The 288,358-nt window shown below is 42.4% G+C and overlaps 3 protein-coding genes and 1 pseudogene across 5 annotated transcripts; all 4 read left to right on the forward strand.

Annotated features, from left to right (window-relative positions):
• The first annotated feature begins 20,460 nt into the window (after nucleotides 1-20,460).
• Nucleotides 20,461-21,354, forward strand: LOC100598620 (annotated as a pseudogene).
• Nucleotides 21,355-65,648: 44,294 nt separating this feature from the next.
• ANKRD34C (ankyrin repeat domain 34C) lies at nucleotides 65,649-80,175 on the forward strand. Its single transcript, XM_003275397.2, has 2 exons — nucleotides 65,649-66,150; nucleotides 75,172-80,175. The coding sequence occupies exon 2, from the start codon at nucleotides 75,216-75,218 to the stop codon at nucleotides 76,821-76,823; it is 1,608 nt and encodes a 535-aa protein (XP_003275445.2). The 5' UTR covers nucleotides 65,649-66,150; nucleotides 75,172-75,215; the 3' UTR covers nucleotides 76,824-80,175.
• A 13,029-nt stretch (nucleotides 80,176-93,204) lies between these two features.
• Nucleotides 93,205-170,503, forward strand: TMED3 (transmembrane p24 trafficking protein 3). Of its 3 annotated transcripts, none has more exons than XM_012507499.2 (3): nucleotides 93,205-93,556; nucleotides 95,898-96,146; nucleotides 168,749-170,503. In XM_012507499.2, the coding sequence occupies exons 1-3, from the start codon at nucleotides 93,389-93,391 to the stop codon at nucleotides 168,797-168,799; spliced, it is 468 nt and encodes a 155-aa protein (XP_012362953.1). In that variant the 5' UTR covers nucleotides 93,205-93,388; the 3' UTR covers nucleotides 168,800-170,503. The 3 variants fall into 3 exon arrangements, with proteins under 3 accessions (XP_012362953.1, XP_003275448.1, XP_030670747.1); XM_003275400.3 differs by lacking the exon at nucleotides 168,749-170,503 and adding an exon at nucleotides 104,435-105,302; XM_030814887.1 differs by lacking the exon at nucleotides 168,749-170,503 and adding an exon at nucleotides 96,682-97,416.
• Nucleotides 170,504-242,272: 71,769 nt separating this feature from the next.
• On the forward strand, nucleotides 242,273-254,503 carry MINAR1 (membrane integral NOTCH2 associated receptor 1). The gene is made up of 3 exons (XM_003282320.3): nucleotides 242,273-244,570; nucleotides 249,186-249,440; nucleotides 254,306-254,503. The coding sequence occupies exons 1-3, from the start codon at nucleotides 242,273-242,275 to the stop codon at nucleotides 254,501-254,503; spliced, it is 2,751 nt and encodes a 916-aa protein (XP_003282368.2).
• The last annotated feature ends 33,855 nt before the right edge of the window (nucleotides 254,504-288,358 follow it).

Genomic DNA, 288,358 nt, shown 5'->3' on the forward strand with positions numbered 1-288,358 from the left:
GCTCACTGCAGCCTCAAATTCCTGGGCTCGGCTGAGTTTCCTGCCTCAGCCTTCAGGGTAGCTGGGTCTACAGGTGTGTGCCACTACATTTGGCTAATTAATTTTTTTTTTTGTAGAGATAGGGATCTCCCTATGTTGCCCAGGCTGATCTCAAACTCCTGGACTCAAACAATCCTCCTACTTCGTCTTCCCAAAGTGTTGTGATTACAGGTGCAAGTCTCTGCACCCAGCCAGGGTTGGCCTTCTTAATGCAGAAAGACATACCTAGTAGTCATACAGAAAAGATTATCAGATTTAATTATATAAAAATTTCAAATTAGGTATGGCCAAAGGTAACATAAACACAGAAGAAAGATGAACGGTAGTTGGAGTATAACTTTTCTATTCTGCACTATCCTGTACAGTAGCCATTAGCCATATGTAGCTACTGGATACTTGCAGTGAAGCTAGTGTGACTGAGGAAAAGAATTTTAGATTTCATTTAATTTAAGTTAGTTTAGATGTGTCTAGCCACAGGTGGTTGGTGGCTGCCATATTGGCCAACACAGGCCTGAGAGGAAATACCTAAAACCCATATGACTGACAAAGGGCAATATCCCTAATGATCAAACTCCTCCAAATTGGTAAGAAAAAGACAAACAGCCCAGAAGGAAAAAAAATGGATAAAGGATGTAAAGAGGCAATTCCTAGAAGAGGAAACATAAGTGAAAAATAAACTTTTGCTCAACTCTACCAGTAATCAGGGAAGTGCAGATTAAGACAAAGCCATTGTTTGTACATCTCATTGATAAAATCTAAGAAGTCAGTCATACTCAGGGTTGGCGAGGGTGTGGAGAAATGGGAAGTCGTATGAATTGAATATAAGTTGCTACAGATTTAGTGGAAAATTATTACAATTGAAGTTGTGCCTACCTTTGATGCAGCTAGCCCACTTCTAGGAATGAGAATAAAAGCAACAGTACTTAAGGATAGAAGTGTAATGCATTACAAGACTGTAATAGCCCCAAACTGGAAACAGTCTTAATATTCATCAATAAAGTAACTCAAGGAGGGACTATTCATTTTCCTTTTCTTTAGAAAGATCCTCAAGTGATTCTGATCGTCAGGTTTTAGACCAACAGAATTAGATGTACCATAAGTAAATTACTCAATTCTCTATTGAACATTTAGGTTGTTTTTCAGCTTTTTGCTCTTTTGAAGAATACTTTTGTAGGGAAATCTTGGACACATATCTTTAATTTATTCTTTAGGATTCAATTCCCAAAAGTGGAATAGTTGGGTATAAGGGCATGTATATTTTTGAGAGCTTTTCATAAGTAGTGCTAATTTATCCTTCTCTGACCTATTTTAGCTGAGTTTTGTTTCTTCATTGTTCTCGCTATCTGTTTCTGTGTAACTATCGTAAAATTTAGTGGCTTAAATGCCAATACTCATTTATTTTGTTCACAAAGCTGAAATTTCGGTAGGGCTTGGGAATAGCTTGTCTCTACTCTGTGCAGTGTCAGCTGGGGTGGCTCAACCTGGGACTAAAGGATGAATTTTCAAGATGTCTCATTCACATGGTTGACAAGTTGGTGCTGGCCATCAGCTGGAAATTCAGCTGGGACTGTTGGCTGGAACATTTAACATGACTTCCTCATGGGGCTGCTTAGGCTTCCTCACAGCATGGTGGCTGAGTTCCAAAAAAACCAGTGTACCTGGAATACCAGCAAGAATATGTATTACTTTCTATCACGTAGCTTTGGAAGTCAAAGAGCACATCTTCCATTTTTGTCACAAATCCAGATTTAAGAGAAAGAAATCACAGACCCCATTTTATTATGGGAGAGATGCCAAAATCACAGAGTAAGAAGACCATGTGGGAGGGGAGATGTTGTTGCAGTCATCCTTGGAAAACATAATCTGCCATACATTAATCGTGGCAGCCAAGTTTTATAGCTTCTAAAGAGCCTGACCTCTTATTTTTTTTTTCAGTTAAATGAGCTTTGAGTTATTAAAATCTAAGCCTATGCCAGAATTTTATACTTTTAACAATGATTTTAAAGAATTTTAGCAGTTCTAAGTTAAAATAGGCAATCTCTATCCAAGTGCTTTCCAACATTCTTTCCTATCATGGCACACACAGAAAACATTTGCCTTGCACATAAAGGTAAACTGGAGGGAATTTTGGAACATTTAAGGGGCTAGGTGAATAAATTCGTTATATTTTCTCTATAATATATAATTAGGATGAGTGAAATAATAGAAAATATCACAAAAAATACTAAATATTAAATTTATATGAAACTTATAAATAAAAATTATCAAATTTCTTAATGAGAAACTTGAGTTTGCATCTACCTTTTTTAAAAAAAATCAGATTTTATACCTGAAATGGCTCTATGCAATCCCTGATTATGATTTTTAAATTCAATACATACTGACTAGAAATTTTCCCACCCCAGTAAATGATAAAAAATTAAGAACAATGTTCATCATTTGAAATTATGCTTGGGGGATCAGATGGCCCTTTCTTTTCTTTCTTTGGCACTTGCAGTGTTGACATTTCTTTGGATATTGTGAAAGAATTTTGAATCCAGTCAACTTTTCTTTATGAAGTTTTAGAAAATAATCATAAGGCTCTACTTTGCAAATGTGTATGCCTTGGTAGAGCAGTCACCCTGAAGATGGCTGGGATGCCACACAAGCTCCTTGCTGGGGACATAGGACGTGCAAATCAATGTCTTTTCCTCCAGGGACAGAAAAGCGGAACGACTCCAAGCAAATCCCTTGTGTCCCTAATTCAGAAAGCCCTGAGTCATCTTTCTGGAAAACAGCTGTGCTTATAAAAGTTAAAAAGCAGTGGTGCAGTCTAGCAATTGGACACTAGAGGGTGGACACTTGAAGCTTTGATTTTGTGATATTCTGGAGGGCACAGTTTACTTTAGTCAGGCCTGTCATTAGCTCAGTCATATACTAAAGATCACAGATATTTCATACAAAGATGTCTCCTATTCTTCCAGGCCTCAGTTGAGAGCCTGGACACATTTGTATGGTAGGAATATGATAGAGTAAAATAATGTTTATATTCTAAAGGGTTAATTCATCCGTCCACTCATTCATTCATTCATCTGTTTGTTCAGTCATTCTATTACCTATCCAGCCATTCATTCAAGAAACATTCACTGAACAGCTACTGTAATCAGGGTCCTTGCTGGTGCTGGGAGAGAAAAATGATAAGAACCCTCCCTCCCTGCCACTGAGACTTTCACAGTTTGGGATGAGAGATGTCTCATAAGTATAACAGCAAGCACCATAGAGTGTGATGCCCACTGTGGGAAGACAGAAACTCTGGGATTGTGTGAACTCAGAGGAGGTCACTGGCCAAGGGCTGGTGGCTGCACCAAAGGTGTTAGGATGTGTGGATGGCCCACTGTCTCCAGATCGTTCTGCCTGAATCCTACACAGTGGGGCCCAATCCCTGGGGCACATGCAGGTGGTCAGGCAACCCTTGGGAATGAACTTCCACAGTGAGAATGCCCCTTCAATCTGTAGGCACCCAGTTCCTCTCCCTCCCTCTCCATTGCCTGGACTCAAATCTAGGCCCTCTGCCTGGCATTCCTGTCCCTCTCCAGTGTGACTCCAGCTGGCCTTAGCAGCAGGACCTTTCCCTGCTCTGCTCTGCAACCTCATCTCTGGTCACATCTGGGGTCTCTGAGCATGAGCCTCACCTTCCTGCCTCCAGGTTTTAGAAAACTGAGCCAACAAGTTGGTGTTAGCATAAGTGGTTTATTAAGCAGTTGCAACTTATTAGGATATGAACATGAAATGAGTTGTTCTGTCCCCTGCCCCATTCCCCACAACTGCCCTGACTGTTGTTATGCTGTTTCTCTGGGTGGCAGCTGCCCTAATAATGGTACAGCCTACTTCCAGAAAGTCCAGTCACTTGCAATTCTGAAGTAGTCAGTCCTGGTCATTTTTAAATGTTGATCTCACTTCTATTTAAAGCTTTTCTCCTCTTTCTCCTCAGAGCAGGTGAGATTGGGAGCACTCATTGTTTGGGTTGGAGTCTGGCAGCTGGATTGGGGTGAGGGGCAGGGGCCTGGTTTGCTCTTACTGCCCCCTCCTCTCCCCATCCTGGCACTCTTTCTCTGGAGTAGATGCAGGAGGAGAGAGAGGAGGACAGGTTTTCCTCACACCCTGATTGCAGTTGATTCTTTCCTGGCCAGCACTGCCAAACCACCAACTACAGCTAGGTAGGATCCATTTTCTACCCTCTTAGAGACTGGTGGTCGGAGCTGGTGACCTTGACCTTCTGTCTTCCTGGCTGTGGTCCCCATGGCATCCCTTTTTCCAGAGAGTTCCTCCCAGCTCTGGTCATACAGGGGTAGATGAAAGTCTGGAGACCAAGCAGATACCTAACCAGGGAAACAAATCTAATCTTTTCATTTTGAAAGCACTCCCCCAGATTTAAATGTTTTCTTGGGAGAGACACCCTGTTTCCCACCCCCACAGGGAAGAGGAGGATGAAAGTCTCTCTCCTCACAAATATACTGTTTCCTGAATAGTGCCTGTCCCCATGTCCTGTCCTCCTCTCTGTCCAGGGGGCAAGGTAGGGGGAATTATAGGACTTAGTCTCCAAAATGACATCTCTAAATTGACCCTCTTACCCAATGGCTGACCCCATTGCTGGTAGTGCTCTGGACTTCCAATGTGGGGTAGGTGCCACCTTTTGTTCTCAAATGTCTCTTTTAGTTGACATTTCGGAGTGACAAGAAAACTCGAACCAGGCACCCTATTACACTGGAACACCCTTTTGTGAAGGAGTCCTCAGGGGCCATTTATGAAGAAGCCAAGACACCATCCCAGGCCTCCCAAGTTAAGGCACGGTGCTCTTGCTCCAGGCCAACCCTCTCTGTGGGATATTTGTGACTCAACCACTGCGGTGCTGCAGGAACAAGGTGTGTGAGCTGGGCTGGACTGGGCATGTGGTCATTACCATCACGCTAATAATTTGGGCCCCTTTAAAACACTAGTCTTGAGCTACTTTTCTCAAAGTTATTTAGAGGAGAGGCTGTGTTCTGATAAGGAAGGGCAGAGAAGAAGGATGGTCTGTGGCACAGCCTCATCTCTCTTGTATTTCATGCTTTAAATCTGCATAAGCCTCACTAGCAAAATGCACCCTGTCCTTGGAGGGCAATCTCCTGCTGTTGGAACACTCCCAGGGTCCTGAGAGCCTGGGGTAAAAGTGGGGTATGCTTGAGTTCTGCTGTTTGTTACAAGATGGCAAGGCACCCCAGCCCCACACTTTGCAGGGGCCTCATGGACGTTCTGAAGGCTCCTGTCCATTGGAACCTTGGACTTTGGACTTGATCTGGGGTTAGAAGGGGCTCTTTGTGTGATCTCAGGGTCTCTGCTTCTCCATCTAAAAAACAGCTGGGTGATTCCCGAAAACTTACAGCCAAAGCCCTGAGGCCCTCAAACTCTGAGCCTCTCTCTTGGTTTCCCTGCCCTCAACTACAGCCTCCACGTCTGGGCCCTGGACCCTGCCCCAGACCTCGGTCCTCTCTCCCCTGGGGGCTGCTTTGGCCCCCATTTACCTCCAGAACCAGCTGCATTGAGTGCGCCTGTAGCCTGGTGTCCCCCGTGTCTGCACCCTCACCCCCCAGACATTCTGCCTAGAGTTACTTAGATGCCCTCTATGACCAGGCGTAGCAGATCAGCCCCTTCTTCCTCTTCGTGTGCTCCATGTCCGAGCCTGACTCTGGACACCTTTAGCTGGTGACCTCTGGAGTTTTGTGGCCATCCACCCACCAGGCCACTATCTGTGGCCCTAACCTCTAGCCCTGAAGCAGGTCTATTTTGCTGCAGAAGCCCATGATGGGGCAGGGCCACTCACAGCATTGCAGGGAGCTGTATTGGGTGCTCAGCTTGAGGCTAACACATGCAGTGGCTCTTTCAAACCTGTCCAGCAGCTATGGCCTGCATTCCTGTGCCCTTCTGTGTCGTGGGATTGTACATCTACCATTCTGTGATAGCTCACATTCTTGATGACATCCTGTAGAACCTCTCATTGCAGAATATCCTGTAGTTCCCTTTGTGATTAACTGCAGTTAGAGCTGAAATTCTTCAGCCTCCCCATTTGTGTTATTAGGGGCTATAGAGCATTGGAGTTTTCCTTATCTACTGATGTGTCTGCTCAATGGGCACCTGTCCTCTAGCAGAGTCCCTTGTGCCAAGTTCAGGAGCCTTTGGTTCTGATTGCCTGGAGCTGGGACTCTCAGCAGCATGCCTGATTTTCTAGAAGAACCCAGACGACAAATCCTTCTGAACTGGGGGTAAATTACCTTTGCAGGCTGACTTTGTTCATCCCTCCTGATAAAGAGTCCTGCTGATTATTATGAGATGTAGGTTGTTAGGGTGACGGGAAAGGCTCTGAATTGGGCAGGGGTGGTGAATGATGCTGAAATGTCTTGGGAAAGCTTTTGCCTCTGAGCTGGGTTCAAAATTTCTCTTTGACTCTGCTCATAATGCTGGTGACTGTCTTGAGGTCAACAAAGTCTAAAGGAGCCAGACAGGCCTGTGATTCCCCTGCATTTACCTGGGGGCTCCAGGCAGAGAGGGCTGTGTTCATTGTCTTAAGACCTCCCATTATCCTTTCCTCTCTCTATCACTTTCTTTTCCCTCTTTCCTCAGCTCCCTCTAGGATGGGGTACCTACCCAGGAGAGTGTATATTCCAGCTTCCCATTCCCTGTTCTTTGGTTGCAGTTCCAGATATTCTGCAGTGTCCAGATGTGGGGGCCTGCTAAGGGAGCCTCCTGAATCAGCCCTGAGTAAGGAGTGTTTTTCTCAACCCCTCTGCAAACATCACCAGTCCTGAGAGGTGGATTATTCCATGTGAGTGTGCCACATATATTTAGTCCCTTCCATTCTGCATCCTAGCAGGAGGATGGGGCACTTTGGCAACCTCCGCCTCCCTGACTAGTCTTCTCTCTGGTCTCCCTTCCCCCTGCCCCACGGACAGTGATTCCCACCAGCCCTAGGACCTGCAGGAGCCCAGCCAGCCCTAAATGGCTTCTCTTTAATGACCTGCAGTGTTGCCATGGCAACAAGAGATTGTTTTAACCCCAAAAGTGTCTTCATTAAGCTTCATTTGGAACCTGCTTGAGCTGGAGTCTGCAAGCTGCATCTTTAGGCAAGTCCTATAACATCAAAGAGTCTCCTTGGGTGGGACTCAAAATTGAAAACCATCAGCCAGAGCTTCTAAGAAAATCCACCTAAACAGAGGGCCCTTATTTTGGGGGAGGGAAATTTGGGAACATTTCTGTTGTCGAAGCAGCTTCTCTAGGCTCCATTTCATGACTCTGCATACAGCAGGTGCCCTATTGATGCTGGTTGACTTGAGTGGGTTGGCCTTGAGCACCAGCCTGCCTTCTCCACTGATTCCCCAGAAGCGATTAGGGTGTCCCCACCCTTAATTAGTCAGCCAGCTAGGTGCCAGTGACTACGCCAGGCACTGAAGTGGGGGCTGCAATAAAGCAGGCAGGAATCCCGCCCTCAGGGGGCTTAGGGCAGTGGGAGAGTGAGGGCACCACTCCATGGCCTGCACAGAAGGCCAAAAACTTCAAGAAGCTTCCAGAAAAAGCACAGCTCCTAGTGAGACCCTCCCCTGCTCAGAATATTCCATGACATTCACTGATCACAAGAGATAGTCTAAACTCCTCATCTTGTCAATCAAGTTTCTTCAAGCATTGAGTTGTTTTTTTACCCTTTAGTTTCCATTTTTATTTTAGTATACCGTTACACAGAAATTGCACTAATGTATAAACGTTATAAGCTGTACACAGTTTATGAATTTGTTCTCTGTATAAACCCCAATTCTTACACACACACGTGCCCATATAGCTGCCACCCGGGTCAAGATAAATTTTGAGGGACAGAGTGAAATGGCTCTAGATTATATGCTGTCCTTCCCCCTGCTTTTCAATTAAGTCTAAAAGTGATGTGGTTAGGAACAGATGATGCTTATTCTGGATTCGTTTCACATTTTTTCCTGTAAAAAATGTGGCAAAGACATAACATGAAATCTGCCCTCAAATGTTTAAGTGTACAGTGTAGTTAACTATAAGCCCAATGTTATATAGCAGATCTCTAGAACTTTTTCTTTTTTTAAATAATTATTATTTTTTTTGAGACAGAGCCTTGCTCTCTTGCCCAGGCTGGAGTGCAATGGCCCAATCTAGGCTCACTGCAAACTCCACCTTCCGGGTTCAAGTGATTCTCGTGCTTCAGCTTCCCAAGTAGCTGGGATTACAGGCATGCGCCACCACGCCCGGCTAATTTTTGTATTTTTAGTAGAGGAAGGGTTTCACCATGTTGGCCAGGCTGGTCTCAACATCCTGACCTCAAATGATCCACCCACCTCAGCCTCCCAAAGTGCTGGGATTACAGGCGTGAACCATCATGCCTGGCCTGTTTTGTTTTGTAGAGACAAGCTCTCACTATATTGTCCAGGCTGGTCTCAAACTCTTGGGCTCAAGCAATCCTCCCACCTCAGACTCCCAAAGTGTTGGGATTACAGGCATGAGCCACCATGCCTGGTCTCTAGAACTTTTTTTTCTTGCATAACTAAACTCTGCACTCACTGGGCAACAACTCCCATTCTGCTTCCCCTTTGGCAGTCACGATTCTACTTTCTACTTCTATGTGTTTGCCTACTTTAGAGACCTCATATAAGTGGAATCCTGCAGTATTATCTTTCTGTAACTGACTTGATTCATTTAGCATAATTCCTCCAGGTTCATCCACCTTGTCGCAAGGCAGGATTTCCTTCTTTTAAGACTGAATAACATTCCATTGTATGTATATACCACATTTTGTTTATCTATTTATCCCTTGATGAACATTTAGGTAGTTTCCACCTCTTGGTTATAGTGAATAATGCTGCAGTGAACATGGGAGTGCAAATAGCTCTTTCGAGATCCTGTTTTCAATTCTTTAAATAAATACTCGGAAGTAGTATTGCTGGATCATATGGTAGTTCTATTTTCAACTCTTTGAGGGACCGCCATACTGTTTACCACCACGGCCGTACCAATTTACATTCCCACCAACAGTGCACAGGGATTCAAATTTCTCTGCATTCTCAACAACACTCATTATTTTCTAATTATTCATTATTTGATCACTAATTATTTGATAATGACTGTTCTAATGGGTGTGAGATGATGTCTTACTGTGGTGTTGATTTGCATTTTCCTGATGATTAGCAATAATTAGGTGATTTCATACACCTGTTGGTCATTTGTATGTCTTCTTTGGAGAAATGTCTATTCAAGTCCTCTGCCCATTTTTTAAATCAGGTTATTTGGTTTTTGGCTGTTGAGCTGTAGGGCTTCCTTATATCCATGTTTGTACTTTATTGCTACCTCCCTGAAGCAACCTTTTCACTCCTGAGAGAAGTGAGAGATTGAGGTGATGGCTAAATCACATGGCCAGCAGTAGGGTTGGAGTTCCAACTCCTTCTTGTTAAAGCCCAGGCCATCGTGAGCAAACTTGTCCTTCTAATGGGCAAGTCAAGAAACCTAGAGGCTGGGCACAGGGTGAGGAGGGTGGGGTGAGGCTGTTCTGGTCCTGGGGCTCCAGTCGATATTGCCGTGCACGTGATCCCAGACAGCTGGGTTTCCTTTTTCCAAGTGCAGTCTACCCAAGGCTGAACTGTTGGAAGCTGTGCAGGGACAGGGCAGCAGCTGTGGAGGAGGAATGACAGAGAAACTGCAATGACACCTTTGATTCCTTGAAAATAAATGCCTACGTAAAAGGGATGTGTGAAACTCTCAAAGGAGCATATGGCTGGAGGTTGTGCAGCAGGGTTGGGGGCGTGGGGCAGGATTTGGAATACATGGCCATTGATGAAGGGTGTTTTCAGGGATGCCGAGGTGGAATGAATAACGGGAAGAGAAACGAGGTTAACCTAGCATGGCTTGTTCTTGACGAACATGCGCTGGTTCCTAGTAATCACCAAAAGTGCCTAGTAGCTATTAATCTCACAGATAGGTCTGGAATCTTGCTGAAATTGGTATCACATTTGCAGGGCCATAGTGGTAGCACCCTCCTAAGTCTTTTTTTTTTTTTTTTTTTTTGACAAATGGGACGACCACTTAGTAACAGGGTGGCTTTGGGCAAGTTACTAAACTCTGTGTGCTACAGTTTCTTTCTGTGTAAAATGGAGATGATCGTAACACCTACCTCATAGTGTTTTTGGAAGAACTAACTAAGAGAATGCATCAAAATCCCTTAGCAGTGTGCCTGGCCCATAGGAAGGGTCTAGTAAGTGTTACCTATTATGGTGATTATTGTTGTTATTACTGGTTACTGAGAGCAGTTTCGTGATCTCACTTGCGAGATTTTTAAATTCCATTCAACAGTTCCTGAGCTTGATCTCTGGACCAGGGGCTGTAATAGGCATGGTCAGGGTGGAGAATAGTATAGGACAAGCTTCTTGCTCTATGGAATCACAGGGTCTAGAGCAGGTGATAATTACACAGGTAAATACCTTGAATTCCAGGTAGATGGTAATAAACGTTCTGGGATAGAGGAATAAACAGAGAACAAGGGCTGGGGGCAGCATCCCTGTCCCCACTCTGAGTGGGGCTGATACAGAGAATCTACCTGTCTGTCTTTTTTTTTTTTTTTTTTTTTTTTGGAGTGACAATATTTCTGCGTCTCTGCTGATCAAGCTGACATACAGCCAAGCTGCAGCTCACCAGTTTGGCTCAGTTATTTTTGGAATGGTCCTGTAATAGTTTTGCTTATATGAGTGCGGGGAAAGCTTAAAAAATGTCTTTTCTAACCTACAGTATGCCTCCTGATGTACCCAGAAACACTAATTGGATGCCAAGAGCTTGCTTTCCTGCTGAAGAAAATGTCAGGCTCTAATAATATTCCATTATTAGGCCCACATAATTTCCTGCCTGGACAATTCTAACAGCTTCCTCACTGGTCTTCCTGCTTCAAATACATTCCTTATGGCCTATCCTCAACTTTACTGCAGTGCAATTGCCATTTCTGTACTCAGAGGATTTTAGTGGTTCCTTGTTATGTGGGTCTGGGAACTAAGGGGTGGAGGGAGGAGTGCTCCTACTTACATTACTCCCAGTTAGGGAATGTCTGCATCCTGTTCCCACAAGTTTGGAGTCTGTGAGTCTAGAGGTCTTGACCTCAGGTTGGGGAAATGATTCCATCAAGGACTCTACAAGTCCCATTAAATTTCATATTATGGCTGCTGCATGGTCACTGTGGGCAATTTGTGCTGACAGAAAAAGAAAGGAGTCACCATTCTAGCTGTGGTAATTGACTTTGATTAGGCAAAAATAAGGCTGCTGTCATCCAAAGGGGAGCAGAGAAAAATGTGTTTGAGACCAAAGTGATCCACTGGGGCTTCTCTTAGTACTCCCCTGCACAATCTTCATGAGAAATGGTCAAGCATTGCTGCCACAGCTTGAGAAAGACATAATGACTTGGGGTTTAGACCACAGGTAACCCACAAAAGGCAAAATACCTAGATCAGAAGTGCTCACCAAGAGTGAGGGGACTTCTCATAATGCATAATAGAGAAAGAAGATAATAAGGACCAGTCATGATCTTGAGACCAGTGGCAATGGCAAACCTATAGTCCACCCAATTACTTTATTTTTGTACCTTTCCCCCAGGAAAAGAGGCCAACCAGAATCCTGAAGGAGCTGCTCTCAAGACTTCTACAAAACAAGTGGATCTGAGTGGCACAAGGGGTAGACTGTAGTGGATGCTGTCATTTGCCAGCCAGATTTCTCCCACCTTCAAGACTGAAGCACTTAAGTCTTCTGGCACAGGGAATGTTGAATGTTAGCAGCTTTCAGCTAAGTCCCTCTTCCCAGTGATTGTCTTTGGCTAATCATAATTATGCCCTTATCTATTTAGGGATCCCATTACAAATCCTTTTATTAGGCCATCACATGCATTTACCCATTTTACTTAAAATGCTAAATACATGAAATTTCTTTGCAAGCTGTAAGTTATCTGATGCTTTTAAAGGATGTCAACAAGGTCAGGATTAAGGAATGGCCATTGCTGGTCATCTCTGGGCTGGCTGTCACACCTACTTCTAAATTAACACTCCTGGCTCTCAGGAGACCTGCAGGCTCTTTTCTCATTCCTGTCACAAGAGCATTTACGTTCCCTTTTTCTCACTCTCCCCACCTACACCTTTAAAACCTCTTCTTTGGAACAGCAGACTTTACCTCCCACTCCAGACAGGTTTCTGTGCTAATCTTAATTTGGCAATCATCACTACAAATTGGATGTCTATTCAGCACCTCCTACACCTCTCTATTAACTCCAGTACATTAACAAATACCAAAATATTCATGTAAAAATATTTCTCCCTTTAGAGAACGTTGTACTTTATTCCAGGTTCCTCTGTTTAATGCCATCTGATAAGAGCTGACTATAGATTTAATTATAATTTTACTGTAATCTGACGTTTCTCTGTCAGACATGCAGTGAAAAGAACTTGGAGCTGGGACCAAGAGAGGAGACAGGTGTGGAAAGATGGTGGAGTACAGAGGAACACATAAATTCCCTCTCCATAAAATTAATAAAAAAACTGAAATAGGAGACGCACCAGCAAGGAATAAATTGGTAGCATTCAACTAAATAAAGGATTATAGGTTTTACCATAAATTTGAAAGGTATCATCAGAGATAGAAGCTTCTAGAAGTCAAAGCAGAGGCTTTCTCCACTGTTACAAAGCAGCACTTCTGCCACACATCTCACTCTGAAACTTCTATTTGAAGGGAACTGATGGGAATAGGTGAGTGGGAAGCCTAGGAGAAAGGTGTGGAGTGTTTCTTCTAGGTCAATGCTTCTCAACAAGGGAAGACATTTGGCAATGTCTGGAGACATTCTTGGTTGTCACAACTGGAGGTATGGAGGGTGCTACTGGCATCTGGTGGATAGAGGACAGGGATGCTGCTAGACATCCTGCAATGCACAGGACAGACAGTGCTCCACAACAAAGAATTATTCAGTCCCAGATGTCAATAGTGTCAAGGTAAAGATCCTGCCTTAGATGTAGAAGCCCTTATCTTCATTCTGCAGATAAACTGTATTGACTAGGAGAGGAGGAACCATTTTGTTTTTCTATGACTATTTACTCTATGTTTAACTGGCTATTTGAACAGTATATATCAACTGAGTAAAAACCCAGCTATCAGAAATTTTTCTTTGTCTTTGGTTTTTGATAGTTTGGTTATTATATATCTCGGTGAACTCCTTTCTGGGTTGGATTTAACTGGAGATCTCTGTGCTTCCTGTACCTGGATGTTGGCATCTTTTCCTATATTTGGAAAGTTTTCAGCTGTTATTTTTTAAAATATGCTTTCTGGCTCTTTTTCTCTCTTTTCTCCTTCAGCAACTTTTATTATGTGACCGTTGGGTCTCTTGATGGTATTCCATAATTCCTGGAGGCTTCCTTCATTCTTTTTTTATTCTTTGACTGGATAATTTCAAATGTCCTATCTTCAAGCTCACTGGTTCTTTCTTCTATTTAATCAAGCTTTCTGTTGAAGCTTTCTATTAAAATTTTCAGTTCAGTTATTATATTTTTATCTCTATAATTTCTATTTTTTATTGTTTCAATTTCTCTGTTAAATTTCTCATTTTGTCTGTGTATTCTTTTCCAAATTTCATTTAATTTTCTCTGTATATATTCTTTTAGTTCCCTGACCTTCTTTAAGAGGGTTATTCTGAATTATTTTTCAGTCATTTTATAGATCTCCATTTCTTTGGGGTCCATTGTTGCAGCTTTAGTAGGTTTTTCTGGATATGTCATGATTCCCCGATTTTTTATAATTCTTGTGTCCCGTTATGGTTTGAGCCCTCTAAAATTCATACAGAAACTGAATTCCCAATACCAATAATATCAAGAGCTGTGGCCTTTGGGAATTGATTAAGTCATGAGGGCTTTGTCCTCATGAATGAGATTAGGACCCTTATAAAAGGGCTTGAGCTTGAAGGGAACATCCCCTTGCCTTTCTGCCTTCTGCCATATGAGGACACAGCAACAGGCACCATCTTGGAAACAGACAGCAGCCCTCACCAGAAACCAATGCCAGCATCTTGATCTTAAACTTCACAGCCTCCATATTCACAGCCTGCTAATTTTTGTATTTTTAGTAGGGACAGGGTTTCTCCATGTTGGCCAGGCTGGTCTTGAACTCCTGACCTCAAGTGATCCACCCCCATCAAGCCTCCCAAAGTACTGGGATCACAGGCATGAGCCACAGTACCAAGCTCTATGGTGCTTCTTAAACTGTTTCCAGAGATGGGAGAATCTTACACCACACTATACCAAAATCTGATACAAATGAAAGATAGAAAAAAGAAGGGAAAAAAGAAGAATTTACAGATTGATCTCAATTATGACAACCAATGCAAAAATCCTAAATAAAATATCAGCAGAGAGAAAGCATAAGACACTAAAAGAAAGATACACAAAGATAAAAAAGCCCAAGAATGTAAGCATGGCTCAATACTAGAAAATCTGATGCCAAAGAATGCATTTGCCATTGCTCAATCTTCATTTCAGGTTTTTAAAAAAATTAATAAAATAGATATTAGTGGTTACTTCCTTAGCATTACAAAAATTTATAATCCTCCACCCCAAACAATCACAACTTAATGTAAAAAGCCAAAAGCATTCCCATTAAAGTCAGAAATAAGACCTCCTATTATCATACATGAGAAAGACATAAGAGGTAAAAAATTTGGAAAGGAAAAAGCATCTGGTTATAAATTTATATCAAAAATCAAACCTTCATTATTAGTAACCAGTTAGAAAATTTAACAGAAGATGTGTTAGTCCATTCTTGCATTACTATAAAGAAATACCGGAAGCTGGGAGGTTATAAAGAAAAGAGGTTTAATTGTCTCACAGTTCTGCAGGCTGTACAAGAAGCCTGGCACCAGCATCTGCTTGTCTTTTGGGCAGGCCTCAGGGAGCTTACATCATGGTTGATGGTGAAGGGGAGCCAGTGGTGTCACATGGTGAGAGCAGAAGCAAGAGAGAGAGAGGGGAGGTGCCATACACTTCTAAACAACTGGATCTCGCATGAATTCAGAGGAAGAACTCACTCACTCGTCGCCAAGGGGATGGTGGGTGCTAAGCCATTCATGAGGATCTGCCCCCATGATACAATTACCTCTCACCAGGACCCTCCTCCAACACTTAGGTATTACATTTCAACATGAGATTTGGAGGGGACAAATACCCAAACCATATCAGAAGAAAAGATGCCTTTTACCATAGAAACAAACAAAATATTTAGCGACAAATCTAATAATCAATGTTAGGGCCCTATGCTAAAAACTTTAAATTCCTATTAAAAGCCAGAAAAAATATTTCAGTCAGTGAAAACCTCCCTTGTTTTTCTTTAGAAGAGTACTCAATAGAGCAGTTTCAATTTCTGAATGTAATCTCTAAATTCAGTGTGTTTCCAATCCAATTACCAAGAGAATTTTGTTTGAAATTTGGTAAGTTAAACTAAATTTTATCTGGTAGAATGAAGACATAATTGGAATCAGAAAAAAAATTAAAAAATAAGAATAATGAACATGACTATGATACTATCAGGTATCAAAACATTGTCATAACCCACACAATAAAATACAAAAACAAAAGCAAAATGAAAACATTGTTTAAAGCTACAGATATTTAATACAATATAATTTTAGGGCAGAAATAAACTAAGAGACCAGTGTGAGAAAATAGAGAGTCCAAAAATGAATTCAAGCACATATGGGAATTGAGTATTTGATTAAAATGGCATCGTTAAATTTATCAGCAAGGATGGGTTATTCCATAAACGGTGTTGAGAAAACTGGTTAGTTATTTGAAGGGGGAAAAATTGGATTTCTTACCTCATTCTTCATGTGCAAATAAATTCCATATGGATCCAAGAGTTAAATATAAAAATGAAACCATTAAAGCTAAATTAAAAGAATGATTACAGAGTAGTTCGCATAACTCTGCAAACAAATTTTAAAACTTGGATAAGAACAAAGGTGAATTTTTACAGCCTTAAGAGTATGTTAAAAAAACACTAGGAGACATATCCTCCCAGGGGACTGTGGGCCGAAAGAAGGCCTGCCAGGTGGATCATGAAGGCTGAGTTGAGGCCAGGTAGGCAGACTGGTGGGAATGTGTTCCAGCACAAGCTGGCCCCTAAAATGCCCTTCCCCATCATCCTTTGTCAAGCAAGATCCACTTTCCCAGCTATTCCCTGAAGCAGACATGCATGTAGTAAATAGTAAGCACAAATAGTTAGCAAGTACTAATACTGCTAAAAGACAACCTGAAAACACAAACAAATCAGCTGTTAAAAATGACAAGAGGCCAGGCACGGTAGCTCATGCCTGTAATCCCAGTACTTTGGGAGGCCGAGGCGGGCGGATCACGAGGTCAGGAGATCGAGACCATCCTGGCTAACACGGTGAAACCCCATCTCTACTAAAAATACAAAAAATTAGCCAGGCGTGGTGGTGGGTGCCTGTAGTCCCAGCTACTCGGGGGGCTGAGGCAGGAGAATGGCATGAACCCAGGAGGCGGAGCTGAGAGTGAGCCGAGATCACGTCACTGCACTCCAGCCTGGGCAACAGAGTGAGACTCTGCCTCAAAAAAAAAAAAAATGACAAGAAATAAAGAGGTTAGAAAAATGACTAATTGCCCACAAATGTCCAGGATACAGGATGAATATCAGGCATAATCAATTAGGAAATTTACAGCTAAAGAGATTGCATTCACAGTAACAAAATGTATTAACTACTTTGGAATAAACCCAGTGCAGGATGTTTGTGACCCAGGTAGAGAAAGCCGTACTACTTTTGATTCCTAAAGGAGACCAAAATAAATAGAGAATTTTATTCTCCTGGCAAGTGGGAACAATAGTGTTAAGATACTGGTTCTCCTCACATCCATTTATAGGTCACGTGTGGTCCTATTGCAGTGTGTCTGGTTTTGCAGCACTGTTGTACATTTGCAGCACCATTCCAAGTTGCTTCTATGCAGCTGACCAGACTACCAGGTCTGGTAATTCCAGGTGGAGGTAGCCTTTGAGTAAATCTCTGCTTGTTTAATCCAGTGGTTCTCAAATTTGAGCATGCACCAGAATCACCTGGAGGCTTGTTAAAACTCAGATTACTGAGCCGTATACCCAGAATTTCTGATTCAGTAGGCCTGAGTGGTACCCAATAAGTTGTATTTCTAACAAGTTCCCAGGTGCTGTTAATGCTGCTAGTTGGCAAACTCGACTTAGAGAACCACTGGATTAGTCAAATGTCAATGTAATGGAGAATCGGCAGAGCAGTCTGGACTCCAGGGCTCTTGGGATCCCCTTTAAATCTAGACAAATTTCCAGCTTAATCGCAGTAACTTTCAGCGGGAGCCAGGCCTGGCAGGTGACTGTCATTTTTAACTGCCTTCTTTCTATACTTTGTCAGTGGGGAAGTATTGGAAGAGCAAGAAAGCAGCAGAGTTGGCTGTGCGTGCGTGTGTGCGTGTGTGCGTGTGTGCATGTGTGCGTGTGTGTGTGTGTGTGTGTGTGTGGCCAAGCACTTGAGATTTCAAGGCTCATGGGATTTAGACACAAATTCCTGAAAGTAAGTGCTAGCCTTTATGTCCTCTATGTAGCCCAGTAAATCCTAATCTAAATCTCCACTGCCTCTCTTGAAACTTGACAGAATAGTATGCCTGGAAGAATAAATGGCCAAGAATAAGAAACAAGTCTGACAGGGGTTGGGGGAGGAGAGGTAGGGAGGATTTATCTGCCTTTTATAAAAACCTGTTTTAAAGCAATAGTAATAAAAACAGCTGAAGTGCAGTCATAAAGAGAAAACTGTATATAAATCATACAAAAAGGACCCAGAATTAGATCAAATTATATGAAAGGTGGCTATAACGTGTGAAGAGCTGAACATCAGTAAGCAATATGGAAGGAAAATTTAATAAATCATGTTGAAACACTGAGGATTGAATTTGAAAAAGGAATTAGATTCACCGAATCTAATTCTGCTCACCGAAATTAAAGATAAATAAAGATGATAAATCATAGAGAAAAAAGGTTAATAGTACACAATTTGCCATTTGCCATACTTCTTTGGAAGTGTAGGAGAAGTGAAAGAGAGCACTTGGGGAGTGACTCCCAGACGTCAAAAACATTAGTATCTTTCTCATTTCATCCCTACAGCAGCCCTGTGAGACAGCTATTACTCTCTACTCTCAGATATGGAAACTGTGGCTTGAGAAATCAAATTATTTTCTCAAAGTCAAATAGGGAGCAATCAGAAGAGCCTCAATCTGTCTGACTCTCATCCTGGGCTGCCCAGTGACTGCCAAGCAGTCAGGGTGCAGGGGAGGCATGGCTGCCCAGTTCAGAAGATGAAGCCCCAGTGCCAGTCCAGTCCTAGAGGGGCCAGGGATGGTGGGAAGAGGAACAAGATAGAATCAAGGTTGAGGGCGAGGCAGCAACCCAGTGGTATGAACTTGGTGAGCCTAGCAAGGGCGAAAGGCAGTAAATGCATTCCAGGGGCCGTGGGGGCACCCAGGGAGCTGCCTGAAACAGAGGGAGGATGAGCTGCTGGGTTCCAGGGAAGGTTGGATGTTTGATGGAGATACTGGGGGGCATATATGAGCCAGAATTTGTCATCCACCTGAGTTGCTCCTTAAACATCCAATCTGATATGGTTTGACTGTGTCCCTACCCAAATCTCATCTTGAATTGTAATTCCCATAATCCCCAGGTGTTGTGGGAGGGACCAGGTGGAAATAATTGAATCATGGGGGTGTTTTCCCCCTATCCTGTCCTCGTGATAGTGAGTTAGTTCTCATGAGATCTGATGGTTTTATAAGGGTTTTTTTCTCCCCTTTTTGCCCAGCACTTCTCCTTGCTGCCACCATGTGAAGAAGGATGTGTTTGCTTCACCTTCCACCATGATTGTAAGTTTCCTGAGGCCTCCCCAGCCCTGTGGAACTGTGAGTCAATTTAATCTCTTTCCTTTATAAATTACCCAGTCTCGGGTATGTCCTTATAGCAGCGGGAGAATGGACTAATACACAATCCCATCTGCCCAGACATAACCCTGGCACCCCTTTCATGAGGGGCCTGCAGAAGTCATGTGGTGTCACAAAAGAGCAGGTTCACTGGGTCAAGGAAATGGGTTTAATTGTTTGTCTGCCACTTTCTAGATGTGTGGCTTTGATCCAATAATCGAATCCCTGTTAGTTTCCTCAGTTGTACGTCAGGATAACAATGCCTACCTCACAGAATTCATGTGGAGATTACAGGAGACAAGTCAGGAAAAACACCAAGCTTAATAAATGGTGCAGAGTAGACATTCAATCAATATTTGTTGAATAAGTGAATGCATTATATATATCTATATGTATACATATTTCACTGTATATATTTACTCATTAGCTATGGAGGGGGTTTATCTAGCTAGTTCTGCTTGGAAGACAAGAATTTTTCATCAGTTTTAGCTGAAACATTCCAATTTAGGAAACTGAGTCAAGCCATATCACTGTGCATTAATTATAAGTTGTGATTCCAGCAACCTGTAGGAAGATGAGAAAATGGTCCAGTACCTGCAGTTTTCCACAGCAACAAATGTACCTCTGACAGTTTCCATAATCACCACCCCTTTCAATTGCTTGGGCCTTCATTGCTTACAAAGAGCTGCTCACACCCATGATCACATGTAACTCACCTTCAAGGATGATCGCGTTATTCCATTTTGTAGATGAGAAAATTAAGGCTCTAAGAGGTGAAAGAACTTGCTTAGATCATGCCTGGTGGTTGGTGGCAGAGAAGTTGGAATCTCTGGGATGTGCCTAAATTGATTATTACTACAGCATGTGCTTGGTTACTTTGTTAAAGGCATAAAGGATGAATTCAAGGAGGATCCTGCCTGGTGTCATCTGCCTCTGGCTCCCCTGAACCCCTCAGGTAGAGGTTCTGAGGGTCCCATCTATATATTACAGCCTATCCCTGTTCCAGAGCCAGTTTGGAAGGAGACAGAGGAGAGAAGCAGCCTCAATCCTGTAGACTTATGGGGCCACAGGAACTATTTCCATAATATCATTGCATCCTGGGACCTGATAGCCCAGCCAGCTGTCATCTACTTGGAAGCCATGGAGATGTGGCCAGAGAACTTGGGTCAAGTCCAGCTCAGGGGTGGTGGTGTTTATCTGGAGTGACAAGATGTTATACAGGTGAGGAAAAAACCTACTATTGATTTTTTTTGTGAAGAGACGAAGACTGAGTGGTTGTGGCCGTGTTGATGACCCCGAGCAGCAGTTGGCTTCTCCACGTAGAACCCGGGAGTAGGAGACTCAGAATCGAATCTCTTCTCCTTCCCTCCTCCCGCTTTCAGCTTTGTGAGAGACCTTATCAACAAATGCAATGGCCAGCAACGTTACCAACAAGACAGATCCTCGCTCCATGAACTCCCGTGTGTTCATTGGGAATCTCAACACTCTTGTGGTCAAGAAATCTGATGTGGAGGCAATCTTTTTGAAGTATGGCAAAATTGTGGGCTGTGCTGTTCATAAAGGCTTTGCCTTTATTCAATATTTTAATGAGAGAAATGCCCAGGCTGCTGGAGCAGGAGAGGATGGCAGAATGATTGCTGGCCAGGTTTTAGATATTAACCTGGCTGCAGAGCCAAAAGTGAATGAGGAAAAGCAGGCGTGAAACGATCTGCAGCGGAGATGTGTAGCTCCTCTTTTCACTTGGACTATGACTCTTAAGGTGATTATGATGATATGATGTACAGTTACTCAGTACGTGTGCCTCCTCCTCCTCCTATTGCTTGGGCTGTAGTGCTCTCGAAACGTCAACGTGTATCAGGAAACACCTCACGAAGGGGCAAAAGTGGCCTCAATTCTAAGAGTGGACAGCAGGGATCTTCCAAGTCTGGAAAGTTGAAAGGAGATGACCTTCAGGCCATTATGAAGGAGTTGACCCAGATAAAACAAAAAGTGGATTCTCTCCTGGAAAACCTGGAAAAAACTGAAAAGGAACAGAGCAAACACGCAGTAGAGATGAGGAATGATAAGTCAGAAGAGGAGCAGAGCAGCAGCTCCATGAAGAAAGATGAGACTAATGTGAAGATGGAATCTGACGGGGGTGCAGATGACTGTGCTGAGAAGGCGGACCTACTGGATGATGATGATAATGAGGATGGGGGATGACCAGCTGGAGTTGATAAAGGATGTTGAAAAAGAGTCTGAGGAAGGAGAGGATGACAGAGACAGCACCAATGGCATGGATGACTCTTAAGCACATAGTGGGGTTTAGAAATCTTATTCCATTATTTCTTTACCTAGGCACTTGTCTAAGATCAAATTTTTCACCAGATCCTCTCCCCTAGTATCTTTGGCACATGCTCACTGTCCTTCCCATCCTTGTCCTTTCCATGTTTATTAATTCATATTGCTCTGCGCCTAGTCCCATTTTCACTTCCTTTGGCACTCCTAGTAGTTTTGTTAAGTCTTACCTTGTAATTTTTGCTTTTAATTTTGATACCTCTTTATGACTTAATAAAAAGGATGTACGGTTTTTATCAACTGTCTCCAAAATAATCTCTTGTTATGCAGGGAGGACAGTTCTTTTCATTCATACATAAGTTCAGTAGTTACTTCCCTGACTGCAAAGACAATCTTATTTAGTTGAGTAGCTCCTGAAAGCAGCTTTGATTAGAAGTATGCGTGTTACACCCCCACATTAGTGTGCTGTGTGGGGCAGTTCAACACAAATGTAACAATGTATTTTTGTGAATGAGAGCTGGCATGTCAAATGCATCCTCTAGAAAAATAATTCGTGTTATAGTCTTAAGATTTGTTTTCTAAAGTTGATACTGTGTGTTATTTTTGTGAACAGCCTGATGTTTGGGAACTTTTTTTCCTCAAAATAAACAGGTCCTTATGAAACCAGGAATTTGGAGGGAAAAAAACCCTGTTTTTAAAATTTTTGTATTTTATTATTGTTTACTTCAAACTCTTTGTTTTACAGAGTCCTCCACAAAACCCCCAGAATGTACTAGATATATTTTTCTTGAAGTCATAATCATTATGCCTACCAACATAACACTACTCAAACTCTATTTCATTGAGATGCATATTGCATTGAGGAGTCAAATAACTTGACAGAGAGTGGAGATTGTTTTTCAAAACGGCTTTTACATCCTAATGAAAGTTTGGGAAGTATACCCTGTCTGTCTTTTCATCAGTGCTTTGTGGTCCAGCTGGCACCCTTTTTGAAGTTTTTGTTGTGTGCTAAATTGTTTTGTCCTTAAATAGGAGAGGCTCAAAAACATTAGGATTTCAGGAAAATTGCAACAGCTGGAAAATGGAACCCCTGCTTTCTTCTATTTTGTCCTCTTAATTACTCTTTATAGCCCCAGTTACCTTCTGAATTCTGAAGTGTTACCCCAATGTTACTGAAAACAAGAAAACTCTTATTTCCTGATATTCCATAGTCTGCCTTTCCAGGTGATTGAGAACATAGAGAATGTTACACATTTATTTTACCCTAAATAATCTTTTACTCATATTAGCTAATCTTTGTGTTTTCTCTCAACTTTATTAATTGCAGTGATTGCATTTTTAGCATCCAGTCTTCTTAAGATGAATACATTAAACAGCTACCAGTGTTGTGATACCTCATCCTTGAAAGGCCTAGTTCATTTGTGTTTTATACTTCAGTTTTTCCAGCACAGCAGAAAATGGCATTTACAATTTTTGTGCACACAAACCTTGGATTCACCTATAAAGTTTCTATTGTTTCATAGCATGCAGCCCTGGTATTTTTTCATCCTACTGCATCACGGGCAAAACTCATGTCTTATTTATAAGGATTTTGTAGATCATTTTATATAACAGGTGACAAAAGCAGAATAGAAAGAAGAGGCTGAACTATGGACTACCCTTGGAGCCCAGATACATGATATAAAGGCACTTTCTTTTGTATGTTAATCGGTTAATAATACTACCCACTTGATGTTTTCTGATCTGATGTGATCTCATGTTACACAAACTTTCAGTAAGTAACCCGTGACTAGAAAATAAACTGGATACTTAGGAAAAACAAAAAAAAAAGAAAAAACCCTACTATTTATTCAGTGCCTCCTATGTCCTGTCCCTGCATTATCCATAATCCCCATGGCATCTTGCGATACTATTACTATTATTCCCTTTGTATTGATGGTGGAACAGAAGATTGGAGAGTGACATCTTACACAGCATCTCAAAGCTGGCAGTGGTCCAACAGTTCAAATCCAGATCTGTGTACTATGATCCCATACTTTTCTCATCAAGGGGACTAAGGGGCTCCTGTAACAAGGCTAACTCTAGTGTCCTCTTCCTGGGGAGAGCTCAGTCACAGACTTTGATCACTACTGCTACTGGGAAGGTAGGAATTAAGCACAATGCTCTGTTTGGATCCAGTAATTGAATTATACTCAACTATTGGATTCTCACAGAGTGTCTGTGCAGATGGAACAGGGCCTTCCTCCCCGACCCTGTGCATGTGCAGGAGGAGAGGCCTGACAGGGGGAACCAGGCTGGAGTTTGAGCACCAGTAGCTGTAAAGACCACTTGGGGACTCTGCATAAGACTCAGCACCTGCTGCCTCTGGGGCCGGGGGTTATGGTCTTCTTCTTCCCTAAAGGCTGCCACACTTACCTGGCTCACTCCTTTCTCTTCCTCCTTGGGGGAGGGGAGTGTCTGATAAAATTGATGAGATTGAAAAAAGAACCTGAAGTTGGACCCATCAGCCCCTCCTAAGTGCTTTCCCCTTTGGCCCTCATGCATGTGAGCACAAGTTTTCCTCCTGTCCTCTCCCTCTCTGATGCTGTGCCCTGTTAGGGACAAGCCTGTAGTTTTGGGTGGGTAAACCCAATTTAGGGAAATGTATTGGGGAACCCGACTGCAGCTGCAGATCCAAGGTGCCTTTACCAGTTTAGCTTTACCTGCTATGAAGCAGACTCTTTGGTGACTACTTTGTCATATTGCTTGGAGCCCACTGGGGAAAGAGGATGGATTGATTTCCATCTCAATGGTTGCCCTGAAATGCCAATGTAGGGAATATGGGTGAGGAGAGAAGTAACCAGAGGGGGCATACTGGCATGCCTTCACCATGTAGTTGTTTCTGCTGTCCCAGAAACAACTGAGATGTTGTTTCTCAACTGGACGGACACTCCTGAGATACTTTGCTGCTTGCTCCCCTGCTCTCCAAGCCCTCAATGTTTATAGATCCCAGGGCACCTGGCACACCTGGATTGAGGCCCCAACCTACCTCTCTATGCTCCTCTCCCCCATCCTCTGACCTGCCTAGTCTGCTCTAGCACAACACCCTGAATGCCCCACTCAATTCCAACATCTGTGGTACCCTTCTGCTGGCAATGCTGAGGGTTAAATTGGAGAACCTGGCAAGAGCCTTAGAGGCCATGATGCTCAACTCTCCATCCAGAGAAGAGGCTATCTGGACTTGGCTTTCTTGTCTTGCTTCTTGGAGCAACCACTCCTGGGACTTGGTATTTCTGGTTCTTCTAAAACATTTCTTTATATTAGAAATCTGCTTCCTTGCTACTTATGTCTGGTGCAGGTGCTGTCTGTGCCACCTCCACATATTCCAGGCAGCCCTCCCCAGGCACTTGTTCCCTCTCTGGTCCCCTGTGCCATAGTAGTTAGATGGTGTTTCATCATCCAGTGACATGAAACAAGCATTGCTAATTTTTCCTTCCCTCTCTCAAAACCTGCCGTATCTTCTCAAGCAGTTCGGAACTCCTTGAGGGTGGGGCTTTGCTCCAGCCATCTCTTTACTCCTCCCACTTAGCACAGAGGAGGTTTCAAGAAAGCCTACACAATTGTCTGGGCCCAACATCTTGTCCATCTCCCAACATTTCAACATGGAACCGAAGGGGTGGGTTGTGCAAATGGCCCCATTTGCTCATTGCCCACTGAGTATCCATGGGTCAACCTGGACTTTAAGTTGCTCACCACCTAAAGGAGGAAACTGACATGCAAGCAGAAAATCAAAATACAGTGCAACCTCACTAGAAAGGAGGCCTATAGAGAATGCTGCAGGAACATAGGAAGGAACAATCAGCAGACCAGTGCTAGGGTGAGCTGGGCCCAGAAATGCTGAGCCTGGAAGGAGGGGCAGGAGTATCTCATCGACATGGCATATGAACCAGTAGCAGCAGGGAGCAGGCTGGAGAGCTCAGGCTTCCCATTCACCAAGTGCCTCAGAGGTGGCCTTTTATCTCCAATTGTTAGACAGCCACAGAGATACATGGACAGTTTTGAAAGAAGGTCATCATCATATGACTATAAACTACTGTTCCATACTTAGGGTGACCAGCTTGGCCTCATTCACCAAGAACTTTTCTGATTTTAGCACCAAAGTCCCTTCAATCCCAAGCAGATCAGAGTGGATGGTCACTTAGACCTAAGTCTGGAATGGTAGTATGAATTATTATATGCTATAAATCCTTTAATTATCTTCAGACCAGCACAATTAAATTGTATTGTAATATTTTTGTGCCAATAGTGTTAGTGGGTTAGTTGCAAACATTTAAAATTTGTTGCCCCCCGCCTTTTTTTTTTTTTTTTTTTTTTGAGACAGAATCTCTCTCTGTCACCCAGGCTGGAGTGTAGTGGCATGATCTCGGCTCACTGCAACCTCCACCTCCCAGGTTCAAGTGATTCTTGTGCCTCAGCCTCCCAGGTAGCTGGGACTATAGGTGTGCACCACCACGCCTGGCTAATTTTTGTATTTTTAGTAGAGACAGGGTTTCACCATGTCGGTCAGGCTGGTCTTGAACTCCTGGCTTCAAGTGATCCACCCACCTTGGCCTCTCAAAGTGCTGGGATTACAGGCATGAGCCACTGTGCCTGGACCCTGCTACCATTTTTGAAAACTTGTATGAGGATTTCTTTATATTTTAAAAGTACTGAATGCTTCAGTCTTTGAGAGACTCTGGCTACGGGCAGAGGATGAGGTGAGAGATGGCAGGGTGTATTTGGGGGCCTGCAAATAGTGGGAATATTGAGGCCCAGGGGACATGCTTTTGTGCAGGAAGGGTTGTGGAGTGGACCCTGAAGGGGTGGGCAGTGGTCACAGGGCCCCATGGACCAGGCCAATGATTCCATTTCATAGCCTTAGGAAGCCAAAAAAGATGTCATGCAGAAAAATGTCATGGTGGGACCAGAAATTCCATGTGGATGCAATTTTGGAGAACTGATTAGGGTAGGGGGTGTAGAGGCCAACATCAGAGGCAGGGAACCATTATGGCGGCTGCTGTATCAAGCGGGTACGGTTCTATAGATATGGAGAGAAAGGCACCTTTAGTAGGCGAAAATAGGATTAGGTGATTGGCTCATTGGTTGAGGAGGTGACTCACTTGGGCTTTGGGTGATGAGGCATTGCCAACCACCAAGACAGGAATTTAGTCAGGAAAACAGCTTCAGAGGGAGATGCTACAATTGCTTTTGGATGTGTTGTTTGGGCCCTGGGACCACCAAAGATTTAAATGTCTGGAACTTAGGAGAGAAACATGGGCTGGAGATAAATATTTGGGTGTCATCCACCTTCCAAGTCCAAGGCAATTGAAATGGACAAGCAACAAATGGAGGATAGGAATGAAAATGTTAAGAGGCTTCAGCCCAAGCAGTGAGGGGAGGGTTGATGGTTGAACTGGCCTGACTAGTTTAGTGGCTTTTGCTAGTGTCTTCAAGGTACATGTGCAATGTCCAATCCTCAGGAACCGTCTGGAAACTCTGTCCTTTCTTGCATGACCTAGATAACATGACACTAATAATACCCATTGGCTTCTCAGGATTGTGAATGCACAGGGCTTGCTATGCAAATAACCTGTTCTGTGGCACAGACAGGGCAGGCAGATCATTCCCACATTCCTGTCCTCTCCCAGTATTCTGGAATTGTCTGCAGCTGCCAGTGCATAGCCCTGTCTTCCTGCAGGTATGTGAAAGCTTGTATGTGAGCATCTCTTTAAAACAATGATCTTAATGATCAGAATTGTCTTAAAACCATTCTGGGTGTGAGGATGTTCAATCAAGGTCAATTTCTATATCCAGATAGAAAAAGCTGGTGAGAAGAGCAGTAGCACTGGGAGTCAGGAGACTTAGGACCAAGCTCCCTTTGAATTCCTGTATAATGAGGGTGTTGAGCTAGCTGAGCCATCAAGACCCAGTTCAGACATGCTGAGTATGTGATTCTAGTCAACAAAAACAGATCATGGCTAGCCAGTGCATGAAGCAGAAATATTAAAACGTATTTCAAAACAGGGAGTTAAAATGGTAATTTTACCATCTGATTTATTCACTTAATAAATATGTATGGAATACTCACTGAAGGTCAGACACGCTGCTGGCTAGGGGTAGAGCACTGGGGAGCAAACGCAGACTCTGCTGGCCCCTCTTAAGAGTCCAGTGGGAGGAACCCACTGAAGCAACAGCTACAGGTGTGTGACAGGCCGAGGGAGAGGGAAGCCGGCGAGGAGGCTGCTACGGTAGTCCTGGCTCCCTAAGCTTGCTCACAACCTTCCCGCAGGCTGGGCCTAGCCCATCTCTACTTCCATAAGAAAATCTATAATCCCAGCTATTTGGGAGGCCGAGGCAGGCAGATCACTTGAGGTCAGGAGTTTGAGAACAGCCTGGCCAACAGGGTGAAACCCCATCTGTACTAAAAATACAAAAGGTAGCTGGGCATGGTGGTGGGAACCTGTAATACCAGCTACTCAGGAGGCTGAGGCAGGAGAATCACTTGGACCCAGGAAATGGAGGCTGCAGTGAGCTGAGATCATGCCGCTGCTCTCCAGCCTGGGCGAAATAGCAAGACCCCATCTCAGGGAAAAAAAAAAAAAAAAAAAAAAAGGAAATCTGCACCCACCCGCCCTGTGAGGAGGACTCCACCCTGGGATGGAATGCGGCCTGCCGCTCATCATTCCAGACCGCCGAGTGTCAGTGCACACTGACTCCTCATCTTGTGACTGAACTATTTTTAACTGACTGTCGCCATGGCAGCGTGAGAACCACTGGGAAAGATGTGGCCTTTCTGACAGCATTCAAGATGCTGGCTGCCCTCTTATCTCACTTAATCCCCTGTGCACCAGGGCCAAAATAATCTGTGTTAAATCCCCACCTTCTATTGACAGAGACGGAGTTAGGACTTTTCTATGTGCTTTGTCATCTGCAAAGTAGGAAAGCTAGGGCTTTTAATTAAAACACACACACACACACACACAGAAAACACAAAAACAACTCCTTTTGTGAGTCTGCTGTGGGGGTCCAAACTAGGTTATTAAGGAACAGGAAAGTATTCTGCATGTCCCAACATTAGTTTCTGTTATCAATGTCTTAACTCACACGGCAACATCAATCCCACACCCGCTCTGCCCTTCTCCACCTCCAGTTTGTCACTGGTTCCTATTAGCATTCCTTGGATGTCTACAAAGTCTGAAGACATAGACAATATCATTTACTTCTTTACAGATTGTTGATGTTATTGATGGTATTACCCACATGTGCCCATGTTGCCAGGAACCCCCAAGCACTAGCACTGGCTGCCCCTAGGAGATGGGTGCTGGCACATGCACAGGAGCTCTCTTGGATTTCTTACCACATGGCTGTTATGTCCTGCATCCCTGCCTTGCCTTTACATCCTTTAGGGTGGGGACTGTGTGTCTTTTCACCTTTGTATCCCAGCATCTGGTACTTGGTCCTGAGGATAGATAGGCACTTGATTAATATTTGTTGAATGAAGGAGGAATGAATACAAGGCCAATGGAGAGTGTAAGCCAATGAGCTATCTCAGAGGGTTGGAAAGAGTGAGGCTTCATGAATGAGGATGGTCTTGAGTCAAGGCGTGGGTGGCTGGAGAAGGAAGTAATGCCTCTAGAGCACCTCCTATTTAATCCCCACATTCATTGTCCCTGCTTCATGGAAGGGGATGCTGAGGCACAGAGTGCATGAGCAAGGGGCCCTACAGCAGCTGGCTGGTGAGTGGCTGGGATGAGATGCACATGCCTTGAGGGCTGGCTCGGAAGCATTGGTTCTTTCCTCTCTGCTAGGCCCTCTGGGAAGAGGAACAGAGTCTGGGGTGTGTTTCCATTGAAGAAGTGGCCTGGTGAATATAGCCTTGAGGGCAGGAACCCTCCCTGCTCACAGTACCACAAGTTGGCCTGGAAACCCCTGGCATGGGTGCAAAATTGTGAGTGTGCGTGCAGGGATTTGAATCCTCCAAGGGGAGAGATGTACCACATTACAACGTCTGCCAGATTCTTTAAAGAATCCTTGGGCCTAGGGATGCTCCCTCACTCTGTGGGCAGGACCTCATGGGAAACCTACTAGAGGCCAGAGCAGAACAAGAGATAGAAAGGAGTGATGTGAACATGCCCCGGCTCTTGCGTCCATCCACACACCCACCCTGTGTGCAGGACATCCCTGCCCTGTGCCTCTAGTTTTTGCTTTTCCCACCTCCCTCACCCTTCACACTGAACTTCCTTTCCTTTAGACCTGGAACTCAACCCACCTCCTTTGGGTCACAGTCCCCATCCTGTGGTGCACGTGTCTGTGTGGATTGGATTCTTCTACTATCAGAAGACAAGCAAAATTTTCTTGTTTTCATTTTTTTTTTTTTTGGTGTGGAATTATTCTCTTAGATGCTTTCATTAAGAAAAAAAGTATCTGAGCAGCAGCAGAAGCTTACAGAATTCAGTAGCTATAAGTAGCTCATACCAAACTACACAGCTTAAGAAAATAATGGCTGCTGAGATGATACATGGGAAATGGAGGAAGCACTGTCTGGACATGGCCTGTCTCCCACGGTGGTACAAAGAGAATGCAGCAGACAGAGGAGGAAGTGTGGCAGAGTGTCTGCCACCAGGGAGAAGTCGCACCTGTCTTAGTAGGTAGTGATGTCTTCCTGAGGAAAAGCTGCCACCAAGGGGAGGGAATGCGGCCTCCTGAGATGGAGTCAGTGGAATGGCTGCTTGCATGGGTGTCATGGAGAACCTGTTCACCTGGAAGCCTGACCATGGGGCCTGAGCCTTGCAGAGGGGCCCGGGGAGGCCTTTGACCTGGTCTTGGTTCTGCAGAGAGCCAGGAAAGCACACCTTCAACCAAGGGAAGGAGCACATTCAGAGGGAACGCAGCTTAATGATTTCTTCCTGGGGAGGCCATGGGGACCAGTCTTACTGGAGAGGCTGAGATCCTGTGTGATGGTTCCCTCAGACCAGAGGAGTTTTGCTGGAGACAGGAGACAGCAATCCTCAGGGAAAATGCTCCTGGCTTTTGCAGATGCTAAGCAGTAGGGCCAACTTGCAGGAAAACCAAAGAGACATCCTGTTGGTCCTGTCTGTGCTGCTGAAAGACACTGGCTCATCCCTTCAGACTTTGACCTCCCTTCCCTGCAAGCTTTCACAAAAGAAAGGACTTGAACAAAGGGATCTGGTCCCTGCCTTCATCCTAGTCTCCTCACCAGGCTTGTTTTTAAAAATAACTTCTCTTTTTCTTCTACCACAATAATTTACCCTTTGTAGGAAATATAGAAATATAGAAAAGTGCAAAGAAAGTGAAAACCAGCTATAATCCAATTACCCAGAAATAACCAGTCTTCAGATTTTGGCATCTAGTCTTTTCTCCATGAACGTTAATGTGTATTACACATGCACATATGTGTATGTCTACATGTACTTATTTACATGTATTTATAGAAATGCATGATTAAGCAATGACTACTTTTAGAGAAAAGGCATAGTATCCTAGTTGAGAACTCAGGCTCAGGAGCCAGGCTGCCTGGGCTCTAATCCTGGCTCTGTTATTTGCTGCTGACGTGGTCTTGATCTTTAACCTATCTGTGCCTCAGTTTCCTTATCCATAAATAGCCAAATTGGCTGGTGCAAAATAGGATCTCATTGTTGCTGGAATTTGCAGTTCTTTGTTGGTCATTTGTGTTTCTTGTAATCTGCCTCTTCTACCTCTCCATCCTTTGATAATCCACCATTTTTGTTGTCTCATCAACTTCTCTCTATGTATTGGCTTCCTTCCACCAATCAGTAAGACTGATTACAATGTTGGTTTTAAACATACTCAGATCTCTCCTATTTAAAAAATTAAGCAAAACTCCTTGCTGAATGTGGGGAGCTCCTCTCTTTGTTAAACTTCCCAAGAGTAGTCTATACCTATCATTTACACTTCCTCATCTGCCCTTCTTGACCTTAGGCTGGTTGCTCCCCATTTGAAACTGCTTGGGACAAGGTTACCAATGGCTCCCTGTTGCCAAGTCCACCAGGCGCCTATTAGTTTTCATTCTCACCTGACTGCTTGCATTTGGCACTAATGTCCACTCCCTCCTTCCCTGAGCACACACTCTCCTTCTTCCTGGTATCCCTCTCCCTACTCTCTTTCCATCCCTTCCTGGTCTCTTTCATACATTTCTCTCCCTGAGAGTGCTTTTTCTCAGTCTTGTCTCCTGGTTCCTTCTGTTTGCTGAGACCCTGGCTGAACTCATCCACATCCATATCTCCATTGCCTTGTCAATGTGGACAGTCCCCAAATCTCCGTCTTTCATTGGGACCACTCTTTTGAGCTCCAGACCGATACACCCAACTGGACACCTTCATTAAGACAACCTGCAGAGCCATCAAATCAGTGTGTCTCAAACTGAGTTCAGTGCCTTCCATACAGACCCACCCCTCTTTTTGGTTTCTATCTTTGGAAAGGGTCAGAATCACATCTTTATTAAGGTGTCAGTGATGACTCTGTCAAAAGGAATCAAGGCAGTAGTTACATTAACGGTTGAATTTTTGGAATGAGAAGATGGGGGCAGGGGTGTGGAGGGGCAGCTGGGCCTTCCCAATATCACAGAAGTCACAGATGCTGCTCTGCTTCATATTCTTCTCCTGAACAAGGCAGACCCTGGTGCTTGACAGACAACAAACACTTAAAATTACTAAATGAATGAAGACTCACGAGGCCAAGAATAATTGCTTTGCACAAAATGCTTTGGCTGGAAGCGCTCTCAAAGATCATCTAGTCCAACTGTAGCCCACATAAGGGTCTGTGCTTCTTAGCACATTTCCAGTGGTGCAGAGAAAAAACCCCAGACCTCCCCACTTCCCAAACAGTGTCATTTTTCCTGGGGCCACTAGGCGTGGCCATCAGGGACACCCCTGCCATTAGCTGAGAGGAATGGGCCCAGGTGGGTGCTTTGACCTGACATTGCTTTCTTTTCACCACCCATGTCCCCCACCTTCGACATCCTTAGAAAAGAGTAGGGTTCCATATTTCTTGCAAAGAATTTTCTTAACTCTGACTGGGCTCCCAGGCCCTGAAGTCACATGTGGATGTAATTATTAACATCCTAGTGAAGGAAATGCTCTCTTTGGAAAAATTATTTATTACAGAAAATTCAAAACATACCAAGAAGAGACCGAAGAGTGCAAGGAATCCCGTGCATTCATTACTCAAATTCCATTCAATCCCATCAAATCTGTCTCATTCTCTCCACCACATTTTTTGTTTGGTTTTGTTTCATTTCATTTCTAGATAATTTTAAAGCAATATTTGTCAGATTCTTTGGTCTCAAGACTCCTTTACACTTTTAAAAAATATTGAGGACCCCAAATGGCTTTTGTCAGTTAAATTTTTTATATTTACATTAGATACTAAAACAAAGAAACTTTAAAATATTTACTTATTAATTCATTTTAAAGTAATAGTAATACTTATTACATGTTAATATAAATGACATATTTTAAGTGAAAAAAATTATATTTTACAAAACAAACAATAACTGGAAAGAAGAGTGGCATTATTTTACATTTTTACAAATATCTTTTATGTCTGGCTTAATGGAAGATAACTGGATTCTCAATAGAGAAAATCTTTTTTTTTTTTTTTTTTTTGAGACAGAGACTTGCTCTGTCCCCAAGGCTGGAGTGCAGTGGTGCAATCTTGGCTCACAGCAACCTCTGCCTTTCAGGTTCAAGTGATTCTCCTGCCTCAGCCTTCCAAGTAGCTGGGATTACAGATGCCCACCACCACATGCCCGGCTACTTTTTGTATTTTTAGCAGAGATAGGGTTTTGCCATGTTGGCCAGGCTGGTCTCGAACTCCTGACCTCAGATGATCCAACTGCCTCAGTCTCCTAAAGTGTTGGGATTACAGGCATGAGCCACCGCTCCCGGCCCAGTACTTTCTTAAGTGAAATTGACCTTTTTAATTTTTATCTTTTATTTTTCTTTGAATAGATAGCTATAAAGAATACAGTGACTGAGGCCAGGTGTGGTGGCTCGTGCCTGTAATCCCAGCACTTTGGGAGGCAGAGGCTGGTGGATCATGAGGTCAGGAGTTCGAGACCAGCGTGGCCAAGATGGTGAAACCCCATCTCTACTAAAAAAATACAAAAATTAGCAGGCGCGGTGGCGGGCACTTCTAATCCCAGCTACTCGGGAGGCTGAGGCAGGAGAATCACTTGAACCCGGGAGGCAGAGGTTGCAGTGAGCCAACATTGTGTCACTGCATCTAGCCTGGGTGACAGAGCAAGACTCTGTCTCAAAAAAAAAAAAAAAAAAAAAAAAGAATACAGTGACTGCTAGGACTGTTCTATACCGCTGCCTTGATTCCTGCTGGAGCATCGGCAGTTTTATTCATTGTCGCTTTTGCATCATCAGTGCAAATGTCAAGGCAGTGAAAAAGGTAAGGGACATCGTAATATTGTTATTAAAATAGTTTTGACTCTAAAGATCCCTGAAATAATCTTGGGGCTTCCCTCAGATATCTATGGCCTGCACTTTGAAAAGTGCTGTTTTTAAGCAAATCTCAGGCATCACATCACTCACCTATAAATAATATGCCTCTCTAACAAGGGCTTACAAAACATAACCACTCTACTAATATCACTTTGAACACAATTAATAACATGTTCTTTATATCATCTAATAACACTCAGTCTGTGTTTCCCCATACTGCCTCAAATTTTTTTTTTACGGTTGCTTTGTTTGAATTAGAATCCAAATTATGTCCACACATCGCATTTTTTTATGTCTCTAAGAAATCTATTTCAGTGCCCCCTCCTCTCCCCATTTTCATTCCATTTACTGTATTTGTTGGAGAAAGTGGATCATTTGTGCTATACCATTTCCAGTATTTTAGGTTTGGCTGATTTCATCCTTGTGGTGTTATTTAATGTGTTTTTTGGTCTCCCATAGATATGGGAGTTAGATCTGGAGGAGGGTTTCTCAACACCGCACTATTGATATTTTGGGGATAATTGTTTGTTGTGGGGGCTGCCCTGTGCACAGAGGGATGTTTAGCAGCATCCCTGGCCTCCAGACACTGGATGTCAGTAGCACATTCCTGGCTGCGAGTTCTAACTACCTAAAATGTCACCAGGCATTGCCAAATGTCTGGGAGGCAAAATCGCCCCCAGTTGGTTGAGAACCACTGCTCTAGAAACTCCATTAGATTCTGGCTCAGCTTTCATTTTGGCAGGAACAGGTCATAGGTTGTGCTGAGTATTTCTTATGACATCAACCTAATGTCTGATTGCCCCAACTTTCATATGTTAAAATTGATCCCTGAGTTCAAGTGTTGTCAAACGAACCCATCAACTTTAAAGATCTCTTACAACCCTTCTGAAAGTTTTAGCACCCATTGGTGATTGTAGCCTGGATCCATTATATCATTAGGGGTTGCAAAGTGGTGATTTTTTTTCTATTTAAATCATTTGCTTCTGTCTTAATTAGCTGGTTACTTCTCTAAAGAATAACTTTCCCTGATCAACTACTTGATTACTTTGAAATCAGAACAAAGTAGGATAAGTACTTGGTTCTTTTTCTTTATTTACTAATTCTGAGAAAAATAAGTTTGTGCCCTGTTCATTCTTCCATTATATTTTCTTTCTACTTTGAAATAATTTCAGACTTACAGAAAAACTATAGGAATAGTTCAAAAAGCTTTTCCCCACTGAACCGTCTGAGAGTGAGTTGCTGACATGATGCCCTTTCATTCCTCCATACTTTAGTGTGTATCTGCTATGCACAAGGACCATAGTGTGTATCTGCTATGAACAGCCATCGCCTGACACCCTGCACTGAGTAGCCACCACTGCCACCATCCCCCTCCACCCCCAAACACCCTCCTCACCGTGTTTAGCCTCAACTCCCATGTCAGGCTTGCTGTACTGCTTCTTCTGCTATGCATGGGTGTTTTAGCATCTATTTCACTGGACATGCATACTCCAAATAGTGGGTTTCAAAGTCACTTGAAATACTTCTCTTATAGTTGTGTAACAAACTTGATACATAGTTTGTTTCAGTTTGTTTCCAGTTTAGGAAATTGGAAATTTGCTTTATTTTATATTTTTAATTACATGAAACATTTTCTCATTTCCAAATTCAAAACTAAAACCAAGAGAAGTCTAGCTTTTAGAATTCAGAGGAATCTTGCTTCCTTCCATGTTTCTTCCATTCTGTTTCTTCTCTCTCCCTATAGACAAATAAATTTTATTAATTTTTGGTTTATACTTCAATCGTTTGCTCACTCAGTACACTGTTCCATGCCTTGTTTTTTAAATTTTTTTTAAACTTGGTATTATAGCCTGCAGATGACTCCATAGCTGAACACAGAAGTCTTCTTCAATCATTTTTGCTTAACAGCTTCCCTGAGGCATAATTTACATATCATAAAATTTACCCATTGCAAGTGTATAAGTCAATGATTTTAGTAGATGTATAGAGTTACGCAATCACCACCACCATCTAGTTTCAGAACATTTCCATCACTCCAAAAAGTTCCCTTGTGTCCATTTGCAGTCAATCCCCACTCCCAAACCAGCCCCAGGGAACGACTGATCTGCTTTCTGTCTCTAGACACTTGCTTTTTCTAAACATTTCAGGCAGTCATATGGTATTTTGTGTCTGGTTTCTCTCACCACGTTCTTTAAGCTTCATTCATATTGTCGCATGTATTCGTACTTCGTCAATTTTAATTGCCTAATTGGGCTCCACTGTATGACAATACCACGTTTTGTTTATCTGTTATTTGTTAACCAGTTGATGGCTATTTGGATTACTTCCAGTCTTTGATTATTATGAATAATGCTGCTATCAACATCCATACATATGTCTTTTTTTTTTTATTATACTTTAGGTTTTAGGGTACATGTGCACAATGTGCAGGTTTGTTACATATGTATCCATGTGCCATGTTGATTTCCTGCACCCATTAACTCGTCATTTAGCATTAGGTATATCTCCTAATGCTGTCCCTCCCCCCTCCCCCCACCCCACAACAGTCCCTGGAATGTGATGTTCCCCTTCCTGTGTCCATGAGTTCTCATTGTTCAATTCCCACCTATGAGTGAGAACATGCGGTGTTTGGTTTTTTTGTCCTTGCGATAGTTTACTGAGAATGATGGCTTCCAGCTTCATCCATGTCCCTACAAAGGACACAAACTCATCATTTCTTATGGCTGCATAGTATTCCATGGTGTATATGTGCCACATTTTCTTAATCCAGTCTATCGTTTTTGGACATTTGGGTTGGTTCCAACTCTTTGCTATTGTGAATAGTGCTGCAATAAACATACGTGTGCATGTGTCTTTATAGCAGCATGATTTATAGTCCTTTGGGTATATACCCAGTAATGGGATGGCTGGGTCAAATGGTATTTCTAGTTCTAGATCCCTGAGGAATTGCCACACTGACTTCCACAATGGTTGAACTAGTTTACAGTCCCACCAACAGTGTAAAAGTGTTCCTATTTTTTTTTTTGACAGTTTCACGCTGTCACTCAGGCTGGAGTACAGCAGTGTGATCATAGCTTACTGTAATTTCCACCTCCTGGGCTCAAGTGATCCTCCCACCTCATCCTCCCAAGTAGCTGGGACTACAGGTGCACACTATCATGCCTGGCCATTTTTTTTTTAAGTTTTTGTAGAGATGAGGTCTCACCATGTTGCCCAGGCTGGTCTCAAACTCTTGGGCTCAAGCATCATCCCACCTCAGCCTCCCAAAGTGCTGGGGTTACAGGCATGAGCCACTGTGCCTGACCTATATGCCTTTATATGAACACGTATTTTTATTTCTATTGGATGGATTCTTAGAAATGGAATTTCTGGTCACCCTCATTCATTTTACCGCTGCAGAGAACTCTGTTGCATACTGTTTCGCTTTTCCTTTAGGCTATTACAAATAGTGCTGCAATGGATAACTTATGCATATGTAATTTATTCCTTTTTCCAGCGTATCAGTTTGACAGGTTCTTAGAAATGGGTTTGGTGGGTCAAATGGTAATCACATACACAGTTTAGCTAGATATTGCCAAATTCTCTCCATAGGGGTAACGTCATTCTGTATCCCCACCAGAAATCTATGACAGTGGTTTTCCACAGTCTTGGCATCAGCATCTATCATGCAACTTTTATATTTTCATGAATAGGTAAGAAATGTTATCTCAGTGACTTTCTAATTAGAAATGCTTTATTTTCTGATTTATACTTTATTCACTCATTCATTCATCCATCCCATACCACCAAGAGGCAGCACCCCATAGGTTACTCTTATTGCTATTACTATTGTCGTAAGTGCCAGGTTCAGTACCAGCTCTCAACAAGGCAGGACATATTCCTGCCACGTTGGAGCTTATATTTCAGTAAGGAAAGACAAATAATACATTTGCTAAGTTAGAACATGTTCACATGGTGGTAGTAAGTACTATGATGAGAACTGAAAGAGGGTAATGGGGTAGATCAGTGGATGACATCCATTCATTTATTTACTGAGACCGGGCTCTAGATAAAGGGTTAGGGTGCTCCTGGTTAAGATGTAGACAGAGTCTTTGTTAAGATGGCCAGAGAAAGTGTGCGGGTTCTGATAGGTCACACAGAGCAGAAGGCACAAGCTGACACTCCTGTACCGGGTCCTGGGAACAGAGAGGAGTAGATAGGGTCTCTGTTCACAGTCTAGTGTGGGAGAAAGACATGAAATTAAGCCACACAGTAAGAAAAATGCCCTCATACTACAGTGAGAGCCTAGAAGAAGGCATTCCAGAGCTATCCTCAGGTTGTTGAGGGGCCAGGGAAGGATGCACAGGGCCTGGGAAGATGAGTCAGGGTAGCTGGCTGGCAGCCCCGCAGGGAGAGCAGCTCAGGCTGCCCCTGGGCACAGAGCATTGCCCTCCTGGTGGGACTGTGAAGTAGCGAGGGCCTCTTTGGCACAAGCCTCTTCTTGTCCTATTTTCCATGTTCACACAGTTCCTGGGACCTGGTGGCTTGTGATCTTAGGCACTTTACTTCTCCTCTCCATAGGTGTATCATGGGCCCCCAAAGATGTCCACATCCTAATCCCTGAAACCTATGAAGATGTGACTTTACATGGCAAAAGGGACTTTGGAGATGTGGTTAAGGATCTTGAGATGGGGAAATTATCTTGGGTTTTTGGGGAATAGGACAGGGGCTGATGTAATTCACAGCATCCTTATAAGACAGCAACAAGAGAGTCGGAGTTAGAGATGCGGAGGTCGGAGTGAGCAGCCAGGAGCCAAAGAACGTGGGTGGCCTGTGGGCGCTGGAAAAGGCCAGGAAACGGCTTCTCCCATGGGGCCTCCAGAATAATATGGCCCTGTTGTCCTGTTGATTTTAGCCCAGCGAAGCCCATTGCTGACTTCTGACCTCTAGAATTATAAGATAATAAATCTGTGTTGTTTTAAGCCACTAAATTTGTGATGATTTGTTATAGCAGTATATTAGTCTGTTCTTGCACTGCTATAAAGAAATACCTAACACTGGGTATTTTATAAAGAAAAGAGGCTTAATTTGCTCACAGTTCCACAGCCTGAACAGGAAGCATGGCTGGGGAGGTCTCAGGAAACTTACAGTCATGGTGGAAAGCATAGTGGAAGCAGGAATGTCTTACATGGCTGGAAAGGAGGAAGAGAAGCGGGGAAGTGCCACATACTTTTAAACAACTAGATCTCCATCACAAGACAGCACTAGGGATATGTAAGCCATTAGAAACCACCCTCATGATCCAATCACCTCCCACCAGGCCCCACCTCCAACACTGGAGATTACAATTGAACATGAGATTTGGGTGGGGACACAGAGCCAAACCATATCAAGCAGCAATAGGAAATGAATACAATACTTTAGTTTCCTCATCCTTGAAATAGAAATAATAACAGCTCCCATTTCATAGGGTTTCTGTGAGGATTAAAAAACAAATGCCTGTTGAAGAGCTTAGTAGGGTGCTCTGCTCCATCAAGGTGGATGCCGGTTGTTACTGCTCCCGCTCAACCCTAACAGACGCCCCCGCTCTCGTCTTGTTGCCAACTAAAGTCCCAAGGCCTTCATCTTTCCCTCGTCCCCCTCCTCATCCCTTAAATCTGGACAACATAGGTCACAAATAGCCTTCAGGTCAACTGAATCATTGGATTTTATATTTTGCTTATCCCTTGGGTAAAAATGTTCCTTTGTTGATTTAACACTCATTTCTCTGATTACTAATAGAGTTAAGCATTGAGTCATACATTTATTGTCCATTTGTATTTCTTCTTTTGTGACTTGTCTACTTATGTCCTTTGTTTATTTTCCTACTAGAGTGTTCATCTTTTTTTAATTCAACCATTTGTCATATAAGTTGGGAATATTTCCCCCAGTACATCATCTGTCATTTCATTTTATTTATGGTGTCTTTAGTTGAAGATCTATCAGTCATGTCTTTTATAGCATCTAACTTTTATTTTATGCTTTAAAAGTTCTTCCTGCTAGCAAGATTACAAATTTTTTTCTAATTTTTTGGTAACACATTTATGATTTTATTTTACAGTGTAAATTTTAAACCATCTAGCATTTGGTGTCAGAAATGAAGAATTAATTCATTCCCTGAAGTGACTTATGCATGTCTTGAATATCCATTCCATCACCAATGGTTTATGATTACATATTCATCATGCATTGACTTTCTATATATACTTAGTTTTATTATTCATGAGTCTACTTCTTTGCCAGTAAGATATTACTTCTAATTATCTATGTAGCAAATTTCTAGTACAACAAAAATATTGGACCTCTTTCTTTTACATTATCTTCTTTTTCAATATTTTACGTATTTTTCTTAACAAAGCTTGGTGTCTATTTAGTTAAGTTTCAAAAAATTTATTTTTGAGATTTTGTAATTGTGTTAAATTTCTAGATTAATTCTTAGAGTATTGATGTCTTCATAGATTAAGGCTTTTAATCCAAGTACACAATGTGTTTTTTATTTATTGAAGTCTTTTTAATGCATTTCAAATAGTGATTTGTGACTTGTTGTGGGATAGTAGAGTAATATTTGGTCTTTGTCCTTAGTTCCTGTCATAGAGCTTCTAAAATCTTTGGAATTTCCTGAATGATAAGGGTGATAGGAGCATCTTTTTTTCTAATGAGGTGACTCCTGGTGAGCTTCCAGATACCTTTAGGTTAGGGCTGATCTCCATAAAGAACTAGACTTGATTAGAAGCTTGGAACTTTCAGTGCTCCTCCCCAACCTCTGAGGAGGAGGATAAGCAACTCTTCAATGGCTAATGATTTAATCAACATGCCTATGTCATGAAACCTCCATAAAAACGTCTAAACAATGTAGTTCGGAGAGCTTTGGGTTGGTGAACACATCAAAGTACTGGGAGGGTGGTGCACTCAGAGAGGGCAGGGAAGCTCCTCCCCAACCCCACCCACACCTTGCCCTGTGTATCTCTTCCAGAAATGGTAAATGTAAGTTATGTGTTGTATAAGTCTATTCTCACACTGCTAAAAAAGATATACCTGAAACTCGGTAATTTATAAAGAAAAAGAGATTTAATGGACTCACAGTTCCACATGGCTGGGGAGGCTTCACAATCATGGTGGAAGGTGAAGGAGGAGCAAAGGCACATCTTACATGGCGTCAGGCAAGAGAGCATGTGCAAGGGAACTGTTCTTTATAAAACCGTCAGACCTCATGAGACTTATTCACTATCACAAGAACAGCATGGTAAAAACCCACCCGCATGATTCAGTTAGCTCTCACTGCATCCCTCCCATGACACATAAGGATTATGGAAGCTACAATTCAAGATGAAATTTGGGTGGGGATATAGCCAAACCATATCATGTGTTTTTCCAAGTTTTGTGAGGCATTCTAGCAAATTATTGAACCTGGAGTAGGGGCATAGGGAAGTGGGACTCCTTGACCTTGTAGCCAAGTCAGACAGAAGTGTGGGGACTCTGGCGACCTGATACTTGTGGCTGGCATCTGAAGTGAGAACAGTCTTGTGGGACTGAGCCTTTAAACCTGTGGAGTCTGGTGCTAACTCTGGGTAGTTAGTGTCAGAACTGAATTCGATGTTAGACACCCAATTGGTGCTGGAATTGGTTGGTGTCAGGAGGGGAAAAAACCCACAGGTAAAACCTGTCTATTCCTTTTAAAGTTTTTTTTCTAACCATTGCTATTGTGAATAGGCTCCTTTTCTCATGCTAATTCTTATTGGTGGTGATATAAGAGTTAAGAAGAAATCAGGAAGATAGAGTGTGGGAGTCCTCAGTAAGGTTTTCCTTTTAATGAAAAGCAGCCCCAAATCATTTTCTTTTCTAAGAAAGAGCAGCCTGTAAAATCAAGCTGCAGACATAGACAAGCAAGTTAGAAGCCTGCTTGAATGCCGGCAGTTGTGCCAATAGGAAGAAACTACCTGGGAATAGGCATGATCAAAATGGTGGCTCCATCTTCTCTCTTCCTTGCAGAAAGGAGCAGACAAGATGGCAGTTGACTAAGTAGAAAGTCCATTCGCATAATAAGATTGTGGGGGCGACCAGCCTTCCCCACGCACCATGTAAACGTCACACCTGGTCAAACCAATCTGTGGGCCCTATGTAAATCAGACACCACCTTCTCAAGCCTGCCTATAAAATCTGCTGCAGTCTGCCGCTTTTCCCCCTTTCAGAAGTCTCTCTCTCTCGCACGAGATATAGCTGCTCTCCTCTCTCTTTTCTTTTGCCTATTAAACTTTCTGGTCCTTAACCCACTCTGTGTGTGTGTTTCTGTGTCGTTTCGTTAATCTTGGCGTGAGATGACGACCTCCAGGTATTTACCCCAGACAATGATGCCACTTCAGTGGCATATGGAATAACTACTCATTTTTGTGCATTTATTGTGTAAAATTATTGATACATCTTTTAGTTGCTTTTCCATCAAGTATGTTGGGTTTTCAAGGTGGATAATAACATTATCTGCAAATACTCATAATCTCTAACATTTTAATATTCATGTCTTTCCTTTTTCTTGCCTTGCTCATTCCATCTTGGTTTTCAGATCCAGATTACAGCATCTTGAAGGCAAGAAACTTCAATGTCTTATGCATGCACTGTCATCTGTCAGGTTGTGTCCAGAATTGGTGGGTTCTTGGTCTCACTGACTTCAAGAATGAAGCCGTGGACCCTCGTGGTGAGTGTTACAGTTCTTAAAGGCGGCATGTCCGGAGTTTGTTCCTTCTGATGTTCAGAGGTGTTCGGAGTTTCTTCTTTCTGGTGGGGTTTGTAGTCTCGCTGGCTCAGGAGTGAAGCTGCAGACCTTCGGGGTGAGTGTTACAGCTCATAAAGGCAGTGTGGACCCAAAGAGTGAGCAGCAGCAAGATTTATTGCAAAGAGCAAAAGAACAAAGCTTCCACAGTGTGGAAGGGGACCCAAGTGGGTTGCCACTGCTGGCTCCGGCAGCCTGCTTTTATTCTCTTATCTGGCCCCATCCACATCCTGCTGATTGGTCCATTTTACAGAGAGCCCGAGTGATCTGTTTTGACAGGGGCTGATTGGTGTGTTTACAATCCCTGAGCTAAACCCAAAGGTTCTCCACCTCCCCACTAGATTAGCTAGATACAGAGTGTCCATAGGTGCATTCACAAACCCTGAGCTAGGCGCAGGGTGCTGATTGGTGTGTTTACAAACCTTGAGCTAGATACAGAGTGCCGATTGGTGTATTTACAATCCCCTAGGTAGACATAAATGTTCTCCAAGTCCCCACCAGAGTCGCTAGATACAGAGTGTCGATTGGTGCATTCACAAACCCTGAGCTAGACACAGGGTGCTGATTGGTGTCTTTACAAACCTTGAGCTAGATACAGAGTGCTGATTGGTGTATTCACAATCCCTTAGCTAGACATAAAGGTTCTCCAAGTCCCCACCAGACTCCAGAGCCCAGCTAGTTTCACCCAGTGGATCCCGCACAGGGGCCGCAGTTGGACCTGCCTGCCAGTCCCGCGCCGTGCGCTCGCACTCCTCAGCCCTTGGGTGGTCGATGGGACTTGGCGCCCTGGAGCAGGGGGCGGTCCTCCTGGGGGAGCCTCGGGCGGCACAGGAGCCCACGGTGGGGAGGGGAGGTTCAGGCATGGAGGGCTGCAGGTCCCGAGCCCTGCCCTGCGGGGAGGCAGCTAAGGCCCCGGGAGAAATCCAGTGCAGCGCCAGTGGGCCGGCACTGCTGGGGGACCCAGCACACCCTTCACAGCTGCTGGCCCGGGTGCTAAGCCCCTCATTGCCCGGGGCCGGCAGGGCCGGCTGGCAGCTCTGAGTGTGGGACCCACCAAGCCCACGCCCACGCCCTTCCGGAACTCCAGCTGGCCCGCAAGCACCGCCCGCAGCCCGGGTTCCCGCCCGCGCCTCTCCCTCCACACCTCCCTGCAAGCTGAGGGAGCCGGCCCCGGCCTTGGCCAGCCCAGAAAGGGGCTCCCACAGTGCAGCGGCGGGCTGAAGGGCTCCTCAAGCGCCGCCAAAGTGGGAGCCCAGGCAGAGGAGGTGCCGAGAGCCAGCAAGGGCTGTGAGTGGGGACCACTGTAGGCAATGGTTTAGAAGCAGTGGGTCTTGTTTTTGGATCCCACTGGGAGGGCCATACCCAGGCTGGCCCAAAGCTACATCAGTCTCTATTACTGTTCAGTGAAGCCATATGTGAAGCCAGGAGACTGCTGTGTCAAATAAAAGAAACCCAAGTAAGGATGGAAACAGGAAAGTAAACAGCAAAGACGGAGACCAGGGGGCTTGTAAACAGGAAAGAATGGATGTGACCAGTGGGTAAACGGGTATACGTGAGGTGGTAAAGAACCTGATAATGTGAAAGGCGAGGGTTTCTCTCTTGTATGTGTGCCTGACCACGCCTGGCTGAGACATCGTGACTACACATGGGCCATTTTTGTGCCTGCCTTGACACTACTGTAAACGAAAGAAAGTGTGAGTAAAGGCCTTGGGAAGTGAAGGTCAGTTATCAATTAGGCAGTGTCCAGTGAGCAAAGCACAGGCAATGGGGACCAGCCATCAGGTCCTCTGCATTTAGTGTTCTAAGAGCTTCTTTAATTTTAGAGAGTTTGGCTTTCGTGCCTCCATGCTCGACCTGGTCCTGTGAACTTCCTTCCCCTTCACTAAATCCGTGAGAGAAATTCTTGGGCCGTAGGCTCCTGCTGCAGAGACAGCTCTCCTAGTGCCCCAGCCTCAGCGGTACCCCCAGCTGAGCCTGTTTCTACAATAAGGGCCTCATTCATCACACTGTTGTTGATCTTCTGTCTGACATGTTGCAGTTTCCCAAAAGGGGTTTTCTAGAAACCCTGCATAGATTCGGTTTTTCCGTTATTTCAAAATAATCTGGGATATGACTTGTTAAAAAGTTAATTCCTGGATCCTACCCAGGATGCATAGAATCAGAAAATTTAGACACAGAATGTACATTTTCAGTAAGCTATCCAGGTTATTCTTGTGGGCATTAAGTTTGCAAATAGCTTTTTTTTAAGGCAGTGGTTCTCAAAGTGTGGTCCCTGCATCAACATCACCTGCGAACTTGTTAGAAATGGAAATTATCCCAGCACTCTGGGAGGCCGAGGTGGGCAGATCACGAGGTCAGGAGATCGAGACCACGGTGAAACCCCGTCTCTACTAAAAATACAAAAAATTAGCCGGGCGTGGTGGCGGGCGCCTGTAGTCCCAGCTACTCGGAGAGGCTGAGGCAGGAGAATGGCGTGAACCTGGGAGGCGGAGCTTGCAGTGAGCCGAAATTGCGCCACTGCACTCTAGCCTGGGCGACAGAGCGAGACTCCGTCTCAAAAAAAAAAAAAAAGAAAGAAATGGAAATTGTTAGGCCTCATCAACCCCCTGAGTTAACAACTCTGGGTTTGAGGCCCAGCATTCTGAGTTTTGAGAAGCCTCCAGGGGATTCCCATGCACATTCAAGTGTGAGAACCACTGGATTAAGGCAAGGGTTCTCAACCCAGTCTGCCCATGAGAATATTGTTAGAAAACTCCTGAGGACCTTTTAAAAATTGGCAATGCTCAAGAGATTCTGGTTTAATTGATCCAGTGGAGCCTAGGCATTCTTTTGCATATGTGTGTTTTATTTGTTTATGTATTTATTTTATAGACTCTAGTTTTTAGAGAAGTTTTAGGTTCACTGCAAAATTATGCAGATCGTACAGAGATATCCTATATACTCCCATCCTTACAAGTGTACAGCCTCCCCATTATCAACACCCCCTGCCCAGAGGGTAAATTTAAAATGATATTTTTTAAAATAAAAGGCATAAATGATAAAGCTGTAGTGACAAATCATTATCACCCAAGACCACAGTTTACATTAGAGTTCACTCTTGGTGTTGTGCATTCTGTGGGTTTAGACAAATGTAGAGTGACATGCATATGCTATTATTGTATCATATAGAGTGGTTTTCCACCCTGAAAATCCTCTGTGCTTTGCCTAGTCATCCCTCCCTCCCCACTATTGCCTGAAACCACTGATCTTTTTGAGCCCGAGCGATGATTTTAATGTGCAGCCGGAGATGAAAATGTTGGTTTAGGACAGTGGTTCTCAGGGAAAGATTTTGTAGCCCAAGGGATGCTTGGCAAAATCTGGAGATATTTTTAGTTATCACAGTGGTTGGGGGGGAGGCGGTGGTGGCTGCTACAGGCATCTAGTGGGGAGAAGCCAGGGATGCTGCTAAATATCGTACAGAATAGCCCCCAACAACAAAGAATTACCTACATGGAGATGTCAATAGTGCCAAGGTTGAGACACCCTTGCCCAGGGGAACAGTCATATTCAAGAATCTCAGCTTCTAGACTTAGTAAAAAAAAAAAAAAGTGTATATTTGCTGGTATCCTCTCATTCTCAGAAGCAAAAGACATTACATCTAACTTTAATCATCCCCACCTACATGATAGCATATACAGATATGCTTGCACAAAATAACGTTTGCATTCATAAAAGGCATCCCCAATATACATGTAAACACACACACGCAGATAAGTGTACATGTTGCCCACACATGCATACATGCTGATACTCATATTTACTAAACCACACATACATACACAGCCACACACCCCACCATAACTCACAATCATTAAAACATGCACATACACATACACATGCACACACTGTCAATCCCATTTATTAAATGACAAGCACCCCAGGGCCACCCAACATTCTCCTGCCTTCTCTGGCCCCATTCTCCTCTCTTCAGAGGCCTGGATGTTGGGCTTGACACAGTGGAGGCTCCCCATGCCAGGGTCAAGGCTTCATGTCCATGGGGTGCTGACCAACCAAGCAGGGTGCAAGGGGGCTTTACTGGGCAAGGTGCTTGGGAGCTGCATGAGAGAGCAGTGAGAAGGGACCTCAGGTCCAAGACATGCCAAGAACCTGGGAGGGATGAGGGCAGGGAAAGAAAAAGGAGCCAAACTGATGCTCAGCTAGCTCAGGGGAGGAGAGTGAGAAAGGGAGGACTAGGGAGGGGCTGGGGCTGTGCTGAGGCCCTTGACGGAGCACACTGTCATCTCTGTATCTGTTGTCTTCTCAGCTGTTAAGGGTCCACTTGACACTATTTTAGACACTTCCATGTGTATCTTTAAAAACTGTAGTGAAAAGAGCACTTGTTTTTGGAGACAAGTTAAGTTTGAATCGTGGGTCTGCTACTTGCTGGCTGTGTAATCATGGACAAATTTCCCAAACTCTCTTACCCTTCGGTCTCTTATGTGAGAAGTGGGTATAGCAATACCTATTCTAAAAGATTTTGTAAGGATTAAGTGGGAGGAAATGTATAAATTGCTGATAAATTACTGGGCATGGAATATGCCCCTAGCAGTACTAGATCCTTTCTCTTACCCTCTTTCTAGCTACTTTGCATGTATTAATGCACGTTTATTCCTAGAATAAAAGCCTTTTTATGCTCTGTTGAATTGGAAAACACTTTCAGAAACAGGATAACTGAGTCAAAGGATATGGTCACTTTGATGATCTTTCGTATTTATTGTTAATTCATTTTCAAATACTATTTCCGGATATTTTTTCCAATGGATGTCTCTCAAAACGTGAAAAAACTTTACGTGTGAAGACGTTATTTATAATTGCAGGGTTATTTATAAACAATTGTACAATAGGAGGATACGCTGACTTAACACTTTTAGGAATAAGGCAGCATGGAGACAAATAATAATGGTCAAGCCACTTATGAGATCACCTCTTGATAGGTTATTAATCAGACATTGAAATAATAAGAACAAAGACTAGGGGGTAAAATCGGAAACGCTATATGACCAAATGAAAGGAGAAAATTTGAAATAGATTCTCAACGATTATTACAGGGCTACAATACACACACATTTGAATACAATTTTAGGTAACACTTTAAAGTAAAGCTTGGCAAACTTTTCTGTAAAAGGGCAGAGAGTAAACATTTTAGGCTTTGCAGAGCAGATGGTCTTTGTTAACAACCAGTCAATTCTGCTGCTGTAGTGTGGAAGCAACCGTAAAGAGTACATTAATGAATGTGTTTTAATAAAACTTTATTTACAACAACAGGTTGCAGGCTGGATTTGGCCCTTGGGCCGGTTTGCCAATCCCTACTTTAAAGTGAAAGTATTATGAATAAATGAGAATATTTTTCTTTCTAAGTTTCCTTTTGTAGCCTTGCTATGTGTTCATCTTTTAAAGACTTAAGAAAAAGATGGGCATATAATGTAACAATGGGCAAAAGTCCTGGCTTGATGATTCACAGAAGGAATACCAGAGTTCCATGAACATATGAAAAATTAAATATTCATCACTTTTCAAATACAAAATGAAACTTTTTTAAAACCCTAAAATATTTAGTACTGACAGAAGTGTAGCGATATAGGCACATTATTACAGTACCAGTTGGAAAGTAAATTAGCACCCCTGCCTCTTGATTAGAAAATTTTTGATATGCCAAGCCTTTTCCAATCATTCAAAGCCAATCACCTCAATTCCCTAGAACCTGTCGTTATATAATAATTGAGCTACAGAAAGAGTTCTGTGTAATTTATTATGGCAAAAAATTCTAAGCAACTTAAGTGTCCAACAAGAGGGAAATGGCTTGTGAATTATAATGAAATGATAGAATTATGATACCATATGACAGAATAATATATACCATTAAAATTATATTTTTAAGCAGGAATAGCCAGAAAACTTCTGAAAAAAAAATGAGGGCTGATTAATCCTACCAAATATTAAAATAAAATATAAAGTCAGTAATTAATGTAGAACATGTGTTTTGTTAGACAGAAAAGTGAAAAAGAATAGAAAGTTCAGCAATAAATCCCAAACCATGTGGTAATTTATTATGTCTTATAGGTAGCACTTCTCATCAGGGAGAAAGATGTATTTATTATTGAATAAACAGTGTTAGGACACCTGGGTAGCTATTTGAAAAGAAAAATGAATCCCTGCCTCACACCTTCCTCCAGATTAATTCCATATCAAAGATTTAAGTGAAAAAATAAAACTATAACCTACTTTTAAAAATAGAGGAGTTAAAAAATAAGCTCAGAAATTGGAAAGCCTTTTAAAGTATGATATAGAAGTCATAAACAATATGACTGTAGGATAACATGCATTTTTAAGCTTTTCAATCTTACTATATCAGATAGAAAATTATCAAAAATGTGATTGCACCTCCTTCCCACAAGGAGGGTGTGGGAAAACATCATCTTATATATTGCCAAATTGAAATTTGTAATATCTAACTAAATAAAAATTCACATATCCTTGGACTCAACAAAAATTCACTTTTAAATACTTATTTTAGAAATGTAGTTGCACATTTAAATGAAATATGTACAAGGTCATTGTATATTTCAATACTGCTTATAATAGCAAAAGATTGGCAACAAAACTTAAAAGTCTATCAACAGGGCCTTGTTAAAATATTGTGTATATTATACAATGAAAATCTAAAAATTATACAACTGTATAGATGTCAATGCTTTATCCTTATTGATATAGAAATACTGCAAAATATTTGATTAAGTGAAAAAAGCATGGTGGAAAATTGTGTGCATATTATGCTAAAAATTTTATGGGGGAGAAAAATAGAATGTATACCTATAAAATGTGTAGACTGTTTCTGGAAGGATATATGGGAAACTTGTAAGAGAGAATGCATCTGGGGAGGAGAAATGGGTGGTTGGATAGGGAAAGGGAAATAAACTTAATTTTCATTATATACCCTTTTGCACTTTTTGAATTTATAAGAAAAGCATTACCTGTTTAAAAGTTAGATTTTTCAAATAATATTTAATGACATGCAGAAATATTTTTCTTTTTTATTTTATTTTATTTTATTATTATACTTTAGGTTTTAGGGTACATGTGCACAATGTGCAGGTTTGTTACACATGTATCCATGTGCCGTCTTGGTTTGCTGCACCCATTAACTCGTCATTTAGCATTAGGTATATCTCCTAATGCTGTCCCTCCCCCCTCCCCCCAACCCACAACAGCCCCCGGAGTGTGATGTTCCCCTTCCTGTGTCCATGAGTTCTCGTTGTTCAATTCCCACCTATGAGTGAGAACATGCAGTGTTTGGTTTTTTGTCCTTGTGATAGTTTACTGAGAATGACGTTTTCCAGTTTCATCCATGTCCCTACAAAGGACATGAACTCATCATTTTTTATGGCTGCATAGTATTCCATGGTGTGTATGTGCCACATTTGCTTAATCCAGTCTATCATTGTTGGACATTTGGGTTGGTTCCAAGTCTTTGCTATTGTGAATAGTGCCGCAGTAAACATACGTGTGCATGTGTCTTTCTCAACTATATTTCCTACTTCTCCACTTGGATGGCTAAGAGTCATCTAAAACTTAACCTGTCTAAAACTAAACTCCAGAAACTTCCCCAAGAATCTGTTCCATCTGCCATTTTTCTCATATCAGTTAATGGCAACTCCATTCTTGTAGCTGTTCAGGCCAAAACACTTGGAGTTATCCTTAACTTCTGTCTTTCACCCAGTGCATCCAACTCTGGCCACACTGGCTTTCTTGTTATTCCTGGGAAATGCCAAGCACATTCTGGTCTTGTTGCTTTGTACTGCCTGTGCTGTCCTGCCAAGAAGGCCCTTCCCCCGAATCTGCACGCTTCTCCCTCTTCTTGTCCGAGTCTCTGTCCATATTTCACCTTGCTGAGAACTAACCAGCCCTCTACCCAGCGCTTATGACCCATTTTCACTTTACTTAAAAAAATTACAGGGTATTAATTACCTTTTATCATAATATCTAATTTCCTTCCTTTTATATTGTCTGTCTCTTCCCACTTGACTAAGCTTCATGAGGGCATTGATTTTTTTTTTTCATTGTTGTTTCCCCAGTGAGAGTGTCTGGCACATAATAAGCCCACAATAAACATTTTCAAAGTGAATTAATGAATGAATAAATGAAGGAATATAAAGTTTATAGACCGCAACATAAAATAGCATCTACAGTGTTAGTTTTGTAAAAAATGCACATAAAGTATTTACAGATTGTTTTTTATAAAACATGTTACATTATGAGCACTTGGTAATATTTTTTCCTTCCCTCACCCATGAAAGAATATTCTGTCATTAATTGCATGGCGTCTTCTCCTACAATTTCCAGGGGAAGGAATAGATCCCCAAGTTCAGACTCTTCCAAGCAAAATTGAGAAAATAGGTAGAAAGAAAAGATGAATTGCAAGAAGTGAAAGAAGTTAAAATAATTTAATATTGGGAATGAGAACAGAGTCTCTTAGAGGAAGAAGAGAAGCTTGAAAAAGGGAAAGGAGGGGGGAAAAGAGAGAAACACCAAGATGGAAGGAATTAGGATGGTTTTGGTGGTAGTTGAGAGTGAAGTGTTATGAGCACTTTGGGGAAGCTGCGGGGAATGGGAGGTGGCAAGAGAATGAGAACGGGCAAAAAAAATCTGTCAGTGTTTCTATAGATTATAAATTGTATTCCCTTGGATTTTCTTTGAGAATCTCCAGTGAAGAGCTCAATTGCTTTTGATCACTTTTGGAGAGAGATTTTTTTTTTTTTTTTCTAAACTCTTCCAGGACCGGACCACAGGGATTCCTGGCTCTTTTAGGGGAGAAATAAATGTATAGCAATATTTAAAATGGTTTGTTCAGAGCAGTGGTTTTATGTGATATTTTAATTTTCTTCTGTTTTTTCCTATACTTTTCCCATTTTTTTCATTACGGAAGTATTACTTTTAAAATAAAGGAGAACATGCTTTAACAGTTTTCATTCCCTTTAGTTGTTTAAAGAGGTTCTGCACAGCAGTCGGTAGGTGCCTGACTCATCCCCGTGCAGCCAGCTGGGCCAGGAAAGTAAGCTGCAAGGTTGCAGTCACTCCCAGCTCATGACCATTGTAAGGCTCCCTTCCCTTTCACCTCCACTCTCACTCAGGCTGGCTCTGTTCTGTGCCTGCTTCAACTCCCCAGTGCTCTCAACAGCTAGCTACCTTGGGTAGGGTCCCTCGCCCTAGCTCTGGCCCTTTGAACCTGAAACAGCAGCTGGATCTACCCCCACCCCCTAATGGGGTTTGGTTAATAACTGTACCCATCTGATTCATGCACATGAAATCTTTGTTTTGTTTTTAATTTTAATTTTATAAAATTTTGTCATGATACCTCAGCTGAGGCTACTCTTCCAGGCCTCAGGAGGGGTAGCTCTGGGCTGTCACCTCAGGTGACCGATTTTTGTGTTTACTCAGGACTGGGAGGGTTCTTGGGGAATGGTGCTTTTTGGTGCTAAACCTGTGAAAGTGCCCAGCAAATCAGGGTGAGTGGATCACTGCTGCCGCTCCAGGAGTTTTAGTCATCTGCTGAGTTTGGCCGCGAGAAGGATACTCTTCTCCCTCTGTTGCAAGTGTGCTCTTTCCACAACAGGTGAAAGACATGCCCATTTCTTTCCTGGATCATGGCAGAAATCAGCTTAAAGTGCAGGAACTGTCTTCCACAGCTCTTGCTCTAAAGGGAGTGACAAGAATGCAGGGCAGGGACAAGGGTCCTTGGAGTACACTGGTACAGCTGACCCCATCCTGCCCATGCCGCCAGCAGAGATGCATAGCCCAAAGGAAGCATCCTGGAGGGGCTTCAGAGGGGCCTCTGTTCAGACACTGCCCCTGGTATAAGCTCACACAGCACTCCCACTGGGGTCTGCAAACAAGGGCTGTATCTACACAAACAGGGCCACTCTGTGCTCCCGGTTCTTGGAAATTTGCATATCCTGAACCTCCTTTGGGAGAAGAGAGGGTTTTTAGACAAGATTATTTTAAAAACACAAGGCTCTCACAGGACCCAAAAGCACAAGCTCACAGCTTCTAACTAGGTTAGCTAAACAAGGACGTTCCTTGGGGGGAACTGCGAGCATGGACTCTATTTTAGGCATTTTGGAGGAGCACTGGTGATGATGACTTATACTGGATAGAGTGGCTATTTAGGGACATTTATTTTTGCTGAAATATTTGCTGACTATTTTTATAAAGAAATTTAATTCTGAAAAGACAAAAGCGATTTCTGTAGGAGCCTTTAGCAGAGGGTGGGAAGAAGAGGGCAGTCATAATATTGTTGCGTTTGTGTTGCAATGACACCTTCGATACAGTCTCTTCAGAGTGAAGAGATAAAGAGCCCAAGTGGAGATGGCAGCACACATTTGGCATAAAGAGAATATTGTCAGCTCTCTGCCTCTGCTGGTTTCCCGTAGCTTTCATTTTCCCAACTGGACGGGATGATGGTAAAGAAGTTCCAAGGGCGTCATGCCCCATTCTGTTTGGGAGGAAAAGAGGCTTTGGGGAGCTGTGAATGCATTCAGATCTTGCGATCTGGTTTTCAGCAGCTTGCCCAAGATGGTTTCCAGCCACCCAGACCATTGTCCCTGTGCCACCTCTGGGTGTGGACACTTTCATCCTGCTCCTCTGGAAAAGTCGGCCTCAGCAGCTTCCAGTGTTATGGAGGAAATGTGGTACAGCCAAGATCTTTATTCCAGTCGCCACATGAAAGTCGTCTGGGGATCTTTTAACAACCATCCATGCTTGGGCTCCACCCCATTCAATTAAAGAGTTTCTGAGGGTGGGGCCGAGGTATGGATATTTAAAAAAATATCCTAGGTAATTCTAATGGACAACCTGTATCAGAATCACTGCTTTGATATTCAGAGCCCTTCAAACTTTAATGTGCATATGAATTATCTGGAGATTATGTTATCCTGATTCCACAGGTCTGGGGTAGGACATAAGATTTTATGTTTCTGACAATCTCACACTTTGAGTAGCAAGATGTAGAGTAGAGCATACTGACTAGTTGCTAGGAACCTGAGGGATCCTTTCATTGTCAATAACTGTAACTGCAATCTTAGGTAGGCCTATGGCTGCAGTTGCTACAACTATGCAAAATATAAATTGGGGCTGGGTGCAGCGGCCCACACCTATAATCCCAGCATTTTGAGTGGCTGAGGCAGGAAGGTCACTTGAGGCAGGAATTTGAGACCAGCCTGAGCAACAAAGTTATCCCTATCTCTAAAAAAGAAAAAAGAAAAAAAAAAAAGCCAGCTGTAATGCGGTGCATGTGCAGTCCCAGCTACCCAGGAGGCTGAAGTGGGAGGATTGCTTGAGCCTGTAGTGAGATGTGATTGCACCACTGCACTCCAGCTTGTGCAACACAGTGAGACCTTGTCTCAAATAAATAAACAAATACATAAATAAATAGATAGATAAATAAATAAAATAAATAGGACCTAAATAAGGCCATTACTAATAATAAAACAACAAAAATAAATAAACAAACAAATACACAAATAAATAGATAGATAAATAAATAAAATAAATAGGACCTAAATAAGGCCATTACTAATGGCCCTTCAAGCTTGGCCTTTCTAAGATTTGGGGGATTTTAGACAGCTGTATGTTGGACCTGGCTTGTAACAGCTTGTGAGAACTGATTGTTAAGTTTCCTGGAATTTTGCCTGCCTGTTGTAAAACACAACCATTATTTACAGTTGATGCAAACTTACAACTAAATAAGTTTTATTAAAAACACAGTAATAAATACTCAAAATTCACTCCTTCCACATTATCGAATACATTTTACGATTGTATATGTTCCTGAGGCTCTTTAGGTGTGTTTTGTTCCTATGGTGGAAATACTATATAATGGTTTACAACACTTTCCAACTCTGCATTTACTAATATTCCATTGGTAGCTTGTAATCATCCATGATAGACGAATCTACACTAGGGAATCAGCCTATCCTTAAGAAAGTAAGCAATGGAAAAAAATGTTAATAATGTAGGTTAAGCTTAAAATTAATGCTAAAGCTGAAACAGGATTTAGTTAATGAGTATAATTTGTATGAGAGTGAGAAATAGTTTAACACCAGGTCATATGTCTACTGTGATGACAGTAGATTTACTAGCAAAAGAGTTAGTGGATTGGGATGCAACTCCATTTGTCAAATCATGGTTGAAGTGCTTCATAGGTTGACCAGAGATACAAGAGTTTGTCAATATTCAGTGAAACCATTCCGTGACAATCAATTGATTGTAGAGAATTTCCAAAAAAGACCATTGTATATTTTCTTATTATTTATAAATAATGTACCATAATCCTTTATATTAGTAAAGTTTAAACTTAAATATATGTGTGTCTATATATATAGACACACAAACATATATATATATAGATACACATACACATATATGTATGCACATATACATCCATTTTTCCCACCAGAGAACCAGTTGCATTTACTAGCATACCACTAGATGTGAACATTCCAATTTTCTAAAGTATCTTTTCAAATTGCTTCCCAGGTGACGATATGTTTGAACAGACAATTCAAGGTACATTTTCAGAGGCAAAAATCCCTGCACATGGTAGTCTGTTCCCAAATTCACACTGTGGTGACTACGGTTGATGCCAGAGCCTTTACATTGAGCCAGGTAATAGGTGACAGCACCAGGTTCCAGAGACTTGGGGGCCCAAATAAAAAATGTCTTTCCAGAGGAAACTGCTGCTGAGTCTGGGAATGAGAAACATTGCCCAATCATTTGTAGAAATCAAAGGCAGGAAGACAGAGTTGATTTTAAATACCCTTCTGGAAAGAAATTCTACATATCTTCCCTTCCAGTGTTCTTGAAAATGGGCTGCACATCAGGCCTGAAGGTCTCTGATGTTATATCCTTCATCTCTCATCTAAGCTGTGGCATCTGCAGCATTTGCACATCCATTCAACACACTCTCACTGAGTATCTTCATAGTGCCAAGGCTTTGGGGAGTTCTATTCATAATGAGTAACTTGCTCACAAGTAGCTGGTTAGGGAGATGCACAGATGAAAAGGAATTTTGGATTCTGGCCATTCTGACCTGTTCTGTCTAAACCTAAAAAAAAACATAATTTCCTTGTTGGCAAATTCTTACTCTCTGCTCACAATATTTATTATTGTTTGACATATGCTTCTATGAGTACTATCTTAAATCAATGTCATTACATAGGCTGATGCCCAAGGTATTGAGTGGTTTCAGGAAGGTCTCACTGCTTAGAAAGCCATGTTCCATGATGCTACTCGTGTTGGTTGCTTCAAAATGTAATGTTCATTGGGTGACTTACTTCCATTACTGGCTGAGTGAACCAGCATAGGTAATCCAACCACTCTTGCTAAATGTTTCCATCTTATAACATAGACTCAAAGAGATAAAAGGAGGCTAGGAGTTATTGTCAGAAAATATTTCTTGTACTCCCGGGGACTTCATCCAAATAAATAGACTAAGGCATCACGGGGAGAGAGTCATCTATGAATTGACTCAGATGATTGAGCTCAGAAGCCTTATTGTCGAGTGTTTGTAGATTGAGCCTTGGAGACTTATGGTCAGCGAGACACAGGCTTTTCTGTGGAAGTCTACAGTCTGTAGTCACCAATCACCTTGAGAAAGACTGAGGTTTTATGCCAGCCTGGAGCTGATAATTCTTTAAAACAATGTAAGATTTTTCACTGGAAATACAGACCTCAAATTGATCCTTGACAGTAAGAAGATTACTGAACAGTATCATGATGATTAGAAAGGAAAACACTATTAGATCAAAACTGTAATCTTTTACTTTATGATACTGACAGATGGTGTGTGTTATCAGATTTTTACTCCTGATATGACTCTTATATCTGTTTTGAGAACATCTGGCTTCATGCATAAAATTATCACATCACATATGAATCTTGCAGAACACCCTTAAAGGATCATGAACATCACCAGTAAATTCTAGGGGTGTCTTCCAGTCCAAGATGGCAATGTTAGAACATCTACGTAACCAATTTTCTCAGTAAAGTCAGAAATGGAGAATAGACTTGGACTATCATCTCCTTTATTTAATATAATTTCTGAAGTGCTAAGCAATGCTATTAGATAAGAAATGAAGTATGAAAATATACTCATTGTAAAGACAGGAAAAATAATTATTTGCATATTACAAGATTGTTTACCTAGAAAACAAAGGGGGTCAATTGAAACATTTAGGGAGCCCAGTAAATTGGCAAATTACAAAATGAGTATATAAAAATCAATAACTGTCTTATGTTTCAATTGTATTAAGTTAGAAAATAGAATAGAAGAAAAGTCATTTACATTTGAGAGAAAATTTAAAATATCACAGCAGAATCCGTTTAGCAGGAAATATAAAGTTCTAATGTGAAAAAAGATAACGTTATTAAGCAAGATGGCTTTATTAAGAGTGAACTTATGTTTCATCAAACAAAAAATTCAACATAATCCCAATAAAATCCCAAGGTTGTCTTTTTATGACTTTACTTGATGATTCTAAAGTTAATCTGAAAGAGTAAATCTGTGATAAAATTCAGATTGTTTAGAGAGGGAGTTTAAGGAGAAACTCTCCCACTACATATGAAGTGTATCATAAACTTACACTAATCAGAATGAGGCGACACAAATAGAGGGAAAAATAGATCAATGGAATAGGAAGGAATGTTCACAAATAAATTCTAGTTTTTCTGGCAATTTAGTGTGTGATAAGGGTAACATTCAAAAACAGTAGGAAAATATTTTCCTAAAAAATTATATCGGGAAAAAATTGTATTGGGGAAATTACTTGTCTGTTGGAACACAACCAATCTCAGTGCATATCTAGTTAATTGCACAAAAGAAATACCAGATGGAGCAAAATTCTATCTGTAAAATATCAAATTATAAGAAAGTCTAAAGAAGGTTGGAATTTTCTCCTAATCTTTAGGTTAAAAAATTTCTAAAACTTATTTATGGCAAAAGACAAGATAATAAAACTAAAATACAAATAAAAACTGGGAAAATATTTTAAATATGTATGACAGATTAAGGATAAAATATAAAATATGGAGAAAGCTTTAAAAGTTAATAAGAGAAATAAAAATAGGAAAGGATATGGACAACCAATCCACACATATACATACACACACAATACAAACAACCTGTAAATAGATACAGATTTCATCAATATATTCATTTTTGAAGAAATGAAAGTAAAAATAAGATCTTTTTCCCCCTTATCAGATTGTTAGGGATTAAAAAGCTTGATAATGTCCAGAATTGCTGAGGGTATATGAATATGTTTAGTACCATCTTTTGTTGGTGGAGTGTAAATTTTTATAACCATTCAGGAGGATGGAGTAAAAATATTTATTAAAATGTTAAATATTGTGGCCAGACACAGTGGCTCATGCCTGTAATCCCAGCACTTTGGGAGGCCAAGGCTGGTGGATCATTTGAGATCAGGAGTTTGAGACCAGCCTGGCCAACATGGTGAAATCCCGTCTCTATTAAAATACAAAAATTAGCCGGGCGTGGTGGCGTGCACCTGTAGTCCCAGCTACTCGGGAGGCTGAGGCAGGAGAATCGCTTGAATCTGGGAGGCGGAGGTTGCCGTGAGCTGAGATCGTGCCACTGCACTTCAGCCTGGGTGACAGAGACTTCGTCTCAAAAAAAAAAAAAAGTTAAATATTGTTTCTATATTTACTTAGCCATTTCTTTTGTAGGTATTTACTCTAAGAGCATAGTTGGACAAATACAAGATATAATTCTTGTTTAAAATGGTGAAAAATTGGAAACAGCCAAAGTGTATGTCTCTTGTGGATTGGTTAAATAAACTATAATACATTTATACAATAGACTATAACTTAGCCATTAAAAACTATTATGTATACTATGTTCACTGGCAGGAAAAGGTTTCAGTACACAGTATATTGTTAAAAGTATAGTATGACACCATTTTCACATAATTTTTAGTTACATTTATAAAACAGAAATTTCTGGAAAGATGATCCCCAAAATGACAATAGCAGTCAGCTCTGAATTATAGACTGTCAGCTGATTTTCCTTTATCTTTATATTTCTTTGACTTGTTTGAAATTTTTCTTATGATAGAGTAGCATTTTGTTTTTTTTTCAAAAAGTTATTTTTTGTTGGGGAAAAAAAAGGGGGAGGGATGGATTTGGCAAAGCTATACCTTGAGGATGATTTGAATCCTTAGAAGAATTCAGCTGGATACAAAGAAGAGTAAAACTGAATTAAGTGTGTATTCAACTCAGAAAGCTAGGAAACAGCCAAGTAAGGAAAATGGGAATATGAAATTAATAGAGATAAAAGTAATACAAAATGAGTTATAAATACAAAAATATTATAATTATCAAGCATGAAAGATCTGTCTTGGAAAGAAAACAACAAAATAGATAAGCCCTGACCAAGTCTTATTAAGAGAAAAGAGACCCCAAATAGCCAACATTAGGAATAGCAAAATGAGGACATAATCACAGACAAGAAGACTTTCCAATTTGCCTCTCAAATTAGCAAATATTTTAAAACATAGTATTACCATAGTGCCTATGAGAGTGTATCATGGTACATTTCAGAGAGCAATTTGACCGTTCTTAAACCAAAGCCTAAACATTTTGTTACCTGTTTTGGAAATCTAGCCAAAGGAAATAATTATAAGATAGATAGATAGATTAGATAGATAGATAGATGATAGATAGATAGATAGATAGATAGATAGGCAGACAGACAGACAGATAAATAGATAGATAGATAGATAGGCAGACAGACAGATAGATAGATAGATAGGCAAATAGATAGATAGATAGATAGATAGATAGATAGATAGATAGATGGATAGATAGATAGAGATAGGGGAGCAGGGGAGGAGAGAAAAAGAAAGAGAGATAGTAGGTGAGAGGGAGGGAATTTGTATGAATTATAGATGAGTAGTAGTGATTTTCATCTCTCTGGAGAGGGAAATTATGAACAATATTATTTACTTTACATTTTATAATAAACTATTAATCACAAACACAAGCAGAAAAATAAGTAGAAGATAAGAATAGGCACTTTACAGAAAGAGAGCCAGTAAACATTTTAAAATTCAATCTGACTAGTAATAAATAAAACAATGACCTGACACTTTTATTTTTAACTATCAAATTGTCAACTTTCTTTAATGATTAGATCAAGTGTGGTTGAGGATGCATTTCCAAATATGATAAAGAATTAATGAAAATTGGTACAATCTTTCTGGAGAGTAACTTTTCAATCTATATCAAAAAGTATTAAAACTTTGTGTCTAAAACTTCAAATGTTTTGCTCTAAGGAAATAACTCAGAATTTTGAAAAAGATTAACTGAGATTTATTCATTGCTGTGTTATTTAAAATAGAAACTATGCGAAACCCTAACATTAAACAGATAATTGGTTAAAGAAATTATGATTCATGCATACACTAAAATATAATGTAGCCATTAACAATAAAGTAGAAGCGACTGGGCTCAGTGGCCCACGCCTGTAATCCTAGCACTTTGGGAGGCCGAGGGGGGGGTGGATCACCTGAGGTCAGGAGTTCAAGACCAGCCATGCCAAAATGGTGAAACCCCATCTCTACTAAAAATACAAAAATTTGCTGTGTGTGGTGGCATGTGCCTGTAATCCCAGCTGCTCAGGAGGCTGAGGCAGGAGAATCACTTGAACTCGGGAGAGAGAGATTGCAGTGAGCTGAGATCGCACCATTGCGCTCCAGCCTGGGTGACAGAGCGAGACTCCATCTCAAATAAACAAACAAAGAAACAAAAAACAATAAAGTAGAAGAATAGCACGTAATGACTGGAAAGATAGTAGAGTAAAAAATTATAATCTAAATCGATAGCTTTATAGCTTATTTTTAAGGAATAAAAGGGAGATATAAAAGAATAAAATGAATATAATGTGCTGCATTATTTAATTCTATTTGTGTAAATTAATGTTTATTGTATATTATATATGTGTATATATATAGTCTCTTTTTCTTGCTCATCAGAGTTTTCCAAATTTTTCATAAAAAGCACTGTGATAGTCACATTATCCATTTCCCATTTGTTGTCTTGCTAACAGAACTCTCTGTTTTATCTGAGATGGCATTAGACCAGATCAAGGATAGGAATCTTTTCTTGGTTTCAGTCAATCATAAGAAGCTTGCTTTCCATTTTCCCAACATCTCTTGCATATGACCTCTTTCTTTCTTTCTTTCTTTCTTTCTTTCTTTCTTTCTTTCTTTCTTTCTTTCTTTCTTTCTTTCTTTCTTTTTCTTCCTTCCTTCCTTCCTTCCTTCCTTCCTTCCTTCTTCTTTCTTTCTTTTCTTTTCTTTTTTTAACTTAAACTATTAAGGGTTAATGACCCATTTCTAATCAAAAGATTCAAGAAGAAGTCGACTGGGAGATGTACTGCTGGGAAAGTTTAGCTCTTCTGATAAAAAGGACTAATGTGACTGTGCCCGCCCCTTCCATTCTTCCTATCTGGAAAGTGGATGCTATACTTGGAGCTATCAGCAGCCTTCTAGCAATCTCAAGGGGAAAGGCCATGAGCATCACTGCTGGCCTTAAAGTTCTAAGCCTCTGAACCATCATCTCCAACTGCCTACCTTCAGACTTTTAGTTATGTAGAGAAAACAAGCCCTCTAGAGATCTGTTACATAACATTGTGTCTGTAGTTAGCAATACTGTATTGTACACTTAATTTGTTAAGAGGGTAGATCTCAGGGTCAGTGTTCTTACTAGAATTAAAAAAAGAAAAGAAAAGAAACACCTCTTTGTTTAAGATGTGGTTTTATGTTACTTGCATCAATTGCGAGCCAATTTAAATGTGCAATACAAATATTTGGAACTAGTTTTTAAAATTAAAAAGTGGAATAGAAGGATGGCAAAAAGAAGTCTATATTTTATGTGTGTTTTCTAGAACATAACTGTAACACATTGTGATAAATCCTAGTAAAAGTTATGTTAAAATTTACAATATTCTGGCACACATCTAATCACGCAATGCTGGTCTCAAGAGACCAGGCAGGCCTGGTATTGAATTTGTCATGTGATTCTAGGGAAGCACCTCCTCCTCCTAGAACTTAGCCTCTCAATCTCTGTGAATTCAGTGAATCAGATGACTCTTGCTGACAGCTCTAAGGAGCTCAGTGCTCACCTCTGAATCTGACTTTCTCTTCCCTATGGACAATGACTGACTGACAATGTACTCTGGAGAGGGAAACTGCTCAAGAAGTCAACAAAGACTTTACTTTCACTGACTTAAAACAGAGTGCAGAGGGAACCATGGCACCTGGGATCACATCATCATTTTCTTGTAGGTGGTAAAATAACATTTGATGTGATTCTCTTCTGATCCAACTGCCTGTGTAAGAGTGGGTGAACCCTCCCCCAAATCTCTCAACCACAGCCCAAATTCCATCACACATTCTTTCTAGCACCCTCTTAAGTGAGACACCCCACTATTACCCATGGTATGTGTCCTCCCTCACTGCAACAAGTGATAACAGCGAATTTGTTCAACTATAGGTGGGTTCCTGGTGGTCTTAAGCTGGAGGGCATTGATAGTAGTAGATATTCAAAGCTTTTATTGCTATTATTAGCAATTTTTTTTAAAAAGTACTATTGTTGTTGTTGTTATTAATCAAGTAGGCCTAGCATATAAGGTGCATCTCTGAGGAAGTAGCTGAGATATCCAAAAGAAAGCAGACTTGGAATAGGTTGAAAAAGTCCTTATGCTTCATGGAACAGTGTGAGTTGATTCACTTACACACATACATACACACACATCTCCAAAGAGATGCTGACAAGTCTTTAGAATGCTCCTTTGCAAAGGCAGAGAACGTGCCTGTCTTATTCACAGCTAAATCTACAGCACTCCAAAAGCAGGCAGATCAGGTCACATAGCGCAGACTCAATAGTAGATTTTGGCTGAAAACCAAAATGAATTCAAGCCTCCTGGGAGACCTTAACAGTTTAATTTAAATACTGATAGATCAGGCAGATAAACGTAGTTAATGCATATAGCATGCTTACTCCCTATCAGATACTGCGCTAAACATTTTACATATTTTACCTTAGCTGCCTCTCATCCCAGTTCTAGAAAGTAGATACTAATATTAACCCAATTTTATGGACACAAAGGCATTTGGTGTCTCTTTGGAGACACAAAGGCATTTGGTGTCTCATCAGAGACTACGCAGCTGTTGAGTGCTGGAGTTGGGATTTAAATACAGGCAGTCTGACCCCCGAGTTTGTGCTCTTAATCAATACACTATACTGCCTGTAGTCCAAAGTAAAGATGTAAAGGTTGCTGATATGGTTTAGCTGTGGTCCCACCCAAATCTCATGAATTATAGCTCCCATAACCCCCACATGACAAGGGCAGAGCCAGGTGGAGATAAATGAATCATGAAGGCAGTTTCCCCCATACTGTTCTCATGGTAGTGAATAAGTCTCATGAGATCTGACAGTTTTGTAAATGGGAGTTCCCCTGCACAAGCTGTCTTGCCTGCCACCATGTAAGATGTGACTTTCCTTCTCCTTTGACTTCCATCATAATTGTGAGGCCTCCCCAGCCATGTGGAACTGTGAATTCATTAAACCTCTTTCCTTTATGAATTACCCAGTCTCAAGTATGTCTTTATTAGCAGTGTGAGAGAGGACTGATACAGGTACTAATGTACAATTAACTTTGCAGGTGTATTTGTATTGTTTGTGCCCCAAAACACAGAATGTACATTTTTTTCTACATTAAGTATGAGGGAAAATGCTTATGGAATATTTCTTATTGGTCATATAAATAGACCACAACATGGAAATGATGTAGATCATATAATTCAACCACAGCAAAATAACATTAACCAAAAATAGTGGGGGAGAACACAACATCACGAATAAAAAGGGGATGTAGGAATAGATTTAAAGGAGATGAAAAATTATAAAGGAGCATAATTTGTAACATTATGCCAATACATTAAAAAATGTAGATGAAATGAACTTTTTTCCAGGTAAATATAAATTACCCCAAATTGACTCAGGAGGGGTCAGATGATGAATACGCCAACAAGCATCCATGAATTTGCGAAGATAATCAAAGATTTATCCTTCTAAAATCCATCAAGTCCAGACGGTTTCATGGGTATGTTCTATTAAACCCTCAATGAACGGATAGTTAACTTGATAATTTAAATATTCCAGAGTGTAGGAAAAACCAGAATGCTTCCAAAATCATTCTATAAGGTTACCATAACCTTGCACCAAAGCTGAATGAGAACCCTCATCCCCTAAAAAGGAAAAAGAACACAATTTTTATTTATTAATATAGATGGAATAAACCTTATATTAACATAAGTAAATTATTGCAATCTAGCAGTGTATTTGTATAAAATAACATACATTAACCAAGTAGAATTTGTTTTGAGAAATATAAAGTGTTATAAAGGTGACATTCAAATCAGTGAGAGAAGAATGGACTTTTTGAATTGGTGTTGGGACAACTGGGTTCTCATCTTTGTCAGATCCTTACTTTACCCTGTGCACAAATACAGTTTCCAGATGAAATGGTAATCTAAACAACAGAGCTATACATTACTAGAACATTTAGAAAACTGTATTGTGATTCTGGGGTACAAAGCCTCCCTAGGCAAGATGGGAAATCTAGAAACCATGAAAGATAAGACACGTGTTTGACTACATAAACCTTGAAACTCCTTTAGAGAGAAAAACTCCACAAACAATAGGCAGTCATTATAAATATTGGGCACTAGGAGGGTACATTTCTCTAAGGGATACTATAGACACACTAAGGGATAAAGGCAACTTATGGAATAATATTTTTGCCCTTAGAAGATAAAATTGATAATCCTCCAGCAAGCTTGATTTAAAAAATTGGGAATAGAGCAGTAGAAAACACAAATAAATAATATCAGCAGTAAGAAGGAGGCCCAGAACAGTATCAGAGATGAAAATAAATATAAGGTGACACTATTTGTAACTTTGTGCCAGAAAATTTGAAAATGTAAATGAGATGGACAATATCCTAGGAAAATATAAATTACTAAAAATGACTCAAGAAGTAGGGATTTTAAAAACATAGGGCAAATAGAACCCCTGTGTGCATATACACGTATCTAGACGAAAATGCTGGTTACCTCTGGGGAACTGATTAGTGGGGGAAGGACACTGCAGAATGGGGGAGGAGGGTTTTATTTATTTATTTTTTTTGTAGAGACTTTTTCTTTTTTGTAAGTCTCACTATGTTGCCTAGGCTGGTTTTGAACTGCTGGCCTCAAGCGGTCCTCCTGCCTTGGCCTTCCAAAGCGCTGGGATTACAAGCATGAGCCACTTACTTTCTAAATACAATGCCCTATGCTTTCAATCATATGCAGCAACTATTAACTACTTTGTAAAAAGGAAACGAAGATTGTCCGCGAACGACTCCACAGGAGACCCCGGGAATAGGTAGCGGGTGGGCTACAACATGGATTTGGAATGAAATCCAACGGCCGTGGAACCAGCCCTGATCATCAGATTGTTCCCAGTTTTGAGGATCGCACTGCACCCTCCTCTCTCCCTCTCTTTCCTACACCTTGGACAGACAGCCTGAGATTCCAGGGCGTGTGTGAAGGAAAGCCGAGGAGGGCAGGGCCTCAGAAAGAACAAAGAGGACACGAGTTCAAATTCCTGCCAGGGTCTGAGACCTGCAACGTCAGACTTTGGGAGCGTCCCCTTACTTCCCGGACCCCAGGAGTGGCCGCGCCTGCTCCGCGCTCACCCTTGGGGAGTCTAGGAGCCCCCTGCTAAGTTGCTGAGCGAGTCGGAGCCCCAAGAGCTAGGGTCGAGGGGATGGGGCGGCAGGCGCCTCTGCCGAGGCTGCAGGTAGGCACTTCCCCACCCCCGCGGCCCCCTCCTTCCTCCTTCCTCGCAGCTCGCACACCCACACAACCCTCGCCCGTCGCGGCTGGAGAGCTGCTCTCGGCGCCAGCGGGCAGCAGCGCGTCGTCAGCCAGCACAGCCGGCCGAAGACCCAGCCGGAGGGCTGGGGCTGCGCAGAGACCTGCACACCCGCAGCGCGGAACCGGGGGCGATTCCTATCCTGCTTTCATGCTTCTTTCTTTTTCTTAAAACCAAACCAACCCAAACCCAAAACTCCCCTGTTCCCACCGCAACTTGGAGGAGCGGTGGACCGATTTGAAGGAACTGACGCAGAGGTTTTATTCACGAACCTTGAAGAAGTTCTGGGCAAGTGACTCAACAGGACCCGCGGGGCCCGGGGTAGCCCCAGCTCCCGGCGCTGGTTCAGTCTGGCAGTGCCCTCTGGCAGCCAACCCGCAGCTGCAGGTAGGGGTGCTGGACGCCCCCTGATTTTGCTTTGGGAATAATAATGACACTACCCATAGCCTGGACCCAGGTGGCCTCGCTCGGTGATTGTCCCTACCAGGTAAGCGCACCCCCAGGGGTCTGCATTGGTCACCCGGGTGGGGACCTCGAGCTCCCGAGAAGTCAGTGCATGCTGTTTAGCCACAGGCAGGAGTGGGGAACTGGTAGGAGAGAGCTTGCTTTTATCACAGGAAATTGTGGGAGACGGGAATGGAAGGCGGATTTAACATTTTTTATTTTTGCATTGACGCGTGGGGATGAGATGCGTAGGGGCCTGGATTCTTGTAGGAAATGGTTGCGGAGCGGGGCTGGGTGATAGGTGTCTGGATTTTTGCAGGGACTGAAGGGGTCGTCAATTTTTGCAGAAACCTGTGAGGAACTGGCGGTGAGAGGTTATGATCCTGAAAATGTGCACGAAATTGTAAAAAGTAGGCACCTAAGCATTTCTGAAAAATGATGGGAGAAGCACTTACCGCCCTGGTTTCACCTGACCCCCATGCTCGGCCTTCTGGAAGATGCCCACAGACACTGGCAATAATGGACGCTGGCACACTCTGCCGGCGCGGCCGGAGCCCCGGAGTTCAGCACCTCGGACAGAGCCCGCGCACCGCCGCCCGAGGCGCACAGTGAGCTTGGAACAGCCTGGCTCCCTAGCCCCCGGCCACCGCTGCTCTCAGTTCAGGGCAGCTACGTAACGCCGCCCCTAGCTCCGCGCCAGCAAGGGCTCTCGAATCGCAAAAGCAAACGTGTTCGATTTCTGATCTGCTTCTAACTGCTTCCCGTGACTGCAGAAGGAAGAGGCGGAGTGTAAAGATACCTCCCAAGCTTCCGCGAAAACTACAGCTAAACGGTGTGGCCTCCCCGGGTTTCGGAAGGTGTACCCAAACTTCTTTAAAAATCTAGCATTTATTAAGCGCTTACCATGTGCCAAGGCCCCGTGCTAAGCCAGTGCACCACAAATTTGTGTCCTATGATTATCCCCATTTTACAGATGAGAAAACTGAAGCAAGAGAGGCCGAGTAACTTGTCCAGGTTTATGGAACTAGCAAATTGTATGGCTGCGCTCTTAAATGCTGCCAGATTGCAGTGGTGGGAAGATGTGCTTGAGTGGTATTCCCTGCGTGAAATAGCGCTGAACTTGGGATCAGAGGAACAGAGTTTAAATCAAAGCTGTAGCACTTACAAACGTGTGCCCTTAGACAAAATTACTAAATGTGTCTGAACTTCAGATTTTAACTATCTGTAAATACTTGGTAATGCTTTCCTTGCAGAAGTGTCAGGGGAGGGTGGCCAAGGAGATCATATGTGTGGAAAGACTGGCAAACTGGGAACTGTGGTTGGGTGTTAGGGGCTGAAAGGAGGGAGCAGGTAATTAGAAGAGAAGGAGAATTGGTGGTGAACACTTCCCTCAGCACACTCCAAAGGGGCTAGGCACAGAGCGGGGCTCAGTGGGAGGAATTCTGGGTGAACTTAGTTCAGTGTGTAATAGCCTCTTAGATTTTTTTAGCAGGACTTTATAGAGAGTGTGGACATATTGCCTATCATCTGATCCTTTTAACAATCTCGTTAAGTAGGCAGGACTGGGGTTATTCTACTCGTTTGGCAAAATGATGCTTCCTGAAATTACTCAGGTACTTAGTAGCAGAGCTGGGATTAGAATCCAGATCTCCCACCTCTCTAGTTTATAATCCTCCCACATGGACTGGCACATCCTCAGGAGCTTGGATTATGGGGCAGTTACAGCACTAAAGTGTATTTAGACAAGTATATAAATATGTGACATTAATGGTTTTTAAAACCATTTTGAAACAGCAGTTTCATATGGATCAATCTCATAAATGTTTATTGATTATATTCTATTTTGTTCCACGAAGAATTTAAAGCAATTTATAAGGCTCCACAAGATGTCAGATTTGCACATCTTCGAAGTGTCGAGAAAATACAGGTGAAACAAGATTAAGGCTATAGTCACAGATAAAATGAATACAAAGTATATATATTATAAAGTCCTAGAAACTTGCTCTGGTCTCTAAGTACTAGAAAGTGTATATCCAAGCCTTTTCTTGGAGGTCTAGGAACTGTGAAGATGTTTGCAAAAGTCTGTAGACTCTTCTCTTTTGTATAATTCCATCCCTTGCCCTCTGTGAGATCTTCACTGTGCCAAACAAGAGATGTTTAAGTGGAAATCCAATGTCAGTGTGACTCGAAGAAGGGGAAATAAAGTGTATGACATTGTATCTGCACTCAGGTAATTAAGGTTAGTTACATAATTTATAATGGTTCACATGAGCACACCATACTTTAAAGTTTATATAAAGGTTTACATCCATTAGCTTATTTAGGCCTTCTAACAACTCTGAATAGATAAGCAGCTAGGAAGTCACAGGAAGGACAAAATCCTAGCATCATGATTTTATATATTATGTATTTTACTTTCATACACAAACCCGCATCCCTACACAGGCCAGTTAAGTAACCTGAATGTATGAATCGGGCCAATTGTAAGACTACGGAGAATGACAGGGCCTTTTCAAACTGAACAGTGAATAATCCATCTTAAAACATTCAAAGAAAATTTAAAACACAGTGCCAGCCAAACAAGACATGACTGTGGGCTACATTGGCTGTCAGACCTTTAATATGTAATCTTGGTCTAAACTACTCAGGCCAAGGATCTGAGAAGGCATGGGAGTGAAAGACCCTGGATTCAGAGAGAGAAAAGTTTCAATCCCTGTATTTAAGTTTCCTGTTTCTAAACAGGGAATATTGAACAAGATGGCTCCTCTCAGCTTAAAAAATATGAGACATCTTTACTTTTGGGAACAATAAAATAATCAAAGGACTTCAGGACAAAGATAGCAAACACTTGCATCTACTTATTGCCTCCATGAAAGAAGGCATCATTTTAATTTTTTGACACTGGCGATATTTTAATCTTCAGTATTTCCTCTCCAGCCCCTGTGCCATTGGAAAATATAGCGGCCACCATTATAGTGGAAATGAGTCCAACAGAAAACAGACCAGAGAGGTGAAAGTGATGTGGTGGGGGGAGTGGGGGTGGGGGGTTGGCGGGTAGAGACAGGGAGTACAGCAAGAGAGGAACCAGGCAAACTTTGCTCACTTCTCAGTTTACTCGTCTTACGAAACACATGAAAAAAACCCACTTTATGGTTGCTAATTTTTTAAGACAAAAATATTCTGGCCAGAGCAGCCAAAGTGGATGGGATTTCAACATTCTAGGAATGCATCAGCTTTTTTCAATCCAGATTGTTTCTTTTCCCTCCAACAAGCTTAGAGATCCTGTAAATCATCTAATATTTCCAGTATTAGGTGTTCGTAATATTTATTCACTGTGATGCACAATAGGAGATAAATTTTCAAATTAAGGTAAATTAGATTTTGGTTGACACTTTCATCGAGTGGACGAAAGTTCTAACTTTCAAACATCTCTCCAGCTTGAGTCTTTCTCTATCTCCCTGCTGTGCTGTTTCTGATCCTCTTCATCTCTCAGGGTCTCCTAGGTGACCCCCAAGCCTCCCAATCCATCTCCCACACTGTGGCCAATGATCATGTCATTCTCTTCCTTAAAATTCATTACTGGTCCCTATGTCCACATAGCAAACATCAAACTTCAGGACAAGGCTATAAGGAACTTTGAATCTGATCTCTGTAGACCTCCCCTTATTTGCTTGCTCCGTCAGTGCACTTCCCACCACCACCATGCACTAACCAGCAAGTTCTTGAAGTGTCCATGTTCTGCTACCTTTTGCCTTTGAACTTGCACTTACTCCTAAGTGTAATGACTTCCTCCTTTTGGTTCAACAAGTTTCCACTCATGTTTTTCAAGTACTGGCTCAATTTTATTCTCTTTGTGGGCCCTTTCCTAATCTGCACCCCGAGTCCCTCCTGGCACTCATGTCTCCTTGTTTTATATTTGTCTTCCATTCTGGGACTTACTAATTACTTTGCACTACAGTTATGTCATGTAGAGGCTAAGAATGTGGACTTTGGGGTTAGACTGCCTGGATCTGAATTCCAGCTCCACAGCATATTGCCTGGGTGATTTGAGGTAAGTGACTTTACCTTCCTGAGACTCAGTTTCATTTTTGATAAAATGGGGATAATAATAGTACCCACCTCATAGTATTACTATAAAGATTAAATGACACAATGCATACAAAGTGTTCAGCACATTGCTTGGCACATGGCAAGCATACCATAAATGTTTATTACTATCATTAAAATATACACCCACCTTCTTTCTAAATTGTAAATACTTAGCAGCCATTCCTGAATTTTATACATCTCTTTATCCTTAACACCTATCCTGGAGTAGATAATTAATATATGTTTGATCATAAATGAGTGAGCAAGTAGATAGTTAATATATGATCATGAATGAATGAGCAAGTAACGCCAGTGTTTAGTCAAGGTTTACTTGCTTATAAGTAACAGAAGTTAATTCAAGCCACCATAAACAAAAACATGCTGACTTATTGGAAGGCTTCTAAGTTGTTCATGGACTCCAAAGACAGTTGAAACTTCAGAGGAGAGAGGAAAAGTACTCTCTCCTGCCTCTCATCTCAGCTTCTCAGTGTGTTTACTTCATTCTTCTTCCTCTGCACGTCACCTTTTCTGCTTCTCTGCACTTGTGGCTAACCCATAAATGCAGCTCTTACATCCAGAGGTCTCTACAAACAGCCCAGCAAAACTGGTGTTTCTCAGCCTCAATTTCAAAATCCACCCAAGGTTGAGTCAGCCCTGCACGTGCGGCAGGTCAAATAATATAAACCATCAGCCTCACTCTGTGTGCGGGGGAAGGCAGGAACAATATCAGAAAGAAAGAGTCACTGTAGCTTGTGAGAGTCAGAGTCACTCATTGATCCCTAAATGACCATGGGAAAGCCACTTCTTCACTCTTGGCTTCAGTTTCCTCATCTGTGAAATGGTAGAAAAACCTTCCTGAAAGGGCATTTCATGGTTCATGGGAGGCAGTTATCATCAGTCTGGAGCAAAAACATACATATTAACAGTTTATTGGGCTATAAACCCTGGGGAGTAGGAATGAAGGAAAATGAAAAGTGACGCAAGGGAGGAGGAAGAGCAAATATAAGGGGATAAGTTATTGAGCTAGCCACAGCTTCATGGCAAATGCGCTGATTATTCTGTCATATGGAAATTGTATAATCTATTGCATCTTGGAACAGGCAATTGGGTGAGGAGAGGGAGAAGCATTTATGTAACATCTCTTTCCCATCCTCTATTTTCTGTTGGTCAACATCTGTTCTACAAAGGGTTAACTCCCTCATACTTCTTGGTTGAGTAACCTGGAGAAAGTCAGGCCAGGGTCAGTTTCTTATGGTCAGCAGAAACCAGGTGTGGGGGTTCACCATTTGTAGCAGACAACAGCAGCAGGGACCTGACACTAAGAGTGTGGGAAAGGTTTGAACTTTGCTGAGACCACTCAGGCAAGAAAGCAAGGTGAGTGTGTAACACCCAGAGACGGGGAAAGTAGGCATGGCTATGCATATCTGGGATGATGCATGAATTTAGTCGGCCATAATTTATAAGGCTATTGTCAACGGTGGCCATGTAAACAGCAGTCTTTTAGGCCCAGTATTCTTTTTTTTTTTCTTTTTGAGATGGAGTTTCACTCTTGTTGCCCAGGCTGGAGTGCAATGGCATGATCTCGGCTAACTGCAACCTCTGCCTCCTGGGTTCAAGTGATTCTCCTGCCTCAGTCTTCCGAGTAGCTGGGATTACAAGCGTGTGCCACCACACCTGGCTAATCTTTGTATTTTTAGTAGAGATGGGGTTTCACCACGTTGACCAGCTGGTCTTGAACTCCTGACCTCAGATGATCCACTCGCCTCAGCCTCCCAATGTGCTGGGATTACAGGTGTGAGCCACTGCGCCTGGCCAAGCCCCGTATTCTTAAAACGAAAAGTGTACGATTATTGCAGCATGCTAATGGTTAACGTTAGCCTGGCACATTTTATCTGGGCTACAAGAGTGAGGTAAGCACCTGATTCTGTCCTCAGACAAAGCTCTTGCATTTCGTCATTTAAGGAATTTCAGATGGGAGGCCCACAGTGAAAAAATGGCTATAGACAACTTGCAAAAGAACTGACCACACAGAATGTTATGCCTATTGGTGGGCTACATATAAATATTCCAGACAACAGAAAAGAACCTGGATGCCTTATCTGCAACCTGCTGCCTCCTTAGGTGCTGAAGGAGAAGAGTTAAAATAGGGACAAGACCTGAGCATAGGGGAGGAGGAGGCTGCTGATTCCAACTGAAGGGAGAGAAGGATTCTCCTACATACGCCATCTTTCCTCCATTTCTTTCTTCTTTGCCTCCTTTCCTGCCTCTCTTCCTCCCTCTCTTGACTTTGAGCTAGACTAGAGGTATGTGATTTGCACTGCACACAACATAAAAGGTAACCCGATTATCCATCCACCCTCCTTCCCACCTTCTTTTCCTTCTCCTTTTTCTCCTTTCCTCCATCTTTTCCTTTATCCTACTTTCTAATTATCACATAGCTGAGAAGGGAGCAAAGACAGTATTTCCAGCTTGAGGGGTGCAGGGCTCCGTGGAGGGGTCTGACGCAGGTGATAAACGAAACTGATACTCGAAGAAAGTTGCAAAGTAGGCATGGAATTACTGTGTCAGAGTGTGGGCTTTGGTTCAGTCTAGTTCAATTTATTTATACTACCAACAGGTTCCTGTTGCTTCCTGTCTGCACCCCTCTTGGTATTGTCAGTCTGTCTAATTTTAGCCATTCTAAAATGGTATTTTGTTTTGCTTTAATTTGATTTTCCTTGAGTACTAATGAGGCCGGGTATCTTTTTATGTGCTTATTGGTCATTTGTGTATCCTCTTTTGGAGGAAGTGATTTGTAGGAGTTCTTTTTATAGTCTGATGATGAGTCACTGTAATTTCACTCAACCCTCCCTCTTTGATCTTGAGTGAATTTCCTCTTGAGTACAAAGGAAGTAACATTGAACTGAAGTTTGGGGGATGATGAATAATTAAAGAAGAGCAAGGAGGCCTTATAGTTAGAAACATGAACAGTGCCAAGAGGAAAAACACATGAAGAATGGTGTATTTGAGAAATGAGATTTGAAGATAGAATGTGAAGAAGACTGGAGTGGCAGGGAATGATTCTAGAGAGGTAGGCTGAGGCCAGGAGAAGAAGGACCCCTTCGATGAAATGGAAAGAAGCATGCTTTCTCGGACATTCCACTCATTTATCTAGTCTTTGGAAATTCTGCCTCAAATCTCCAGAGTTCAGAGACGGAAAAGCTTATTGATGCATAAGGCTTTAACACAACAATGGTGTGTAGGACCACAGAGGAATAAAAATAATTAAAATTGACAGAGAAGAGAGAGAGACCATCACACACACACACACAACACACACACACACACACACACACACACACACACACACACAGAGAGAGAGAGAGAGATCAGTAGGAGAATGAAGGAGAAAAGAGGAAGGAGATGGAGAGACAGAAACGGAGACTTGTTGTCAATGTATTTAATAACCACACAGTGCCCTCGAATGGTGGTAGTTTTGCAGGAAATCTAGCAGAACACATAAACACAACGACATCAGACTCATGTAGTTATCAGAACAATGCATTTGAAGAAGCAGAAAGATATACACTAGACTCTTAACCATGGTTACTTCTAAAGAGGAGAGTGTTTTCAAGGAGGTGTGGGGGATGAATAAAAGAGACCTCTTCCTCTTTATATGCTTACATGTAGTTTGGTTTTTGTTTTAAATAGCAAGTATCTATTCATGTATTAATTTTTTCAAAGGGATATATATATCCATCTCTCAACTTCAACCAAGAAAAGCTTTTGTCTTCGAACTTAATAGAGTAACATAAATAAATAAATAAATAACTGCTCAGGTGAATAGCGTAAGAGAAAGAATGATGTGAATCAGATGAGGAGGAAACTCAGGCATTGTGGCAGGTAGGCCACATGAGCCATCTGCTCATTAGAAGCCTGGAGGCACAAAAAGCCTATGTGAAGGTACCGTGCTGGCAGAGACATGGCCTGTGTGGTACCTGTGGGCTGGCAGGGCATCAAGACTGGGACACCCATCTCTTCTTATTTGTGAAGGGCCCCTCAAGCAACACATACACTGAAGATTTTGAGTCCAGGAATTAGGGAACTGACAAAAGAATCAAAACAGAAAACTCAGGTTTGACAAACCTCAGCTGAGCAAGCTTTGGTCTGAGCTTTATTTTCCTAACATTTGTGAACAAAAATGCAATCCCCTTCTCCATTCTCTGCCTCATATCCGTTCAACCAGAGGGAAGGGAATAGCATGGCATTATTCTGAATAAGGAGAATACGAATTCTGACATCTGCTGGAAAAGTGAGGACTACAACCTTGAAAGGGATAACTAGATTGATTTTGTTTTACAATTGTTTTCACTGTCCCTCCCTCATCAACCCCCATTACAATAATCATACCTATTTACTTTGGGAAAAGTGCAAAATGAAGAATATGAAACCACTCATAATCCCACTGCCCAGAATAAGGATTAACATTTTGGTGTGTTTCCTAATAGTCTTTTTGATGCACACCAATAACAGCACATTAAACAATTATTTATGAGGCAACCTATTCACTATATGTGAATCACTGCTAAATGCTGAGGATACAGCAGTGAAGAAAATAATTGCAAACCTTTTTCTAAGGAATGTAGAGTTCTACATTTGTGATAAATGCTGTGCATTCAACACAATAACATCTTGCATTTAAACAAATATTTATGCTAGGCTTTATGTTAACTGCTTTTCATATGGATGTTTTATACACACTCTCTTATGCAGTCTTTACAATGACCTTATGAGGTAGGTTACTACTATCACCCCCCTGCCCCACGACACACTATTACAGATGCAGAAACAAACTCAGCAATGTTAGATAAGTTGGCCAAGTCAATGTAAGTTGGGATCAGGTTGGGATATGACTGTACCCAGACCCTGTAATAACCATGCTGCACAGATCTGCTATAAAATATATAACATTTGTTCCCTCTTCTTCCTTTGCTAGGTTTGATTGCTACTGTGGCTCAGGTACTCTAAACTGTAGCCAATATGATGGATGATGACACTGAATTAAGGACTGACGGAAATTCTTTGTTAAAGGCTGTGTGGCTGGGGAGGCTCAGGTTGACCAGGCTGCTCTTGGAAGGGGGAGCTTATATCAATGAAAGCAATGACAAGGGCGAAACAGCTCTCATGGTGGCGTGCATCACCAAGCATGTGGACCAGCAAAGCATCAGCAAGTCCAAGATGGTGAAGTACCTGCTGGACAACAGGGCAGACCCCAATATCCAAGATAAGTCTGGCAAGACTGCCCTCATCCACGCCTGTATCAGAAGAGCTGGGGGAGAAGTGGTCTCCTTATTACTGGAGAATGGAGCAGACCCCAGCCTTGAAGATCGCACTGGGGCTTCGGCTCTGGTTTATGCAATAAATGCAGATGACAAGGATGCATTGAAACATCTCCTTGATGCCTGCAAAGCCAAAGGGAAGGAGGTGATTATTATAACAACAGATAAATCGTCTTCAGGCACCAAAACCACCAAACAGTATCTTAATGTCCCTCCTTCACCCAAAGTAGAAGACAGGCATTCACCTCCACTGTGTGCATCTCCCTCTGACATAGAGCTGAAGGCTCCAGGCCTGGACTCTCCACTCACTGAGAAGGAAGATGACTTCTTCAGCCTCCAAGCAGGGCATCCAAGCAGTTGTAACACCTCCAAGGCTGTTAATGAGCCTGGGTCACCCACCAGGAAAGTCAGTAATCTCAAAAGGGCCCGTTTGCCCCAGCTGAAGAGGCTCCAGTCTGAACCTTGGGGCCTGATCGCACCCTCGGTGCTGGCAGCCTCAATGCGTCAGGACGAGACCCGTGGTGCCAGCACAGACAGTGAGGTCATCAAGAGCATCAGTGATATATCCTTCCCTAAAAGGGGGCCACTCTCCAGAACCAACAGTATCGATAGCAAAGACCCCACCCTCTTTCACACAGTCACAGAGCAGGTTCTGAAGATTCCAGTCTCTTCAGCACCGGCATCCTGGAAAGCAGCCTATGAAAAAGGTCAGGCTCCCCACCCACGTCTGGCCAGGAGAGGAACTCTCCCTGTTGACCAAGAGAAATGTGGTATGGGTCCATCAGGACCCTCTGCTCTCAAAGAGCCAGCATCCCTCAAATGGCTGGAAAATGACCTCTATGACTTAGATATACAGCCAGGGCCTGACCCTCCCAACTCCATTTCCCTTGAATCCGGCAAAGGACCTTTAGATAGAAAGAAGCTCAACAGCTCTCACTTGTCTCTTTTCCATGGCTCTCCGGAGTCCCTGGACACTGTACCTAGCACATCCCCCAGCTCAGCACGCCGCAGGCCGCCACATCTTCTAGAACGACGAGGTTCCGGAACTCTGCTCCTTGATCGCATTTCTCACACTAGGCCTGGCTTCCTGCCGCCTTTAAATGTGAATCTGAACCCGCCTATTCCGGATATTAGATCTAGCAGCAAACCTTCTTCCCCTCTTGCTAGTGGCTTAAAATCTATGGTTCCTGTTGCTCCAAGTTCACCAAAGAGAGTTGACTTAAGAAGTAAAAAGAAGCTCCTCAGAAGGCATTCTATGCAAATTGAACAAATGAAACAGCTGTCTGATTTTGAAGAAATCATGACCTAGAAGCTTTAGAAAGGCTTAAAATAGTCAATATAGTTTATGGAAGGGACTATGGATGAGACTGCTTCCTGATCATTCCTTAATGTTGAACTGTGGCCACTTCAGAAGATACAAAAGCAGGATGCTGCTTCACTTCTGAGAATAATCCCTGGGTTTTTATAGGCCTACTTGAAAAGAGCTGAGGATAATTGGGTTTTGAAGATAAATTTTTAAAAATTCTGCAAAGGAAGAAAGTCTTTGGAATTTGAAGGTAACACAGCAAGTACAATGATGTAAGCTGAGGACCTCAGTAGTTTTCTATCAGACAAACAGAAAACAAGAATTTAAATCAGGAGGTAGTATTTGGAGTATGTCATTTGTAATAAATCTATAAAGTGCCTACATAGAAAATGAGGCTTTAACATTTGTTAGAATGTACAAAAGCCCCAAACCAACCCCTCAGTGACTAAATCTGGTGTCTGGGCTCTATCTGATGGAGTAGAAGCAGAATTCCCCCATGGAAGAGGCTCTGGCCTGTGGGTCCTGGCTCTGACTCTGTCAGGGCACTGTAAATCATGGTGTGGTTGAACTCGTTCAGTAATCCAGTAATATATTTTGTTCACATACTAATTTGTATGTGCTCTGAGTACCCAAATATCCCATCTATGTGGCCCCTGAATTATGATATGTCATAGTAGCTGATGCCTTAGAGATAAATCTTGCTCCAGAAATGAAACTTTCCCCAGACCCCTCCCCTGACACTGGCTCTTGTGTTGAAATCTTGTGAAAACAGTCAAGGTTAACTAACCTGGAGTTGAATGTGATACAATTATAGATTAGAAATATCAGAAGCATTTCCAGATTATTCTTAAAAGTCGATGAGCTCTACCCAAACCAGAATGACGACTGAGGACGGGACGTGCATAGATTAAATGGTAAAGTGGGTGGTTCTCAGGTGAGAAGCAGTGAGGACCATTCATTTTGCAGCCTAAAAATTTTAGGGGATGCAAACTGTCATTTCCCCTTCAGTTATCTAGATAATTGAAGAAAAATCTGTTTTTTTCTCTTCCTGAACTATCTAGGCGAGAAGAGATTTGTAGAAATAACCTGCACAACCCTTTTAGGCTGCTTTGAGCAAATCCAAGAAGGAAAGCAGAGACTTAGCACATTTGGTATGATGTAGCCACATCTTAGATGAATATATTTTTGGTTATTTCCATTTATATTTCCTCTCGTGCTGCTGAGATCTATTTGCTTTATGGTTGAAAAGTTCAATAGTTCCTGAGGATAGCATCATGTAGAGGAAAGAGGGCTTTGGGTCTGACATGTTTGGGTTTGCATACCAGTCTTATCATTTACCAGCTGCACGACCTTGAGCAGGCAGCTTAACTTCTCTTAGTCTCTGTTCCCTCATCTGTAAAATAGGATTAGTAGTGCTGCACCTTCCAAGGTTGTGGTAAGAATTAAATGACACAATGTATGAAAGTGCCTGCCATTGTGCCTGGCACAGGTAGAAGTCACTGGATAAGAAGTAGCTAATTTTAATGTCTTTCTTGAGACTGCTGAAGCAATATCTCAAATAATACATATGCTACACAAAATGGAATAAAGTTTCTCTGGAAAAGTTCAAGTATCTCCATGAGATTCCCAGTTATTTTTATAAGTACCGATCTCTAAACTCATGTGTAAAGTAAAAAATTCTGCCACATAAGCTCTACATATTATACAATTTTTCTATAACTACCTTTGCTAGAAATTTATCTGAATATTCCAAACAAAAGTGTTAATGATGGTTAAACAAAAAGACTTGGAGTTGTTTGGAGGGCTGTCTGTCCCGTGTGTTGTAGGATGTTTAGTGGCATCTCTGGCCTCCACTCACTAGATGGCAGTAACACCCTCTCCCCAGTTGTGACAACCAAAAATGTCTCTAGACATGGCCAGATGTCTCCTGGGTGCATCACCTTGGTTGATCTCTACTGCTAGACCTACTGTATATGTCAAGAACAACAAAGCTGTATGGAAATATGAGTGCTGACTGGCCAGCTAGGCCCTCCTGTTAACTTAAGATAATTCAAATTGTGCTTTAGTAAGATGACTAATCAATACTAGTGTTGGGCCTTCAGGATTCTTGGCAAACACACTCCAACATGAGTGCTAATGGTCTCATACTTTGTAGGAAGGGATGAAAATAAGGAAAGAACATAAACTAGCAAAAATCTATAGCTCATGAACTTGGTTTAGTGTGGACAACCCTGTTCTTTTCAGAACCATTTAATCATTTATAGTTCTTACCGAGTAGAAGCGATTCCAGGCAAAGAAACAACTTTCCAAAGCATTAAAGAGAGAATCATACAGACAACCATCATCCTCAGCAGCTCATTAAATGCAAATAAACACACGCACACACACAAAGAGAGAGAGAGAACACATTTTACATACTTTTCCAGCTGTTGTTAGTGTCAGTTAAAACTGATCTCTGCTGGTAGTATCCAGTTGTGAGTATAGCAAGACACTGCATAGGAGCATTTTTTTTCTAAACCTTCAGCTAAGATTTGGAAACCCAATATTTCCTAAGTAGTGAATGTGGTCTATTTATAGTAATTAGCTTAGGTGACACACCAAACATGATGAGTTGCTCATTCAGGATAGCCAGTCCATTGCACAAACGTGTAATATCAGGTACTCTCATGACACTCATTGCCTGCATCAGTCAGTCATGACCTTTGCATCAGCCTTTCAATAGACAGTCATCAGGATAGTATCTTATCTCATCACTACTTGACGATGAGTTTGCCGAATTAGACTGTTCTATACCAGTACAACAACCAAAATACTTTCTCATAGATTATGCATAAATACGCAATTTTGTCCATGTCAATGAACCTAACAAGAATGCTTTTTAAAAGTATATTTTAGATCCAAACATGCTTTCTAGATCAGAGGTTAGCTTGTCTTTTTGAAATGCTGGAGTCACTTATAAGTTAGCTGCAAACTATAGTTTCAGTAATTCAACTGCTTAAGCATTTCTGGATTGTTTATCAAAATATATTACAGAATGTGAGACTAAAGTTTAAAGTCTGGACCTTTGGTTTAATTTCTAGACATTCCAAAGCTTTTTTTTTCTTTTTAAAAAGCCCATTGTCAACTCTTTTAGAACTTCATCAAGTAAATGGTACCTTGCAAATGTAGGTTGTGTCTGACCTTCCTCCTTTTTGTGTGTTGGTGCCTCAGATGTATCATGTGCTGCTTGAACTGATTCTCCACAGTGTTCCTTCCTAGTCTCAAGCTGATGTTGTGCTCAAAGATGTATCAAAATCCATGTAATGACACCTTTTAGATGTTTCTAATATGTCAATAAATGATATATTGCAATCCTTCAATAGTATTTTCCACTTTTTCTCAGTGAAATCTCAATTATAAGTATTACCTTTTCCTTAAGATGAATTGACATGACTGCCTAGTAACATCAACCAAACGCCCAATATTTTAGGAACACATAATTTACAAAATTAGATTTTAATCACACAAGTATTATGGTATCTTTCCTGGTTAAAAAAAAGAGCACAGCCCAATGAATGAGAAGGTGCATTGCCACTCTGAGGGGTGAGTTTCTTTACTTGGCCACTGCTGCTCAACCCCCCAGGGCTGCACCTGCCATCTGCTGGTGGCAGGGACTTATCGTCAGTGGATATCCCTCCTTGGGCCCTATTTCTAATGTTCATAAGTGTTAATGTAAGCTGATTTCCATGAGCTCTTATTCAAGGGCAGGACAGCAAGTATAAAGTGAATTAGCTCGACGGTCTCTGTGGTCTGTTAAACTCTTATACTCTGTACTTCAAATTTTATTCAGACTCGCTGATTCTCTGGACTGTTGCAATTCGGAACAGGTACTCTGGAGATTACCCTTAGGCTATCTCCTAGACTACTGAAATAAACTAAGTAAAAAAAGGGACTATTTTAGGATGTTTGTTCCCTCACTTCTAACTTTAGGCAATAGGTCCATATTGTTTCTAAATCCTTTGAGGAGAGATTATGAGGCAGTGAACAGTCTAATTCAGATTATGCCCAAGATTGAATGCACTCCCTCCTCCAAGGTCAGCCACTTTGACCTTGTCACTCATTGTTTCTCAAGTATCTCCTTGAGATCCCCAGTTATTTTTATAAATATTGATCTCTAAACTCATTTGTAAAGTAAAAAGTTCTGTCACATAAGCTCTACATATTATGCCATTTATATAATTACAATTGCTAGAAATTTATCTGAATATTCCAAACAAAAGTATTGATGATCAAACAAAACAAACTTGGAGTTGTCTGTCTAAAGGCTTAGAAGTTTGGGGTTCTTCGAGTGGAACTTGCTCCTTTTCAGGTGAAAACCTTAGAGAGGAGTGGCATATGATGCATCTTGGTAGGCAGGGCTGTGTTAAGCATGGCAGGAAGGCATCTGAGTCATCTGCCTTGAAGAAACCCTGCTGCTTGGATAATTAACACATCAGCATGGTTATTAATGAGCATAAAGATCAACAGGCTCCCTGAAATTGAATGCTATGAACGGTTGAAGACTTCCACAGAACAGAGCGGGGAGAGGTCCATGATGACTGAGATGACTTTCTTGTCATCTTTGTTAGAAGGAGATGAACCTAGGATCAATTTTACTTTTACTAAGGAAAAGAAAAAAAATGGGTATTTATACATCCAAAGGTAATATACAGAGAAATTCATAGCACTCCGTGTCTTCTAGTCTGAGTTACAAAATGGCATGCATATAGTGGGAAGGACGGGATCTGCATCACACAATTTGCCTGGCAATGAATGCTAAAAATAGGGAATGGGCCTCAGGAAATCAAAAGAGGCCAGTGTTTTATAGCTATAATAATATCTGATTACTGCAACACAGGGAAAAGAGTCTGACAATTCTCACCCAGACTCCTAAACTAAAAGCGATTCTGTGGTTCCATTCTAGCAGAGATTGTGGAAGGGTGCCTTTTGAAATCATAGTACGAAAATCTAGTGGTCCTCAATGAAGGAAAAGATAATCCTTATGCATGAGGATTGGAGGAAAGTGGAAGAGAAGGGAAAGAGGTAATTAAAAGATAGGAGAGGTCGAAGTCCTGACAATGTGAACCTATCCAAATATCAGCCTGATGAAATAAGACCACCTGGATCTCCCTTCTAGAGCCATCTGTCTCCTCTGGCAGCATCACAGACACTCCTGGTCTTAGACACAGAGGATGCCTGAAACTTAAGGGTCTAAGTTAATTTTTCTTACTCTATTACAATTTAATAGTGGTTAATCCTGTTTTTGCTGCAGTAGGCACTATTGGTTGCCTCCCCAGTTTGATTCCTCCTTCTCCTTCCTATCAGATCACCATCCTCTATCTTTGCAGCTTTTTTGACTCAAGGGAAGCTGATCCCATCCTCAGCTCAAAGATAAGTCATGATTCTTCTAAATTAGTCGTGGCAATTCCATTCTCCTTACCTGTGATTGGTTGAGGGCTCCAGTATAAGCCAGTCAGCACATGGCTTTCCTTTTATCAATGCCTTAGATCCAGAAATGGGTACAGGATCTAAGTCAGGCCAACTGAGGGAACAAAAGGACATTCATCCCATGACGGACATCCTTTTACTGGACATGACCAAATAGACACGTTATTTGTTTATTTGCTTGTTTGTTCGGTAGTTTGGTTTGACAATCTTCCTGTAACAATGGGAGAATAGAGTCTAAGGATAAAGAAAAGGAAAGCAGAGCCAAGAGGAGAGCAGAGAAAGGGATCCTGATGATGTAATGCCTGGAGCCCACACCACCTCTGAGCTTCCTGTTATGTGAGATAATATATTCTTGTATCATTTAATATAGCTGTAGTTGGTTTTTAGTTTACTTAAAGCCAAAAGCATCCTTATATCACTCACTGATTTGAAATGCCATCTTTGTAATATGATATAATATGCTAAATTCTTTATTTAAAAATTATTGAACTCGCCCATCCCATTCTGTTTCATTCTGTGACATTCCGTTGATGTATTTGTCTTTCTGTACCAGCATTACAGCACATCATTTAAATTATTGTAGAGTTTCAATTTGCTTTCACAAATTGTGGGTCAAGTCCTCTCTCAATTCTCTTCACTGGACAAATTGTGTCTTAAAATCATTTTATTAAGTATTAAAATTGTACTGGGATTATGATCGGGATTCTATGATATCATTTAGTTATTTGGTACTAATTAACATTTTTAAAAGATCGAATCTTCCAATCCAGGAACAGAAATTGTTACTCTAAAAAGTTCATCTTTATTTTTTAATCCCTCATTAAGGTGTTTAGTTTTCTTCATAGAGATCGTATACATTTCTTTTTCATCCTATTGCTAGGTAGCAAGCATTATTGTGAATATGATACTTTTTCCCACGCCATCAGATATTGCTGGGATAGCATAACTTGGTTTCCCCTAATGTAATTACAATGAAAATATCCATGAGATTTTTCATTAAAAATGACAAATGATTCTATAATTCACACAAAAGAGCAAAGAACTGAAAATAGCTAAGACAATTTTGAAGAATAGTAATGATAGTTGGAAGATGATGGTACCAGATGACAAGATTTAAAAAGTTATGGTAATTAAAACACTGTGATAAGATGCAGGAATAGATAAACTGACCCACAAAAACAGAACAGATGGCCTAGAACACGACCTTGAATAGGTGGAAAATTTAGATATGATAGAGGTGGCACTGCAGGTCAATAAATGGTGATGGGATAATTTGTTTTCCATATGAAACAAAAATGAAATTGGGTCCTTATAGCATACACACAAAACCAAAATGAATAAAGCAAAACTAATCTTTTGATTATGATTTTTTGGATTTGTGCTTATAAATGAGATTAGCCTAGAGTTTTGCCATTTCATATTCATTGTCTGCCTTGATATCAGGTTTATACCAGCCTCATAAAATGAACTGGAGGGGGGGTGATCCCTCATTTTATATTCTCTGAAAAAGTTTAAGTTTGGAATGAAATGTTTCTTGATTGTGTACTCACAGGTTTTTCTTGTAAGTAGATCTTGCTGGTAAAACCATCTGGGCCAGGTAGGGGAGTGAGTGTGTGTGTGTGTGTGTGTGTGTGTGCATTCATCCATACACATTCATACATACATGTTCCTAGTGTGTAGGTACGATTATTGTCTTCATTTACAAATGAGGAAACCAAGGCTTAGAGAGATTAGGTGACCTGCCCAAGGTCACACAGCTGGGAAGCAGTACTGCGGGATTGGAACTCCCCAGTCTGGCAATCTGTGTCCAGAGCCCTCTCTTTTATCAAGTACCTGAGCTTCAGATTTTAAATACTAATTGTATTTACTTAATGGTTATAGGGGTTCTTAAGTTGGGTTTAGTAAACCAACACCTGGGACAGTGATTTGGGCTCCTGTGTTGTATTGAGGGAGTGATCTTCAGGAAAAACCTCTAAGGAAGGTAGGGAAGCAGGATTGAGAGGAGGGAAAGGCCCAGAAAGAGGTGATCTCAGGTAAGGTCTGGCTTTGGCTGGATTCCCAGAGGAGGAGTATAGAGAGAATTCATCTCGCTGCAGAATTGTCCCTCTTTAGTGCAAGGGGGCTCCCATTTTTATTCTTGCTTTAGTCAGTCATAGACTGTGGGCTGGGGAGAAAATGCTATTTTTTTCTGACCCAGATTTAGGGTAATTCTTGGGAGAAGCGGGAAGCTGTAAAAACTTAGCAGTTAACAGAGCATCTGGGGATGAGTGAGCTATCTGGTAAAGGGAATCTGTACAGGGCACCCAAACAGCATTTACCGCTCCTAGCTATTTGGGTGTTATATTTCTTCCTGAGTCAGATTTGGAAGGATACATTATTCTAAGAAATTATCCATTGTTTCCAAATTAATACATGTTTTGGAATAAAATTATTTACACATTATTTTGAGCAGCATTGTCGAGGTATAATTGGCATACAATAATGTGCATATAATGTACAATTTGATCCTTTTGACATATGTATACACTGTGAACTATCATCACAATTAAGATAATGAACATTTTCATATTTTTCTTTTTCTTTCGAATTTATTTTACTTTAAGTTTTGGGATACATGTGCAGAACATGCAGGTTTGTTACATAGGTATACATGTGCCAGGGTGGTTTGCTGCACCTATTGACCCGTGCTCTAAATTCACTCCCCTCATCCCCTACCCCCCAACAGGCCCTGGTGTGTGTTGTTCCCCTCTCTGCATCCATGTGTTCTCACTGATAATGAACATTTTCATTGCCACCAAAAGTCTGCACATCCCCTTTGAATCTTATCCCCAGCACCTACTGATTTGCTTCTTGTCACTTCATATTAACTTGCATTTTCTAGAGTCTTATATAAGTGAAATTCTATAGCATGCACTCTGTTTCATCTGTCCCTTTCACTTACCATAATCATTTAGAGATTCACCCACGTGGTTTCATGTATCCCTAGTTCATTCCTTTTTATTGCTGAGCAGTATTACATTGTAATACAATTTGTTTATCCACTCACTTTCTGATGATCAGTTGGGTTGTTTCCAGTGTGAGGATTTTACAAATAAAGCTGCTACAATTCATATACAAGTTTTGGAACAGATATATACTTCCTTTTTTTTTTATTTTGTAAATACTTAGGAGCGGGATGGTTGAATCAAATGGTAGATATATAGTTAATTTTTAACAAACTACAAAATTGTTTTCCAAAATGATTGTATCATTTTACATTCCTACCAGCAGTGTATGAGAGTTCCAGTTCCTTCATATCTTTACCAGCACTTGGCTATAGTCATTTTAATTTGAACTATTCTTCTAGGTGTGTAGTAGTATCTCATTATGATTTTAATTTTGATTTCTTTAATGACTAATAATGTTGAGCATCTTTTCATGTGCTTCTTGATATCCGTATATCTTTGAGGAAGTGTCTGTTCAAATCTTTTGCTCATTTAAAGAATTATACCATTTGTTTTCCTATTGTTGAGTTTTGGGAGTTCATTATATCTTTTGGATCATCCTTTAACAGTGTATGCTTTGCAAAGATTTTGTTCCAGTTTGTGGTTTGTCCTTTTATTCTCTTAACATAATCTTTTAAAAAGCAAAAATTTTGAATTTTTAAAAATCTAATTTATCACTTTGTTCTTTTACACAGATTGTGTTTTTGGTGTCTTATCTAAGAAATATTTGCCTAATTCACGGTCATAAAAATTTTGTCAATTTTTCTTCTAGAAGCTTTATAGCTTTTGGTTTTACATTTAGGTCTATGATCCATTTGGATTGATTTTTGTATGTGGTGTGAGGTATGGGTCCAAGTTCATCTTTTTTGCATATGTATATCTAACTTTCCTGGCACTGTTTGTTGAATGAGTTGTCTTTTGTGTCTTTATGAAAAACCAGTTGTACATATATATGTTTGTTTTATTTATGCAGGTATTTTTCTAGAAATTAAAAAATTCATTATAAAATTCACTTGGAAATGCAAAGGACCTACAATAGCCATTACAACTTTAAAAAAGAATGAAGTTTGAGGACTAGCTCTACATGATGTCAAGATTTATTATAAAGCTACGGTAATCAAGACAGTGTGGTATTGGCATGAAGATAGACAAATAGATCAATGAATAGATTAGAGAGACCAGAAGTAAACTCATACATATATGGACAATGGAATTTTACTCAGCAATAAAAGGAATGAATTTTGGCATCTGCTACAACATGGATGAATCTTAAAATAACTATGCAAAGATTAAAGAGTCATACTAAAAAAAGTGCTATTATATGATTCCACTTATGCAGAATTCTAGAACATGCTAACTATTGTATAGTGATAGAAAGCTGATCAATGGTTTCAGGAATGGAGGACAAGGATGCAGAGTGACAGAAGAGGGGATTACAAAAGAACGAGAAGGCTTTTGAGGGAAATAGATTTGTTTATTTCATGCTTCAGATGATGGCTGCACAGGTGTATGTGAAAATTTACCTAATTGTACACTTTAAATATATGCAAGGTATCGTATGTCAAGCCTCAATTTTTACCAAAGTACCATAAGAAATTCCCCTGAAACAGTAGGAAGAATCAAAGAATGATTATATAAAGGTAGAGGGGAGGGCATCATAGGCTGTAGGAGAGAGAGGTTTTGTAGAGAGTGTGAGTGGGATGGGGTTCCCAAATGGAGCTGGCAGATCCTTCTGGACATATAAATAACACAAGCACAGCCACGGAGTTGGAGATGACCATGGTTGCCATAGCATGTGCCATACCTTGTAGAATAGAGATGATGGTTGGGATGAGTTGAAATGGTCAGGATGAGAGGGGATGTGCTGCTTCTGTGAAGGCAGGAGTTTGAATTTAATGCAGCAAGTGATGGTAACAGTTTCTGAGCAGGAAAGTGAAATGATGAGCCCTCAACATCCTCCTTAAGGCTCTGGTTTTTGTCCACTCTCTCTGTGAGACTGTAAAAAAATGAAAATTCAAAAATGTTCAGGATTGGCCAACGCCCTCATGGGAAAAGTAACTTTTGAGAATGCTTCTCTTTCTAGATTATCGTTTTCCCTTCAGTTTTGGCTGGGTAATTCTTTACTCTCTTGCCAGCTTTTTGATGCCTCCAAGAAAACATTTTTAAAGTTGTATTTTTAGTTGTTTTCAGGGGAAATTTATGTTCAAATAATCTAACTTGTCTTTACCAGAAACCGCAAGTCTTTGTTATGTCTTTATTATTACTAGTTTTACTGTGATGTGGGAAACAGAACCAGTATTCACCACCATTCAGTTTTCCTCTCCTTCTGGACACATGGAAGACAAATCTCATTCACCTTGGGATTTAGCAGGGCCATGAGATCAATTCAAGATGATAGGCTATGAGTGAAAGTAACATGTGTGTCTCTTCTAAGCTGATGCATTTAATTGCTGGTATGAGATCTTCTCAAATTCTCTTCCCCTGTTGCTGTGGCAGAGGAGAAGTGTGTTTCAGGTGAAACAATTTCAAGATTATGGGGATCTCTGTCAGTCAGATTCCCTGAATGACTACATGGAAGAGATCTCTGCCTTTGAACCTGTGAAAAACATAGAATGGATAAGAAATAAACTTTTGCTGAGTCCTGATATTTTGGGGTTGATTTTTTTTTTTAGGAGTTTAGGAGTGGAGGTTTAACAGGGGAAAGAAAGATAAAGAAAGAGAAAGGAAAACAGCTCTCTCTTTAATCTGGGGGTTGATTTTTACTGCAGAATATCTTATCCTCACTAATACATAGACCGTATGAGGCTACTCTTCCTTTCCTTGCCTTTCCTTCCTCCCTTCCATTCTTTCTCCCTCCCTTCTTCCCTTCCTCCCTTAATTTTTCTTATTTTTTTTTATGTTTTTCTTTTTTTTTTTTTTTGTTTGAGATGGAGTCTCGCTCTGTCGTCCAGGCTGGAGTGCAGTGGCGCAGTCTCGGCTCACTGCAAGCTCTGCCTCCCGGGTTCACGCCATTCTCCTGCCTCAGCCTTTCCGAGTAGCTGGGACTACAGATGCCTGCCACCACGCCCGGCTAATTTTTTGTATTTTTAGTAGAGACGGGGTTTCACCGTGGTCTCAATCTCCTGACCTCGTGATCTGCCCGCCTCGGCCTCCCAAAGTGCTGGGATTACAAGCGTGAGCCACCGTGTTTTTCTTTTAAATTGAAGAAAAGAAGCCCAAGCTCACTGTTTGAAATTATTAAAAGTCTTAATAATTGGAAGAAGAAAACCTTTGGTATCAACTCACCCAATCCCCAACCTCAGCCTCTATTTTAAAGTTTCAGATGTGGACTCCCAGACAAGGACAGAATGTTAAAACATTAATGCCAGCGTTTTGGGTCTTGAATTTCATTCTCTTTCCATTCCACCATGTTATAGTTAAGATAATAAGTTACATGATGTTTCTTTTTTCTTTTCTCTTTTTAAGAGCAGAAGAAATTATATTTATTTATATAGGAACAAAGACCCAATGGGGTAAGAAGAAGTTTGAATTTTTAGCATGAGAAAAATATAACTCATGCATGGTGAGTGGGCACATGGATTATTCTCTTCCTATATTTAAGATATTAATGTTTCTTTACCTCACACTCAAGGGAGAATATGAGTCATTTCCATGAATCCAACATAATGTGTGAATTGCAAAAAGCTTTTCAATTTTTAAAGATCATTCTGTAGTCATTTAGTCACAATATTTTCCTGTCCAAAGCTTAAAGATTGAAGCGTTCTTTTTCTTTTTCAAATTTAAATTTGTTTGTTTAATTCACATAAAAATTATGTATATTTGAAGTATACAACATAATGTTTTAAAATATACATACATTGTAGAAAGGCTACAATGAGGTAATTAACATATATATTACTGCATATATCATTTTTTTGTGGCAAGAACACTTAAAAGGTACCCTCAGTGATTTTCAAGTATAGACTACGTTATTAACCATAGACGCCATGTTGTACAATAGATCTCTTGAATGTATTCCTCTTATCTAACTGAAATTTTGTAATCATTGGCCATTTCCCCAAGCCCCCCACCCCCAGCCCCTGGTAACCACCATTGTACTCTCTGCTTCTACCTCTCTAGACACCCCCCACGATTCAGATACAAGGGCATCCAGTTGGCAGAGCCTGGGTCCCATGCCCACATACCTTGGGACCCAGGAGCAGAGGGAGAGGGACTATCTGCCCCTCTTTGGCTCTGTGATGAGACAGAGGCTGGTTTCTCACCTAGTTTGGGATTTCCCCATAGGAAGGATAGTTAAATGCTTGACAGCCACAAAAACAGTTGTTCTGGGGAAGTTTGTGAGTCTCAGGAAGGCAGTGTGTGTCACCTGTCTCTGATTGGTTTGTTCAGGGAAAAGATGGTATTGGTTATAGCTCCATGGCAACGTTAAGTGGTTTGCAAAGTTTCCATTTGCTTTAGTCAATCCACACAGTGATTGTATTGCTTTTTTCCTTCACCATCAATTACCTGCATGAGGCGTGGATAAACTTTGATTTTGTTTCAACATCCTAATAGCATGCTAGGGAGTGCTCCTGTTGCATGAAACAATGATAAAGTTCTGCTTTAGGGCACAGATGGGTCAACCTTATACTGCCTATCTCAACATAACACACGTAGCTTACGATGTTTTCAATTCATGATAGATTTATTCAGACGTAACCCCATTGTAAGCCGAGGAGCATCTGTACATACTTAGAGTAGTAAAACATAAATGTTCAGTTAATGAAAGTCAGAATGTGAACATTCATGAGTCTCTCTTGGGTGCCACTTCTGGACTTCCGCATTCTCCTTCCCCTTAGACATAAGCACTGTTCGGGTGTTTATATATCCAATTCTTGTCCTTTTATTTCTTTTTGTTGCCTAACCATTCCTGCTAGAATTTCTGGGACAATGTTAAATAGCAGTTGTGATAGCAGGCATTTATGTGTTATTCCCAAATTTGAAGGAAAAGACTTTAAGGTTTATCATTAATCATCATGTCTGCTCTAAATTTGTTACATTTTATGACATTAAGGAAGTTGTCTATTATTTCTGTTTTGCTAAGAGTTTTTATCACGAATGGATGTTGAATTTGTCACATGCTTTCTTTTTCTGCATCTGTTAAGATCCTCATTTTTATTTACTGTTTTAATATTTATTATTTACTATTTTTTTGTGTGTGTTTCTTTTATTTACTGTTTTAAAAGGCCTTCACAGAAGTCACCCCAGGACTAAAGTGGATAGAAAACATTTTTGGTTTTTCTTTCAACTTATCCTACCTTTAGTACCATATATCACACAATATTTGCCATATATCATGCAATATCAAGGTTGGAAAGAACCTTAGAGGTCATACACTAGTATAATCTGTCACCCAGGCTCATGAATCATCTCTGTTGTTGCTAAGTGGTTGGTTGTTCACCTGCATCTGTTCGAATATTTTCGGGTATGAAAAATGTACTATCCTTGTCCATTCTATTTTTGGAAATCTCTAGTTTCAGAAAGTCATTTATTGTGTGAGCTGAAATGTGCCTCAGTGTCAGATTCATGCTTTGGTCCAAGGTTTGCCCTATGGAACATGTAGGACAAGTGTTCCCTGAGGTATGGGTAGAGGCAGTGTGTTTAGTGGGAAGCTGGTAGTCTTCAGAATTAAGCAGATCTGGGTTCACTTCCTGGCTTAGCCATTGACAAGCTGAGTGAGTCTGGATACTATAGAAGATGGCTTAATAGCCATAATTCCTTCCATCCCAGTATGCTTCTCCTTAGCGATGTGACTTTGCAACTCCTCGAATCCAGAGGTAGATTCCATTTTTCCACCTCCTTGAATCTGTGCTGGCCTTTGAACTTGCTTTTGTCAACAGAATGTGGAGAAAGTCATACTGGAAAAGGTCTGAAGCTTAGGTCTCAGTTCCTAGTTCCTCTTGGGATGCTGCCCTGAGCCTGCCATATAAGGAAGTAATCTAGCCTATTAGATGTAAGAGGATGCTTGGAGGAGAACTGAGGTGTCCCAGCCAACAGCCTGCATGCTCTGACTTGAGCTACGTCAATGTCAGCTCCTCCCCTGAATTTATGCAGGTGTTTTCTTGGAACTTAAATGTAAGACTTAACATTCAATCCGGAGGAATTTATTTTGATTTTTAGAGATGAGGTCTCCCTCTGTCGTCCATGCTGGAGTGCAGTAGTGCAATCACAGTTCACTGTAGCCTCAGACATCTGGTGTCAAGCAATCCTCCCACCTTAGCATCCCAAGTAGCTGGGACTACAGGCCCACACCACCATGCTTGGTTAATTTTTCTTTGTTTGTTTTTGTAGAAACGAGGTTTCACTATGTTTCCCAGGCTGGACTCGAACTCCTGGCTTCAAGCAAACCTCCCGCCTCAGCCTCCCCAAATGCTGGGATACAGGCGTGAGCTATGGTGCCCAGCCCAAAATTTCTTTTTGTTAGTCTTAGCAGAGCACTCCATCTGTGCCAAGGCAATCGTTTTTTTTTTGTTGTTTGTTTGTTTGTTTGTTTGAGACAGAGTCTTGCTCTGTCACCAGGTTGCAACCTCCACCTCCCGGGTTCAAGCAATACCCCTACCTCAGCCTCCCGAGTAGCTGGGACTACAGGCGCACACCACCACGCCCAGCTAATTTTTGTATTTTTAGTAGAGAAGGGGGTTTCACCATATTGGCCAGGATGATCTCGATTTCTTGACCTCGTGATCCGCCCGCCTCAGCCTCTCAAAGTGCTGGGATTACAGGCGTGAGCCACCACGCCCGATCAATTGTGGTCTTATATCTGTCATTTGTTTCTCCACTTAGTTCATCTAGATCAGATGATTATTACTTCCATGTTTTTATCAGTTCCTTAAAAAAAAAAAGTGAAATAGGACAGTGCCAGGGAAGGAAGCTTAAGGGACACTACTAAACACCTCTTCCATGCCTGTCACTGAGTCAGTCAATATTATTAACTATGTTATGCATGCATGTTATTTCCAAGCCTACAGCTTACTTGCACACATTAGCATGTTCATCCATGGTGAATGTGCCCAGTGGAAATCTATATGGGCAGTAACATTCTTTCCTGAAATCAAGATACACCACGTCTAGTAATGCTCTCCTGAATAAGCTATTTATTATATCACAATCTGTGTCTTTTCTTTTTGTTTATTGGATCACAGTGAATATAAAACTACACCTATAGTTACGATTATACAAAAGAATCTTAAGTCAGTGGTCAAGGGTAAGACAGTAAACCAATTTATCTGCTTTCAGAGCTTTTAAGAAGTCAAAGTGCAAAAATGACAGTTTTGTGCAAAAAGAATTTTCAACAAGCCTGACAGCCAAAATATACCTGAAGTCGCTGCGAGACTTTACTTGGATTTTCATGAGATCGTTTGTGTGTGAGCACGCTCGTGTTTTTCCCAGAGCAGGTGTAATGGCGGGTCTTTACTTACTGTCCCCACCCCCCACCCCCTTCGCACACTCTTTCACCTTGGGAAGTGTATGGGAGTGAAGAAAGGAGTGTCAATCGGGTTCCCAGCTTTCCCTTATCTTTCACCTAGCTCCCTAACTACTGTGGATGTTAGATTTGGGCACACCCATTTCAAGACAAGGAGACTGGTTCTCGAGGGAAGTGTGAGACTGAAGTTACAGAGCCAGTCAAAAGCAGAGCCTTCTAGAGGGAGTAAAACCCCACGTGCTTCGTGCTGCAGCAGCTGGAGGGTGGACCTGGGTCGACCTTGGGGGATGCTCAGCCCTGCGGGTCCGGGAGCGCGCAGAACAGCGGGGAGGGCTTCTCCCTCTTCTGGGTAGGGGCGCGCTAGGTGGAGGCCCACCTCCCCTCCGCGGAGACCCACCCTCCGAGCCGCGAGAGGCGTGGAGTGGGGCGTGTCCCCGGCCCAGCGCGGCCAGCGCGCACGCGCAGCGGGCGGAAGGGGCCCGGGCCCACTCTGAGCGCGCGGCTGCGCACTGTGCCGCCGGCCTTCCCGGAAGCGCAGAGCTCGGCTCGCGCCACGTCTATTCCCTTAGATCCTCCTAGGATCCGGTAGCCGTCGCCCCAGCCCGCGGGGGGCGCAGCGCGCGAGCCGCGGCCCTCGAGACGGGACCGAGAGCATCATGGGCAGCACTGTCCCGCGCTCCGCCTCCGTGCTGCTTCTGCTGCTGCTCCTGCTCCGGGCCGAGCAGCCCCGCGGGGCCGAGCTCACCTTCGAGCTGCCAGACAACGCCAAGCAGTGCTTCCACGAGGAGGTGGAGCAGGGCGTGAAGTTCTCCCTGGATTACCAGGTGAGGCCGGGCGTCCGGCAGCGCTCCCTTCTCCCTCCACTCCCAGGTCTCACCTGGACACTGGCTCGCCCCTGACTGGAGGCGCTCGAATTAGCCACAGAGGCTACAGGGAGGCTGCATGGGGTGGGAGTCCCCGGAGACCAGTTGACTTCCCCGTGAGGTGGAAGGTTTGGGTCATCAGGGCCCACCCGAGACGAGCCTGGCCAGCGAGGAGGTAGTCAGCGCCGCAGGTGCGAGCCCGGGATGGGGACGCCAGGGCGGATCCCGCAGCCTGGGGAGCTGGCCAGAGAGATATCCGCAGGCCCCCGAGACACTAACGAACGCCAGTTCTGATTGGCTGGACACAGGCTCTCTAACCCCAGTCTCTTGGACCGCCTTGTGCCTTCGAGTACTGAAAAATGGCAGCGAGAGGAAGTGGATTCATAGTTTTAGTTTATTCCTCCCCTCTCCAGCGTTTAAAGTTGGAGTGAGGTGAGGGCAGCAGAAGTAAGAATGGCCACTTTGGAAAGGAGGGATCAGTGCAGCCATTGAGGCCTGGCGGTGTTTACAAGGACCGGTGTGGCTGCAAGACTTGGCTCTTGCCATATGGCTTAAAAAAGCTCAGTTCCTGTATTCCTGTCTCCTTTGAGAGATCCCGTGGCCCACAGGTGACAGGAGCAGGTCTTGAGTGAGTAGTCTGCCCCCGATATTTAGTGAGCAGGTCTCGGGTTGGGGGCCAAGTGGGCATCGTACTCAGACAGCTATCTGCTTGTGGACGCATGCTGACAGGCACTTCAGAAATGAGGTGCCACGGGCAGCAGGAATGGGGGCAAGCTATTTGACCAGTTCCTCCGTGGTTAGAGGCACTGAAGGAAGCTTGCACTTGGAGACAACTTCTGTGTGGTAGTCTCAGTCACTGATTTGTCCACTTTCAGGTCTTTGTAGACAACATGCAAATTGTGACTGGGTTAACATGGGCAACCTAGGTGCAATGACAAAAAGAATGATAATTCTGTGGTTGCGGGGACCTCAGATGTCATCTGGTCACTGCCAGGGCGGAAATCCCTTGTCAAAGTGTGTCCAGCCTGGGTTTAAACACACTTAGCAACAGGATGCTCACTGCTTTATGCAAAGCTTGCTGAGCAGGACTAGTAACTTTTGTCCGGACAAAGAGGCCATTTAAATTTGGAAGCAGATGGAGGCCATTGACCGTGTCCTTTGCTGGATCTTGGTTATAGCCATTGCCTACCTGTGAGATTTTGCCTTATGTGTGTCTTATTTTTCTTATGTTACAAGGAGAGTTTGAACTAAATGATTCCCAAGGACTCTTCCACCGCTGACACTCAGAAATTCCATGAATACTTCGATTAATATTTTTCTTCTCCTTGCATTCAATCAATAATAATATATTGTTAATAGCTACTTGACCCATTCAGCAAGCCAAGAATGACCCTTGCTGGTGGGGGGAGGGGGGCACCTGTCTGTTATCGGAAGGGAGAAGCAGGAGGTGCAGCATGCATGCTCTAGGGTGGCCCCCAAATCAGATCCCACATCTCCACTGCACCCCCAGGAGGTTAGTTTGCAGTCTGACGATTGTCCAGTAATTGGCTGGCACTTTTTGGGCACTTGCTAAATTTATGTTGGACACTGTGCTGAACACTTTAGGTGTGATAACTTATTGACTCCTCACTTCATGGATAAAGACATATCCTCAGAGAATAAAGCAACTTGTCTAGGGTCACATGGCTAATGAGTGGCAGTGCCCTAAAGCAGTGTTTTGCTGAGTGTCTTGTGTTAAGTATTAAACAAAGATAAAGAATCGGTGGCATCTAGTTGCACTGGAATAGTTTCTTGGGCATCCCTCCTCATTTTGCTCTTGATTTCTGGAAGCTTTATCAGCACCATCTCATGAAGAGCAGTTATCCTGGGGTATGTTCATTCATGCTTCAGAATAGTGCAATAGGTAAATGTTTGGGCACTGGAACCAAAAGCTGTCAGGGCAGATCTCATTTCACCACTTACTCTTGTGTAACCTTAGGGAATTTACTTAACCTTGGAACCTCAGTTTCTTCTTCTGTAAAATGGAAAGGATTAGGCTCATTGAACCCCTGCAGAGCAAACTTTGGAGTCAGGCAGGCATAGATTCAAATCTTAGCCCTTTCACTTTCAAGCAGTGTGACCACACCCAATTTATTTAACCTTGCTCAGCCTCAGTAAAATGAGAAGTGATGTAGCACCTGCCTTAGAAGGTTTTGAAGATGAAATGACAGAAATGTTTGTAGAGTCTGATCACAGTGTCTGGTTGGCATTTGGTAAGTGGTGGTTGCCCCTTTGATAACAGCGAATTTTTTATGGTTGTCAGGTCATCACTGGAGGCCACTACGATGTTGACTGCTATGTGGAGGACCCCCAGGGGAACACCATCTACAGAGAAACCAAGAAGCAGTACGACAGCTTCACGTACCGGGCTGAAGTCAAGGGCGTTTATCAGTTTTGCTTCAGTAATGAGTTTTCCACCTTTTCTCACAAGACCGTCTACTTTGACTTTCAAGTGGGTGATGAGCCTCCCATTCTCCCAGACATGGGGAACAGGGTCACAGCTCTCACCCAGGTGAGTGAACATTAGCAGTTCGGAGCTGCTGAACCCCCTAGCGCGTTCCTCCTCATTGGCCTCTGTCTAGGCTGGTGGTCGGAGTCATCATCCATCCAGCTCCCAGTCTGGAAGTCTCAGGGTCGGTTTTGCGTCTTTCTTCACACCTAGTCCTAAAGGATGCCATGCTCTTCTTTCGATCTTCCTTTCTGCTCTCTAAGCAGATCCTTGCACTACTTTCCTCTGATATTCCTGTCTCTACTCTTTCATTCCCACTCAGTCTTTTGCACAGTACCACTTTCGAAGTGCCTGTGTCATGTGTCTCTGCTTATATGATGTGCCTATATCATGAAGACCAAAGTCCTACTTTGTGTGGTGTATTAGTTAAGGTAACACAAGGTGCTGTAACCAAATAAACACCAAATATCAATGGCTTAACATACTAGAAGTTTATTCTCACGCATAATCTAGAAAAGGTTGGTGGGGAGCTTTCCTCCATGGTGTGACTCAGGAATCCAGGCTCATTCTTTCTTGTCATCTTTCTGTCTTCCCTTAGGGCTTCAGGGTCTTCTGCCTGTAGCTGCCAAAGGAGGAGAGAATGAGAAAAGCCCATCTATTTCTTAAAAGCCCAGGCCCAGTGGGAATACGTATCACCTGGTCATGTCCCATGGGTGAGAACTTAGTCGTGTGGCAAACCTGGATGAAAGGAAGGCTGGCAAGTAGAGCCTTAGCAACAGCTCCACACTATGGAGGAGAAACTGACATTTTGGGGGGATAGTCACGTCTGTCGCCCATGGCTGTCAAGGTTCATTATTCTCTGATCCCATCCTCCTTCATCTGTCTTCCCTTCTGCTATTTAAGCTCCTCCTTCCCTTTCATATGCAGGCTGGGGGCTTCCTGAGGGCTAGTACCCTGAATGATTTACTTTTGTATCCTCAGTGCTTTAGTGCATAAGGTGGGGCACAGGAAGGAGCTCACCAAACACTTGTCAGATGACTGTCAGGGCCCAGGGAAACCTGTAAGACAGGAATAACCATTGATAGCAGCACGTGTGTCAGAACCAAAGCTACAGCGTCTTGAACTTTCAAGGAGGCCAGATGATCTTCTGGGCCGCCCTCCAAGGTGGCTCCCTTCCTCTGTGGCTCTGGGCACACTCACGAATGCCTGTGGATTCATTTGCGCAGTCTTCCACCTTCCCTAAGCAGTTGGAGGCTAGAGCTGCACTGTTCAGTACAGTAGCCAGTGTCTAAATTTGGGTATTTAAATTAATTGAAATTAAATTAAAAATTCACCTCCTCCTCTGCACCATAGCAATACTCCAGGTACTCAATAGTCACAGGTGGCTAGTGGCCATGCATAGAAAGTTCCTTTGTCCAAAACTGGGTTTGATCTTTGAGCTCGGCAACATGACTGCTGTTAGAAGATCCAGCCAAGGGTGTGTATTGTGTGTAAGATCTTTCGTAACCAATACTCTTGAGAGTTCTGTTGGCCACTGTTGGGACAGCCTCTATTGGGAAGATTCTGTAAGTCTCCAAAAGCTGAGCTGAAGAACTTTCCCCTTAACCAGTAGAAAACAAATTGGTAGGAAAAGCCTTAAAGAATTAGGTCAATAGAGACGTTCTTTCCTGGAGCCTGAGCAGTAGTTTGATTTTGTTTCAGGAAAGGGTGATTTATGCTTCCCTTTTCTTATATCTTAGAACCTCTTCTTTGCTCCTGCTTAGCCTCAAAAGAGCCGTTTCCTTCCACTTCTCTGACCCCGCCACCTTGAACCATCTGTGTCTGCTTTTGAGAGTACTTGCTTTTATGCCAGCATTCACTCAGTCTACACACTGTGCCAGTAGTGGATGGCTTTGTGCCTGGTGCTGGGCACCCTGCAAGAAGCACAGCCCTGCAAGCCAGTTGGCCATGGGGCACAGTGGTCAGAGCTGTAATTGAAGCACCAGGGGTCTTGAGGAGGCGCTGATGTATTCTTCCAGGAGTCAGGAAGTCTTCACTTGAAAATGTAGAAGCTTGGCCTCCTAGGTGAAGAGAACAGGTGAGATTTATGGAGTGGAACTTTCATTCTTTTCGCCAGCGCTTTTTATCTTGCTTGGCATGGGTCCCCTTTTACCCAGCAGCTGCTGTCTCGCCTCTCCCCAGACTTCTTGCAGCACAGTGGTGGGCCAGAGGCCATGGTTTCTGGCATGAAAGTAAGTATTAGGTGAAAGAACAGGTTCCATATTGACCAGGGCCCAGGACAGGGATTCAGGCCCAAAGGACTTGTTTCAGGCCTGAGTTCAGGAAAACCAGGCTCCTAGGAGAGGACCTGGGCCGGGAGAATGCGACTTCAGGAAAGCCAAGCTCGACGGGCTTCCAGGCATCCTGAGAATCTGGGCAGATCCTGGTCAGAGCTGAAGGTTTCTGACAGAGGTCCAAGGCCAAGAGCTACCTCCCTGGTGGTCTAGGAAGGATTAAATGTTTTCTTAAGTGCTCTGAGGCCAGCTTCTACTTCCCTGTCTTTGAGTTCTTGAAGAATTTAAAGAAGCAGATACTTGGGTCAGGGGAGGCCTGATGAGGTGAGGGCTGCAGGAATTTGTCAGTGGTTACAGACTGAAGACCTCGGCATCCGCAGGTGGCTGGGACAGGATGGGATGTCAGCGTGGAGATGGAGGAAAGGGATGGTGCCAGAGGTGGGATGGCTCAGGGTGTCCTAGAGACCGACTGTCACCGTGAAGTGGCAACTATAATCCCTGTGAGGCTCCAGGACGCTGGAAGCCAGCCAGGACTGGTGGTCTTAGCAGGGCGGAAGGTCACACACGGGGAGACCTGGGGACTCGTGGCCTGGGAAAACAGGACCCTGAAAACAGAGGGGTTCCTTTGGTTTTCTGCTGGGTGGGAAGCTGGCTGAGGGATTGCCTAACTGAAATTTTGTGGTAACAGGCTGAAGAGGTTTCTTTTAGACGAGCGCTAACGGAAGATCTCAGTGGATGGGGAAGTAGCATGTTTTTGTGGTGAGGGTGAGCATCCAGGTAGCTGTGATTCTTGGGGATGATTCTCGGGGATGTATTGCTCTGGGGTCTCTTGGAGCATCTGCGCAAGGTCCTGAAGGCGTCTGCAGGTGTTAGTTGCCAAGAAAGCTGTAGAGTATCACCTGTTGCTCCATTACCCTCTTGGAACTGGTCCCTTTGCTATCACTGATCTGATCTGAGATTGTTCCTTTAAAGGCCACTGAGGCCTCTTCATGCAGTCTTAGTGCCGGTTTCTGGCCTGTGTCACTGGATCTAGGCCTTTGAAGTGGTGCTTCACATAAATATCTGACTCATCCTCTGTCTTGGTGTCTACACTTGTGATTTCTGTGTCCTCCCTCTTCTTCTTCCCTTCCTCCTTCCTCTCCAGTGATTCTGGGTCCTGGTAGAAGGCCGGAGATGCTGACCAGTATTGCTGAACTCCCAGGCCAGGGCCTATGGTCCAAAGAGCCCCCAGTCAAGTGAGTCCAGTGTACACTTTGTTTCTGAATGAGTTTGTGACACATAAACTTGGAGAATGGAATTCTAGCCTAGAAAATAAAATGAGCCCTTCTGTAGTGTTCTCTGTGGATTTATACATACAAACATCTATGCATATGTGTACATATGAATACATATGTGTGCGTGCCAGACACATACATGTACACATATACTACCTATGACCATGATACATACATGTATACACTTATGTATGTGTCTTTTTTTTTTTTTTTTTTGAGACGGAGTCTCACTCTGTCACCCAGGCTGGAGTGCAGTGGCACGATCTCGGCTCACTGCAAGCTCCGCCTCCCGGGTTCACGCCATTCTCCTGCCTCAGCCTCCCGAGTAGCTGGGACTACAGGCACCCGCCACTGCGCCCAGCTAATTTTTTGTATTTTTAGTAGAGACGGGGTTTCACGTGTTAGCCAGGATGGTCTCGATCTCCTGACCTTGTGATCCGCCCGTCTCGGCCTCCCAAAGTGCTGGGATTACAGGCTTAAGCCACCGCGCCCGGCCCACACTTATGTATGTGTCTCATCCCTCCCACTGATTTTAAGAATGATCCACTTTGTTACGAAGTCCTGTGATTTCAGTGCCATCAATTTCCCCCCAATCCACTCTTCCCTGACATGGCAACCTTCTTAATTGAGGCCCGCATCTTCTCTTCCCAGTAGAATTGCAGCCACCTAAGTGGTTTCCCTGCCTCTAGACTGGTTCACATACATCCCTTTCTGCATCATAGCTGCTAGAGGCAGATTCTCGTAAAGTGGGATTCCGATCTCGCCAGTCTTCTGCTCACAGAGCCACACGATAAAGTCTTGGGCCTCAAGGCCCTTTACTATGAGCTTCCACCTCCCCACAGCTGCTTCTCCACGCATCCCCATCACCATGTCAGTCCCTGATCCCAGACCAGGCCCTGTACAGTTCTTTGCCTGTGCTTCTGCTGCTTGGGATGTGTTCTCATCCTCAGCCTGGTGATGTCCTGCCCATCTATCAGGGCTCAGCTTGTCATGTCCCATGTCAAGTACTCCATCTTCTCTGGCAGGCTCAGCATCTTTCTCCTGGGTGTTCCCACGGCTCTGCATACCCTTCTGTTGTTGGCTGTTTATATTGCATTATAGTTGAGTAATTTTTTCTTTAAATTGTGAACTTTCTGAGACCCAGGACTGTGTCTGGCTCTCATTCTTAATTCCCTGGGCCTAGCACAGTGCCTGGAAGAAAAGTAAGCATTGAGTAAATGTTTGAATGAAGGAATTAGTGGAAGTGCGAGCTATTAAAACTGAGCCATGATTTGAAATCCTTATAACCTCATCCTGCAAGTGTCTATCCTGAGTCCCCCAGCCCCACCTTCAATCCTTTGTGATTTTCCAGGGATCACCAGGGTGATGTAAATACAGAATGGATTTGTATTACCAAGTCTGCCTGTATAGGTAGTGTCTGGCAGGGAGCACTAGGGAGGCTTCTAGAAATGCCATATCTTGAGTTAGCTTTGACACGGGTTCACATAGGTTAAGCCCGACTCCACATTGATCTCTTTCCTACTTCCTTCCCAGTTTAGTATCCTGTTCCATCTGTGACAGTTGACATGCTTTAGTGAGCTTTGGAAGCATTCCCCAGAGAGCTAGGAGGAGCAACCACAAATGCGACCATTGTCCCCAGTGCAGAGGCCTACATCCGAGCTTTCTCTTCTGGTGGTTGGCCTTTGGAGCCAGTTAGCTTTGGAAGTTCCCTTTGGAGTCAACTTCCTGAGGTCTGGAACCCTTCTTAGGATCGTTTGTTCCTTTTTCAATATCAAATGTCTGCAGGTATAGCCCACCTACCAAATGCGGGGAAGTGAAGAAGTCCAATGCCGACTACACTCCAGTTGTGAAAGATGATATGTAGCCCAAAATAATAGGGCATAGAGGATGTCACTGAGAAAACAGGACAGAGGTACTCACTGGGGGACAAATAGACTTGTTCTTCACTTGCTATTGCTCCTTGAGCTGGTGTACGCAGTCTGACTCTGTCAGTTCCATCTGATACACAGTGATCGTGCCACCTTTCTACGTGTGACATTTCACCACTTCTTACACATGGACCTGGATGAGAGGGCCAGCCACCGTGTGCAGGAGAGTCCCATAGCCTTGGGAAGTAGACCTGTTGCCAGAAAGATGGAAGCCACTGCCCTGTAATGCAGAGGCAGAAGGGAAGCTTTTGTTCTTCCTTACATAGTCTAGTTCAGCTCCTAGAATGGCCCAGAGTTAAGGATACCCAATAAGGCAAGTAAGGGTAACACCATTGTTTGGCAGTGGTTTCCTGTTTGTCTTCTGGAAGTGGTTCGATGTGAGAGAGAAACAAGGGTTTTGGGGAGGTGTAGGGTCCAGCCCCACAGGGTCAATGGGTTTTCTCCCTATGTGCGGAGATGAGAGATTGTAGAAATAAAGACACAAGACAGATAAAAAAAGACAGCTGGGCCCAGGGGACCACTACCACCAAGATGTGGAGACTGGTAGTGGCCCCGAATGCCAGGCTGCACTGATATTTATTGGATACAAGACAAAGGGGCAGGCTAAGGAGTGTGAGCCATCTCCAATGATAGGTAAGGTCATGTGGGTCACGTGTCCACTGGACAGGGGGCCCTTCCCTGCCTGGCAGCCGAGGCAGGGAGAGAGAGAAGAGAGACAGCTTACGCCATTATTTCTGCATATCAGAGACTTTTAGTATTTTCACTAATTTGCTACTGCTATCTAAAAGGCCAGGTATACAGGATGGAACATGAAAGCAGACTAGGAGCGTGACCACTGAAGCACAGCATCACGGGGAGACGGTTAGGCCTCCAGATAACTGCGGGTGGGCCTGACTGATGTCAGGCCCTCCACAAGAGGTGGAGGAGTAGAGTCTTCTCTAAATTCCACCGGGAAAAGGGAGACCCCCCCACCTTTCCCAGTCTGCTAAGTAGCGGGTGTTTTTCCTTGACACTGACGCTACTGCTAGACCACGGTCCACTTGGCAACGGGCATCTTCCCAGACACTGGCCTTACCGCTAGACCAAGGAGCCCTCTGGTGGCCCTGTCCAGGCATAACAGAAGGCTTGCACTCTTGTCTTCTGGTCACTTCTCACTATGTCCCCTCAGCTCCTATCTCTGTATGGCCTTGTTTTTCCTAGGTTATGATTGTAGAGTAAGGATTATTATAATATTGGAATAAAGAGTAATTGCTACAAACTAATGATTAACGATATTCATATATAATCCTATCTATGATCTATATCTAGTATCACTATTCTTATTTTATATATTTTATTACACTGGAACAGCTTGTGCCCTCGGTCTCTTGCCTCGGCACCTGGGTGGCTTGCTGCCCACAGGGAGGGAGGTCAGAGAGTGACTTAGTCTTTTCTAGTTTATCGTACTGTACTTTACAAATAGCCTGCCTTTGGAGTTTGGGAACTGAAATGAGTGTCTGGTGCATGCTTTGTGAATTCCTCTAGCCTGAGAACTCACTGATAGGATAGAATTTTCTAGGTCTTGGATACATGGTGGTTTCAGGCTGCCTCTGAATAAGAACTCAACGTTTTCCCACAGGCATAATGTGTTGTCTGTTGCTGAGTAACTAATTACTACAAACGTAGTGTCTTCATGCAATACTCACTTATTACTGCACAGCTCTGTACGCTGTGAGCCTGGGCAGGTTGGCCAGATTCTTTGGGGTCTCTCAAGCCTGATGTCGAGGTGGTGGCAGGTTGGGCTCCTACCTGGAAGCTCTGGGGAAGGATCTGCTTTCATGCTCATTCAGGTTGTTGGTGGAGTTCAGTTCTTTGTGGTTGTAGGACTGAGGTCCCCATTTCCTTGCTGACTGTTGTACCCTCAGCCCCTGGAGGCCTTTTTCTGGTCCTGGCAGGTGGTCACCTCCACCTTCAAAGCCAGCGTGGCACATTGAATTTTTCTCATGCTTCGAAACTGTCTTGACTACTTCTTCATCTAGCTGGAGAAAGCTCCTGACGTCTAAGGGCTCCTGTGATTAGATCAGGCCTGGATAACCTCCCCATCTTCAGGTCAGCTGTGTCATATTAACGTGATGCAGTCACAGAGGTGACAGCTCATCATACTCACAGCTTTCTGGAATTAGGGCAGGGGACCTTGGAGGTGGTGGGAAGGACATTTTCAGACTTCTGCCTACCACACTGAATATTTTTGCAGGTAAAGAAAGTTATGATGTAGTATGTGTTACACATGAGCGTGTCTATGTAGTACCTGTTTATATATATGTGTCTTTGCATATGTGTGCTTGTGCTTACATACATGAGGTATGTGTCTTCATGTGTTTGTGTTTATACATAAAACTATAGGCAGAAATTACATAATAGAATGAGCATAAGCAGTGGATTCAGAGTCCAAACACAACTGTGGTCTAGTTCACACTTTGCTGTTTATTAGTTGTATGACTTTGGGCAATTCATGTAGCCTCTTGGAGCCTCAGTTTCCTCATCTGTGTGTGGGATAAGCCCTCGTTAACAGCGAGGGTAATGATCCGTGCCTCTCAGGGGTATTGTAAGGATTGGATAAGAGAGTATAGGGCAGTGCTTGAAAGCATAGGCTCAGGACTCAGACTCTAACTCAGCCACATACTAACTGTGTGACTCTGGGCAAGTTACTTAACCTCTCTGAGCCTCAATTAGGCTTGTTGTGAGGATTAAATAAAACCACATAAAACCCTTAGCACAGGCGCATAGTTAGCATTCAGTGGATGTCACCTAGGATGTTGACAACAGCATTTGCTGTTTGCTGGATCCCACATTTGTCTATGGGTTAGCAGTGTGACTGCTTTTCTCTTCCTGCCCAGATGGAGTCCGCCTGCGTGACCATCCATGAGGCTCTGAAAACGGTGATTGACTCCCAGACGCATTACCGGCTGCGGGAGGCCCAGGACCGGGCCCGAGCGGAAGACCTTAATAGCCGAGTCTCTTACTGGTCTATCGGCGAGACGATTGCCCTGTTCGTGGTCAGCTTCAGTCAGGTGCTACTGTTGAAAAGCTTCTTCACAGAAAAACGACCCATCAGCAGGGCAATCCACTCCTAGCCCCAGCATCCTGCTCTAGGGCCCCTCATGCCCCAGGCTGGAGCAGCTCCCCTAGGTCACAGCCTGCTGGGCTGGGGCACGTAGCCCAGGGTGGAGGCAGAACGATGCTGCTGTGGTAGCCCCTTGCCTTTCATGCCCATGCTTGATTCTTGCACCTCAGCAGCTGAAGGTCTCAGAGACCAGTGATCAGAAGGCATCCGACTGCAATACGTGTGCAGCACTGAAAAGACATTTACAACTAGGCCAGGGATTAGCCACTGTGGGAGGGTGGGCAGGCAACGGTTCAGTGGCCTGGCTGGTAGCAGGAACTCCAAGTGCCCAGGCCTCTTGGGCAGCTTAGGGCCCTGCCTCTGTTTCATGACGCACGAGTCATTTGTCTTGGGTGTCCTATCCCATATGGAGAAGAAAGGGGCTCTAAGTTCTGGCTCTTCCTTCCCTGGGGTTCTCTGTACCTGAGGAAACCAGGCCCTGGGCGACTTTGCAGATCTGCTCCCCCTCGTTGAGCAACAGTGTCAGCCATGCAAGCAGGACAGAATGGTGACTGGGTGCCCTTGGTGAGCTGTGTATTTCCTAGGAGGTAGAAAACTGTGGGAAACTGTGGCTAATAAAAACTAAGTGTGAGCATCCTGGAGACTTGTGCCTTTGTTTCTTTGCCCTAAAGGACTCCAGAGCTTACTGCAGAGCATGGGTGTGTGCATAAATAATTAGAATGTGAGATAGAGTACCTAGAGAGGTGCATGGGGTGCTATGCAGAGATGTTTAGAGTGGGCAAGAAATGACTCCTCCCAGGTGAATGAAAACAAAATAGGAAGTCTCCTCGCATGGCCACACCATGTTGTACAACGGAACTTTGCAAATGCTGTTTCCTCTGATAATACCTTCTCCCTGATATCTGCATGCCCTGCTCCATCATTTCCTTCTGACCAAAAGGCACATTATCAGTGAAGTCCCTCCCAACCACTCTTGAAGATGGTACTGTCTCACTTGCCCTTAGTCCTCCTTGCCCATTAGTAAGAAATGAATGCATACCAATCAGGTGTCTGTGCCGTAGGTCTGGAGGGAAGATACGATGTCTCTGCTGAAGGAAACCTGTCAAATTGGAAATCCTGCACCGGCTGACAGGCGTTAATGCATTGTAGGCATTGATGCATTGTAGGAAAGGAAGCGAAATCATCTCTTTAAAAGATACCCCATAAGCGTCACTTATTTAGCTTGATTGAAGGATAAATATTGCTTATCTTTCATATGTTTTTGATATTTCTTTTCTCTTATTTTAGAATTAAGTACTGGGTATATATAAAAGGTTGCTTATGAAATATGTCTAAGGTGAAATATGTCTAAAGTGAAAAACAATACAAAAATCCTATGCTCCTGCTACCTAGATTAAGCACTGCAACATTACCCATTGCTTCTGGAATTCTCTCTACCTGCCCTTCTCCTTCACCCTCCAAGGGAACCAACAGCCTGAATGTAATGTTTATCAAGCACTGAGAAAGGAGTTTAAAGAATTGAAGGACAGAGATTTACTAAAATTCACGTTGTCCTCCACTTTTTTATGGAAACTAGGTTCTTTCAACCTTAAAAAAAAAATAGGATTGCTGGTGATACCTGTTTTATTTATATAACCTTGTAATCATTTATCTATAAATATGTAAATTTATTGAGGGGACAAAAACCCTGCCCCACTGGCTGATTTAGGAAATAATGTTGGCAATAAAATGTACTGCTTATGCAGTGTTTATGTTTTGATCAATTAGCTACTAATAACAGTTGAAATAACTACCCAATCCGGAAGAAATTTTTTTTTTTTTTGAGACAGAGTCTCGCTCTGTCGCCCAGGCAGGAGTGCAGTGTTGCGTTCTCGGCTCACAGCAACCTCCCCTTCCCGGGTTCATGCCATTCTCCTGCCTCAGCCTCCCGAGTAGCTGGGACTACAGGTGCCCACCACCACGCCCAGCTAATTTTTTGTATTTTTAGTAGAGACGGGGTTTCACCATGTTAGCCAGGATGGTCTCAATCTCCTGACCTCGTGATCTGCCCGCCTCGGCCTCCCAAAGTGCTGGGATAACAGGCGTGAGCCACTGCGCCTGTCCCCAGAAGAAATATTTTTAACACTTACAGCTTTACAGTTAAACATCATATGAAACATTTTGAAATTGAAGATTTTTTGTTATAGAGAAATACAATAGGGTACTCTATATAATTTCAAACAGAGTAATGCAGTTCCATAAGAAAGATGAAATGGAAGTATGACTCTAAGAAGGAAGGGGAAAGACAGAAAATTTCTGAGCATTTATTTACGGGTGATGATGGGTATCAAATCATCTTAGTAATTAGAATCCACTGGATATACTTAAAATAATGATGTAATTTTTTTAAAAAGTAATGTTTAATATATGGTAGAAATTACCCCCTTTGTAATTATTTAAATTCATGATGAAATATTTTAGATATCAGCTTTAAAAATGTATGAGGCTTTAGAGTTTCTCAAGTTCTTTTAGAGGATATTTAAGCAAAAGAAGTAGGAGATGCTATTTGCATCTGGATTTTCTGGAGAGACTCTTTCCTTGACATCTGGGCAGCTTGGTAGAAAAGGGTGTCAGCATTGGCATTTTAGTAGAAAGAGGACTGGGTTGGGGCTGACCTTTCTGGATTTGAATCCAGGTCTGCCATGTGCTACTTGTGCCATCTTGGGTAAGGTACTGAACCTCTCTGAACCTTCATTTCCTCATCTGTAAAATGGGCAGAAGGGAGTATTTTTAGTGGCCAGGGACTTGGGGCTTATGCATTGGTAAACAGAATTAGGATTTACCGTTTTCAGTAAAATCCCTTTAAATTTGAGGCCTGGATGGAACTGACAGGTGGAATTTGGAGGCACACCTACTACCTCACATAGGAAACAGAATCTCCCAGGGAAAAGACACAGGACCTCTGACTCTAACTGAGGTTCTGGATTATTATGAGAGATTTTCAAAAATTGTCTAATGGTGTTGGTTTGCTCCATACCATAGATTTTAAGCGACAGTAGAGCTTCTGGGATGAGATCCCCCATAAAATAATTATGGATCTGCACTGGCAAGCTGGTCTTCGCTCCAAAGACCAAGAGTTGGTTTGTGGTGCTGATTCTGAACACTTGCGATGCAACCGTCTGGTAGTAAAATGGCTTTGTATGGTAAGAAAGCTTTAATCCTCGAGGCCCAGACAACTTTACTGCAGGGCATTCTCTACAGGATAACTTTAGGGGGGAGGTGACGTTTTCTTTGTTGAAAGATAATTTTCCAAAAAAGGATAAAATCATTAAGTGTTATGTAAAATAAACACGTGTATTAGGGTTCTCCAGAGGGACAGAACTAATAGGATATATGTATATATGAAAGGGAGTTTATAAGGAGAATTGACTCACAGGATCACAAGGTGAAGTCCCACGATAGGTCCTCTGCAAGCTGAGGAGCAAGGAATCCAGTAAAGGCTTAGTCCGAGTCCAAAAACCTCAAATGTAGGGAGGCCAACAGTGCAGCCTTCAGTCTGTGGCCAGAGGCCCAAGAGCCCCTGGTATAAGTCCAAGAATCCAAAGGCCGAAGAACCTGGAGTCTGATGTCCAAGGGCAGGAAACATCCAGCACGGGAGAAAGATGAAAGCCAGAAGACTCAGCAAGCCATCTTATCTCGCCTTCTTCCACTTGCTTTGTTCTAGCGCTGCTGGCAGCCGATTGAATGGTGCCCACCCACATTGAGGGTAGGTGGGTCATCTTCTCCCAGTCCACTGACTCAAACGTTAATCTCCTCTAGCAACACCTTCACAGACACACCCAGAAACAATACTAGCTATCTAGGCATCCTTCAATCCAATCAAGTTGACACCTAATATTAACCATCACAGCATGTTAGAGGTTTTATTTTATGTATTAATCAATGAAGGAACTAGACAAATACCATAATGATTCAAAAGATAATTCAAAGAACAGACACGTTTATACAGAGTTGTAAAATAGCTCTAAGGCACTGAACCAGGCCAGAATCAGTAATCGAAAGGGATATGCTGTGTGGAGAAAACACAAAGTTGCAAAAATAGTTCAAAGAGGAAGCTTAGAATCAAATAGCCTGGAGGGGTGTCCAGAAATGTGCAGTTTATTTTATTAAAACCATTTTTTCCTATAACTTCAAAAGGGGCTCCTGAGCTGTCACAGCCCCTGGGGAGCAGCATTGATTTCTAGTTTAATTAACAGCAAGACCACCTTTTCCATGTTCTCTCTGGTTCTGTAAAGACTCATCCCTTGGCCTCTTTATGTCTGGGATGGAAACAACTTTTTGCTATTGCTAGTCTTGGGGCTTTACCTTAACCCTTCCCAACCTTTGTAAATATTTCCTCCCTTAAACGCTCCTCAACTTAAAATAGGGAGGAGGGTGGGAAGAAGGAAGGAACAATCACTTGTTGCAGATTCTAGGTGCTACAGACTGAATATTCTGTTTCTCCCCAGTTAATATGTTGGAATTCTTCCCCACAAGGTGATGGTATTAGGAGGTGGGACCTTTGGGAGGTGATAGAGTCTTGAGGGTGGAGCCCTCCTGAATGAGATTAGTGCTCTTATAAAAGAGGCCTGAGGGAAGGCCTGTTTTATTCTACTTAGTGTTGCGATAAAGGAATACCCAAGTCTGAGTAACTTATAAAGAAAAAATGGTTTATTTGGCTCACTGTTTTGCAGGTGGGGGCATCTGGTGAGGGCCTCAGGGTGCTTCCACTCATGGCAGAAGGCAAAGGGAAGCCAGTGTACAGAGATTACAGGGTGAGACAGGTAGCAAGAGAGAGCAGTGAGGTGCCAGGCCTTGTTTAGCAACCAGCTCTTGTGGGAACTAATAGAGTAAGAGCTCACTCATTCCAGCAAGGATAGCATCAAGCCATCCATGAGGGATCTGCCCCCATGACCCAAACACCCTCCATTAGGCCCCATCTCCAACACTGGTATCAAATTTTAATATGAGGTTGGCAGGAGGACAAACATCCAAACTGTAGTGGGTTCCTAGCCCCTTCTGCCATGTGAGGATGCAGTGAGAAGACAGCCATTTATGAACCAGAAAGTGGGACCTCACCAAACACTAAATCTGCCAGTGCCTTAATCTTGGACATCCCAGTTTCCAGAACTGTGAAAAATAAATTTCTGTTGTTTATATGTCACCCAATCTATGGTATTCTGTCACAGTAGCCTAAATGAACTAAAACTCTAGAAAACAGGGATGATTAGAACAAAACTGCAGATACACATATAATCACCCCTGGGTTGGGAAATTCTGGGAAAAGGCTGGATGTTCTTTTAAATGTACAAGTGGATCCTTGGAGCACAGAGACCTGTGTATTCAGTGTATTTCTTCCAGCCCTGCTGTTTGATCCTGTATGCGAATGTGCCTAGCACAATACTGGTCTGAACCAAATACTAATTTCCTTCTTTCTACTCACACGCACCCAACAAAACACTACCAAATAAACTGGATGGGATGGTATCTGGGAGAGTCTGATCATCTAGATCTATCTATGAGAAAGTATTGTCAGACATTCTTGCTATTTCTTGTTGGAACTGGCAATTCGACAGCTTTCATTTGCTTCTCCCTGGAGTTTCAGTGTTATGTGCTATAGTCATTTGAGGGATGGTTCATTTTATCTGATCACAAGCCTTCTAAAATGAAATAGAAAATAGTTGCTTCCTTGGGGTTAGTTAGGGTGGCAGCACTCAGCCAATGGCCATATCTTTTTCTATGTGTTTGGGGGCTTGTGTAAGAATTCTAAGAGCTATGAAAGTAAATATGATATAGTTATGAACTCCTAAATGACATATAACTGTTGGAGACTGTTCTGCTCTTCACAGAAAATCAAGCTGCTTCTGCTCAAGCTCTCTAGTGAATGCCAAAGCATGTTACTTTCTCTTGGAATTTGATTCTACATTGGTTTAAAAAAGTCACCTTTCTTGGTAACTGTATCCATTGCAAAAGGAAAGAAGCACAAGGGAGCCAGTGGGTTGTGTGATATAGGAGGAAGAAAAAGTCATGGCTTTTCCTCTTAGGATCACCAAGCAGTCTTTTGATGATAATCTGGCTTCTCATATCATTTGCCTTCGAAAAGAAAATATATTTGAGTTGCATTTTTAATTGTAAAAAAATAAAAATAAAAACCCCATTCTCCTTTTAATTTATAAAGTAATCTTTCAGGCAATTAAAATATTAACTAAAATTTATCTATTCCCCTGACTTCCATGCAAAGCAACTGGACCTTAAGCAGGTCTAAAGCCTGGGTGGGCTGTACCTGGGACACGACTTTTGGTTTAGCCATGCTCACAGCCAGCCCCCCAAAATGTGCTGGGTTTGTATTGCACCTGGTGGACAGACATCTGGAAGCTGCAGAACACTGGAGTAAGTGTATGTGTTGGATGGGGTTGGGGGCGAGGATAAGTTACAAAGACCCCATGTCATCTTCAGGTAGTGACCTGGAAAGGTGACCATCCTCCAAATCAAGCCTGAAGAAACCACAGAAGCAAGAGAGAAGCCTGCATCTGAGGAACTCTCTTACACACACAGCTGTGAGTAACTGGAAGAGGGGTCTGTGGATGGGGTGGGAGGACACTGTAGCCTGGGGGCAGAGGGCCCTGGAGAGCACTGAGAAGCAAAGTTGGAGGAAAAACATTTCCATTCTCTGCCTGCCTCTCCCATGTGTTGCCTTAAGGCATGCACAGCTGCCCCCTTTGCCATGAATTCAGTGGGACAGCTCAGATTGCTGGTGGCCATGTTGGGCAATAGCAGGTAGATCAAAGACCCTGTCTGGGTGGGAATCCAGTCGTCCTTGTCCTCCTCTTTTTAATACCCCGGGGTGGTGGATTAAAAACTAAGGCCACCATTTTATTCCAAAGCAGTTGTTTCTGAGAGTTTAAAGTGAACTTTGAATGAAGTTGTCACATATTAGTAAATGCGGATTTTCCACTGTGATTTTCTCTGTCCAGGGGTTCCCTTCCTTCCCTTTCCTTAAACTCTCTAAAGAGATGCCAACCAGCGCCGGGCCTTTAGCCCTTCTCAATACACATCACCAGTCCTCATGGGAGCATGACTCATAGCCCCAAACAGCTAGACTGCAGGGGTTACAACAAATGGATACAAAATATCTTTATAGCAGAATCACTGGAACATGTTATAAGGTAAATGGATATGCTTTGGTCAGGAATAGGCAGAGGCAGGCCTCTTGGCCAGAGTGACTCAGCAAGTTTAGCACACAGGCGCATAACTCCACTTGTTACATAGCCTGTTTGTGTAAGCTCATGCTTGGCTCAGAGCCACTATTGTTTGTAAAAGGTATAACTGCCCTGCTGACGTTGCACATACAGCTTATGCCCAGAGAGAGAGTGTGAAGCTGTTGACCCTGTAAGGGAGAGGTGGCCTGGCAGGCCAGGGAATGCAGCTGTAAGTGTGGGAGCTGCAGGAGCCGCAGAGCCGGAGCAGGTAGCGGAGATAAAGGCAGACAGTGTGAGAGAGCTGCTGAATAAAACCATATTTCACCTGCCTGTAGCCCCCGAGTGTTCTTCCTGCTGTCCACCAACCATCCGCCCACTCTCCTTGGACCTCAGCATGGGCTGGAAACTGACATTTGGTGTGACACATGTGGACCACAATTTTTTTAAGCAGCATGATAAATATACTCTACAAGAGAATATTTTAATAATATTTTGCTGTAACAAGAAGTCATAAAAAGAACCAAGTAGAAATGCTATATATGAAAAATATAAAAGTAGAATGTTGAAAATGACAGCAACAGGATGGCTATTTATAGATGCCTGGTGCTCATTCTCCACCTTCTTGCCCCACCACACCCCAAGAAAGGCAATGACTAAACAGCTAAGGTTTGACTAACATCATATTGAACAGTGAAAAGCTGAACGCTTTTTCTCTAAGAACTGAAACAAGACAAGGATGCCCACTCTTACTACTCTTATTCAACATAGTACTGGAAGTCCTAGCCAGAGCAATTAGGCAAAATAAAGAAATAAAAGGCATTCAAGGAGCAATTCAAATTGTCCTTGTTTGCAAATGACATGGTCTTATTCCTAGCAAAACATAAAGACTCCACCAGAAAACTATTAAAATTGACAAATTCAGTAAAGTTGCAGGATGCAAAATCAACATACAAAACACAGTAGCATTTATATGTGCAAATTACAACCTAGCTGAAAAAGAAATCAAGAAGGCAATCCCATTTATAATACCTATAAAATAAATAAAATACCTAGGTATAAATTTAACCAAGGATGTGAAAAATCTCTACAAGGAAAATTGCAAATCACTTATGAAAGAAATTGAAGAGGTTACAATAATTGGAAAAAATTCCCATGCTCATGGATCAAAAAAAATTAATATTGTTAAAAGGACCATACTACCCAAAGCAATCTATAGATTAAACGCAATCCCCATCACAATACTCATTATATTTTTCGCAGAAATATTTTTAAAATCCTAAAATTTATATGGAACCACGAAAGACCCCAAATAGCCAACACAATCCTGAGCAAAAGGAACAAAGCTGGAGGTATTACACTACCAGACCTCAAAGTATACTACAAAGCTGTAGTAACCAAAACAGTATAGTACTGGCATAAAAACAGACACATAGATCAATAGAACAGAATAGAAAGCCCAGAAATTAATCTACATATCTATAGCTGTATTAGTACATTCTCACATTGATATAAAGAAATAACCAATACTTGGTAATTTATCAGAAAAAAGGTTAATTGGCTCACAGTTCTGCAGGCTGTACAGGAAGCATAGTAGCATCTGTTTCTGGGGAGGCCTAAGGGAGCTTTTACTCATGAAGACAACACAGGAGCAGACACTTCACATGGTGAAAGTAGGAGTATGAGACCAAAAGGGGAGGTGCCACACACTTTTAAACAACCAGATTGTGAGGACAGCACAAAGAGGTGCTAAACCATTCATGATAAATCTGCCCCCATGATCTAATCACTTCCCAGCAGGCCCCACCTCCAACATTAGGGATTACAGTTTGACATGAGATTTGGTAGGGACATAAACCCAAACCATAACACAGTGAACTGATTTTTGACAAAGGTGCTGAGAACCTTCACTGGGAGGACAGTCTTTTCAATAAATGGTGCTGAGAAAACTGAAAATCCACATGCAGAAGAATGAAAGTAGACCTTTATATTTCACCCAACACAAAAATCCACTCAAAATGGATCAAAGACCTAAATGTAATACCCCAAATGATAAAACTATTAGAAGAAAACAAAGGGAAAACACTTCAGGACATTGGTCTGGGAAATTATTTTATAAATAAGACCTCAAAAGAACAGGCAACAGAAGCAAAAAAAAAAAAAAAAAAAGGGGGTAATATCAAACTAAAAAGTTCCACACAGCAAAAGAAACAATCAATAGAGTGAAGAGACAATCTGAAGAACAGGAGAAAATATTTTCAAAGTATTCATCAGATAAAGGATTAATATCCAGACTGTACAAGGAACTCAAACATATCAAAGATTAAAAAAAAACCAAACAATCCAATTAAACAATGGACAATCTGAACGAATATTTCTCAAAAGAAGACATACGAATGGCCAACAAAATATATGAAAATATGCTCAACATCACTAATTATCAGAGAAATGCAAATCAGAACCACAACAAGGTATCATCTCACTCCAATTAGGATGGCTGTTATCAAAAAGACAAAAAATAACAAATGCTGGTGAGGATGCAGAGAAAAGGGAACTCTTACACACTGGAAGCTGAGGTGGGAGGATTTCTGGAGCCTGGGAGATGGAGGCTGCTGTGTGCTATGATTGTGCCACTGCACTCCAGCCTGGGTAAGAGAGCAAGACCTTGTCTCGAAAATAAATAAATAAATAAATAAAAATGAAAGAAAAGGATGAAAAAGGCTTTCCAGGAAAATAACCAAATGAAAAGTGAGGTAATAGTCATAGCATCTGACAAAATAGAATTCAAGGCAAATTATGTTACTGAACAGGAAGATTACATACTGATGTTAAAGGAACTAATGGAGGGAATGATAGAGCAGGTAGATACCACCATCATCAATGGATAGAATTAATAACTGTATTAATTGAGAGCAGCAGACAGGATTGTCCATCAGGCGCCAAGGGAGACAATCTTGTGCAGCTGCTTCAAAACTCTCAGATGTGAGGCTGGGCGCGGTGGCCACGCCTGTAATCCCAGCACTTTGGGAGGCCGAGGTGGGCGGATCACGAGGTCAGGAGATCGAGACCATCCTGGCTAACACGGTGAAACCCCGTCTCTACTAAAAATACAAAAAATTAGCCAGGCATGGTGGCGGGCGCCTGTAGTCCCAGCTACTCGGGAGGCTGAGGCAGGAGAATGGCGTGAACCTGGGAGGCGGAGCTTGCAGTGAGCCCAGATCATGCCACTGCACTCCAGCCTGGGCGACAGGGTGAGACTCCATCTCAAAAAAAAAAAAAAAACTCGCAGATGTGGTGATGCCTCCCTCACACAGGCCATCTGGCCAATGCAAAAGCTCTTCAGCCTGGTGAGATGGATGAGTTAAAAGTGGGAGTAGAGGGCAGTTAGGGCACATTCAAGCTATTATTTTACCAGAATCTTCCTCCCACTAAGACATGTTAAAGAGTTGGTTTTTCTCTTAAGGACAGCCTTCCAGCAATAGTCCCATAGTTTATTGCCATCAGGAAGATGTTGCCGTCTGAGAGGCTTGGCCAGTATGCTGGGGCAAGGCGGGCTGCTTTCCAGACAAGGTAAAATCGGCAGGCCCATTCTCGCTTATCATTCAGCTGTAAGTGTCTCATGGTGGCCTCCTTCCAGGCCGGGGGACCTATCTGGTTGTGATTTCCCATGGATTAATATCTCCCTCCTGGAGCACAGTCGGGTGACGTTCTGAACAAAAGCCATCTGATCTAGTATTTATGATGTATTCTGGGCTTCCATATTGTATGATGTGGGACATGGAGTCTAGCAGTTTAACTTCCTCATTTCCAAACTTTCAGGCTCACCTCCTCTCCAGCGTTAGGGAAAAACATAGCTGAGGTGAAGCCTGTGGCCACTTTATTCCCAGTCTGTGCAGGAATGAATGGCCCCTGACTGCCCAGTGTTCCATCTCGCCTGGTTTGCTTCCTCTGTGCTTTGACATTTGCATAAATCCTTCTCTTGCACTCCATTCTGACTGCCTCGCTTGCAGTGGGACAGTCTTTAAACTCTGTGTATTTTAGGACATTCATCTCCAAGGAACCAAAAGCCAGAGTGCATCTGCGCTAGGACTTTACCTGGTGCAGGTCTACTGGGGAGACCATTCCCCTGTGACATTTATTTAAGCAAAATTGTAAGAATGCTGATAGAACATTCTTGGTCAAACTCACAGGCAAGCAAAATCTAACACAGCTGAATAACAGGATACAGAGCAAGTTTGGGGAGCACCTGTTTTTCCAGCTCCGGTAGCAGTGACAGACTAGAATGTTGTTAACTCCTCCCTGCTTACCACCAAACTGCAAATTGGAACTTTTAGGTTACGTAGAAAGCAACTGTCTTTTTCCTAACATAACTCTAGACATAAGCCTTTGTATACCCTCAAAACTACTGAGCCATTATAATTCCGGAGATGCTAACACAGTTAAGGCTATTTTCCTTCTGCAGGTTTGGGTTTTTTAGTTCAATATTTGACCATAGGAAGAAATAGTCTTCAGATATGGCTTCTTCACCAGTAACTACTTTTACACTTTTGATCACATCCTGGAGAAATCGTTCAAGAACTTGATAAGACTTTTACATGTTTTGTTGGCCTATTTTCAGCTTTCAGTAGTGCACAGGAAACAGTAATGGCTTGGCTACCTTTGTTTAATATGGACTCCTGGTGGCTGAGGCCCCCACACCCTTTGTTTAAAGCTACTGTGAGAATTAGAATTAGTAGGAAAGAGTCCTCAAATGACAATATAATATTTCAAACTAAGTAAAACAGGACTGTACTCAGGCAGATTCTCTTTCAAACATGGTTTGAATCAAAACTAATTTTATTAATATATATGCACTCACCTCAGCTCTAAGAAATTGGGGAAAACATATCCTTCTAAGCATTTGTGGTTAGATAAGATTATCACAAATCCAGAGTAGCCTCACAGACAATAGCAAATTAGTAGAACTTAATTTTCTATTAGCTAATAGCAAATTAATAGAACTAATAGCTTAAGAGTAACTGTTCTAAACTAATTATCTTGGGCTTCTGATGTAAAAAAAGAAGATCCCTGTTTCCCCCCAAAATCCAGTTTCTTAAAATCAACCCAAGCAAATAAGAGTGAAATAGAATTTAAATTACTGAAACCAGGAAAGAGCCATAGTCAAAAATCACTAGCTATGAAGAGTGGCAGTCAAATGCAGTGATATTTGAAATAAAGGGAGGGAGAGGACCAGAACAGTCCTAGAGGGTTAAGACTTTCCTAAAAGAAGAAGGTTTTCATCCTGAATGGCCAAGTGGTGGAGCTTGGAATGGCAGCATCTAGGGGACATGTGTGAGCAGCAGGGGTGACCCCTTCTCTATTCCTCATTTCAGAGTGGCAGGGCAGGTGGGGTCAGAGGAGAAGCTTTTCAGGCAGGTGTTGAGGAGATGTGGCAGGTGAAGGAAGAGTCTTGGGGAGCTTTATAGCCCCAAATCTCAGGAGAACTGATGAGAAAGGATGTGGAGAAGGCACCTCTGACTCGCAGCTTGCTTCTGCCTCAACTTCTCCCCACACAGTGTGACTCTTCAGCAAATCAGTGACCTGGATCACAAAAGGAAAAGTGACAATTCAAGACCAGGATCACAGCAAAGTAACAAATAGAAGGCACGCAGGAAATGTATTTTGGAAGAATTACTCCAGGAAGCCAAACAGTGCACACATTTTTTTTCCTCATAGTCTTAGAAAAAGGAAAAAAATAAAAAAGGCAACAAGACTTCAGAGAAGGTTACAAGAAATTGTAGAAGGGGTTATAATACAACAAAAGAGATGAAAAGGAGCTGTCCAATCTCAGGGAATATGTGGAAGAGGAAACATCATTTCAGAAATGATAGTTAACTTTAAGATGCCAAAATGAGAACAGGCACTGCACTGCTGAAATCAAGGGAGGGACACTAAAGAAAGGCTTGAGAAGACTGTCGGAAAAACAAATGGAAAAAAAGAACAAAAAGCTGAAAGTTACTAGGGAGAGCCAGACAGCTATGTACAACAAGGATATCCATCATGCAGATAATTGGTGTTCCTGAAGAAGAAAACAGAACAATTTCAAAGACATAAAAAAAGAAAGCCTTAATAAAAGTCAAGGAAGACCTAAATCCTCAGTTTAAAAATGTACCTTGCGTTTCAGGAAAAAATAAAGCAAAATGATTAACACAGACAGATTCTGGTGACATTCCTGGGCTTCTAGGAAAAATAAAGAAACAAATAACATTGAAGTTTCATCAAACAAACAAACAACAAAGACAAAAAAGCAAGTAACCTGTCAGAGGGAGAAATCATGTGACCTCAAACTTTTCCTTGACATTTACTGGGATAAGACCATGGAATAGCGTCCCCAAGGATCTCAGGGAGAGACAGTGTGGACCCAGGGAAATGATACACTGCTGACTTGTCATTCAGTTACAAACACCACAGGTGGCCTTTCTAAAACTAGAAGGAATTCAGGGCACAGAGCACCTTTGAACCACTCTTGAATCAGCTACCCCAGGAAAAACTCTACTGAGCAAGGAAAGGAAAGGGGCCGTCACAAAAAGGGCAGGTGGTGAGCAAGCATTTCATCCATTAAAATATACAGCTGAGGCTAGACAACCATGAACAATCTAGGGACAATAAATTTTGTGAAGTCTAATTCTTTAAAAATTGCAATACAGCAAATTGAAATTGAGAATTAGGAGGTGAGGGAAGGTGTGTAAATGCTAGCTTTCTAACTTTTCCTGATAGAACATTAACGACTACAAAAGAAATTACATTGAGTTCTTGCTAGGCGCCAACCACAGTTCCTAGTGCTTTTTTGTGTAGCATTTCATTAATCTCTCACAACAGCTCAGCAGCGTAGGAACCATTAATATTCCCATCTTACAGACGAGGAAACTGAGACACAGAGAATTTAATCTTTTCCCAAGGCTGTGCAGCTAGTAAGGAAAATAAGGAAAGCCATTTGGTCATCTCAAGAGGCCCTGAAAACTAAGTTTATAAGACCAATACAAGCCATTCCTGATGAAAAATTTTGATAAAGGAATAATTGGTCAGGGATAAGGGTGGCAGCTGAAGTGTGGCTGTGGAGTCTGGAGCTACAGATTCTCTCCTTTCTTATTCTGGTGCCACGGAGGTGGGGCATTTCTTATACATGAGGTTGTAAATCTCCCCCTTTCTGAGCCTCTGTGGCTCTGGCAGGTAGATGTTAAAACATCAAAAAGCTAGGCCCCCACTGGCTGGCTAGTGGAGCTGGATCTGCGGGTGTCTTGATAGAGCCAAAAACAAACTACATTAGGGCTGGGCACAGTGGCTGACGCCTGTAATCCCAGCACTTTGGGAGGCTGAGGTGGGTGGATCATTTGAGGTCAGGAGTTTGAGACCAGCCTAGCCAACATGGTGAAACCCTGCCTCTACTAAAAATACAAAAATTAGCTGGGTGTAGTGGTGGGTGCCTGTAGTCCCAGCTACTCGGGAGGCTGAGGCAGGAGAATGACTTGAACCCAGGAGACGGAGGTTGCAGTGAGCAGAGGTTGCAGTGGGCCAAGATCATACCGCTGCACTCCAGCCTGGTAGACAGATCAATACTCTGTCTCAAAACAAATAAACACGAAAAACAAACAAACAAAAAAACGCATTAGCACCCTAGCTAATATTTTTACTCTAGGTGGATCCAACCCAGCAAACTCCACCGACTACACCCAGTAGAGTTGGTCGATTGACTTATAAAATAGAGGGACATAGATGTTGCCAGTACATGAAACACTCAGGACGCTTACCGTGTCACAACTTCCAAGTGTCAAAGTCATTATAATAATAACAGACAACAAATGCTTTGTGCATCTGTCACCAGAGCAATGGACTTGAAAGCTCTGGGCTGTGGTGGACCCTGGTGGAACAGGCCTCACTATTACCAAGCCTGGTATGTGAACTGACCAGAACCTATTGGATCTATCTGCTTTAGCTGCTATTGGTTGCAAAATGTCATAGTCCGCTGGGGCTGCCATAACAAAGTATCCAACAGTCTGGGTGGCTTAAAGAACAGAAATTAATTTTGTCACTGTTCTGGAGGCAGGAAGTCAGAGATCAAGGTGTCAACAGGGTTGGTTTCTCCTGAGACCTCTCTCCTTGCCTTGTAGATGGCTGTCTTCTGTGTCCTTACGTGGTCCCTTCCTTGTGCATGTCTATGTCCTAATTTCCCCTTTATATAAGGACACCAGTTATGTTGGATTAGGGCTCACTGTAGTTAATTTAATTACTTCTTTAAGCCTTATCTCCAAATACAGTAACATTCTGAGGTACCGAGGGTTAGGAATTCAACATAAGAATTTGGGGGAAAAACAAAAAAACAAAAATAGAATAATTTGGGAGAAAGGGGAGGACACAGTTCAGCCAATAACAGATAGTGTTAGATAAATTCCATCCAAGTCTTTCAACTATGCTGCTTTTAAAAAATTAAATTCTACTAGAACCACCATTTTGTCAAGACTAGGTGCATTTCATACCTTGAATTACTTCCCTTTTTCCTAATCTCTTTTATAAGATATTGATCACACACTCGCATCAGCAGGAATGTGCACAGAAGATTCCTGGAGTACAGAACAGTTGGGTAGCGATCAAATCCTGACTCTGCTCCTGGGAGCTGTGTGAGGATGAGCAGACCACGTGGTCTCTCCCCTCTGACCATCAGTTTCCTCGTTTGTAACAAAATGTGATATTAAGGGAAATGTACAATGATATTCACTGCAGCATTGTGTATGGTGATAAAACATTACAATATAACTCAAATGCACATGGACAGGGGAATGAATAAACAAAACGTTGCATGCTTGTATATGGGGATACTTTATAACGTTGGAAATGAATAAAATAGCTTCCAATAAAGCAACATGAAAGAATATTGAAGACACACCAGACTGTACAGTGAAGAAGCAAAACCATCCAATGTGATATCACTTATATATCAGTAAAAACACATGTTAAACACTATTCTGTATAGCTCATGGGAAAAATAAATGTGTTCATGTATAATATATAGTAAAATTATAAAAACACAGATTGTAAGGAAAAAGATTACCTCTGGGAATTGAAGATAGAAATTGGGATGGGGTACAAAGGAGACTTCCGTTTTATCTGTGCAGTATTTTTTTTCTTTAAAAAATCTGAAGAATGTATAACAAAATATTAGCATTTGTTAGTCCTGGGTGGCAGATATGTGGGTGTTTTGTTATGTTACCATTAGTATTTTCTGCATTAAACATCTCAAAGGCAAAGTAAATAGAAGGATGGTAATTGCCCTGGCTTCACCTCTTAGGGCTATTGCAAGGTTTCAATAATGAAATATTTGCGAAAGTTCCTTGTAAAATTAAGAGCTCTGTACAAATATTAAATTTTAAGCTAATCTGTTTCATTTGCTGTTGACTCTATTAACTTCCATTTCAAAAGTCCACAGAGTCGGATAGCTCCAAATTTGGGGTGGTGTTGGCAGTGATCATGGTAGTGGTCATGATGAGGGTGGCAGTGATGGTGGTGGCAGTGCAGTTGCTAGCGGGTGGTGATGACAGAGGACTGGTAGTGATGGTGACGATGGTGATTGTAGTAATGGTGGTGGTAATGGTGTTACGGTGGTGGTGATGACATGATGGTGATAGTGGTGATTATGGTGGTGATGATGGTGGTGATGGCAGTGGTGGTGATGGTGTGAATGTGATGGTAGTGGTGATGGTGGTGATGGTGGTGATGGCAGTGGTGGTGGTGATGGTGTGAATGTGATGGTAGTGGTGATGGTGGTGATTATGATGGTGGTGGTGGTGATGATGGTGGTGGTGACGGTAGTGATGATGGTGCTGATTATGATGGTGGTGGTGGTAGAGTTGATGTGTGCAGAGAGCAGTGTTAGACCTCTGATCTAGCTCTGAGCCACACCACACACACACTACTGCATAATATCATACACTTCTAGGGCTGTGTGTCTCACTGCTAGTAAGACCAAACCCTCCAAAGGCAAATTACATGAATGTGTGTCTCCCATTTCTCCTAGTAAATACTGTTTAAAGTACTGTATTGAGCACGGTAATTAGCTTTTACCAGAAATACGTGAATTTCATCTTTTTGAAGAACTGCAGCAATATGAGAAATGACCACAAGAGGACAGTAGAGAAACATCAATAAAGTTCAACTTTACCTCAAGGATTGGGCAGGCACAAGCCATGGTCTCCACTCAAGAAGCTGCTCCTCAGCAGGGAGAAGTGTGGGTCTCTGCAAGAGATCAGGTTGTGGGAATTTAACGGCCAGTCAACATATCACAGAATGTCATGGAGTTTGAGCTGTTGAAAACCATCTAGTTCAACTTCCTCAGCCCCAGCCAGCATCTATCTGGACTGCAATTTCTTGAGAGACCCTGAGCCAGAATCACCCCACTAAATCTCTCTTAAATTCGTGATCCATTGAGATGGTGATAAGCAGTGTTTGCAGTTGTGAAGTGCCAAAAAATTTTGAGATAATTTGTTATGCAGCAAAAGATCACTAATACACCTGGCGTGTAGTCCACAGTTAATGAATGTTAGCCATAATTGTTATTCAGGACTATTAAATGCAAGGAGGTTATTTTTCCAGCATTTTCTCACTATGTCAATTATGATGTAACTTAGAAGTGATATCACTGATGCATTCATTCATTAATTTTCCAATAAGCCAAACTACTGGCCAGAATGACATCAATAAGAAAAATACATCATTCATTCATGTATCCATTCACTAATTCATACCTCCATTCACTTATCAAGTATGAATTGTGACAGAGATACTAGCTCAAGGTAGAGTGTGGCCAGTTGAGTGAGAGGGGTCAGATAAGAGGTAATTTGCTGGGCATAGTGATTCATGCCTGCAATCCCAGCACTTTGGGAGGCCAAGGCGGGAGGATCACTTGCATGCAGGCATTTGAGACCAGTCTGGGCAACATACTAAGGCCCCATCTCTACAAAATAATAGAAAATTAGCTGGGTGTGGTGGTGTGTACCTGTAGTCACAGCTACTTGGGAGGGTGAGGTGGGAGGATCACTTGAGCCTGGGAGACAGGGGCTTCAGTGAGCTGCGATCATGCCACTGCATTCAGCCTGGGTGACAGAGCAGCAAGACCCTGTCTCAAAAAAAAAAAAAAAGGTGAAGAAAGAAATCCAGCAGGGAAGAAAGACAGCAGATGATGGAAGGAAGCATGAGCAGAGGCACAGAGTTTCATGTGGTCTTGAGTACTCAGGGGAGGCAAGGACTTTGGCTGGGTTGGACCATAGGAAGAGAAGGTAAGATGGGAATAGGTATATGTAAAGATGGAGAGGATGCAAGGGACAGCAAGAGAGCCTTACCATAATATAAAGATTGCCATAATATACTACAAATCCCATAAGAGGGAGCTTGAGCTTCATCCTTTGACAGGTTTTAGGTAGGCGAGCACATGGCCAGGCGTAGGTTTTCAGATCACTGTGGCTGCTGTTAGCGAGGCAGATGGAGAAGAGAGACTGCTCTGCGAGTTGCTGAACAGCTGCCAAGCCCAGTAGGCTGCGGAACAGAAAAGTTTACAGGAATTCATTTATTCCCCTTCCCTGTGCCATAAGAAAAATTCCTACTTCACTGGAGTGTGGGCTCATCCCCAAGAAGGAAGAATTCACTTCTTGCAGAGATGAGGGATCAAAAGGAAGGACCGCATGATCTCTATTGGCGGTTTCAACTATGAATGATTTTGCCCCTGAGGAGACATTTGACAATGTCTGGAGATATTTTTAGCTGTCACAACTGGGGAGGAGGAGGCACGTACTGGGTAGAGTCCAGGGATGCTGCTGAACATCCTGCAAGGCACAGGACAGCCCTCCACTGATGAAGAAGTATACGACCCAAAGTGTCATCAGTGCGAGGCTGAGAAACCTTGGTTGTTACAAAAATGTGACAAAATAAAAATGACACATAAAAACACATTAAAGATGAGAAAAACTCAAAAATGTCCACAGGGAGCAGAAGAAAATTATGACCAAGTATGTCATTATCAATTTAAGAAATAAGTATTTGCCGTTACAAAACAAGAGTTTGAAGCAGAGATATAAGCAATAAGGATAGGATAAAAGATCTTACATCAACCATATCTGACATATAGATAAGGAAAAATGATACTCATCTATCAGAAGAGAAAATGTTGGATCACAAAGCAAAAACCAATTTTATGTTGTATGCAACATAAGCAAGATGTTGTATACAAGAAACAAAATTAAGACCAAGAAGTTATCCAGTGAATTTGAAGAAGGGTTGGCAAAGATATACTATGTGAACAAAAAGAAAAATAAAGCAGTGTCACAACTTTTATATCAAAAAAGGTTAATCTCTGCTTCATACTTTATGCTGAAATAACTTCCAGGTAGATAAAAATTGTAAACATTACAACGAAAAAAATTTAAATGCCAGAGGAAAATCTTTGAAAATAATATTATTGACCTTAAGGAAGTCCTTTGAAGTACAATATCATAAAAGAAGTTGATGAATCTAACTACCTAGAATCTAAAATCGTTGCATGGTAAAGCATGCACACAAACACACACATATACACTGTATACACAAAACCAAAAGACAAAAGGCAAACTGAGGAAAAACTCATATTACAACTCATATCACAAAAGATTAGTCATCTTAATTAATTAAATAGTTAACTCAATAACCATTTGTTGAGTGTCTGTGTTACACTGGGCCCTGCCTAGCACTGGGGAGACAATAACATAAAACACAAAGTTCCTGCCTTTGCGAAACTTAACATCTCATGGAACAGCCAGACAATAAACAGATAAAGTGGTAAATGTATGTAATATTAGGTAGTGATAAGTGCTTTAAAGACAAACTTAGGTGTGGGTATAAAGAGTGAGATGGAGTGAGAATAGGTATTACTGAGATTGGGTAGTAAGGAAGGTCTCATTGGTGAAATTTTGTTTGAGCAGGGGACATTTCAGCTAGGAGGAAGAGCAATTGCAAAAGTCTGGAGATGGGAATATAAGGGTTTGTTTGAGGAACAGCATGGAGATAAGAATCGGTGTGGCAGTGAGAGAGGGGTATAGTGGTTAAAAAGTGAAGTTCAAGGTACCCAGGAGCCAGCTCACAGAGAGCTTTCAGGCCATGATGGGACTGTGCATACAACATCCATCACCAAGACACAGAACTGTCCATCACTACAGAGATGTCTTCCATGCCAGTCCTTTATGCTCACATGCACTGCCCTCCCTTCTACCACCCTTGGTGCCTGTTAACAACTAATCTGTTCTCCATCTGCATACCTTTGTCACTTTGAGGATGTCACATAGATGGAATCATGCAACATGTGGCCTATTGAGATCATCTCTCTTCACTCAGCATAATATATGCCTTTCATTTTATTTCTGAGTAGTATTTTATGTTATGGATGTATCACATTTTATTTAGACATCCATACACTGAAAGACATTTGGGTTGTTTCTGATTTTGACTATTACAAATCGGGCTTCTATGAATCTTCAAATTTGTGTTGATGTATATTTCAAAGAGTCACTGTGGCTGCTTTGTGGGTAGTAGACTGCAGGGGTAAGAGTGGATGCAGGGAGTGAGGAGCTACTGCCATAGTCCAGGCAGACATGACAATGGATTCAACCAGCTGGAGAGGTGAATGATGTGGGACAGGCTCTTGGGTTGAATATGAGGCACAAAAGAAAGAAAGGAGTCAAGGACAACTTTGTGAATTTGAACTACCAAGTGAAAGGTAGTCTCATCTACTGAGATGAGCCTGACTGTGGGAAGGAGAGTTTGGGGATGGAGTTTTGGTGGAGGCAGATCTAGCACTCTGTTTTGGTTGTGTTAACTTTGAGATCCCTATTAGATGTCCTGCAGAGATAGTAATTCAACAGCCATATGAGTCTGGAATTCAGAGTGTAGGCTGAGCTGGAGAGAAAACTTTGAGATTCCATAAATATGTAGATAGAATGTGACATAAAAACACTTGGCCTAGATAGGTCACCAAGGAAATAAAGACAGAAAAGCAGGTCTAGATCCCATGGGCCTCCAACTTACAGAGGTTGAGAAGAAGGGAAGGTCAAAGAGAAAGTGAGAGGGAGCAGCTGGAAAGACAGAAGGAGCCCCCCCAGAGTGTGGTGGCCCACAAGGCACCAGAAGATGCCTTTTCAGGAGTGAGGAGTGAGCCTCGGTGTCAAATGCTGCTGCTGAGAGCTGGTGTTGGCGTCCTGGGATTGCTATAACAAATGATCACAAACTGGGAAGCTTAAAACAGCATAATTTTTTCCTCTCACAGCTTTGGAAACCGTAATTCTAAAGTCAAGGTGTTGGCAGGGTTGGCTCCTTCTAGAGGCTCTGAGGCAGAGCTCATTCCATGCCTCTCTCTAGGATTCTCGTGGCCCCAGGCTAGGATACATGACTAGGTTCCATGACACACCACCCAACCTCCAACTCCATTTCACATGGAGGTTTCTTGGTCTCTCTCTTTTCTCTTATAAGGACTTGCCATTGGATTTAGGGTCCTCTAATGCAGGATGACATTATTTTGAGATCCTTACTTTAATTACATCTGCAAAAAACCCTTTTTCTTTTAAGGTCACGTTCCCAGGTTCTAGGAAGACATGAATTTGGGGAAACCTCATTCAACCCAGAGGGCCAGCAAGAAGAGAACTGGTAACCGAACTTTGGATCTGGCAAGTTCGAGGTCACTGGTGACTTAACAAGAGTAATTTATACGAAATATTGGAGGCAAAGACTTCACTGTAGTGAGCCCAGTGAGATGAGGCAGTGTGAAAGGGAGACAATGTTTTATAGGAGTTTAACTTTAAAGCTTTGCTGTGTTTGAGCAGTAGCCAGAAGGAGATATGGAAGAGACTGTTTTTGTTTTATAATATGAGAGACAGAGCAACATATGGGAATTTAATGGAAATGCTCACGGAAAGAGAGAGAAAACGGGGACAATGAAAGACATATAAATATAGACAGCTACCAATCAGGAAGAAGAAGATCACCAACTCAATAGAAAGACTGGGCCAAAGATCCAGACAGGGAAGAAAAGTAGAAAGCTCTTTTTAAAAATTCATTTACTTTATTTTTTAAATTTAACTTTTAAGTTCAGGGGTACGTGTGCAGGATTGTTATATAGGTAAACTTGTGTCATGGGGGTTTGTTGTACAGATTATTTCATCACCCAGATATTAAGCCCAATACCCGTTAGTTATTTTTCCTGATCCTCTCCCTTCCCACCCTTCACCATCTGATAGGCCCTAGTGTGTTGTTCCCCTCTATGTGTCCATGTGTTCTCACCATTTAGCTCTCACTTATAAGTGAGAACATGCAGTATTTGGTTTTCTATTTCCGCATTAGTTTGCTAAGGATAATGACCTCCAGCTCCATCCATGTTCCTGCAAAAGACATGATCTTGTTCTTTTTCTGGCTGCATAGTATTCCATGATGGATATGTACCACATTTTCTTTATCCAGTCTATTATTGGTGGGCATTTAGGTTGTTGATTCCATGTCTTTGCTATTGTGAGTAGTGCTGCAATGAATATACACATACATGTGTCTTTATAATGAAACAATTTATATTCCTTTGGGTATATACCCAGTAGTGGGATTGCTGGGTCAAATACTATTTCTGCTTATAGGTCTTTGAGGAATCATCACACTGTCTTCCACAAGGGTTGAACTAATTTACATTCCCACCATCAGTGTATAAGCATTCCTTTTTCTCCACAACCTCGCTAGCATCTGTTATTTTTTCCCTTTTACTAGTAGCCATTCTGACTGGTGTAAGATGACATCTTCTTACGGTTTTGATTAGCATTTTTGTAATCATCAGTGATGTTGAGCTCTTTTTTATAAGATTGTTGGCCACATGTATGCCTTCTTTTGAAAAGTACCTGTTTATGTCATTTTCCTGATTCTTAATAGAGTTGTTTGTATTTTTTCTTGTAAGTTTGTTTAAGTTCCTTATAGATGCTGGATTTAGACCTTTGTCAGATGCATAGTTTGCAAAAATTTTCTCCCATTCTGTAGGTTGGCTGTTCACTCTGTTGATAGTTTCCTCTGCTGTGCAGAAGCTCTTTAGTTTAATTAGATCCCATTTGTCAGGTTTTGCTTTTGTTACAATTACTTTTGGTGTCTTTGTCATGAAGTTTTGCCTGTTTCTATGTCCAGAGTGGTATTGCCTAGGTTGTCTTCTAGGGTTTTGTTATGGTTAGGCATTGTGTCCCCACCCAAATCTCATTTTAAATTGTAGATCCCATAATTCCCATGTGTCGTGGGAGGGACCAGGTGGAGATAATTGAATCATGGGGGCAGTTCCCACCATCCTGTTCTCATGACAGTGAATAAGTCTCACAAGATCTGTTGGTTTTATAGAGGGCAGTACCCCCGCACATGCTCTCTTACCTGCCACCATATATATGTGCCTTTGCTCCTCTTTCACCTTCCACCATGATTGTGAGGCCTCCTGAGCCATGGGAACTGTGAGTTCATTAAACCTCTTTTTCTTTATAAATTACCCAGTCTTGAGTACATCCTTATTAGCAGCATGAGAACAAACTAATACAGGTTTTTATAGTTTTGGGTTTTACATTTAAGTCTTTATTCCATCTTGAATTGATTTTTGTATATGGTGTAAGGAAGGGATCCAGTTTCAATCTCCTGCCTATGGCTAGCGAATTCTCCCAGCACCATTTATTGAATGGGGAATCCTTTCCTCATTGCTTGTTTTTATCAGGTTTGTAGAAGACCTGATAGTTGTATGTGTGTGGCCTTACTTGAAACATCATCAATAATGAGCTCTGAAATTGAGCCAGTAATAAATAGCCAACTAACCAAAAAAGCCCAGGACCAGAAGGATTCACAGCTGAATTCTACCAGATGTACAAAGACGATCTGGTAGCATTTCTGCTAAAACTATTCCAAAAAATTAAGGAGGAGGGACTCCTTCCTAATTCATTCTATGAGGCCAACATCATCCTGATACCAAAACACGGCAGAGACACAACAGATAAAGAAAACTTCAGGTCAATTTCCTAGATGAACATCAATGCAAAAATCCTCAACAAAATACCAGCAAAGTGAATCCAGCAGCACATCAAAAAGCGTACCCACCATGATCAAGTAGGCTTTACCCCTAGGATGCAAGGTTGGTTCAACATATGCAAATCAATAAACATGATTCATTACATAAACAGAATTAAAGACAAAAAACCCACATGATTATCTCAAGAGATGCAGAAAAGGCTTTCAATAAAATTCAACACTCCTTCATGTTAAAAACTCTTAGTAAACTAGGTATTGAAGGAAAATACCTCAAAATAATAAGAGCCATCTATGACAAACCCACAGCCAACATCGTACTTAATGGGCAAAAGATGGAAGGATTCTTTGTGAAAACTGGCACAAGACGAGGCTGCCCTCTGTCACCACTCCTATTCAACATTGTATTGGAAGTCAGGGCCAGGGCAATCAGGCAAGAGAAGGAAATAAAGTGCATCCAAATAAGAAGGGAGGAAGTCAAACTATCCTTGTTTGCAGATGACATGATCCTATATCTAAACATCCCCATAGTCTCACCTCAAAAGCCCCTTATACTGATAAAGAACTTCAGCATAGTCTCAGGATACAAAATCGATGTGCAAAAATTACTAACATTCTTATACGCCAACAACAGTCAAGCTGAGAGTCAAATCCAGGAATGCAATCTCATTCACAATTGCCACAAAAAGAATAAATATCTAGGAATACAGCTAGCCAAGGAGGTAAAAGATATCTACAAGGAGAACTACAAAACACTGCTCAAAGAAATCAGAGATGACACAGAAAAAGGGAAAAAACTCTTATACCCAAAAAAGCATATCATTTTGAAAGTTAACAAAAATAGCTGATTTTACCCAGATCAAAATGTTTGAAAAAACACTAGATTGTCCAAAGTGTGGAGAATAATGCCCAGTCATAGATTGCTTGTGGGAAATTAAGATGATAAGAGCTCTATAATAAAAATGGGACCTAACAATTATTAAGCACTTACCCTGTTGCCAGGCAATGTTTTCAGTAAGTTACATGCATTAAATCATTAACCCTCACTCTAACCCCTGAAGGGGGCACAATGCCCTCTGAAGAAACTTGCCAGTTAAGTTACTTGCCTAGCACAGATGACAGGTCACTTGTCACACAGATGATGGCCTGCAGCACCCTTCAAAGGGCAAAATGGTGACACTTATCAATGTGAAAATGTATATACTTTTTGAGCCAGCAATTCTAGGAATTTTTCTTATTGCTACATGTCCATGCTTGTCAAATATATGTATATAAAGATAGTCACTACCCTGTTGTTTGCAATAGTAAAAAACTGGAAGTGAATTTACATATAGGAATGCTGATGGAAATGCTCATATAGGGAGACAAATCAATAGAGACCTCATTAGCAAATGATGGCATATTTCAACAATGAAATATTAAGCAGCTATTACTAAAAATTAGATAGCGCTCTGTGTAGTGGAATAAATCAATCTCCAAAATACACTGTTAAGTGAAAAACAAAAGGTGCATTCCATAATGTATGGAATTCTCCCATTTGTTTAGAAAGTATACATGTACCCAGTAGTGTTATTGCTGAATCATACAGTAGTTCTGTTTTTAATTTTTTGAGGAACCTTTAAAATGGAACCTCTTTTCTATAATGGCTGCAGTAATTTATATTCCCAACAACAGTGTGTAAGTGTTCCTTTTTCTCCATATCCTCACAATATTTGTTGTGATTTGTGCTTTTTGTTTTGTTTTGAGACAGGTTCTCACTCTGTCACCCAGGCTAGAGTACAGTGGCGCTATCATGGCTTATCGAAGCCTAGAACTCCCGGGTGGGTGATCCTCCCACCTCAGTCCCTCCCCTACTCCCAGTAGATGGGACTATAGGTGCACACCACCATGCCCACTAATTTTTTGATTTTTTATAGAGACAGGGTCTCTATATTGCCCAGGGTGGTCTCGAACTCCTGGGCTCAAGTGATCCACTCACCTCTGCCTTCCAAAGTGCTGGGGTTACAGGTGTGAGCCACTGTGTCTGGCTTCATTTGTCTTTTTGATGATAGCCATTCTAACTGGAGTGAGGTGATACCTCATTATACTTCAGATTTATGTGTCCTCACCACAAAAACAATAACTGTGAGATAATACATTTGTTAATTAGCTAGATTTAATTATTCCACAATGCTTATATACTTCAAAACATCATATGGTGCATGATAAAAATGTAGAATGTTATCTGTCAACTTAATTTTTTTTTTTAAAGTATAAGATACTTTTTTATCATCTCTGATAATGGAGATTGCATCTGGGAAGAAAAACTGGGTAGCTGGAAGACAGGCTGTGAGTGGAGATTTACGTCTCATTCATGCTCCCCTTTGTCTTGTGAATTTTGAACCACCCGTATGTTACATTATGCAGTAAAAAAACAAATAAAATGTAATTTAATTATCCTATTCATCTCTTCCTAAAAACCTACCACTACTGCCATAACTGCAACCCTCCCTAGGCCTCTGTCGTATTCAGAATGCTTCTTCTGGGCACACAAAAGGACGTGCATGTATCACATGTTCTGATCCTTTACTGCTTCATCGTCTCCTCCCAGCTTCCCAGCTGCCTCCCTGCTCCAGACGCATGGCTTCTTTCTGCTCCTAGAACAAGCTGCACTCATCCTTCCCTCAGGGCCAGGGCAACAGCTGTTCCTCTGCCTAGAAGTCTCTGTCTGATTTTTCAGTGGCTCTGTCTTTCAACAACCTCCTAATGGAGGACATTAATCCCTGTTTGAAACTCACCTTTCAGAAAGCTTCTCTGACCACTCATCCATAAATGCAACTCACTCACTCTCTATCCAGGATCCATTTTAATTCTCTGTTTTACATCTATCCTTCTCTATTTTCTTCCTGTTTGTGTTCTGTTTCCTTCCAGTAGAACATAAACTGCACCGGGGTGAGTAGCTTGGCTATTGTATTTATGGCTGTATCCCAGTGCCTAGAGGAGTGGCCAGCACAGAGAAGGCTCAGTGAATATTTGTTGAAGGGCTGGGTTGAAGGATGAATGGATGGATAGATGGCTGTGTGGATGGATAGTTGGATGGATAAATGGATGAATAGCTGGATGGTTAGATGGATTATGAATGTATTAGGGTTCTCCAAAGGAACAGAACTAATAGGATATATGTGTATATGAAAGCAAGTTTATTAGGAGAATTGACTCACACAATTACAAGGTGAAGTCTCATGATAAGCCGTCTGCAAGCTGAGGAGCAAGGAAGCCAGTCCGAGTCCCAAAACCTCAAAAGCAGGGGAACCAACAGTGCAGCCTTCAGTCTATGTCTGAAGGCCCAAGAGCCTCTGGCAAATCACTGGTGTAATAAGTTCAAGAGTCCAAAAGCTGAAGAACTTGGGGTTTGATGTTTGAGGGCAGGAAGCATCCAGCATGGGAGAAAAATGAAGGCTGAGCAAGTCTGCTCTCTGTCCACCTTCTTCTGTCTGCTTTATTCTAGCTGTGCTGGAAGTTGATTAAATGGTGCTCGCCCAGGTTGAGGGTGGGTTAGCCTCTCTCAGTCCACGGACTCAAATGTTAATCTCCTTTGGCAACATCCTCGCAGACACACCCAGGAACAATACTTTGCATCCTTCAATCCAGTCAAGTTGACACTCAATATTAACCATCACAATGAATGGGGCAATGGAGGACACTGCTGAGGGAGAGCATGGCTGGCCAAAAAGCAAGAAGGCTGGGGAGTCAAAGTCAGACTTCACTGATCTCAGGTTTTGCTGTGCATCAGCTCCCTTTGCCACCACCTCTCACCAGAAGATCAGAAGCTGTGTTTAGAAATGTTTGATGGCACAGCAGGCACCTGGTCAAATTAGAAGAGATATGGGTTATGGTCTCTTTTGTCCACTCTGGCTGCTAACTTGCTGTGTGACAAGTGTGCTGTAAGCCACTTTTTTTCCCTCAATAAAACGAGGAGTCATGGCTGAGTGACCTCAATGTTACTGTATTTATTGTCTAGTATTTAAAAAATCCTATCATTCTTTAATAGTTGTCATCATGATAGGAGGCTCGATATTATTTTTAAGTCAAAATAACTTGACATAATGACTACTAACTGGTCAGGTGACCATGGGCAAGCCACTTGTCTATTCTGGGCTTCAGTTTACTAGGCTGTGCTATGAGGATGTTGAACCAGAACTGAATGATTTCCAAGAGTCTACGGCTTTGATATTCTGAGGCTTCTCAAGTTACTTTTGCCCAGATAAGTACATTCTCATTTTATACACAAATCCATTACATGATCAGTTTTATAATTAGTTGGCAGTGCTGTTTCTGCTTGTTGAAAAGATGAAAAAACCTTTAATTACCAGCACATCCAAGTAGGTTCTTTTCCTCCTCTTTCACAATAAAATACTTTGTAAAATAAAATGGGAAAACTGAGCTTTAAAAACCCACCTTTTTATGGCCATAATACAAAAATTAAAAAAAATAGATGTTGGCATGGCTGTGGTCAAAAGGGAACACTTTTACACTGTTGGTGGAAATGTAAACTAGTACAACCACTGTGGAAAACAGTGTGGAGATTCCTTAAAGAACTATAAGTAGAACTACCATTTGACCCAGTAATCCTACTCTGGGGCATCTACCCATAGGAAAAGAAGTCATTATATGAAAAAGATACTTGCACAAACATGTTTATAGCAGCACAATTGCAAAAATTTAGAACCAGCCCAAGTGCCTCTCAATCAACAAGTGGATAAAGAAAATGTGATATACGTATATGATGGAATTCTACTCAGCCATAAAAGGAACACAATAATGGCATTTGCAGTAACCTAGATTGAATTGGAGACCACTATTCAAAGTGAAGTAACTCAGGAATGGAAAATCAAACATTATATGGTCTTATTCATAAGTGGGAGCTAAGCTATGAGGACGCAAAGGCATAAGAATGATACAATGGGCTTTGGGGACTCGGGGGAAAGAGTAGGAAGGGGGTGAGGGGTAAAAACCTACCCATTGGGTACAGTGTACACTGCACGGGTGATGGGTGCAGCAAAATATCAGAAATCACCACTAAAGAACTTATTCATGTAACCAAACACCACCTGTTCCCCAAAAAACTATTGAAAAAAAAAAACCCACCTCTTTGCCGCACAATTATTTCGCATAGACCATTGTTTCTGAACTTCCCTTGACCTGGCTTCACCCCCAGAGGGCACCCATGAAAGGTCAGCATTTGAATCATGCTCTGGTCCCTGGTGAACATTCAAGCCTCTGAGCTCATGTCATGAGTCCATGGCCATTTTTCAGAAGACAAACCGCCCAGCACCAGAATGTCAGGCATCGTGTGCTCAATCCCAAACAAGGATGTCAACAGGATTTCAGATGCATCAAAGCTGGGGAGAGCTAAGAGGATTTACTAATGTGCCACATGCCTTTTAGAAATTGTGTTTTCTGTAGCCTTGTAGTATAGTTTGAAGTCAGATCGCGTGATGCCTCCAGCTTTGTTCTTTTGGCTTAGGATTGACTTGGCGATGCGGGCTCTTTTTTGGTTCCATATGAACTTTAAAGTAGTTTTTTCCAATTCTGTGAAGAAAGTCATTGGTAGCTTGATGGGGATGGCATTGAATCTATAAATTACCTTGGGCAGTATGGCCATTTTCACGATATTGATTCTTCCAACCCATGAGCATGGAATGTTCTTCCATTTGTTTGTATCCTCTTTTATTTCATTGAGCAGTGGTTTGTAGCTCTCCTTGAAGAGGTCCTTCACGTCTCTTGTAAGTTGGATTCCTAGGTATTTTATTCTCTTTGCAGCAGTTGTGAATGGGAGTTCACTCATGATTTGGCTCTCTGTCTGTTATTGGTGTACAAGAATGCTTGTGATTTTTGTACATTGATTTTGTATCCTAAGACTTTGCTGAAGTTGCTTATCAGCTTGAGGAGATTTTGGGCTGAGACAATGGGGTTTTCTAGATATACAATCATGTCATCTGCAGACAGGGACAGTTTGACTTCCTCTTTTCCTAATTGAATACCCTTTATTTCCTTCTCCTGCCTGATTGCCCTCGCCAGAACTTCCAACACTATGTTGAATAGGAGTGGTGAGAGAGGGCATCCCTGTCTTATGCCAGTTTTCAAAGGAAATGCTTCCAGTTTTTGCCCATTCAGTATGATATTGGCTGTGGGTTTGTCATAGATAGCTCTTATTATTTTGAGATATGTCCCATCAATACCTAATTTATTGAGAGTTTTTAGCATGAAGGGTTGTTGAATTTTGTCAAAGGCCTTTTCTGCATCTATTGAGATAATCATGTGGTTTTTGTCTTTGGTTCTGTTTATATGCTGGATTACATTTATTGATTTGCGTATGTTGAACCAGCCTTGCATCCCAGGGATGAGGCCCACTTGATCATGGTGGATAAGCTTTTTGATGTGCTGCTGGATTCGGTTTGCCAGTATTTTATTGAGGATTTTTGCATCAATGTTCATCAAGGATATTGGTCTGAAATTCTCTTTTTTGGTTGTGTCTCTGCCAGGCTTTGGTATCAGGATGATGCTGGCCTCATAAAATGTGTTAGGGAGGATTCCCTCTTTTTCTATTGATTGGAATAGTTTCAGAAGGAATGGTACCAGTTCCTCCTTATACCTCTGGTAGAATTTGGCTGTGAATCCATCAGGTCCTGGACTCCTTTTGGTTGGTAAGCTATTGATTATTGCCACAATTTCAGAGCCTGTTATTGGTCTATTCAGGGATTCAACTTCTTCCTGGTTTGGTCTTGGGAGGGTGTATTTGTCAAGGAATTTATCCATTTCTTCTAGATTTTCTAGTTTATTTGCGTAGAGGTGTTTGTAGTATTCTCTGATGGTAGATTGTATTTTTGTGGGATCGGTGGTGATATCCCCTTTATCATTTTTTATTGCATCTGTTTGATTCTTCTCTCTTCTTTATTAGTCTTGCTAGCGGTCTATCAATTTTGTTGATCTTTTCAAAAAACCAGCTCCTGGATTCATTAATTTTTTGAAGAGTTTTTTGTGTCTCTATTTCCTTCAGTTCTGCTCTGATTTTAGTTATTTCTTGCCTTCTGCTAGCTTTTGAATGTGTTTGCTCTTGCTTTTCTAGTTCTTTTAATTGTGATGTTAGGGTGTCAATTTTGGATCTTTCCTGCTTTCTCCTGTGGGCATTTAGTGCTATAAATTTCCCTCTACACACTGCTTTGAATGTGTCCCAGAGATTCTGGTATGTTGTGTCTTTGTTCTTGTTGGTTTACAGTAACTAAAACAGCATGGTACTGGTACCAAAACAGAGACATAGATCAATGGAACAGAACAGAGCCCTCAGAAATAATGCCACATATCTACAACTATCTGATCTTTGACAAACCTGACAAAAACAAGAAATGGGGAAAGGATTCCCTATTTAATAAATGGTGCTGGGAAAACTGGCTAGCCATATGTAGAAGGCTGAAACTGGATCCCTTCCTTATACCTTATACAAAAATTAATTCAAGATGGATTAAAGACTTACATGTTAGACCTAAAACCATAAAAACCCTAGAAGAAAACCTAGGCAATACCATTCAGGACATAGGCATGGGCAAGGACTTCATGTCTAAAACATCAAAAGCAATGGCAACAAAAGCCAAAATTGACAAATGGGATCTAATTAAACTAAAGAGCTGCTGCACAGCAAAAGAAACTACCGTCAGAGTGAACAGGCAACCTACAAAATGGGAGAAAATTTTTGCAACCTACTCATCTGACAAAGGGCTAATATCCAGAATCTACAATGAACTCAAACAAATTTACAAGAAAAAAACAAACAACCCCATCAAAAAGTAGGCAAAGGACATGAACAGACACTTCTCAAAAGAAGACGTTTATGCAGCCAAAAAACACATGAAAAAATGCTCATCATCACTGGCCATCAGAGAAATGCAAATCAAAACCACAATGAGATACCATCTCACACCAGTTAGAATGGTGATCATTAAAAAGTCAGGAAACAACAGGTGCTGGAGAGGATGTGGAGAAATAGGAACACTTTTACACTGTTGGTGGGACTGTAAACTAGTTCAACCATTGTGGAAATCAGTGTGGCGATTCCTCAGGGATCTAGAACTAGAAATACCATTTGACCCAGCCATCCCATTACTGGGTATATACCCAAAGGACTATAAATCATGCTGCTATAATGACACATGCACACGTATGTGTATTGCGGCACTATTCACAATAGCAAAGACTTGGAACCAACCCAAATGTCCAACAACGATAGACTGGATTAAGAAAATGTGGCACATATACACCATGGAATACTATGCAGCCATAAAAAATGATGAGTTCATGTCCTTTGTAGGGACATGGATGAAACTGGAAACCATCATTCTCAGTAAACTATCGCAAGGACAAAAAACCAAACACCGCATGCTCTCACTCATAGGTGGGAATTGAACAATGAGAACACATGGACACAGGAAGGGGAACATCACACTCCGGGGACTGTTGTGGGGTGGGGGTGGGGGGGAGGGACAGCATTAGGAGATATACCTAATGCTAAATGACGAGTTAATGGGTGCAGCACACCAACATGGCACATGGATACATATGTAACAAACCTGCACATTGTGCACATGTACCCTAAAACTTAAAGTATAATAATAATAATAAAAAAATTACATTACATAAAAAAAGAAACTGTTTTCTTCCTGCACTTAAGCCCCTAAAAGAAAATAAAATAGAAATCTTAATTTTGAAAGACACAAAATTATCTTTCTTCGTGACTAAGATTTCTCAAAGCAGAAAACCCAAGGTCATTAACTAAGAAAATATATATATATATATGTAACTGAATATATATATGTATTTCACCCAACTTTTTGCTGTACTCTTGCTAGTTCTAATAGATTTTTAGTTAATGATCTTGGGTTTTCCGCTTTGAGAAATCTTAGCCACAAATAAAGATAATTTTATGTCTTACAAAACTTTTTATGTATATATATATATATATATAAAATTTTGTGTCTTTCAGAAAAAAAATATATATATAAATCAATATTTTCTTACAAACCAACAATAGCTAGTTAGAAAATTTAATGGGAGAAAAAAGGTCCCAATGACTATGGCAACAAAATTTTATATATTTTATAAATTTTACATATTTTTAAATTTTACATATTTTCCCACTGGAGGGAAAAAGCATTTTTAAATGTGCAGATTTTAAGCACTGGGGGTTAAAAATACACACATGCAGACACACACACAGTTGCCTGGATAACAATTCTAAAAGATAATCATCAAAATATCACCATGATTTTTTTCTCGATGGCAGAGCAAGTGTAATTGGTAGGTTTTGTGTTGTATTTTGCTTTTCTTTATTTTTCCACTGTTTTAAAAAATGAAGACATTATTGTGTTATTAAAAAAATACCTTAAAAAGAAAGAAGTAACACATTCTCTGTAGCAAAGCCTAAGGATGCCACTCCTTCATTTTTGCCTGTCCCCAGATTCACACTTTGTCATATGCTTCTTCCCATTGTGTAGCTGTTGATCTCTCAGGGAGAACCAAGTGACCCCAGCTTCCCCTAGAATCCTTGTCTAGACAATTATGAGCCACATTTGGAGGCTTGTGTTTGGGATCACAAAGTCAGGACCGAAATGCACCAGATTGTGGACTGAACCCTTCACTGCCCTCACACAAGCCTAAAGAAAAGAACATAGTTGCAGGAAAAGGACTTTGCATGAGTAGTTGGGATGTATTCTTTAAAATTTTAAGGAGAATTGAGGCGTGTAGTTTCTGAGACTAACTAGGAATATGTAAAACTTCATTTTGCCTGATGCAAAGTTCCCAGTATTCTTTTCGCTAATTTCTTTCTAGAAAATGAAAGTTATAGGCTTGGCTGTTCTCTGTGGGGTGAGGAGGGGAGTATGGAGGGCAGAGGAGGAGAGAGAAATGTCCAGGAGCCAGAATCTAGAACATCCAAGTCCTTGACCAACAGTTTCCTTAAGTACAGTGACCTTCAACTGGACAGATCCTGGGGGAAGTTTTCTGCACAGAGAATAAGCTCAGGAAATTCTTTCTTTACCACCCAAGGCTTTGCCCCAGCCATAACCCTCAGCCATTGGGCTTGTGTGGTGCAGATCATGTAGTCTTCTTCTTCTATGGATTCTGACTGCTGATGACAGGTTCTTAGCCTTTGCTAAGAGCAAACCATTTGGACTCTTGGTCTCTTGTGCCTAAGTTCAGACTCCCTGTGAAAATACTCCAATGAATAGAAGAGGCAAAAAAAAGAAAAATTCAAGGAAAGGTTCACTAAGGAAAACAGGGGGCTCTTTGCAGGAAGCCTCAGGCCCATCTTACCCCTCCCATCACATGGAGCAAGATAGAAGCAGAGCAAAGATACTGCCAATTCCAGGAGGCCGAAGCCACATAGGGTCATTCCCTGTGGGGGCCCAAGCTCTAAATTTCAACTATTCCCCTTCAAGCTCTGCCCCCAGTTCCATTTGTAGATTGATTCTGATCTTTCTCTGGGAAGAAGACGTTGGGGTGGAGAAGCATCATCAGGCATGACCTTAGTCCTATAACTGCCCTCTATGAGTTATTTCTCTTCTTTAAGCAGCAAAGGCCAGGACGAATCAGGAGAGGGGATCAGTTGAGTATCAGAGGTCTTGCCTACCCTTGCCAATCCCTGCCACTGGGTTTACATACCCACTTGGTACCAGTAATACAGGAAGTAAGCCCTTTATTCTGCTTAATATCCCATTATTGAGAACCCCAGATGCTTCTGAAATGAGCTAGGATATTACACCAATTCACCAATTAAGTAACTCTAAAACACTGTGTACTAGACCAGGAAGTCAGCTGTGACATCCAAAAAGCCCACTCTGTAGCGTTATTCAGTGTCTATCCAAAAACAACATAGCTCACTTGTATGATCACAGCTGCCAGAAGGGGCCCTGTAGACTCACTTCTAAACCCGGAGGTGGTGGGAGTGCCCAGCACAGGAGGGTCACTTGCGACAGCGGATCCAGCCTGTAGGTTAGGTGGCTGGGCTGGTTGGAGGGAAGGGACTGTATGTGAAAGAAAGCCACACCGGCTCACCCAACGGAGTGACTCAGCCAGAAAGAAGACTTTCAGAGTCTCAGAAAACCAGCTTGCTATCAAAAGCAGGACTCCAATCCTGGGGTGCTGCAATATCAAGCCAGACATCCACAATAACCAGTTGTCCAACATGGCTTCGCAATTTTAAGCATCCATCCTTTGCTTGGCAAATACACTGCAACCCTCAGCAAAAGGACAGATTTGAGGGTGGGAGAAGGGGCTCCAGTCCTCACCCCTTGGATCAGACTAGTCTCGGGATGTGGGGTGAGCGTGCCAGCAGGTGTGAGCCATCAGGAAACTGAGCTCTGAGGAGCCGGCCTGACCCTCCCCTGAATGGCTTGTCTTCTCTTTCTCCGAGCTCATTCATTGCCTTTTCCATTTGTGGTTTCCATGGTGGCATCTATTGCCCACATTACAGCTAGTTTTTATGGATGAATTGACTGAAAGTTCGAGAAAATGTAATTTACTGTTGAAGTGGGAGGTTTAATTTTCGATGTTTCAGCCCAAGTAAACATCATTATTATAAATTAAATGTCAGAGATGTCAGCAGCATAACAGTCTTCCAGTCCAGCTTGTCCTCATTAGTTGGGGGAACTGAGCTTAATGGGACATTCTGATGGTCTGTTCACCCATCTCCCAGCACATGTCCTGGGTGGCAAAGTACATGGAAGAGACTGCCTCTGGACCCAGCATCAATATGTGCCCACGTGACACTTTCTGCAGGGATGAAGTGGTTCAACAGGATTTTGTTAGATTGGTGAGGAAAAGCTGTGTGCTTTGAAGAGTTTAAAGCGTTCCCCAGTCCCAAATGTCCCCCCTTTAGAACAACCCCTTTCATTCATTTAGTGACAAGGTGGGGTTTGTGTCTGTTTTCTTTAGTGCTGTATCCTCAGAGTTTAGAACAATGTTGGCACATAAAAGGTGCTCAATATATATTTGGTGAATGAATGGAAGAATAAATGAATTTAAAAATGTTCCTTTGGCACCTACCACATGCTAGACACTGTCCTAGGACCCGGATGGCAGCACTGAACAGCTCCAGTAGTGAAAAGACAGCCAAAGCCCCTGCTGTCACGAAATTCCCAGAAGAAGAAAATGAACAACAAACACATAAATTCATATGCACTCTCTCAGATGGTGATGAGTGCAGTGCTGTGATGGAGGTCAAAAAAGCAGGGCAAAAGGATGGAGAGTGTCAGGGGATGGGGAAGGTCTATGCAAGGGGGTCAGAGCAGCTCACTCTAAAAAATTCAGTTGAAAGCATTCATCCCCTTTAACTTGTATTTTTCTTTTTAGGAATTTATCCCACACATCTCAGCAGTGCTCCAAGATCTGTATAGAGATATTCACTGCAGCATTATTTATAATCTCCCCAAACTGAAAACAATCCAAGTATTCATCAGTAAGTTAAATAAGGTAAGATATGCAACACTGTGGAATATTATGTAGGCATTAAAATAAGAGAGACATTTACATGTGCAGACATAGACAAGTATGCTTGATCTGTTCTGGGAAAAAAGGGAAAGCAAACTGAAAACCAGAATGTGTAGTATGAGCCCATTTAAAATAAAAAGAATATACACATGCACAGTTATGAACAAACATATAAACATATACAAATATGCATATGTTTATATGTGTATGAGCATTTGAAAGGATACACCAGCTTAATAGCTAATACTTCTGGAGAAGAGGATCCATTTTCTGTGTTATACTCTTTCATATTTTAAAAAAACAAGCACATGGCTGGGCACGGTGGCTCATGTGTATAATCCTGGCATTTTGGGAAACTGAGGTGGGAGGATCGCTTGATCCCAGGAGTTCAAGACCAGCCTGGGCAACATAGTGAGACTCCCATTTCTACAGAAAAAAAAAAAAAAAAAGCCAAGCATGGCAGCGCATGCCTGTGGTCCTAGCTACTCGGGACGCTGAGGCAGTAGGATTGCTTGAGCCTGGGAGGTTGAGGCTGCAGTGGACTGTGATTGTGCCACTGTACTCCACCCTGCCTCAAAAAAAAAAAAAAAAAAAAAAGCAACCACATTATTACATTATTAATTTTAGAATTTAAACTTTTTTTTTTTTAAAAAGCAGAACACGTCTTCTTGAACTAGTGTTATACCTCCTTCTCCTTGGGGTCCTATTGTCTGTGAATGCATGCTCATCGCCTCCTGGGAGGACTGCAGTGCTGGGGGCATTCGGAGTCTGGGACACTGTAGAGGGAGCTGGGGGCCCTCCGCTCTGTGTATTGAGTCCACTCTGATTTCAGTTGATTGCAAAGGCAGTTGGAAGAACACTGGCTGGGAAATCAGGAAGCATGGCTCTACTTCTTAGTAGTTGCAAAGGATTGAAAAACTCACTTCCCTTTTCTGAGCCTCAGCTTTCCCATCTGGGAAGTTAATGCATTGGTTTATACCATTGCTTAAGTCCCTGCATGCCATCATGCCCTAGGATTCTTTGGTCTTGTGAGTGAAAGTCTCCAATTGCTCTGTTTGAAAATTCTGTGTCAACATCCTTCTTGGGAGATGTAACACACTCTTAATGTACCAGTCTCAGCTTCTCTGTGAGCATACGTTCATTTATCAGATAAATCAGCCAGTTGACCCTAACGGGATGGGCCACTGAAGCATGCCTGTTTATGTCATGAGGGCAAGCCAGAGTATGGAGGTCAGTCCTACTCGTTGTCTTCCATCAGAGGCCCAAGGCACTGGAAAGCGCAGTGAGCAGAGCCAGGCTGGGAGGAGGCTCTGTCCGAGGAATTTTCTGGGGGCCTGCTGTCTCACGACCCTGTGAACAGCCAGGAGAAGCAGACAGCTGCAAGGTCAGGACTTGAAGCCAGCACCTTCAAGTGTGACATCATTTTGCCACTTCAAAGCATAAAACTTTAAATGGCTCACTTTTTATTTCTGAGGTTTCAGACAACAGCCCTACTGTGTGTGTCTAGGCAAATGGTCCAGGGATGCTGCTGACAGAAGAAAATTATGTTTGGCTGTGGATTGCAGCCTAGACCGAGCAGGTTGAGAGCGACCGGTACCTGGCTGGGATGGAAGCTGGGGACAGTGGGGGTGGAGTCTGTCTCTGATGACAGCCATCTGTAGGATCCAACTTCAAGGTTAGGAGGTTAACAGAAGCATCCCCCAGGCTGGTCCAGAAGGAGGTCATGGGTCCACCCTAGGACCTCTGACCACTGCCTTCCAGTCAACAGTTTCCATCAGTGGATATTCAGCAAAGAAAAAATGCTTTCTAAGACCCCAACATTTTCTTATTTGCCTGACGCTTAAAACGAAATTTCATAGAAAGCAGGCAACTTCCATGCAACTTTCCCTGGGGTGAAGTGGCTGGGCCTATTTACTCCTTGAAGGAAAAGTTTGCTGTAAACTTCTCAGATAAGTGGGTAGTGGATAGCAGGGACAGAAGAGCCGTGACCTGGACGGGGTTCCTGATTCCTCCAGTCTGGATCAGTCTGAGGATAACTAAGAAAGGGAGTGGGGATGGGAAGGGGCTTTTCTTTTTGCTTGCCAAACCTGCATCTACTGGGAGTGCAGTGGCTGGAACAAGAGCGAGTGCAGCAGCACCTCATCTGTCAGGAGTACAGCTCTGGCATCCCAGGAGAGGCGCTCAGACAAATTGGATTCTGCCCAGGGGGGAAGACAAGGGAAGTGAGGAGGCTTAGTAGCCGGAAGGAACAAAATTGCAACTCAAAACAAAAGTGGACTGTGTGCTTATTTGCATACCAGAGGAGAGGTACAGTTTATTTGAAGGAGAAGGCCGGGTTTTTTTTTTTTTTTTTTTTTGAGACGGAGTCTTGCTCTGTTGCCCAGGCTGGAGTGCAGTGGCGCAATCTCAGCTCACTGCAACCTCTGCCTCCCAGGTTCAAGCCATTCTCCTGCCTCAGTCTCCCAAGTAGCTGGGATTACAGGCACCCACACCATGCCCGGCAAATTTTTGTATTTTTATTAGAGACAGTGTTTCACCATGTTGACCAAAGTCTCGAACTCCTGACCTCAAGTGATCTGCCCACCTCAGCCTCCCAAAGTGCTGGGATTACAGGCATGAGCCACTATACCTGGCCAATTTGAAGGGGACGGCTCCTTATATAGAAAAATCAGCTGAGAGGTGAGTCTCCCTGTCCAGGGCATGACATTTTTAAGGGTAAGGAGAAAAAAAGAGGAATAAACAGCTCCACAAATAAATGGTATAGAATTTGGGAGTTGTTTCTGACAGCTGAAGAGATTGTGAGATCAAGGTCTCAGAAAATGGAGAGAAAGCACGTATAGTATCAAAAAGTTAACAATCAGCTGATCACACCAAGCAAAAGGAATGAGTGAGTAAATACAAGTAAAGCCCTTATTATTATACATGCCTGGAATAGCGAAAGCCCTAGGTAGTAGCTATTATCTCCCTTGGTCTTCTGCCCTTGGGTCTACACAGAACAGGTCTTGCTCTTATGCTTCAAGAATGCCCTTGGGAGGAATGTCTGATAAATTTTTAGGACATTAAAGTCTAATGATAAATATAATGTCTTGCCTGTACTTTACTGTGTTGTACTCTTCTGCTGTTACCCAAAACCTTCAGCAAAAGTGTAGTAAATCCAATCTCAATTGTTAGTGAGACTGTGGGAACAAAAAGTTAGGATCTGGGGCCATGGACAGGCACAGTGGGTCAGTGAGAGGGCAGGCAGCCATGGGATCCGAGAACAATAGCCAGGAGCATGCCACAGAGTGTAGCAGGTGCAGGAGGACCCCCAGGATGTTGAATCCACCTAGAAATTCATGCAGCTGTTGAGGGTTGAGCTGGGTGTGGGATGGGCTCCACACAGAATGTGGGATGGAATCTTGAGCCATCTTACATGGATATTAAAGTAGAGGGCCCAGGTTTCTGTGGGATAGACTTGGTCATGCCGTCGAGGAACCAGGGGTGTTTAGGTGGGGAAGCACTCTTCAGGGGTCACATAGTTACTGTCTTCTATCAAAAGGACATTCCTGACGCATAAGAAAGACTTGTTTTGTGTAGACCCAAGGGCAGAAGAGAAAGGGCAATAATAGCTACTAACTGAGGGCTTTTGCTATTGCAGGCATTGTTACAAATTTACTCATGTATTCCTTACAACAGTACACTGTAGTGTATCACTGTAAAACAGACATCTTTACGTATCATTAGACCGCGGCATCCCAACAGCAGTGCCTTAATTGGATTATATATGTCCAAAGATGCAGGTGTCCAAAAGTGGTCAGAGTCCCAGGCTGGCTGTCCACTCTATGTGTCATGACAATGATGATGTTATCATTTTCTGTGTGTGCCATAAAACAAAAAACAATAGTGGAACATTGATTTAGACAGTATGCTACGGAATCACTTAAAACAAATACATAATATTCCATGTAATTTACTTTTTAATTTTTATATTTTTAGAGACACAGTCTCACGGTGTCACCCAGGCTGGAGTGCACTATTGTGATCATAACTACCGCAGCCTTGAACTCCTGGGTTCAAATGATCTGCCTGCCTCAGCCTCCCAAGCAGTTACAAGTACAAGTGCATACCACTCAGCTTGGCTAATTGTTTTTTATTTTTATTTTTTGTAGAGAGAGAGTCTTGCTATATTGCCCAGGCTGGTCTTGTACTTCTGGCCTCAAGCCATCCTCACGCCTTGGCCTCCCAAAGTACTGGGATTACACGTGTGAGCCACTTGGCCTGCCCATATATCACTGATATTTTTAACCAATTCCAAGGGTTCAAGTTCCAATTCTGCCATTTGCTGGTGGTGTGGATTACAGAAGACTTAAGTTTCTCGAGCCTAAGTTTCTTCATTTGTAAAATAAGAATGAGAAAACTTATCTCATATGATTTTTGTGAGGATTAAGTGAGGTAACTCAGGTAAAAGATTTTATTTTACATTTTAAAACTATTTAAACATTCAATATATGATGGAATACTACTCAGCCATAAAAAGGAATGAATTAATGGCATTCACAGCAACCCAGGTAACTCAGGAATGGAAAACCAAACATCATATGTTCTCACTTATAAGTGGGAGCTAAGCTGTGAAGATGCAAAGGCATAGAATGACACAGTGGACTTTAGGAACTCAGGAGGAAATGGTGAGAAGTGGGTGAGGAATAAAAGACTACAAATTGGGTGCAGTGCTCAGGTGAGAGGTGCATCGAAATCTCACAAGTCACCACTAAAGAACTTACTTATGTAACCAAACACCACCTGTTCCCCAATAACTTATGGAAATAAAAAAATTTTTAAAAATAAAAATATTTAAACATTCAATATTATGACCAATACATATTTTGCCCAAATAATTACTAAATTAATGACCTGAAATTATGTCAAGAGAATCAAGTAAGCAACTTAGAATTAACAAGAGATTTTGGAATGTGTCCATTTATAAAATACATATAGAAACTTAATTATTTTCCTTTTTTAAAAAAAGCATTAATCACTGAACAGTAAAATAAAAGATCTAATTTATTATTGAAAAATAAAATACCACAGGAATTCCCAAAACTTTTTAGGGTCTATAAGAAGAATACAAAGCTTTGCTAAGATCATGAACTGTGACTTGAAAGACATTTTAGTTCCTGGATAACAAACTCGATGTTGTAAACCGTCAGTTTATCAGAGTCAGTTAATACATTTAATATAATGCTAATTAAAATCCCACTGGGATTTTTTTGCGGGGGTACTTAACCAAACTATGTATAAGTTAATATAGTTGGGTGCAGTGGCTGATGTCTACAATTCCAGCACTTTGGGAGGCCAAGGAGGGAGGATTGCTTGAATCTAGGAGTTTGAGAACAACCTGGGGCATATAGTATGATCTTGCCTCTACAAAAAAAAAAAAAATTAGCTAGGTGTGGTGGCACACCTGTCCAGCTGCTCAGTCTTCCTGAGTTCCAGCTACTCAGGAGGCTGAGGTGGTAGGATTTCTTGAGCCTGGGAGGTTGAGGCTGTATGAGCCTTCATCATGCCACTGCACTCCAGCCTGGGTGACACAGTGGGACTCTGTCTCTAAAAAAAAGTTAAAATAAAAATTAAAAGTTAATATAAAATATTTATTTATGTATAAGAATTGATATGGTTTGGCTCTGTGTCCTTACCCAAATCTCAGCTTGAATTGTAATAATCCCCAAGTGTCATGGGAGGGACCCAGTTGGAGGTAATTGAATCATGGGGGCAGGTTTTTCCTGTGCTGTCCTCATGATAGTGATTAAGTCTCATGAGATCTGATGGTTTTCTAAATGGGAGTTCCCTGCACATGCAACCTTATCTCTGCCTGCTGCCATGTAAGATGTGACTTTGCTCTTCCTCTGTCTTCTGCCATGATTGTGAGGCCTCCCCAGCCATGTGGAACTGTGAGTCCATTAAATCTCTTTTCTTTTTAAATTACTCAGTCTCAGGTATATCTTTATTAGCAGCATGAGAACAGACTAATAAAAGAATAATTGCAAACATTCTAAAAACAAAAAAGAGGGATAAGATAATGTGTGCTATCAGGTAATGTAGCATTTCCAAGTTACAGTATGAAAATTGTTTGATCAGGGGTAGACTGACTACAAAACACAGCAGTCCAGAATCAGATTCCGATATACACAATAACTCATTAGATGAGAAAAGTTTATGTCAGAGGGAAACAATGGACTAGTGAATAAATAGATTAGGAATAATTAGGTAACTATTTGAAAAAATAGTTTTATGTCTTGTATCATATATGAACACAAATTCCAGGTGGATTTGAATGTTTAAAAAACTCCATACAACAGAAGGTATAGGTAATTATTTACACATCCTTTATTTCAGAAAGAACTTTCCAATCATAAAACAAAGGTAGAAATTATAAGAACAGATTGATAGACCAGACTAAAAACTTGTAAAACTTCTGTATGTCAAATATAAAAAATGACAAACAGCAAACCAGGAAAAATCCTTGCATACTGTGTCGCAAAGAAATGGCCAGTGACTTTATAATTTGCTTTTTAAAACTCCAAGTGACGAAGAACTACAATGATTCAAAAAAAAAAAATCTCCAAGTGAAAAATGACAGCCAAAGAGAGAAACAAGTCATTCACAAAGGAAACACAAATGGCTGATGAATATATGAAAGTGACTTCACCCTATTTGATGATATATAATATTTTTACTAAAACAATTACAGTTTACAACTGAGCAGCAAAACAATACTTTTAAAAGGAAATTGTTAATTTTCTCCAGTTTTAACATAAAGCAAGGGCAGATTTGATTATTTTTATACTCTAAACTCCTTTCCATTGTTACCAAACCGAACTTGGGTCCACCCACTTAGTGCAGCAAAGCTCAACACTGACACGGGGATCGCAGCAAGACAAAGTACGGCGTTTACTACAGGGTGCCAAGCAAGGAGAATCGGGAGGCTCATGCTTAAGATCCAAACTCTCCGATGGCTTACAGGTAAGGGTTTTCTAAGTCGGAGAGGCAGAGGTTACAGCCAAAGTCATAAATCAATATAATGCAGGATTTTTGCTCCTTTAGCTCAGCTAGGTCCAGGTTCTTGTCTCGCAACCAGGAAAAATTAGGCATGTGGACACCATAGAGTGAGTGGAGTAGTATTTATTAAGCAAAAGGAAAGCTCTCAGCAAAGAGAGGGGTCCTGAAAAGCAGGTTGCCAGTTGGCCCTTCACCGTTGAATACAAAGGCTTTTTATATAGAAGCTGATGGGACTGGGTTCCCTATTTGTATAAAGCATGAATTCCTGGTGGCTCCACCCCCATTCCCCCAGTGTGCACGTGGGCCCTTAGTCCCCTGCGGGCATGTTTAGGCAAGCCCCCTGTGCAAGTTCCCTTATCTGCATAAAATGTCTGGTGTAAGCACTTGTGGGACAGGTCGGAGGTTCTCTGGGGACCCTTTCTTTACTGTCTGCCTAAAGCAAGCTGGCTAACTGCTTTTGATACAGACAGAAGACAGAGAAATACTGGGTAGAAGAGGGCGGTTCCCCAGCAAAGGCCCCACCCTCGAGCCTGGAGCCCCATGGCCTAAGTGGGAATAGGCATTTCTGTTTTCATTCCCAAGAAGTTGTCTTTTGGCCTACCATGCCCCGATCCTGTACCCATATAAACCCTGAACCTCAGGTTCCAGAAGCAGACAAGCAGATGAGGAGATGAAACACACAGATGAATGGTGGAACGACACAGCAGAGAAAGAGAGAAGAGGAGGAATGTCTGAACACTGAGAGGAGTTCAGCTGGGGGCTGTCAGAGAGGAGTTTGGCCACTGGATGGCCAGACTCTAGGGGAAGATCATCCTCTCACTCCATCCTCCCGGCTCCCCATCCATCCCTCCGAGAGCCACCTCCACCACTCAGTAAAACCCCACATTCATCCTTCAAGCCCATGTGTGACTTGATTCTTCCAGGACACTGGGAAAGAGCTTGGGATACAGAAAGGTGTCACACGGGCCCTCTGCCCTTGCAAAAAGGCAGAGGGTCCACTGAGCTGATTAATGCTTAAGCTGTCTGTGGATGGCAGGGCTAAAAGGGCACACTGTAATGCATCCCCACTTGGGCTCCTGCATCTGTCCCTTTTCATGCTCCCCCTCTCCTCAGGGGTTTGAGCAGCAGAGACGAGGGAACAGGGGAGTCACACCCCTGCCGTATGTCCTGAGAGGGGGATCAGGGAACTCTCCCGTTTCACTTTCAAATACATGGAGATTACACATTGGTTTGAACTAAAAAGACAGGACAGCTCAAAGCAGGGGCCCACAGGTCATAGGTGAATTCAGAGATTTTCTGATTTGTAATTGATTAAAGAAGAGAAGCTTTGTTTAAAGATTTGGGGTCAGCAGAAAAGAATGTTAGGTCTGGTTTGTGGATATCACTTCCTTCAGGCCCCTCAGGGAGAAATTTAGAACAAAGAACGGCAGTGCAAACCAAAAAGTGTCTGAGACAGGTCTCGATTAATTCAAAAGTTTATTTTGCCAAGGTTAAGGATGTGCCCAGGAGACAAGTCTGTGCCTTTCTCCAAAGGTGATTTTGAGGGCTTCAATATTTAAAAGGGGAAAAGCAGACTGGAGGGGAAAGAGGGAGGGTATGGTCACATTACTGAATCCACGTGTTGCAAGAGAAAAGGAACAGGTAAGGGAACAGTCAATTATGTATCTGTCTCGCGCTCAGTAAATCAGCACTTTACGTAAGATAAGGTGAACGTAGAGTAGCTATCTGTGGAGATATTTAACCTTTTATCTGTAGCTCTCTGCTTAGGAGCAAAAGAAAAGGCAGCTTCTTGCGTGACTCAGCTTTCAGCTTAATTTTTTCCTTTTGGCACAGAGATTCGGGGTTCCAAGTTTCTATTTTCCTTTCACAGCAGCAAGAGTCCAGTCCTCTCGGTCCCTCCATATCTGAGATCTATGTGCCAGCAGATCCATTTGGTGGGGTCCGAGTTTCTGAAGAACAAGTCAGAGACATATGTTAAGATGTTATCTTGTGTGGAGTCCTAATTAGGGAAAAGGAGTCAGGCTCGCAAGACCAGGGGAAAACAAAGAGATAAAGCAGACAAGCTATAGGTCTGCCTTTCTTCGTGGTTCAGGACATATAAACAAAAAGAGGGTGAGATAAGCTATAGGTCTGCCTTTCTTTATGACCCAGCACATAGGGCCCTCCTGTGTAGGTAATGTATATAGCTCAAAATATCATCAAACACCTAGGTTGATAGAAGAATGCGAGTTACCTTCCTGCTACCTTGGCATTATCAGTACCGTACATAGCACTCTGCGGCCCAAGAACTATCCTATAAAATCTCCAGGAAGCCTTTGTTTCTTTGCAGTCAGCTGCTCTCTTGCTGATTCTGCCCATTGCTCTCTTGCAACATTATTTTTATATGTTCCTAATGAATTTGCCTTGCTTTATCTACAACTGCCTTGGTAAATTCTTATGCCCCTGAGCCACTGGCCCAGATAGTCACTGCTCACCCGCAACATTTAGTTTCTATAGAGAACCAAACATCTCATGATTAACTTCCATGGCTGTTGTTATAAGCTATTACCTTCTTGCTTATCAAGTTGCTCCTTTACTTGTCAGGGCGAGCTAGGTGCCTGGAATTTCCCTTGAAGGAACTAAAGATTTTCCTTTATTTCCATGCTTGGTTGGGGGATAGTGCCCAGTAGGCCCCTAAGAGGGGTCCCCTCTCCATCTCACCATTATCCACATCTTTGGAAAGGCTGGCCATTTAGATCCTAAAGCCAAGCTCATGGTGGCAGCTACTTGAATGTTAGGCACAGAGCATGGGGATGGCTCTAAGGTGACGGTGAATGTCTTATTAGCTGTGTGACTTTGAGGAAGGAGTCGGACTCTTTTTCACTTTTCAGCATTCCAGCAGCCCTTTGTGTATTTAATGTGCTGCACTTTAAGGTGCGTTTTTTTTCTTTCATTAATATACAAGTGACTGGTTTTGACTCATCGGATGGAAACTTCCAAGTCAGTTGCAGAGAATAATGATGGCTGGGTCATTGTTTTCAAAAAGCACAGCACAATCTCAATTCAGATTTACATGCTCCCTCAAGATGAATTGATTCTTTAATTGTTCTAAGGATGAATGGATTCTTTAATTGTTCTTCTAGGGTAAGGTTGGAGGTGAATCTCTGCTTTGTAAGTTGTGGAAAGGCAAGCAGAATTGTTTAGTGATGACCCCAGGAGCCCTCCTGAGGTTGTCTGAAAGTGGGCTATCTGGGGCCAAATGTCACCTTTTCCCAGGTGAGAGGAGTTGAGCATGCACTCAGTCTCCCACAGAGCTAATGGCTCCCTGTGTCCCAGCCGCTGTTATCCCACTCCCTACCATGTCAGAGTCCTAGCATCTGGTGTCTAAGCTCACACTGCATGGCAGCTAAGCACTGACTTTATTCTCTGCATGCCAGGCCCCCTTGCCCCTGGGTCATAGTCATGGTTTGTTCAAATGTCCCCTCCTCTTCATTTCTCCACAAATGAGGAAGAACAGGGTGCTGTACACTTCACCATGTTGGCCTTTTGCTTTTGGGTTTCCCCTATAAACCTGTTCCTTATACCCACTGTGAGTGACAGGGTGTTGTTTGGCCCCACCCACCTCTCCACATGAGGGGTCCCCATTTAAGTAGATTTAATTAATTCCAAAGCAGGCCAGGGCACTATTCAGAACAGCCTCAAGACCTGAGTGATTTGCATCTTTTAGTTCACAGACTCCATGCTCCTTAAAAGCCACAAGTAGCCCTTGGTCCTAGAGAAAGAAAAGGGAGTGTCTTCATGAATATTAATGATATTTGATAATAAATGAATGTTATTATGACTTTTGTTTCTAAGTTTCTTGAATATGTGGACAAAAATAAAACTTTCCAGGTTGTCAGCTTCCTGGACACATCATTTAGTACAGCCTCCTGGCTTTAATTGCCTCGTCTGGACAACTGAGAGAGAATTTTAATATTGTAAGATGTCTAGGGAAGAAATACCTCATTGGTCCTCAAGTTTCCAGGGTTATCCTGGAGTTCTTTACCTTATTCTGAATTATAAACTCCAAAGCAATGTGTGTATATATATATATATATATATGTATAAGTAATATCGATATCCAAAAGTAAAACGTGTAAATATATAGAGGCAGACCCCATTTTTACCGGTACGTTGGAGGGGGCAAAGGCTGCATAAGCAGCGTCTGGAATATGTTAACGATCATGACAGCTTGGGTCAGTGCTGATGTTGGTGACAATGCCAAGCAGAAAGGGGCATGAAAGGGGTTTTCCCTGGCACTAGCCATAGCATTGAGAATGAACCTAGGAAATGCACAGGTTTTCACTCACTTTAAGTATGTAAATAACAACAACCGAGAGTCCATTATTTTTGTCTGCTTAGATCCATTTTTCCTAATTCTAATCACAGAACTAGCTTTTCTTGGAAACTGCCCTTTGCACACTGTCAGTCCACGTGGTTCAAGTGGAGCTGATTATAAACCAAGTTTCATTTTCACCTGACCCCACTGCTGGGTCCTGAATTAGACATTAGAGCTTTTTATTCTTCTTTCCGGGTGAAGGATTTAGGTGGAGACCTAAAGGCATCTTTAACCAAATGCATCTCATGTGGTGCCTAACAAAGTCCAATATGATGCAGAACTAAAACAGAGTTGGTCAGCAGGTTACTGGATACTATAGAAAATTGGATTAGTGAAGTGGAAATTACTCCAGCACTCAGGTGGTGTTATCAAATCAAACTTGAAGTCTGCTCACCTGGTGCACTAGGACCAGAGATCCACACTGGGTTTGCAGTGGGAGAAAGGGAGGTTTTTATTTGTAGGGCACAAAGCAAGGAAGATTGAGAAGCTAATGCTTCAGTCTTGACACCCAAATCCTGGCAGCATCTAACACCTCTTCCTTAAACTCTGCCCTGAAACACCTAACACAAGCCCAAGTCCTATCATAGGTCTTTTCTAACAGTGTCTTACAGAGGCACCCCACAGTTCCCAGAGTGTGCAAGCTCCCTCAGAGCAAGAAGTAAACCCCACCTGTTCCACCACAGGTGTTCTGGGTGGTCTTTGGCTGGGGTGTTAACACTTTCATCTCCGAATATGCTGCCAGCAAAGGCTGTTGGACAACCAGATGGGTTGCAGGTACAGGGTTTTTAAAGGCAGGGGTAAATTTCAGGAAAGTAGAAGTTACATGTAAAGTAATAAATGAATACATGGAAATTGCACATTGGTTTTGCCCTAAAGGGTGAAACATCTTGAAACAGGGTCTTACAGATCAAAGGTAGATTCAAAGATTTTCCGATTTGCAATTTGTTAAGGAAGAGAAGCTTTGTTGAAAAAAAATTTTTTTTTTTTTTTGAGACGGAGTCTCGCTCTGTCACCCAGGCTGGAGTGCAGTGGCGCAATCTCGGCTCACTGCAAGCTCCGCCTCCCGGGTTCACTCCATTCTCCTGCCTCAGCCGCCCGAGTAGCTGGGACTACAGGCACCCGCCACCACGCCCGGCTAATTTTTTTGTATTTTTTAGTAGAGACGGGGTTTCACCATGTTACCCAGGATGGCCTCCATCTCCTGACCTCGTGATCCGCCCGCCTCAGCCTTCCAAAGTGCTGGGATTACAAGCGTGAGCCACCGCATTTGAGGTCAGTAGAAAAGAATTAGCTCTGTTTGTGAGTATACATTTATCCAGGCCCCTCAGGAAGTAATTTAGAAGAAAGAATAGTGGTCAGAGCTCAGTCCTCAGCTCCCCATTGCCTGGGGTCTCAGTGCCAGTGGATCCATTTGGTGGGGACCCAGGTGTCTGAAAAACAACTCAGGGACCTATGTTAGGATGTTGTCTTTAGTTTCTATAGGAGAACCAAACATGTGATTCTGGCGTCTTTAGCTATTATTTTAAGTTACTATTACCTTCTTGCTTATCAAATTGCTTATTTACTTCTGAGGGCCAGCTGGGTGCCTGGAATTTCCCTTTAAGGAACTCAAGATTTTCCTTTACTTTCACGCTTAGAGGGGCTTTCATGCCTTTTTGATCATCATTCCCAATGGATGGTCAAAATCCAACATACTTTGCTGGCAGCAGATTGGAAGTTGGAAGCGTTAATGCTCCAGCCAAAGACCACTGAGAACTCCTTTAGTGCAAAGGTTGGGGTTTGCTTCTTGCCGTGAGGGAGCTTGCACACTGTGGGAATTATGGGGTACCTCTGTAAGATAGTGTTAGAAAGGACCTGTGATAGGACTTGGGCTTGTATTCAGTGTTTTTGGGGAAAGTTTAATTAATGAAGAGATGTTAGATGATGCCAGGAATTGGGGGTTAATTCTATGTTTGGGTATCTTAATAAATCTAATCTAGAAGGAGGGAAAACGAGGTGAGGCTAAAACTGTAATTGGTAAAGAAGCAGTAGTCAGTCATATTGTAACTGAGCACCTCCATTTTTCTAAGAGTTAGTTTAATTATTTTTAATCATTTTATTATTTTCTCTTCTTGTTCCCCTGATTCTCCACTTCCTACTTAACCCTTTAGAAATGCAAATATAAGGCTGGGCACAGTGGCTCACACCTGTAATCCCAGCACTTTGGGAGGCCAAGGTGGGCGGATCACATGAGGTCAGGAGTTTAAGGCCAGCTTGGCCAACTTGGTGAAACCCCATCTCTACTAAAAATACAACAATAACAACAACAACAAAATTAGTTGGGCATAGTGGCACACGCCTGTAATCCCAGCTACTCGAGAGGCTGAGGCAGGAGAATCACTTGAACCTGGGAGGTGGAGGTTGCAGTGAGCCGAGATCACGCCACTACACTCCAGCCTGGGCAACACAGTAAGACTCTGTTTCAAAAAAAAAAAAAAAAAAGAAATGCAAATGTAGCCTTTACCTCTTCTTCACCAGACATTCCTTACAGGGCAAGTTCGTCTAACTATGTTCTCCAAGACAGAACTCTCCTTGAGAATTAACAGTGGATTTATAAACCAAAGCATGCCCACTAGGAAACTCTCACCCACCAAGGGGTTGCCTTGAGAGATAATAGTTGAAAAACATGCCTGCTACTCTCTCTTACCTGGGTAGTTTTCAGCCTAGTCCTGCCCATGAAGATGCCAGCTATCACTAGCTTGACCGCCTGGTAGGTAAGGCACCAAGCTAACATGCAGACTCCCACCTTGCTGGCTTCCTCCCCTGCTTTTTAAAAGTGCCCACTTTCTGTTCCCAGAGCAAAGTGGTACATTTAAAGGTGGTATGCCTGTGCTTCTTCCCCTAAGCTGGCTTTGGAAATAAGTCCCTTTGTACCAGACCTCACTCTTGTTAAATGGACTCTGCAAGTGGTTAGCAACTAACCCACATTTCAGTTACAATATTAGCCAGAATGGGGGAATATTAGGTCATTTTTATGGTTTGAACAGTGCTCATGTTTTGTCTGTGTTCACACATAATTATGGAGTAGTCTTGTTTTTGTCTTGGTCCGTCATTGGCCCTGAGTAGCCCTGTTTGATGTTGATGTTCTGTGAAGTGGTTTATGTCTAACAGAACACCAAGGCCCTGCTGTGCCAGGCCAGCTCCTGGCTGTCAGGGGCCGCTTTGCTGTTTCTCAGAAGGAAGGGAGATCCTTTTTTTCCCCTTCTGCATTTGAAGTCACCTCCAGCAAGTGGCAATAGCAGGTCCCTGCTAGGGCAGCTTCCTGGATTCTGCTCAAGCAGGGCAGAAGTTGAGAGTTTCCTAGTGGGCATGCTTTGGTTTATAAATCCACTGTTAATTCTCAAGGAGAGTTCTGTCTTGGAGAACACAGTTAGACGAACTTGCCCTGTAGGGAATGTCTGGTGAAGAAGAGGTAAAAGGCTATATGTGCATTTCTTTTTTTTTGAGACAGAGTCTCACTCTGTTGCCCAGGCTGGAGTGCAGTGGCGCGATCTCGGCTCACTGCAACCTCCACGTCCCAGGTTCAAGTGATTCTCTTGCCTCAGCTCTCAAGTAGCTGGGATTACAGGCGTGTGCCACCATGCCCAGCTAATTTTTTTTTTTTTGTATTTTTTTGTAATAGCAGCAGCAGCAGCTCAAAGCTTGGACTCTGGCTCCAGCAGGAGCAGCCCCTGATGACGGTAGGTTCCAGAGCTCCTGCAGCTTCCACAGGAGTGCAGACTCCTGGCATCCCACAGATTGGGCCAGGCAGGAGTAGGGGTTCCATCAGCCCCAGCGATGGGCTCTGGGGAATATCAATTTTCCTTTTGCTGCCCCGGTCACATGGGTTTCACCTCAACCATCCCCTTTTGCTCCTCCATCACTTCTAACACTGAAACACCCAGAATGGTTTCTGTTTTCCTAACTGGGCACTGATTGATAATGTCTCTTCATAACTAGTTCTGCCATTCAATGTCAAATGTTTGTGTCTGATATTATGACCTCCTAAGTGACAGAATTCGGTTATTAATGGGGTAGTTTTTACATGGAGACCATGAAATCCAATGATATACTGCTGGAACCCGTGGATATAGTTTTGAGTCTGTGAGTTCTTAAATGGGAGGGAATGTTGGTGTAGTCCTTTGGCTTCTGATGGTTGTGTGAATGACACAGTCATTCGCTGACGATCTTCTGCTCATATTGCTTCACTTGTCATGTCTGGCATTTCTCCTTTGTAGTTGACTTCCATTGCCTGAATACACAAACAGCTCTGCACTGAGCTTATCTCAGTCACAGGTTGTGTGAAAGGCATCTGTAAAATCTTCCCAGCCAACTTCTCCAGAGAGGCAGATGAACTGTTACTAATCTGACAGTGATCAAACTGAAAGAATATTCATCTGCCCATGCTTGAAACTGCCTTAAGTTTTGAACTCTAACATACTCAAGAATGTATCTTTTAGTTTACCAAATAGTGTGCCAAGTAGGCCCTACTTCAAGGAAACCAAATACACAAAGATGTGGATTCTTAAAGGAATTGATTAGGCTGCATATTTTAAAATCAAGGTCCCTAAGTAGGTTTAGATGACATGATGTATACCAACGAATTTTATATCCAAATTTTTAAAGATGTGACTATGTTAAGAAAATCCATATAAAATGTCCTTTGTTGATGAGGGTTGGGGCTGATGACTTTCTGAGTGACAGTGAGAAGTGATGGAAATGCAGCTTCCTGGGCCCCAGAATCACAGCCCAACAGGTTCTTATTGCCTGCTGCCCTGAAAAAAACCAATGCAATGAAAACAGTGGTGTTGCAGCAAAGGAAGAGTTTAATAATTGCTCTCCAGCCAAGTGAGGAGAATGGGAGAAATTTCTCAAATCTGACTCTCCAAGAATTCAGAGGCTAGAGTTTTTAAGGGTACTTTGGTGGGCAGGGGGTTACGGAACTGAAACCATCAATGGGCCAGGGATGAAACCACAGGGGTATCTAAACTGTCTTCATGCAACTGAGTTAGTTCCTGGGAGGGGGGTCTCAGGACTAGAGGCATCTCTTGGTCTGCTGAAATGCCAAATCTGAAAAATATTTCCAAGACCAGTTCTTTAGGTTTTACAATAGTGATGTTATCTATAGGAGTAGTTGGGAAGTTATAAATTTTGCAACCTCTGGTTATGCAACTCTGGGGACAGTAAGCAACTTATAGAAAAACAAGATAGGCAGTGGCAGGTCATTGTTTATGCCTATTCTTTAGCAAAGTTCAAGCTTCTGCCATAATTCTACCTTTTCTTGTGAATTTGGTGTCAATCTCTGAACAAGAAGGGGGATCAGTTTTCCTTGTCTCAAAGTTTAACTATCAACTAAATTCTTCTCATAGTTTTCTTGGCCTCTATGCTAGAATAAACAAAAACAAACAAGCAACCAAACAAACAGAAAAACCTTAGCCTGTGGGTTAGAAGGAAGATGGAGTCAGTCATGTTAGGTTTCTCTCATTACTTATAATTCTGCAAAGGCAGTTTCACCAAGATAGGTAGAGAAGTTGTAAAGTAAGTAGAAGGCTTATTGGCCCAGAGGAAATGGTGGAGATAGGCAGGGGTGGATGTCTTTGCCAGGGTGGAGAATTTGTAATGTGGGATGATGCAGGTAGAGAGGTTGAAGTACAGGTATGTTGAATTGAATGAAATTAACTTTTACTGTTCTAAGGTCCTCACCTTCTCTGCAGAATTTTCTGTGATCTTCCATACCTGAGACTTCTCCTCTCCTTTCCCTCCCTGTATTAGTCTGTTCTCACACTGCTAATAGAGACATATCTGAGGCTGGGTAATTTACAAAGAAAAGAGGTTTAATTGACTCACAGTCCAGCATGGCTGGGGAGGTCTCAAAATCATGGCGGGAGGCGAAGGAAGAACAAAGGCACATCTTACATGGTGGCAGGCAAGAGAACATGCACAGGGGATCTTCCTTTTATAAAACTATCAGATCTTGTGAGACTCATTCACTATCAGCAGAACAGCATGGGAAAATCAGCCCCCATGATTCAATTACCTCCCACTGGGTTCCTCCCATGACACATGGGAATTGTGGGAGCTACAATTCCTGATGGGATTTCAGTGAGGACACAGCCAAACCATATCACTCCCCAACCCTGACTCTACTGTTCAGTTCCCAGCTAGGTAATTAGAATTGAACAGAATCCTTTAGAATTCTCCTTTCTTATCAGTGCCTCTTCTACACCCGTAATGTGTTCCTGTCTTTTCAAGTCAAATTTCAGGCAATGTCTGAAAAATGAGCTTTCTCCTTGTTTGTCTGATCAGCTTTAAATAACGGATCCACAATTTTTTGATTTATCTGTATGGCATTCTCCAGAGCCTAGCTCACTGGTAGCCTAGACTGATCAAATGAGTAGAGATAGAGGAGAATGGAGCCCTTGTGTTTCTGGTTTTAGCAGATTCTGTTTTATTTTTATACCTGCAAACAAATTTGCAATAGTTATTCTCTTGTGATGCAATGAATTGGTGTTTTATAAACACCACTAATCATGCAGATAAGACCAGTCATAGGCTGTTATCTCTTTTATTCATAGAAACTTCTTGGTAATGGATAGAAAGGGCTGCATTTTCAACAGGATTATGCTAGTCTGGGAACTTTGTCAAGAATCTTCCATCAAGGCATCTTAAATCTTTTTGGTTTCCCTCTTGGGCTATTTTCTTTGGCTGTTCAATTGTCTTCAACTGCAAAAGGTTATAAATATGGTTTAACATGAGCAAGCCCATCCTTCAGTGAATTTCCCTTGCCTCCCAACAGTAGTTTATCATCTATCCCTTTCATTCCTGCAAATGAACAGAAGAGTAAGTACTGGTATGAGGACAGACTCAGCATACAAAGCAAGAGTGGACAGCCTCTCTGAGATGCTGCAGCTCTGGGTTTCATGGTCTTATATAGTTGGTTTGTGTTGATGCAAAAGAGTCAAACCCTGTAAGCTATTTGAAGGGATTTATTCTGTGCCAAATATGAGTGACCAAGGCCTGAGGCACAGTCTTAAGAGATCCTGAGAACATGCACGCCAGGTGGTTGGGTTACAGCTTGGTTTTATACAGGGGAAACATAATACATCAATCAATACATGTAAGGTACACATTGGTTTGGTCTGGAAAGACAGGACAACTCGAAGCAGGGGCTTACAGGTCATAGGTGGATTCAAAGGACATTGTCCTGATTGGTAATTGGTTGAAAGGGTTAAGGTCTGCCTGAAGAGTTGAAGTCAGCAGGAATAGATGTTTGTAGTTAAGATAAGGGAGGTTGTAGAAACCAAGGTTCTTGTTATGTAGATGAAGCCTCCAGGCAGCAAGGTTCAGTAAATGTCTCTTATCAGACTCTAAAAGGTTAAATCTCTTAGTTAAATCTCTCCTGGATCAAGGGGAAAGACCTGGAAAAAGAAGGGGACTTTCTTCAGAATATGAATTTTCCCCAATGGCCCTGTAACATTACAGAGCTATTTTAAAATATGTCAAATAAATATATTTTAGGGTAAAATACTTCAGTTTCTTCCAAGGACTGCTATCTGCCATGTGATGCTATGCTAGAGTCGGGTTGGAATTTGGTATCTTATTGCTACAAAGAGACTGTTTTGTCAGTCTTAGGATATCTGTTTTAATGTTAATGCTAGTAAGTTGTGCCTGAATTCCAAAGGAAGGAAAGTATAATGAGGCATGTAGGATGTCCCCTCTTCTTATCATGGCCTGAACTAGTTTTTTAGGTTTACTTTGGAATGCCCTTGGCCAAGAGGAATCCATTCAGTCAGTTGGGGGGCTTAGAATTTTATTTTTTGGTTTACGTTTGAGAACTTTTCTGCCTGAGGCAAGATTATTTTTTAGGATCTGTTGGGCAGGAAATTGCTTAAACTTTGGGTGGATTCAGTTAAAAATTCCCACATGAAAAAATGCATAAAATCAAGATGGAAACTGATGAAATGCAAGTACATTCTCTCCCATCCCCAGTGTCTCTCTGCCAAATGCCTGCCAAATTATCTACCTGATTAACAAGGACTTGGGGGGTTAGGGATATTTCTGGATGAAGCATGGTTAATTATAAAGGCCTTCTTGTTCAGGCTAATTTGCAAATAGAACAGGGCAAACAGGTGGATCACATTAACTCTGCTTTGGGCCATAACTCCTTTTTCAAGTTGTCCAGCGGATTCTGGACCCCATGAAACACAGTCTAGGAGTTGCTTCAAATAGACTAATGTACTTCATTCCTAGGGCAAGCTTTTTCTGTCATTCCCTATCCTGGGTTGCTGAGCAGGACAACCAGGCAGATATGTGAAGGTCTCTTTCTCCTCCCTTAAGACTTCACACCAAAGCCATCCTTAAATTGCCAATCTTATGTCTTCACAATGCCAGACACACTCGTAGCTTCTAATGACCTTCAGAATTCCGTAGAGTCTTGCAAAAATGTCTCATCCCCAAAGCCTCGAGAGGCTCATATAAAGGGCCCTTAGCAGCAGCATCCCTCTGGCCCTTTAATCCTTGTCATGCCAGGTGCAACTTCCCAGTTCTCTGATGCTGGGCCTTGACCAGGAAGGAGGAGAGGGTCTGTCTGTCCCATGCTCCTCAGGCCACCAATTAGCACAATGTCCCACCTCTGCTTGGTCTCCTTCTGTCTGGATAACAACTAACATTCCTTGTGTTTACCTATCTCTTTCTTGGTTACTCCCAGGGACTTCCTCTGTGATGGTTGGGAAAAGAGAGTATTGTGTGGGGCCAAATTCCACTGTCATCCGGAGAGCTTAGAGTTTATATTAATCCATTCTCACATTGCTATAAAGAAATACCTGAGTCTGAGTAATTTATAAGAAAATAGGTTTAATTGGCTCACGGTTCTGCAGGCTATAGAGTATATGCTTCTGGGGAGGCCTCAGGAAGTTAACCATTCATGGTGGAAGGCAAAGTGGGAGCAGGCATGTCATATGGCAAAAGCAAAAGCAAGAGAGAGAGGGAGGAGGTGCCACATACTTTTAAATGACCAGATCTTGCAAGAACTCACTATCATAAGGACAGCACCAAGAGGATGGTGCTAAATCATTCATAAGAACTCCATCCGCATGAGCCAATCACCTCCCACCAGGCCCCACCTCCACTCCACCACTGGGGATTACATTTCAACATGAGACTTGGGCAGGGACACACATCCGAACTATTCAGGGTGTGTGATTTTATGTGACATCAGAAGCCTTTCAGAGAAGGAAGGTGAGTGGTGATGGTCAGACCTGTTGTCCTGTCATCCTCTGCATCCAAGTTGAAGGGCAAAAATATGGCAGCCCTATGCTACATAAGGTTAGATTTGGGATTATTTAACCTAGCGATTTACTCTTCTCCTATACCTCCTTTGCTTATCACTTCCAAGTTAGGTGACATACCGTATCAAAACTTACTTCATCTATTCAAGAGAAAGGTTTCTTTTTTTTTTTTTTTTTTTTTTTTTTTGAGAGGGAGTCTCACTCCGTCTCCCAGGCTGGAGTGCAGTGGTGTGATCTCGGCTCACTGCAAGCTGTGCCTCCTGGGTTCATGCAAGAGAAAGGTTTCTTTAAGTTAAAGTATAACACTCTATAATTTGTATAAACCATGCTATGAAGATCAGAATCCTCCGTCTGACAGCTTTTGGCATTCTTGGGTAACTTAAATAAGAGTAGAGACAGAGGCCATTAGAGATAGATATTATTGGTCATTTTGTATATTGTATTTTAGGAGAGTTATGCAATGTCAGAAGATTTTGCAAACTCCAGAATTACAAAAACAACCCCAGTCCCACCCCACTTATTTCGCACTTTAATCCCATAACTAATCATTTCTTTGTGTGGAGGTGGTGGAGAGAATTTATGGGGAAGTGTTAATTTGTCAGGGCTGCTTACAGAGTGTGTTACCCAGAACAGAACACACTGTTGCAATTGTTATTTGACTAGCTCAGATAGATGAAAGACAACCCCTCCTTTGTTCTGGAACCTAGGCTTTCATTAATGTCTCTAAAATAGCATTAACCTTTTGGCAGTCTCACTGAATTGTTGACATTGGGTTACTATCCATCATAACCTCAAAATATCTTTTGTTTAGCATTTTTATTGTTGGCATTTGTTTTACTGTTTTTTAGTTGGTGCTCAGAGTTTGTTCCCCCTTCCTGGAATCATCTAGCTGGTCTAGGTTTGGGTCAGTTTGGTAGTTTTTGCCGACCTCCAAGAATTCCATTCAAATAGCCTCAGGTAACAAGGCCAGTTCAAGTACATGATGTGCCCAGTGGCTCCTTTAATCAGTGGGAGGTGGGGTCAAGACTGTGACTACTTACTGGTAGGTCTTCATGAAGCTGAGAAAACCTGGAATTAGCTGTTGGCATTGACACTTTGGGAAGAACTAGAGGGATACCGGGGAGCGGAGATTACAGGTATTACAGGTATCATAAAAAAGTACAGAATGTCTAAATGAACAAGATCACTATTTTATTTGCAATTTTAGGTTGAGCCATTTTCTTGCTCACGTGGGCCTATTTTCTTTTCTACAATGGGCCTACTTTCTAAGGTGAGGTGGATATGCCATCCTGGGTATTCAAAATAGCAAACCCTAAGTGGAGAGTGTGTATGTGTGTGTGTGTGTGTGAGAGAGAGACAGCGAGAGAGAGAGAGAATGTGGGGAGGGATTTTCGAGTGTAGGTGTGGGGAGGGAGTTTTGAGTGTAGGTGTGTCTTATTTTTGTACTTTTACAGTCTCTAACACAGTGTCTGGAGTATGGAGAGTAGTCAATAAATGCACATGTAGTGAATGATTATAAAGATGTCTCTAACTTCAGATACAGATCTGTCACTTGCCAATTCATGCTTTAATAACTTTTAAAAACATCTACCATAGTGCATAGATTTTTAGTCTTAAATATTTTTAAAGAAGTAGCGAAGGACTGGTAGCAACTTAAGGCAAACTGTCATCTTTAACAATTGCATATGAACAAACTGTTCTATAATGTTAAAAAGTTTTATATCGTCCTTTTATTTGCTTGAATTTATTTTGCCACGTCCCTTCCAATACATAATTTTAACTTATACTATGATACATTTTAATATTTATTGATCATGCCATCAAAATTCCCTATATCAAAATTACAAATGGAAATTGAAATTAAACTTTTAAACAATTTCCTATGACCATAAGGCTCTAAGTGTTAAAACTTCTTCTGGATTGAATTATTAATACAATTCATTACTAGCATATATTTATTAAAAGCAACAGAGATGTATTATAAATATCGATAAGTCATTATTGAGTATTGTGTTATTTACACTAGGGATGGCAGTTTAAACAAATCCCCAATTCCAGTGGCCTAACACAATGAAAGTTTATCTCTGGCCCATTTTCCAGTCTTAGGTGGATGTTCTAGTTGGCATGTGGCTCTCTGTCCAGTGATTCAGAGACTCAAGCCTCTTTTGATTTTATGGCTTCTCCATCCTTGAGCGCCTCGTCATCTTAGCAGAATCCATCTGGGGAAGGAAGAGGATTGTATAGGGAAGACCTTCTTAAAAGCCTTGGCCTGGAAGTTCCACCCACTGTGACTGCTTCCTTTCTACGGGTGAGAAGTAGTCACATGACCATATGACATGCCTGAGGTCACTGGGTGAGCAGCTGCTTTCTAGGGAGGACTTTCTACTGTAGGATGAGGCATAGGAGCTCACAGGTGGGCCGGCAGCTAACTACAACATAAAAGGGGAAGGTTGTAAATACATTCTTTTAATGAGATGGGTGCTTGTAAAAACATTATCATATTCCATTGATTAATTTTACTTATTGCCAAAATGTAACACGATTTAGCATCTATTCTAGTTTTTCACTTTTATAGATACAAATACTGAGAAACCTTGTTCTCAGAAATATGGAGGTGGGAATAGAAATTATGTTTTAGAATTGTGACTCAATTCTTGGAACTTCTAAGTAATATGGCAAAAGTGATATACTTATCTATCATTATCAGTCGATGACCTAATTAGATCTTTCTGCAATGTTGTTGAAATCAAATAGTTGGAAAACACCTTATTTTCAAATGATGTTGCCCATTCATGAAGTGATTTCTTATTTATATTCCTGGAACATATAACCAAAAAAACTTTACCAATATGTATTAAGTGACTATTAATTATACTGTTGCCCCTTTACTCACAGGCACCATATTTAATCAATAAGAGTGGGGAAAATTGAAATTTTACTTTCAGTATGCCTTTGTCATTCCAATATTATCAAATGTCTTAATTGTCTTGCCTGCTTTATAAATAATTTTTATCATGATTGAAATCTTAGAACTGCAGATTTAGCTTATTCAGTTGATGGAAAATATCTTCCATATAACCTAATGAGCAAAGCCAATTTCTTGTTGGCAAACTATTCAGTCACATTAGGTTTACTTTCTTATTTAATAAAACTAGAAAGGATTGACTTTATTTTTCAATATGTGTTTCAAAAAATAGTATTTTCAAAAGAACAATTAAGGAATAACTTAAAAGCACATCTTGTAAGATATATTACTAAGAGCAATCAATAATGAAGTGATATATATCTAATAATTACTCTAATATTACTGCAATGTAAAGTGTGGCTACAATTTGTTATTTAAGAAGCTAGGTATATGAGGCATATATTTGAAAAATGTGTATGTATTTGTGTATTGAACAGTGCTGGCTAGCTTTTTGAAATAATTAACAAATAAGAACCATGTATAAAATCAGAAATTTTAATCACATTAGATATACTGATCAAACTTTCCTTATGTATTTAATGGAAGTACATAAATGAATCAGTCTGACAGCTAGCATATAATTTTGCTTTTTCTTAAGAGAGAAAAATATTAAACATTTTATAAGCTGAAAAAAGGTAATGGCAGAGTAATTGGAATAAATATTTCATAATATGATGTGTTAAAATAGATTTTAACTACGTTATTGAATGAAACACACCAAATCTGAAAGATCACAAAAGATTTTTATCTGCAGGAATGAGAGTGTATACTGGAGAATTCTGGTAGCTCAGAAAACATTCTAATCATGCTTAAAAGTATCAGCATCACTAAGCTGTGCAGGTCCTTGGTATACATATGTCTAAAAGGAATCACTTAAATATTGAGGGAGGGGCTGGATCACAAAGTCAGGAGTTCGAGACCAGCCTGACCAACATGGTAAAACCCCATCTGTACGAAAAAAACAAAAATTAGCTGGGCGTGGTGACACGCACCTGTAATCCCAGCTACTCAGGACGCTGAGGCAGGAGAATCCCTTGAACCCGGAGGTGGAGATTGCAGTGAGCCTAGATTATGCCATTGTACTCCAGCCTGGGTGATAGAGCAAGACTCTGTCTCAACTATATATATTATATATATATATATATACATATATATATATATTATATATAGTTATACATATACATATAGAGTCTCAACTATATACAGTTTTATATATATAATTATATGTAGTTATATATATAACTATATATATATAGAGAGAGAGTACATTTTCTGGGGCTCATTTTTACGTTTTCAGAGGACTGTCCCTCAAGAGTGCTGCTCTACGTGGCAATATTTGGGGGATGGAAGAGGTGAAACCCTTCACTGCTTTACTCTACAATATATCCAAATTCACAACACTCCAGCACAGGCCAACATAGGTTCTGATGTCTCACTTATCTTCACAGAAATACCTCCCAGACCTGCAGGCAGAGACAAATCCTAGACAAGCCTATGATGCTTTGATTAATCACTAATGGAGTTGTCCTTGAAGACAGTATTTTAAATTGTCACTTTGACATCCTGCAGTTTTTTTACAGCTCAGGGCAATGCACAATAGTAAGATTCAGGATGGATAAGGATGTGCCTTTCTTTTTTGTCCAAAAATGCCATTGCAAAAGAGAAGATGGGAAAGGAGACTGTATCTGATCGTTCCAATCTGTTCTCAGGCAGATTTTAAGAATGGCCCATCGAGGCACCTGGAGATTGATTCCCTTCCAAGTCTCTGTGCAAGGGGTAGTCTTGCAGTCTTAACTTTTTACTGCAATTTGATGCTTACTGGTATAGAGTCCCATGCAAGGCGATTCCCACCACCAGGTGGCAGCATCCTCTAGTTGTTGGTGGGCTCTAAGGCGGGAAAGAAACCCAGTTAAGTCTGTAACCTTAACAGCCTTAACAAATGAACCTGAGCCAAGGCATAGTGCACACAGACCCCATGAACCAAAGGAGACAAACCCACAACAGACAGAAGCTAAGGTGAATGTCTCTTAGTCTCATTTTCTGCTCACTTCAGCATGAACAGCTTGACAGATGCACACTTATCAAAACAGGATGAAGGTTAAAAGGTCCTCTGGAGCAGTAAGGAGGTAGCAGGTGATCTGTAGTAAAACTCCTAACTGTTCCTCTGAACCATTAGCACTTTTGGGTAACTTTTGTCTAGAACAAGTACTAAATGTCACAGAGGTTTGTTCCCCTGCCCAGTGGTGCCCAGGCTGAGAGGGCAGGTTTAACCTGGTATCTCATCAGAATAGGGACAAAAGAAGACAAGTCATATTGTAGCCACACTCACCTGGCTTGGTGTTACTAGAGCTACCTGCTGTCCCCTGGGGTGATAAACAGTTGTATTTGCCTGATTCTTCCACTGGTTTAAAAGGCTGTGTGTCGTGTGATCGCAAAGTCAGCTCAGACTCTTGACTTAACAATGTCAGAGCTGCCCTTCCTGTCCTCAAAGCACCTTCCTTCTTTCTTCCAGAGCTCACTGGGGTCTTAATGCTGTCAGAAGTATCCATATGGACTTAAAAATATTGCATCACAGCCTAGAGGTGACCAGCTGTATCACTAACGAAGAAGCAATTTAAGCTTTTGGGGCCCCAGTTTCCCCGTTAGTAAAATCATGTGCATCGCCTACAAAGTAGCTGCTTGAGAGGAGCTTCATTATTCAACAGGGCTTAGATTTTTCTGGACTTTGCGGGAAGGAGTCTCTGCCCTGCTGGGTTTTGTGCTCTGCAGCTATGGACATGAAGATCACCCCATCCTCTCGGCAGTCTTCAGCAACATGAATGGCAGGCCTGTCCTAGGAAGAGATAGACATCAAGGCCACAATGCAAGCCATGCCCAGGTCATGGGTTCATGGTACTGTTGAGTTTTGACTCTTTACTGAGGAACTGAACTAGAATGAACAGCTTAGCAGGCATTGTTCCTGGAAGGAACTTCTTTCTAGGGAGGCTATACACTGGCTGGACCCCCAGACTCTCCTCTGTGATCTGCCTCACTGAAAAACAAAATAGTTGTGACTAGCCCTACCTTCTCTTGGCTGACAGTAGTACCTGCTTGGAGCTGCCACTTGCTGATACCCACACAAGCCCAGTGCCAGAATGCATAGCTAAAGTGCTGTTGCAAAGGGAGAGGTCATTCTTCCAGTGATGCCTGGCCTGCACTGGCAGCACCTATCCCACAGTGGCACTCTGGCCTTCCCCAGGCTGCCGGAAGCTGTGTCTGCCCTTCACAATTCTTCTGGGTGCTCAGCTCCTTTGGCTCAGAAGTTCACTACCTCTATCCCCTTAAGCTCCCGGCTGGAAACCTTAATCCCTTTCTCTATGTCCTCCACTTCACTCTGAACTTCTACCAGCATGGCTAGTGGCTTTTTCAGCCACCTATCCTTCCTGCCACTCCTCATCCTGAATTTCAATCAGATCATCTACTTATGAAGTAGTATTTTCAGATATAGGGGCAGGGAAGCTTCTTTTATATTATCTTCCATGGGTATCTCATACTATTTTCTTACCAAAACAATGTAGTCTTTATTCCCATTGACAAAGTCAATTACAAGGGCGTAAACACGATTTATTTCCTTTCCAAGGGTCCCAATGCTTCACCAACACCAGCACCACCACTAAGGGTTCCAGTGTGATCACCATCTGGGATCTACCTGTTCCAACTGCTTGTTTACCTCCTGTGCATGCTCCATGGGACATGGCTCTTTGCCTATAGATCGCCAGGTACCCACAGCTTTACTGCCATGGTGCACTTTACTTCCTGCCTTTTCCACTCTCACCTGCACCAGTTATTGCTTACCTGGTAATCAGTACAGTCATTGATCTTCAGGGACCATCCAGCTACCCGATTTCCAGTGTGGCTGCCAGTTTGCTATCTTGTTTTGGAAAATGGTTTAAGGCTGTTGAAGATTATATCTATTTGATCCTTTGTGCCCTTAGATGGAGAAAAGAAATGTATTGAGTAGAAGCTCTGAAAGTTTGGAAGGTCCCTCACGCCATCCTCAGGTTCAGAGTTTCACTAGATGAACTCACAGAACTCAGCAAGCCAATTTACCCATGGTTACAGTTTGTTAGAGCAGAAGAATACATTTGAAAATCAACAATAAGAAAAGGTACAAAAGGTAAAGTCTAGGAGACACCAGGCATGGAGCTTCCCACTTGTCGCTCCCCAGTGAAGTCATACAGACTGCACTTATCTCTCCCAGCAATGATGTGTGACAATATGCCTAGGGTATTGCCAACTAGGGAAGTTCACTGGAGTCTAAGTGTCCAGAGTTTTTACTGAGGGATCAGTCACATAGATATGGCTAGCCACCCATACGACTGACTTTGATCTCTAGCCCCTCCAGAGATAAAGCTGATGTTGTGTTGTCCAAGGGCCTCACCATAAATCTTATGGTTAGTACAGACTATCTGGCATGGCCCAAGGTCCTAGGTATATAAAGACACTCTCAAAAGCCAGGACATTCCAAGGGCTTAAATGTTACCTTCCAGAAACTGGGGGTAAAGAGCCAAAACTTTCTTTGGGTTAATCCTTTACTGCATAAGCTCTAAGACCCCAATAATTCATGGCCCCATTTCTGGGGAATGATTTGGCCCAGAGAAGAGATTGGAGAAACCTACCTCCCATCATCAAAGAGCTCCTGGATGTTCCATCAAGCAAACCTGTGGGAGGAAATTCAGTGTTCCTGTGGAGATGGTGGTGTGACCTGAGCTGGCTCAGAGGTTCTAAAAGCTTCTTCTCAAACATTGGCAAGGTCACAGGTACCCAATAAGGTACATCTTCCCTTTCCTTCAACAGTCCAAAACCTCCAGGACTCTCTCGAGGCAGTGATTAATACTAAATGAAGGACTTGAAGGATAGGAGGGATTCTGAACAGGGTAGAAGTAAATACTAGTGTGGGATGTTGGTATAGTTTTCTTGGAAGAGGTAATATTTGTGTAGGATCTTGAAAAATGAGATGTGTAAATGCCACAAGTAAAGGCAAAGATATATACATCATTGTGGGAATAGGAAAGAGTGTGGCACATCTGGGAATGATGAAGGGCTTTATGCAGCTGGGGGAGTCTATTGGTCAGACATGAGGCTGGAAATGGTGCAAGGGCTAGATAGGGAAGGGCTTCATATGCGATGCCAAGAGGCACAGACTATGCTGTGATTCCCTGGCAGTATAGCTGGTGGGACAAAGAGAAATCAAACTCAACAAAGTTCCCTTCTTGTCTACCATGTGTATACTCAAGTAGGTGATAAGATTGTAGGAAGAAGGTAGGATATAATAGCAGATAATTGGGTAGCCATATAGAAAAATCAAATAAAATTTGACTTTTACCTTATAAAACATATGAAAAAAAACCCAGTCCGGGTGCGGTGGCTCATGCCTGTAATCCCAGCACTTTGGGAGGCCAAGGTGGGAGAATCACTCGAGCCCAGGAGTTCGAGACCAACCTGGGTAACATAGTGAGACCTCATCTGTATAAGAAATGAACAGCAGAGGGGCGAAGATGGCCAATTAGAAGCAGCTGCAGTCCGTGGCATTCATGGAGAGGAATGAAAGGCGTGAGTGAATACAGCACCTTCAACTGAAATATCCAGGTTCTCACATTGGGACTGATTAGGGAAACAACCGTGGAGAATGAAGAAAAGCAGGGTTGGGTGATGGCCCACCTGGGAGTGACACAGAGCCAAGGGAAGTGGTGAGTGATTGTGTAACCCTGGAAAAACATGCTTCTCCCACGGATCTTTGCAACCTGTGGATCAAGAGATCCCCTTGTGAGCCCACACCACCGGGGCCCTGGGGCTGAGACACAGAACTGTGTGGAGTCTTGGCGGAGTAACTGCTCAGGCACGCAGAGACCCAGCAGCTTTATATACTCTGGCCCTGGGATCCCTAACAGGTGTGTCTGTAACTCAGGCAAGGTGAGAGGTCCGCACATACCCCTAGGAAGGGGGGCAGAATCTAGGGAGCTGAGCAGCATCATTCTGTGGGTCCCACTTCCACAGCACCTCACAAATTCCTGGGGCTCCATCCCATCTCAAGCAGCCTCCACCCAGTTGCCAGTGGCTGGCTGGAATGTTAAGCCAGTGGATCTTACTTTGTGAGGTGCTGCACCTGGGAAGGCAGCTGCAGCTGCACCTGGGGAGTTCCCATCCCCCCCACCTGGAAGGAGCAGGACTCCTGCTTGTCTCTGGCTCCTGCCTGCTCCCTGGAGTGGAAGGCCCAGGTCTGCAGTCACTGGTTGGGTGCCTGCAGCTGCACCCAAGAGGGCAGATCCTGCCTGTTCCTGGCCACCTCCAAGAGCACAGGTAGGCTCAGATCCACAGCCACAGTTTGGGCAGGGATCCATTCTGCTCCCTAGAGCAGGAGGCCTGGGTCTGCAGCCACACTTTGGGTAGCTGCAGTGGCACCTGGGGAGCTCCACCCCGAACTCAGAAGGGGCAGAGCTCCCACTGGCTTCATGGAGTGTGCAGTGCCAGCCGCAGCCGGTGTGATGGCAGCAGCCTCTGCCATCATTAGGTACTATTTATTATCTTGATTTTACAAACGATAAAACAACTGTTGGATTTCAGCCCAAGTCCACCAGAATCCACAGTCTTCATTTAGCCCCCATGTTCTACAACACTAGACCAGGGGAGAAATCTGCACAGAAAGTAGTATGAATAATGGAGGTTGGGAATCAGAGAGAGCAGATAGAGAAAACAGGCTTAAAGGACTGAATGAATTACAGATAACCTGTATTTTCCAAGGGCTGGGGGCTGGAGGGAGGAGCTATTAGATTTTAATGGGTACAGAGTTTCAGTTTTGCAAGATGAAAAAGTTCTGAAGATCTATTGTCTAACAATGTGAATACATTTAATACCACTGAACTGTACACTTAAAAATGGTTATGAGGGTAAATTTAATATTATGTGCTTTTGACCATAATAAACAAAACAAAATAACTTGTATTCACTCTCTGCAGCTGAGGGGCCACTTTTCAGAGGCACTCTCCTCATCTCTACCTCACTAGGGCTTTGCAGCAAAAAGTTTGTCTGATCATTTTATGTTATTATATGCTACATTGTTCGTCCTTGAGTATATGCTGCTTCTTCTTTGACTATGTGTCCTCCTGCTTGGAGGTTTGGCTTTTCATTCTCTAAAAGGGGTATTTTGATGAATAACAGTTTTTTAATTTATTTTTGAGATGGCATCTTGCTCTGTTGCCCAGGCTGGAGTGCAGTGGTGCAATCTCAGTTCATTGCAACCTCCGCCTCCCAGGTTCAAGCAATTCTCTGCCTCAGCCTCCCGAGTAGCTGGGATTACAGGTGTGGGCCACCATGCCTGGCTATTTTTTTTTTTTTTTTGATTTTTAGTGGAGACGGGGTTTCACAATGTTGGCCAGGCTCATCTTGAACTCCTGACCTCATGATCCACCCATCTCAGCCTCCCAAAGTGCTGGGATTACAGGCGTGAGCCACTGCGCCCGGACTTAATTTTAATGTAATATAATTTATCAATCTTTTTCGTTTATGGCTAACACTTTTTTTTAATCTTTTTATCTTTTTTTTTTTTTTTTTTTTGAGACAAGGTCTCGCTCTGTCACCCAGGCTGGAGTGCAGTGGCACCCAGGCTCACTGCAGCCTTGAATCCTGGGCTCAAGCGATTCTCATGCCACAGCCCCCTGAGTAGCTGAGATGACAGTTGCATGCCACCATGCCTGGCTAATTATGGCTTCTACAAAATCCCAAACATTCTCTGCCTCCAAATTAGGAAGATAGTCTCTTGCATTTCCACTAAAAGCTTTACAATTTCGCGTTTTATATTTAAGTCTATAATCCATCTGGATTGTTTTTAGTGTTTTAGAAAGTAAGGGTCCAATTTTATTTGATTTTTCCATGTGACTACCCAATTATTTTAGTTTCTTATTGAAAAGATTAGATTTCCCCCTCTGCTTTGCAATGTTATCTTTGTCATGAATCAAATATCTACATATGTGTCGATCTGTTTCTAGACTCTTTATTTCCATTCATTAGCCTATTTGTCAATCCCTGTGCAAATACCACAGTGACTTGATAATTGAACCTTTATAAGTGTTGACATTTGGTGGGACAAGTCCTCTCACTTTGTCATTTTCATGGATATCTTGGTTATTCTTAGCTGTTTCCATTTCTGTGAAAATGTTAGAAACATCTAGTGAAATTAAAATACACACACATATGCACCTGCACACACACACACACACACACACACACACACACGTATTATAACCCTGTTCAGATTTTCCCTGGGATTACATTGAATCCATAGGTTGATTGGGGGAGAAATGATATCTTTGCAGGACAGTTTTCCAGTCCATTCCTTTCCATTTACCTGAGTCTTCCTTCAATTTCTCTCAATAAAGTTTTATATTTCTGTTCATGTGAGTTTTATACATCTCTTATTATCTGGATTCCTACATACCTGATACTTCTTGATGCTATTATAAGTAGAATTTTTAAAATTTTCATTTTCTGTTTTTTGCTGGCATATAGAAGTAAAATTGATTTTGTTTTCTGACAATTTTGCTAATCTTTCTTATTAAAATTATTAAAATTAACTTTTAATGATTCACCTATAGTACTTCTGGGCAGTCTATGAGCACAATCATAATATCTGAAAATATAGGATTTTTTTCCATTCCAGTCTTTATATATTTTATTTCTTATCTTACCATTTTAAACTGGCATGATGCCCAGTAAAGTGATGAATAGGACTGGTGATAGTGAGTGAATATTCTTGTCATTTTCCCAATCTCAGAAGGAAAAACCTTCAGTATTTTACCATTAATTATGATGTTTTTGGTAGCCTTTTCTTTCTTTTTTGTCTATCTCTTTAGACAATGGAGAAGTAATAAAAGGGAAGTCCGCTTTTATTCCAAGTATACTAAGAGCTTATTTTTAACCATTAATGAATGATGAATTTTATAAAACGTTTTATTCTATTTTTTGAGATGATCATATTATCATGTTATTTTTCTCCCTTAATCTGTTAATGGGGAGAATTATGTTTTTTTTAAGATGGGCTGATTAGTATTCAATTATATATATATACCACAGTTTCTTTATCCACTCGTTGATTGATGGGCATTTGGGTTGGTTTCATGATTTTGCAATTGCAAATTGTTCTGCTATTAATATGCATGTGCAAGTATCTTTTTTGTATAATGACTTCTTTTCCTCTGGGTAGATACTCAGTAGTAGGACTGCTGGATCAAATGGTAATTCTAGTTTTAGTTCTCGAAGTAATCTTCACTCTGTTTTCCATAGTGGTTGTTCTAGTTTACCTTCCTACCAGCAGTGTAAAAGTGTTCCCTGATCACCACATCCACACCAACATACACTATTTTTTGATGTTTTGATTATGGCCATTCTTGCAGGAGTAAGGTGGTATCACATTGGGTTTCGATTTGCATTTCCCTGATCATTTGTGATGTTGAGTATTTTTTCATATGTTTGTAAGCCATTTGTATATCTTCTTTAGAGAATTATCTATTCATGTCCTTAGCCCACTTTTTGATGAGATTTTTTTTTTCTTACTGATTTGTTTGAGTTCGCTGTAGATTCTGGATATTAGTCCTTTGTTAGATGTATAGATTGTGAAGAATTTCTCCCACTCTGTGGGTCGTCTATTTACTCTGCTGACTGTTCCTTTTGCTGTGCAAAAACTATTTAGTTTAATTAAGTCCCAGCTATTTATCTTTGTTTTTATTGCATTTGCCTTTGGGTTCTTGGTCATAAAATCCTTGCCTAAGCCAATGTCTAGACGGGTTTTTCCAATGTTGTCTTCTAGAATTTTTATAGTTTCAGGTCTTAGATTTAAGTCCTTAATCCATCTTGAGTCGATTTTTGTATATGGTGAGAAGTGAGGATTCAGTTTCATTCTCCTACATGTGGCTAGCCAATTATTCCAGCACCATTTGTTGAAAAGGGTGTCCTTTCCCCACTTTAAGTTTTTGTTTGCTTTGTCGAAGATCAGTTGTCTGTAAGTATTTGGGTTTATTTCTGGGTTCTCTATTCTGTTCCACTGGCCTATGTGCCTATTTTTATACCAGTACCACGTTATTTTTGGTGATTATGGCCTTATAGTATAGTTTGAAATCAGGTGGTGTGATGCCTCCAGACTTTTTCTTTTTGCTAAGTCTAGTTGGCTATGTGGGCTCTTGTTTGGTTCCATATGAATTTTAGAATTGTGTTCTCTAATTCTGTGAAGAATGATGGTGGTATTTTAATGGGGATTGTGTTGAATTTGTAGATTATTTTTGGCAGTATGGTCATTTTCACAATATTGATTCTGCCCGTCCATGAGCATGGGATGTGTTTCCATTTTTTGATGTCATCTGTGGTATCTTTCAGCAGTGTTTAGTTTTTCTTGCAGAGGTCTTTTGCTTCCTTAGTTAGGTATATTCCTAAGTTTTGTTTTGTTTTTGCAACTATCGTAAAAGGGGTTGAGTTCTTGATTTGATTCTCCACTTGGTTGCTGTTGGTGTATAGAAGAGCTACTGATCTGTGTACATTAATCTTGTATTCAGAAACTTTGTTGAATTCCTTTATCCGTTCTAGGAACTTTCTGGAGGAGTCTTTAGGGTTTTCGAGGTAAACAATCATATAATCAGCAAACAGTGACAGTTTGACTTCCTCTTTGCCGATTTGGGTGCCCTTTATTTCTTTCTCTTGTCTGATTGCTCTGGCTAGGACTTCTACTACTATGTTGAAGTGGGGTGGTGAGAGTGGGCATCCTTGTCTTGTTCCAGTTCTCAGAGGGAATGCTTTCAACTTTTCCCTATTCAGTATTATGTTGGCTGTAGATTTGTCATAGACGGCTTTTATTACATTGAGCTATGTCACTTGTATGCTGATTTTGCTGAGAGTTTTAATCATAAAGCAATGATGGATTTTGTCAAATGCTTTTTTCTTCATCTGTTGAGATGATCATGTGATTTTTGTTTTTAATTCTGTTTATCTGGTGTATCACATTTATTGACTTGCATGTGTTAAACCATCCCTGCATCCCTGGTATGAAACCCACTTGATCATGGTGGATTATCTTTTTGATATGTTGTTGGATTCGTTAGCTAGTATTTTGTTAAGGATTTTAGCATCTATGTTCCAGCACCATTTGTTGAAAAGGGTATCCTTTCCCCACTTTAAGTTTTTGTTTGCTTTGTTGAAGATCCGTTGTCTGTAAGTATTTGGGTTTATTTCTGGGTTCTCTATTCTGTTCCATTGGCCTATGTGCCTATTTAGGGATATTGGTCTGTAACTATCTTTTTTGGTTATGTCCTTTCCTGGTTTTGGCATTAGGGTGATGCTGGCTCCATAGAATGAATTAGGGAGGGTTCCCTCTTTTTCTGTGCTGTGGAAGAGTGCCAAAAGGATTGGTACCAATTCTTCTTTGAATGTCTGGTAGAATCCTGCTGTGAATCCATGTGGTTGTGGGCTTTTTTTTTTTTTTTTTTGTAATTTTTAAGTTACCATTTCAATCTCACTGCTTGTTATTGGTCTGTTCAGGGTATCTATTTCTTCCTAATTTAAGTTAGGAGGGTTGTATTTTTCCAGGAATTTATCCATCTCTTCTAGGTTTTCTAGTTTATGTGCATAAAGGTGTTCATAGTAGCCTTGAACCATCTTTTATATTTCTGTGGTGTCAGTTCTAATGTCTCCCATTTCATTTATTATTGAGGTTATTTGGATTTTCTCTCATCTTTTCTTGGCTAATCTTGCTAATGGTCTATCAATTCTATTTATCTTTTCAAAGAACCAGCTTTTTGTTTCATTTATCTTTTGTATTTTTTTTTTTTCATTTCAGTTTCATTTAGTTCTGCTCTGATCCTGGTTATTTCCTTTCTTCTGCTGGGTTTGAGTATGGTTTGTTCTTGTTTCTCTAGTTTCTTCAGGTGTGGATGTCAATTAGAATGTCAGTTTGTGCTCTTTCAGTCTTTTTGATGTAGGTGTTTAGGGCCACAAACTTTCTTCTTAGCCATGCCTTTGATAGGTTTTGTCATTATTGTTGTTCAGTTTGAAGAATTTTTTAATTTCCATCTTGATTTTGTTTTTGATCCAGTGATCATTCAGGAGCAGGTTATCTGATTTCTGTGTATTTTCATAGTTTTGAAGGTTCCTTTTGGAGTTGATTTCCAGTTTTATTCCACTGTGGTCTGACAGAGTGCTTGATATAATTTCAATTTTCTTAAATTTATTGAGGCTCGTTTTGTGGCCTATCATATGGTCTGTCTTGGAGAAAGTTCCATGCCCTATTGAATAGAATGTGTATCTGTGGTTGTCGGATGAAATGTTCTGCATATATTTGTCAAGCCCATTTGTTCCAGGGTATAATTTAAATCCATTGTTTCTTTGTTGACTTTCTGTCTTGAGGACCTGTCTTGATGACATCTAGTGCTGTCAGTGGAGTATTGAAACCCCCCACTATTATTGTGTGCTGCCTATCTCATTTCTTAGGTCTATTAGTAACTGTTTTATACATTTGGGAGCACCAGTGTTTGGTGCATATATGTTTAGGATTGTGATAATTTCCTGTTGGACAAGACTTTTTACCATTATATAATGTCCCTCCTTGTCCTTTTTAACTGCTGTTGCTTTAAGGTTTGTTTTGTCTGATGTAAGAATTGCTACCCCTGCTTACTTTTGGTGTCCATTTGCATGAAATGCCTTTTTCCACCCTTTCAGTTTAAGTTTATGTTTGTCCTTATGTGTTAGGTGTGTCTCTTGAAGGCAGAAGATAGTTGGTTGGTGAGTTCTTATCCATTCCGCAGTTCTGTATATTTTAAGTGGAGCATTTAGGCAACTTACATGCAATGTTAGTATTGAGATGTGAGGTACCATTCCACTCATCATGCTGTTTGTTCCCTGTGTACCTTGTTTTTTTTGTTTTGTTTTTGCTTTTTAAATTGTATTTTTGTTTATAGGTCCTGTGAGATTTATGCTTTAAAGAGGTTCTGTTTTGATATGTTTCCAGGATTTGTTTCAAGACTTAGAGCTCCTTTTGGCAGTTCTTGTAGTGGTGGCCTGGTAGTGGCAAATTCTCTCAGCATTTGTTCCTCTGAAAAAGACTGTATCTTTCCTTCATATATGATGCTTAGTTTTGCTGGATACAAAATTCTTGGCAGATAATTGTTTTGTCTCAGGAGGCTGAGGATAGGGCCCTAAATCCTTCTAGCTTGTAGGGTTTCTGCTGAGAAATCTGCTGTTATAGGTTTTCCCTTATAGGTTACCTGGTGCTTTTGTCTCACAGCTCTTAAGATCCTTTCCTTCATCTTAACTTTAGATAACCTGATGACAATGTGCCCAGGCTTCTACTTTTTGAATACTATAGGCTAATATTAATTCCCATATTTCAAATAATTGTGCAACTCTTTCTACTGTTTATTATTTTAGCTGACTTTTTGCTCATGTGGTCTTGTCTGATAGTGTGCTTAGTTAATTTTTTGTTCTGGACTTCATATTTGAAAAATTATTTGGAGAAGTGATTTGAGGCCTTCAGGTAACATTTTCTTTTCTTCTAAAAGGTACATGACACTACACATTCAGTACCACCCTTATCTGGCTGCAAAGCTTGAGCCTTCCAGTGACACAAAGCTAAAGGCTGTACAAGAGTTGGTTCACTTCTGATTCATCCTTCTCTGAGGTTGCAGACCTTTGGCATCCCAACTTAAATTGGAATCTTTATCCTTCTGGCTTCAGGGATCGCCAAAAGTGAAACTCAGTTTTGAAGCAATTTTCTCCCTTCCCCCTTATCACTAGCAAAAGAGCTAGACTTACCTCTCTTGCTCTTCATTTTCACCCAAGGTTTTAGTTCAGTAATTTTCCATTTCTTCTTTATTCTTTGATCCCTTTAAGGAGAAGCTATTTGGATTTTGAACAACTTTTTGGGAAGTTTTATCCAAAATTTTGGAAGGGTAAGGTCAAAAACATCTAGTCTGCAATTGTTGGAATTGGAAGCTATTAGTATTTCTAGGCCTAGATTCCAGGAAATAAAACAGCATAACTGGTGATAGGCTTGCAGGAACTAGAGCCGAGTTTTGTTAATAAGACAATAAAAACTGAGTAGCTACTATCTGTAAGTACCTCTGCTAAATGCCAGGAGAGGATACAGAAATGAATCAACCAGAGGACCTCTCCTCAAGGCACTTGGGACTGGGTTTGAAAGACATTGTAGACACGTGAGCACTATGCTGCCTATAAAAGCAAGATGTTATAAAAGATATATGTGAACAAAGTTCTGTGGAAGCTCACTTCTGCCTGGTGACACTTGGGAAAACTTCAAGCAGAAGTGTTCTTTAAACCAGATTTTTGAAGGGTAGATATGATAGGTATATTATAGATTGGAGAAACAGAAAAGGCAATAGTCAGCAAATGATAAATGCCTAGAAGAAATACAGAGGAGTCCCATTTGGTTCATCTAAGCATTTTTTAAAATTTTGTTTTTTAAGACAGGGTCTCACTATGTTGCCCAGGCTGGAGCACAGTGGTGTGATCTCAGCTCACTGCAACCTCTGCCTCCTGGGCTCAAGCCATACTCCCACCTCAGCCTCCTGAGTATCTGGGACCGCAGGTGCATGCCACCATGCCCAACTAATTTTTTTAATTTTTTATAGAGACAAGGTTTCACCACGTTGCCCAGGATGGTCTCAAACTCCTGAGCTCAAGCGATCCTCCCATCTCCACCTCCCCAAATATTGGGATTACATGCATGAGACACAGTGCCTGGCCCATTTAGACATTTCATACTCTCCTTTCTGCCTCTAATTTTTAAGTCATGGATGTAGGCCTCATTCTGAGGGAGAATTCACACCAAAGTGTATATGACTGTGCTGTTAAAATGCTGAGAGCTGAAGAGGGTCTGCGTAGTTGGGGAGTAGGGGGGTGGGTGGACCAGTGCACATTTAGGACCAAATGACATTTACATAATAAATTAATGAAGCTGTTTCAAGTCTCTAAAAAGCTCATTCGAAAAAGCATACTTTAAAAGGGTTTGTTTTCCCCATAGACTGTCAGAAAATCAGCTTTGCCGATCTTTATAGAATGTTAACTTTGCAGAACGCCCACCATTCCCATGTGTTTACTGCGACAAGTTTCTCTTGGCTCTGGTTGTGTCTCTGGCTAGGAAGGCTGAGAGACTGACTCATCCTTCTGTTGGCAACCCAAGGTTTCCTAAAAAATACACATGGGGAGGGAAGTTTGCAAACAGATTTTGCATTTTGAAGTCTAATTGTTACTGGAGCAGCAGTTCTTAGATCCATAGGCTGGCATTCCAGTCTGAGTTTTCATTCTTGCTGTGAAATGCCCACGAAATGGGTTTTCCCCACTATTTATAGGTCCCATAGATTCGGCCTTCTCTGGGCTCAAAGAAGCAGCTACAAATGGAGAAGAGGTTCTTGGATTCTTTCTCCTGCTACATTTATTTTAGAGAGACTATTTCAAACATACAGCTAAGAATAGAGAACAATATCATACCTATGTACTGACTACTCCAGTTTTATCCAATTTTAACACAGTGTCCTATGTTATTGAACTTTGTTTAAAGAAATTAAATATTCCAGAGAAATGGAGACCCCCTGTTTAATAGTACCTAACACTAGTACCCTCTCTTCTTCCCCAAAGGTAAGTACTGTCATTAATTAGAGCATCATTTCCATGCATGTTGTTTTATACTTTTGATACATATTATTTATGTTTACATAAATATTATAAAGCACTGTGTTATAGGCTGTCAAGCTATATAAGTGAGAAAATGTTACTGATATAGTTGGACTTATTTCTCTCTATCTTTTCATCCTTCTCTCTTCTCCTCTGCCTTCTGTTGGCCTAATAATATTTCCTGTTTTCATTTTTTTACTCAACTCTCCTGATTTGGAAACTGTAGATGGTGTTCCTGGCTTTTTTGTTTTGTTTGTTTGTTTGAGATGGAGTTCCACTGTTTTTGCCCAGGCTGGAGTGCAGTGGCACGATCTCGGCCCACTGCAACCTCTGCCTCCTGGGTTCAAGCAATGCTCGTGCTTCAGCCTCCCGAGTAGCTGGGATTACCGGTGCTCACCACCACACCTGGCTAATTTTTTGTATTTTTAGTAGAGACGGGGTTTCATCATGTTGGCCAGACTGGTCTCAAACTCCTGACCTCAGGTGATCCACCCACATGGGCCTCCCAAAGTGCTGAGATCACACACTTGAGCCACCACGCCTGGCCAATGTTTCTGGTTTGTAAGTGCCCATACTTAATTTAAAAATATTTAACTACACTTTAAAAAAAAAGACATTTTTATTCTTCCCCCAACCATGGATAAGGACTTTATGCATCGAGATACTTATGCTATTTTTTTGTTATTATTATTTAGAATTTTAGTTTGCCCTTTAACACGAAAATACCAGATTTTAAAGGGAAATGTTTAATTAAATTTACCAACATACTTTATGAATTCCTATGTGTTTCATTATTGTTTCTTCTATTTCATATCTCCCATTTATGTTTAAATACATCATTTTATAGGCCTTTTAATAAAAGTCTGTGTGTAATAGACTCAGTGTTTGAACATTTTAAATGTTCTTATTTTGTTCTTTCTCCTAATTGATACTATGGCAAATAACAACATTTTAGATGGATACTTTGAATATATCACTCAGTTTTCATCTGGATCAGTTGTTGCTGATAAGTCATGGTCAGTCTAAATGACAATCTGTTTGGGAAATATTTTTGCTAGTGTTCCTTTGATGATGCTTCAATTCAGGCAACTCCTCAAGGAGACAAAAGTAAATTGTCTCTCCATCTTCTGACTTCCATGTCTAACATCTTTTTTATTGCTTCATCTCATTTTTCTTTACCTCTGAATTCCAGAACAAATGCTAAAATTTGCCCTCCATAACAATTATCTTCTTTCTGGTTCCATCAGTTCTACTCTTTAACTCCTTCTAGTGAGGTGGTAACTTCTATTTTTATGTTATAACTGTCTAACAAATCATGCCAACATTTGGTGGTATAAAACAATGACCATTTAATTATGCTTGCAGATTCTGTGAGTCAGGAATTTATAAAGGGCACACAGAGAGTAACTTGTCATGACTCCACTATGTCTGGGGCCTCATCTTGAATGGCTAAGGCTGGTTTAAATGGCTGGGGGCTAGAATCTTCATTCACCTGTCCAGTACCTGGCAAGGATGGCTCAGTGGCCATCCTAAGTAGAAATGTCAATCAGAACACCTATTTGTAGCCCGTCCATGTGGCTTGAGTTTCCTCAATGCATGGTAATCTCAGGGTAGTTGGACTTCTTCCATCTTCCCTCTGGGCTCCGGTGTAAGTGTTCCTAATGCAAGGCGGATGCTGCACGGCGATTTATGATCTAGCTTTGGAAGTCACATAGCACCTCTTCCGTCATACTCTGTTGGTCAAAATGTGCACTGCACAGAATGGTTGGCACTGGTCACACGTGGCTGTGGTCACTGGAAATGTAGTTAGCCTGAAGTGAGACTTCAGGCAAGTGTAAGTGCAAGACACATTCTGAGTTTCAAGGACTTAATATTCAAGAAAGAATGTAAAATATTTTATGATTAACTTTTAAATTTATTACATGTTGAAATAATATTTTGGATATGTTTGGTTAAATAAAATATATTAACATTAATTTCACTTGTTTCTTTTTACGCTTTCTATGCAGCCACTAGAAAATTTAAAATGACACACGTGGCTTGCATTATGTTTGTGTTGGACAGTGCCGGGCAAAGCACCCGTTCAGATGTAAGAGGTGGGAATGCAGACTGCACCTCTTGAAAGCAGGAGTGTCAAAGAATTTGTGGTCAGGTTTTAAAACCACGACACTGTTTCTCATTTGCTGCTTAGCACCTCTCGACTCACTCATTTCTTTTTTACATTCATCTTCCTATTTCCTTTTCTTGTCTGTTTGCTTCATCCTTTTATCTTTTCATCTAAATCTGCTCTCTCCCTAGAACTTCATTCCTGGTTCACAGAGGCTATCTCTTCAGTAGTGTTTTGAGAAGGAAGAAAGAGTTTTCTTCTGAGAACCATGCCTTTCAGAAAGTATTGTGCACATAGCAGTCTGCTCACCTTTCTTTCATCTGCTGAGTTGTTTTGAGTTTTGCACTCTCTGCCTGGACACGGAAAGACGACAAACAGATCAGAACAGACTTTCCCTCCTCATGGAGCAGCAGCACAGAATAAAGAACTGGCTGCCCATTTTCTGGTCAGCCCTAGGACTCAAGGCTGGAACAGATAAAAACAGACAGATTCAAAGTGCAAGCCAATCTTTGATCATTGTTGTCTGTTTCATGAAGGGTAGGTAAACAAGGTACACCAGGAGCTAAATCTGGATACATTTTTCCCTATTTAGTTAATCTGCTTTGCAATTTGCTTCAGCTTCTCCTCTCCCAGACTCTTGCATCAGATTATTAATCAGTCAATATACATATTGTGCAAAATATGCATTTTTGCATTTGCCTGTATTTGAATAAGACGTCAGGAGAGGCAGCATTAAGAGTTCTATCCAGATGACATTTTGTACCAGAATTCAGGGTATAGTTTTTAATAGAGCCAATTTTTTAGAGCAGTTTTAGGTTCATGGCAAAATTGAATGAAAAATACAGTTTCCATATGCTCCCTCCCCACTAGCCCCATACCCAACCTCTCTCACTATCAGCGTCCTGCACCAGAGTGGTATATTTGTTATAACTGATGAACATACATTAATACATCATTATCACCCAAAGTCCATAGTTTACATTTAGAGTTCACTCTTGGTGTTGTACATCCTTTGGGTTTGGACAAATGCATAATGACATATATCCATCATTATAGTATCATACAGAGTAGTTTCACTGCCCTAAAAACCTCTGCGCTCTACCTATTCATCCCTCCTCCTCCATCCAATCCCTGGCAACCACTGATTTCTTTACTGTCTCCATTGCTTTCTTTTTCCAGAATGCCATGTAGTTGGAATTATGTTACAGTATGTAGCCTTTTCTGCTTGGCTTTTTCACTTAGTAATATGCATTCAAGATTCCTTCATGTCATTTATTTTATTGTATTTATTTTAGAGACAGGATCTTGCTTTGTTGCCCAGGCAGTGGCATAATCATAGCTCACTGCAGCCTTGAACTCCTGGACTCAAGTGATCTGCCCCTCTTAGCCTCCCTTGGAGAAGTCCTACAATCTGCTGCCTGCAAGTTGGAGACTCAGGAAAGCCAGTGGTATAGTTTGATGGCCTTAGAGCCAGAGAGACCATGGTGTAGATTTCAGTTCAAGGCTAAAGGCCTGAGAAGCAGAAGCTGTGAGGACAGAAGATCGATGTCCCAGCTTGATCAGTCATGTAGGGTTAGTCCCCTTACTCCACCCTTTTTTTCTGTTCAGGACCTCAAGGGATTGGATGAGGCCCACCCACACTGGGGAGGGCCATCTGCTTTACTCAGTCCACCAATTCAAATGCCAGTCTCTTCCAGAAATGCCCTCACAGACACATCCAGAAATTGTGTTTATCCAGATGTCTGAGCATCCCATGGCCCAGGCAAGTTTCCACATAAAATTACCCATCACAAGCTGATGGAATTAGGCCCACCCACAATAGGGAGGGCTAGGGCCATCTGTTTTACTCAGTCTACCAATTTAAATGTTTTTTGTTTGTTTGTTTTTTGAGACAAAGTCTTGCTCTGTTGCCCAGGCCGGAGTGCAGTAGCATGATCTCAGCTCACTGCAACCTCTGCCCCCAGGGTTCAAGCGATTCTCATGCCTCAGCCTCCTGAGTAGCTGGAATTACAGGTGTGTGCCACCATGCCCAACTAATTTTTGTAGTTTTAGTAGAGATGAGGTTTCACCATGTTGGCCAGGCTGGTCTCAAACTCCTGGCCTCAAGTGATCCACCTGCCTCAGCCTCCCAAAGTGCTGGAATTACAGGCATGAGCCATCACACCCAGCAAAATCTTAATCTCATTCAAAAGCACCCTCACAGAAACACCCAAAATAACATTTGACCAAATATCTGGGCTCCCCAAGGCCCACTCAAGTGGACACGTGTAATTAACCATCACCTCAACTGTCTTGGTGTGCCCAGGACTGAAGGGTTTCCCAAACTGCAACTTCTAGTGCTAAAGCTGGGGACGTCCTGGGATGAGTTGATCATTGTTTGTGTGAGTCCAAAAACGCATAAAAGGGGAAAGAAAGGAGAAATTGGGGCATGGAGACACATAATGTGTCCAGGAGAACTGGGAGTTTTGGGTCTGGAGAAGTAGGATGGTGTGTAGCAACAGATGTGAGCTGGAATGGTGGTCAGGAGCCAGGTGTGGCAGGGACTTGAATTCCGTGCCAGGAAATGTGTCCTTTATCCGGCCTGTAATGAAGGGTTTTAAGCAAGGGAGAGACACAATCAGATTTGCATTTTAGAAAGGTTTCTGACCTGCCTTCCCATACTGGGCAGAACATTCCTCTGATTCATTACTCAAATGCCAACCTAAATGGGCTCTGGAAAGGCTAAATAAAAATTGCATCTGTGAGAATTGTCAAGTGTAATCCTGCTCTTATTCGCAGTGACAGCTGAAATCAGGGGGCGTGGATCTAAGCCAGCTAGACTGGTACATGCTTCAGTCTCCACGGAGGCAGGGCCTCTTCCTCTCCATGAGGTCCACTGACAGCCAATGACCCTCTCTACTTTGCAAGTAGGGTAATTTACAAGGTACACCAGGTCAGGAAATTGCTGTCCACTACCCCTGTCCTCAACATCAATGGCTTTCTATTGTACCGGGGATAAAGTCTAAACACTGCATAGCTTCTGCCTTTCTCTCCAGCCTTTCTCACTGAGGTCTAGCTAAAAGGCCCGTCAAACTTGTCATGCTCCTCCCAACCTCAGGGCCTTTGCATCTGCTCTTTCCTTTGCCTGCACCATTCTGCCATCACTCCTCACAGCACTGGTCCCTCCTAATGTTTTAGTTCTCAGCTTCAGTGTCGCTTCCACAAACAAGCCCTCCCTTACCCCTTATCCAAATCAGTCACTTCTGTTATTCTTTGTCATAGCACCTGTTTATTTTCTTCCTGGCTTCTCTGGTGATCTGTAATCACTTAATCTACTAATGTATTTAATTATCTCTTGTCCGTCTCCCTTACTGAAGTATAGGCACCATAGAGGCAGGGATATCGGCTGTCTTGTTCACCTTCACATCCCCAATGCCTAGAACATTGATGGCTTAGCACACAATAGACATTTTGGTAAGCATTTGCTGATTAAATGAACAATGTGAAAATGACATCTAGGATCTAGAGTTGACGAGAGCCTTCTCATTATCATTACTGTTAGAATGTTCACTATTACACATACCTAAGAGAGAGGAAAATGGGAGAGTAAGTGATAATTATAATGCCATCATTTTAGTACAATTTTGTATATATAAAAATTGTCTCATTTAATGAGAAATGAACAGGAGACCCATGTTGTTTTCCTAACTTTGTCATCATTGTAAGTACTGGTATTTTCTTCTGTAAAATGAGGGGGTCGGATCACTTAATGTCAAAGGACCTTTCCACGTCTGATCTTCCACAACAATGTAACAAACTGTCAGAATGAATAATAATTGTCCTGTGGTGACAGCTACTATTATGAGCATGCGGCATACATTGCCTCTGTTCTTTAAGCTGGCCTGCTAAGGTAGGCATTACAGCACCCCATTTTCTAGACCACGAACTGGGTTTCAGAGAAACTAAGTACCATCCTAGGACCAAACAGCCTGAAGATAACAAAAATAGGACTTAAACTCAGGTCTGTGCTATCCCCAGACGCCATATATTTTACCATACCGTGGGGAGTGACTACTATGTGCCTTAGGATTTTTATTTCCTTTCTTCAATAATAGATTTTCTGTGCCTAGAATATTTCCTGACACAGACCAGGCACTCAATAAATACTAGTTGAAGGACTGCAAGCATGATTGAATGAATGAAATCAAACACTTAAGTACTAGTATTAATGTGTCATTTCTTAATGGCATAATGCCTAGGACATACTCTGGCATGTAGCAGCTGCTTGACGAATATTTAATAATTTGTATTTTTATTTAGAAAAGAAGGAAAGATAAGTATTTTCTTTACAGGAGATGAGATAGATGACAGAGGGTGCATAGGAGGACCAGAAAGATTTCCTAGACCAGTAATTCTCAACCAGGAGTGGCTTTTCCCCCAGGGGACATTTGGCAATGTCTGGAGACATTCTTGGTTGTCATATTGGAGTTGCTACTAGCATCTGGGGGATAGATGCAGGGATGTTGCTAAACATCCTGCAATGAACAGAACAGTTCCCCCAACTAAGAATTATCTGTTCCCAAATGTCAATAGTGCCAACATTGAGAAAACCTGTCCTCACCTGGTGAGGAAAAATGAAGAACAGTGCCATGGGGCAGTGCGAAAGAGTTACTTCACCTTTCTGCCTCTGAGTGCCAGTAACTGCAAAAAGGACAAATGGAAAAGAGAAACGAGGGTGGAAGAATGAGCAAAAAAGATTTTCCTGTCAAATCACTTTTGCAATGGGGTATGTTGGGTGGGGATGTTTAATACCATTTTCAAATAGATGTGGTTAGTGATTTAAATCCCATCAATAGGTTTTTAGGCAGTTAGAAAATCACTTTGGAGGAGGCATTCTTCATGAAGAGTATCCTCAGTGGCCCCTCTTGGTTGGCAAAGGAGCAGTGATGGAGGCGAGGGCAGGGAAAAGAGGTCATTGTCTTGGCCTGAGTCCCTCAGAAAGAAAAACCTGTGACAAAGGCTTTTGGGAAGATGGTTTATTTTGAGACCTCAGGGATCAGGAGGAGGGGAAAGGGAGTGTGCAGGGGGAAGAAGGAAAACCTGATCAAGAATGCATTCTTGAGTTGGTCACTGCTGCAGATGGCTAGGGCTCAATTCTACTGAGACCTCAGGAGCAGAAGAGAACGTGCCTCATAGATGTCCACCCAGATACCAAAGAGTGGAGCATTTATCTGTGGGCTCCTGTGCCCCGTGGGTCCAGTTATCTTATGGTCATTAACTTTGTTCAGTCCCCAGGTTATACACGTGTGAGTGAATGCTGGGTGGGTTCCCACAGTTGGCTCATGCTGAGGCTTTACAGAAGCCCAGAAGCAGAAAGTGAAAGATTCATAATACAGTGAAGGCTTGGCAGTGCCAAGTTATACCTGCACAAAGCTGATTGCCCTAGCACTTGGTGGGGTAAAAGGTGGGCCAAGGAGGATGGGCACAGTGGCTCACACCTGTAACCCCAGCACTTTGGGAGGCTGAGGTGGGTGGATCATGAGGTCAGGGGTTCAAGACCAGCCTGGCCAAGATGGTGAAACCCTGTCTTTACTAAAACTAAAAAACAAACAAACAAACAAAAAAAAAACTAACTGGGCATGGTGGCAGGTGCCTGTTATCCAAGCTACTTGGGAGGCTGAGGCAGGGAATTGCTTGAAACCGGGAGGTGGAAGTTGCAGTGAGCTGAGATCACACCACTGCACTCCAGCCTAGTCAACAGGGCAAGTCTCTGTCTCAAATAAAAATAAAAAGATAGGCCAAGGAATAGGAGGTAAAGCATAAGAGATGTCTGACACAGCCCAGTCCTCACACTGCTTGGGCCAGAGAGCCTTGTGAAGGAGCCTCATCAAGACTTGATACAGGGCCAGGTGCAGTGGTTCATGCCTGTAATCCTAGCACTTTGGGAGGCCGAGGCATGTGGATCACTTGAGGCTAAGAGTTGGAGACCAGCCTGGCCAACACAGAGAAACCCTATCTCTATTCAAAAGAAAAAAAAAAATCAACCAGGTGTGGTGGTGCATGCCTGTAATCCCAGCTACTTGGGAAGGCTGAGGCACAAGAATCATTTGAGCCCAGGAAACAGAGATTGCAGTGAGCTCAGATCACATCACTGCACTCCAGCCTGGATGACAGCGAGACTCTGTCTCAAAAAAAAAAAAAAAAAAAAAAGAAGACTTGATTTGATACAGGAGGGTTAGCAGAACAAGCTACAGTCCTTGCTGCTATAACTGGGCCTGAGGTGGAAATTGATATTCTCTTTTATCTCCCCTTCCAGAATCCCCTACCAGTGATTTATCTAGTCTAGGTTGCTTGGCTGGTGGGGTAACCCAGACCTTAGGGACCCCTCCTTAGGGATCTGAACTCTAACTTTTCTTACCATTGTATGGTGGTAGTTGCTACTTTTTCCATTATCTCTTGGTGAAAAAGCACTAAGAGCCGCCCAGAGTGTCGCCTGCATTTTGTATATACTCCTTTCAGACCTCATTATATAGCAGCAATCCCAGTTTCTATGATAGGGACAATTACGTCTGCCAATCTGTTAATATTTTTCCTTGCCTACTAGTCCTGCTGGCATGAGAAACTCAAAATGACCAGGTGTGGTAGTCATAGCTCCAGTTCAGTGGAAACTTACTGTAATCTTGCTAGAACCTCTCCCTTGTTGGGAATCACAACCTACGATCCAACAGAATTTAGAGTAATGGAGGCAGGAAGCACACATTTTGCCAGAAAGTCATGGAGAATAATGGTGAGTGAGACAACTGCTACTTCTGTCTCTTGGTTCCTGAATATGTACATTCTAGATATTGGGGACACTACACCCGGCATGACCCTTGGTTCATTGTATATATTGCATTCTGGAGGAAAGAGCCCCAATTCTGCAGGTGTTGTCCCCAATCTGGCACTTACTGTAAGTCTTTAAAAATAATTTCATTGTTCTATATGTTGGTATCTTCCAGGTGATATGGTATATGGTAGTTGCATATTCACACCCCTTCTTTGTCATGAAATGTATTCCTTGGTGTGAATCAATATTGTTCAAGATTCTATGCCATTAAACCTGGTTATTCTTTAAGACTTTGCATGGAGAGCTGGAGGAAGCACAATGGGCAGGTTAGCCAAATCCCTATATGAATTAGGTGACAATTCCCTGCTAGGTGCAGGGGTCTATTGTAATCATCCTGCCACCACATGGCTGGTTGGTCTTCTTAAGGGCTGGTACCATATCAAAGACTCAGCATCAGCCTCTGCTGGTGACAGGACAAATATTTAGCTCCATCAGTAGTCAGATTCACACTGATGAGAGGGACATCATGCCATGGGGCCCATTTGTAGCATCCTCCCTTGTTTCTGTAGCCTCTCCATTCATGGGCCCATTGCCCAAGCACCAGAATGTCTAGAGAGAAGTTGGCTGCCTCAAACTAAAACATGGCAGGTGAATGCTTCCTTTGCCATGCATAGTCTTTGGTGGGAATTCATGTGAAATACAAAGTTCTGCACACTTTTTCCTCCTCCCATCAGTCCTTCCTCAGGCCTTTCCTTTGTCCTTCTGACCTCTGATCTCCCAGTCTTGCTCCTTTCGGCCTCTTTACCAATCAGCCAAAACATTTGCTGCTACCCAGAAGTTTATGTATGGTTTTACTTCATCCCACTTCTCCTTCCACTCAAACTTGACCATCTAGGGTGGTGAGCTCTGCTCACTGGGAGGATTTACCTTCCCACATGTCCCTCATGACCACCCCTGAGTGGGGATGTGGGCAGCAGCATTCCTGCTTTGTTTAGCATCAACATAAGTGAGCCCATCTATCTATGAGGTAAGCCTCAGTTTTTTCCTCCTCTATCTGTTAATCATAGGGACCCCTCTGTATTCTGCCATAGGCCATGGGTATAAGTTGAGGAGGTGGCACTGGTGTATCAAAGGTAGCAGTCTTGCAGGTTTAGGCTTCCCATTGAGGCCACCTCTGAACCTTCTTGGACCCAATTCTGAATATACAATGTTCAGCATGACTTAGTACATCTGAAAAATATCAGTTCATAATACTCAGCTCCAATCTCATAGTCACTTGCGATTCTGTGGTCAGGAACTCAGGCACGCCCAGCAGCATGATAGAAGATACTCTCAAATGGCAAGCTATTCCCTGCTGCAGATGGTATAGCTTTGATCTAGAACTCTGGGGGTCTGAGCTGAAACTCCCCTGTGGTGATTGCCAGAGAATCCACAGAGCATCCTCACTCCCTTCAGAGTCTTCTAGCTATATCAGATCTCCCAGTCACATGGCCTGAGTGGTGGGAGCTCAATATAAATTGGTGTGAATGCCAGCTTGGACCTGTTAGAGAATCCTCTCTCACTCGTGTCCTGCTCAAAACTGGAAGCCTTCCAGCATGTCTGATAAATGAATTAGAATAATATTCCTAAGGACTATACAGGCTGCTTTCAAAATCCCAAGAACCCTACCAAACCTTAGTGGTAGAGATTGCAGGGTGCAGCAACCAATCTTACAGGGAATAACCTGGCAAGTCTCAAACCACTGAATGCCTGGAAGCATCACCAATGTGACCAGCCCCTGAATTTTCGTGGCTTTTTTCTCTAATATTCTGGCAGTATGTGTTTTCCTTGGGTGTCTGAAATACTTTCCACTTCTGGCTCATCAATCCAGTTAGCATGATGTCATTCATATAGTGGGCCATCATGATGCTTTGTAAATGTCAAGACAATCAGATCCCTGCATACTCTACTAAGACAGAGAGCAAAAGCATTAACATTGCCCTAGATCAAGGCAGTCGATGTGTACTCCTGTCCTTCCCACAGAAAGGTGAGCTGCTTTTTGTTCTCTTTACTGATGGGGTTTGAAAAGAACTTATTTGCCAGCTCAATAGCCACAGTCCTAGAGCCTGAGGCTGTCTTTATTTCTTTCAGTAAAGATACTATATCTGGCATAGAGGTTGCAACTGAGGCTATCATTTGGCTTAGTTTAAGGTAGTTTGCCATCATCTACTATATCTATTTCATTTTTGCAGAAGCCATGTAGATGAATTGAATACAGAGATGTGATGAGGACCATCACACTTGCACTCTTTCCATCTTTGAGGAAGCCACCAATATTTGCCATTCCACCCAGGAGGCAGAATGGATTCTAATTTGCTGTCTTCACTGGGGTGAGGGGCTGTTTCATGGACTTCCACTCACCCTTTGTGCTTTAATAGCCCTTTCTCCACAGACCAGGAAATGAATGAGACGTCCTGTCAGCTGCTAGACATAATTATATACTTGACAACTGACAGAATAACTAGAGGGTAGGTTTGTGGATACAATGGACCCACTGTGAGAGAATTTGGGCCAGGGCATCACATGACCTTCCCCATCCCCACTCTAACTGGGAGGGTGGGGGCCACAGTGGCATGCTGGGTCCCTTATCATCAGTTTTAGCCTAGAACTCATATCTAAGAGTGCACACATACAATTATTCTGAGAAGTAGCCACAGATCCCTTTGGGAAAGGACTGGAAGAATATTGATTTCTCTCAGGGAAGCAATAGGTCCTGGGTCTGTGAGCTGACTTAACTCGGAAAACTGTAGGAGGAACAGTGATTTTCTGTTGCAGCAGTTGACATTGGCCTCTGCTCATCAGAACTCCACTTTTTCTGTTTTGAAGTCAGATTACACCCTAGCCAGCTACCCATTTATCTTACCCCCCCAGGAATACTATGGCCTAATGGGCATTACCATCAATCTCTGAGGCCATGTGTGCCTGTTATGTTAACACATCTTTCTCGTCTCTGACCAAAGTGATTCTTGCTTTGTGGGAATCCTGTCACATCAATTTACTAGACAGCCTAGTTCTATGCAGCATTTTCTAGTGTCAATCCAGGCCAATGGAAGACAGTGGCCACTGAGCTTCTTAAAAGTGCTAATGCCTCTGTCATCAGTGGATTTTTATTGCCTTAGTAAAGAAGCCTCTTTCATGCGTTTCCAGGGATGCTGTCACACACTTAGTGGGCTCTCTGGTCTCAGTGAGTCCTGCTTACATTTCCACCTCCCTGGCTCTCCTGACTCTTCCTCTATATGCTGCCAAGGCAGACCCAGTGTCTCAACTTCATTTGCTGAAGGCTATTGTTGAGTGAAAGCTTGGAGGAGCCATTCCAGCAGTAAGTACAACTGGCTCTACCTGAGTTTAGCAGGATATTAAACCCTGAGTCAGGGGAGAGTGCCTCTACATCAATAAACTCTCCCAACGCAGCCTTATATTCTCCTTGTCACCTTTCCCTGCCCCAAACCTTCGAGATACTGGGGCATTTGCTCCCTAGTTTGTATTAGTACATATTAGCCAGTTCTTGAAATTCTTTGAGTTATGTGGACTATTTCTTCCCAAAGTAAGGGCTCTATATCCCTGTTCTGTTCAAACTGAAGCCAGACCCTGGTTATTGATCTGGAGGCAATGAGGGAAGATGGGGGCAGATCTTGGAGGGGACAAGAATCATCCTGCAAAGTTTTATGTCAAGGGTTGGCCACCTACAGCCCGAGGACCAAATCTGGCCCACCACCTGTTTTTCTAAATAAAGTTTTATTGGAACACTACCATGCTTATTTGTTTATGTATTGCCTAGAACTGCTTTCAGACTAAAACAACAAAGCTGAAAAGTTGTGATAGAGGCTGTATGGTCTGCAAAGTCTAAAACATTTTTTACCTGGCCCCCGACAGGAAACGTTTGCTCATGCCTGCTTTGTCTGAGAGCCAATGGGTAGTAGTCCATTGAGGATTTATGATATCTGTCTAAGAAAACTTACAAAGAGAGGAATTAGGTGGGCAAGGAAGTGGGGCATGCTCTGGTAGAGAACCAGATTGGTTTTTGTTCAGCCTTCCAGCACTGCTATTTACTAACTGAGATTTTGGGCAAGTCATTCAGAGGACTAGTTCCTACCCTTCCTGCTTTACAAAGTCGTTGGAAAGATCAAATAAGACAATGGACATAAAACCACCTGGCAAACTGTAATATGCTATAAAAATGGGAGGTATAATTGTTCGCTCCTCAATATCCTGACCTTCCAACCCACAGCAAGGGAAGAAAATTCTTCATCCGTAATGATGTAAGAATATTTGGTGTGAAATCCCTCTCTGCTCACATCACTCACTCTACAGAGATCTTCCTTATGCAAGTTTGGTTTGCAAGCCCTGCTTAGAGGACTGGAACACCCAGTTCCCCTTGCCAGGCTGGGTTGCACCTTCTGCTTCTGCCAGTCCCAGTTCCTCCCATCGGATGCATGAGTCACCCATAGGCTTTTCAGAGACCTATAGCATCTATGATCTGAGTGCTGAGGAGCAGTTTTGAGCTTAAGACACTGACTCCCGAGGTGGTCGGAGCCATAGGGCATCTGCAAAGAAGTGATATTTAAAGCTGTAAGAGGGATTTTAATGACATCATTTGAAGGAGAAAAGAGAAGTCAGCCCCAGAGAGAAACTTCAGGGATGCCTAAATGTGAGTGAGAGGAGGAAAGAATTGAGCCATGGAGACAGAGAAGGAGTGGGAAGAGAGGTGTGGGGAGAACTCAGAGAGAATGGCCCCTGGAAGCCAGAAACCCAGGGTCCAGATCTGGGATGGTCAGTTCTGTGCTGTGTGGCTTTGCATAAATCACTTGACCTCTCTAGGGTTTCATTTTTCTCACCTTTAAAATGCAGGTGGAGAGAATTCCTGCCTCCCAGGCTTGTGAGATTCAAAAGAGGAAGGGCATAGAAGTACCACATGAAGCATTTTAAAGGCATAGCGTCTTTCCCAGGGCAGGGAAGAAGGGCCCACGGCTTCTCTGTATTCACATTTTTATCTCACTGTCAATCTGTCTTTTGGTCTCTGTAATTACATTGTCCTAATACAACTTAAATTAGAAAGATACAAGAAAACTTGACTCAATATAGATTTCTTTGTTAATTCAAGTACAGAGCTTCTCTCAAAAGCTTGATTCCATGATTGCTTTTTCCTGAAGCCTATAACCTGCATTACTAAGAAGGCAACAAGAAGTCTTTAATGCCTGGCAACACATTTCCAACTGCACGATGCATCCTATAAGGACAGGTCAAGGAGTTACAGTCTGCAAGTGCAGAGAGAGACTTTTCTTGATGAGCAAAGGTTCATTTGAGGCACTACTTTGGAACACTCCTTCTCAGTTCAATTTGGCGCTTTCAGATATTCAGTGCCAATCTTCCAACCAAAGGATGTCCTCACAGATTTCTATAGATAAAACCATTATAGGAAATCAATGCGCTCCTGCATTTTCCATTATAACACAGCCACAATGCCCCAGGTATAGGCAGGGGAACCAAGAGGTAATGATTGGAGGTAGGGCGAGGGAGCATCTGTATTCCGTTTGCAAAGTCACAAACACTGCTCAGAGTTCATGCAAATGGGCCCACTAACATTAATTTGCTGGACAATTGTTTCGCAGTATGAACCTTGATTTCTTCATGTGTAAAATAAGGTCGTTGGAATAGATTTCTTATACATCTCTTTTAAAAAGAATATTCTGTGTTCTTTATTGAGCATTCAACCAAATAAAAGCACTTTGTCTGAATGTTTTCCTCAGCCTTCTGCTTTTATTAGAAAGTTTTGGTTCGCATTATAAGAAAAGAATGTCTTTGGTTTGCCTGGAGCCGGCTGACAGCTATGTATTATGGGTGAAATTTTGTTAATAGTGAAGAGGCCAAGGTTCCAGTTTGGCTGCAGCAAACAACTTGCCATGTGACTGTAGATTAATTATTTTGCTGTTCTGAGCCCAATTTTCCTGAACTGTAAAATAAACTAGAGGGTAGATAAGAAATTGGTAACCTTAGTTGCCCCTGTAGAGGGGTAAACTAATTACCTGAAGATCCATTTTAGGAAATTTTGTGCTGAGTTTAGATAAGAGGTATACTCGATTGGATTTGTACTTTTCGCTATACCCTATGCTCCTTTCATACCAGATGAATTTTACACTGTACGCATGTACCACCTATTCATTAAGTAAATAATTGTTTAAAATGAAAAATAAGTTCATAGGCCTGGGAGGTTTATATATTTCCTTCCAGAAACATAGCCCATAATTCTATATGCTTAAAATGGTTTATAGTGTTCCCTTTCTTTATCAGCCTCATGGTTAAATAAACAAGACATTAAATATTATAGATTCATAGAAAACTAGGTAAAATGACAAAGCAACCCATTCTAATTCAAGATATTAATAACTGTGAAAAGACCCAATTTTTCCCATCGGAATGAAGCATCTGTTCCTTATTACTGACAGCATAGGAGAGGGTGACGCTGTCATCTAATTGCATCTTCCTAATTGGGGAGAGCACTTGGAGGGGCAACTGTGATGTGGCCAGCAAAAGAGCACAACTATCACAAAGACAGCCAGCATGCCAGACAGGATGTTCACTGCAACTGGATGAAAATTGGTTTAGGTAATACAATAAATTCCATCACTAGCTTAATTTAACAGGAAATGACTGCTATTTGGGACCTACAAAATATTCCTTGAAGATTTCCCATAGGTGTTTAAGCTTTAAATTGTGGAAAAAATGTAAGATACATGTGAAATATATATATATATGTGTGTGTGTGTGTGTGTGTGTGTGTGTGTGTGTGTGTGTGTACATTCTCATAGATGCATATATATAAATAACAGCCCAGGATAAAGGAAAAATAAAATTATGAAAGTTGGCAGCAACCTCTCAGAAGCAATGATTTGCAAGTGCTTCAATCTAAATTATAATTTCCCAAGTCTATCACAATAAATTTCCAGAAACGTATCTTGCCTTTTTAATGAAAATATATTGACAAGAATGTCACATCTATATGATAGTGTTTTATGTGTCTTTTGACCCCTGATGTCAAAGCATTCTCTTTATATTTGTCTTACTGATTTGTAACCTGAGAACAAGAAACATGCTGGTTGCTCATAATTAGCAATAGCAAAGAAATTTTCAGAATTCCAGAACTGATCATTTTATTTAATCACTTAAGGTATGCAGGAAAAAATAGTTGCAGAGATATTAGGTAACTCACCCAGGGTCACACAGGCATCCAGGGGAAAAGCAGGAACTAGAGCCTGTTCAATATATCTTGTGGTTTCCAAGAGCTCCCCATTTCTGGCAGGTGAATGTGTAACCTTTCTGGCTAGGGGAGGATAATTAGGGCCAGCAATAAAGGTAAATTCTTCCACAAAGGGGCTAGGCAATCAACAGAACTAGAGAGTGCAAATGGAGGGCTTTATCCTGGGCAGTTCATGGTTCCAAATTTCATCCTTTAAATCTTTTTATCTCTTTGAACAATGATGAGATTCAGAGGAGCTTATTGGAAGGAGCTGGACAAGATGGTCGACTATACGCAGCCAGGCGGAACACCTGCCACCGAGGGGCTGGGATGACTGGCACCCTCCTAACAGATCTTCAGCGGGGAGGCACTGAGAGTGGACGGAGGGAAGACACAGAAGCTACGCTGAAGTGGGAGGAAGCCGCTGCATGGGGCTACCATGCACTGGGACTAGCTCCTGGGCCCCAGTGACTCCAGGGGAACAGTTGAGTTAAACTGGCAAGGAACAACCTGCTCTCACCACAGGCCTCTGGAATCCCGGCAAGAGGAGACCCCTTGACCACCACAGACACTTGAGCTGGCAGGGAGAGTTGCATGGAGAAGTGGTAGGGGCAGAACTTCAGCCTGGGTGGAGCCCAGAGGGTTTGGTGTGGGAGCATTTGCAATAAAGCATAGCCAGGGACACCCATCCCTCTAGGCTCTACTTGCTCCCATAGCAGACTTTAACCCTAGGGGGACTGTTGAAACTAAATTCTTCAGGGTGGTCTTGCCTGTCAGATGAGGCCAGTTCAACAATCTGAGCACCCCTTGGTTTTCTGGTCTCTCCTGGAGCCCCAGACTGGCCATGACTGCTTGCAGTGCAGCCTTGGGTAGCCCTGGGTGCCCGCATCACAGCTCCTGCGCTGGCAAACCACACCATGTTTGCCAGTGCAGGAGCTGTGATGCGGGCCCCCAGGGCTACCCAAAGCAGAAAGCTCCAGCAGAGCAGCCCCTATGGACATGTACCAGCCCACCCACTTCCTTCCTTTACTGCAGTTTCCTCTGGGCCCATGGCCATCCCCCCCAATCACTGCTGGTGCACATGTGAGCAGGTAGATCTTGCCTTCTCTGCCCTGCCAGTGTGCATGTGTGCATGTGCCCTGCCCTGACACTGCTGCTGGCATAAGTGAACTCAGCCTCCTCCTCCCCACACCATGCCATCATTGCAGTCAAAGCCTTGGCAGGCACAGAGTCCACCAGCCTCACCTTCACCAGTGCCTTGCCCCTGCACTAACACTGCTGCTGGAGTGAAACTAGGCAGGGAGAACAGTGGACCTTACCACACCCTGAGCAGCCACCCCTGGCTGCAAGAACTCAGACAGAGGGTGCACGCAGACCAGCACCTGCCAGTCTCCTGCTCCCAAGCTAACACCATTACCAGTGGGACAGCATGCGAAGTTGCCATTGAGGGTGGGGGGCCCACCTTCCCATGCCATGCTGCCTCCACTGCTGCTGCCAATGCCCACGTGGAGGCTGGCACCTGGGCACCCCCTAGCACGCTGCCATAGCCAATGGGCATGCACCCTGCTGCGCTGCCACTGCCACTACCACTGGCACATGTGAATGAGGAGATTCCACTGCTACTGCCCTACAAAATGCTTTGGCTGGCTTGCCAACACCCATTGGAGTGTTGTGACCAGCAGTCAGGGAGCACCTTGGCTGCACCCAGCACAGTGGGTTCCTAACCTTGAGGAGCCAGAGAACAAAGTTGGGCCTGATACCAATGCCCTAGGGTTAGAGTATGCAGTCTAGGAGTTGGAAGCCTAGCCTTGGCTCCCTGAAATTTTCCAGAAATGAAGCCAGTCATTTGAACTCATAACGTAAGCAAACCCTCAAGGTCATCAAATAGGATACAAGAGAAAAAAACCCATCCTAAGGACAGCAACTTAAAAGACTGAAGGACCATCAGTCTACAAACATGAGAAAGACCCAGAGCAAGAACTCTGAAAACACAAAAAACTAGAGTACCTTCTTTCTCCAAATGACCACACTAGCTCTCCAGCCAGGGTTCTGAACCCACACATGTACCCCTAAACTTAAAAGATTGTTAAAAAAGAGATCCAGAGAAGGACTGTAGCTGTGGACCCAAGCTCCCTTCAAAGCACTGGCAGGTCAATCGTTTGCAACACAGACAGCTGTATGTAGAGCTCTGTGATCCACCCAAGGGGTTGCTCCTCCATGGAAACAACCAAGAAGCTTTGATCAAAGAGCCTGTATTGACTCCTTCAGTGAACTTCTGGATTGAAATAATCACCTTCTTAAAATAAACACATGGTGAGGTTTGAAGAGGGGAAATTGCCATCCAGGTAAGAAACCTTGGCCTTGTCCCAATTTAGTAGTGCTAAAGGTGTGTTCATTTGAACATAGATCATGTGCTAGGTACTGGGGGGATATAGGAATGAGCATGGGGATAAACTTTATGTAGCTCTTTTTCAAGCAGGAACTTTACAATCTAGTTAGGATAAAGAATTATCTGTGAGTCCTGGTTGGACAGTGTGTATCCCAGCACTATCTAGGGGTAAGGATGCCCTCATACCAACCTCATCATGACTGTGCTAAGTGGCAGGTCTGATTTGGTTATAGAACTGGATACATCAGACAGTTTTAACTTTATGCTATTAAATATTTGAGCATATCACTGTGCACTATGATGGATATTAATTTTTTATGGCTGTCTAGCACCTATTTCACCTTCTACTGAAAATGGCAGCCAGCTTTTCTCTTCTATGGGATACTGTCTAGGGGGAGGTGGGGTATGTTATTTAATTAGATCTTGCCTTTGTCTAGTTGTGAAATAGGGCACAGTAGGCTATTGATACACCCATTCCCTGAATGTTAATGATACGGGAAGAAGCAAAGGGACTGAAAATGTGGGGATCCCTGCATTTGTTGCTGTCAGATATTTGTTATGTGCTATGCTGGGGTTTCCTGCCTTCCTTTCTCTCCTGAAAGCAACACTACATCCTTCCTATAACTTCTCTTTCAATTCAAGCTAGCCAGTTTCAGATTCTGTGAGTGCACGCAAAGAGCCCTAATATATAGGTTAAGATCCCCGTGTACTGAATTCCTCCTACCAAGCAAGCTTCTACTTACATGCATGTTTTCAATCTTTCTATTCCCATGAACATGGCACACAAAAAAATGCTCAATGATTTTTGTGGAACAAATGAATGAGTAAACCACAAGTACAGGAAAGTAATGATGTGTCAAGATATGTGATGTAGTCACGGTTGAAACTATGAAGAGGACAGAAAGCTGTAGGTAAGAGGCAAACCAGGGGAGATGCTAAGGTAAAGTGTAGCTGGAGCTGAGTTTTGATGGCTAAATATGGTATGAATGGATGGACAGGGAGGTTGAGGTATGGAGATAAGAATGAGGATGGTATAGCTAAAGAGAAGGCAGTTTTAGCGTGGTTGGAGATACAGGTGACCTCTTTGGACCAGTCAACTCAATTTCATAAATAATTATTGAGAACGTATTGTGTGCCTGTAATGTGCCTAGAGGGGCACTTGGGTTCAGAGATGAGTAAGACCCAATCAAATTGGGGTGGGATGGGGGAATTAACCTGGAGCATGCAGATAATTATAGCTCAAGGCATAATGCAGTGAGCACTCCAAGACGGGTACAAACCAGCACCCTGGGGTCCTCAAGGGGTTTGGATCTTGAGCATGTCCAATCTGTGATAAAATGCAGAGCTTTCCAGCAAGGTTAAGAGAAGACAGTCACGAATTTTAACAATGGGCCTGTGTTCAGCAACCATAGGTTGAATCTTTGAGGTTGCCCATGTCAAGATAAGGAATAAACAGTGATGCTGTGTTGGGTTCCTCATGCAGATGTGGGAAACCCAATGAGGTGTCAGGATAAGCCTCACATGTGGCAAAGCCCTACAGGCCTCCAGGGTGAGGGGCCCTGCCAAGTAGGACAGAGTGGGAAAGCACAGGGTGCTCACGGGGAACCAAGAGTTGCTGTTAGTCTGGAATAGGGACAGGCACACCCAGAGATTGATAGGCACCTACTGGGAAGGTCGTGACTCCAGGGCTGAGGGGTCCTGCAGGGCCATAGGGAGCCACAAGTCAGTGGCTTGGATAAGACCATATGTCATTTCTAATAAGTCAATAAATGTGCCTTCTCAATATCCTCCAAAGCAGGAAGGAGCTACAGATTACCCAACTTGGGCCTTTTAATCTTATTTGCAATTTCTTGATCATATTTGTTAATCTGATATCAGGAGGATACTATTATTTTTCTGCCAAGGGTGGCTGAATTCTTTTGAAGTTGCAGACCAAAATCGGTAGTAGTTGTGGCAAAACCTTTGCACTGTGGACCTAGTTTTGGGAAATTATGTGATGAATTTGGATGAGGGCTCTACTTGATTTGATTGTGAACGGAGGCAACTTACAGAGGGTGCATTCAGGCCAGGTTCCTTAGGGCTGGCTGGATCTTTCCCTCCACATCACTCTAGGGGCTCACGTCTGAGTCTGTCAAAGCCATAACAAAAGCAGCGCTCCCAGAAAAGGTCAAGAAGCATGAAACAGAAATTTTAATTACAGGCCTGTATGCTGAGAACATAGAGACCTGGAGATAACTCAGGGGTTTAACAAACGAAATTCCCATGGTGTGGCAGGAAAACTTATTTGTGTGTGTGTAGTAAGGCAATACTTTTAAAAGATTATAGGAAAAAACATCAACTTTCCCTTCTGCTCCATACCTTCCAGTTCTTATTCATATGCCAAGGTAGATATTTTCTTTGTTGCAATGGTAATACACAGTACATGATTCCTTTGCAGTTTTTGTTCACATAGCATATCTTAAATTTGTTTCTCTTTCAGATATTAATTTCATTTTAGTGGTCGAGGAACACATCATCTTAGTGAATATAGCATACTTTTCAAAATTCTTTTCTTAACACTGGAAACTTGTTTCTATCATAGCCAAAGCTGCCACAGACACCACTATGGACAGCTTTCGGAAAACGTCTCTCTTGGCTTCCTATTCTGCCTTTTTATAAATCAGTCTTAAAATTATCAGTTCAGCCCTGAATTGGCAGCTGGTATGCAAATTTCTTGCCTGGCACATCTGGAAAGGAGGGGCTTGTTTGCGATCGAACAGATTTCTTGGCCAAAAATATTGGCCAGCCAGGATCCACTGCCCATTATGAGAAATTCCTAGCTTGCCAGCTCTGTGATCTAAGTCTCATCTTACCAGGACAGAACCACTTCATTAATAATGGCAATCCAGTCTGATGGGGCCATTTTCTTCAGCTTCACAGTAGTGTAGAGATCTTCAAACATCTTGTGGAGTTTGATCTCTTCAAGGCAAATATAGGGCTGAGGGGGAAACTCATTATGCAAATAGTCTGAGATATTGAAGGGCGTTAGAATAGCAAATGGGAAAAGTGGGACTAAATCTAACAATCGACCCCTGAGTCTGAGTGCCACAAATTCACAGCAGTCAGCAAGGCAGGCCGAGATCATGGTGGCTGGCTGAGGAACACTGTGGTTCTACCTTCTTAGCTTGCAAAAATACCCAGTCTCTAGGACCATTGACTCCCAATCATCATATGGTAAAAGAGGCCATTAGTGTCCAATGTGACCCCTGCCCCTCCTCTCAGCATCCTCACTACATCCATTTGGACACAGGGGAGGCCTTGACACCAGCTGACAATGAGCCCTTTCCTCAGGGTATCTGGAAAATCTCTACCTTCCCAGGGATTTGTAAAGTTTTCCTTTAGGCAGACAGCTGCCAGGCATCACATGTGCGACACAGGTACAGTGAGCTCACCTTTCTTTGTCCACCCACAGAGAGGGCCAGCAGGCTCCAACACAGGCAGGTACCCTGTCCAAGTTCACTTCTTGGCAGGAGGCTGCTTTCATCTTTTCTGCCCACTCAGACATAGGGATTTCAGTTGCAAATATTGCCAGGTTCACATAGTTCAATTACATCTCCTTAACAATCACAAGAATGTAGAATACACAGTTTAGGAAGCTGTGAACGTAAGCATCTGTCTATTAAATTGCAGATAGTTCCAGGCATCACTGCAGGATGAGTCTTATTAACCAAGGTTAATAATCCTTTCTAATCAGCACAGTATTTCTCCACTAGCGGTGGGCTTAGAAATCATCTATGGCACTTGTAAAATATGTGGATCCTGAAGACGGGCTTCTCCTCCGAAGCTGCAGCTCTTCCTGCTGAAATGGCTTGTTAGTGTCTGACTTTGTGTGGTTAAATGCCACCTGAAAGGGCTTCCTCCTTCATTAATTGGAGATCTCCTTCCTGGCCCTCTCCTGTGTCTTCCATCAGCTTTCCTGCATCCTTTTTATGAGGCTGCAGCAGCTGTGGTTAGAAATCATCTGTTTGCTGCTACAGGACCAGAGTTTCTCTGTTTTACTGTTTGATCCCCTCTGCAGTGTGGGCTCTTCGCTCTTCCATCTTTAAAAGTATGGAGCAAACACACACAGCAGGGCCAAAGGGAAAGCAGCCAGGCTTAGAGCCATCAAGAGGCCTGACCATCAGGCTATTTGGTCTGATGCTCTGGATTAAAAGCTGGTTCCTGGTAGATACAAAAGCACATGTTGGAAATGCTTGCAGAGACTTGAAAAATAGCTGCTTCTTAAGGATTTTGAACACGGGCTTGGCCGTGCTGTTGACACTGTTTATCTGCACTTTCCATGAAGCCACGTTTTTACTAAGTGAAGATAAACTTTGGTCCAGTTATGGAATTATCATACATTCTAAATGAGTGTCATCCAAGTTAATGAGGTTTTACTGTAATGCGGAGTGCAAATGCAAGGACTGGGAAAAGGTAGAATTAATCATGTGATTCTCCTTGGAGATAAAGTATGGTAAGCCTGTCAGTTGTTTATGGGAATCAGAGTAGAAAGCCCCACTGCTTTGATCACACACAGCTGCATTTAAGGCAGAAATGTGGAATTGCAGACTAGAGAGAAATTGAAAGATCATCTTGCCCAGATCTTCCATTTATAGGTAAAAAAATGAAATCAGAGAGGTGAAATGCTTGTTCAAAGTCACAGAGCAAAGCTATTAAGAGCTAAAAATAGAAATTATTTAAGAAAGATGTTTAGGTGTAAACTGTCTTTTAAAAACACCGCTGTGAAGATTGATTTAGTGGCATTAGTATGGTTTCGCAGTCCCCTGCACCCATTCCGCCTATCCACAAACTCCATAGAAATGATATAAAATAATGTTTTATAAAGTATTCATCCTTGGAAACCACACTGGGTACTCTCAGTGTTGAATCTGTGATGGGTCCTTGAAAGATGACAGCAGAAAGCCACCAAGGAAAGCCCTAAGATAGCAGAGGGAAGGACAGCTGGGGACACCATAGGTGAATAACTTGGGACAGAGAAATGGGGATAACACTGAGGATGCTCTTTGTCAAAAGGTGGCAAAAGCTGGGGCAGGAGGGAGCCCGAGAATAGCAGCAGGAATGCTGTTTTCCTCCAGCCAGAAGAGTGGGTATAGATGCTTGGACTGGAAAGGACGGGCAGGGCCCTGGGAGAAAAGGGGACACTAATGCCCAGATGGACAGCTGCCCTGGGAGCCCGGCCAGCTGGCCTCACTCCATGAGCACAGTGCATTCTGCAGGGGTGATTCCTTCATCTTCTCCCAGCCCAGCAGGAGATCCACTAACTGAGTCTTGGCTAAGAAAATGAGCCTGCAATTAAAGCCAGCAAACATTTGCAGAGAGCAGACCCCATGTAAATGAGTCAATTCATCCAAACAAAGGAAGAGTTTAATTCTAAAGGAACACATCGACCCTACTGGGACTTCAGATATAATGTGATGGGTGTTGGTTCATGCCTCGGCCATAGGCTACCCTTCTTAGCTATTGTGGGGATGGGGAGTGGTGGCATGGTGAGAGGGCAAGACCTCGTAGGAAAAGGGATGGCAGGGAAGCTGGGAGGCAGAGTATTTCCTGCCCTGGGATTATTCTCAGACTGAGCCGATAAAGTGGGAACTAACTAATCAGGGGACCCTGGAATAGTTTCTGGTGTCCTGGAACTCTCAGAAGCCTCATGACTCAAGATAGGCTCCACTGAAATTTAAACTGAAGTGGACCACCACAAGTGTCAGATGGTGCCAGACTTCAAGTGGGACCTGAATGAGCTTGGACTTTGCAGTTGCAGCCTGTGACTGTCCACTGGCCAGCTGCGTGGGTGTCCCCCAGCATGCCCTCTAGAGATACCAGGTTTCTTTTTCTATCGAGAAATGACTGCAAGTGGAAGCTGGTGACATGTAACCCTTTATGAAGAAGGGGCTTTGCTGTCTATGTGCAACAGATTCATGTCATCTCTCTCTCCCCCAAACAGCACATAGTTAGGATGGAAGAAAGATATTTTATAACTAAGAAGATCTTGGAAATAAAAACATGAATGCTAAAATAAAATGTTCAATAAACGAGCCGAATAGAATGACTAGAATCAAAGAGTGAATTAATAAAGTATATGACTGAACTGAGGCATTCTCTCAAATCACGGTTTAAGAGAGAAAAAATACATAGCATAAAGGGAATGTTCGGACATGCAGGATGTATCCAAAGGCCCCCAAATCTACTTAATAACAATTTTAGAAGAAGAGAATAGAAAGAATGGCGGTGAGAAGAATACAAGATCTGAGAAAAAAAAGTTTAATTGTCTACAACCATAGAAAAGATTGAACAGGCCTCCTGTTTACCAAGTAGGATGAATTAAAAAACAAACCAACAAACAACACCTGAACAAATTGTAGTGAAATTTTAAAACATCAAAGATAAAGAAAATTCTTTAAAATTCCAGAGAATAAAGATAGACTATTATGTATGAATGAAAATAAAATTTATCTCAGTAACACTAGATGGAAGAAGACAATGAGGAAAAATCTTTAAGATGCTGAGGCAGGGAAAAAGAAAACTTTTGATGCTTGAATGTTGTATCCATTAGATTATCATTCTACAAGGAGAACTTCATATACAAATTTTGAATAAGGACTCAGTTAATTTGCCTACATCATTAGGCAATGTTGGGTATTTTATCAAGCAGTGATTCTCAAACTGTCTGATGTGAAATACCAGTATTTTTAAAAATGTCCAGTTTACTCAAATCAGTACTTTTATACAGTAAAATAAAAATAAATTTTTGGAAAAATAATTACAGTAATTACAAATTATTGCAAAAGTAATTCAGCTGTAGACTTGGGGGAAACTTGGTGGTCCCTCTAGAGATACCAGGTTTCTGTTCTATCTAGAAATGACTGCAAGTGGAAGCTGGTAATATGTGGGCACTTTGTAAATTCATATTGAGTAAATGAAAGAAATTGTGACTTCCTGACAACTGAAACTTGGTTTCCTAACCCTAATTGATAAGAGGCTAATTGCTCGATGGTGGTGTACAAACTCACCTGAAAAGGACTTTTACAGATAAATCTTCATGACCTGTTCTTGCCCCAGTTCATCACCCCTCTTACACCAAAAGGCCTACAGGATGTGGTCACTGTTTCTTTTGGGTCATTTTGGGGTGGAAATGGTGAATGTAATGAAGCCAATAATTCAGGACTTAATGCCTTTCATGTTGTGGTTTTCTGCTCTTGCACTAGAGTAGGAAATAGCTTCCAGGAGCTCCAGCTCTAAGCTTGAAAGAGTCTATATGATTGTAATCACATGGTGACGCTACTCAGAATCTAAATCGGACTTCTGTTGTATTCTCATCACTCAATTTATCTTTTAGCAGTTTAATAGGTATACTTTAGGTCTTCCATTTTGTGTGGAATTAAATCCTCCTCTTCAAATGCTGTAAATAACATCAGTTAAAATAAAACTTGAATAAAATATTGGAAAAAAGTAATGCAGTAAAAAAATTACAGTAACAAAACAGACATACAAAAATATAAGCCAGCATTGTTTATTATTAAATGCAACATACATAAAATTACTCTGTCAAAGTGCTATGAAAGTTTCTGAATGCTTACCCTGATTTGTGAATTTCTGCTGTTATGGGCAGGTAGCAGTTTGTGGGTCAGCACCAGCCTAGGATGATGACAGTGACCTCCTTATGGAGGGCACAGTGACCTGCCTGAAGATCTGCCCAGAGTGAGCAGCAAAGGAAGGACTTGATCTCAGGTCTTCTCCCTCCAGGTCCAGGAGGTTTTTGCTCCTCCTGCATCTTTGCCACTGCATCTACCTGAAACCTGTCTCTCTCCCTTCAGCCACAGCAGGAAGTTGGTCCCTGAGGTGGGCAGTAGATCTCTTCAGACACAGCAGTCAAGCTCCAATTGAACACCTCTTGGATTTGAAGTTCTAGGGTAAAGGGATGAAGAGGTCATGCCACCTCCCCCTACTCTTAGAAATGGTCTCCAAAGGGGCAAAAGCAGTTTAGAATCCATCTTTGATGAAACATGGAGTAAGTGAATGAGGGAGGGGCTTCCAAAGGCAGTGAAAGCCATATGAATGCAAGGGGTAAAGGAAGACACCAGAGGGGACACCTGCCCACCTGCCTGTACAAATCCCAGGCAAAGCGAGCACTTCTCCAGGGAAGGCAACATATCCTCAGGCCAAAACCCGGAAATGCCTTGTTTAGAGGAAAGGGAAAAGGGTGGGTCGCCTGGTGGTGGGAACTTGCCTGAAGCTAGTTTGACGTGAAGAGAAATAGTGGGAGTTTGAGTGGATGGAGACACATCGCGTATGCAGTCAGCAGCCTGTTGTCAAGGTGGGGTAAGGAGAGAGACTGCACTATGAGCAGCTGGTAGGAGCTGGCCTCTGCAAAGGAAAGGAACAAAGTGAATGCTGAAACAGCCCCCATCCCCAACATCTCACCTCATATGACCTTGTGAACAGAGAGGGGGTCTGCCAACCTCCAGTGAGGCCCCAGCCCCCAGCCCCAAACCTTCAGTGAATAACTTTTCTCAAGGAATAAATTCTTACTTGTTCACAGTCAGGAGGCATCACTGTAAAACATCCCTTCTGAGTTAAAGGCTTCAGATATGCAGGCCGGGCGTGGTGGCTCACACCTGTAATCCCAGCACTTTGGGAGGCCGAGGCAGGTGGATCACCTGAGTCAGGAGTTCGAGACCAGCCTAGCCAATGTGGTGAAACCCCGTCTCTACTAAAAATACAAAAAATTAGGCGTGGTGGCGGGCACCTGTAATCCCAGCTACCAGGGAGGTTGAGGCAGGAGAATCATTGAACCTGGGAGGTGGAGGTTGCAGTGAGTCATGATTAAGCCACTGCACTCTAGCCTGGGCAACAAGAGTGAAACTCTGTCTCAAAAAAAAAAAAAAAAAAAAAAAAAAAGGGTTTCAGATATTCAGAGACAATATCACTCAGAAATGAATAACAAGATCAGAAAGAGAGGAATGGAAAAGAAAAAAAACAAATGGCAAATGAAGAACATTCACTGGAAAAATGTTGCCACAAAACTGTGCCAAGTATGTGCCACAGTTTCAAAAAGTGTAATGAAGCTGCCACTTGTATATAACTAAAGCTTAAAGGGCAGATAAGAGAGAAGGTGAAGGAAGTTTGACCAGACCACAGAAGAAGGCAAAACATGGGCAGGTAGAACAAGAGGAAATAAAACCATTGCAGAACTGAAGTATCAATTGGAGGAGAGCGTATATTGGTGTAACCTCAAGGGAAGGTAAAATTTCAATATTGACAAATTAAAATTTCATATGCCCTTTGATTCAGCAGTTCCACTTTTAAGGATTTATCCTACAGGCATTTCCCTGCAAATGTGTGAAATAATATATTCAAGTCTGTTAATTGTATTGACATTTATAACAGCAAAACTTTTGAAATGACCTATATATTCCCTCATAGAGACTCATTAAATAAATTATGGTTATCTCTACAATGGAGTATTATGCAACCATAAAACATAAGATAATTGCATGTGACTCTACATGTATCTCAAAATAAAAGGCTTAATTAAAAAAGAATAAGGCAGCCTTATAAATACTGTTAGAGTAATCTCTAAAATACTATGTTGATGGTGAAAAAAATTAACATGTAAGATAATGTGTATAGAATGTTACTATTGCATAAAAAAAAAAACAGACTATGCTGACCTGCTTTTATTTCCTTAGTCTATCTCTGGAGGGACATATAAGAAACTGGTAAAGCAGTTGTCTCTGGACAAGGAAACTAGCTGGTTTCTTTTGAATGTTGTAACATTTTATACCATTATATTATTACCTATTCAAAACAATAAATTAAACAATTGCTTTAACAATAACTGACACTCCTATGACTCCTCTATGGCCCACCCTCTTCAGTGTTCCCACACCATCCTGCACTCCCTGGTCACCCTGAGTTATAAGGACTTTCTTGGCATCTGCCTTTCCCAGTGCACAGTAAGACTTTTGAGGGCAGGGGCCATGTGTCACTCATCTCAGAATGGTATAAACATTCAACACGTAGGTTCTAGAATCAGGCTGCCTGGGCTGAAATCCCTGCTCCAGCTCTTCTTATCTTTGTAACCTTAGGGAAATAACTAAACCTCTCATTGCCTCAATTTTTCATCCATAAAGTGGGAATAATGGCGTGACCTGCCTTATAGGATTTTTGTAAGGATTAAGTAAGATAAGTCTCAGAACACATACCTGGCATGTAACAAATTGTAGGTAATTGTTAGCTTCTGTTGACATCTCTGCATTCAGATGCAGCTAACAGAGGGCCTGACATACTGGTAGCACTGGTGTTTTCACAGAATGAATAAGATGCCTGCCACCCTGTGATCTGGTGCCAACAGAGCTATCTTTCTTCTGCTTAGCTGGTAGATAATTTTGGATGATTCCAGCTGTCCACCAACATGACATCCCTGACATCACGAAGGAGGTGGTGATTTCAGTGGAAACCTGGAGGCATGCCCATCAGTGCCGACCCTAAAAATATTTTTGTTTATCTCAGGGATCCAGATAACTCCATGGAAATAATGAGAATCTCAGAATGAGGCATAGTTACCAACGTTCGGATAGAGAGCCCAGGCTTTATCTGATCACAAAATAGCACCGGAAGCACCAGCAATCCAAGCACAGCATTAATGGATTTTCCTTAAGTACCCTTTTCAATCGAGTTTCCTTTCGTTGAACTTTCCTTTTCAGGCAATATTATTTAGGTATGCCGAATTGAGATCCAATTCTTTTTGAAGTTCAGTCTAGTGGAGAAAATGTTAGAACAGCGTTAGAGAACTCCCACTCTCTGAACGACCCGGTGAAGTCATTTCATTCACAGCACTGTGACTTTCTTCTCCCATCTGTCAAGTCGTGATAAAATAACAAATAAACCAAATCCCTGCTGCAGCATGAGGATATTACAAGGTTAATGTTCAGCTTCGGCTGGGAAGTGCCCAGATAAAATTGCGTGAAAGTACAGAGATGATTCTATAAACATGTGCTGAGCACCTATTATGTGTTGGGTCTTGCATTTAGTTGTGGGGACTTGAAAATGAAGGAGATTCATGCTCGGTAATTTTTACAAGAACACTGAACTCATTTGGCAAATATTGACTGAGCCCCTACTGTGTATTTCAGGCACTGTTTTAGTGCTTGGGATATATCAGTGACCCAAATCCACAAAAAATCATTCTTTTGCTTTCCAAGTCACTTGGATGTTATTGGATGCTTGGATGCTGCAGAGAAGAAATAGAAGGAAGGCCTAGATGTTTCTTTCCAGGATGCAAGTTTCAACACTCATGTTTCAACAAAAGCAATGGCATCTATAAATTATATAAGCATTAGTGTGCAATTATTGTCTCAAAAGGGAGGAGTCATGGTTCTTTTGGTTTGTTTGTTTTTTGAGACAGAGTCTCACTCTGTCGTCCAGGTTAGAGTGCAGGGGCACCATCTTGGCTCACTGCAGCCTCTGCCTGTCAGGTTCAAGCTATTCCCCTGCCTCCATCCCCCAAGTAGCTGGGACTATAGTTATGCACCACCACGCCCGGCTAATTTTTGTATTTTTATTAGAGATGGGGTTTCACCATGTTGGCCAGGCTGGTCTTGAACTCCTGACTTCAGGTGATCTGCCCACCTGTCAAGGTGCTGGGATTATAGGCGTGAGCCACCGTGCCGGGCCCATGGTTCTTCTTTAACGAAGTATATAACTGTCATCCCATTTGAACACTGTAAGTTAATAGGTGACTGTAAGTTAAATGGTGATGCCCAAAATGTATTTATTTCCCCACTTGCCCCTGTACCAGGACAGCACGTCTCATTCCTCCCTTACCTCACATGATGAAATTAGGATCTCAAACCATGGACAAAGCTCCTTTCCCCTCTCCACTGTTTCCTCCTTTATCTCTCATTCATGGCAGCTCAACCAACAAGCCTCAATCATTTGGAGGTAAAAATTGGCAGCCAGGACGACTGGGGACTCTCCTCCAGACATCCAGGAATCCTTGAGCATCAGAGTGGCAAAAGTCTCTAGGAAACACATGGTGTAGCCTCTTCATTCGACAGCTGAGGAAACAGAAGTCCAGGGACTGCAGTGCCTTGGCCAAGGTATCAGAGCCAGACATGTGAGAGCCGGGCCTGAAACCCAAGCCTCCTGCCTCCTTGGTCAATACACCACACTTTAGCTCCTGTGTTGTACAACATGGCCCTGTATCCTGCAGTGGAGAGGGAAGAATCAGGAAGCTCTTGTGGCCTGATGAGTTCTGTTTCATGATGGCTGGACACTCGGAGCTGGATCTCAACGCAGCTGTCCTGTCTGGGACTTCCAGGGCATGATCATTTCCAAGAGTCGAAAGCCAATCTCTCGTGCACCAGTCAGAACTCTGGGTTGCCAACATCAGACACTGACTCTCGCATGCTTGGGGAGTGAAGGAATCTATTGAAAGGATATCAGGAGCTGACAGAATCAGTGGTGGGGCCAGAGAATCAGTATCGGAAAATATGCATGCAGGAACTGAAGGAAACTGGGGGAGCTGGGGGGCTGGAATCACTGCCAAGGTCGTGCCACAGGAAGAGGCTGTTTAGGCTCTGTTGCTCCCACTACTGGACTCAGACCATTGTGCCCTGGATGCCACTACGACTAGGGGTGGGATGATTTTCAGACTGTCACCAGATTCTTTCACATCGTCCCTGGCTTCAGATTCACAGCCTCAGGCAAAAGCATTGGGTTGGCCAAGCTCGGGCCACTTCCCCGTGCCCGTGCTGTCAAGGCTCAGGAGAAGAGAGGCTCTTGAAATTTCACTATGGCAGCTTCCATTGAAATAGGGAGAGAATTTGGAATCTGGGCAGCCAAAAAACAAAAAATGAATATCCTCTGCATCTGCCAAACAGGCCACCACAGCAGCCTCTGCTTGGAAAGGCCATTTGCAAAGCAGGAAAGTAGAATTCAGTGGAGCGTGGATTAACTCAAGCTGTAGTATGCTCAGCCTGGCTCCCTGGGCCCAGCCTTCTGAAGGGGACCATGGGTACTGCTATACTTACCTTGGTGTAGAGAGGCCTCTAGTCTCCAGCCTGACTCAGGGAAGCTCCTAGACAGCATAGAGATGCTCTGAATTCCAGGCCGTATTTTAGGAAATTTAGGAAGTAACCCTTTGTGAGCACTGGGCTGCATTCAGAAGAACTCAGTTCTAGTTTCAGATTCATTTATAATTCACAGCACCACTTAGAAGTTTATAATTCCTACCATTTGACCCAGCAATCCATTATTGGGTATATACCCAAAGGCAAATAAATAGTTCTACCATAAAGATACATGCACATGTATGTTCATTGCAGCACTATTCACAATAGCAAAGACATGAAATCAACCTAAATGCCCATCAATAGTAGACTGGATAAAAAAATGTGGTGCATATGCACCATGGAATACTATGCAGCCATGAAAAAAACAAGATCATGTCCTTTGCAGGGACATGGATGGAGCTGAAGGCCATTATCCTTAGCAAACTAATGCAGGAGCAGAAAACCAAATAATGCATGTTCTCACTTATAAATGGGAGCTAAATGATGAGAACTCATGGACACGAAGAAGGGAACAAGGGGTCTGGGGCCTACTGGAGGGTGGAGGATGGGAGGAGGAAGAGGATCAGGAAAAATAATGGGTACTAGGCCTAATACGTGGATGGCAAAATAATCTGTACAACAAACCCTCATGACACAAGTTTACCTATATAACAAACCTGCATATGTACTCCTGAACCTAAAATAAAAGTTAAAAAATAAGAAGTTTACCATTCCTTCTGGATCTCATTTTTATGATTGGCAATCTGCTACTATCAATCTCTACCCATTTAACTCACACCAAAGGGTTAGAGTTGGGGAGTGGCTCTATATTCCACTTCACTCCAAATTTGTGTCTTATAAATTATTGTTGTAGCTAAAGTCCTGCCACTGGTGGAATTCCTCTGGGAACAGATATTATATCAAAAAGTTTTTCCCTAGGAAGCGAAGCAGAGGTTAGAAGCTACTGTTCTACTGCCTGAAAATTGATATCTTAAGTGATCTCTGAGATTTATTTGTGCATGACATATATCCTTTTAAGTGCTTATATAAGATACAGGACAAGTGAGGCTTAATAGAATGAGATCTAAAAAACTCCGGGTTCGGTGTGAAGTCATTAAGTGCTGTCCTGGCAGGTGACAACCCTGGAGTACCCAGGAGAAATAAAGATACAGGATTCTTGGGCAGCTCAGAGGAGAATCAGAGAGTGAGCTGCTGAGCACTAATCACGGGGTACCCATGCCAATGACATGATTTTAAGAATGTGTACTGCTTGCCGTTTTGTCAGCCAGCAAAGCAATGTCTTCTCTCAGGATCCAAAAGGAGATTACAGCTCAGCCTTTCAGCCCAGAGGAGGAAACAGTTTTCCCATGCCCAATTCCTTCTTCACTGGTGCATTCAAGCTTATGCCTAGATGCCAAGATAAAAGTCCTTCCTTCCTTCCTTCTCTCCCTCCTTCCTTCCTCCCTCCCTCCCTCCTCTCCCTCCCTCCTTTCTTCCTTTTTTTCCTTTCTTCTTTCCTTCCTTTCTTCTCCCTCCCTCCTTCCTTCCTTTTCTTCCTTCCTTTCTTCCTTCTTTTCTTCCTTCCTTCCTTTCTTCTTTCCTTCTCTCCCTTCCTTCCTCCCTCCCTTCCTCGTCTCCCTCCCCCATCCCTCTTTGCCTCCTTCTTTTCTTCCCCTTCCCTCACTCCTCTCCCTCTCTCCTCCCTCCCTCCTTCCTTCCCTCTTTCCTTCCTTTCTTCCCCCTCCCTCCCTCCTTCCTCCTTCCCTCCCTCCCTCCACCTTTTCTTCCTTCCAGCCTGCCATTTTTAGTCACAAACTTTTGCTGAATACCTGTTATGAGGCTTCCACTTTGCATTCATCTCATCTTCCCAAAAACTCTGTGAAATCTCTTATTACACTTTTATAGATGATAATACTGAAGCTCAAGAGAGGTTAAGAAACTATCTCAAGTTTACCTAGATAGTAGGTGAGCTGGAGACAAAATCATTATATAATGATGCTATATCCAGTGCCCTTTTCTAATAGTTCAATACATCTAAAATGTATCACAGGAGATCTAATTATGATGGATTAAAAAGTATTAATGTGTCAGTGGTCACAGTCTTCTCCCCTACCTCTATCACTAAAGAGAATTCTGATTTTGCCCACAGTTTTCCTTTCCCCTTCCCTCCCCTAAAGACAGGAGAGAGAAAATGCATAGCTCTACACAATACAGAAAAGTAGAGAGGAGGTAGGAAAGGAGAGATGAAGAAAGATGTGTGTTATGTATTTAGAGAGAATTTGGGGGGCACTGGAGAAAGAGGAGCTTTGAAGCAGCTGAGGTAAGAAGGGCTTAGAGAGAGAGAAGGATGTTAGCCTCTGAGAAGTTCAAATAAAGGATTTGATTGATATATTTCTCTTGGCTGCTGGACTATATTTCATTGAATGGGACACTTATTGAGACTGGATCACATGGACCTCATCAATTTATTAGGTTTCATAATCAACCTCCAATCCTGTAAGATGGAAAGCGTCCATGTTTCTGGGTTCAAATATTAAATTTAAGTAGAACCCTCCATTTAAAGTGCTAGAGGACCAAAACCAGGTCAAGTGATTTGTCCAAGTTCACATAGGTGGTTTATATCGCTTAACAAATGCCTAAAACCATGCCTTCACATTCCAAATTCAAAGCTGTTTCTTTTCCACCACATTGGGTTTTCACACCATTGCCAATGATATTATGAAGAGAAATTTTGGATCTGAGTGGGACACCACTAGAAACAGAGGAAAATGTGGAGGCTGGATAGTTTCTGGATGCTGATTCTATTCTTGTCTTCGTGATCTGGTGCGCAGTCTCCCATCTCATCATCAGTCTCTTTCTATTGCCCAGACCAAAACATTTTTTAAACTACTTATCCTGGGGGTGTGGTGCCATGAATTCACATCATCCCCCAGCCCCTGCAAACTGAATGCCTTGGGTCCATAGATAAACGGTGAATATAATTTAGTATCACTCTGGTGCAGTGAGTAGTGCAGACAAATATCCTTCACTTTTCCCCGGGTGGGGAAGATGGGGTGTGCATAAAGATGTCCACTGTGTGTGTGTGCAACATGAGGGGGAGTCCCAGTTCCAGCCTCTTCCCAGAGAGGGGGGCACAGGAGAGAGCATCAGGCTGAGGTGTTACTGTGTCTGTGTCCACTTGGGGAGGGGTGAGTGGCCACAAGTGAGAGGAATACCTCCCAAGGCTTGAATGAGGGTTTCTGGGGCAGGCTTACAGAAATTAGTAGCCAGGAGGGGGAAAAGGGCAACCACTTGAATCCTTTGTGTCTGTAAACACCACTAGCCAGCTTCTGGCTGGAACTGAGTAACTGTAGGATCAGAAAGCTCTACTCTGCATTTTCGTTTTATGCTGCTTCAAATTTTAAAAGTTGTTTTCCAAAAGGGTTATTTCAGAAAGAAATTAAATAAACCTCTAGCCGACCTCAGCTGAACTAAGGGAGGGAAAAGCAGATTTTTACTGAATCTGAGTTTCAGGAAGCTATGGTTTTTCCTTTTAGAATGTGGTCTCTGTGGTGGTATTTCATGAAGAAATAGGAGAAAAAACAAGAAAGAAGAACTCAAAGCAAAAGAAAAGGCAGATCCCACACAGCTTCCTGTCCTAATTGTTCCAAGTGGATTCAACTGTTCTCGGTTTGGGGCGAAACATATATTTGTTCAGATCTCAAATAACTTGCCCCTGAACTCAAAGGGCAATGAGGCCCTCAAACAGTCTTTAGCTATTACCAAACAGGCTTCTTACCCTGGGGACCCCCTTTACTCCTTAAGCTTATGCTCTCTTTTGCCACAAACAATATTGGGACCCAAAGACAGAGCCAGCACTACTTACAAATTTAAAATCACTAGGCAAGGTACAGTGAATCAAACAAACTTCACTCCTACTTTACATTTTCAAATCTGTTTGCCCTTACTAGAATAGGTTTGAACTTGCCTCACAATAAGGTAATAAAGGCAAATGGGTTTTAAAAACTTGGGCAGAGAGGAGCTCTGGGAAAATCTAGTTGTCAACACTTATCACCCTGATAGGGCGTTATTTAAAGTATCCATTTATTAGCAAGTTCGCTTTTTTTGTTTTTTGTTTTGTTTTGTTTTTAAAAGAATTATTAGGTAAATATTTTTTTAAAAGCCTTTTTATTAGGTAAAAATTTATTAGGTAAAAAAATTTGAACATGCACCAAAAAATAGAATCAGATGATGAATCTTGGGACTAGCTGCAAGTTCACTTTTAAAGCGTTGTTGCCACCCACGTCCAGACAGCTGAGGGAGGCTGAGACGGAGATCTGCGTCCCCCGATCACAGGTGGCAAATGTCAGGGAGGAGCTGGCCAGGGAAAAGCCGCCACAGCCCCCGGAGAGGGCTCTGTCCCTGGAGAGGTATGCTCCTTAGCAGCTCTGGTCGGTAACTCGGTGGCAGGGAAGGAGTGGGGTGGTGGGGTGGGGGTGTTGCTTTCCTTTTGAAACGAGATTCCAAGGCCCCGAAACTATGATTCCCTCCCTCACTCTTTTTGTTTGTGTTGTTCTTGTCTTGGGGATGCAAACTGCTGTTAACGTGAACTTCTCCAGCCACAAGGACAGGATCTGTCTAGATGGGGCCACCGGAGGCAGCTGCTGTGTTTCGGCTCCACTGCAGCACACAGGGTGACACGGAAGGCCTCCATTTCTGATCCATGTATCCAGTAAGACTTTTGGAAACCCATCCCAGTTTCGTGGGGTTTGGGGGTGTGTGAATGAGTGAGTGTGTGTGTGTGTGTGTGTGGGGGGGGGAACAGGGAGGGGTGGTCACGTGACAGTCTTTCCAATCTGGATCCCAATTAAGCCGACACCAGCCAAAAGAAGAAATCAATGAGTGAAGTGACCACTTGGCCCTGGCCTTGCAGAGCACTGCAGAGTCCGAAGCCCCAGCAGGGTGAGCCGAGTGCTCCCTGGGAAGAGGAGAGCCGAGGACACTGTTCGCCCCTGCTTGCCATTGGGGGCCGCAGTCACCTTCAGCATAGGGGAGTGGGGAGACGCGAACCCCGCGGGTGGCTCTGAGTGCTGGGCTCCCTCCAGCGCGCAGCTTCGGCTCGCTTTCCCCTCGGCGCTGCAGCCGCGACCTGGGACCGAACGGACACCGCCTTCCCGGGGCTCCGGCGGCGCTCCGACTCCCACTTTCCTCCGCCGCAGCCTCTGGCAGGGCACCCCCTTGGCGCGACGCCGCGCCCCTCCCCAGGACCGCCCCCTCGGTCCCCCAGTGTGCGCGCAGTTGCTGCCCGTGCGCCCCGCCAGCTTGAGCGCCCCGGGCGGGCGGCGGTGGAGAAGCCCAGCCCAGCTCTCCCCAGCCGCGTTCCCGGCCCGCGCTGCTCCCAGCCTGCAAGCCCATGACGTGGCGACGCCGACCGAGACACAAAGACCGAGGCTGAGTCCGCCAGGGGTTGAGGGTGAGGCCGCGTCCCGGGGCCGCTGGAGCGCGGGCGTCATGCGAGCCTGTGCCGGCTGCGCGCCGCCCCAGAGGAGTCCGAGCGCCCGCCTCAGCTGCGGCGCGCTGGCCCTGGCCCGGGCTGCAGCCAGGTGGGCGCCGCGCGTGTGAGCGCAGACCTGGACCCGGGCGGCGAAGGCGAAAGTCGCTCCATCTCCGGGGTGCAACCCTGGGCGCGGAATCCGGGCTGCCGGGTGACAGTGACCAACCGACTGTGCAGCCTACCGGAGGCGCGGCAGCGGAGGCCGTGCGGACCACTGCCGAACAGCCGCTGGAGACTCGCAGAGAAGCGCGGGCCCTGCGCCCGGGGCGCCTCGGAGGTAAGTTCGGAGAGCCCGGGCGGGGCGGAGGGCGGGAGCGCACGAGAGTGTGTGTGTGTGTTCGCCGTGTGCCCGCGGCTCGGTGCACACGCGCGCGGGTTGTAAAGTCGGGAGCTGCGGGAGCGCCTCCCTGCCTCGGCTTGGCCCCGGAGCATTGCGGGCCACGGAGGTGTGGGGGCCCTAGTAGCTGCGCTCAGGGCAGGGGCTGAAAAGGTGTGTGCGGATGCGGGGCTGGGCCGCACCTGGTGTACAGAGCGGGGATTCGGGAAGAGAAGCCACGGAAGAAGATCATGCAGTTTGGGGCAAGTTTTCCTGGTTGAGAATCGCTTCAGGAAAGAAACAGTGTTTTGAGGGTTAAATATGTGAGCTATCTGTGCAAAAAGCCTGACATATCAGAGGTGCGAAGTAAGATGGAAAGCTGGACAAGCCCCGGTGCATCCAATTCTTAAATTGAGATTTCCAGTCACGTTAACGTGGAATGGGATCGTTGTTCTTCCCGAGGGTTTGATAAGGATGCTCAACTTCACCTGTCAGAAAGCACGGGAGCCGGGCCTGGCCCGCGGGTAGCGTAAGCTCGCTCACACGCCGTCCAACTCAGGCAAATGCAGCGTGCCCGACCTGCTCTGCCGCCATCCCTCGGAAAGCGATAATTTCCCTGGGCTACCGAATCCGTCAGAGTAGTCATTTGTCCCCTCGCCGGCGGTGCGGGGAGCGTAACATTTGAGTAGCCTAACTCTCACAGCGCGCACTCCAGCGTTGTTTTGCTGGAAGATTGTTACTGTGTTAAGCGGCAGGGAAGGTAAGGTTGTGTTCAGGTGCTCTTAATTCAGTGGGAATTAAGTTATGTTTGGTGAAGACCTAAGGAGAGGAAAAATCCAGAGTTTCTGCCATAAACAATATACATCTATCTTAAAGGCTTCTCACCCATTTCTGTTGTGGATGGAGCCATATGGTTGGGAGGTGGTAGAACCATGCCGCCACTCCTGCGGCTGTGGTTGGAGGCCTCATTGCTGGTCTCTGCAATTTTATGCTCTGTGATATTATACATGGCATGAAGAGTTGCTAGGAGGAGTGTGGCAGCAGCTTATGTGGCCAGTTATGCACCCTTTATTCTAGCAAACGAGCTGCCACTGCTACCTCTCTCTGATGGGGAGGGACGGTAAATGGCCCTTCCTCGTAATTTCTCAGACACCAGCATCACTGGGCCTGCCCTGCAGGTGGAAGCTAGCCCACTTAATTATTTCAATATTTTGGGTATTGTTGAAATAAGAGAAGTGGATTAGAGAGAGTAGGATGCCTGGAGTTGTACAACAGCCTTTAATGGGTTTTCCTCTTGTGTATCAGAGGAGGGTAGAGCAGGAGACGGTGGTGAGTCTGCAGAGAGAGCAAACTTGGAGATTTTCTCAGGCTACAGGAGCCTGGAGGGAAAACCTTAAATGTCTGGTAAATAAAGTCTGATTTTTATTGTGTGTGTCTGAGAGACTTGCATAGATCAGGGAGTATGTGAAAATAAATGTCGGTTGCCAGAGAAAGAATAGATCAAACAGTTTATTTGCATTTCTGATGAGTTTGGTGAGGAAGTGTATAGCACTTAACATTTGGAAGGCAGACAAAAGGTTTTGTTGTTGGTGTTATGTTCCTTTTGAATTTTAGATACATAATGCCATTTTTTTTTCTGGCCAATGCTCCAGGCAAAATTGATGTCTTTCCAGTTTCTAAAACCCATCATATTTATGAACTCTCTGATACTCTGTCTGAAACAGTCATGCTCCCGTGAGGTTGAAATCTCTCTCTTGCCTCTATTCACAGCGGACGCACAGAACTGATCTGGGAATTTTCTCACTCAGGATTCCCAAAATGAGCCCTTTCTCAAATCTTGACAAACGTGCAGCAGAAGCCATTGTTGCAGTTATGGCTCTGTGCCTGCTGGGCAGGGATTTAATGGCCAGGAGAAGGCAGGGGAGGCCCCTGCTCTCTGCTCCAGCCAGGTAGTAATATGCATTCTCAAACTAACTAGGAAAAGGTTCTAGATTCCTCTGTGAATATGTTGCTGAATCCCACTGATTAGCTTTTCCCACTGACAGACATTCAAATCTTTGTTTTTGGAGCTTCCTCTGCAGACTTGGTGTAAATTTCAAAAAAAGAAAAGAAGGCTATGAAGCTTAAGACAGGCAGAGAGTTGGCTTCCTACCTAGGCATGCTTCAAACTCACTATATGACCTTGGTAAATTATTTAACTTTAATGCATGGTTGTTTTCACATGTGTAAAATGAGAGAGTATCAGACTAGATCATGGATTTGTTTCCCTCTTTTTCCCCTTCTCTAAGAGTAGAACCCTTTAAATTAAATCTTTTATAAAAGTTAAGTGGCCGGGAGCGGTGGCCCACGCCTGTAATCCCAGCACTTTGGGAGGCCGAAGCAGGTGGATCACCTGAGGTCGGGAGTTCAAGACCAGCCTGACCAACATGGAGAAACCCTGTCTTTACTAAAAATACAAAAAATTAGCCAGGCATGGCGGCGCATGCCTGTAATCCCAGCTACTTGGGAGGCTGAAGTAGGAGAATCGCTTGAACCTGGGAGGCAGAGGTTGCGGTGAGCCGAGATCATGCCATTGCACTCCAGCCTGGGCAACAAGAACAAAAATCCGTCTCAAAAAAAAAAAAAAGTTAAGTATGCAAAACAGATTTAAGAGCAAGGGAGGGACATAGCAGCCAGTTCACTCTCAGTGTGGTGTCTGAAGCACCCTTTGGAACCCCTACAGGCTCTTCAGAATTCAGTTTGAGAATCACTGGAAGCTTCTCTCTGCAATATGGCATATTCCCTCTCTGAGTGCTTCCAGTGAAATGTTGTGGTCACCTAGCTCAGTGTTATAAATAAATCGTCATGTACCTGTAACTGATCCTCCTGGATGGCTAGCTAAACCCCTACAATGTCAGCTCTGGGAGGACCATAACTTTTTCAGCCCTGGACCTTCTGAGTCTAACACAGTACCTGGCATGTAAGTAGGTGCTTAGTAAATGCTTATTGAATGGATTAAGAAATGAAGAGGGAATAAAGTTATTCTGGCAGACCAAAGACTGGTGGATGATACACTATGGTGGAAATCTTAGGAGAGCAGAGACTTTGATTTATTTGTTGCTATATCTCTAGTGCCTGGCACAGACAGATTTTGGCTTATTGTAGGAAGTCCTTTAAAATAATTAAAGTTAATATTGGGAATGGATTGCCCCAAGAGGGGATAGAAGCATATATATGGTGGCTATTAATTTTGTTCTTAAAGATTCTGGCTGTCTCTGCTTCTGGTCACATAGTAAGATTGCATTTTCCTGTTAATTTGAAATTAGGTATAGCCATGTGACTTGTTTGGCCAGAAAGTACATGAACCTTTAAGAGTCAGCAGGTGCCTCACCATGTTCTCCCTTTTCCTCTGTTTCAGTGGTAGTTAAGTCTCCAGAAAGTGGCTGCTCCTCCCTCAGCCTGGGTCTGGGATTGAGGATGATGTGGAGCAGAGCTTCTTGCTGACGCATAATGGACATGTAGCATTGATAATAAACGGAAAGCTGGGGATTATTTGTTGCTGCAGTGTAACCTAGCATACGTGACTGATGCAACATGTAAAGAACTTAGGATCATACTGGCTGCTGATCAGGATAGCAGTGTTATCCAGGAAGGCCAGTCCTTGCTGAGACAGGGCTTCATGGGGATCAGGACCTGTATATGAGCACCACATCGTGGCATGTGACTGTCAGTTGGCCTGTTTGGAGAGCTTATTTGGTAATATACTCAGGTTAGTCCTTTAGAGAAGGAACATGAAAACCGAAAGCCTGATGCACTAGCTATAATATGCTGATTTCATAGTTTAGAGAGAAGCAAGTGAATCTGATAAATGTGTTCAGTGATTGGACAGAATTGTCCATTAAAAGCCAGATAATAAACAAGGTGCTTTGTGAGCCAAGAATGAAAGCCAGGGGAGTTAGTGGAATGAATTGAATGACTGTATCATAGGACCGACATGCCAATGTATCCTTCATTGTCCAAGTTAGAGAACTACCTGCTCAATAGACTCCATGCATGTCATTTAATATTATCCTTAAAGCATGATTTATTGAACACAACTGTATGATTTTTCTGATGCTCTGAGCATTGTTCCATGCCCTTAGCCAATGGGAGCTCACATGACAGAGTTTTCTACTGACGTGGCCTGTGAGAACTTCATACTGCAAAAGCTCTCAGCCAGTGAGCCCTCCACTGTCCCCAACTTAAGTGTCTTACTCAATATGTGTCCAATTCCCTGCACCCTTTCTTCCTGCCATTTACTTTGTGTCCTAGTGAACAGTTTTGACCTTCAGTGGCTCATGTGATTACCCCATTGATCCCTCTTCAATAACACTGGGATCTTGAGGAGAAAAAGTTTTATTCAAGAAGCTAAACATGCAAGTTTTAGGGTTACTAGAGGAGGCTTCAAGTAACTGAAAAAACAAACAAAGATCAACCAGTCACTAGGAACTGAAAGCTTTAGCATATCCTGGCAGCCTAAAAGACTGAACAGTGGTAAGGAGGCAAAACTTGGGAAACAACAAAAGAAGGCCTGTCTCAGGCATGGAAATTGAAGAAGATGAAAGTCTTTTGGCTACGTGAGTGCAGAATGGGGAGGAGTGAGTAGGTGTGGGTATGGGTGGGTAGTGATTGGGTGTGAGTGAGTAGTGATTGAATGTGGGCGAGAGAGGTAGTGAGTGGATGTGGTGGGCAGTGATTGGGTGTGGGTGTGGGTGGATAGTGACTGGGTGTGAACTTGGGTGGGTAGTAAGTGTGGGTATAAGTGGTTGGCGAGTGGGTGTGGGTGGGTAGTGAGTAGGTGTGAGTGGGATAGGTTGTGAGTGGGTAGATGTATGATAGGTAATGAGTGAATGTGGGTGGGGTGGGTAGTGAGTTGGTGTGGGTGTGGATGGTAGTGAGTCCATGTGAGGTAATGAGTGAGTGTAGGTGTGGGTGGGTAGTGTGTGGGGTGTGGGGTGGGTAGTGAGTGTGTGGGGTGTGGGTGGTGAAATGTGGGTGGGGTAGGTAATGATGTGTGGGGTGTGGATGGTGTGGGTAGTGAGTGTGTGGGGTGTGGGTGGGTAGTGAGTGTGTGGGGTGTGGGGTGGGTGGAGTGTGTGGGGTGTGGGGTGGGTAGTGAGTGTGTGGGTGTGGGTGGGGTGGGTAGTGAGTGTGTGGGGTGTGGATGGGGTGGGTAGTGAGTGTGTGGGTGTGGGTGGGGTGGGTAGTGGTGTGGGGTGTGGTGGGGTGGGTAGTGAGTGTGTGGGGTGTGGGTGGGGTGGGTAGTGAGTGTGTGGGGTGTGGGTGGTAGTGCATGTGTGGGTGTGGGTGGTAGTGAGTGGGTGGGTGTGGGTGGGTGGGTAGTGAGTGTGTGGGGTGTGGGTGGGTAGCAGTGTGTGGGGTATAGGTGTGGGGTGGGTAGTGAGTGTGGGGTGTGGGGTGTAGGTAGTGTGTGGGGTGTGGATGGGGTGGGTAGTGAGTGTGTGGGGTGTGGGTGGGGTGGGTAGTGAGTGTGTGGGGTGTGGGTGGGTAGTGCATGTGTGGGTGTGGGTGGGTAGGAGTGGGTGGGTGTGGGTGGGTGGGTAGTGAGTGTGTGGGGTGTGGGTGGGGTGGTAGTGAGTGTGTGGGGTGTGGGTGGGGTGGGTAGTGTGTGGGGTGGGTAGTGGGTGTGGATGGGGTGGGTAGTGGAGTGTGGGGTGTGGGTGTGTTTAGGTAGTGTGTGGAGTGTGGGTGGGGTGGGTAGTGAGTGTGTGGGGTGTGGGTGTGTGTAGGTAGTGTGTGGAGTGTGGGTGGGGTGGGTAGTGAGTTTGTGGGGTGTGGGTGGGTAGTGACTGTGTGGAGTGTGGGGTGGGTAGTGAGTGTGTGGGGTGTGGGTGTGTGTAGGTAGTGTGTGGGTGTGGGTGGGTGGGTAGTGAGTTGTGGGGTGTGGGTGTGTGTAGGTAGTGTGTGGGTGTGGGTGGGGTGGGTAGTGAGTGTGTTGGTGTGGGTGTGTGTAGGTAGTGAGTGTGTGGGATATGGGTGGGGTGGGCAGTGTGTGGGGTGTGGTTGGGGTAGGCAGTGTGTTTGGGGGTGTGTGTGGATAGTGAGTGTGTGGCTGGGGTAGGCAGTGTGGGTGTGGGTAGTGATGAGATGTTGGGGTAGGCAGTGTGTGTGTGTGGGTGGGTAGTGATGAGATGTGGGTGGGGTATGCAGTGTGTGTGGGTGTGGGTGGGTAGTGATGAGATGTGGGTGGGGTAGGCAGTGTGTGTGTGGGTGGGTAGTGATGAGATGTGGGTGGGGTATGCAGTGTGTGTGTGGGTGGGTAGTGATGAGATGTGGGTGGGGTATGCAGTGTGTGTGTGGGTGGGTAGTGATGAGATGTGGGTGGGGTAGGCAGTGTGTGTGGTGTGGGTGGGTAGTGATGAGATGTGGGTGGGGTAGGCAGTGTGTGTGGGTGTGGGTGGGTAGTGATGAGATGTGGGTGGGGTATGCAGTGTGTGTGTGGGTGTGGGTGGGTAGTGATGAGATGTGGGTGGGGTAGGCAGTGTGTGTGTGGGTGGGTAGTGATGAGATGTGGGTGGGGTAGGCAGTGTGTGTGGGTGTGGGTGGGTAATGATGAGATGTGGGTGGGGTATGCAGTGTGTGTGTGGGTGTGGGTGGGTAGTGATGAGATGTGGGTGGGGTAGGCAGTGTGTGTGTGGGTGGGTAGTGATGAGATGTGGGTGGGGTAGGCAGTGTGTGTGGGTGTGGGTGGGTAGTGATGAGATGTGGGTGGGGTAGGCAGTGTGTGTGTGGGTAGTAATGAGATGTGGGTGGAGTAGGCCATGAGTGTGTGGGATATGGTGGCAGTCAGTCAGGGAATGTTCTCTGTGTTGTGTGGGACTGAGACGTGGGTAGATAGTGTTGTTTGTGGTTTAAGGTAGGTAGTCTCTGGGCTGGGTGGTTGGCTGTGGGCTCTCACTGTTTGTGCCAATGCCATCGGAGCGCTGACTGCCCTGTGCTATGACAGATGGTTTACTGGTGCTCCCCTTCCTCTAGCCTGTTGCCCCTGCAGGCATGGCCAGGGTCTCATTTATAGTTTTGTCCTGGTGAGGAGCACAGTGTCTGGCTCAGGTTGGGTGTTCCCTAGAGCTATTGGGTGAAAGACGGAAAGAACAAGGTGATTCTGAAGACGCTCAGCAGGGATGGGAGAGGCCTGACTGTAGTCACAGCAGGAAGGAAAAAGTATTCGATTACTTAGTTTTCCATAACCTCAGCCTTGAGTCAACAGTATACTATGGCCACCAAAAAGATCCTTAGCTGAAATTATGGTGTCTGGAATGAGGAATGGGACTCCTGTTCTTTTCTGCACTTCAAGGGAAGGAGACACAATGTGAGAAGTGCATGAGCCAACTAGAAATTATTTAAAGAAACATGGATCATTAGCCCCAAGGTGTTGTCTAGTCCAGAATTTCCCAGTTAGCCGTCACTGCATCCACTATACCAGAACCTCTAGGGGACCTTATAAATGCATATTTCCAGGCCTCATCTGCTGAGTCAGAATCTCTGGGGTGAGGCCGGAGACTTGATTTATCCCCCATATTTTACAAGGCTGTTGTGAGTTTCCTGCATAAGCAGAAGATCTGGGGTTTGACTTGAGTTTTTGAGTCAGACTGCACCTGGTAGCCTTCTCTCCATCAACCCAAAAGATGCAGGGAGCTGCAGCCAGGTCCTGAAGCAAATGGGAGAAATGGGATGTAAGACCAATCCTTAAATACTCGAAGACTGCCCTTCGAAAGCGGATTTGGCTTTTGCATGTCCCTGGGGCAGGATGAGGACCAGTGGGTACAATTGTGGAAGAGGCTGCCTTGGGAAATTGTGAGTGTTCCCTGTCTTAGGAGCCATTATGCCCAGGCAGGCAAGAGCAAAGGCCCTGAGCTGGAAGGACTGGCATGTTTATTTGGCCATAAAAGTACTTTATAAAATCTGCTCTTGCTCTTCCTCTGCCTGGGGTTTGCCTCCCCCTTCCCCTGCTCCTCCCCACCACCCAGGCAGGCGCGTAGTTTGCTCCATTGCCTCCTTCAGGACCACATTCAAAGGTATCTTTCCCCTAGCCTCCTCTGACCATCTTGTTTACAGTTGTAATACCTCCCCTTGTTCTTTCTAACCCCCTTTTCTGCTTTTCTCCATAGCACTTTCTACCGTCTAATACACTCTAAATTTTACTTTTCTATTTTGCTTATTATCTGTCTCCCCCACTAGATTATAAGCTCATGAGGGCAGGGTTTTTGTTTTGTTCGTTGTCTGCCTTATACCTTGCCACCAGCTAAGACAGTGCCTGACACATACCAGTTACAAAAGAAACATTTTTGAATGAATAATCTGGATGTCTCATTTGACCTTGTTAGTAACCCCAGGAGGAGGAATTGATATCTTCCTTTTATAGATAAGAAAATCAAAGATTAGGGATGATAATTTACTTCCTCAAATTCCCCTTGCCAGGATTTGCTTGCAAATCCTTTCTTCTTTATTTTTTATTATAAAATCACATATTTAGAACATTTAAATAAAACAGGCCTGAAATGAAAGGAAGAGAAAACCACCCAGAGACTATTATTATTAACATTTTAGTATTAATATATACAAAGGGTGAGTGTATGTATAAAATTTTATGTCATAATACAAGCAACCATTTAGTGGTATACTTTTTCACTTAAGAATACATTAAAAATTAAACATGCCAATAAATATATTTCTGCACCATGACTTATTAATGGCTACATGGTATTCTATCATACGGATGCACTGCAATTTATAGAACCCATTGTTGGCTACAAAGATGATTGCTAATTTTTTCTTATTTTAAGCAACATTAAAGAGAATATATTCATAAACTTTGTTTAAAAATATCTGATTATTTTCTTTAGATAAATACTTAGAAGTGTGGATTTGCTTCATTTCAAGGGTATGTGTATTTTTCAAGTTTTATTGTTGATTACTTCCTATAAGTCACATACTTCTCCAGCAGTACATGGGAGTGCCTATTTTCCCTCATTCTCCCCAACAGTGGTATAAGTATATTGATTATAGATACCATAACAAATATACTATACACTGGTTATAAATAATATCAAAAACCCTTAATAATAGTCAAAACCCTTAGTCTTTAGTACTTTTCCACTTAGAAAGAAAACATTTTTATTTTCTTTAGATTTATAAATAATTAAGTATTCAAACAAATTGCTGTTTTACTTTGCTTTATTTATTATGATGTTACACATTTTTTCTTTGGCTTCCTTTCTTTGTAAATTAACCATTTGTTTCTTTGAATTGTTCATTATTTTGTATTCGTTTTTAAGAGCTTTCAATGAAATGCAAGAATTTTCTGCATTCTGTTTTTTCAAGGTTTTTTTACTTTATTTATTTATTTTTAATGTTTATTTTTTTTATGTTTACTGACATGGTAAGCAATTTTTATCTATCCAAACCTATCAGTCTTCATCTTAATTATTTCAACTTTTGGGATCTTGTGTGGAAAACCCTTTCACAACCTCAAATTATCTAAATCTTGACTCAAATTTTCTGCTTTATATTTCATCTGTAATTTACTTTTGTAAATGGCAAGAAGTGGGGCTAACTTTTTACCAGTTGATTAACCAATCATTCCAGTAGTATTTAACTAACAAAGTAACACATTTATGTTTATTGAATAAACCATTATTTTCTCATTGAGTTGAAAAGCCACCTTTAAAATACATTGACTGTTTATATTTGGGTCTGCTACTTTCTATTCTGTTCCACTGATTTATCTGTCAAATTATAATAATAGCTTTGTAGTAAGTTTTCATATTTGGCTATCCAAATAGATTTTTATTTTGACCAGAATTCTTAGATAATTAAAGCGAATAATTACTTAGTGTTACCTTTAACATGCATGGCCTTGCGCCATAAAAATGAAAAAAGAAAAAAAAACTTCCAAAAAAACATAAACAATAGCAAAAAAACTGCTTTGTGATTTTTCTTTGCGGTTACTGCCCATTTAGAGCCTTACTTATAGAAATTTCCTTTTAGCTCTCTTTTTGGCAGGTCTCGGTAAAAGCAGATAAGTTGGAACTTGTTTATCTAGTGTTTTTACCTTATTTTAAAATTAGTACTTATTTTAAAAAATTAAGAAAAGTACATAAAATAACCCAGTAGACATCCATATACCAATGAAATTAAACGGATGTTAATGTTTTGTCATTTTTGCTTCAGTGTTTGTTTTCTGTTTGTTTTTAAAGAAAAGAATATGATATAGTTCAAGTCCCACCTGCCACTTCTTTTGTTTTAATCACCTGCTACTCCCTGCATTGGTGAGAGAGGGTTTCCACTCTAAGGTTGCCGAGATTACTGAACACTTGACACCAACACTGAGCCGATGAGATGGACAGTGATTTATTAATTGCTTGTACTCACAGGAGGGCAGGGGGAGGACACCACAGCCACACAGGGCCACACGGGGGCTGCACTTAGAGGAAACAAACAGGGGCTGTGGGAGGCAGCCTTTGCTGTATCAAAATGGTGAGGTGACCCCTGATTCCTACAAGAGGATGTGATTGGCTTGTTTGGATATTTCTGAGGGCTGGCAGGGAACCAGAAGCTGCCACTCAGGGTAAGTAGAATCTGTGCCTGGTCCCTTGATAAGAAGAGTGGTTTGGCTAGGGTACCTTATCTGCAGGAGTAGAGAAACTTGCAGTTTGGCCATTCGAGGTCCTCCTGGTTTCACCAGGTGTCAGGGCAGCACATCATATTGGGCCTTAAATGTAGGCCCTACACCACATCTTTCCTGCCCCTCCCAGAAACTGCTATCCCAAACCTGGTATATTTCATTTCCATATAGATTTTTGCATTCTCCTTTTTATGTATGCATCCCTAAATAATCTATTTGAGGTTTTTTTTCCAGTTACATCAATGATATGATAGATCCATTCGCAACTTTTTCCATGCATTCTTAAGTTTTTGAGGTTTATCTTCAAATTTATTGTAAGTAAATTCATTCATATTAGCTGTTGTATAATTTAAACTATGTGGATAAACTCATTTATTCCCCCACATTATTTTACTATTCAAAAGTGTTTGATAACAGTTTTGTCTCCTTGTGAACCTATGTGCGTGCTTCTCTAGGGTACCTCAAGGTAGATGTGGGGGGCAATAGGTTTTGATTATCTTGAGCTTCAACTATATTACCAAATTGCCCTCTAAAGTGATTCTCCCAATATTTATCCCCACCAGTAGCATATAAAAACTGTTTGCCTGCATATTCAGCAATCCTTGGTGTTATATTAAATAAAACTTTCAAAAAACTGTCTATTGAATTTGTGGCTCTATCCCTGTTTTCATCCCTCATTTTGTGAAGTGCTGTATAATGTGATGTGTAACGTGAGCTCTAGACTTAGAGTGTGTAGTTAAGGCCTGGGTTCACACATGTCTTAGGCTGTGTGGCCTTTGACAAGTTACTGACCTGCTCTGTGCTGGAGAAAATTCAGCCATAAAATTAGGATCGTATTAGTTCCTATTTTGTAAGGTGATTTTGAGGATTAAATACGTTAATCATTATAAAGTGTTTAGAACCTTTCTGGCACATAGTAAAGTTCTCCGTAAGTGTTACCTATGTTAATGTTGTTCCATTATTTATTCATGTCTCTTTTCTTTTTTTCTTTATCATGCTTGCCAGAGATTTCCAATTTTATTTGTTATTTCAAAGAAATCATTTAGGTTTTGTTGATGGCAATGTTTGTTTTCTACTTCACTAATTTTTCTCATAACATTAGTTGCTTCTTGCATTTTCCTTTGTATTTACTATACTGATTTTTTTCCTACTTCTAGAGTGGGATGCTTAGCTCATTGATTTTAAACCTTTTATTCTACTATTTGTATTTATTGCTATAAACTTTCCTCTAATGATAGCTTTAGCTATAGTTTACAGTTTTGATATGTAGTATTTTCATTACATTTAATTACAACCATATTCTAATTTTTACTATGATTAATTTTTTGACCTATGGATTATTGAGACCTATATGTTTAAATTTCCATGTGTTTAGGTGATATCTTTGGGTATACATTTGTTAATTTTATTACTTTATTGTAAAAAAGAAATTCACTGCAGGATATAAATTCATTTTCTAAAATTTGTATCATAATACGTGGCCAGCATTACTTGAAAAGAATGTGTATTCTTGGGTCCAGGTTCTCTGTATGTATAGATCAAGTTTGTTAATTGTGTTGTTTTAGTATTTTTATATCAAATGTATTATTTTCTTTGATCACTCAGTTTCTTGAGAAATATATGTTAAAATCTCTATGCATTATTGTGAATTTCATATGTTTCCTAGAAATTTTGTTAATTTTTGCTTCATGTATTTTTAAGGCTATATTATTGAGTGTTCATATGTTCAGGATTATTTTCCTGGTGAGTTGTTTTTATTTATCATTTTTGCAATAATTATTTGTATCCTTAATGATTTTTAACCTTAATATCTTTCTTATTTATGTTAATAATGTTATAACTCACACTTATTAGAGTGCTTATTGTATGCAAGGGACTATTACATAAAACAAATCATATAAAGTGGATAGTATTATCATCCCCATTTTGCAGATAAGGAAACTAAAGTACAGAGAGACCTATAATGTGCCCCAGGGTAATAACTAATAAGTGCTCCAACTAATAACTAATAAATCACATAGCTTATAAGTAGAACAGCTTGTATTTAAATTTGGGCAATTTGGTTCCAGAGTTTAGAATCTTTAACTGTGATGCCATTTTGCCTGTAACAAACACTAACAATACTCTGATTTAGTTTTGATTGATAAACCTTATTTCATCCTTATACTTTCAATCTTTCTGTGACAGTGTTTTTTTTTTGAGATGGAGTTTTGCTCTTGTTGCCCAGGCTGGAGTGCAGTGGCACGATCTCAGCTCACCGCAACCTCTGCCTCCCAGGTTTAAGTGGTTCTCCTGCCTCAGCCTCCCAAGTAGCTGGGATTACAGGCATGCACCACCACCCCTGGCTAATTTTGTATTTTTAGTAGAGACGGGGTTTCTCCATGTTGGTCAGGCTGGTCTTGAACTCCCAACCTCAGGTGATCCACCCGCCTTGGCCTCCCAAAGTGCTGGGATTACAGGCATGAGCCACCGTGCCCACCCTGTGATAGTATTTTTAGGTATATTTCCTATAGTTAGTCTTTGACTGCATTTTATTTTAATTTTTAAAAATCCAGCTTGAGAGTCATAGTCTTCACAGTCTTTTCACTGGTAAGTTTAAGCTATTTATATTTATTGTAATATGATGTATTTTGAAATATTTCTGTCATTTTATTTGCTATATTAATTAGTTATACTTTGCTTCTTTATTTCTCTTATTTCCTACCTTCTCTTAATTGACTGGGTTTTATTTGTTCTCTTGTTTTTTCTACAGTGGTTTAGAAGTCCTGCATTAAGTTGTACAAATTCTTCCTGCTCTTTTAATAATTACTCATAACTTTTTTATAATATGCATATTTGACTTAAAATTTAAATTTATTTAACATCTCTTTCCTCTTCCAGATAATACTTTAAAAGTTTTAATTCTGATCACTCCCTCTCCCATTATTCATTAACAGTTTTATAGAGTTGATACATGATTAGAATTAACTATATGTTTATCACCTTATTTCCTCTGGATTCACTTTCTTTGCCTCTGAAGGAGTTTCTTTATAGTTTTTACAATAAGGAATATGAGTTATAAACTCTGAAACTGTATCTTTACTTCTGAATAATAGTTTACATGGTAATAAAATTATGATCTGTATATTTTTTTTCAGTATTTTAATCATTTTATTTCTATTTTTTAGTCTACAATTGTATTCTCAAAAATCTGCTTTTAAGTTTATTCTATTTTAGGTAATTCAATTTTTTAGGCAAGTTTTTCTTTTCATTTCTGGTATTCTTTAGTTTCAATATGATGTGTTTAGGTATCTAAGGGTGACTTCATTATTTATATGTCTTACTTAGTATTTATATCACTCCTTGAGTTAGAAGATTCATGCTTTCAATTCTGGAACATTCTTATGTATGATCACTTTTATCATCTTTCTGTCATTCTCTTTCCTCTCTCCTAGAATTCCAAGTAGACATTTGATGAAACTTATCCTTCTACGCTCATGTCTCTTAAGCTTGATTTAATGGTTTTTCTTGTTGTTGTCATTGTTGCTGTTTTGTTTTTTGAGACAGAGTCTCACTCTGTCACTCACGCTAGAGTGCGGTGATGCAGTCTCAGCTCACTACAACCTTTGCCTCCTGGGTTCAAGAGCTTCTCATGCCTCAGCCTCCCGAGTAGCTGGGATTACAGGTGCATGCCCCAGTTAACTTTTTGTATTTTTAGTAGAGACAGGGTTTCACCATGTTGGCCAGCCTGGTCTTGAACTCCTGACCTCAAATGATCCATCCACCTCAGCCTCCCAAAGCTCTGGGATTACAGGTGTGAGCCACTGCCCCCGGCCAGTTTCGTGTCTTTTCTCTTTGTATCTCTTTGTGCTGCATTCAGCTAAATTCCCTTAGACCTATCTTCCAGTTCATAGACTTTCTCTTTATTTAGATCTAATATGCTATTTAATGGCTATTTAATGCCACTGTGTTTTGTATTTTAATGATTCTTTTTCTAGAAGTACTACTTAGTTCTTTTCCAGATCTGTATGTACTTTTTTCATAGTGTCTTTTATTTGGATTTTCTATTAATTTTATGCCTTTACTTATTTTAAGTATATTTATATCTTCTTTAAGATTGTGGATTCATTTTTTTAAGTTCTTGAAGTTCTAATCCTGCTGGTGATTTTGTGTCTGCTGATTCTTACTCATTGAGTAGTATTTTCTTTTGTGTGTTGTAATTTTTAAAAATATAATTCAACCTTAGGGTGGATTCTTTTCTCTGTGGTGCTCCTATGCACCTTTGATTGTCTTGAGTACTTTTTCTCTTGTTTCTGCTTGCACCCATGGACATTATCAGCATGGAACTGATTTTTTACATTAATTTCTTAGCTCAAGAGTTCTTGCACACTGTGACAACATAAATTTGGGCCCCAAAATATTTAAGACATTGGCCTTGTTTTCCATTTCTAAGGGGTAATTTTTTACTTTATTTAACCCAGAGCCCAGGCATAGCCTGACAAGTGTCCTTGTTTACTGTGCACCAGATTTTTTTCATCCTTTCACATAAAGCTAGAGAATAGTCCTTCAAGGGTCCCAGCTTTATGCAGACATCTGTGTTTCTACTCTCCATCTCATGGAAGGCCTATCCTACTCTACCTTAGAAGGACTATCCCCTTTACTCTTAGGGCAGCCACTGTGCCAGCTTTCCTGTCTACCTCTGTGATTTTCAATCTCCTCTATTTCTGGAATCTGGGCATTTAGCTTGCTCTCACAAGTTTAATTATGCCCATTAAGAAAAAAATTTGCATTTTATCCAGCATTTTGAGGTGTTCATAATCAGAGTTTTTCACATTCTCTAAGCTTTCTTTCTTGCCAGATCTGGAAATTGCTTCATAATCACTTGACTTCTTAACCAATGGCTTTGCACTAGGGTTGAGCTCTGCAGGTAAACATCTTGAGAAGCAGAAGTGTAACCCCTTCCCAACTCCTTGCTTTCCTCTTTAGCAATTTTTTTTGTGGAAGATGGCTATCTCTGGGAGAGAAAGTGTTTCCCCTTAAGTTTGAAATTTTATTAGAGGTGACACAAACAATGTAGAAATTCTTAATCACAAATTTTAGATTCCTAAATTGATAGCTTCCTTTTATAGTTTCACCAAATCACAGTAGCAACCACCATCCTAAAACAAAAACAAGACAAAATTCAAAACAAGCAGGCCAACGCCAAGGCAGGAATTACATGAATACTGCAGATGAATTCTCTTGCAGTGTGCTTTTCGTGAGGTGAAATGAGAACATTGTGGCTGTTATATCTCTGCACTTTATTTCAGTTTTTGAAAGATCAATATATTTTGGCGTATTGGAAAGGTTTGATAAGAATACTTTATAACTGAGTTTTGCTAATCCAGTTCAAGGTATATGTCATTCATTTTGGGGCTGTTGGTAGCAGAAGGGAAGATTAGATTTCTAAGGGAGTTGGCGGAAATGAAATTCAGAGAGCTTGTCTTTTGTCCAAAGATTCAAGCAGCAATACTACAAACTATATCCCTAAATCATCTCTCTCTTTTTGCTCTGCTTTGATTAACATTAGATGCCAAGAGTGTGAACAGTTGAATATGCATAAGACTGTGAAAGGGTGGGTATTCATTTTAGCTCTGTAGACCGGACAGCAGCAACATTTATCATGCCCAGAATGTGGCATGAGAAATGAACAAGGTGCCACAGGGTAATGGGAAGAAAAATCAGGCATCTGGTTCTGGCCTTTCCCAAAGCTACAGACTATTACCTAGTGGAAATACCTATGGGTTAGGAATTAGAGGAGCCTGGAGTTCTTCCCTTTGCTGTGTACGGGTAGGAGGTTTTGAAAGGGGCTAAGACAATATGGATCCCCATCAATGTATCCTGTAGGTTGCAGTGCTCATCTTAACCGCAGGCTTGCTCTGCTCTGACACCCACTTTGTCAGTTCCCAGCTCTCATTTACTACAGAATTGAGTTCAGACTCCCAGCCCAGAGTTTAGTGTACCGCCCCTATCTTAGTATGTTTGTGCTGCTATCACAGAATACATGAGACTAGGTAATTTATAAGGAACAGAAATTTACTTCTCATAGTTCTGGAGGCTGGAAAGTCCAAGATCAAGGTGCCAGTTTCTGATGTATCTGGTGAGGGCATTTTTGCTGCTTCACATAGCAAAATGGCAAAAGGGCAAGCTAGCAGAATGCTGCACAAAGCCTCATTTTATAAGGGCACGAAACCCATTCATTAGGGAGGAGCCCTTATGGCCTAATCACAATCACCTGGGATGGTTTTAAAACCTACTGAGACCTGGCCTCCCCTACCCTAGACCAGTTAAATCAGAATTCCTGGGAAGGGGTCTTAAAGGTCCCACTTCTTTAAACTATCACATTGGCAACCCCTGAATCTTGAAGGGACACAATCAAACCATAGCACTCCCTATCTAAATTGTTTGTCCAGCTCCACCTCCTTCTCTCCATCCCTACCAGACATACAGACTCTTCCCTGCTGCCCTGTACCGTCATGCCTTCTGCCCTCTGCCTAGAGTACCTACTCTGTCCCTTTCCTCCAGACCATCAAACACTCTCCTCCTCTTTAGTCTTTGCGGCCATTGCAGATGGCGCCTTCCCTGTGAAGCCAGCTTTACCTTTTCCCCATGGCTGGAATTCATCTTCCCCTTAATTGGGTTCCCAGCTCCATGTTTATGCTCCTCTGGCACTTGACAGTCAGAACTGGCATTCTTGCAGACATTTACGGAAACAGCCTAGGTGTCAGGAACCCTGGGTCCTGGGGACAGTTCTGCCACTAGCTCTACATGTGCCTTTGAAAAGTCATGTTACTCTCTGGACCCCAGTTTTCTTGACCATAAAATGAAGGGTTAGGCTGGAGTTCACTGTGGTCCCATCCAGCCCTCTCTAAAGAGTATTTTCTTGCCTTTACCTTTCTCGGCTTTGCCTAGCCCAGTCTCACGCACATTCTGGGTGCTCCGAAACAAGTTTTAGCAGGGTCTGGACACCTGCAGAATCTTCAAGGACACGTGAGGCAGATGCACAAAGTAAGAGCCACGTAGTGATGAGGGTGTGCCATAGTTTGGATTGGCGGGTGATGAGAGCACCCCCATTTATTCTGAGTGAGCAATTTCAACCTCTGGCTTTCAGAACTTTTCATGGAATCAGTTTTATGAACTGTCCTCCTATTTAAAAAAAAAAAAACGCTGAATAATGAACCCCACAGCCAATTTGTTATTCCCCTCTGAGGTCGTGTGCAGCCTAGACAGAGGCAGTAAATCGTCGGTCTACTGAAGGTCCATGGGAGCATGTGGTTGAGGATGAAGCTTTTTATAATGAGAAACTAAAAGTCTTTAAATAAGTTGAAAATGTAAAACTTGAGAGGCCAGAATCCCGCTTTAGGCAGGCATCTCTTTTTTTTTTTTTTTTTTTCCCCTCCCCCCACCCCACAACAGTCCCCGGAGTGTGATGTTCCCCTTCCTGTGTCCATGAGTTCTCATTGTTCAATTCCCACCTATGAGAGAGAACATGCGGTGTTTGGTTTTTTGTCCTTGCGATAGTTTACTGAGAATGATGTTTTCCAGTTTCATCCATGTCCCTACAAAGGACATGAACTCATCATTTTTTATGGCTGCATAGTATTCCATGGTGTATATGTGCCACATTTTCTTAATCCAGTCTATCGTTGTTGGACATTTGGGTTGGTTCCAACTCTTTGCTATTGTGAATAGTGCCGCAATAAACATACGTGTGCATGTGTCTTTATAGCAGCATGATTTATAGTCCTTTGGGTATATACCCAGTAATGGGATGGCTGGGTCAAATGGTATTTCTAGTTCGAGATCCCTGAGGAATCGCCACACTGACTTCCACAATGGTTGAACTAGTTTACAGTCCCACCAACAGTGTAAAAGTGTTCCTATTTCTCCACATCCTCTCCAGCACCTGTTGTTTCCTGATTTTTTAATGATGGCCATTCTAACTGGTGTGAGATGGTATCTCACTGTGGTTTTGATTTGCATTTCTCTGATGGCCAGTGATGATGAGCATTTCTTCATGTGTTTTCTGGTTAGGCAGGCATCTCTTGCTCTTTGTACAGAATGGAGGCATTTTTCAAAAATACTCCTTTTTTATAACCTGCAGAGGGTGCTGTGAGGCATAAAGCCACTGAGACTGCTAGTATTCCCATTGCTACAGCTGTTCCATGAGTGACAGCTGTTATTTGTTGAATGGCTGTCACATGGGAGGCTCTTTATTATTAAGTGCTTTACATATGCTTGTTAATTAAACCCATTGTTACAGATGAAAAAACTGAGGCAGGGTGTGGGAGCTGTAAGTAACCTATCCAGTGTCACATAGTGGGCAGGACTGGAGTCTGAGCCCAGGTCTGTGGGCCCCTGTCACTCCTCTCTACAATTAGGCTTCAATGCCTTTCACAAACCTCATCCCTCCGACTTACTAAATGGGGCTTCTCAGTCCCAAAATCTGGAGGCCCATGGTTCAGAAATTTGGGGTGGCTTTTAAAATTCCTAAAGACCTGGACCCTCCCAGGAATTCTGATTTAATTGGTCTAGGGTAGGGGAGGCCAGGTCTCAAAATGTTTTAAAACCATCCCAGGTGACTCTTACCTGGTTGAAAACTCCTGCGTGATAAGCGCTTTAGCCAAGGCACAGGCAGAGGGCTGCCGAGCACCACGGAGGGAACAGTTAGAGGAGACTCTGGGACCTGGCGAGGGGCTGGGGCAGAAGGGCTGTTCCAGGAGCCGGCGTGGGTGAGCAGGACTGCGGGAGGATGTGGGCAGCCGAGGCAGCAGGCCTCCAAGCAGACGGGTCTGCGGTAGACACAGGGGAGGGGAGGCCTGGGCTGCGGTGTTGGCTTGGGCAGTCAGTTGGGCCCGATGGGGGCCTGATGTGCTGTATGCAATCCCCAGTCTGGCCTCATGATTTTCGGATCTCTGCTGCTCACCGGCTCCTCCTGCCAGCTGCCCTGCCACGCTGGGCATGGCTGTTCCTCAGTAAGGAGCTCTGAAGCCAGGTGGGATGGAAGTCCTGTGACTGGCCTCCCAGAGTCTTCATGGAGCTTTTCCACATGGGGATGGGGGTGACAGGGTGCTGCAGTGGCTGTTTGCAGGTCTTGTTGGCAGGCAATGTGTAGCATCATGGGGTCAGCTTCCCAAACGCCAGAGAGGGTGGATTTGTTGGCTGCTTAGCCCCCAAAATATGCATGGAGATGTACTGGGATCTTAAAGTTTAAACCCTGAGGACAGAGCTAAGAGACACCTAGGAGAGAACAGAGCTAAGAGACACCTAGGAGAGAAAGAGTGTGGAGATTGTGAGCCTGTGTATGTGGTGTATACGTGTTTGTGAATGTGTGTGCAGAGGTGTGAATGTGTTTGTGGATGTGTGGGAGCTTGAGTACTTGTGTGAATTATGTGTACATATGGGTGTGTGGAAGTGCAACAGAGTATGTGTGTGTGGGTGTGTATGAGTGTAGATCTGTGTGCGTGTGTAGGTGAATGTGTGTGTCTGTGTGTGCTTGAGAGTGTGTATGTGTGGTTGTGTGTATGTGTATGAGCGTCAGTCTGTGTGTGTGTAGGTCTGTGTGAGTGGGAAGCTGTGTGAGTGGGAAGCTGTGCAAGTGTCTGGATGTGTGTGTCTGGATGAGTGTATGACCGAAGCTGTGTGAGTGTGTCTGGGTATGTGTATGTCTCTGAGTCTGCGTGACTGAAGCTATGCAAGTGTGAAGCTGTGTGAGTGTGTGGGTAAGTCTGTGTAAGTCGTGTGTGGGTGAGTGGGGTGTGAGTGGTGTGAGCTGTGGGTGTGAGTCTGAGTATGAAGCTATGTGAGTGGGTATGTGGGTGTGTGGGTGAGTGTGTGTGTGGGTGTGTTCTGGTGAGTCTGTATGTGGGTGTGAGTCTGGGTGAGTCTGTGTGTGTGGGTGTGAGTCTGGTGTGTGTGGGTGTGAGTCTGGTGAGTGTGAGTGGGTCTGTGTGAAGCTGTGTGTGTGTGTGTCTAGGTGAGTGAGTGTGAAGCTCTGCGTACAAAGCTGTGAATGTGTCTGCATGTGTGTATGGGTGAGTCTGTGTGAGTGTGAAGCTGTGTGTATGGGGGGGTGCATGCACATATGTCCCAGGTCAGTTTGCTCAGCCCCCAGAGATTCCAGGCGGCTATTTCTGCCTTGCTCTTTGACCAGATCCGGCTTCAGACTGTGATGCGTCATGCTCTCAGTGGAATTTCTCTAGCCTCCTTTTCCTCATTTCTCTTGAATAACTGGGGAATGTCCGTGCCCCACTCTCTGAGCTGTTGCTTAAAATCATGTAAGGCCTCAGCACATAGTAGGTGGTCAGTCCACGGTGGCTCCTCCACCCCTCGTTCACTTCTGTCAGTAGGCGGTGGATGCTTGTCCTCCTGGCATGCGATCTAGCCTAGTGCCCCTTCAACAGCGTTAGAAGACCTGGGTTGGAGTCCACTTGGGCCCCTAACCCCATACTGGACCCCCAGCAACTAATGTCACCTCTCTGGATTATATAGTTACTTCCTCTCTGTGTTCCTCAGTTTCCTTATCTGTAACATGGGGGTGCTCTTCCTGCCCTACACAGTTGTTTGTGTGGTCAAATAAGGTAGACTGCTGAGGGCTTCATGCTGGAGGCTGGATCCCGTTCCACTGCTACAGAGCCTGGAAACCGATTTTTCAATCAATCTCTGCTCTTGCTCTTCTTCCTCTCTGGTTCTCGTTGGTGCATTGTAGGAAATCTGGGTGCAGTTTCTCTGTGATAACTGATCGTCACATGCACCTGTGCTGCACGTGTGTCCATGCACCTTTTTCCATCCACAGACCTCCTAATTTCAGTTTTGATAAAATATAACTCAGGCTTACCATATTTGCTTGTACTTCTTTTATTCACTTCAGGAGACACTGGGTCTTGGTTTTCCAAATAGGGTTTTTGACCTGGGATTAAGACTGCCTTTGCCATGCAAAGTAGGATAGAAAGTTGAGAAATCTTCCCAGAGAAGCAAAGTGTTGGGTTTTCCTGGGAGGTGCATGGTAGGACACACATGGGATTAGCTTGGAAATCCTGAAAGGGCTTCGTGTCACCCAAATGATAAAATATATGCATGAGTTGTAATTGCTATCCCCAGAATTACATTCACTGGTCCTGTGCTCTGATATCTACACCCATTCATTTACTTGAGATCCCATGTGACAGGTTGTCCCCACCTTTAACAAGCCAGAACATTTGGACACAGAATGCTTCCATCAGATGGATTGGAAGGCTGGGGCGGGGTGGGAAGAAATGGGTTTCCCGGTGACTTGTTCTGGGCAGGAACAGAACCTGTCAAGGGTTTGTTTCCTTTTCCTTGCAAGAAAATGCAAACCACTGGTCTCTGCATATCCCTCCAGACATTCATGGGAGAAGCCAGGCTAATGTTTATAGAAGCCTATTGGGAGTGGCTGCCTTCAGGATGGAGAGAAAGCTCATTACGTCGAGCTGCCAAAATTTAATCCAAAGAAAATATACTATTCCCCTAGAAAATGGGTTGGACACATGTGGACTGTGTTAACTTTAAAATCAACAAATCAGTTATCAAAATACTAATTTTCTAAGCAGTATGTGACCAGGGAAATGAACACATTGTGTAATTTGATGTGTCTCTGTAAGTCTTAGAACCTGCATCTATGTTTATCAACCAAGGGCTTCACCTTCTCTAATGAAATTTTGTTAAATCTTTGGTTTGGTATTTTTAATTTTACCATCCAAGATCTGTTAATGTAGTGTTTTCATTCAATTTCAAAGTAAAGTTTATTATTGTTTGGTGCTTACAAAATAACAAATGCTCATTGTAAGAATTTTAGAAAAGATGGGAAATGATTTTTAAAAAACCTATAAAAATAACAGTGGTTGAACAGAAAAGGGCATGAGGAAACTTTCTGGGGCAATGGGAACATTCTAGTTCTTTATAGGGGTTTTGGTTTCTACACAGGCATACATAATTGTTGAAACTTCAGCCAATGCACCCTTAAGATTTGTGAACTTCATTGTATGTACATTTTATATTAAAAGAAAATCTGTGAACAATTATTGAATTGGGTTAATGACATGTATGATTAAGTATTTGGAAGAAGTGTACAGATGTCTGCAATTTACTCTGAAGTGAATCAAAAAAATAAGCTTGATGATGAATATATGGATAGATATGTAATAAAGCAAATAAAATATTAATGGAGAATCCAGATCTTGGGTGTGTTAGTGTTCACTATAAAATTCTTTCAACTTTGCTGTATATCTGAAAACTTACATAATAAAGTATTAGGGAAGAGAGATTACTAATTAAGAGAAAAATCCATATTTACAATCCAAACTTAACCCACTATTAGCATCTTAGTACACATTATTTTCTTTCATTTTTGTTTTCAAGAATGCATAATTTTGTACCATTATGACTTTATACAGATTTATTTTCATATTTTTTCACTCAATATTATATCATAGTTTTGTTATGAAAAGTCTTCGTTATGTAATTTCTAAATTGAGGTATTATTTATGTACAGTAAAACTTACACTTTCTAGTTTAGAGTCCTGTGAGTTTTGACAAATGCCTACAGTCATGTAACCACCACCACAACCAGGATGTAGAACAATTATATCATTTAGGAAAACTTCTCTGTGCCCCTTTGAGGTCAGCCCACCTCCTCACATCCAGCTCTTGGCAACCACTGATCTGTCCTCCAGAATGTCATTAAGATGGAATCATGCAGTGGAGGATGTACCTTCTGACTCTGGCTTCTTCCACCCATGCACAATACATTCGAGATTCATCCATGTCCTTGCATGTACTAGTGGTTTGTTCTTTTTTGCTGATGAGTAGTATTCCATTGTAAGTATGTACATTAATATAGTTTTAATGTTTGTAAAAATTCATGGTATATCATAACATGTTTATGTATTCTCCTATTTGGATATTTAAGATGTTTTGCTTTTTCATTATTATAAGTGCCATCATAGTGAACACCTTTAAGCATAATTGTTATCATCGATCATTAAGGTAGATTCCCAGGAAGGGAATTACTAAATCGAATGTTATGAATATTTTTACTGTCCTTACTACATTTTTAATCATTAAAATGTTTCTCTTTGTATTTCTTTATATGGTTTATAAGAAGCTTGACTTCAAACTCCACTGGTGTTTATAATCCTCTTTTCCTCCTCTCTTTCTCAATATTGCCACCACAGAACTGACCTGAAGTTTCAGTGTAGTCGGAGAGCTCTTCAAGTAATAAATCATGGAGACCAATCAGGAAACTTCCCTCTTCTTGGTGAAAATCTTGGAGGAACTGGACAGCAAGCAAAATACCGTTTCTTATCAGGACCTGTGCAAATCTCTGTGTGCCCGGTTCGATCTGTCGCAGCTTGCCAAACTGAGAAGTGTGCTCTTCTACACAGCTTGTCTCGATCCCAATTTTCCAGCCACGCTATTCAAAGACAAGATGAAATGCACTGTGAATAACCAGCAATCAAAGAAAATCATGGTGGCAGCAGATATTGTGACGATATTCAACCTGATCCAAATGAATGGCGGGGCTGCCAAGGAGAAGCTGCCTACGGGCCGCCAGAAGGTGCGCAAGAAGGAGGCATCCTTTGAATCATGCAGGTCGGACACAGAGATCTGCAATGCAGCTGAGTGTGAGCCACTGAACTGTGAGCTGAGTGAGAGGTCTTTCAGCCGGGGCTACCCCACCAGGCAGTCGTCCAAGTGCCGGAAGATGGACTGCAAGGACTGCCCGCAGTTTGTCCCTGCCTCTGAGCCTAACTTCCTGTTGGGAGTTAGCAAAGAGGTGAAAAACCGCGCTGCTTCCCTGGACAGGCTGCAGGCTCTGGCCCCGTACTCTGTGACCAGCCCTCAGCCCTGTGAGATGCAGAGGACCTACTTCCCCATGAACATCGAAAACGAGTCCATTTCAGACCAGGACTCCTTGCCCATCAACCAGAGCATCAAGGAGACCTTCATTTCCAATGAGGAGCCATTTGTGGTCCAGTCCTGTGTCCAGAAAAGGAATATCTTCAAAGAGGATTTTCACAATTTGATGGCAGTGTCCCCCGGTTTGGTTGGCCCCGTCAGCAAAGCAGAGAATGAGCACAGGGAACCCCAGAGTCGAAAGGAAACCCACAAGCCACCCTTCTTCAACCACAGCTTTGAAATGCCCTATAACAGCCAGTACCTGAATCCGGTGTATTCCCCGGTTCCTGACAAAAGGCGAGCAAAGCACGAAAGCTTAGACGACCTTCAAGCCTCTACATACTTTGGGCCCACTCCCGTGATGGGAACCCAAGAAGCCAGGCGCTGTCCAGGGAGGCCCAACAAGCAGACTCCCTGGCCAGCCAAAAGCTGGAGCCTAAACACAGAGGAAGTTCCTGACTTTGAACGGTCCTTTTTCAATAGAAATCCCTCCGAGGAGAAGCTACGCTATCCAAATGCCAGTAGCCAGACTCCCAATTTCCCAGCCCCAGACAGGCGCCCGACTTACCTCGTGCCAAAAGATCAACAGCCAATTCTCCCCATTGCTTATGCAGCAAAACCAAGTGGGCTCAAATCTAAAGAGATCTCATGCCCTGTTGATCTGGAGAAGCACGAACCAGTCAAAAAGTTTAAAGACAAGAGCAGTAACTGCACCAGTGGGCAGCTCAGCTCAGACACCAGTAGTGTGGGCACCCAGACTGAGCACGTGCTGGAGCCCAAGAAATGCAGAGACCTGTGCACCTCCGGTCAGGGCAAGTACAGTGACAGGCACACCATGAAGCACTCAGACGATGACTCAGAAATTGTCAGCGATGACATCAGTGACATTTTCCGATTTCTTGATGACATGAGCATCAGTGGCTCCACAGGAGTGATACAGTCGTCCTGCTACAACAGCACAGGGTCCTTGTCTCAGCTCCATAAGTCAGACTGCGACAGTTCCCCTGAGCACAACTTAACCAAAATTGCCAATGGGGTCCCCAATAGCAAGGGAGACAAGGGCAACCGGCCTGAAAACACCCACCACTCGGAAGAAGAGCTGAAGACCAGTGTGTGCAAACTGGTGCTCAGGATCGGCGAAATCGAACGGAAGCTGGAATCCCTGTCGGGTGTCCGTGAGGAAATCTCCCAGGTCTTGGGCAAACTAAATAAGTTGGACCAGAAAATGCAACAGCCTGAGAAGGTGAGTGTGCAGATAGATCTGAACTCCTTGACGAGTGAGGCTCCGTCTGATGACAGTGCCTCTCCCCGGATGTTCTGTGCACACAACGGCTCCCACGGACCCAAGCTAGAGAACAACCCTGACTGGTGCTGCTCCGATGCTAGCGGGAGCAATAGCGAAAGCCTGCGGGTCAAGGCCTTAAAAAAAAGCCTCTTCACCAGGCCATCCTCTCGGTCCCTAACAGAGGAGAACAGTGCCACGGAGTCCAAAATCGCCAGCATCTCCAACTCGCCCAGAGACTGGCGCACCATCACTTACACCAACCGTGTGGGCCTCAATGAGGAGGAGATAAAAGACACAGGCCCAGGAGATAATAAAGACTGGCATCGGAAATCTAAAGAGGTAATTTAAACTTAAGTTCACATAATCGGGCACCAGCTTCATCATAGCCCTGGTGTATTTCAAAGCCTTGAACATGGCATTAAACAGGCAAGAGGCCTGGCCTCTGTGTGCCAGTCATCCTTCCAGGTTTGGCAGGGTTTTCACATTGGAATAGAGAGGACAACATAGGCAGGTCGTGTGTTCTGCCAGGTTGTCCGTCAGCTAGGAGGAGCACATGCTGTGATGTTGCCGACAGCAGAACGTAGGGTTGGGATTCATTGGACAGGTGGTGTGAGAACAGATTTTCATAGAATGGGGAATGTGTCAGAGCAGGCAAGCATCACCAAGGATATCTTCCTGTCCTTTCTGAAATAGCAGGATGCAGGCCAGGTACATGAGGGAAAATACTGAAAAGGGTGCTAGCTGATACATCCCTTTCATGGACTTCATTGTATGTGTGATGTTCCTTTTTAAGTATGAGGTTTTTTTCATTATAAAATAAATCAGTGATTAGGAAGTAAAGAAGATAAATAGGATCACGAGGTCAGGAGTTCAAGACCAGCCTGGCCAATATGCTGAAACCCCGTCTCTACTAAAAATGTAAAACATTAGCTGGGTGTGGTGACACAAGCCTGTAGTCCCAGCTACTTGGGAGGCTGAGGCAGGAGAATTGCTTGAACCCAGGAGGCGGAAGTGGCAGTGAGCCGAGATCACACACTGCACTCCAGCCTGGGTAACAGAGCGAGACTCTGTCTCAAAAAAAAAAAGATAAAAAAGAAAGTCATTCATAGTTCCAGCACGCAAAGACAGCAACTCTTAATCTGGTGTCTTTCCTTTCCTTTTTGGTTTTTTTCTCTACACTGTTGTTTGTTGGAGGCTCTTTCACGTAAGCTCAGTGCTTTTGCATGTTTATAGCAGACTTCACTTCCTCAGTCCTAGAATCATTGTGCACATATACACTCGAATCCTTTCTTTCTCTCACCCCCTGCAGTAAGGATGATTTGTTTCTATGGGACCTGTGGCCAATCCTGTTCATTCTAACTGGGTTACAGTGACCCCTTTCTGGCCAAGGTGATGCAACTTCAGTTTGTTGCTTGTCTCCATTCCATGTCCTGCTTCTAAAAGGTCAGTGGACAGACAAGGCCCTGCTCCTGAGGTCTCCAAGGTCTGTGTTGTCAGAGAGTGACAGTGGTGTGAGCTACAGACATTCAAAGCCAGGGAGGAGGCCAAGCTCCTCAAATGGTGCTGAGAAGGAAAAGCTTGTAAAACTGGGTTTTAAGGAAATTTTCAGGGTCCAAAGAGGGGAGGGAGTAGAGGCCGCCTTTTTTTTTTTTTTTTCTGATTTTAAATAAACCTCTGGTGTCTGTTGGTTACTGCTCTGCGCTTCTGGAGCAGCTTACTGCATGTGGTGTTGGAGAGGATCCAGAGTTTGATATGTGCTGCCACGCTGGGCACAAGACGCCCAGACCTAGTCCTCCCCTGGGGTCCTATTGTCACTGTCTCTTAGCTGCCAGGGTCTGGCCAGATTTCTGGTGCTTTGGGTTTCAGATATCATTGAACAGTGGCCATTTAGAGAACTCAAATGGTTAAGTGCTTCTGTAGAAATATCAGGTTAAACTGAACCAGCCATGCCTCCCACCTATCAAATGTCAAAGCTTCACAAAGCCAGCAGAAATGAGCAGACACAAGCTTGAGTCAGATCTGCTCGATAGGCCTAACACAAAGTTGCTAACACTGGGGATGCATTCTCTTTATTTTGTCCCCTTCTGCAACCTCATTTCTCCTTCCTGGCTTGTGGCTCTCACCACCTTGGGGATGGTGATTCCCATGGTAGTGACCAGACCTGGCCCGCCTTTGGAGCTTTAGTTGCATATGTCAAACTGCTGAAGGCCAGTTTCCCCTAAATGTCTTGCCTACATGTCAAAATCTACAGTTCCCAAAGCAGGCTTTTCTGTTCCTTTAAAACCAGCGTTCCCTCTCACTATTTCCATTCTGGGAGGGGTGAGGATGGGGTCAGCATTCTAGCAATCCTCCAAACTGAAGAAGCCCCTCTGGTCCCTCTTCTTGGGCTTTGTCCAGTGAAGCTACCAGACCCTATGGATTTGCCTTCTGTCGTGTCTTTTGCAACTCTTCCTTCTTTTCCATTTACACCTCTACCTTGAGTCAAGGCTCTTTCCCTACCAGGGATGCTTGGGCACATTCTCCACCTTCCATCTCATCTCATGGACCACTCGTGCATTCGCTTTCCTAAAATGCCACTGTCTGTGGTTGCACAGGGCACCCTATTCCCCACTCTTCTCTGACTCTCTTTGCCTCTGCAAAGAGTTGCAAACTTCTTAGCCAGGCCTTCACAACCCTGTGAATTTCATGTACCTTTCCTCAACTAGAAGGCTCTGTTATGCCTTGACTGGACCCTGCTCTACCTTGATGAGTCTTCCTGTTTTTCCTCAAAATAGCCATGCTCATTCATTTGGTCACCCATTCAGTAAACACTAATTGAGCACCTATGACGGCCAGGCCCTATTTCACTGTCAAACTTTTCTTTATGTGAATCCTCCACCAAGACTCTCTGGTCCACCTCCCCTGTACTGATCTAAGTCCTATGTTCCCCTCAAGGCCCCTTACTTCATAAGTCTCTGTAAGCTTTCCTAGGGCTTATTGCTGGTCTCCAGCCCTTAATCCTGTTTGTTCAGACATAGTGGATGCAAACTTTTATTGAAAATACGTATTATGTATATATATTGACTGTCCAGTGAGAACACAAACTCAGTGATATGAACAGGCATGGGCAGCAATGAAACTTTCCATCTTACAAGTGAAAACAGTTTCAAATCCTGGCTCTGCCACTTACCAGCTGTCTGACATTGGGTCAGTCTCTTAACCTCTCTGAGTTTCCATATCCATACTAGGGATAATAATAGTTACAACCTCAGAATTTTAATGAGAAGATGAAATGAAGACAATGCATGTTTAGCACTGAGCAGAGTGGTGGACACATAGCCCTTGGTTAATTGCAATTATGCCTGCAGTGGCTACCATCGTAGTTATTATTATCACCATCTCCCCTTCCTCCCAGGTTGGTGCAGACTCTGCATGCAATAGGAGCTCTCTGAGTGTTGGGTGGTGGTGATGAGCAAAAACTGGTGAAGTCTCTTAGAAGATACTTGGCTTTGATGAGTTAGAAAATAAGAGGGAACCTCATTTTCTTGTGTGGGTTTATCCTGTGTTTTCTGTGTCAGTGTCAGCAGTCTTGATGGTCTGGAATAGCCAAATGTTATACTCTATTTGGGTAAGAGCCAATGGGTTGGATTTGCTGGTAGGTGGAGACGTGTTTCCAGTCCCCATGCAGGTGTAGGACCCACACACTCACACACGTACACACATACACCACTTGTGCTTCCAGCCCCTATGCAAGCATATGATCCACACACACACACACACACCAGGTGTGCTTCCAGCCCCTATGCAAATGTATAAGCCACACAGTCACACACGTATACCACGTGTGCCCACCACGTTCTTGCACATCAACTCTCATCGCATCACACCTAAACATTCTCCTTCTCTTCCTTCTGTACACACACCTCGACTCACATTCTCTTTTCCTTTTTCTCTTGCTATTACTGAGATACACAGCTTCTTTGCTCTCTGTTCCATACACATGACTTCATATAATTGGCTCTAACCCTTTGATGAATATTCATGGAGTGTCTTCTACTTGGTGGTATTATTTTGCTGGAGAAGGGGATTAAAAGGTGAACAAAACCATCCCTTGCCTTTTAGGAACTCATAGTTTAGCGGAGGAACCAGACGGGCAAACAGGCGGTTATAGTTCAAAGGCACAAATGCTGGCTGAAGGGTCTGAACACAGTTCTAAGAGGTCACATAATGAGCACCGACCCAATCTTATAACAGGTACACTGAGAGCAGAAACCCTTGGCTTGCATTTCAAGGACTGAGAATATTAATTATTGCCACCTGTTTTAGGCACCTTCCTACCTTCACACAGCTGCCCAGACTTCTCTCTCATCCTGAAGGCCGTATCCTCTCTGATAGGGGCCCATCTGCTGCCTGGGAAAATCACTAGAGGCTCCCAATATGTGCTTTCTGACTCAGCTTCTTCCCTCCAAAGAAGCAGTGTAGCATCAGGGTTTTCAGTGAGTTCCTTGAGGAAAGGACCCATATCTTTTACTCATCTGTACCCCGTGCAAAATGGTAAAAGAAGGGGGACATTAATATCAGTAGTTAAACAACGGGTCTCTAAAGCCAGATGATCAGGTTTAAATCCTAGCTCCACCCCTTACTAGCTGTGTGCCTTGGGGCAAGTTACTGAGTCTGGGCTCCGTTTTCCTACCTGTACAATGGGGATTCACAATGATAGTGATGGCGTAAAGATTACATTAAATAACCTTTTTCTGGAACAGAAATGTTAGTTTATATTAGTAACATTATGACCATAAGCCTTTCCTAGAGAATTTCCCCCAATATGGCTATGCTTTCATACTTTCGATTTGCCTGGAAGTAACTGCACTTTGCTACCTGAATGTCTACAGGAAAGCTGCTGGCTGCTCAATTGCACTGTGAAATCCAAGGGCATCTGTGCCATTTGTCTGGACTTCTTTGTGCCCCTCTGCAGGCAGACAGGCAGTACGACATTCCCCCACAGCACCGACTGCCCAAGCAGCCCAAAGACGGCTTCCTGGTGGAGCAGGTGTTCAGCCCTCACCCCTACCCTGCCTCCCTCAAGGGCCACATGAAGAGCAACCCCCTGTACACAGACATGCGGCTGACTGAGTTGGCCGAGGTGAAGCGGGGCCAACCTTCTTGGACCATTGAGGAGTATGCACGGAATGCGGGCGACAAAGGCAAGCTGACAGCCCTGGACCTGCAGGTGAGCCTCTCACTGTCCCTGGGTGGGGGGAAGCCCAGCTGTGCCCTGGCAAATGCAGGAATGGATCACGGACGGCTTAGACCGGCCAGCCCACTTTCACACCCTTCAACTCCCTGGGCCCCCAACATGGAATTCAGAACTTTAATAAACCATAGAGCAGAAGAGACTTTTAACAAGGGGATCGTTGTTTTGCTTATTTGTAAACATTTAGCAGTAGCAATGCTTGATTGATTTATGTATTTTTTTATCGGCCATCTGATTTGCTAACAATGCATTTACGACTCTGTACCAAGTGCAGATTCTAATATTTGCTCACAAGACCTGAGCCAAACTGTTTAATGAAATACAAGCTGATTTCTCCTTCCATATGTAGCACGTGGGATAAGCATATTTGTGGGAGCCAAGCTATGGATTATGTTTCCATACGGAGCAGCCCCAGGTAAGAGCCATCCCCGGAAGCTCTGTGAATGCAGTTGTGGCTGGAGGGCATGTTTTTTGTTCACCCACAGGCAGGGCTGGGTTTTGGCCACACTTTTATTTTGGTGGGCAGCTCTGCCTGGTTCCATTCACACTGGGTTGATCTGTGTCTCCAGATCACCACAGGAGCAAAGGAAGCACCCTGTCCCTACCTTAGCACTTAGCTTTGTAAGCAGCGAGGCCATAGCACCAGGAGTGCCCGTTCCGTCCAGGCTCTAGAATGACCATGCACTTGAAGCACAGTTGGTGAGAGCTGCCTGTGGAGATCAGTATGGCAAGGCTTCCCTGAAATGGCCTTGCTCTAAAACAAAGAGGGCTGTGGGAGGTGCAGTGTGGTGGAGGGAAAAGACTGCATTCTGGCAGCGCTGGGTTTTCATCCAGGACTCCTTCGCTGTGTGATCTGAAGCATTCACTCCATCTGATTGAGGTTCAGTCCCTCCACCTAAGTGGACATAATAATATCAAGCTTGTGAGTCATTGTAAGAATTAATGTATTTAAAGTACCTGGCATCAAGTAGGCACTGAAAAAGAAGGCCCTTGGGGGCTGGTCAATGATGCCGAAATCAATCAACTTTGCATGGTGCTTTTTACAGTCTCTCAGTTCCAGGCACAGTGGCCTGTGAGGCAGGAATTGCTATGACCATCTTCAGTTTACCAATGAGGAAATCGAGGCCCCAGGAAGCTCAATAATTTGCCCCAGGTCAGACAAGCCTAAATTCATACTGGACCATCTGGCAATAAGTCTCATGTTCTTTCTCTTCTGCAATTTCTTTGCCATTTCATTTTTCTATTGTTAAGGGTTTAGTGGAGTTTTATGTTACAAAAGAAAATGATTGCAATGACATTTGTTTATCTTGGGCCTTAAATGACAGCAATTATGGGAAGGGGCAGCTCTGGCCAGACCCTGACAGTGAGGGTTTGACAGTGAGCGTTGTGGGGGCATCAGGAGCAACCCTGAGCCCTTCCTCACCCCCTTACCTCATGCATGTTACATTCCCACTTGTACTGCATACCCCCTTGATCCTTCAGGTCAATCCCTCTTCTGTCAACTTCCTGCGGGCAAGGAGGCTAGACAGGGATTTGATTCTCCCTCCGGTGGAATATTTCACCAGTATCACTGGATGACCTTGAAAGAGTTAGATTAATTAAGTGAGCCATAGACTGAGAAACATCTTTGCAAAGTTTGCAGGGAGGGAGCTGGAAGATTTTCCCCCTACAGATATGTGAGCTTTTAGTGCACCAATGTTTATAAGCATAAAGATAAAATTATAAAAATTAAAAATAGATATTGGGGTTACAGAGCTTTAGGTGACATTACTTAAAAATCCAAAGGAGAGAGTATCCAAGTTGCATAAAATATGAGGAAGTAGAGAGTTCAATAGCCGTGTGAGGGTGTTTACAGCAAAAAAGAGCCAACCTTGAGAGCTTGGTGAAGGCAGCAAGCACAACCTTTTTTCATCTCTTTGCAGAGACTCGGGTACAGTCTTAGGGCAGTGTTGGTGTCTGGACAATCTTCCCGGAGTTCCTTTGTGTTGAGATATACATTCGCCATCAGTGGTGCCCACTTGACGGCGTAGGCAAAGGTGCAGACCCTGTTCTTCTTTCCAGTGTTTGCCAGGGCTAATTAATAACTGCATACACTCACCTGTGTCCCCTGAAACCTCAGCATTACTTCTACTTGGTGCGATTACAGCTTACAGTTATTGAAAAAACTAATTAAAAATAGTTTATTTCACACGCTGAATCCCAGCCCATAATAGTGTATGTAGCTATGAAAGAAAGCCAATTTCCTTCTGTCTGAGCCAGAGGGAATAAATTACAAAATCTGATGTGTCATTTAGATACTGTTTGGCTCCTGGGCCATCCCTAGGATGACTGAGAAGAAGAGCAGGTTGTTTTACCCATAGTGTGCTGAGCCTGACTTCCAGGTGCCAGGGTAGGGAGGGCTGCTGGTCTGACCCCCTACCAGCACCCAGCCTTCAGGGGCACATCAGCCGCTTTTGCAGACCAGTCTTCCAGCAAAATATGCCCATCTTGGGTCCATCTCTCCTTTCTTTAGTGCCTATTAAACTGCTGAAGGGTGTTCATGTTTTCATGCCAAGGAGAGCAGACTGGCCCCAAGGGCCTGCGGCAAGCAGAGCTTTGGTGGCTCAAGCAGGAGGAAGAGGCGGTCCAACAGTCAGGGTTCGGCAGCAGTGGAACTGCTCTGGGAAGCTCAGGGAAGAGGCTCCTGGGGCTCTAGCAGAGGATGCAGGAGTTTCTTGCAAAGGCTGAAGGGTTGGACGGAGCACCCTGCACAATAAGGACTTTTCCCACAGTGAGAGTGTCTTGGTTTCTATTTTGGGTGCCCTGAGTGTTCAGGACCACCTCCCACCCTTCCATGTAACTTGAGAAATTCAACAGCAGTCTCTAAACATTATGCCTTGGTGAGGGAAGGGACCGGGAAGATTTTCTGTGATGCCTACATCCCCTTCTCTTTCCATTGTACAGTGTCACATAGCATGTTCTAGAACAGGGGCTGGCAAACTTTCTCTGTAAAGGACCAGATAGTAAATCCTTTAGGCCTTGTGGGCCTTATAATCTCCCACAACTGCTCAGCTCTGCTATTGTAGCATGAAAGCAGCTATAGACAATTTGGAAACAAATAGGAGTGGCTGTGTTCCCATAAATCTTTATTTTTGGACACTGAGATTTGCATTTCATATAATTTTCACATGTCATCAAATATTCTTTTGATTTTTTTCAACCATTTAAAAATGGAAAAAAAAATCACTCTTAGTTCAAAGGTTGTACAAAGACAGGTGGCAGGTCAGATAGGGCCTGCAGGCCATAGTGTGCCTACCCCTGTGCTAGACAACTGTGAGCAACAGGTAGATAAAGCCTGAAGGGTGCAGGGCCTGCGGGTTGTCAGTGTCCTGGCAGCAAGCAGGCGGCATGCCCAAAGGGGGTAATTAAGGAGGAGACTCTTTACAATAGTTGGTGAAGCACCCAGAGACCAGCACCAGTAGGAAGCTGTTGCCACCCTTGGATCTGAAGGGCCAAGGGAAAGGGGCTGTTTCTGAAACCTACTGAGACCCACAGCTCTGAGAGCAGGTGTCCAATAGGAGCTGGGCCACTGCCAAACTGCAGCCCAGCTGGGAGGGAGCTGGGGGACTAAATACCTCAATCTCTCTTTCCTCTTATCTTCATTGGCTGAACCCGCATGGGAGCTTGAGGGCAGGGGAGTCTCCATGACGTGTCCATGTAGGTTATATTCCTAGGGACACAGAACAAGATGAAAAAAAAAAAAAAAAACAATGAATCTAGAAGGTCAGGCAGAGAATTACTAGCATGCATTATGAATCATCACTGTTCCATCAATAAATGGTACAACTGAGTTTTTTAAAACTTTGAAAGGTTTTTTGAGCCTGTGTTTGTATATGTGTATGAATAATTTTTAATGTGCCCATGTTTATAAGCATTAAACAATCTAAGAAAATGTTAAAAATGGAAATTTTGTTTGCATTTCAAAGACTTAAATGACCTCACTTGGAATCGCAATGTGTTGTTGCTTTTATGTGACACCCATATTATTAAATGCTTGCCATAAAATGAGAACACTGCCTTTCTTCATGGAAATAGATTATAACTGTCAATGTGGAATAGGATTCATGGAAAATGCAGGTTAAATGTGGTATTTCTCCTGATGACAGTTGATTAATCTCAGGGAGATCAGCAGACAAATGTCAGTGGGGGCTCTCTCTTTGGGGAAGCTGCACCGAGTCTGGAACCATTGCCAAGGCAGGTCTAGGGTGGGAACAGTCTGCCATGGGGTTGGTAGACCTTGACTTTGAGCAGTGGCATGACCTGCTTGGATAAATGGTTGAAGTTGAAATAGTCTATGTTTTGTTTAAACTGCTCATCTTGGAGGTTCCTTTGATTTTTCAGTAGAAGCTTTTCTGAGAAAGAAGAACTGACTCAGAGTACTATGATGGCCTTGTTTCAAGCAGATCTGTTCTTAGAGCCTGTTGGAAGAAAGCATTTTTCAGTGACTTTCCTTGTTTCCCTTGCAGTGGGGCCAGCCTCTCCTTGGTTGCATGCCCTTGAAGTTTAGAGTCTTGCTCGTCTCAGCCCCATTTTGCTTGCTTACAGATAAAAGACCCTTGGGTTTCTCTGTGACAAAACCAACACGATATTTTTAGTGAGGGAGGGGCCCATGCAATCTGTGATACGTAGGATGAGCCTGTAGTAGCCTGCCTCAGGCATGGGGCTGGTGGGGCACTGTTATGCAACACAGTCTCTAACTCCCAGCTGCAGACAACTTAAGTGCTTCAGGAGTGATGACTGTCAGGACGTCTTTGACCTGATTTCAAGTATTCACTGTATTTCTAACATCTCTTCACTTTTAGACGCAAGAATCTTTAAACCCAAACAATTTAGAGTACTGGATGGAAGACATTTATACTCCAGGATACGATTCATTACTAAAACGTAAAGAAGCCGAATTCAGACGAGCCAAGGTCTGCAAGATAGCTGCTCTGATCGCTGCTGCGGCATGCACCGTCATCCTTGTTATTGTCGTGCCCATCTGCACAATGAAATCATGAGCTAAGAATGCAGCCTTACGTACAGCTTATGACTACCGATGTCATCGTCTGTATTTTAGAAACTTGCAGCAGTGAGGCAACAATTTGTTGAAATAGAGATGAAATAAATGTTGAATGAAGGTGGTTTTCAGAAAGTATACATTCTAATGAGAAATCTACTTACCTATTAGCTTTGACTCAATTACAGTCTGATGCATTTTTAGAAGTGCAATATCTTTTCCTACCGAAAGAACGTCATGGACTATCAATAAATACAAACTGAATATTCCAAGCAAAAAAAAAAAAGGAAGATTAATTGGGTTCTTTCCATTTTGATGATGTTTCATGGTGGGGAATAAGTTATACAGAAGATATTTAATACATGCCTCTTTAGAAGAAACTAAGGGAAATAGCAACATAAGAAGAAAAGAGGTGGGTTCTCTTCTCCATAAAGTTCTTAGACCATTGCTGGTGAAGTAACAGGGTGTGTGTCCCTAAAGGGTATTACTTCTCTGTCGACTTTTATCAAGGGCTATTGACGTTTCATTCTTGCCCTTTTGTCATCAACACGACAGAGTGTCTACATCACTGCAGATCTTCATGGAAACATTCTGGACCTTCTTCCTTGCAGTTGGAGTGAGAAGGAGCTGGACTACCAAGTCAGGCATGGAATGAAGTACGCTCAGACTGCATGATGGGCCAAGGTATTCAGGCCAGGAGACCTTCCCGTCCTCAATCCAAAGTGTAGGGGAACTGCTTGCTAACGATGTAAGGTCAGTATTTGAAAATCATGGCCACTCCAAAGGATCTCCTGTTCTTGCTTTGGTGTGTGGCTCTCTCTATTCCTTGATTTTCGATCTCCTGGTGGTACCAGATGCTCTGCCTCTCATATATGAGTTGAAGAGTTTGGAACTTGTCCTTGTGCCTTGAAGAGTAGAGACAACGGCTAAACGTTGACATTCTATCTGTAAACCATGGTTTTCATGTACCACTAATATCTGCCATTTTCAATGGCTTTAAAAAGATTTTGAAAGCTTGTTCAGTAATATAATAATAATAAAGGCACTGAGGTCTTCTCAGTTACCCCAACACCTACTCCAGAGTTTTGAATACTTGTCAGCAGTGCAAAAAATATTATCTATTTAACCACTTATCTATATGTCTATCTAAGTACTTGATTTTCATTTGCCGTCTTCTCTGTTAAATAACTTGAGAGCAAGGTTTCTTTAGTGTAAAAGAAGCTGTTGTAATTTCATCCAAATTTGATCTGTTTCCACCTGCTGAATGGTGCTCTGACAATAATGGAACAGAAAGAATGCTTATCAGCATCTGATTCCAATGTCTTGTTACAGGTTAAAGAAATAAAGAAAAAAGGATTGACAGAAACTAGCTACCTTATATATATTTTTTGATAATAAGGTGGGATATAAATAGATTTTGGTAGCAAGTATAATCACTCTGTATGATATAATAAATTTCTAAAAGAGAGATTTGAGAGCATCTCAATTTTTAAAGCAATAGGAGTCTAGCATCCATTCTGAAAAATCCCAAATAATGCTTAGCTTGCTGTGTCTAATTCTGTTGTTCACCATTAAGGGGTAGACAGTTAATTTTATTATGTTAACAAGTGAAGGATGAATGTTTTCATCTGTGGTGAACCTTTATTTTTAGAAGTCTTCATGTTATCTATTTGTACTATCATGTTTATGTACGGATTTTCAATTTCAGTAACCAAAAACTTAAGCCTTAGTATGAAAAACTGAGGATTTATAATTGAAAATGAAAAAAATATATATGTTACTATCTGTCATCAGAATTATAGTCTTTGGTGCTCTGTTTTCAATGGGGCATATTACATAAGGTTGTTTCTTTCACCCAAAGAGACTACTAGGTTACCACTCTGGGCATTGCCTTTCCACCTAACCCCTCAACCAGTAAGACTCTACACCACATTCTAGCCCCACTATTCTCCTCTTTATCACAGATGAAGTGCCACAGCATCAGAGATAGGTAGCCACCAACCTCTTGCTCTGGATTTGCAGAAGAGTTGGAGATGTACTTACCCAGGATAAGAAAAATCTAGTCAAATCCACCATTTAACAGGTAGGACCATCGAGGCTGGACCAAACCACTTTTTCCACTGCCCTTGGGTGAATCTATTCCTAGTGGACCCCATTTGGGCATGTGCCTAGCTACGTTGGGAGGGCATGACTATAAGTCACACCTCAGGCTTGGAAATGAAAGGATTCTATAGAATATTCTTCTATACTTTCCATAGCTGGAGAGGTAGTCAGAGAAATTCAGTCTTGCTGTGAGTCCAGAGTAGCTTTAAGTAGCTTTAAAATTCAACTCAACATTGTTGTCACGTAACGGAAACATCTAGACCTGGTAATAATCCAGGAAATTGCAAAATGGAGGCCAAAAGTAAGGTGGGTTTCTCTGGAAAGGGGTCATCCTCAGCCTGATAATACCAAGTCTGATGTTGAGGTTATGAATCATTTCCATGGCTTGGAGCTATTGGACGCTTGGGGTCTTGGGATAGATAGATAGAAGGTGAAGTTCACAGTTGGAGCTTTTCTTGCCATTGACCCCAAGCTCACCGCAGCCTTCCTTCCCTGACCCTGAGACTCACCCTATCTCCTCTATTCCCTCAGTTTGCAGAGTTTGCAGAATGAGCAAGACAGAGTCTGGCTAGGAGGGAAACATCTATCCATCTCTCTAATCTTTGCCCATCACCTCCTGTTGCAATGAGTTCCCTCAGGTGACATACGGGCTGGCCTCTCTACTGTACTGGATGCCATCTCCCACCATACTCTGGCATTTTTATATAAAGGATAATTTCTTGTGCCTGAGTCTAAAATTACAACATTATCAAAATTCACTTCGTTTTTCCTGCATTTTAAAAGTAATAAAATGTTATTATTTAAGAGATTATTTTGAAATTAAATATCTTTAGCCAATGATTAAATTCATAATCATTTCATCTAATCTGAATTTGTTTTGAACACAGCCTTGCAGAAAAGCAAAAAATATTTCCCTGCTCCTATTTTTCAGACATTTTATACCAGTATCCCCTTCATTAAACTGCAAATACAGTAAAGTAAATCATACTTACATCATCCATTACTAGCTGATCATAAATTGTTTGTTAGTATTTTAAGGCATGCAACTATGTGATATCTGCAAGGCTAGTTTAATAGACGTGATAAACATCACTGTTCTGAATATCTGTGCCATAGTTCTGATACCCTTATTGGAATCAAGGCAGTGCTGTTTTTGTTTACAAGTTGTCAAGATAAGAGCAGTGGCATCACATTTGTTTTTTTTTTTTTTGAAATAGAAAAAACAAAACAGAAGAAGCCCTGCCAACAGTAAAAGATTTTGTTAAGCGGTATAAAAATTTGTGAATGTTGAAATTCAACATGCTTCATATTATAACCAACCTGCAAGAATATTGTGCTCAATTGTGTGAATACCAAATCAGTATATACTGTATATTGTACTATGAAAATTTGTATTTAAAGGCAAAGATATGAGTAATTGTTGGTATGACTGGGGGAAAGGGTATTCAGTATTTATTAAGTAACAATGAGAAATGCAACAAACTTCCTTATTTATGCCTTATGAATAAAAGAGTGTGGAATGTAAGGTGAAATTTTATGTGCAAGATCCTGAAGGAATGGGTATTCTTGAAGGCAGGGACTGTGTCTTTTCTATGTTTGTTCTGTACAGCTCTCAGCACACTCTTGGTGCTTGATAAATGTTATATAATACCAATAACTAAGCACATTTTTAGATCTTTTTTCAAATGGCTTGTGTAAAATTTGGTTAATGTACAATGGTTGGTTTGAAGCTATCATGTAAAATTGGCCTCTCCAAATATAATCAAAAATAAACCAAAAAAAATATAAAATGTCTTGCAGTGAGATTTGATTTTATGCATAAATTATAAGTGTTCAGTTTTATGCAAGGATGTGTCCAGCTTGATGACTTCTCACAAATTGAACAATTTCACAAATTGAACATGTAATCAGCACTTAGAGCAAAAATGTCTCAGAACATTTAAACATCCCAGAAGCCTCCCTCATGCCCCTTCCAGTTAAAACCCTGAAAAGACAAACCACCATCCTGACTTCTGAGGCCCCAGATTAGTTGTGCCTGTTTTTGAGCTTTATGTAAAAGTAATTGTGCAGTATCTACTCTTTTGTGCCTGTCTGCACTCTTTCAGCAGGATGTTTGTGAGAGATGTTCATGTTGTTATGTGTGGTTGCAGTTTTCTCATTCTTATTTCACTAACTCATTGTGAATGTACCACAGTTTATTTTGCCATTCTACCATTGAATGGACATTCAGGTAGCTTCCACTTTGGGCTATGAATATTCTTATATATATCTTTTTTTTTCTTTGAGACAGAGTCTTGCTCTGTCACCAGGCTGGAGTGCAGTGGCGTGGTCTTGGCTCACTGCAACCTCAACCTCCCAGGTTCAAGTGATTCTCCTACCTCAGCCTCCCGAGCAGCTGGGGCTACAGGTGCACGCCACCACGCGCAGCTAATTTTTGTATTTTTAGTAGAGACAGGGTTTCATCATGTTGGCCAAGGTGGTCTCGATCTCTTGACCTCGTGATCCGCCTGCCTCGGCCTCCCAAAGTGCTGGGATTACAGGCATGAGCCACCACGCCCAGCCTCTTGTATGTATCTTTTAGTGAACATATGCATGCATTCTGTAATGCATATCCCTAGGAGTAAACTGCTGGGTCATGAGATATGCCTACACACTGCTTTAGTAGATACTGCCAGCAACATTTTAAATATGGTGCTACCAATATACACGCTCAACAGAAGCATTTATGGGGGTTCCAGCTTCTTTACATCCTACTCAACAATTGGCATCATCTGTCTTTCATTTTAGCCATTCCACTCACTGTGTGTATGGTATTATCTCATTGTGTTTTGATTTGTATTTCCCCAATGACTGATGAGATTTGCTATCTTTCAGTATGTTTATTCTATTTTGTGAAGTACTTGTTTATGTTTTTGCCCAGTTTCCTATTGGATTTGTGTCTTTTTCTTACTGATTTGTGGACATTATTTATTATGGAAATGTGTTCTCTTAGATAAACTTTGGAAATATTACTTTCCATTCTGTGAACTGTAGTTTTTGCTTTCTTGATGTTGGTGTCTTTTTGATGAATGAAAGTTAGTTAGTTTAGTTAGTTTTTTGAGACAGGGTCTCACTTGGTCACTCAGGCTGGAGTGTAGTGGTGTGATCTTGGCCCACTGCAACTTCTGCCTCCCAGGCTCAAGCCATACTCCCACCTCAGCCTCCTAAGTAGCTGGAACTACAGGTGTGTGCTACCATGTGCAGCTAATTTTTTGTTTGTTTGTTTTGTATTTTTTGTAGCGACAAGGTCTTACTATGTTGCCCAGGCTGGTTTTGAATTCCTGAGCTCAAGGGATCCACCCACCTTGGCTTCTCAACGTGCTGGGATTATAGCACGTTGGGAGGCTACTGTGAGCCACTGCATCTGGCTAATGAATGGAAGTTCTTAATACAGAAATTTATTATTTTTCCCAATATGATTGGGAATTTGGGATCTATTTAAAAAATCTTTATGTATTACAAGGTCATGAAGATGCTCTATGTTTCTTCTAGAAACTTTATTATTTTTCATAGTTAAACCTGTACTTCTAGAATTGATAGTTGTAGCTTGGGTGAAGTACGGGGTGAAGGTATGTTTATTTTCCTGTTTGGATATCCACTGATCAGCACCATTCATTACAAAGATCATTTTTTCCCCTTTGACATAAAGCTGCTGAAAGTCTTTGTGGTTTCCTGGGCTTTTTATTCTTCTCCTTTGGTCTGTTCATTTCTTTTCTTGTATAAGCACATCAACATAATTTTTCTATCCTAGTCATATTAAGGCATTCCTCAACAATGAAATAAATGAATAATAGCTTACTTGGGCAGAAGCCTTGGCACATTTCTTGCTTGTGAAATCATATCATGGCAGATGTTGAAGAAAGAGTGTGTCCAGCTCCTTTTATCCCATCTACTATTCACAAATGTCACTGGTTTCCCTGCTTGAGTCATTAAAGAAAAGTGATTAAGCATGAGTCACAGCACATTGTAAAAAGCAATTAATATCTTGACACCTAAAAACAGCAAGAAGTCTCTGATACAATTTTGAAGAATGTTAGAGTAACTCTACAATGGTGGATATAAGAATGCTTTTAAGTTTTACAATAAAAAATTTAGATCCACAAATCCAAAGTTTGCATTTAGCTGGACTAGGCCTAGATTGCATTTTGCCTGAAATTCAATTGAAAGTGCTCTGAAAAAGTGAATTAAGAAAATAATGTATAAGTAATCTTATAGAAAAAATTCTTTATCTTCCTTATGAGGACAAATCAATATGCAATATGCGATTGTAAGGCATTTTAATATATCATTAATTTAGCTTCCTCCCCACCAACTACTAGCAAAAGTCAATACTTGGTTGACTTACTTTATATTATTGAATGTACTTTTTAAAAAAACACATACACCATACCCTAGTGCTCTAGAATTCAGGCTTCGCAATGGCTCCCACTGGCTTTCTCCAAAGCCTGAATTATTGAGATTTTTCTGTACCTGGATTTGGTTTATATCTTCAGTAGTTGTCTTGATGGAAAGGAGGGGGACAAGTTACACGTGGCTTCACATAGAAGTGATACTGCATTACATGAAGAATATTCCAATATCTGAAAACAAGAAGAGAACTTCAGAGTTTCTGACCAGAACCAGATATAGCATTTAAACCTTTGAAACGCTGCTTCTTGCAAACACTGTCTCTTGACTTTGACTTGTAGCAGTTTATAAAATTCCTGAAAGATTCATTAAATCCTGGACACAAAATTATTGATAGAAATCAGCAGTATAAGTTTGCAAATGAAAGCCCTCAATAAATTACACCTGATAAGTTACTGGGTAGTCATTCTGTGAATAGAAGAAATGCACTTGGTATTTTCATGCTGGTTACTCACAGTCATGTTCTACATTTTAATGATTCTTGCATAATTTCAGAAATCCCAATGAGGCAGCCTTTCCTAGCTAATTTTCTCTGGACCAATGTTGTTTGATCTGGATGTCCCAGCAAGTCTAATTTAGCAATTCTGTGCTTTGTTATTAAAGTTTAGTTTTACTATTAGCAATGTATATGTGATCAATATCCTTTCTGATTCAACCTTTTTCCTACCTTTTGGTTTACTCATTTATTTATTTAGTCAACTAATATTTATTGAGCAACTGTAATGTGTAAGGCAGTGGTTTATTGCTGAAATAGTATTGCCTGCTATGTCCCCAAAACTGACAATGTCTTGTACATACTAGATGCTTAATAAATATTTGTTGAATGAAGGAGTGAATGCATGAATGAATGAAAATCTTTGATCTTCTATCTTGGAACTTCCATTCTAATGAGTGTGCAGATAACAATTAAATAGGCAAATAAATAACTGTAATCAGCAATGAGGGCAATGAAGGAAAGAAAAGGAAACATTGGGAGAGATCAACTTGGAGAGCAACGGAGGAACTTCTTGAGTTAGGGTAGCCAAGGCAGGCTTTCAGGGGGAGGTGGCATGTGAGCAACTGAGGAAGAGGCAACTTGCAGTGCAAAGGTCCTGAGGTGGGAATGAAGATTAGGAAGAAGCCCAATGTGTCTTGAACTTACTGAACTGGACGAGAGAACATGGTGTGAGGAGAGATTAGTGAAGTAGACAGGGACTAGATTATGTACAGCTTTGCAGGCCACAATAAGGAGGTGAGGTTTTATTTCAAATATAATTGGAAGCCTTTGGAGATTGCAAGCAGTGAGATGACCTAATCCATAATCTGATTTATATTTTTATCATATTTGCTCTGGCTGCAGTGTGGAGAATGGAGTAAAGAAGCAAGGGTTGAAACAGGGAGACCAGTAAGCGGGTAGTTGCAAATAACACAGGGGAGAGATGGTGGCGGCTTAAACTAGGATGAGACCCTGGAGTTGACCTTGTATTTGTAGGTGCAGCCAGCTGGACTTGCTGATGAGGGCAGTGGGGGAATTAGACAAGCTGATTAAGGAGGGCTTCCTGATTTTTTGCCTTTAGAAACAGGGTAGGTGATGGTGCTATTTAATGTCTTGGAGAAGACTTTGGAAGGAACAATTTGGGGATGGGAAATGGCATCTAAGGCTTTGTTTTAGACATGCCACATTTGAGGTTTCTTTTATCATGTCCCTACAGGATGAAGTTTGACATAGCCTTGCCTCTTCTCTGTCTAGATAATTCACCTTTAAGACTCTGTTCACATCATTTTCTCTAGGAAGTCTTCTACATCAGTCACTTTAAGCCATGGTATGCTTCCCTAACAAGCAGTTCCCCAAATCTCAGATACTTATGACAACGGTTTGCTTATTTCCCATGTCACATGTTCATCATGGGTCAGGTGCAGCTGGATTTCATGTCTTCTTCATTACAAGACCCAGGCTGAATGAGCAGCCCTACATCTGAGACATGCGGGTCTCCTGACAGAGATGAAAAGAGACACGGCAGAAGTCCACAATAGTTCTTGGCACACAATCCCTACATTCACATTTCATTGCCAAGCCATGTCATAAAACCAAGCCTGATGTCTTCAGGTACGAAAACAGACTCCTTGCTCAAGGAAGGTCCTAAGAACATGGTGCCTGGTATGGAAGGGAAGCAATTATTTTTGAAAAATGTTAACTAGCATAGTGCTGGCTAGTGTAGGAGCATGTTAGGTGTGCAAATTCTCAGGCTCCACCCTAGACCTGAATCAGAAACTTGCAGGAAATTGGGGCTGGAGGCCCAGTAATTTGTGATTTATACAGCCCTGTAGGTGATTCTAAGGCATGTTCAAATTTGAGAATCACTGATCTCACATACCTGCTGTGACCCTCTTCCTCCACCAACTAGGTCAACAGCATTTCCCTAACACATTCACATCCTATCACTGTTGTTACCACGTTATGCTATAGTTTGATGCACAGGAACAATTATGTAGAGCCTTGCAGGTTACATTTGCCAACCTAGCTCAGCTCTAGGGGTGCAGTCCATAGGCACTTGGGACCTCTCTTTTGGGGAGGATCAAGTGGTATCTGGGTTCCTAGAAGTCACTATCCTCTGTCTATATATCCTCACCCCAGCCATTGCTCCACCTGCTAGACTGGTCCAGTTCCTGCAGCACACCCAGGTAGAGAATGGTCTTGTGAAACCCCATCTCTACTAAAAATACAAAAACAAAAAAATTTAGCCAGGCTTGGTGGCGGACGCCTGTAGTCCCAGCTACTCGGGAGGCTGAGGCAGGAGAATGGCGTGAACCTGGGAGGCAGAGCTTGCAGTGAGCTGAGATCATGCCACTACACTCCAGCCTGGGCAACAGAGCGAGACTCCATCTCAAACAAAACAAAACAAAACAAAACAAAACAAAAAACAAACAAACAAAAGAATGGTCTTGGTAACATGGTCTCTGTATATAGGTTGATGCTCCTATAATTTAGCTTTGACCAATCACCTTCTCCTGACTCCTAGCCATCAACCTGGCTCACCGTGTTCTCACTTGACCTCTACTCTGACACCAAGTTAGCAGTGCCATCTGCTTGTCCAGCCAGCCTCCTGCCATCCATGTGGCAAGCAACACTCCGTGGCCAATGCAGGTCTGCTGCTCACCAGTCAGAGTAACTGTTCCTTCAGGTCCTAAGGCTGGCCAGGTTCCACTCCCAGCCTCTCCTGAACAGATGTATAATTCTTCAGAATGCTAGGGGCCCCAATTTGTATTTGGATGGTCAGGAAATACACAGAGAAGGGGTCTTAACTACTTGTCCTCGTCCAAATCAGGGCTGCACTGTGTCCACCCCAGACTGTGCATTGTACCATGGTGGGTGCTTGGTGAGTACAGAACGCACAGCAGTGATCATCACACTAATGGCATTAACGCTGGTTGAGCACTTAGCATGTGTCAGGTGATCCATTAGTTAATCCTCACAACCGTCTTAAGAAATAGAAATGGTGGGCCAGGCGCGGTGGCTCACGCCTATAGTCCCAGCACTTTGGAAGGCCAAGGTGGGCAGGTCACCTGAGGTCAGGAGTTTGAGACCAGCCTGGCCAACATGGTGAAACCCTATCTCTACTGAAAAAAAAAATTACCAAAATTGGCCGGGCCTGGTGGTGCATGCCTGTATCCCAGCTACTTGGGAGGCTGAGGCAGGAGAATCACTTGAACCTGGGAGACAGAGGTTGCAGTGAGCTGAGATCGCACAGCTGCACTCCAGCATGGGTGACGGAGCGAGACTCTGTCTCAAAAAAAAGAAAAAGGGAAAAAAAGGAGGAGGAGGAGGAGAAACGGTGACTGACCCTATTTTATAGTTGAGAAAATGGAGGCTCAGAGAGGTATGCCTGAGATTACAGAGCTGGTGTCTTGAATCTTGGATTCGAAGCCTGTTTTAAAGTATAGTACATTAAGAGAAAGTGTAAGATATAAGGCCAATAGCTAGGAAGGTGATTGCCATTAAAAATACAGTTTCCAAGAGAAGGGGGCAGACCATGCCACAGGGGCCACATAGGAAGTACTGGAGTGGGTCAGGAGGCAGAGAGAGAGAGAGGGAGTTGTGGGCAGGAGCCTTTGTTGTGGTTTTTGAGGGTGGAAGGGGCAAGGTTGGCAGAGTTAAGACTGACCAGTTCAAACAATTTCATATGGGCTGTCACTAGTTGTGGCCAAGCCAACAGTGGCCCAGAGTGTAAGAGCCTGATACAAAGGGTGATTGGAGTGTGGCCTCTGGATTGGTTGGTTTGCATTTAAAAAGCGCACTCACAGGTGAGTTGTTCACTATCACTAGGAACTAGCTAACTCTGGAAAAGGCAGTCCATCCAGGGTCAGAAGGCCCCAGATATCAAAGCATCAGAATACAGAAAATAAAAGACATGATTAATACGAAGCTAGGCAATCGATTCCAGAGCTGATCTGCCCTTTGCAAACATTTTTGCCCTGGGGGTGGGTATGCGGGTGTCTGGAAGGGAATGCGATGCGTGGACCACATTCATCTGTGCTTGTTTCTGTTAGACATTTCTCTGTGGGTTATTCATTACCTCCCCACTCTAGCCTGGTAAGCGGGGATTATTATTTCAGGCCAAAGAAACCAAAGACATGTGTTTCGCACCAGATCTTCTAACCTGTAAGCAACACAGCTGGGACTTGGACTCAGATTTGAGTGAGCCCAGGTGCTGTACCTCAAAATCCCAAGTGGTGTTTGGCTTGGAGTTTGCACTGGAGGAGGACCTACTGCTCCGTGAACCTAGACAGAACCACTCCCATGGGTTTACACCAGAAGTCTAAATAAATTGGCCCAATCCAGCACATCCCAGCTCAGAGATGACCATGTGACAACGAATACCCAGGAAACTGAAATCAGACAGTTCACAGGAAGATGTGGAAGGGACACGGTCTTTAGAATCAGACAGACATGGGCTTGATTACTGAATCAGCCACTTTCTAAGCTTGAGCAAGCTTCAGCCTCTCTGGGTTTCTGTAAATGGAAACAATAACCTTAAGCTCACAAGTTTTTGAGAGGATTAAATATAAATCCATACACAAAGCACCCAGCTCATAATAATCACTCAGCAGATATTAGTTGCCTTCCTCTAATTCAAGGGGCTGTGACAGGCAGTTGGTCAGCCCAGGAGGACAGAGAGGTGGGAAGTAAGGGCCAGGTTGGAAGCCAGTGGTCAGAACCACCAGGTAGCCACAGTTCCAAAGGCTGGCAGGCCAGTTGGGACTGCTCAGTGGCTCACCTGAGTGTTTAATGTGAATGTCCTGAGGTTACAAAAACCCTGAATTAGGAGCCTAGAGCCCACAGAGAAAGCAGGGAGCAAAGGGACTGCTGGGAAAGAGGTGAACATTGGCTGGAGGAACTCTAAATAGGCTTCCAGGGATTTGGCACAAGGGTTCAGGAGTCCCACAAGAGGGAGAAGAGCTCTGACATCAGGTTCTCTCATCTGGAAGCAGGAAAGACTGTAGAGAACTGAGCCACAAAGGCAAACACCTTGTCCGGAGTGTGCTTACCAAGGGCGGAATGGAACAGCCAATCTGCTGAGCCACTCACTCGGCCCTGCAGCTGTGTATCCATTCATTCACCAGTTCATTCAACCATTGCCCACTGAGCACCTCTTGTTCATTCGGATGATCAGAGAATGTTAAGAAAAATACAGCTTCTATTGCCAGGGAGTTTGAAGTCAGCCACAAGAGACAGATGTGTAAATAAATAATTATAGCACAATGAGATGTGGGTGCAGGCTGTTGGGAGTAAGAGGGTTAAGTAGCTGGAGAATCTAGCACCAGAGAAGAGATGGCGTATCTATTTACTGCAAAGTGAATAAGAGTTCAACACCAAGAAAAGAAAAGAAGAAAGCTATTTCAAATAGAGATAACAATGTGGGCCAGGACATGGAGATGTATAAAAAGAAGGTACCTTAGGAATACGGAGAAGTTCTGTCCTGCTGGAATACAGAGCTTTAAAAGTGAAGTGGAAATAATGGAATGTCATTGTTCCCATCTTACTACTGAAGAAACTGATGCACGTGGGTTGAGTGACTTGACCAATGTTACACAGAGAATATGTAGTAGAACAGAGAGTCGAGTCAATATTCCTTGCCTCCACATCTCATATTATTCCCATTTCAGCACATTTTCTTTCTGTGGAGTGTGCTGTAACAATTAGTTTGTAAGTCAGTGTTTCGGAACTCAGAGTAATTTTCCTATACTGCTTCAGCAATGGAAAATTTATCCGAAAAAAAAAATAAACAGTCAAGCTATAGATGCAATTACACGTAAATTTAGTATATAAAGGAGGCATTTTATACCTCTAAGGAAGGGATAGATTATTTAGAAAATTGGGTTAGCACAATTGGCTAACCATTTGTGAAAAGCTAGACTAATGCCTTACATCTCTTACCAAAATAAATTCTACATGGCCTAAAGAATTTAATATTAATAAATATAAAGCCATTAAGGTACTGGCAGAAAATATAAGTTAATATAAAGACTTTTTGTATGCATGACACCAAGGAAATTGTACAGAAAGCTTTGATAAATACACCTGCATACGTAAATGAGTCAACTTCTGCTTCTGGCCGTGACAGAGAAACTGACACTGGACTTGTTCTCCCACAGTCAAAATTTAGAAAACTGAACAAAATATATAAAATAAATGAAATAATTGTCTTCAGGCATTATACAATAGGCAGCACAGGACTGTGATAGCTGAATAACAATCAAGGCCATCACTCAGGTCCCCTGGCTATCTGTCTAGGGCACTTTCTGGACCATGATGCAGGGAGGAGACCAGCAGAGCACAGTGATCTTGCTGAGTTGAGAAACAGAGATCGTAGTTTGTGAAGACCTATACAGCTGGACATCAGACCCAGGTACTGGAGGGGAGGGAGCTATTCAATAAAAGAAGCTCCATAAATCTGCATGTGCACCCTCTTGAGTCTTCAGTCGAATACTAAATAGCACATGCTTCAGTGATACTCCACGAGGCTGGACAAAGAACTACTACTGGGTAACTGTAAACTGAACAACTCTCAGAGTTCACAGAGACATGGGAGACATTTGAATTCTGACCAGCCATAATGGGATGAAATAACCGAACTCCCAGTACATTCAGAAGAGACAATGTAAAGGTCATGCTTTAGCAATAGGGCTAAGGTAAACCTAGAGAAAGACTGCTCTAGAACTGTCCTGAACAAGTCTCCAGAAAGCCAAGCTGCTCCACAGTACCTTAGCTACCTGACAAGGCAGACTTCAGCACTTTTTTTTTTTTTTGAGATGGAGTCTTGCTCTGTTGCCCAGGCTGGAGTGCAGTGGTGTGATCTTGGCTCACTGCAACCTCCACCCAGGTTCAAGTGATTCTCCTGTCTCAGCCTCCCGAGTACCTGGGATTACAGGTGCCTGCCATCATGCCCAGCTAATTTTTTGTATTTTTAGTAGAGATGAAGTTTCACCACTTTGGCCAGGTTGGTCTCGAACCCCTGACCTCAGGTAATCCACCCACCTTAGCCTCCCAACGTGCCGGGATTACAGTCGTGAGCCATCGGGGCGCCTGGCCAGCACTCTTTAAAGTAATCAACACAGTCTAGATACTGAATAATATAACATTTACAATGTCAAACACACATAAAAACTTGATAGATGTGTAAAGAAGCAGGAAAATGTGAGCAAGAAAATTAAACCCATAATTTTAAAAATCCAATATATATAAACTTGAAATGACTGAGATTATGGAAACAGCAGGCACAGATACTTTTAGTCAGGTATTATAAATATGCTCAATGATTTAAAAAGGATTTAAAGTTGTTCATAATATTTTCTCATTATGCTTTTAATATCTATATTCTGTAGTGGCATTGCCACTCTCATTGCTAATATTAGTGATGTGTTCTCTTTTTTTCCTGATCAGTCTGGCTAGAGTTTTCCAATTTTATTTATCTTCTTTGACAAACCAGCTTTTGTGTTTTTTTTAATTTTCTCTATTGTTTTTCAGCTTTTAATTTTTTTCATTCTGATTTTCATCGTTTTCTTTCTTCTACTTACTTTAAGTTTATTTACTCTTCATTTTTCTTGCTTCTTAAGGTGGAAGCTAAGGTCATTCATTTAAGACTTGTCTTCTTTTCCAATATAGGTGTTTAGTGCTATGAATTTCCCTCTAAGTACTGTTTTTGTAGCACACTGCAAATTTTGATACACTGTTTTCACTTTTGTTCAGTTCCTAGTAAATTTACCGTTTGATTTTTTTTTTTTTTGATCCACAAGTTATTTAGAAAAGTCTTTTGTTTCCAAATACATTTCAACATTCTTTTAGGGAACTAACACTATTCCTGACCCCACTGAGAACTGAATACTGCTCCCTCTAATTATTTTGGATGGTTCTTTCCTAGTGTTGCTGCTCAAGGGAGACTCTGAATACATCTGAGTTCTTTCTCTGTGCAGCTCTCTTCTCTTCATTACTTCACTGGTGCAATCACATGACTCATCTTGTTTGTTTCCTGTCTCTCAAGCATTACTGTCCTTTTTTGCCTGATTCCTGTGTATTGAAAACTACAGTTTTATCTATTCTGTCTGCTTGTTTTTGAGTTGTTTCATGTGGGAGGACAATCTGTTTGTTATTACTCCATTTTGGTCAGAAGCAGGAGTCCTTATACTATTCACTTTTTAAGCAAAAAATTAACAACAATATATTTGGGATTTATAAAATGTGCAAGTAAATTGTTTGACAAAAGTAGCACAAAGTTCTGGTGGAGAGAAATATAAGTATATATCTGCAAAGTTTTTACATTATATACGAAGTGGGATTAGACTATTGGAAGATGTATGATAATGTGTTAAAGATGTTTACTGTAATGGAAAAATCAATATAAAGTAAAACAAAGAAGTATAGCTAATAATCTAGTAAAGGAGATAATATGGAACATGAAAATGCTCAATTAATCCAAAGAAGGTAAGAAAAGTGGGGAAAAAAAGATGGAACAAAGAAAAAATAACAAAAAGGATAGACTTAAGCCCAACATATTAATGACATAGTAAATAGTTTAAACACTCCAATTAAAAGATAGAGATGGCCGGGCGCTGTGGCTCACGCCTGTAATCCCAGCACTTTGGGGGGTCGAGGCAGGCAGATCACCTGAGGTCAGGAGTTCAAGACCAGCCTGACCAATACTGAGAAACCCCATCTCTACCAAAAATACAAAAATTAGCCAGGCATGGTGGTGCATGCCTATAGTCCCAGCTACTCGGGGGGCTGAGGCAGAAGAATTGCTTAAACCTGGAAGGTGGAGGTTGCAGTGAGCTGAGATCACGCCATCGCACTCCAGCCTGGGGGACAAGAGTGAAACTCTATTTCAAAAAAAAAGAAAAAAAAAAAGGTAGAGATTGTCTAATGAATGAAAATGTAAGACTAAGAGTAAGATTCATCTCTGTCATGTCTATAAGAAACACATTTTAAATCTAAAGATACAGGTTAATAACAAGCAAAAAGATGAGGAAGATATCCCTGTAAATGCTAGTCATAAGGGAGCTGAAATGTCTATGTTAATATCAAAGACTTCTGAGCAAAGAATATTACTAGAAATAAAAAGTGTGGTTCATAATAATGAAAGAGTAAATGCTTCAAAAATTCACAGGAATCCTAGATGTGTGTCCATCTAACTATAGATCTTGAAAACTCTTGGAGCAAAAACTGACAGAACTAAAACAATTAGGCTATTCACATCTTTTGCTTCCTTACTGAATTTTGTCCTTGTATGTTTATTTTAATGATTAATTTTAAAAAGATATGCTGAAATCTACTATGATTGTGTGTTTGTGTGTTTTTTAATTTCTTTTCTAAAATTTTATTTCTGTCCTTTTTTTATATTCTCTGCACCTATGTCATTAAGTGCATGAATATTTATATTTGTTATAACTTTTTGGTGGTTTGACCCTTTTCCATTAAGAAATATTTGCCTTAATTTCTACTCATTCTTCTTTTCTTAAAATCCACTTGGTCTAATTTTGGTCTACTTACATCCGTTTTCTTTTATTTAATGTTTGCACAATATATATTTTTTCCAACCCTTTTCATCTTTTTTTTTTTTTTTGAGATGGAGTCTCGCTCTGTCGCCCAGGGTGCAGTGGCACCATCTCGGCTCACTGCAACCTCCGCCTCCTGGGTTCAAGGGATTCTCCTGCCTCAGCCTCCCGAGTAGCTGGGATTACAGGAGCACACCACCACGCCCGGCTAATTTTTGTATTTTTAGTAGAGATGGGGTTTCACTATGTTGGCCAGGCTGGTCTCTAACTCCTGACCTCAAGTGATCTGCCCACCTTGGCCTCCCAAAGGATTATTTTTAATCCAGTATGAAATTCTTTCTATTTTATTTGGTATATTCTATTTACTTTTAAAATGATTACTTATAGATTTTGGTTTATATCTATCATTGTTATGTATTTTTTTCTACTTAAATGTTATCCTTTTTCTAGTCTTTCTTTTCTTTTTTTTTGGAATAAGTATTTTTTTTTATTATGCTATGTGAACATCCCAGTTCGCTTGATAGTTATCTCTTTGAAAAAAACATTATTTTAGTGATAACCTTTATGTGTAATTGGCCTGAAACATGCACTATTTTCTTACTACTGTCTAACATAGATTATCACATTTACCACTTCTCTGACAATTCAATATCTTAAAACGCTTGAACTCCATTAATCTACCTCTTTTACACTATTGTTGTTTTATATTTTTAACTGCAAAATATTATTGTTTTATAGAGTAAGTAATTTAGTTTGCCTACAGATTTATCATTCTCATAGCTCTTCATTCTTTCTTGTATCTCCAGACTTCCATTTGGGATTAATTTCCTTCTGCCTCAAGAATGCCTTTTAGTATTTTTTTTTTTTTTTTTTTTTTTTTTTTTTTTTTTTTTGAGACGGAGTCTTGCTCTATCACCCAGGCTGGAGTGCAGTGGCCCGATCTCGGCTCACTGCAAGCTCCTCCTCCCGGGTTCACGCCATTCTCCTGCCTCAGCCTCTCCAAGTAGCTGGGACTACAGGCGCCCGCCACCACGCCCGGCTAATTTTTTTGTATTTTTAGTAGAGACAGGGTTTCACTGTGGTCTCGATCTCCTGACCTCGTGATCCGCCCGCCTCGGCCTCCCAAAGTGCTGGGATTACAAGCGTGAGCCACCGCGCCCGGCTGCCTTTTAGTATTTTTTTTTAAGATAAATCTGTTGCTAATGAATTCTCTTAATTTTTGCTTGTCTAAAATTTCTTTGTTTCAATTTCATTATGAGAGATATTTTTGTCAGGTTAAGAATTCTAGGTTGTCATCATTTTAATTTAATCATTTTTAATCTGTAAGCATTTTGATATCATTCCATTGCCTTCTGGCTTCCACTGATTCTGTCCTATTGTTGCACTTTCAAATGTATTATTCTTTCTTCTCTGGCTGCTTTTGAGATGGTCTATTTGTCTTTGGGTTTCAGCAGTTTTCCTATAACGACCCTCAACAATGTTGTGGTAACGAACAACTAAGATGATCCCCAGTGATCCCCACCTTCTGATGTTCATGCTTTGTGTAGTTCCCTCTACACTGTACCGGTTTTGGTATGGATGACTACTACAATTTGGCATAAGTTATGGTATGTCACTGCTATGATTAGGTTATGAAAAACACAGTAGCATCCATCTTGGTTCCTTTCTTTCTCTCTTGGATCCCTTGATCTGGGAGAAGCTGGTTGCCATGTTATGAGCATGCTCAGAGGAACTGAGGCCTCCTGTGAACAGCCATATGAGAGTTTTGATGCAGATCCTCTAGCATCTATCAGTTCTTCAGATAACTGCAGCCCTGGCCAACAAGTTGAATTCAACACAATCACAGACCCTAAGCCAGAATCTTCCAGCAAAGATACTCTTAAGTTTCTTTTCCTCAGAAACAGTGAGAGATAATATCTTTGTGACTTTAAACAACACCTTCCTCTATGCTCTGTCCCAGGTATACTGGAATTGTTAGTTACCCTGCCTGGGAGCACTTTCTTAATAAACTACTTGTGCACAAATCTTTCTCTCCATGTATGCTTCTAAAGAAGCCAACCTATGGCCGTAATTTAGAGTCCGAGTCTTTGCTCCCAATGGCAAGCGTGTTCTCAGCAATCAAAGTACTTTCAATCCAGCTCTCAGATGGAAGAAGGGCCACCATGAGGCCTGAAGAGAGAAAGAACCCACTCAGTGCTTTCTCTAAAGAAACTCATACATGAAAATACCTCGACACATGAATACTCAGAGATGGAGTGCCCCCAGGGATGGCAGAATCAAGGTTATTTCCATTGGAGTAGGTAGGTAAAGTGAAGGTGAAAGTCAGTGGAGTTGAAGACAGTAAGGATAAGAACCGAGACCCCCCCCCCCCAAAAAAAAAAACCCATCAGGTTGCCAAATTTTGCCATTTTTTTCAATAAAGGTGGACATTTCAATAGGAGACTGGAAGTTGACAAGAGGAGGGTCTAAGGTAACATCCAACCCAGAGAAAACATTCAATAAATATTTGTTGAATGAATGAATGGCATTGTAGAGGGAGATTGTGGGGTCAAGAAAGTCCTAATGAATAAAAAGCTGCATGGAAAGATAGCAGATTTGTCCATTACTTGAATCTACATATTGTCATGACATATTGTCTTATTTACCTGTCATCCTGAGAATAGGTGTAGTTGAGGAGTGATCTATTGTTTAAACAAATAAATTTGTTAGCAATTTCTTAGACACAATAAAAGTGTTTGCAACTTTATCTTCTTGGGTAAGAAATTTCTGAAATGATAAAGTCATGTTAATGTAAATAATGTCAGTTCTGGGTCCTATTAATTTTGTGGTTGCAGTCAGGTTGTTCTCAAACTTTGCTCCCACTCCCATTTAATATACGGGTGCTTGTAAGACCAGATGCTTTGGCTAGCCCCACAGCCTCACTGCATTGATGGCCTTGAAACATTCTACCTGAGTTAGATAGTTCTGTCAAATGAACTTGTCCCCAAGAGAACAACAGGTGGAGGGAATAAGCAAGAACTGTATTTACTTATCTAAATAGAAATTTTGGAATTTGAAGGCTTGACCTGGGCAACCAGACCATTAGAAATAGGCCAAATTCTTCAGTGAACTGATGAGTGAATCTTGATCATAAAGAGCTCACTAAGGGAATATGAAGACCTCAGGGGACTAGAAACAGAGATTACAAACTCTCATAATAAAGATTTTCTATCTCTGCAATCTGGATGTGATTGGTCATTGCATTACATGGGCAAGAAATGGGATAGATTTGAGGGAACCAGAAGGTGAGGTCTGGCGTGGGATGTCCCCTGCTCCCATGGCTCGAAGAATGCTGTGTGGCAATAAAATGTCTGAAGATTTTGCTGGCTGGTGGGCTCTCTCTTAAGTTACCTTACTCCAGGACCTTATTACAGGGAGGAGTGGATTCTGATTAGTATAGCCTGACCTTCCCTTTCTGCCCTGTAGGGTGGGGAACAAGGAAGTGGGGGAGGTACCATCCGCTTGAGAAGATTCCCCTTGGAAAGAGTCAGATTTCTCAGATAGGAGAAGGGGGCTCACCCTGGAATCATTTTAAAAAGGCATAGAATTCTAAAGGGCACAAGGAAAGCAGTGGGAAACCAGATGAGGGAGAGGCAGCCCAGAGCAGTAAGAGGATGAGACTGTGGGGGGGCAGACCAGTGGGGAAAATACATTAAGGAAGTGATTAAAGATGAGAGACATAGTGAGGAGGCTGGAAAGATAAACTAGGCTACAGAATTTCCAAAGAGTCAGTCCCAGTAATTCCCTGGTGTGTGGGATGGAGGAGGAGTGGCCACAAACGCGGTAGAACGTGGGGCACTCACAACTCTTCAGGAGATGGAAACCACGGCTGAAATTAAGCCTGTTTCCGAGGAAATCAAATGTCTAAAATGGCTGCAGCTCCAGGTCGGCATGGCCCCAGGCCTCGCTGGAAGGAGTCAGCTGCAGCCACGACTGCCTTGCTTACTACAGTCCTGTTGATGGTGCAGCCATGATCACTCCCCTGGATTTTGGCATATGGTTGGTTATTATCCATAATGTCCCTGCTGTTGTGAATTTTCTCATTTTCATCTTTTTTATGAGTATTTTAATGGGAAGTTGTTGGGGGGCTGCCTCAGGCTGAATTTGAATATGTGTAATTTTAAGGAATATTCCCTTGAGGTGGGAGCTGTGTTGGAAAAAGCAAGAGCTTTCAATATCTCACAGCAGCCCAGTGAATCAGGAGGCATTGTTCCTGGTTTATAGAATTGGAAACTGAGTCGGAGGGAGGAAAACACTGACAGTAGGAATCAAAGTCTGACCAGATGGTGGCACAGAAAGGGCAAATGGTTTATTTTTTCAAGGTTGCATCACTAGCAAGAGAGAGAATTGATACCAGAACTGAAGTTTACTATTAATAATTTGCTCACATCCTGTGTCTATATAACCAGGCCAGCTTCATGGGCATTGAACTGTGCAGCAACACAGTTTCCTGTGCCCAAAAGGGCCCCACATTTGGTTTAATGATTGTCTGCTGCCATCTTGAAATTAATAACAATTTTTTGGCCAGGGGTCCCAAATTTTCATTTTGCCTGAGGCCCTGCAAATTGCATAGCCAGTCCTATATATACTAGCTGTGTACAAGAAAATGTTTAACTTTGATTAATATTTTATTGATCACTTCTACATGTCTGTATGAACACTCTTATGTAGACACATTCACAATAGTGTAGATGTGATTACTTTGGGAGATTTCGTTTCTAAGGTCTCCCAAGACCCAGAATGAGCAGAGAAATTCCTTCTGGCAGCTCACAAAGGCTCTGTTGCCATCCAGATGAGTCCTATGGGTTAGTCCAACACAATATTTATATTGAACAAGCAAATAGACTAATTTAAAATGTGTTTTTGCATAAATATTGAGGAACTGTACAATAAAGAATTCACCTCAATTAATCATTGCTTTCTTTCTTCTGTTTCCTTTCCACTCCATGTCCAGATACATAAGCAAATTTTTCATACTTTTAATCAGAACATAGGAACAATGTTATATACCCTTCTAGATTTATTTAGTTTTTTCTTCCCCTGGATCCCTTCTCCCACACTGCAATATTGCTTTATTAGTTGTTAATTTTAATGACACCATTGTCTCCCACTGAGATGATCTTACATAATTAATTTTAAAATTATCCTCCTGTGAACATAAATTTTCATTTATTACTTTCACAAACTGTAGAGCACTGACTCTATGCCATGCCTTATGGAGACTGTGTTAGGGACACAAAGATAAAATGTGACCCTGAGTCTCACAATTCTTTAGGAGAAATTAGAGCTCAGTGAGCATCTTGATTTCTACATTCAGTTTAACTCCTAAGGAGAAATTCCTTGAAGAGAGATTGCTGGATAAAGAAACAAGAAAGAAGAAAGAAGAAAGAAGAAGAAGAAGGAGAAGGAGAAGGAAAAAGAAGAAGAAAAGAAAAGAGAAAAGAAAAGAAAAGAGCCAAGCACTTTTAAGGCATATTGTCAAATTGCTTGCCAATTCATAGTCCCTCTAGCAATGTGCAAATGTACCTGCTTCACTGAAACCTTGCCAACATTTATCATTTTAAAACCTACCACTAATTTAATAGGCATAAAATGACACAGAATTGTTTTAATTAGCATGCAGTTCTTTTGAAGCCTCACCCCCAAATCTCAGTAATTGCTTATTTTACCCCTGACACTTCACTTTATCCACATAGAGCTCTGACAACCCCAACCCCCTTTTTTTCTTCCTGTAATGGAATCAGGAGACATATATTTATTTTATTTCATAGAAAATATAGTGTGGCCTAGTAAACTTCTTACAACACGTAAAACTATTCCCTTAAAGGGGAATTCTTTTGCTTCCCTAAAAATTCTATCTAAGGCATTAGTTTCTTCTTATCCTATCCTGAAGTAGGCAGGATCATTCTGAACAGAAGCTGCTTTTACAAGCATCTTCAAACATTCAAGTTATTGCAATGCGCACTTTGCAACAAGTCCCCACTGCATATTTATAATTGAGGCCAAATACAAGCAATGCTCTGTTCAATTTCTTCCTGTTGAATCACAAATTCCCCCAAAGGACACATGGTGCTACTCCACTTTCCGTAGAACAGAGCCCCGCCCACTACTCAGTCAGGCACATGACACAGCTGAGCCAATCATATCTTCACTCCTTGAACAGCTGGGCCAATGGGTGGCATGGGGTTCAAGGTGGACCAATTGCAGTCTTTCCCTAAGATTGTTCACACTTTACCTGGCAGAAGAGAAGCTGCTTTTCTTCTGTAGCTCTGTTAAGATGTGAATATGGAACTTCCAGCTGGCAGGCTCTTGCCCCTTTCCCTGCTCCCCAGCCCACCAGTGGGCAGGAGAGAACGCCAGGCTTGGAGTGGAGCACAAAGGATGGGGGGAATGGGTCCTGGCAGGGCTCCACTGCCAGGTGCAGTGATTTCCAAGGGCGGCTCCCACACACCCTTCCCACACCCTTCCTACATTACAACCACATGAATTTTTTAAAAAATAAAAGAATTCTGTGTTTGTTTCCTTTGCTCATTCTAGTTAGTTTTCTTCACCTGCAAGTAAGAGTTGATATTTATTCCGAGTCGCGTGGACTTCCCCTACATTGTGTGGTGTTAGTTGCTCTCAGATGGTGTGAATAAATTTCCATAATTATAAAAATTCAAACTGAACGGTTTGGTGTGTAAAGTTATTCATTCAACACATATTATGTGCCTGCTATAAACAATTCTAAGCACAAGTGCTGGAGATGGAAACCCCCATCTAGGCCATCGGCCAGCCAAATGATTTTTTCGATTCATAAAATGTCAAAGTGGATGTGAATAATTTCATTTCATCCCCTTAGCCTTTCATTTTACCAATAACGTCAATCTAGCATAATCAGTTAGCGAGGATCTGGGACTAGAATAGCGAGCCCCTTCTGTAGCATTACGCTGAAATCAGGCCCTGGAAAATGGAGATGCTGTTAGATGTAAACACCTGGGCCAGCAGCCTGGGAGAAAGATAGATGGGAAATAACTTTATTATCTGTGTAGTTCTTCTATCAGGAACAAGCATTTGGTGCTGGGGATATATTTTTAGCAGAGGCATTGGGTTTCACATAAATAGTACATGTCTTTGTCAAAGGCCTCGTTTTCCTATTCTCTGGAGTCATCTGCTACTGTTTCTACACTCCCGCCTTCACACATTATTCAGAAGTGTAAATAACAGCTGCCAGGTTGGAATAGCTTCTTTCTTCCCCCAAGGCAGCGTGAGGTGGGGGCTTTGCCCACTCACTCTCCAGCCTCCCTTCACAGTTACAGCCAGAGCATGGGGCTGCATCCCCCTGGACAAGCTGGTCCTTTTTATGCTGGAGAGGCAGCATGTATGAGTTGTATGAGCCACCGCACCAGGGCTAAGATTTGCATATAGCAAAGGAGGAAGGCAGGAAAAGTATTCTTGGAAAGCAAAGCCCCTTAAACCCAGTAATCATTCCCTTCTCTAGGACTGGGCTCCTTCTCTGTTTTATGAGAAGTCAGGCTCTTCCAGAAGGGCCTTGGGACACTGGAGCAGAGGGTGGCTGACCAGCGGGTGCTCAGGCATTATGCCAGTCGGATCATTTGTCTCAGTCCTGATTTATTTCCAGGCCTATTCACTGGAGGAAGGTGTTGGCATCAGAATAAAAGAGGGAGTGTGTGGGCTCCAGGCTCAGGAACCCAGATAACTCAGGCCAACTCAGAGGACTTTGTGAAAATGCTAGGACCTTTGTTTTTCTCCACAAGGTACTCATTGACTGTGCCTTGTTGTTCCTCAATGAAATGTTTGAAATGAGCGGGGCCTAGGGACTGTTTTGGAGGATGGCGGAGAAGAAAGTTTCAGGGAGACCACAATCAACCCAAGGGAGAATCCAACAATAGGGGAATGGTTAAGTAACCGACACCTCATCAACCTATGGCAATAAGGAAAATGCTGGACAGTGCTAAGAAGAAAGGCATGCTGTAATTTGATTGGGATGATACAGAAAGGAATGATAATAAATGGTTAACTTTAAGTAGGAAGATTCTAGTTTATTCATTTCTGTTTGTTTTGTTCTATTTTCTGAACCATCCCTCTTTCTGTTTGCCAACCTCGACAAGGGGCTTTACACTAGTTCTTGCTTTCCCAAATGTTCTGTCCCCAGTGGTGGCTCGCTTCTCTCATCCTCAAAAGACACCTGCTCAGAGAGCCTTCCCTGAGCACCAATTGACAATATGTCCCCTGCAGTAATTACAGATGCTTCCAGTTTAAAACCCAACAAATAAAAAACAAACAAAAAAAGTCAGAAAAATTGGACTAAAATTAATTTTAAAATAGATGTTTAAGAGGAGATATCCTCACTTTCAGCTGGGATAGCCAGCATATACAAGCATACATCAGCATAAGAATGCAGCTTAAGTAGCAGCATGTCTACTCTTGTTTTTTTTTACAAGCAGTGGTAATTGTTAGACCAGGGTGATACAGGGAGAGTGGATGTTATTCTTAGGGATGATTGAAATAAAGTATTGTGATTCTGTAACTTAATGTGATGTATTGTTACCCAGATGATTTATTTGTTGTCATAATTTCACAACCTGCCACTGGTCCGGACTAATTTATTTACCTATACAGTAATGTGAAATAGGAAACGGATCTTGCCTTCCAGATGGATAAAGCCAAGGTGGTTAGAAATGATGAGTTGTTAATGGTCTGAGGTCCATTCACTCAGTAAATAATTATTGAATGTTTATTCTTGAGTAAACACTATTGATCAGAATGAGAATATGTTGTACTGGAGAAAAGGAAAGAATCAAGGTCAACAGCACTGACATTGGTTAAGGTACTAGCGTAAGGAAATAATGTAGAAATGTATGGGATCCTGGAGAGGACACCAACAGAACTGAAGGAAGGTTTCACTCTCTGGACCATAAGAGCAGGAGTCAACACTGGATGTTCGATCAAGTCAAGTTTAGACTTTGGTAAAGGCTGAAATAGGCATATGTTACTCCTAGTTATTACCTGGCAATGGAGCTCTCTCCTCATGCTTATAGGAAGAACACATGGAAATTAAGTAAAGTGCAATAAATGGTGAGATAGTAGGTGGCCTATTTAATTTCACCTCAGGGGGGATATACAGATTGGGAATTTGGGGTACCCAAATAAATCAAGAGCTTCACCTCCACGTTGCCTTTCCTGTTCTAGTTGTTGCCATCACTGTGTGGAAAGAAAGTTGAATGGAGGGATGGTGGAGTCATTCTAGTGGATAAACATAGTAGCCTGCTGTTTGGATTGCTTTCTCCTTCACTTGCTATTCCCCAGAAGGTTTGATTCTTCCCAGAGAATGAGAAAGGGAGTTCAACAGGAAGTCAACAGTTACCATATTCCTAGGGACAGCGATGGGTGCTGAGGATTTGTTGGTGAATGCAGTCCCTACCTCCAGGGAGCTTACAGTCAAGCAGGAGAGACAGATGAGAAAACAGTCCATTTCAGCAGTGTGATAAGTGGTTCATGAGAGTGGAAGGGGGGTAATGAGGGATCTCACATGAGTGACCCATATTGAGCTTTCAGGTGGTGAGGAAAGTGTCTTAATTTTAGCTAGGGATCATTTTAGCTAGATCCCGAAGGACAGTTGTGATCTGGTGGGTAGAGGAGAAGAGGATAGTCCAGGGAAAAGGATCCACATATGCCAAGGTCCCAAGTGAAGAGAAGAGATGTGTGTTTAGGAAACTGGATAGACGTCAAGTGGTTGGAGCATGATGGGCAAGGAGAGGGGTAAGATGACCCAGGATAAGTGGGCAAGGGCCAGACATTGAAGGGATCCCAACTACATAATTGATGGCAAGGAGTTGGTAGAGAGGGAGAGGCTAAGATTATGAAAGACAGTGGTATTCAGGAGAGACAGATCCAGAGGGTAGGACCTGGAGCAGCCGTGCAGGGTTGGACCCACTCAGGGGAGAGAAAGTTCTTCATTGTGACAAGGATGGACATGGAGGCCGTTAACCTGGAAAGTGGTAGTGCCACGAAGGCTGATGGCACACCTGGCTGGTGACTCCTTCCTCTCTGAAGTCGGGGGTGATACGTCCTGCTGAAAGTGAAGTTGGAGGAAGACAGGAGGGTCTGAGAGAAACTCAGGGGTGGGTATGGAATTGGAATCAGAGCTCTTAAGGAAGATAAATAAGGATTCCTGGGCAATTTTGAGTCTCGGTTGTGATTTATGACTACATACTTGCAGGGGCACAATTCCATGTGATTATGCAATGTTCTCAAGGAGTAAAGGACAGCAGGGATCCGGGGAACAGATTCAGGGATGGTGTTTTGATGGGCACATGTGACAGAAAGCCAGGGAATGCCAGGTAAAGAAGACATCTTGAACACACACACTTACTGTTGCTCATTTGTGTGTGTATGTCGGGGTGGGGGGAGTTTAAAAGGACTTTTTAAAAAGCACAAACCCACAAGCACAAAAGACATCAGTGACAAAATCCTGAGAGCTGAAAAGCCAGTGTAAAGGGGCTAACTGACTTAGCCTTTGATTGCTCCAGCAGAAGACTGGAGGTTCATTTTCTGAAAAGAGTAAAAGGAAGGTATTTGGACTGTGGTGAAACAAGCAGAGCTGAGAGAGGACCAGACTGGAAGTAGCAAGATCAAGTAAGGCAGAGACTCTCAGACTTCAATTCCTGGGTTCACAAATGCTAGCTAGCAGCCTGGCCTTTGGCCTCTAGCTGGGATTTAGAAGACCAGCTAGAGGAATGGCATAAAGGTGCTGGCAATGGGGCTGTCCAGTGGAGTAAACCAGCTGGACTGTTATAAGATGAAACTCATCACAGCAAAGTGCTTAGAGCATCAGTCAGCTTATTGCCCCCACTTTTAAATATGAACAGGCAACCATGAGATACCAGATATCCGAGGAAACATGCCAACATAAAATATAGGGACTAAAAGAAACACAGCAGAGGAAGAATGCAAGGAAACTGAAGGAGACAAGATCTGCAAGAGATAAAAAAAAACTAACATTATCTAGCATTAAGATCTTCAGGGAAGAAGGGAAGATATTGCAGCCACAAAGTGAGAATAGGAGAGAGGAGACTGCCAAGAGGTAGGAAGGCCTGGTATTCAGGGGCTTGTACTATGGGAGAGAAATGAAGGGATTCCTAGGATGCTGGTGAGGTGTGATCCCAGGGCAATAGCTATGCCCCAGGTGAGGAGGACAATGAGCCCAGAGTCCAGATTATCACAGAGATTTCTTTTTTCCAAGGAGTTTCAATGGATAGACCTGAAGTATCTAAATGTATTGAAATTTTGAAACATTTAGAATAGCTTTAGTGAGGAATACAGAAAAACAAAGTTAGGGAGAAAAGGATGAATTTCAAGCATATTTTGCAGGAAAGACTCAGTCTGAATAGCACTTACATTCTCATAATTATGTAAACACTAAATGTTGAACTAAGCTAAATTACCATAAAACTAAATTAGAGAGTGGAGAGCCAGAAGGAACACTTGCATGGGGCGGGAGATTAGGAGGGAGAATGAAAATGAAAGAGAGTTAAATTCTCATTTTCCATAGTGGGATGTCCATAGACCATCCTAAGATGAAAAAATTGAGAGCAAATAAGTGTGTTCTATAAAGACACAGGGATAAGTACCAAAAGAATGAGCTAACAGAATTAAAACTGGTTTCTTATCTAAGGAGTGGGGGATTGTGTGGTAAGTGGATAGAAGACTTCTGTTTTCATTACTAGTCAAATAATAATCTGGTTCTTTCAATCTTATGTGCATCTTACTAAAGAGAAAAACACAAAAAGACAAGGAAGTGTGGGTATCGGGAAGAGGGATGTCAGAGTGACAGATCATGGAGCCTAGGCAGAATAAGAAAATGAAGAAAGAATACTGATGGTAAGGAGAAGGGAAGTAGTTCAGAATGAAGAAAAATGGGGTTAGGAGAGAGGGCTTGTGAGTGGTTGTCAGACGCAGCCTGGAGAAAAGTCTCAAAGACTTCCCATTTTGCCTAAGTCTATGTTATTTTTATATTACCATTCTAGGTGATTCCATTACCTTAGGAAGTTTTCCGAACAGTGAAATTTAGGGTTACGATGTTAGTAACCAACCTTAGTAGACCAATCAAATGAATGCTGTCAGAGAGTTGGTTTTCTTGATGGGAAAGTCCAGAAAGACCTCTTCTGATGATGTAAAGACTCTTGGAAGTTTGGTCCTCTATGGTGACTTTGTAAGCTATCAACTTGGCGAGGCTACACTACATTTCCTAGAACTGGCTTTCTTACATGTTACTAGCTATGGTGGTCACAAGGGAGATTCTTGAGAGACTTGGAGGGCACAAAGGAAGCAGCAAGCACTTTGTCATCTGCACACTTGTTGATGAGCTGCAGATTCATGCACAGGTGTGATGTGGCAGCTAGGTGTGCAATTGCTCTGCCTTCCCCTGGACCCTCTTTCAGCTTCTCCAGCCCCTGGGCCAGGTGTATCTCCATGACCATGGGCCCCAGCTTCTGCAGTAACCCATACCCTCAAGGTAAGAGACCATTCTAGTTTGTCCTGGTGGGTTCCAGCTAATGTTCGTGGACTCCGGCCTCCTCATATCTTCCCTTTCTGACTGCTTACCCTGTGAGCTTCTCACGTGGGCATCAGATGTGGAAAAAACAACCTCAGAGACACTACTTAACTAGCTCCCTGTTATGGACTTCACATATTGAAGCCCTAACCCGCAATGTGGCTATATTTGGAGATAGGGCCTTTAAGAAAGTAAGTAAGGTTAAAAAAGGTTGTAAGTGTGGAGCCCTAGTCTGATAGATTTCCAGTACTTACAAGAAGAGACACCAGAGATTGATTTTCTCTCTCTCTCTCTTTCTCTCTCTTTCTCTCCATGCACACACAGAGGAAAGGCCATGTGAGGACACAGCAATAAGGCAGCCATTTACAAGCCACATGAAGGCCCTCACCAAAACCCAAATTTTCCAGCCTCCAGAACTGTGAGAAATAAATGTCTGTTATTTAAGCCATGCAGTCTGTGGTATTTTGTGATGGCAGCCCAAGCTAATTAATACACTGCCCAATCATGTAAGCCAATACCCTTTAGCAAATCTATCTATCTATCTATCTATCTATCTATCTATCTATCTATCTATCCATCTATCTATCTATCTACCTAATCTACCTATCAATGATATACTTTTTTTTTTTTTTTTTTTTTTGAGACGGAGTCTCACTCTGTTGCCAGGCTGGAATGCAGTGGTACGATCTCCGTTCACTGCAACCTCTGCCTCCCTGATTCAAGCGATTCTTCTGCCTCAGCCTTCAGAGTAGCTGGGACTACAAGTGCACGCCACCATGCCCAGCTAGTTTTTGTATTTTTAGTAGAGATGGGGTTTCATCATGTTGGCCAGGACGGTCTCAATCTCTTGACATCGTGATCCACCCACCTCAGCCTCCCAATGTGCTGGGATTACAGGCTTGAGCCACCTTGCCAGGCCTGAATGATATACTTATATCCTAGTGATTCTGTTACCCTGGTTGAACTCTTACTGATACCACCTCCTGGTGGAAGAATGACCTCCAAAGATATCCAGTTCCTAATCTCTGAGCCTGTGAATGTTAAGTGATTCATAAAATGTGATTAAATTAAGGATTGTGAGCTGTGGAGATTATCCTGGATTAGCTGGTGGGCCCTAAATGTAATCACAAGTGTTCTTACAAGAATGAAGCCGAAGGAGATTTGGCGACCTAGAAGAAGGTGATGTGACCACTGAAGCCAGAGCCTGTGCTGCTGGCTTTGCAGATGCAGGAAGTGGACAGTAGTGAAGGCATGCAAGGAATGTAGCCCTAGAACCTGGAAGAGAGAAGGAAGCTAGTTCTCCCCTAGAGCCTCCAGAAGGAGGGCATCTTGATTTCAGCTTAGTGTAACTGGTTTTGGACTTCTAATCTCCAGAACTGTAAGAGAATAAACGTGTTTTGTTTTAAGCCATCAAGTTTGTGATAATTTGTTACAGCAAACTAATACAGACAGTAATATATTACAACTCATAATAAGTTATAAAAAATAAATGAGTTATAAAAAAATCCATGAGTTCATTCTAATAGTAGATAAGTAGATAGACAGATGATAGATACATAATAACAGAATGAAAGAATACATGAATGTCAGGTAGGGGAGAGGGAGGGCTCTTCCTTACAGTAAAAGTTGACTAATAAATGTGGAAGGAATGGTGGAAAATCATCATTTTGTAACCAATCCTTAGGCAAGATTCATCAATGAATGCTAAATTTAGTGGGAAATTGTGAGGATCAAGGGAAATCATAACTGCTGTTCAGTTACACCTTTATCAAGTGGTCAAAATTAGTATCACCAACAAGAGCAGATGGACATTGTGGACCTCCAGATGTGATATCCTGAGTAAAACAAATGATCACTTTTGTAGTACCATCTGGGGGGTACAAGACCTGTATCTAATTATGAGAAAACATCAGACAAAACCAGCTAAAGGAATATATTATAAAATAACTGACTTCAGCTTTTCAAAAATGTCAATGACATGCAATACAACAGAAGGTTATGGAACTGAGATTACAGGAGACTAAAGATAAATGATAAGTAAATGCAATATATAATTCTGTCCTGGATCCTGCACTGGAGAAGAAAAGTGCTATTATTAGGGACATAAAATATTAAGAATATTATTGGGACAAAGAAATAATTGGAATATGGATGATAGATTTGGTGAAATTATAACATCAATGTTAAATATCCTGAATTGAATATCAGTGTTGTGGTTACATAAAAGAATAACCTTATTCTTGGGAAATACTAAAATTGTAAGGGGAAAGGAGGTATGCCTTCATCCTGTGAAAAAACATTTTCAACAAATACTGGGGGAAAGGTTACTATTCTCAAAAATCAATGAGAAAAAAACCACCTTATAGAAAAATGATTACATAATAGGTACAACAAATAACAGAAAAATATACATGATATATACTCAACTCTCTTGTAAGTAAAGAAATACAAATCAAAACAACGAGATGCCATCTGTTACCCAGAGAGTGGCAAAACTGAAAGAGTTTGGAAATATAAAGTGTTAGCGCTGAAATGGAAAATGGTGGGACAAGATCATGTAGCTACTTTTAGAGAGCAACTCACTATGGCCCACACGCACAAAGAGGCAAGTACAGAAATGTTCATTGCAGTCATGTTTACAGTTAGAAACTAGAAGCAACATGAACATATGTAGGAATATGGCTAGAAACTCAAGTCCTTCCATTGAGTTAAAAAAAAAAAAACTTGTAAAATGATATTACATACGCAATTAAAAAGTTAATAACAGGCCAGGTGCAGTGGCTCATGCTTGTAATCCCAGCACTTTGGGAAGCCTAGGCATGTGGATCAGGAGGTCAGGAGTTCAAGGCCAGCCTGGCCAATATAGTGAAACCCTGTCTCTACTAAAAATACAAATATTAGCCAAGCGTGGTGGTGGGCACCTGTAGTCACATCTGCTTGAGAGGTTGAGGGAGGAGAATCGCTTGAACCTGGGAGGTGGAGGCTGCAGTGAGCCGAGATCATACCACTGCACTCCAGCTTGGGCAACAGAGTGAGACTTAGTCTCAAAAAAAAAAAAAAGTCAATAACAATAACTATACTACCAAACAACACAGTATGATTTTACGGCTCTATCTATCTGTATCTAAAATTATACAAGAGCAAGGAAGATGATCTTAAAGGATATGCATCAAATAAGAACTCAGGGTGGGGAATGCTCAGAGGTGACTTCAGCTTTACCTCTACTGCTTTTTTTTTTTCGTAAAGGGAAATTTATTCCTATATTGCTTGCATAATTAAGGATTACATGTGTAATTAAGGATTTCATATATAATTAAACATTAATTCAAAAATGTAGGCAGGAGTCTTTACCTTCCCAGACCATTTATAAATCAATTTTCTTTTCTGTCTTCTAATAAATCAGCTCCTGTAAGCATCGAGAATGAGGGCCACATACTGCATAATGGTTCCCTCTGCCACTCTGGCTTCTATTTTTACTCTTCCTTGGAACCTCTGGGCATTTGATTTCAATCTGTAATGTCAAGATTTGGAAATTAAATTTAGGTGAGTTCAAAAGAAGAATGTCTCTAAATGTAAGCAGCTTGGGTATTTACCTTTTCCCTGTTCAAACGTGTGCACAAGAACCTCTCTTCTGTCTTCATGTCTGTGAGAAAATTAGTGAGAAACAACATCAGGGAATCACTGATGGAGTTTGCATAATTATATATGTTGGCAGCTCTGTTCCTGGGGCATATTGTGAAATTAGGATATTTCTCTTCCCAAGCCTGATGACTAGAAAATTTGAATCTCACATACAATCACCAAGTCTCCTTAAGAATGTATGTGATGCCCTGTATAATTCTTAATGGACCTAGAATATCCCTAAAGATTCTATTATAGCACTGCAGAGTGTGAAAATTTAAAGAGAGCATACTCATTCTCAAGTTCAGTCACTTTGAAGAGTTTGTTGTTGATGTTGTTTTTAATGGAGAAACCGGGGCCCAGAGAATGGAAGTGAATTCTCAACATCACAGAACCACTGGGCATGGTTGTGGGCAGATTCCAAGCCTTGATCAAGCCCAACAACACAACCATTGTATTCATGTGATGTTACATTTGCGCAAATGTAAATTAGATGCTGGAGTGAAAGGAGAAGAGGAAACTTCCCATCTTCTGTTACACCTGCCTGCACGAGTCCTAACACAAAGATACAGCCCAGTACAATGTGCATTTCTCCCATGGACGTTGCCTGCTTAGGAGCATATGGTCTAGGAGAGAGTTGAGGTCACCAATATTGGTGATCTGCGTGAGGATGAAGTGATGGTGAGAGACCCTAAAGAGAATGGGCCACATAAGGCATTACCTTCATTGTCAAGAATAAAAATAAAAGTTGTGTTTTTCTGGTCCTCAGTGATAGACACAATTTTCCCCAGTCATCAAGAAACTCGTTCCTTCCCCTCACCAAGGGGCAGAGGAAACACAGAGGGATGAAACTAACACTTCTCAGCTCTCACATGCTAGTGTTTTGCTGCTGTCCTCCTAATTCTGAATGGCAAGTGTGTTAATGCCAAAATTGTAAAAGCTGATCCAGGTCTGATGTGTTCAATGTCATGATTTAAAAAAAAAAAAACTGAAGTCCTACAGCCAGGTTTGAAAATGTAGCTGAACAGGTAGGTGTAGGTGAGGAGAATGCAGCTGAGAGGT

The sequence above is a fragment of the Nomascus leucogenys genome, chromosome 6 (genome assembly GCF_006542625.1).
Source record: "Nomascus leucogenys isolate Asia chromosome 6, Asia_NLE_v1, whole genome shotgun sequence".
Classification (NCBI taxonomy): Eukaryota; Metazoa; Chordata; class Mammalia; order Primates; family Hylobatidae; genus Nomascus; species Nomascus leucogenys.

Coding starts and splice junctions, on each gene's coding strand:
- ANKRD34C (XM_003275397.2), top strand. CDS start 75,216: ATGATGGATGATGACACTGAATTAAGGACTGACGGAAATTCTTTGTTA.
- TMED3 (XM_003275400.3), top strand. CDS start 93,389: ATGGGCAGCACTGTCCCGCGCTCCGCCTCCGTGCTGCTTCTGCTGCTG. Junction 93,557..95,897: donor AGTTCTCCCTGGATTACCAG/GTGAGGCCGGGC, acceptor TATGGTTGTCAG/GTCATCACTGGAGGCCACTA. Junction 96,147..104,434: donor GGGTCACAGCTCTCACCCAG/GTGAGTGAACAT, acceptor CTTCCTGCCCAG/ATGGAGTCCGCCTGCGTGAC.
- MINAR1 (XM_003282320.3), top strand. CDS start 242,273: ATGGAGACCAATCAGGAAACTTCCCTCTTCTTGGTGAAAATCTTGGAG. Junction 244,571..249,185: donor GGCATCGGAAATCTAAAGAG/GTAATTTAAACT, acceptor GCCCCTCTGCAG/GCAGACAGGCAGTACGACAT. Junction 249,441..254,305: donor TGACAGCCCTGGACCTGCAG/GTGAGCCTCTCA, acceptor CTTCACTTTTAG/ACGCAAGAATCTTTAAACCC.